Source organism: Lutra lutra, chromosome X (genome assembly GCF_902655055.1).
Source record: "Lutra lutra chromosome X, mLutLut1.2, whole genome shotgun sequence".
In the NCBI taxonomy this organism is placed as follows: domain Eukaryota; kingdom Metazoa; phylum Chordata; class Mammalia; order Carnivora; family Mustelidae; genus Lutra; species Lutra lutra.
Window position 1 is genome coordinate 35,195,461 of NC_062296.1, and position 288,358 is coordinate 35,483,818.

General features: G+C 41.7%; 1 protein-coding gene, 1 non-coding gene and 1 pseudogene across 9 annotated transcripts; 2 read left to right on the plus strand and 1 right to left on the minus strand.

Moving 5' to 3' along the window:
* The first annotated feature begins 13,204 nt into the window (after positions 1–13,204).
* CHRDL1 (chordin like 1) lies at positions 13,205–130,687 on the plus strand. Of its 8 annotated transcripts, none has more exons than XM_047716341.1 (12): positions 13,207–13,629; positions 17,160–17,311; positions 44,289–44,401; positions 47,032–47,125; positions 89,375–89,520; positions 91,402–91,495; positions 107,091–107,158; positions 113,955–114,123; positions 117,666–117,860; positions 122,892–123,059; positions 125,130–125,219; positions 128,284–130,687. In XM_047716341.1, the coding sequence occupies exons 1-12, from the start codon at positions 13,478–13,480 to the stop codon at positions 128,412–128,414; spliced, it is 1,572 nt and encodes a 523-aa protein (XP_047572297.1). In that variant the 5' UTR covers positions 13,207–13,477; the 3' UTR covers positions 128,415–130,687. The 8 variants fall into 8 exon arrangements, with proteins under 8 accessions (XP_047572301.1, XP_047572300.1, XP_047572297.1 ...); XM_047716343.1 differs by having other exon boundaries at positions 13,208–13,629; positions 89,378–89,520; XM_047716338.1 differs by having other exon boundaries at positions 13,209–13,629; positions 117,666–117,875.
* A 25,875-nt stretch (positions 130,688–156,562) lies between these two features.
* LOC125091451 (NHP2-like protein 1) lies at positions 156,563–157,838 on the plus strand (annotated as a pseudogene).
* Positions 157,839–178,561: 20,723 nt separating this feature from the next.
* LOC125092524 (U6 spliceosomal RNA) lies at positions 178,562–178,668 on the minus strand. The gene has a single exon (XR_007124984.1). It is a non-coding gene; the product is annotated as a U6 spliceosomal RNA (small nuclear RNA).
* Between the last annotated feature and the right edge of the window lie 109,690 nt (positions 178,669–288,358).

Below are 288,358 nucleotides of genomic sequence, written 5' to 3' on the forward strand. Positions count from 1 at the left end.
TCTATAACTGAACTTTCCTATGGGCTTCTTTGGACTTCAAATGCACTAGATGCAACAAATATTCTCTGGTTTCACTAACTGTTAATGTGAAGATAACTCTTATTTTCTTCTAAAACATTTAGAGCCAAATTGGGTTCATAGAGGCTCATTTATCCAAATCTATAGCCTGTCACTCAGATGGCCAGAAACAGCTGAGATGTTAATGTTTAACCATGAATAACCAGCAGGATTCATCTACAGAGCTAAATACAGTCCATTTTTGTTATTTTTCTAAATATTATTGGCTTGGCTGTCTCTGCTTGTGAACAGTTTCTAGGGTCATGAATACAATCAGACAGCCTTCCTCTCCTACAGCAACCTCTAAAGAGGGACGGTGGTTCTATTTATTATTTTAGGAGTCTGTGCATTACTTTTGGCCCCCTGCCTATTTTATTTATTTGCCTGTGAAACAACATGAAGATGGTGAGGTGGGTAGAATGAGACATGGTGGGCACAGATCTGGTGATCTAGGAATCTGGGGATAGGGGAGCCAAGGGATTCACTGTCAGGGGGGATGGGGAAAAGGAAGAGAAGCAGTGATTATACCAAGCCATGTGTAGACACGTAGCCTACCATCGTGAACACACGGACACACGACTGGATGGGACAGTGAAGGGTTCAGAGCACAGGCCTTAAATTCAGGTAAACATGGGTCTGAGTCTCGAGTTATGAGCTGTGTGAGCTTCCTGACTTTTAAAAGATGGGATAATAGTAAAGTAATAGCGCCTGCCTCATACGGTAGTTCTAAGGCTAAAATAAAAGACGTGTAAGCATGCTCAGTATTATGCCCAACATGCAATGAGTACCTAATAAATAATAGCAGTCTGAGTATTTTTTTAAAATATATCATTTATTTATTTGAGAGAAAGAGTGAGTGAGAGAGAGAGATGGGAGAAGGGAGAGGAGAGAGGGGCAGCAGAAGAGGAAGAAGCAGACTCCCCACTGAGCAGGGAACCCAAAGCAGGGCTCGATCCCAGATTTCCAGGATCATGACCTGAGCCACAGGAAGACGCTTAACTGACAGAGCTACCCAGGTGCCCCGATAGTGGCCCAGTTTTTAAGAATGAATCACAAGTCCACAGAATCCCAAAATGAGAAGGGACCCCTGAGATCATGTACCTCAGTCCTTTGATGGTATCGGTGAAGATGTCAAGACCCAGAGAAGTAAAGGAACTTGTCTGGGGGCACACAGCTAGCAAAGGAGAGTACCAGGACCATGGCCTGGTCTCCTAAAGTCAATTTCTGAGGTCTTTCACCCCACTGCCCGGACTTATACAACTTGCCAGAATTGTGTTGAGGCTCACTTCGCTCTTCTGTGTCTGGTCACCCTCCTTTCCCCATCTGGGTTTGAATACAAAAGCCTGGGCAGATCCCAGTCCCTTGGAACCAGCACGTCCTGAAGGAAGCTCAGGGAGAAAAACAGCAGCAACAGCAGCTTCCTCACTCTCTACCCGGGGAGCTGGCAGCAATGGTGATGCTCCTGGCTTCAGGGCTCCCCTTAGAAATGAAACACACCATTGTTTTACTCCTGAAGATCATGTGATGCTTTCTTTCCTTCAGTTTCTTCCCACCACCACCACCAGCAACAGAGATACCATTTTGTGATGTACTTCAGGTGATAGCCAAAGTGGTCAGTTTCTGGCCCAGTATGGGCAAATAACCAATTGGAGAAGATGCCAGAAGGCCCACGAGCGCTGGGCACTGAAAGCATTCTGTGATTCTAGCTCTTAACCCTTTGGAGAGTCCTGGGGTCCCAGGAGTGGTGGAGGCTGCAGGGGACTCTGGGGGACTCGTGGGACGGTGGCAGTTTACCCAGCGACAAAGAAGGGTTTCAACCCTCCCAAAACAGTACAGCTGTACCAGAGCCAACTATGAAATGTCAGCATGGGTGTACTCAGGTAGGGCATTAGATCCAGGCCTCGCCAGGGGTTTGGGGATGGTGAGGGGTGGGTACCAGCCAGAGTTGGCCCTCTAGAAGCCCACGTGGTAGACAACTGTGCCCACGCCAGGGTTTCAAGACAGCTGGGCAGAAGCGTGAAACCCCAATCTACTGGCAAGTGATCAGTTGACAGCAATGCGTTCATTGTTCCCAAGGCTGAGAAGGTTCCTTGCCGTGCCTTCCTTGGCCTTCAAGGGCTTCACCTGGCAAGCAAGACAGGAGCCTTTAGACGTTGTGCTTGCTACTTTTGAGATGGGGCGTCCTTTTTGTGGGAAGGATGGATCTAGCATTGTTTGCAATAGGAACTGAAGGGAAAGAAGCTTGCTCCATGGACACCAACATTTTTTTAAACCCCAATGATTTGCCATGTCGTCACTCTCCTTCTTACCTTACGTGGTGAGGCGTTCAGAGAAACTGCAGGAGTACTGGATCTTGAAGTGATTCTTCAAAGGCATATTCAGCCCGTGCTGTTTCAGGGGGAAAAAAAAGTCAAGCTTGTCAAATGGGCTGTCTGAAGATGATAATTAAATTAAATGAAATTAATCCCAAGAACTACTATTATGGGATTGGCTGATTACATAGGTAGCTAAGACCCGCTAACTACCATTTTCCCTTCTGGACTCAAAAAATATGGCGTTTTTGTTATGGATGGAGAAGTAGTAAGAGGGGACACAGCCCTGTCCACAGAAGGAACTCCTTTTTGCATGTAGTGCAAATCGAGGGGCAGGACAGAGTCGCCGAGTGTATGCTCTGGCCTGATGCCCGCCACCCCCGCCAATGCTCCTTGCTGTGCTGTGCCATAGTTAATCAAGCTTTCTAGGTTTTAGTTAATTTCAGGACCCCAATAAATTGGTTTGTACTGGCATTAGTCCAGCCCTGCTAATTTCACAGCCGTGTGCTTGGAAACTGCTGCAAGTTTGCACAGGACTTAGCAAGCAGGGAGTGGGGGCCGAAAGCATAAAAGAAACTCTTGTTTGGTTAAAGTTCCATTAATATTGGGGAAGGCTGAACTCTAAGTGACAGAAAAACATGGTTGAGAACTCGGACTTTGTAGCTGGGAGTGGGTTTCTCTGTGTTCTTTAAACCCTCCCCCAACTCATGCTGGAATTGAAAACAATAAAATTAAATAAACCCAAACCTTAGTTTGACATTTCTCTTTGTCTGATTGTTCTTGAGGTTTTGTCTCTGATTTCACAAGAGTCCCTTGAGGAATAAGCACTGGAGCCCATAATCTAGTAAAAGGTTCATTTGGGTTTCGGCTTTTTATTTTTAAAGATATGATTCTTGGAGATTTTTTTCCCCCCGATTACAGGCAGCTTTTATGACTGAGAGGTTACTGAGGAAATTCAAAAGCAGCGAGAGGAGGGGTCCCTAATGAGAACAGACATTTGGGGCTGTCTGTGTAAGTTAACTGCTCCAACTACCAAGTCTTTCCGGCTTCCAGAGTCTCAGCGATGTCTCTGACACTTGGGTTCTAGAATGCCCTGCAGCCAGAGAAACACAGGTTGGAAGGGACCAATAGGCCGAGTGAATAGGCACCTGGAATATGATCTGACAAGGAATGCTTGAATTTGAAGGAGTCTGAGAGATCAGAGAGTCCTGCTCTTGCATTTTACAGATGGGAAAACTGAGGCCCATAGGAGGCGGGAGGCTGGGATACCATCTCTCCGAGGCAGAGACAGAATTAGAGCTGAGAGTCCTAGTTCTCAGTTTAAGGATCAAGCCTGGTTCTGCTGCTCCTCCTCTTATGTCAAGAACATCATATTGTCTCCAATATGAAAAGGGGGGAAAAGGTGTGGACACTCGGGTATAGGGCCAATGTGCGAGTGGCTGTTTAGATTTTCAGATTGTCTTGGCAAAACTCTCTGGACGTGCAGATTCCTTGCTAGGTTTTAAAATCATCTAAACACAGAGAAAACCGGAGATGAGTGTTCGACTCTGTCTACATGATGCCTAAACAGACAGTTGATTCAGTCAAAAAATATTATTCATGTTGTTGGTTTGGCAAATACAAGCAGTTGGTGGACTGAATCTTTTCCTTATTAACTCCTTGAGAGACAGTATGGGGTAGAAGGAAAAGCCCTAGACTGGCTGGCAGAAAACCTGGCTTCCAGACCCAGTACAGTCACTTACACACGAACCGGCTCCCACCTCCCCGAGTCTGGGGCCTGAGTTTCTCCCTTTGTAAATTAATCAGATTACGACTAAATTGTCTCTAAGATGCCTTACAATTTTCATCTTCAAGGGTACTATTGTATACATACTCAGTCATTTTCCAGTATGGAATGGGAGAGGATGAGGTCCCTGCTTGTGGTCTTTGCCAGCTGCGTGTCTACATGAGGTCAGCAGCCCTGCATTTCTAGGGTGAGAAGAACTTTCAGGATGTAATTCCCAGCCTATTTTCATTTCATTCCCAATGTGGCTTCTAAACTGGCAGCTCATTGCTTTCCCTGGTCCCCTCCCTCCAGCTCCTTCCCCTAAAGAGAAAAGGAGTCCAGTATTCAGTTGACAAGAAGGACTCCGCAGTCCTGTCAAGAGGGCCTGTATTTTGTCATCTGACCTCATCAGGCTAGCCTCAACCCTTCATCAGCCCACACCTCCCTCCCAGATCACCCATGCCCAAACCCTGCATAACTGGCCCATGGGATTTTTTAAAAAGAGGTAGGGAACAAGGAAGTAGTGTTGACTTAATGATGGGTTCCATGTCAGGTGTTGAATCTGACTCTTTCTGGTTGATTTCTGACTCTTAGCCTGTGAACAAGAGCTCCTGGCTTCAGTTCCTGACCATCCCATTTACCCACTGAAGCTTTCCTGAGTGGATCCCAGCCAGTGGTGTTCTGGCGCCAGCACTCACAAGCTTGTGAGACGCCATTGGGCACATCTCTCACTGACTCCACACTCAAGGACAACCCTTCAGTAGTTTGAGATCGGCCATGTTGGGGATATTTACATATCAGAAATCAGAAATTGCTACAAATCAGGATTTTTTTTCCTCCCCAGGGAGCCAGTTGTTACCCAGTTATCCCTGTACAGTGTACAGTGGGGTTCAAACCCAAGTGCCTTGAGGGCCTAGAAAGGTCATCTGAGTGACTAGGACAGGCCTTCCGGTAACAAGAGGAACATAGGAGCCATGGGGACCGTGAAAATTGGTGAGCACCTATGTTGGTAAGAGTAGCATGCAATACTCTAATTCCAGCCTATGTTAGAGGGCAGGGAGGTCAACCCCATGTTGCCAGCAGTTCTAATTTTTTAAGAGGAACCAGAAATCGAAGTTTTTGTGTGAAATCTCCAAATGATGAAAATTAAAGGTGATTTGGAACCAATTCAGATTTTGAAAAAATTTTTTAAAAAATCCCTCTTCAATCCAGGCAAAACCTGCCGGCTGGCTCTCCTCCACCTGGGGGTCAGCAGTTTGCCATTTTAGCTCCCTGGACTCTCTGTTTCCTGCTCATATTCTGTGGGTTAGAGCTCTGATGCTGAGTGGCCAGTATCCTAACTGAACGAAAAGCAAGCATGCGTTCCTCGTGAACTGAAAGAACAAGGGAATTTTGGATCTGAGACTATCCAGGTGGCTTTTTGTGATTCCACTTGGACTTGTGTCTTGTTTTCTAGTCCATGTGCCATGAAGCTAGAGAAGAGGATGTCAGGCCCAAATGTGCATCTAACATTTGACGATATTTTGCTGGCACGTTTTATGACAATGCCTGGTGCTCGTGCACCTGTGTGTGTGAGGCGAGTGTGTCTTCCATTTTGGCATCAGCTTCTTAACTCTTCCACTGGAAGGCATGTTGGCACCCTACTCTCCAACTCACTCTCTGCCTAGAATGGGGTGGGAATTTGGGCTAATTATTGGTTTTCTTTTCCTGTTTTTATCCTCACTCTCTTCTAAAGACAGGCAAACTGAAGCTTGAGTAGCTAATAAAGGACTTTAGTGAATGGGGAATAACTCTCATATTTGGACTCAGTGGATGGGGGTGGGGAGGGAAGAGTAAGGATGGAAACAATAAGTGCCTACTGTATGTCAGGCATTGTGTCAGGCACTGAATCTCCATGGCAACGTTCTTGGCCTCCCTTTTTGACACATAAGGAGGCAGACTCCAAAAAGGTATGTGACTTGGTGGGACTCAAATTCAGGTACCCTTGATTCTAAAGCTTTGGTTCTTGATTGAGTGCATTGTGCCATCTCCCCAAGGAGGGCTAGATGCTGTGGTCAAGAAAATGAATAGTCACTTCTGTTCATTCTCCTGAGAAAATACTAGTGGATAGCTCTGCTACCCTGCTTTAAAATAAAGACAGATATCCTGGGATGTTCCTGGTTGTTCTAGCGAACTGTGGGAACCTGGGGGGTCCTACAGTAAGTTATCTCATCCAAGGCAGTTGAAAGCAATTAAGGTTCCATAGCAATAGAGCTTCCAGAAAGGCAGTTTCTATCCCTCTGGGTTGCATTTTTCTATGCACAATATAACACTTGGACACATTATAACTCCAGTTTGTTTTAATGACATGTCTGATTAACAAGTTTTACACACCTTTGTAAGACTACTCAAAAATGCAGTTACATGATATGAAACAGGGGCGCCTGGGTGGCTCAGTGGGTTAAGCCGCTGCCTTCGGCTCAGGTCATGATCTCGGGGTCCTGGGATCGAGTCCCGCATCGGGCTCTCTGCTCGGCAGGGAGCCTGCTTCCCTCTCTCTCTCTCTCTCTGCCTGCCTCTCTGTCTACTTGTGATCTCTCTCTGTCAAATAAATAAATAAAATCTTTAAAAAAATGATATGAAACAAATCTTCGATCAGAAGTGGGTGTATGTTATTCTCTGTCCTTTTGACTCATTCATGGTAACTGTGGGCACCCTATAATTTTGGATGAAGGAATGTACCATCTTTCATTTTTTTGGATATTTACTATCATCCTGCACACTGAGATGAACTTACCTTGGGTTTTATTTTATATTTGTAAGATTTTATTTATCTATTTGACAGAGAGAGAGAGAGAGAACATAAGCAGGAGGACGGGCAGGGAGAGGAAGAAGCAGGCTCCCTGCTGAGCAGAGAGCCCAACTTGGGGCTCGATCCCAGGACCCTGGGATCATGACCTGAGCCGAAGGCAGATGTTTAACCGACTGAGCCACCCATATGCCCCTTACCTTGGGTTTTAAAATAAATATTTTCCACAAAATTTTCTAAAAGCCAAAACTTGCCTTTTTGATGGCCTTTATGATAAACCTATGTGTTTCTTAAAATATTTCCACAAATATGTTAAAATCACTTAAAAGGAAAATCATTTCTATCAAAACACTGTCAGATACAGTACAAAGCACAAATTAAAAAAAAATACCTCGGGTTCTCTTTGTGGGATATAAGCATAAATGGAAAATGACAGCTTAACTAGGAAGAATACACTGAACCAAAAAAAAAAAAAAACTGCTTCTATTAACTTGGTTTCTGAAATTCTATAAGCTACTCTCTCTGTTCACTTCTGTGGTTTTCATAAAGTTCTAGGAAACAGAATTGTTTTTATTGGTAAAATCAGTCAGAATTGACCAGATTATGCTGAAAAAATAAGTAACCTTCAAATCCCAGAAGCTTAATTCACGAAGTTCCATTTTTTTAAAAAAATTTTTATTTATTTATTCATGAGAGAGAGTAGCAGAGGCAGAGGGAGAAGCGGGCTCCCCGAGGAGCAGGGAGCCTGATGCAGGACCCGATCCCAGGACCCTCGGATCACAACCTGAGCCAAAGGCAGATGGTTAACCGACTGAGCCACCCAGGTACCCAACATAAAGTTCCATTTACTACTCACTTTGGATATCCAAAATGAGTCTGCTGTGGGTTATATTTATCTTAGTCATTCAAAAATTCAGGCCTCATTTGAATATATGTATTCAGGATTCCTGCGGTGGTAAGAAGGGAATGGGGTACATGATGGATTGGTTCTTTTTTTTTTTAATTTATTTATTTGACAGAGAGAGATCACAAGTAGACAGAGAGGCAGGCCGAGAGAGAGAGAGAGAGAGAGGGAAGCAGGCTCCCTGCCGAGCAGAGAGCCCGATGCGGGACTCGATCCCAGGACCCTGAGATCATGACCTGAGCCAAAGGCAGCTGCTTAACCCACTGAGCCACCCAGGCGCCCCCGATGGATTGGTTCTTAAAGTTTCTACCCAGACGTGACACATCATTTTTGTTGATTTCAATGGCCAAAGCAAATCAGATGACCAACTCAACCCAAAATAGGAAAGAGGGATAAAGTTGGACCATGAACCTGAAAGGAGGAAATCTGGAAATATCAGATGAACCACACCAATGACAACAAATTCTGTATTATTGTACTTTTTAGAAATGACAAGCAGGAAGAAAATACAATAAAGAGACAAAAATTTAGTAACACACAAGCACATAGGCAAGTAATAAAGAGGTTCATATTAAAATATAGCTTCAGGGCCCTGAAAGGTCTATACAGTGATTTGTCCCCTTTTAAATATTGAATCAAATATCTGATTAATACAAACTCAAGGTCAGTCTGATTTTCTGTATAAAGACACAAACCTATACCATAATACACTCCTCATCAATCTTTATGGGTCTTACCATTATTTGGAAAGGTAATCAAATAACTTGACTTTTCCAAGTTCAAATGGAACAAGAAGCATTTAAAAGGGTAAAATTTGTATTATCAAAACAGCGTTCAGTATTCAGCATTCTCAGTATGTCTACTTTCACATTCATTTTTGCCATTTGTGACAACACAGATGGACCTTGAGAGCATTATGCTAAGTGATATAAGTCAGAGAGAGAAAGACAAATGCTGTATGATCTCAATTCTATGTGGAATCTAGAAAAAAAAAAAGCCAAACTCAGACACAGAGTAGAATGGTGGTTGCCAGGGACTGAGGGGTGGGGGAAATGGGGAGATGTTGGTTAAAGGGTACAAACTTCCAATTATAAGATGAACAAGTTCTGATGGTGTATTGTACATCATGGTGACTCTACTTAATAATATCATATGATATACTTGAAAGTTGCTAAGAGAGCTCTTAAATGTTCTTACCACATATAAAAATTTGTAATTATGTGAGTGGACAGATGTGTTAACATTATTATGAGAATCACTTCACAATATATAAATATATCAAATTCTCATGTTGCCCACCTTAAACTTATACAGTGTTATATGTCAATCATATCTCAATAAAGCTAGAAAAAAAATCAGAAGAATACAAGTTCTGCAATACACAGTACTGCGACACAAGAGACAGGCAATTGCATTAACATACACTAGCAAGAAATGCTGGAAACCAAAATCAAAACACAATAACATTATATTATACACCTGAAAATAATGTGACATTTTCTGTCAACTCTACTTCAATCAAGAAATTTTTAAAAACCACAATAACATTTCTGATTGCTCCAAAGAAAATAAAATAGGTAGGTATGAACCAAACAAAACATGTATAGGGTCTATATGCTCGAAACTACAAAGCATGATGGATGAAATCAAAGAAGACCTAAGAAATGGAGAGACATACTGTGTCCATGGATTGGAAAGATGGAACACATGGAAGTTGTCAGTTCTCACCGAATTCATCTATGAATATAATGCAATTTTGATCCAAATATGAGCACATTTTTATAGACATAGATAAGCTTATTCTAAAATTATACAGGAGGGTACAGGACTCAGAAGAGCTAAAACAGTTTCACAAAGAAGAAAAAAATGGGAGGAACCACTCTAGTTGATATTAAAGCCTCTATGTGACTACGATAATTAAGGCCATGTGTTGTTGGTGGAACACAGATGCATAGATCAATGGAACAGAATAGAGAAACCAGAAATAAAGCCAAACCAATATGCCAAACTGATGTTTGACTAAGGTATAAAAGTAATTCAATGGCAGGAAGATATTTTTCAACAAATCATGCTGGAGCAATTGGATATCCATAGGCAAAAAAGTGAACCTTGATCTAAGTCTCACACCTGTGTAAAAATTAACACAAAAAAGATCATAGATTTAAATGTAAAACTTAAGGGGCACCTGGCTGGCTCAGGCAGAAGGGCATGCACCTCTTGATCTGGGGGTTGTGAGTTCGAGTCCCATGTTGAGTGTAGTGATTAAAGGATAAAACTTTTTTTTTAATGTAAAACTTAAAACGGTAACACTTTTAAGATTTTATTTATTTATTTGACAGAGAGAGATCACAAGTAGACAGAGAGGCAGGCAGAGAGAGAGAGAGAGAGAGGGAAGCGGGCTCCCCGCTGAGCAGAGAGCCCGATGCGGGACTCGATCCCAGGACCCTGAGATCATGACCTGAGCCGAAGGCAGCGGCTTAACCCACTGAGCCACCCAGGCGCCCACGGTAACACTTTTAGAAGAAAAATATTTTTGTTTGAGATGTAGAGCTGTGCAAAGAGTTCTTAGACTTCACATCAAAACACAATTTCATAAAAAGAAAAACTGATAAATTGAACCTCATTGAAATTAAAACCTGTTCTCTGAAAGCCCACTGGAGGAGAATGAGAAAAGAAACTGTAGACTGGGAAATATTTTCACATCATGTATGCAAGAACTAGTATCTAGAATATATAAAGAACTTTCAAAATTCAACTGTGAGAGAACATTCCAATGAAAAAATGTGCAAAATGCAACAAAAAGACAATTCTCTGAAGAGGATACATAAATGTCAAATAAATAAATGAAAAAACGGGAGATAGCATTAGATATTAAGAAAATGTGAAATGCAACCACAATGAGATGTCTCTATATACCTATTGGAAAGGCTAAAATTAAAAAATAATGGCAACAATAAAAGTTGACAAGAATGCAGAGAAACTAGATTTCTCATACTCACAAATGACAAGATTACAGAGATGGAGAACAGCTTAGAGGTTGCCAGTGAGTAGATGGGGAGAGAAACTAGGAGGGACAGTAAAAGAGGAACACTGGGAATCTTGATGGTGCTGGCATTATTTAGTATTCTGACTGTGGCAGTGGCCACATGAACCAACACATGATAAAATTTCATAGAACTATACACACAGGCAAATGGGTGGTGTAAAACTGATAAGATTGGAATAAGGTGGATGGGTTGTCTAGATATTGTACTACAGCTATGCATGATGTTACCATTGAGGGGGGTGAAGGGTATTTGGGATCCCTCCGAATTATTACAATTGTAAATCTACAATTATCTTCAAATAAAAAAGTTTAAGAAGGGAGTATGACATGATCTGTGCTCTAAACCCCATTTAATAGGAAAAAATAAGGCATGAAAATAATCCTTGGTTTAGTTTAAATAAGACCTGATAGGAAGTCTAGGTTTGACTCACTCAAATTGGAGTTTGCAATTCAGAAATCAAAACCAACTAATACAAGGACCACCAGCATTTACACGAATGAAGAACCTTTCAGAAAATTCTGTCAGCTTTCTTATATAGTTTCTAAGCATAGAAGAGATCCTGAGCAAAAAGAACCATTTGATCACAATAAATTGTTTTAAGCTTTTTATAAAAAATTGTTTTAAGCTTTTAAGCCACTAGGTTTTGGGATGGTTTATTACACTGTAATCAGAATATTACATCAAGCACAGGGAGTGAGTGGTTGTAGCCAAACAGACGAGTTATAAATTTCAGTGAGTCTACTGATTTTCCATATTAGGATCCATGTTTGTAGTTCCTGAAACCCATTTTCCTGAATATATACTCTCTAGGCATGTTGGCAGTGACGATGGGAGTTGGGGAACACAGATACAAAGGAAATTGAACAACCAGTCCTTGCCTTGAAGAACTCAGAGTCTCGTGAGACAAAACATCAGCACACTAAATGGCATGAGAACAGTTATAAGGCAACAAATCAGCAAGTTCAAACTAATACACTACGGCACAAATTGAATGCATGTGGCAATGTATGGCTACCCAAACAGCGGGATGGAGCTAGACATTTTGGACCCTGAAGGCAACACTTTAGAAAGGGCCCTTTTTCCTTTGTTAACAGTGAAATAAACATCTCCAGCAAATGCAGGGGTTAATTGGATGATATTAACACTTCTGAAGAAAGAAAAAGGAGGTAATTTCCAGGGACAATTTTTCTGGTTTTACTTTCCTGATATATGATTTTGGGGCAAGCTACAACTTCCCTGAGCATCCATTTCCTCTTCTCTAGGCTGGAGGTTAACAATCAGAGAATAGTGGGTTGAAAGTCAGGAAACCCTGACATGGAATCTCAAATCTGTCATTTACTAGCTGCATGACCTTGGACATATCACTTCCCTCCACCCCATCCATTTCCTCTTCTGTGACATGAAGATGTTGAGCTCCATGGTCCAGAAGATCCCTACTGACTCTGACACTTGAGGCCACAGATAGTTCAAAGTAGGTCGTAAGGGGTTAAAAAGTAATGATGATGTATACAAAAGTACTCTGCAAGCCATAAAGATATATAGATGTTAGTAATATCAATATGGTCCAGTTCCATGTTAAAAAAAAAAAAAATCCCTGTAGCTCTCCTCCAAATTTATGGGCTTAAAATATAAATGGGTACTTTCTGCCAAGGCAGCACTTTGGGGCTCTTAGAGGATTCTGAGAATTCTTTGTAACTACTGTCCATCGAATAAACACCTTTGCACTAGCCACAGTGCTATTGTGATTTTAAGGCTGGGTTCCTGGTCCAACTCTGAATCCCAGGGACTGCTAGAACAGTGGCGGCTGTGGTGGGGCACTCCAAGTTTTCTTCAAGACCCTTAAAGGTAAATGCCCTTTTCATGGGGCACAGGGAGGAAGCAGATTTCTAAATCATCCCTTCTCCCTTCATACAGACACCCATGTCCTCCCCCCCAACCCCCGCGTGTAAGGACACCAACACTTTGCCACTTTTCTAGCCCCGATGTATATTTGGGAAACACCCCCGAAATGATAAGCAGCTTGCTGGGGCATAGTTTTTAGAGACCAGCTCCTCCTGCGTTCCGCGCACCGGCTCAGGACCGGACCAGGTGCACTCAGAGGGGCCCTGCGCAGGAGGAGAAGGGTTGCGGGCTTCCAGACAGGGAAGTCAGAGGGTAGCCGGGGTCTCCAGCGCCCGCGCGAGGGATGGGGAGCTCCTAGGTGCATTCCAGCGCTGAGAGGGAGGAGGGGCTGGAGGAGAGGTGCGGTCCCTTTAAGACCCCAACGCCGGCTTAGCCAGAGGAGGGGGGTGCAGTGGGGGCGCTGCGTGATGGGAAAGTCGCCGGCTGAGCCTCACACTTTCTCCCGATTTCTTAACTTTGGGGCCCGCAGAGCAGGAGGAAAGCCGCTGTGCCGGGGCGGAGACCGGGCTGCGGGCTGGCGGCTGCTGCGTGCCCGCGGACTTCCCGCCTGCGCCGGGCGGCTGGCCTCTCCGGCCAAGTGGGGAGCGGACGGCGGGCGGCGGGCAGCGGGCGGGCAGGTGGCCCCGGGCCGCCGCGCCCGCGCCTAAGCTCTGCCCCCGGGAGCTTAGCGAGCCGCTGCTCCCTCGTGGTGTGAGGGCGGTGATGTTTTTCCTCCCACCCACTTTTGAGTCCTCCCTCCCCCCTCGCGCGCACTCTAGCTCTCGCCACAACCTGCGAGCCCCAGACCTCGGAGGAGCGCCCCGGGGAGCTCGGAGCGCGTGCACGCGTGGAAGACGGAGCAGGCCAGTGGCCAGGTCAGTGAGCAGTGCCCGATGTCCGCTCCCCCTACCTTCCTTTCCAGCTTTTGCACAGGTGGGGTGTCTTCTGTTGGCTCCAGCCGCCCCTGAACGCCCCCCCCCCCCCGCGCGCCCCGCTCTCCCCGGACCTGCCACCCCAACTCGCTGCTCTCGGGTCCAGCTGCCAGGGACCGGGTTGGAAGTGGGCTCCCAGGCGCCCGACCCGGGCAGGTTAGGGACCTTGGATTTGAACTCACCACTTGCCACTCCCTGCTGGGCCTGCTTATCTCCAGGCTCTAGCGCCCTGGGGAGGCCACTTGGCTAGCCACCTAAGGGCTTCTGCAGTCCCCTTAGTTACTGCTTGTGTCCCAAGAGGCTTTTTTCTCGCTTGCTGAAGTGCCCTGGACCTGCGGGTGATTAATTTGTGCTAAGTTAATGAAACAGGGCAGACGAGGCAAGAGGCTCCTCTACCCTCTGGACATCTGTCTCATTTTCTGGCCCAGACCACTGGGGTCAGAGCTTGTGATGCTGGACTCAGGAAGCAGCACGGTACTCCCAGAGTTTAGGGCCTGGAAAGCTTGCCTTTCAGACCCTCCCGGCTGGCCCTGCCACTATGAGAATGGGCAGTTGAGTTCTCAGGGCTCCAGGGTGCCCGTTTTGAAGGTGGAGTTGTGGGGAATAAAACCAAATGATGGCTGGCAAGGTGTTTTGTAAGCCAAATGTAAGGCATTGTTTGTCACTCATAAGCAGCAGTGAAAGCACTGACTCTGATTAGAGACACCCCGGACTAGAACTGCCATTTTTTCGGTGGCCACCCACCACCAGTGAACTGAGCTTTTCTTGTTGGGTGGTGGAGTGGGAAGAGGATCTCAGTGGATGGGTGCGTGCCTGAGACCCCAGTATCTTCTTGTTGTTTGGCCCAGAGAGAATCACTACCCCCCGGGCTGACCCACAGAAGACAGCAAATGTGAGTTTACAAGGGCAGTCAAGCCTCTCGGGAGGATTAAAGAGACATTGTGGGCAGTGAAGAACTGGCTGCCGTGCTCATCCCTTAGCCAGCCTTTGGGAATGTCTCTTTGGTTCTCTTCTACCCAGGAGACCTCTTCTGAGAAGGTCCCAACTTCTGACACTTGATGGCCCAGATTATCTTGTGATTCCAGCCAGGCAAGGAGCCTTCAGTCCCTTTGCTTGCTGCTAATGAACTCTGTGAATGCTTGTTTCATAGAGGTTCCTGAATGGATATACTTCTTTAGGTTCTGACATGTTTCTTGTTCTTTTGTAAGGCCCCTCTGCCCCCCTCCCAGTGTTAGTTGCAGGATTTTGTGTTCTTACTTGCTTTCTTGGGTGGGGGGCTAGATCCCCCAAAACAGGTCTGTGAGCTACTTTTCTAAGTAACCTGTAAGAGAGTCAGTGCAAGTTTGATGGCACAACAGCCCGAGTGAAGCAGAGAGTTAATGCAGAAATAACTCCAGTTAACTGGGTCAAAGTATAATTTGAAAAATTAAGGACAGTTTGGCTCTTTGCAAGTATAAGAGTCGGCATGTTTGCTGAGCAATGCTTGCTTAGGTTTTTTGATGCAGTCCGAACAAATGCCTTGAAACCACCTCCCTCCCCCAAAAGAAAAAGTTACAGGGATCAGGCGACATTGAACAGGGAGGAGTCCTGGGGAGGGAATTCTTCTCAGTTTATATTTCTGCACAGAATACAAAGACAGGACTTCAGATCTTGTAAATCAAAAGTGAATATTTGTAAAGCGATTCATTTTCTGATGTTCTCCATCACAGCCTGGGAGGCCACACAGATGACAGGAACGCCAAAAGAGATTAATTGCTCTCTCGTCACCAACTTTTCTATTTGCTCATAACATCAGTTGGGACCCAAGAAAAGCAAAAAAATTCTGAGAGCTGTTTTCTTGCCAGCTTGAGTTATGAAGCAATGCTACTGTTCACCGAATCGCCCAACCATTGTACAAGAAAAACAGCCCTGTTGGTTCTTGCATGGGGAGACCCGAAAACTGTGGTTTCAAAAAATACCCCCTGGAATCCATATGTGATTGTGATAAATTGGATTTCAGCGGTTAGAAAGTCTTTCTCACTCGAAGGCTTGGGGGATAAGCTTATTAAAGTAGGCTCAGATAGAACCTCACTGGGGTGGGTAGCTGTGTTGATTTGCTTCAAGGGGACCTGGTAGCTCTCCAAGGACAGAGATGTGCTAAGCGATTAAAGCTGGACCACAAGCTTACAGCGGGGACCAAGATGTCAGAACAACACCTTCAGGAGGCTAGGAACATGTCCTATGAAAATTTGGCCCTTGTTTAAGGAGAAGGAAGGATCATCTTGCCTTTATACTCAATATTTAGGTTGGCCCTTCAGAAACGGTCAGTGCGCTCAGTTCCCACTTGGGGTTAACCCTAGATTGAAATTTGAAGTGTCTTGAACATTTACATGTTTTCTAGCCATCAACTGGATGGGTTTTACAAACTCCAAAGTCTATGGAAATGACCTGTGGCTAGACCTGAGCGATAGCAAACTTTCTGTGTTCTAAGGCTCAAACAGCTTAAGATTTCCACTCCTTAGACAAGAAATGCAAGTCTCATACTTTAAAGAATTGCAGTTGCTTTGATGGTCTTCTGCATGGTGGTGCAGTGCAAACACATTGCCTATATAAATTGGCCTAATGTCCCTTCCGTTTTGCAGTGGACTTCATGTGAGAGCAATATGTCTGACCCGTCAAGGCGTTTAATTGTATCCATTTGCTAACTACATCCATGTTTTCCAACAAAAGTAACCGAACTGCAGATCTTTATAGATCTCTTAGAAGATGCAGGAGAAACATTGACCGATTTACCCCTCCTCCCTGAAGGATTAATAGTAGCAGTAGTCTTGAAGCTGAGTTAACTTGCATTTCAGAAATTGTTTGGGGGTGCCTGGGTGGCTCAGTGGGTTAAAGCCTCTGCCTTTGGTTCAGGTCATGATCTCAGGGTCCTGGGATCGAGCCCCGCATCGGGCTTTCTGCTCAGTGGGGAGTCTGCTCCCCCCTCTCTCTCTGCCTGCCTCTCTGCCTACTTGTGATCTCTGTCTGTCAAATAAATAAATAAAATCTTTAAAAAAAAAAAAAAGAAAGAAATTGGTTGGGTCCCGTGTCTATTATTTTTATCTTTGTTGCCAAAGGACCCATTTTGCAAACCCATTTCCCTTTTCTCCTAAAGAAAAATCTCTTGAGGAATCAACTCTAATTCTGTTAGAAAGGATGATTTCAAAATTTGTTTTTATTTTCCTATGATATGTCTATAAGGATTTTAGCCTTAGCACTGGATAGGAATGCATGCTCATTTGCTTGAATCCTACCCGAACCCCGCCCGCAATCTTTGCAAGACAGGAGAGGCAAGTGCTCTTTCTCACACAGGAAAACAGTGCTTACACTTAATATAAATTCTCCAGCATTTTTCCCCCCTGGTGAGTCAAAAGTTTAGGCATGGGTGATCTCCATCAGTTTCCGAGGACCTAAGTCTTTTTTTTTTTTTTTTTTTTTTTCTGCTTTCTTCTCAGCCGCTTCAATACACCAGGCCCTGAAAGTTTTGAGTGGCCTTTTGCAGTGGCGAAGATGAGAAAGAAGTGGAAAATGGGAGGTGTGAAATATATCTCCTCCTTGTTGCTGTTCTTTCTTTTCCTAGAAGGAAGCAAAACAGAGCAAGTAAAACGTAAGTGTCTTGAGATTTAAAAACATGATACTTTCTTGTAATTTCTTTGAAAATGTGCTTATAATCTGTAGGGATTGTGATTTAGCCCAAATGTGGCCATACAATTATTCTAAGAGAAGAAAGTGAATGTTACTGACTTATGCATGAGTTGATAAAAGAATGGGAGCTCTTCATCGGGCCAACTAAATTTAGGGCTGTTTTTCTGATTTTCATATAGTTTTCATCTCCTAGAACACATGACACGAGCCTACTTTCCTTTTCCTGTTCTAAACTGTACAAATCTCATTCCATTTTACGTAGCTCTAGAAATATCTGACAGATGAGCTGGATTTTTTCCCCAATTTCAGACTCTTCAGCAGAGGTTTTCAGTTTATGAAAAAGAATAACACAGAAAAGAAAAAAAAAAAAGAAAAGAAAAAGTAAGGCAGGCTCTGCCTATTCCCTTATGCCACAAAACGAAGAAGGAAAAAACCTTCACATGAACTGGATTCAGATGAAAAATCCTTTGAGGAAATTGAGATTCCAGGGACCGTGAGCAAATTGGATGCTGTTTATTGAAAGAACGTCCCCGCAAAGCCAGGGAATATTTCTAGAAAGTCAGCGATCCGTGTGATGGGCTAACACATTGGAGAAAGCCGAGTGGCAGGAAGGGGGTATAATTACCCACGTTTGGGAGATTGATGTGTAACCGTTGACATCGCTGCTCTTGTTAGGAGCTTTCTGCTGAAAGTACGAGCCTCACCTTCTTGGGGCCACTTGCAGGCCTCTCTGGGGTGGACGCTTGCTCTAAATTGGAAGGAAAAGCCATTGCTCGGGTTCCCCTCTTTGGCTGCATCAAAAGAAGCACAAAATGGAGACGGGCCAAGAAGGGCATTCTCTGCTCCACTGAACTTATTCATGAGGAGGAACTGTGAAAATCTTCCTGGTAGGAGCTGCAGCAGCATCTGAAGCCCATCACATTTATCTCCTTTATCAGCGGAAGTCGACTATAGCCGGCGAGAGGCTTGCTGACAGGGAGAACGGTGCCAAATCCATTCCACCATGACGTGTGTTTCTGTCCCCCTGTGCTTTTCATATTCCTCTCTGTCTTCTTCCCGGGAGAAGGGGTGCTTTTGATTAGGCTTCTGAGCACAAGTGACCTGTGGTGATATCTAGCGTGATGGGGACACGAGAAGAAGTCTAGCAGGGCCCAGGTTTCAGCAAGGAAACTCTGAATCAGTCTCTCTCTCTCTCTCTCTCTCTCCTGTTTCCCTCAAATGACCTCCTTCTGCCAGAAAACTCTCCTTTGAGTGGCTGTGATAGGAAAGTTGTCCATTCATCCTCAGCTCCGGTTAACAACCCAGCTGGGCCTAAGATCCTTGCTCTCTTAGGAAGAAACTGTTACTGATGGCTTGATAAGGGAAAGCTTGCAACTCTTGGAAGACCATCTCTTCTGGGAAGTCTTCCATAGGTATGAAGACTTGAAGATTACTGTCCACGCAGTCTTGAGCTTAATTGATAAACCAAAGAAAAATAGGACTTCAAAAATATTTACAGGCCCCTCCTGCCCATGAATTTGTCCCAAGCCCTTTTAATATTCTGTTGGTGTCAAAATGATTACATAGTAGATGGCCTAGACCCCCCAGTTCTCTTCTACTGTTTCTGGGATATAGTCAGATGATGAGGCTAAGGGTATGGTTGTTCCCCGAATGACCGGTTCAGGGTCATTCCGTGTGGCCATGCCCAAGCTAACTGTCTTGAGGACATGTGCTAAGTTATCTCCACTTAAGGGGAAATCTCAAAGCATATGCTCTCTGTATGTTGCCTTGATACACACAGATGCACACACACACATACATAAAAGGTATGCACGGAGATTTATACTGCAGCTCTAATAGGGAGAAGTCAGAAGCAGTGGAAATGCCTGTCCACTTGGGGTTGGTTACATAAACGATGTTTGTAACATATTCTCATGCTACCATTAAAAACAGTGCATATCATAAGTTTGAGAGCCCCGTGAAATGCTTAATTAAGTCCTTTTTAATTTTCTTAAATTTAAAATTAATAATACTCGTTGTCCAAAACGATCTGAAAGTATCTGGGCTTTATAAAGAAAGTTCGTCCCTCAGCTACCAATGCCCTTCCCAGGGGTAGTAGCCATTACTAATAGTTTGCTATGTGATCTTTCAAACTCTTCTCTGTGTCCTAAAAACACACGTATGTGTTTGTTGGTTTTTTTTCTTTTACGAAGATGGGGTACGACATGTATTTTCTATAACTTTTATTCAGATATGTGTCTGGGGCCTCCTTCACGTCAGAGCCTTGCTGTATAACCGTGCCGTATTCTTTCTCATGCCTGCATAGTTTCCCGTCGTATAAGTGTGCCATGGCTTAATTAACCAGTCACTAGTTGTTTATATTGAGGTTGTTTCCAGTTTTTGCTATTAAAACTAAGGTGTTGATGAATACCTTTTGGGCAATTAGGCAAGTATTTTTGATCAGAGTGGATGTTGGGTTTTCACCTTAGTGAGCACTGTCAAATTATCCTCCAGAATGCGTTGCATCCATTTATACTTCCACTGTCTGAGTGTCCTTCTCTACCTCCTTTACTAAAAGTATAATTAATCTTGTGGCCCATTTAATGGGGGGGGTCATGCTACAGCTTTGACCATATTTTCCTACTACTGGCATATCTTTGCAATTTGTTTTCAATCCAATTGAATTTCTTCAGTGACTGGCCCATTTTGCAGTTAGGTTGCTTGTCTTTGTGGTCGGTAAGAACTTACTTATGGGGGCGCCTGGGTGGCTCAGTGGGTTAAGCCGCTGCCTTCGGCTCAGGTCATGATCCCAGGTCCTGGGTTCGAGCCCCACATCGGGCTTTCTGCTCAGCGGGAAGCCTGCTTCCTCCTCTCTCTCTGCCTGCCTCTCTGCTTGCTTGTGATTTCTCTCTGTCAAATAAATAAGTAAAATCTTAAAAAAAAAAAGAACTTACTTATGAACATTTTGTTATATTGAAACTTGTTAGTGACCTTTTGTATTTAAAATACTATTTTTCCCATCTGTCCTTTGCTTTAAACTTTAAGATGGATTTGCCCATGGGGAGGTTTTAAGTGTTGGTGTCGTCAGATCAGTTATTTATTTCCCTTATGGCTTCAAAATTTCTTCTTCCCAGGGAGGTCCTTACCACTCACTCCGTAATATTTTTTTTCTACTGCTTCCATAATGTGGGGTTTTACCCATAGTTCTCTATTCCATCTAAAATTTATAGTCATGTATAGTGTGCAGTGGGGAGCTAATTTTTTTTTTATCTGTGGGTGGTAGGCTCATGACTTCTTTTTGTTCATCTCTGTGCTTGTTTATTCTGGAGTTTCCACATTTGGCAAGTATGACTTTTATGACAGGGATAAAAATCTGGGAGAACTCCGGGAAACCTAGAAGTGTAAAGGTAATACATTGTCATGTCTCTCCTTGCTGCCTGATGCCATTTTACAAAAGGGTTTTGACCCTTCATGGGTTGATTTCAGTAGAAGCTCCTATATCAATGCACACACTGCAGTCTGTTCGCTCTCCTGTCTTGGGCATCAGGGTGGAAAGAGGGGGGCATGCCATTTGGTCAAAGAGGCTCACTCAGTTGGTGTAGTATATGCAGAGGTCTGGAGAAAAAGCCATATTTGCAGGAGGCTGTTTTCACAAGGAAAGGGAGGGCTGCCACTTGCTAGTAGCCAATTAGCTGTTAGTTATGTTGCACTCCCAGGAGACAAGTGGGCTTCTGGAACCTAGGGAGTCCTGATGGTGCATTGCAATGGATGACAGAGCCATGTGTGGCTTATAGAAAAGTCTGTTACTGTCCAGAAGCAACAAGGTTTGAAGTCCGAAGCGGAGGCGGCTGGGGGGTTGGGGAGGAGGGGGGTTCTTTTAGGAACTCCATTATGCTTTGTTGTTGAAGTTGTAGTCAAAAAGGCCAGGAAGCTCTTTTGAAGTTCAAAGGAGCATAACATTCAGCGCATGATAATTCATGCAAATATGGGACAGGCACACTTGAAGAGTTTGCCTCTTTTGGCAGTTCTAATGTGGTTAATGAACGATGGATTAAAGTGAGGTGGAACAAGTGAGTTGTGAGGAATATTCAGTTATGTATTTCCAAAGGATCAGGCTGGGCCAGGTCTGGCAAAGGTTCTGGGGAGAGGGATTGTCCGTGTATTGCGTGGAGTGCGTTCCTGCTGGACAAGGTGTTGGCTGGATCTTCCAGGAGACTAGAATCTCACTCATTTTTTTCTCTTCAGGAGAAAAGCTTCCAATATCTGCCTGAAAACAAACCTGTTACGGAGCCTACCCTGAGCTTCTGTCATGCAAACAAACCAGACAGGCTTGAGTTTTCCTCTTCTAGCTTCTTGCTTGGACATTTGATTGGACATTATTGGATGGCAGAAAGAATTACAAGCAAAAGAGTAGATTGCTTTACGTCTTAGAGGCTCTTGTAGGTGGAAGTAGATGAAAGGGAGAACACCTCCACTTTGGATACCTTTATGTTTTGTAAAGTACATTCTTCTTTTTAAAAAAGATTTTATTTATTTGAGAGAGAGAATGAGCGGGAAGAGCAGCAGAGGGAGAGGGAGAAGCATGCTCTCTGCTGAATGGGGAACCTGATGTGGGACTCAATCCCAGGACCCTGAGATCATGACCCACATAACCCACTGAGCCACCCAGGTGTCCCACAAAGTACAATCTTAATGATTCTTTATTTTATGTCGGGGGTGCCAGTGGGGTTGGGAGTGGAGGCTCTGGGGTCAGCTTAGATCCAAACCCCAGGTCTTCAAATTCAGTGTTCTGTTCATGACACTAGTTTGCTTCTAGCAGTTCTCTAAGGGAAGCAAGTTCATACTCTTGAATAGAAGCCCATTCCTTTGCTTAGGGCAGCCACTTACCACATAAGGGGTGATCCAAGTGAATGAATAAAGAACTTTGTAACCAGGATTCCTAGGAGAGGCGGTATACTACTGGGGAGTTAAAAGGGACTAGCATGAACGTTATTCAGGAACCTGAAGAAGCTAAGCCAAAGGAAATTTGTGAGGAAGGTTAAAAATATGTGCCTCTGTGTCCATGCTTCTTAGATTTCCCTGATTTCTCAGTAGGATTGGAATGTCCTCAGAGTCTAATGGAAAGAGGACTGTGCTTTAAGGCAGGAGACCTGGTTTCTGGTCAGTTCTGTTGCTTGCTATGTGGTATCAGTTGAGTCATTCATGCTCTCTGAATGAAGGATTCTCTACTTATAAGCTGAGAATTCTTGTTCTCTGGACGACAAAGTGAAGGATGCCAGAGTAGGCACTGAGGAGGTGGGATGAGGGAAAATGAGGCTCTGGCTTTGGGTCCTTGGAGCACACCTGGACTTTTATCACTGTCCCAAGGTCATTGAAAAGAGCATTATTCCTTTAAGATTTATAGCCTGGCTGCTTCTAAAAAAAGATTAGGTACAGGCTATATATGAAAGAATAGCCACAAGCTAACATTTTTAAAGATGAAATGAAATAGAGCACCTCTGAAGAAAGTCGGAAGCATAGATGTTTTGAACACCTGCTTTGGTGCACTGTAGCATTCCCACTCCAAATTTGGTTTGTGCTTCTGAAAAAATAAAAAGAGGGAGTCTGGAGTGACTGGCAAGAGAAAATTCCAGTTCATCTACAGATATCATTCCTACCTCCCACCCATTTAGGCGGTATTGATCATGGGATGTTTGAATAAGGCACATTTGGGTGGTACAAGGATACCATCTGTAACCTTGGTTTCAGAGAAGAAAGAAGAATAGCCTTTCTTTATTGACTCTGTAAAAGAAGAGGGCAAGTAATAAATTATAACTCAATAAGTCTTTCTGTAAGTGTGAAGGCAGTGTGGTCTAGATCTTTTTAACTTCAGATGGTCTAGACATAGACTAAATTGTCAGTAATTAGACACCCTAAGCAAGCTTTACATTAACATGTTTTTTTTTTCTGATCTTAAAATAGATGCCAAAATAAAAAAGCTAAGGTACCTCCAAAAATAATAAAAAAATAAAATAGATGCTCATTTAAACATTCAGAAGACACATAAAATATAAAGAAAATGGGGACACCTGGGTGGCTCAGTGGGTTAAGCGTCTGCCTTCGGCTCAGGTCATGATCCCAGGGTTCTGGGATTGAGTCCCACATCCGGCTCCCTGCTCAGCAGGGACATGCTTCTCTCTCTCTCTGTCTCTGTCTCTCTAGCTCTGCCCTTCCCCCTGCTCATGCTCCCTAGTGTTTTGTTTTTTTTTCCATGCTCGGCTATGCATATGTAGTATCATACGTATACATTATTTCACTAAAATGAAGCCCTGCCTCATAACCAGTTTAGTTTATTGTGTCAATTCACAATAGATTCTTGAAAATGCACCTGCAATGGTGATAGATCCCATGTTGTTTGAAGCGAAAGCTGGATTTTTATTTATATATATATATATATATATATATATCTGTCGCAGGGCATGCAAAGGTGACCCCGCTGTGAATAAAGTTCAAGAACACATCTTGAGCTCTTTTTTTTTTAAAGATTTTATTTATTTATTTGACAGACAGAGATCACAACCTGGCAGAGAGGCAGGCAGAGAGAGAGGGGGAAGCCGGCTCCCCGCTGAGCAGAGAGTCCAATGTGGGGCTCGATCCCAGGACTCTGGGATCATGACCTGAGCCGAAGGCAGAGGCTTAACCCACTGAGCCACCCAGGCGCCCCACATCTTGAGCTCTTGACCAAATGGAAAGCAAACGTCCCTTAGCAGAGATTTACGCTGCCAAGGTGCTGATGGGAAGAACAACTTGTTTGTTCAAACAAGAGCTTTGATTTTTACCCAAAGTCCTGTATCAGATGACATGTAAGAGATTATTTTAGCCAGAAAAATACTCAGGTCAGGTCTCACCAGCCAAGCAGCCTTTCTGTGACAGGATCTCCATGTGGCCTCATAGTAAGGACTGAGAATACCACCAACTACCAGTTACCTGTGCTAGTGGGGGGCTAGAAAAGCACAATAAATTGAGATTTCATAGAAGTCTCCAGTTCTTATCTGAGTTGGTGGTGTGGCCTTACTCGCTGTCAAAATGCTTTGAAATATGGACTCTTTCCTTCTCATTGAGTTTGCCCACCTACTGGTAAAAAATTGAAATAGCCACCAAGGCGCAGATAGTGGGAAGGCCATGATGGTAGAGGCTGCTCAATATATATGAATTTGAATTAATTTGGGGCAAATGATCTAAGTAGGAATAAGGTAACTAACCCCAGACACACAGTAATAAGCTGAATATGCGGGATGGAGACTTTGGCTTTTTCCTGGCTTCCATAACCTGGAAGTGAAGTCTTAAAGCCCGGAGGAAATCTGAAAGAGACTTCAATCCTAATAACTCAACTGCCAGAGAAATAGGACACTTTTTCATGTGTAACTACTATATCTTGTTTTGCCCTTTCTGCACTTGGCTTCAAGTTTGATAAATGACAGAAGTATTTACGCTTTTTCTCCCCCTCTGCTTTATTATAGTCTAAAGTAGCCTTTTAAAAAATAATTAAAAAGGAACTTGTGTACTTGATTTATCCACTCATATAATGAACAGCAAAGATTCATTGCTCTTTTCACTGTATGCGTTATAATAAAATAAATATTATTGTCATACTTGCAGGATGATGTGTCTACAGTAATAGCTCTTATCAAAAACAGTTCCTAAGAATGTTTTCTTACTTTTAGACTGACGATTAAGTTATTGACATTTTGACCCAGTCCTGGGTGCTAGATAGTAATGATTGGGCAAAACATCAATGGCATAGTCACGTATCTCTGTTGTTTACTTTACTTTTATCTTTTTTTAAGATTTTATTTATTTATTTGACAGAGAGTGGCACAGCAAAAGAGGGAACAAATGCAGGGAGAGTGGGAGAAGGAGAAGCAGGTTTCCTGCTGAGCAGGGAGCCTGATTTGGAGCTGGATCCCAGGACACTGGGATCATGACCTGAGCTGAAGGCAGACACTTAAGGACTGAGCCACCCAGATGCTCCCATTGTTTACTTTTAATTATCATTATTTTTGTTAACAGGGGCCCCTAAAGTAGCAGGGATCTCCACTTTTAATTAGGGCCAAATGCACCATTTGAAAATTAGCTATGACAATGCAGGTTGAATGTCCATCTCAAATGTCAGTTGCAGTTACTTTGGGAGCAAGTTCTGCTCACAGATACCATTAGTTAATGGTAAGCCATGTATTCTCCAGCTGGTATCTGTCAGCTACTGGCAAGTGATAAGCTTACTTTTTCTTGCCTATATCTTCTAAAAGTTGGCGAGTCATCGTTGTTTAAATAAAATCGGCTCACATATGCGTCTTGTCCAAGATGATATACTGGGACTTTAGGTGTGGTTGATTATGCTGTGCAACTCATTAAATTCTCCCTTGGGTTAATGCCAAAAACTTTGTAAAAGTTCAGACTTCTAAGCATGTGCTAAAATTGACTTTGCCATAGTTTCTTAAAATTGATCATTGTTCAGTGTACTCATCGAGCAATCAGTGGTAATTGTGTTAATCCCAGACACCCATGGTAAAACGAGTCTTAAGGTTTATAGTGTTTACTTTTGTTACGTGCTTGAAAAAAAAATTAGAGTCAGTAATTGTAGAACTTTGTTTAGTAACTCTAGTAGCATTACTGTTCCATTCCATGTCTGCCTCCAGTTCCAAGGGTTTGTGGATTTCTATCTGGGGCATAATTGGTCAAATCCTATATTGTTGAGATGATGATACACTATTATGTTTGCAGTTAGGACTATGTTTCCATCAGAAGTTAGTGCTTGAGTAAGATTTTCATCAGGAAGCATAGTTTGCCAGACTCTGGTACCATAATATAGAAGAAATGCTGTGTGAGTATTATTAAGGTTAGAGAGAATGAAAAAGAACTTCCAGCTTGGCTAATCTAGCTTCGCAATTAGATTTTAAACCCCTTAACAGCATGGATACTATTTTTTTTGTCTTGTAAACACATTTTAAAAATTATATTATAAAGATTTTTATTTATCTGTTTGGTCAGAGAGGGAGAGAGAGAGAGAGAGGCAGGCAGGGGGAGATGCAGGCTCCCTGCTGAGCAAGGAGCCTGATTCAGGACTCAATCCCAGGACCCTGATCCCAGACCCAAGGATCCTGGGATCATGACTTGAGCTGAAGGCAGATGTTTAACCTACTGAGCGTCCGAGGCATCCCCATTTAAAAATTATTGAAGAATAATTCACATACAGTGTTTTGTTTCTGTTGTACAACAGATTTATTTAATAACCACTGTCAAAAAATTATGAAGTTTCCTCAAAAAATTAAAAATAGAATTACCCTATGATTCAGTAATTTCACTACTGGGTATTTATCCAAAGAAAATGGTAACATTAACTCAAAAAGATATATGTACCTTTATGTTTATTGCAGCATTATTTATAATTGCCAAGATATGGAAGCAACCCAAGTGTAGATGTGTGGATAAAGAAGATGTGGGATACACACACACACACACACACACACACACTCTTGCATGCACAAGCACACACAGTGGAATATTACTCATCCATAAAAAGGAATGAGATCTTGCCATTTGCAACAACATGGATGGAATTAGAGGATATTATACTAAGTGAAATAAGTCAGACAGAGAAAGACAAACATCATGTGATTTCACTCTTATGTGCTAAAAAACAAAACAAGGGTGGATATTATTTTATACTTTGTGCCTTTATCATAGTGATAGGTACAAAAAATGCAGAATGAAGCCTCCCAGCTGTACCATTTTATACAGTCTGTTGGGTTATCACTTGACTTTATTGTGGACAACACCTGATTCTTTAGAAGGTGGTCAAAGCTGTTTCAAATGTCTTATGGAAGAGTAACTTGAGAACACATTAGGCAAGAATGTGCGGAAGCCTTTTCTTTTCCAGTTTCTTAAAGTGGGTGACCTGTACCTTGCAACTGTGTAGCTGGAAAAGCTAGAATCCTCTAGTGGTTATAGCCCTTGGGTCTGAAGTCAGGGTACTTAGGTTTGAATCCCAGCTCTATACCCTGACCAGTCACATCAACTTGGGTGTGGTGCCAAATCTTCCTCTGCCTCAGATTCCTTATCTGTAAAATGGGACTAATAATAGAACCTACCTTATGTGGCTATTGTGGGCATTTAGTAAATTCGTGTGTGTGAAACCTTAGAATCTAGCCTGGCAAATACTAGTGGTTGTTTTGTTATTGTTGCGAATGCTATGACCATTCTCATCTGGCTGTTGTTTAGGCCCTAGTCACTTTTTACGTTTACCAGCTACGTTAAACTTTGAGCCACATTTAGAGCAGAAAAATTCAGATTGTTTAGTTTTCATATGCTGTCCAACAACACTCTTTAGAGACTGACTTTGGGGGAAATGGAATCTATTGACTGAAAACAAGTTATTTTTGGTAGATGTGTGGATTTCATGAATACGGGGTGCTCAGATGTCTTGAAAAGATCCATTTAATAATAGTGCCTGTGAAGTAACCTACCTTAAAGATATTTCAGAAATGAGATGGCAATTTCCTTAATATCAATATGTAAAGGATACCCTCCTTGTGGCATAAATGTATATTGTTTCTTTTCTTGCAAGTTAAAACCTTTTAGTAATTTGGATGTGAGTTTAAAAAATATGTAAAGGCACTTGAAACCCACACTTTGACAGCTTGTCTTATTTTCGTGGTTCCTTAGTCTTTCAGGGGTCTTAATCTTGGATTTATCACATTTTTTTTCATCTGGTAAGAAGTAAATCACCTGACCATGCAGACGGCAGAGCTGATAGTGAAAGCTCATCCAACTTCATATTTTAAGTAAGTAGATTTAATGTCAAAGTCTGAGGGAGCTAATTCAAGCAAGTACAGTAATCTGTAATCAAATGCATAATACACAAGGTTCCATCTTTGCAATGTGGATTTAAATCAGCAAACTAACTTTTAGCTTAGCTACATTTATGTCTTAGTGGCTGCAGACTTAGACGAGTAGAATTATTTATGTTAGCCTAATAATGACACTTGAATAGCCCCCTTCATGGATTTGCTTCTAAGTATATACCCAGATTCTTTCTGAAGTGTCTAGATAAGTCATATATGTGAAATGCAAATCACCTAGGTATTTGAGAGTGAGATTATAAATTTACCGTAGAAAAACAGTCACTCCCCTTTCACTCACATGTGGAAAGTAACAAAAGGTGCCTCATTTAAATGTTTGTTTTGGGAAATTTAGGATCATTCCTCATCGGTTAAAGATCCTGGGATTGTTAAAATATTTAAAATATTTCCTACTCCCTTCTAGACTATTGTGGATCAAGAGTCTTAATTTGTGTCTATACCAAGAAAATTGTATTTCTAAGACTCAGCTGAGAAGCACGCAAGTTCTGCCTAGAAAGTAATTTTGATTTTCTGAGTTCTTTCAGTTAACACATGATTTTGAGCATCTACTCTGAGCTTAAAAGTATAGATTAATACAACAATGATATCAAAAATAGTAATATCCTAAGTGGGGAAATAAAAATACTTATTAAAATTGAATATATATTCAACCTTCCTGATAAAGAAAAAGACTGGTTCTGTTTTCCACTAACAAATTGGCAGTTTTATTTTATTTTTTATTAAATTTTTATTTATAATCCCAATATAGTTAGGTACAGTATTAGTTTCAGGTATGTAATATAGTGATTCAACAATTCTGTACATTACTCTGTGCTCATCATGATACGTTTAATCCCCCTCGCCCATTTCACCCATTCCCCCACACACCTCCCCTCTGGTGACCATCAGTTTTTTCTCTATAGTAACAGTGTTTCTTGGTGTGACTCGCTCTCTCTTTTTCCCCCCTTTGCTCATTGTTTTGTTTCTTAAATTTCAGGTATTGGTGAAATCACATGGTAATTGTCTTTCTCTGATTGACTTATTTTGCTTAGCATTACACTTTCTAGCTCCATACATGTTGTTGTAAATGGCAAAATTTCATTCTTTGTTATGGCTGAAAATAAATCCAAATTCTTGGACCTACACCAAATAAAAATCTTCTGCACAGTGAAGGAAATAATCAGCAAAACTAAAGACAACCTACTGAATGGGGGAAGACATTTGCAAATGACATATCTGATAAGGGCTTAGTTTTCAAAATATATAAAGAACTGATATAACTGAATACCCAAAAAACAAATAATCTAATTAAAAAGTGGGCAGAAGACATGAACAGACATTTCTCCAGAGAAGACACCTACATGGCCAATAGACACATGAAATGATGCTCAGCATCACTTGGCATCAGGAAAATACAAATCAAATCTACAATGGCACCTCATACCTGTCAGAATGCCAAAAATCAAAAACACAAGAAACAACTCTTGGCAAGGATGTGGAAAAAAAGGAACCCTCATGTGTTGTTGTTGAGAATGCAAACTGGTGCAGCCATTGTGGAAAACAATATGGAGGTTCCTCAAAAAGTTAAAAATAGAACTACCCTACCATCTGGTAATCACACTACTGGGTATTTACCCAAATAGTATAACAACAATAATTCAAAGGGATACATGCACCCATAAGTTTATTTCAGAGTTACTTACAGTAGCCACATTATGGAAGCATCCCGAGTGTCCAAATTGGCAAAGTTTTATACAATTGAATTATCCAGTGTTGGGCATTCTCACCTACTGCAAATGGGAAGGTAAATTAGTATAGCTTTTCTGGAAGGCTGTTTGACAGTACAGGTCAAGAATTTGAATGCACTTAAAACCTTTGACTAATCAATCTACTTCAAGAATTTATATTAAGAAAATAACCCCTGTTGCATATAAAAATTTATTTAACAGGTATTTATCACGGAATTTGTTTTAAGAAAAGGAAATGCAAAAACCTAATACCCCCCAAATAGGTGATTGGTTAATGAATTATGGTTCCACAGTGTTCATTTAGAATCACGACACTAAGCATGAAGTATAAGGGAATATTTAATGGCACAAAAACATCCATGATATGTTAAGTTTAGAATATAGTTTATAAAACATACGACCTATATGTTGTTAATTTTGTGATAAAACTTTTATACATACAATGCACAGAAAAAAACTGGGAAGAGTTACTGGTTTCTGGTCTGACGTGTAAAGAGCTTAGAAGTTGTCACTCCCATTGTCACACACAAAAAAGCTGACGGAACAACTCCTCTTGAATCAGTTAGAAAATTGAGGTCACAGGGCAAACTGCCTTATATTCTTTTCTCTGAAATCTGGAAAGCTTGGTGAATATAATCACCACTTCTGAGTCCTGGTAGGAGCAAGGGTATTGCTGGAGAAGGAGTATGTCTAGCTTGAGAGAAAACTTTTTTGTGTGAGTTTTATGAGGTTCTCAGGATGAAGATTGGAGAAAAATTTCTTCCGGCTCCAGGCATAGGAGGGGAAAAGTATCCTGAAATAAGCCCAAAGCTCTTTGTTCTCCTAAATTAAGGCCCTCCCTCAAGGGAAATGATTTTACCAGAGCCTCCCTGATTTGCATTTTATCAGAGTCTAATGAACTGGAAAGAAGGGAAATACCCAACTCCACTAGCCTTCTTGTCTTATCTACACAGGTGGAGGAGAGCAGATGCAATTAGCACGTTTGAAGGTCACAGCTCAGAGGCAAAGACTCGCTAAAAGACTGAGAACTAATCGTATGATTTATAGAATGATTCTCCCTCCAACCCCTGCCACAATTTACTATGACATCGATAGGGCCTTTGTGTAATAACAGGAGATTACAGGTGAGAAAACTACACACCTCAGACACTTTTAAATCTAGAGAAGCCCAGAACAATAGGCAGGGAAATAAACAAGGACATTAGAGCAAATTTGAGCTCTGACATCACAGCTACGGCAAAGAGTACAAGTAGCCTAAATTCCAGGTAGGTTAACATAAAACCTCATGCTAAAAGCTTATTTACCTTAGTTACTTTTATCCAGTTCATCATGTCCAACTTTCAACAAAAAAGTAAAAGGTAGGCTGAAAGGCAAAAAAGCAGAGTCTGAAGACACAAATCAAGCATCAACCAGATTCAGTTATAGAAGATATTCTGGAATTATCGGACTGGGAATTTGGAATAACAGTGAGTAGTCTGCTTAGGACTCTACTAGGGAAAGTGGATAATATTCAAAATTAGATGTGGAATGAGAACAGGGAGATGGAAACTCTTAAGAAAGAAACAAAAGGAAATGTGAGAAGCCAGAAACACCGAAACAGAGGGGTGCCTGGTGGCTCAGTCATTAAGCATCTGCTTTTGGCTCAGTCATGATCCCAGTGTCCTGGGATCAAACCCCACATCTGGCTTCCTGCTTGGCAGGAAACCTGCTTTTCCCTCTCCCACTCCCCCTGTTTGTGTTCCCTCTTTCGCTGTGTGTCTCTCTCTGTCAAATAAATAAATAAATAACGTCATTTAAAAAAATTTAAAAGTCCATATAGATTAGAAGTAAAGGGACAGAGAAAGTTATAGCATGCTGACACTAATCAAAAGTAAGTGGGAGTAGCTAGATTAATTTCAGACAAAGGAGACTTTCAGAGCAAGGAAACGTGTATGCATCCAACAGGGTATCCCAAAGTATGTGAGGCAAAAACAGAGCTACAAGGAGAAACAGACAAATCTACTATTATAGTTGGAACTTTTACACCTCTCTATTAGTAATTAACAGGTCCTGAAGACAGAAAATCAGTAAGGATGTAATTAAACTGACCAGCACCATCAATCAACCAAATCTCATTGACTTCTATAGAATATTTTATCCAACAACAGTAGAATACACATTCTTCTCAAGCTCACGTGAACCATCTACCAAGATGGACCACATTCATGGGTCATAAAACACACCTTACAAAATTAAAAGTAATAGACATTATGCAAAATATCCTCTTAGTTCACAGTGGAATGAAACTAGAATTCAATAACAGAAAGATAGCTGTAAAATCCCCAAATATTTAAAGATTAAATAATACAGTTTGAAAAAGCACATGGATCAGGGTGCCTGGGTGGCTCAGTCAGTTGAGCTTCTGACTCTTGGGTTTGGTCCAGGTCATGATTTCCTGGTCATGGGATTGAACCCCGTGTCAGGCTCTGTGTTCAAAGCAGTCTACTTCAGATTCTCTCTCCACCATCCCCCCAACCTCTGCTCCTCTCTGCGTGTGTACTCTCTCTCTCTCTCAAATAGATAAATAAATAAAATCTTTAAAAAATAGCATATGAGTCAAAGATATAAGAGAAATTTTAAAATATTTTGAATTATATGAAAGTCAAGATAGAACTTATCAAAATTCACAGCGTGCAGCAAAAGCAGTGCTTAGGGGAAATTTATAGCATAGTATTAGTATATTAGAAAAAGAAAGATCTAATGTCAATAATTTGAGTTTCACCTTAAGAAACTAGAAAAACAGGGGCACCTGGGTGACTCAGTCGGTTAAGGGTCTGCTTTCGGCTCAGGTCATGATTCCAGGGTCCTGGGATGGAGCCCTGCATCTGGCTCCCTGCTCAGCAGAAAGCTTGCTTCTCCTTCTCCCTTGCTGCTCCCCCTGCTTGTGTTCCCTTTCTCTCTCTGTCAAATAAATAACCTTAAAAAAAAAAAAGAAATCAGAAAAATAGGAGCAAATCAAATCCAAAGTAATCAAAAGAAAATAAATTTTAAAAAATTAAAGCAGAAATCAATGAAAGTGAAACCAGGGAAATAATAGAGAAAAATAAATGACACCAAAACTGGTTCTTTGAAGAGATCCATATAACAAACCTCTAGCCAGGTTAATTAAGAAAAAAGGGAGAAGAGACAAACTACTAATATCAGAAATGGAAGAAAGGCCATCATCACTATTGATGCATTAATATCAAAAGGATAATAAAGGAATATAATGAACAACTCTGTGTCTGCAAATTTGATGACATAGAAACGGTGGGCCAATACCTTAGAAGATACAGTTCAATGAAACTCACTAAAGAAGGAATAGTCTGAATAGCTTATATCTATTAAAGAAATTGAATCAATAATCCATAATCTTCCAAAACAGAAAGTACCAGGCCGAGACGATAAACTGGGGAACTTGACCAAACATTTAAGGAAGAAATAATACTGACGCTCCTCAGTCTGTTTTAGAAGATAGAAGCAGGGGCGCCTGGGTGGCTCAGTGGGTTAAAGCCTCTGCCTTTGGCTCAGGTCATGATTCCAGGGTCCTGGGATCGAGCCCCGCATTGGGCTCTCTGCTCAGCGGTGAACCTGCTTCCCTCTCTCTCTCTGCCTCCCTCTCTGCCTGCTTGTGATCTCTCTCTGTCAAATAAATAAATAAAATCTTTTAAAAGAAGAAGAAGAAGAAGAAGATAGAAGCAGAAAGAATACTACCTAACCAACATTACCCTGATATCAAAACCAGGAAGAGAGATTACAAGAAAGGAAAACTACAGGTCAATATCTCTTATGCAAAAATCCTCAGCAAAATGTTAGCAAGTGAAATTCAACAATGTATGAAAAATCCACAAGATGCGGAATTTATTCCAGGCATGCAAATCTGTTCCAGCATTCAAAAATCAATTAATGTAATCTATCACACCAACAGGCTAAAGAAGAAAAATCACATGATTATAGCACTAGATGCATAGAAGCATTTGACAAAATCCACCACTATCTAGCAAACTAGAAATAGAGGGGAATTTCATCAATTTCATAAAGAACATCTACAAAAAAAAAAAAAAAACTATAGTTAACACCACACTCAATGGAGAGAAACTAGGTGTTTTCCCCTTAAGATCAGGAACAAGGCAATGATGTCTCCTTTGACCACTCTAATTCAACATTGTACTTGCAGTCATAGCTAATGCATTAAAATGGGAAATGGAAACAAAGGGTGTAAAGGTTTGAAAGGAAGAAATAAAACTACCTTTGTTTACAGATGACATGATTACCTGTGTAAAAAGTCCTAAAGAATCAATTTTAAAAACCCCTCCCCAAATTAATAAGCGATTATAGCAAGGTTGAAGGACACAAGGTTAATATATAAAAATCAATTGCTTTCTTATATACCAGCAACGAACAATTGGAATTTGTAATTAAAAAACACAATTCCATTTACATTAATACCAAGAAATGAAAATACTTAGGTTTAAATTTGGCAAAATGTGTACAAGATCTCTCTAAGGAAAACTTCAAAATTCTCAGGAAAGGAATCAAATAAATGGAAAGATATTCCATACTCATGGATAGGAAAACCCAATATTATCAAGATACCAGTATGTCCAACTTGATCCATAGATTCAGTATAATACCAATCAAAATCCCAGCAACTTACTCCGTGGAAATAAAGTGACTCTAAAGTTTCCATGAAAAGGCAAAAGACCCGGAATTTCTAACACAACACTGAAGAACAATAAAGTTGGAGGACTGCTACTACCCAACTTTGAGACTTGCTATAAATCTACAATAATTATGACAGCATCATGTTGTTGAAAAAAGAGATAAATAGATCAATGGAACATAATAGAGAGCCCAGAAAAAGACCCACACAAACATGGCAAACCGATCTCTGATGAAAGGAGCAGTGACATTTCATTGGAAAAAGGACAATCTTTTCAACAAATTGTGTCAGGACAACAACAAGACATCCACATGCAAAAAAAAAAAAAAAAGAATGTAGACACTGACCTTAAACCTTTCACAAAAATAACTCAAAATGGATCAAAGGTCTAAATATAAAATACATTAAGTATAAAACTTCTAAAAGATAACATAGGAGAAAATCTAGGTGACCTCAGGTTTGGTAGTGAGCTTTTAGATACAACAGAAAAAACATGCTCCATGAAAGAAAAAATTGATAAATTGGACTTCATTAAAAGTAAAAACTTCTGCTCTGCAAGAGACACTGTTGAGGGCATGAAATGACAAGCCGCAGGCTGAGGGAAAATATTTGCAAAACACTTATCTGATAGAGGACTTGTATCCAAAATATACAAAGAACCCTTTAAATCTCACACAAGAAAGAATAGGAAATGACCTACGCAATTAACAGATAGGCCAAGAGTTAACCAGACACCTCACCAAAGAAGACATACAGGTGGCAAATAAGTGCGTGAATAGATGCTCCACATTGTCATTAGGAAATTACCAATTAAATCAACACACCTATTAGAATGGCTGATCCCAGACATACAGAGGACACCAATCCTGGTGAAGGTGTGGACAACAGGAACTGTCTTTCGCTGCTGGTGGGAATGTAAAATGGTATAGTCATGTTGGGAGACCATTGGGCAGTTTCCTACAAAGCTAAACATTGCCATACTATGTGATCCAGCAGCCATACTCCTAGGCATTATCTAAGTGAGTTGAAAACATGTCCACACGAAACTTGCACACAAGCATTTATAGCAGATTTACTCCCCATTTCCAATAATGGGAAGCCACCAAGATGTCCTCCAATAGGTGAATAGATAAATAAGCTGTATGTTCATATAACAGAATATTGGTCAGTGACAGAATAAATGAGCTGTCAAGTAATGAAAAGATAGGGAGGAACCTTAAATGCATAGTTCTAAGTGAAAGAAGTAAGTTTAAAGAGATGTCACACCCTATGATTCCAACTATATGACATCTTGAAAAGACAAAACTATAAAGACAGTAAAAAAAAAAAAAAAGAATCGGTGATTTTCAGGACAGGGGGCAGAAGAGGGAGGAGATGAGAAGGCAAAATACAGGGGATATTTAGGGTGCTGAAATTATTCCTTTGTGGATATGTATCATTATACATTTGTCATAACACATATCATGGTGCAAAACAAAGTACATGTTCATGTGCTTTAGTTAATGTTAATATCTCACTAGTGGTCCATTAATTGTAACAAATGTACCCCACTTAACTGAGGATGTCAATAACAAGATATTTGGGGGTGGGGTCAAGAGAGGATATATGGGAACCCTGTACTTCCTGCTTAATGTTTTGGTAAACCTCAAACAGCTGTAAGAAACAAAGTCTGTTAATTTGAAAAAGGAAAAAAATGGGCATGACCTTTCTAGAATGTTAAAAGTCGTTATCTTCTGGTAGGGGGATTATATGTGATTTTTCTTTTCTCTATTTTTTAAATTGTTTTATTAAGGTATAGTTTACATGCAACAAAACTCACCCTTTCTGTAGGGTGCAGTTTTGTGAGTTTTGACACAAACATTCTGCCATGTAAGCACCACTGTAATCAAGATAGAAAAATGACTCCATCACCCAACAGATGTCCTCTCTGCCCCTTTGCAGTTAAAATTCTTCCCCCACCCCAGTCCTTGGTAACTATGGATCTGTTTTCTGTCCTTATAGTTTTGCCTTTTCCAGAATGAAAAGAAGTGGAATTATACCATATGGGACTTTGAGTCTGGCATAATGCCTTTGAGATTCATCTATGTTCATTTCTTTTTATTGCTAATATTCCATTGTGTGGATGTTTATAAATTCATCAGTTGGAGGACATTTGAGGTGGTTTTAGGTTTGGGGGACCATGAAAAGAGCCATTCTAAACATGTAGGTACGGGTTTTTGTGTGAATATGTTTTTTTATTCAGTTATGATGAACATTTTATTGATGTAGATGTTAGCAGGGTTTGGGGACAATTTACATGCAGGTTAATGACATTTGATCAATAATATTTCACCAACAACTTTATTAAACCTGCATCAGCAGATGAAAGGGCCAGAGTTCTCGTGAACTGCATGTATGTTCTCATTTCACTTGGAAAAACACCTAGGAGTGAGATTGTTGGGTTGTATAGTAAACATTCTGCGTAACTTTATAAGAAACTGTCAACTTGTTTCCAGCATGGCTGTACTCTTTTGCGTTTCCACCAAAGGGGAATTCCAGTTGCTTCGCATCCTCACCAGCACTTATTATGGTTAGGTTTTTTTGAGTTTAGCCATTGTGATGGTTTCATGATGAAATCATGAAAATGGTTTCAATTTGTATTTTCCTGCTGGTTAATTATATGTTTGTTACCTGTAAACCTTCTTTGGTAAAGTGTCTGTTCAAATTATATTCCCATTTTGTAAAAATTGGATTCTTCTTTATCTTCAAGTTTTGAGATTTCTTTATGTATTCTGGATAAAAGTCTTTTATCAGAAATATGATTTGTAAATAATTTCTCTCATCCCATGGCTTTACTTTCTATTCTCTACACTGTTTTTTAAAAGATTTTTTTTAAAGATTTTATTTATTTATTTGACAGAGAGACAGATCACAAGTAGGCAGAGAGGCAGGCAGTGAGAGAGAGGGAAGCAGGCTCCCTGCTGAGCAGAGAGCCGGATGTGGGACTTGATCCCAGGACCCTGGGATCATGACCTGAGCCAAAGGCAGAGGTTTTAACCCACTGAGCCCCCCAGGTGCCCCATAAAAGATTTTATTTGAGAGAGAGAGAGAGAGAGAGAGAGAGAACAATCAGGGGGAGGGACAGAGAGAAAAAGACAAGCAGATTCCCTGCTGAGCAGGGAGCCTACATGGCACTGGATCCCATGACCCTGAGGTCATGACCTGAGCCAAAGTCAGACGCTTAACCGATTGAGCCACCCAAGCATCCCTTACCACTCTTTCAAAGGTAGAAGTTCTTAATTTTGCCAAGGTCCTATTTTAAATTTCTTTTATGGATTATGGTTTTGGTGTCATATCTCAGAAGCCTTTGCCTAACCCAATAACACCAAGATAGCCTTCAACATTTTCTTCTAGATGTTTAAAGATATTAAAGTTTACACGGAAGTCTATGATCCATCCTGGATTAATTTTTTGTATATGGTCTGAGTTACAGATTTATTTTAGTTCTTGTTTTGTATATGACTGTCCAAATGTTTCAGAAGCATTTGTTGAAGAGAATACTGTTTCTTCATTGAATGGTCTTTGCACCTTTGTTGAAAATCAATTGACTGTGTTAAGTGTGGGTCTATTTTTTTACTCATCATTCTGTTCTATTGATATATTTGTCTAAAATTTGCCAAAAACATATTGCCTTGAAAAATACAATTTTACATTAAGTCATGAAATCACACCATATATGTCCTCCTAAATCTTACTTTGTCAGAATTGTTTTGGCTATTCTACTACTTTACCTTTCCATATAAACTTTTGAATGAGAGTACGAATTTTTACAAAAATATCCTGATAATATTTGGTTTTGGGTTTCATGTAAATCTATGTCACTTTGAGGGGAATTGACATTTCCACAATATTGTGACTTCCAGTCCACAAACAAGGCATGCCTCTCCATTTTTTAAGGCCTTCTTTTGTTTCTTTTATCATTGTTTTGTAGGTTTCTGAGTAGGGATCTGGCACACATTTTGTTAGATACTTTGGTATTTCTATGTTTAGGGGGAGCTATTGCAAATGGTACTTTTTCAAATTTCAATTTGTAATTGTTCTTTATAGAATATATAAATGTGATAGTCTTTTTTATATTGGCCTTGTAATCTGTAATCTTGCTTAAATTCTGTTACTATTTATAGTAACTCAATCTATTCTTTGGGATTTTTCTTTGTAGACAGTCATACCATCTATAACAGTTTTGTGTTTTATTCTCTAATATGTATGCCTTTTCCTTCTCTTTCTTACCTGATTTCACTGAGTAGGATCTCCAAAGTGTTGGAACAGACATCCTTCCATAACTCCTGATCTTAGGGAGAAAGCATTGTTTTCTTCCATTAAGTATGATGCTAACTGTAGGGCTTTTTAAAAAAAATGTCCTTATTAGGTTAAGGAGGGTCCTTTTCTGCTTTCCTGAGAGTTTCTGTCACACATGGATGTAGAATTTTGTCAGATGCTTTTTTGGCATCTCTTGTAATGATTATATGATTCTTCTTGTCCAGTTTGTTGATATGGTGAGTTGAGTTGATTGAAATGTGAATGTTGAATTAACCTTTAACTTTCAGGATAAATCCCACTTGCTCATAAAGTATCATCCTATTTATTTTTTTATTTTTTAAATTTCTTTTTAGTGTTCCAGAATTCATTGTTTATGCACCACACCCAGTGCTCCATGCAATATGTGCCCTCCACAATACCCACCACCAGGCTCACCCAACCTTCCACCCCCCTCCCCTCCAAAACCCTCAGTTAGATCCTCAGAGTCCACAGTCTTTCATGGTTCAACTCCCCTTCCAAATTCCCCAGTTCCCAACAGTGAACCCTCTTACACTGTTGGTGGGAATGCAAGTTGGTGCAGCCACTTTGGAAAACAGTGGGGAGATTCCTTGAGAAATTTAAAATAGAGCTACCCTATGACCCTGCAATTGCACTATTGGGTATTTACCCCAAAGATACAGATGTAGTGAAAAGAAGGGCCATCTGTACCCCAATGTTCATAGCAGCAATGGCCATGGTCGCCAAACTGTGGAAAGAACCAAGATGCCCTTCAACGGACAAATGGATAAAGAAGATGTGGTCCATATATTCTATGGAGTATTATGCCTCCATCAGAAAGGATGAATACCCAACTTTTGTATCAACATGGATGGATCATTTAGATATATAGATAGATAGATAGATAGATAGATATCTATAGATATACATATATAGATATATATAGTTGGGTTTAATTTACTGGAATTTTATCGAGAATGTTTGCATCTATGTTCATGTGGGATATTGGTCTATAGTACTATTTTTGTCCTTGTAATAACTTTTATCTTGTTTTCATGTCAGTGTCATGCCTACATCAATGATTTAGTTGGGAAGCAATCCCTCCTCTTGATTTTTTTTTCTGAAATGTTTGGTAGAATGTTTGATAGAATTCACCAGTGAAGCCATCTGGCTCTGAAGTTTTCTTTGTGACAAAATTTTAACTACAAATTCAAGTTCTTTAAAAGATATAAAAGGGGGGGAACCTGGGTGGCTCAGTGGGTTAAAGCCTCTGCCTTCTGCTCAAGTCATGATCTCAGGGTCCTGGGATCGAGCCCCACGTCAGGCTCTCTGCTCAGCAGGGAACCTGCTTCCTCCTCTCTCTCTGCCTACCTTTCTGCCTACTTGTGATCTCTGTCAAATAAATAAATAAAATATTTTTTTAAAAAGATATAAAAGGGGCATCTGGATGGCTTAGTCATTTGGCCTCTAACCCTTGATTTCAGCTCAGGTCATGATCTCCGGGTCATGAGATCGAGCCTCATGTTGGGCTATGCACTCAGTAGGGAGTCTGCTTTAGATTCTTTCTCTCTGCCCCTCCCTCTGTGCGGTCTCTCTCTCTCTCTCTCTCTCAAATAAATAAATAAATAAATAAATAAATGTATATAAGAATATTCAGGTTATCTATATCTTCTACATTGAGCTTTGGTAATTTGTGTCATTCAAAGAATTCATCTGTTTCATCTAGATTGCTAACTTAAGTGGCATAAAGTTATTCATAATATTCCTTTGCTGTTACTCTTTAAAATGCTCTCTGTTGTCTCTGATATTGAGAGTTTGCATCTTCTCTCTTTTTATCCTTGCTACTTTTGTAAGAAGTTAATCAATTTTATTGATTTTGTTGAAAACAGATTTGGTCTCACTGATTTTTTTTTCCATTGATTTTCTATCTTCAATTTCACTGACTTCTTTATTATTCCTTTCTTCTGTTTGCTTTTGGTTCATTTTGCTCTACATTTTCTAGTTTCTTGGTTTGAGACTTTCCACCCTTTCTAACATAGGTACTTTAGTGATAAAAATTTCCCTTTAAGTACTTCTTTAGCTGAATCCCAATGGTTTTGATATGCTGTGTTTTTATTTTCATTTAGTACAAACTATTTTTTAATTTCCCTTTTGATTTTTTTCTTCAACCCACAGGCTATTTGTAAGTTACCAGTATATTACAAGTGGTTGTCTCCTGTTGGAATTGTGTATAATGATTTTCATATATACACATTTATATTTTTATTTTGTTCTTTTGGAACTTTGTGAATGTTTTCCAGTTTTCTACATTAAGTATGTCTTTCTTTTCTAAAAAGAAAATAATTAATACAAAATAATGCTCTACATTTTACAGTACTTTATTTTATTTTTTTTTAAAGATTTTATTTATTTATTTGACAGACAGAGATCGCAGGTAGGCAGAGAGGCAGGCAGAGAGAGGAAGGGAAGCAGGCTCCCTGCTGAGCAGAGAGCCTGATGTGGGGCTCGATCCCAGGACCCTGGGATCATGACCTGAGCCGAAGGCAGAGGCTTTAACCCACTGAGCCACCCAGGCACCCCAGTACTTTATTTTTTTTAAAGATTTTATTTAATTAGTTGACAAAGAAAGACACACAGAGAGAGGGAACACAAGCATGGACAGTGGGAGAGGTAGAAGCAGGCTTTCCACTGAGCAGAGAGGCAGGCAGAGAGAGAGAGAGAGGGAAGCAGGCTCCCTGCTGACAGAGAGCCTGATGTGGGGCTCGATCCCAGGACCCTGGGATCATGACCCAATCTGAAAGCAGATGCTTAATGATTGAACCACCTAGGTTCCCCTTTGCAGTACTCTATAATTTACAGAGAATTTCATTTAATCCTCCAAACTCTCCTTGAGAAATAGAAAATCTGTATTTCACAGGAATTGAAAGTTAAGATTGACAGTTTATTTTTTTATTTTTATTTTTTATGTTTTAATTTTTTTATTATTGTTTTTTGAAGGCTGAGGGAGAAGGAGAGAGAGAATCTTAAGCAGACTCCACGCTGAGTGCAGAGCTCGATGTGGGGCTTGATATTATGACCTTGAGATCATGACCTGAGCCAAAATTAAGAGTCGGTTTCTTAACTGACTGAGCCACCCTGCACCCCTATTTTTATTTTATTTTATTTTATTTTATTTTTTTAAAGATTTTATTTATTTGACAGAGAGAGATCACAAGTAGGCAGAGAGGCAGGCAGAGAGAGAGAGAGGAGGAAGCAGGCTCCCTGCTTTTGCAGAGAGCCCGATGTGGGGCTCGATCCCAGGACCCCAGGATCATGACCGGAGCTGAAGGCAGGGGTTTAACCCACGGAGCCACCCAGGTGCCCCATTTTATTTTATTTTTTAAGATTGACAGTTTCAATGACTTGCCCAATGTCACACAGCTAGAGCTGGTTAGAGTTTCACTTATTTGTGGAACATAAAGAATATCATGGAGGACATTAGGAGAGGGGAAAAATGAAGGGGGAGAAATCAGAGTGGGAGACGAACCATTAGAGACCATGGACACTGGGAAACCAACTGAGGGTTTTAGAAGGGAGGGTGGTGGGGGATGGGGTGAGCCTGGTGGTGGGTATTAAGGAGGGCACAGATTGCATGGAGCACTGGGTGTTATATGCAATCCATGAATCATGGAGCACTACATCAAAAACTAATGATGTACTATATGGTGACTAACATAACATAATAAAAAAAAAAGGAATTCAAACCCAGATTTTCTGACTCCCAGCTCATCATTCTGAAGAAGTTGGAAATCAAGATTTGAAAAGTAAATTGGAATTTATCTTGCAGGTAGCTGAAAAAAAATCATTGAGGGTCTTTAAAGCAGTAAGTGACTTGAGACAATGATCTTAATGTAGTTTTAATCTGAATCTCTGATTACTAGTGAGGTTGAACATCTTTTCATGTTTATTGCCTGTTTGCCATTTCTTCTTCCCCCAAATTGTTATTCATGTCCTGGAGGAATAGATCATTTTTCTGCTGGATTGGTTGGTCCTTTACTTACTAATTTAAATGATGAGGAAGTGTTCCCAATCTTAATTCTTTATTTTTTGGAAATATCTTCTCCCTTGGGGCACCTGGGTGGCTCAATCAGTTAAGTGTCAGTCTTTGGCTGGGATCATGATCCCAGAGTCCTGGGATCGAGCCCTACATCAGGCTCCCTCCTTAGTAGGGGTCTGATTCTCCCTCTGCCCCTCCCACTCTCATTCTCTCTCTCTCAGATAAATAAATAAAATCTTTTAAAAATACATCTTCTCCCAGTTTCTTGCTTAGCTGCCTTTTCTTTATTTTAAAATTTTGGTCATCGGAGAAATGTGCACTGGAGAGTGGAGAAAATGAATGTGTTTGCTACAAGATGAGTCTTAGTTTGCTTTGACCTTGTGTGGTGGGAAGCAGGTGAGATGCGGAGGGGATTCGAAGGCAAATCACATAGTTTGGAAATTCATTGACCAGTCATTTGCTAATTGATTACGTTTATTGGCCACGATGTGCTGAACTGTGTGATAAGCTGAGATTTTGAGGAACTTTTACTTTAATGGAGAAATAAGACATGTAAAGACATGCAAGTAACATAGTATGCTGAAGGAATTGTAGCACAAGATAAGCTGTGCCTATCAACATTGCTCCTTATCAAAGGGGCAGGAGGCATTGCTTTTGAGTAAAATGAAAGTAGTTTAAGTAAGAAAAATCTGTAAGTTGAATGAGAGCAAAGACTAGGGGTCTTTTAGCTAACCATTCTATTCCCAGCAGTCAGCGGAGGGCCTGACCAAGAGTTGGGTGCCCCAACATTTGCTTCATGATTGGATGATATTAGCATGCATGGGCAAAAGCCATTTATAAGAACTTAATACAATATGCTTAGTTCATGACTCCTACACCATCTCTGGGCAGCTCTGAGAAAGTTAGATCAGCATTTCAGACCTGAGCTTGCTTTACCTCAGCAAGGGAGCACAGCATTTTCCAGAAGGACACACAGCATGCTCCCTTATCTTACCATTGTAACAGAGCAATAACCCAGATCTTGGCTTCACATGGGCAAAGCTGGGTTTTTAATCTCCTGTCAGTTACTTACTGGTTGTGTGACTTGATTTCCCTCATCTGTGAAACAAGACTATCAGTGCTGCCTAACCATACCAGATTATCGTAGGATTGAATAAGTGCAGCATGTGAAACACTGAGCCCATAGGAGGGGTTCTGGAAACATTCTCTATGCCTCTGCTCTTGACGTAACACAAAAACAGATGGAAAGTGCGATTGCCTATGGAATTTATGACTTTGTCCATGGTGTCTAACAGGCATCTTCTCCATCTTCTTCCTCACAGATTCAGAGACATACTGTGTGTTTCAAGACAAGAAGTACAGAGTGGGAGAGAGATGGCATCCTTACCTGGAACCTTATGGGTTGGTTTACTGTGTCAACTGCATCTGCTCAGAGGTACAGTGTGATACCCAGTTTGCTCCTCGGCATGAAGAGGTCCTTCCAGTGCCTGGATGGCCAGGAATCAGGGGTGGTGAAAGCCTAAAAGAAGTTAGGGAGAAGTAGCTTGTAAGGATAAATAAAGGTCTCCTGACTTTTTCCTCTTGTTGCCGTTTGGCTGGATTTTTTTGTGGGATCTCTAGGTATTTGCTATGGACAGATATTTATGGTCTCCTAGCCAAAAGATATGGGCCATGGTGGGAGAAGATAGAATGATAGTTTGATAGCGTGAGAGGGGGAATAGAACTCAATGTAATGCCTGGGTTATATGACAAAATTGTTTTTGAAGATCATTTTCAAGGCTGGTCTTTAGAAAAGAGATTAGGACAGATCATATACCAGTTCATTGGGAGAGCGTATTTGATGTTGTCTGGGCCAGTAGCGGTAATTAGGATCGAGGCTGCAGAACATTGGCCTGTACCTGGTGACCATTAGTGTTCTCTTGGCTTGGCCTTGGCTCCTGACTAGATAGTCAGAAGGGCGTTTGGACACTTATTGTCATCTTTGCAATAGGCCAAAGGAAGTGCTCTCATCTTCGTTCCATGGCCTTGATCCAGGAACACAGCTGTGGTCCATCTTTCTGAATAAGCCTCTACCATCTTGTATTAGGCCAGGGTTTTTCAGCCTTTGCTCTATTGACATTCAGGAACAGATTATTCCTTGTTGTGGGAGCTGTCACATACATTGTAGGATCTTTAGCAGCACCCCTGGCCTCTGCCCTCTAGAAACCAATAGCACCTGTCCCAGTTGTGATGACCAAAAATGTCCCAAGACATGGCCAAAGTTGCTTGGGAAGCAAAAGAACCCCTGGTAGAGAACCAATTGGGTAAGGAAGGCTTGTACTAGGCCTTGAGAATAGAGAGCTCCCAGCATATGGAAAGAATCTTCATGACCAGCCTCTCACTTGAGACCCTGTGGAAGAATTGTAACTCTTCCTGAGTACCCAGGTAGTACAGAAGCAGTCACTTGCATGCCAGATTCTTGCCAGTTAAGTAAAAAATGGGACTTTTCGAATTTGAAGAATGTGGAAACCTAACCTTCAGGCAGTAGGAAGTAATGTTAAAAGGCTACTGGGCTCTGGAGTCAAGGCAGACCATGTTTCTGACCCTGGATCTGCTGCCTAGGAGCCATGTTACACTGGACAAGTTCCCTAAATTCTCTGAGATCTCTTCAGCTTCTTTTTCTTTAAAATGGGATAATGATACTATGTATTTCATAGGATCGTGGTAAGGATTAAATTCACTAATGCGTTTCAGTCACCAAAAGCTGTGCTTGGTCACAGCCACCATTCAAGAGATACTAACTGCTGTCCGCAGCTTCATCTGTGCTATGATTACAGCTATTATTTTTATTCATCTGTTAAGTCTAGAACAGAATTCAGTTTAAGGCATTAAGGAGGCATCAGTGTAGGCCTCAGCCAGAAGGAGTGGTTTCTCATATGCTTGGTGATTTCACTTCAAGATGATACCACTTGGCTCTGAGGAGTGTGACAAAGAAGGAGGCTTTGTGGTGTTTCCAAATGCAACACTCTGAAAACATATTCTAGAAACTCCATGAGAAAAGAAAGAGGTTTATGGTAAGGTTATTCAGCCTCGGATAAAAGAAGCCTGCGTCTTTAAATGGCTAGGGCAGGTATTAAATAGAGCATCTGGGGACTGATTAGCTGTCTGGTATGACATGGTTGTGTCGGATTCTTGAGCCAACACATTGGAAATGGAGAGCTAATCCTTGGGGCCTAAGCTTTGCCGTCTGTGGGGCAATGAGAATGTTAATAAGATCCCAGGATCGACAGCTCCAGTGTTAAGCATCTTCTCTTTCCCCATCCTCTTTGTCACCCTCCTCCCCCACAAAAGCATGATAGATACAAGTCACTCCTGCTAGGAATGAATTATGCATGGAAATGCTAATGCAACGTTGATTTCCAAAGCTTTCCTTTGATCTAGCCATGGTAGAGAGCCGTCAGAGCTAGGAATCTTTTAATTGTAAGTTGGGCAGGGACCCAGTCATCCCACCCAGGCATGCTAGGTAATCAGCTCAATTCCAAAGCCTAGCTTGTGTTCAGAAAGCCTACGACAGAAACAGGAAGTGAGGAGAGAAGGCACCCAGCCTGCTGTACCAAGGCAGAGTTATATGGAATCCAGGACCCATGTGCCAGCGATGTGTCCTTGCCCAGGGGTGGCTAGCAGCTCACGGGACCCATTGCTCATTATTCCTTCCCTTCTGTGGCCTTGGGCAGGTGATCCTGTAATTAGACCAGGCTCCTGTGGATGTGTGGCTGGAACCAGAAATGGTGGAAACACCGCAAAGGTGGACCAGGAAGGGCCTTCCACAGTTGGAGGGAGGCTTTGAAAACTGGAGCAAGAGTGACCCCAGGTTTAGAAAAATATGCCAGTAAGCTATCAACCAACGCAGCAGAGGTGCTAGTGATGAGAAAAGGGAAGAAAATTCTGATTTCTTTCAGCTTCTTGGGAATGCATCATTCACTGTCTGGGTAAGTCTCTGCATGACTGTTCCCCAAACCGGCAAGGGTGCAGGTAACTTCTGAAGGAACTTAATTTTTTTTTTTCATAGTTTGCCTTCTCTTCCAGAATGGGAATGTGCTCTGCAGCCGAGTCAGATGTCCAAGCCTCCATTGCCTTTCCCCCGTGCATATTCCTCATCTGTGCTGCCCGCGCTGCCCAGGTAAACCAGATCACCTCTTTCTTTCCCAGCTGGGGCTCGCCTTCCTCCCTCCTTCCCCCCAACCCACTCCATCTGCCTAATTCCCCAGAAGGGAAACTTCCAGACAGGAATAACAATAGGACACTTTCAGGCAGCCCACGCTGGCCCCTAAATTCTGTTTATAGCCCAAGCGAGGCCCATTCTAGGTTCTAATAAGTTATTGGGTACCCAGTAACAGGTTTTCATTGGGCTTTTAATCATTTGAAGGTGGCTGTCAGTTGGGGGAAGGGCATCGTGGTCCAGAGAGTTTGGGCCATAAACAGCCTCTTCGTACCATGGGCAGTGGGCACCAGGGGAGTTGTAGCATGGCGGCACGTGTCTCAAGCAATTAGTGCTTGGATTGCATAAATCAAAGGAGCTGAACCAGTGAGGTTTATGACAATATAAAGCTGCCTGCCCGCTAAAAAGTCACCTCCTCCAGACTGCACAGTTATTATGTACACATTGTTAAGAGCTAATCTAAGGGGAAGGCGGGCAGAGACTGTTTCACGAGGCTGTTAGGATGTCTACTTTGAGGGTTTGCTGCTAGGGTGTTTGTCTGAGGCAGGGGCTCCCTCAGTGACACTTTGTTCACGTCTGACTGGGGCCTGGCTCCCACACCAGAGGCATACAAGCATGGAATGATTAAGAGAATGCCTGTGGGCTGGACAGCAGTCCTAGAAAAAGCTAAGTGACAGCCTCGGGTTCTGGGCATTAGAAGCCTCATAGTCCTGTAAGCTGATCCTATTTCCCTCTAGGATGGACGTTCTGGAGTAGGAGTCTGTGGGTGGGCTTTATGGGGTCAGTGAACCCTTTAAAATTATTTTGTTTCTGGTGTAACTATGTATATGTGTGAATTCCTTTAGAGAGAATCCATAGCTTTATTGATATTTGTAAAGGGGGTGTACATGACCCTAAAAACATGAAAAACCACTAGTCTAGGGCATAGGTGGTGCTTTTTTTTAAATAGTAAGGAACCTTCGGAACTTAGAAGAGAGTAACCAAAAGTGTCCGGGCAGCAATGGTAAGAATGGGGCTAAGAATATGGTTCAATGAAAATTCAGTTAACATTTCAGTTACAGGAATGGAGGTATTTAATGAAGAAGCCCCCAAACCATTTTGGTCACTACCTTTGTGAACTATACTTTCCTACCTCAGTATATATACTCTGATGAACACGGGGGAGTCTTTCCCAGATGACAAAAGATCATGTCATGTCACACGTTTATCATTTTGAATGTTGGTAATGATAATATATGCTTCAGATGTAAGAGGCTGATGTGTCATAAGATTTAACTGAAAGTTGGCTTCTGGAATAAATCCCCAAATGAGGCTGACTATTATTATATGTGTTTCTTTGCTTTTCTACTTAAACTGGATTACAGAGGAAGGGTTTGGTAGGTGGGAGAGAAATTTCTGGTTTAAAAGGCCAATCTGGAGATTTTTTCCACTTCTTTACCCCCTGGAAGTCTCCAACAGTGGTCTAATGCCATAGGAATTTATCTAAACTATGTAGACATTGTTGTTCTCTGTGGAGGAAGTTGAGGCATGACCCAGACCCAAAGCACAGAATGAAAGAGTGTAGAGTGCAATACAGCCATCACCTATACCAGCTACAGAAGCAAGTATTGAGAAAAAGAGAAAATATAAGCCAGCAGTTCCTTTGAGTGAAAAATAAAGTGTTAAAGGAATTGAAATCAGAAATAGCAGAAAAGAGAAAATTGTAAGACTTAGAAACCCCATTTTATGGAGTATAGAAATAACCATTCATTTTCTTTTCCTTCTTGTTCTTGAAAGTGACTTCCTTCTGAGTTCATTTTCCTTCTTGTTAACTATAACTTTTGCCAGTTCTTTCTGTGAGCAATGGTACCAAAGTTTCCTAATCCTTATATGCAAAATGTCTTTATTTTGCCCCCATCCTTGAGTGATAATTTGGCTGGGTATAAAATTATAGGGGCATGCTTGTTTGCCCTTAGCACTTAGAAGAAACTAACAAATAAGTCTGTGGACTTCCTCTATTTGCGGATAAGATATCTACTGTTTGATTGTAGTTCCTTTGTAGGTAACTTGTTTTCTCCTTCTTCTAGCTTTTAACTTTTCCTCTTTTTCTTTGGTGCACATGATGAAGTAAATAGATGTGTAATTTATTTTCATTTAGCCTGCTTAGTACATGATTCTTTCAGCCAATGGACTAATTTCTCTTCGGTTTTACTCATTATTTTTCTGAAAACTACATCTTACCCCTCTTTTTTCCTCGTTCTTAAAGTTGCCTTTGGTATACGTTTTTGCAGCTCACTTAATTTATCCTCTGTGTCTCTCTTTTTTAAAAGATCTATTTTAGAAAGAGAGAGAAGGAGCATGGCAGGGAGGGGCAGAGAGAGAGGGAGAGAGAAACTTAAGCAGATTCCATGCTGAACATGGAGCCTGATGTGGGGCTTGATCTCCTGACCTGAGCTGAAACCAAGCATCAGATGCTTAGCTGATGGCCACCCAGGCACCTATATCCTGTGTCTCTAAATGCCTCCTTTGTATTTTCCATCTTGGTACACTCCCCATGACGATATGTTACTTTAGTTCTGTCCTCCAATTCATGAATTCTTTCTCAAGCTTTTTCACGCCTCCTATTTAGGCCATCTGTTTTGTTCTGTTTCTTCTTTTATTTTCAATAACTGTATTTCCCCCCACGTTTTTAGATACATTTTAAAATCTCTATATTGCTATTTTATAAACCTGTGTTTCTTAGGATCTTCTTATTTTCTTTATTTCTTTAAGGTATTGAATTATTTATTTAGAGTCCATTTTAGATTGTTTCCATGTCTATATATTTTTCAGGTATGAATTCTCACTTTTACTGGTTTCTTGACAGCTTTTCTTAGTTGTTAGTTTCTCCTTCTTTTCTAAAATCTTTGTTTAAAAGCTCTTTGTCTGTGTGTGTATTGGGGGGTTCTCTTGCATATGTCCTTCCTTCTTGGGGGGAAGTTTGTTTCTAGGCCATGTAGGTCACTTAGCTCTTAACCAGGTCATGTATTAGTGTCTCAGCTTGGGCTCCCTCTTGCTTGGATGGTCAATTTCTACCTCTGTTTTCTTGTGCAGTGTTAGTCCCTGATAATGGTCCTGGACTGGGATTTTAGCTGCAGGTGGGCAGAATTATGTCAGCCCCTATTTACATGTGAGGAGTGTGGTCCTAGTTCTCACCTTTACATGAGAAGCCACTTGGAGTCCACAGTTCTTGCCCGGCTATCTGTATCCAGTCCCAGGTGCCAGTGGACCACATGGCTTTGGCCCCTGTTTATCTCTTTATTTTTCCTTCTGTGTTTTATTTTTCAAGGAGTTTCTTTTTGTTTCTGAGCCTGATTTTGCAGTTTTAAAGTTGTATTTATTTATTTACTCACTCACCCACTTGTTAATTTACTTATTTTTTTTAAATAAAACTGTGAGTTTTCCATTTCTCCCCTCACTCTTCGGTGGGAAAAGAACAAGGAGTTCTCACCTGGTCTCTCCCTGCCATATTGAACTGGAATGCAGACCAGCTATTCTCTATATTGAAGATAAAACAAGAGTAAACAGGTTGAAGGTTAAACCTTCAATCATAGCAGAGAAGAATGGAGTTTGGTAAAATGATGAACTTTGGGACACAGTGGCTGTTCAATCCTAGTATAAAGGACTAAAGAGAATTTTAGCCTCTATACAGCATATTTCTGTAAGTAAAAAGGTATCCACCCATCTGAGAGTTGTCACAGTTCTGCTTTGAGACTGGGCAATGGCTGTGATGACTCCTCTGTACTCCTTCCACCCCAGTGATTATTAGGCATGAGGAAACTCATGCCTTCAGGGCCACCGGAATGTTTGGTCAAAGGAAGGGGCTCTGATTTTCTGTCTTAACCCAAGGGGAGGCACCATGATGAAAATGTCCTCATTTAAAAATAGGAGATCTATAGCCAAGATGATGAGCAGGTTCTGTATCAAAAAGAGAAAACAGACAAGGAAGCCATATGCCCAAGATGTGGGCTCTAGATACTGTCCTATAGCAGGGTTGACTTCAGGGAGCATTCACGTGGTTAGAGATGGATTCAGTGGAAGGATCCTGTGGGACATACCTAGAGCTCATCTTCCATTGCAAGAGATAGAGGACCCCCCTCATTTACTTCTGTGTTTCCCCTGGTTTTGTTCTCTAAACTCCCCACTCCAAAAATTTACAAAGTTCCCACTTGTAACTGAGGTTGTCTCCTACAGCTCCTGTTGAACTATGGCAATCGAAGTTTGCAGACTACTTTTCCAGAATTACCAGAGATAAATCCATACTGATTCCCATTAAGAGAAAATGAAAATTTTTTATCAGCACTTCCTCGAGTTTCATGGCAGAAGTCGGGTCTTGGTCCCATATGACAGGGTGCTCTACTAAGCCCAAAGAGACTGGTGCTCCATGGAGGTTAGAACATTCTTAATGGCAAAGTCAAGACTGCACAGAAGTTAGAAGGGTCACTAAATCCATCCCAGTCTATGAGCAGGATCCTCTAAAGTTCTGATAAGGGGAGATTTATAGGAATGAAATTCCATATCTTTGGGAAGCGGAGTGAAAGAAGGGTGGAGAAGAGAAAGAACATGACTGCTTTCCTTTTGTTCTTTATATATAATTTTATGAAAAGAAGACTCATAGTGACCAGGAGCTAAATCATGATATTACCTAAGTTGTTTTTTAAGTAGGCTCCACATCCAGCATGGAGCCCAACATGGGGCTCAAACTCATGACCCCAAGATCAAGACCTGAGCTGAGATCAAGAGTTGGATGCTCAGCCAACTGAGCCAATTAGGTTCCCCTACCTACCTAAGATTTTTTTAATGGCCATTCTTAATGAATTTGCTACTCAGAATTCATAAATTTGGGTTCCTTTGGGGGTATTCCAGCATTCTTGGGTCATTAAAGTGCTGTTATAAAATTGCCAAAATATCTGATTTGATCTCTTACCAGCAGCCTAATCCACAGCATTCCCTTTTGGCTAGGTGTGAACAAATTTAGTTCTATGAAATGGTTTTAAGGGACAGTGATGGTGTGGTTTTGCCAAGAGAGGCACCCCTCACCATAGTCTTTTAAATTCAAGGGAGGTTAAAGAAATGACCTCTCCAGTGATGCACCCTAGTCTGTGTGTTCCTATAGGGAGAAGCTGGAAGCCCAATGCCATTTGTGTCTGGACAGAAGTTGGGTTGTGAGCTAGCTGGCAAATACACACATGTCTGCTCTAATACACTATATGCATTTCTTAATTTTAAAGAATTTTTTTGTAAATTTTTATTTAAATTCCAGTTAGTTAACGCATGGTATAATATGAGTTTCAGGTGTACAATATGGTGATTTAACACATAAAGCACCCCATGCTTATCAAAAGTTTCCTCCTTGTGATGTCTTCGGCAGCACATATTCAAAAGTGTCCTCCTCCATCCTCATCACCCATTTAACTGATACTCCCACTGACCTCCCCTCTGTTGACCATCAGTTTGTTCTCTGTAGCTAAGAGTCTGTTTCTTGGTCTGCCTCTCTTCCCTTCCTTCCATGTTTGTTTGTTTTGTTTCTTAAATTCCACATATGGGTGAAATCATATGGTATTTGTCTTTCTGTGACTAATTTTGTTTAGCATAATATTCTCTAGCTCCATTCACATTGTTGCAAATGGCAAGATTTCATTCTTTTTTATGGCTGAGTAATATTCCAGTGTGAAATACACACACACACACACACACACACACACACACACACACACATACATATATATATAAAATCTTCCTCATCCATCCATCAGTTGATGGCCATTTGGGCTCTTTCCATAGTTTGGCTATTGTTGATAGTGTGGCTATAAATATCGGGGTGCATATTGCCCCTTCAAATCTGTATTTTCATAGCCTTTGGGTAAATACTTAATAGTACAATTGCTGGGTGGTAGGGTAGTTCTGTCTTTAACTTTTCAAGGAAACTTCATACTGTTTTCCAGAATGGCTACTATATATTCATTTCTGAAAATCTTCACGTTCTGCAGAATTAGACACTGAAAAATAACAAGGCTTAAGGAACAATTGAGATCGGAGAAAATAACTGGAAACTTACACAACTTTGTAACCAGAGTACTAACAAAAGAACTATCCTAATAAAAGGGCATGTGGGTGACTCAGTCGGTTATGCCTTCTGCTCAGGTCATGATCCCCAGGTCCTGGGATGGAGACCTGAGTCTGGCTCCCTGCTCAGCAAGGAACTGCTGCTCCCTCTTCCTCTGCTCCTCCCAACTTGTGCTTTCTTGCTCTGCTCTCTCTATTTAAAATAAATAATAAAATCTTTTTTAAAAAAGAACTACACTAATAAAAAAAACTAGCATGATTTAAAAAGGCACATTAGATTCCTAATAAATAAAAGAAAATTACAGTAAGTACAGACTTCACCTTTTTAAATGATGACACTAGCTTGAGGGAAGAGGGACTAAGGAGGAGTTGAAGCTGCTGAGTTATAGAGAGAGGAGAAAAATGCCCAGAGATCAGAGAGAATCATGTTACAAGCACTTAGAGGCAGAGCATATGGCCAAACTGAGCCAAGTTGGAGAATGTGGGATGAATGGGAATTGGAGAGAGTACTGTATTTTTTCATGGTTTGCTGATTTCAGCTGTGTTCACGTACTTGGCCTTTAGCTGCTGTCCCTCCGTGGTGCAGTGTATTAATGTGCAGAGAAACTCATGTAGGAACCAGTGCAGTTTCTACTTTATGCCAATAGCATTCTCTTTTACCACATGCATCCAAACAAGCTAGGATTACACAAATCTATACCACAGTGGAATAGCCTTTATAAGATGAGGTAAGCTTATGGCATTTAGCCTTTGACAGTTCCCAGTGATGGTTGCTGGTCACTCGATCACTCCGATTCTGTTTCTTTTTGGTCTTTAGTTGCTGACCTACCTACATGTTGTGTACCTCTTCCTGTTCTATGACTCTGTGTCCATGTCTATGACTTCCACTGTACAACAATCAAGTAAACGGTCCTGTTTTGCTCTCTCTGATTTTTTTTTAAGAGCAAAAGTTCAGGGGGGGGGGAGGATTTCTTTAATTTCTAATGGTGGTAAAGTACACATAACCTAACATTTCTGATTTTAAAATGTACGCCTCTGTGACATTAAGAACATTCACGACGTTGTGCAACCATCACCACTAATGTAGTTCCTGAAGTTTTTCACCACCCCAAAAGGAAACACTTTAAACTGTCAGCATCCCCTTCCTCCAGCAGCCCCTGCTTACTACTAATCTGCTTTCTGTTTCTATGGATCTACCCTCTTCTGGACTTTTCACGGAAATGGAATCGTATGGTGTATGGCCTTTTGCATTTGGCTGCTTTCACTCAGCATAATGTTTTCAAGATTTAGTCATGCTGTAGCTTGTATGGGTACCTCATTCTTTTTTTTCTCCTTTTTTTGGGCTGCATAATATTCCAGGGTGTGGATCTGCCACAGTTTATTCATTCAGCAGCTCACAGACATTTGGGTTGCTTCCACCCTTTGGCCATTGGGAATAGCGTTGCTGTGAACATCACTCCACAGGTTTTTCTGTGGCATAAGTTTTTAGGTATTTGGGGCGTATACCCAGGAGTGGAATTTCTGAGCCGTGTGGTAATTATGCATGTAACTGACTGAGGAATCTTGACCCGAGTTTCGAGCCACCCTGTTGTCTTTTGGTTCATCTCTTTGAGTTACTGCTGATGGCAGTCCTCATAGCTATTGAGTGAGGCTCATGCCATCATCTGTGTCTGATCTCCATTGTTCTCTCTTCTCTCTCTTTTTAAAAAGATTTATTGATTTATTTGAGAGCGTGCATGCATGGGGTAGGGGTGGAGGGAGAGTGAGAAGCAGGTTCCCAACAGTGTGGGGTGCCCCACACAGGGCTTGATCCCAGGACCCTGGGATCACAACCTGAGCCCAAGGCAGACCCTTGACCGACTGAGCCACCCAGGCGCCCCTCTCTCTTCACTTTTGTTCTTTTCTGAATTCTCTATTCATCTCTCCCTTCGATTTTATTGAAAAGGGTCAGTTCCTTTTGAACAATAAAGTTCATGGCCAACTATCATGCTCTTTCTCCTTAACCGCAGCTATGATGATGATAGTATGCAAGGTGAGCAGTGGGGGGCCATATCCTTGCCCCCCAAAATTGATGCATTTTCAAAAAACTCTTTCTGGCTCCAGAGCTATCCAAAACCCTGAGGATTCTAGAACATTGGTCTCCAGATAGCAGGAGTTGTACTTTATTATTTTATTGTTTGTATTCTCACACCAGCTATTAAGAATTATCCACAGAAATATTCACTGTGGATCACTAGCCCCTCCCTGTCTATACTGTCTGCTCTCTTACATCTTAGACCCTTTCACTATCTTTCATGCTTTATTTCTATTCTTCTCCACATACACTTGGTCCTTGAACACTCAACAGTACAGCACCTGGGTGGCTCAGTCAGTTAAGCATCCAACTTTTGATTTCAGCTCAGGTCATATGATCTCAGGGTCGTGAGGTTGAGCCCCAAACTAGGCTCTGCGCTCATGCAGAGTCTGTCTGTCCATCTTCTGCTCCTCTCCCCACTCCCATGCTCTATGTCTCTCTTTTTCTTTCAAATAAATAAATATATAAATAAATAGAAAAAGAATGTGATTTCCTATTAGCATGTAAGAACAAGACTTTTAGGAAAACTATGCCTTTGCTTCATGATAGGGTAGAACCCCTCTATTTTTTTTTTTCAATGGACATTAAGCAATGCTGGCCCCACCCACATAAAGGTAAAGAAGGTGACACTTCATCGAGGAATACCGAGAAGCCCCATTGTCCCAAATAAATTTTCATTTATTTTCTATATTTAAGAAACATCCACCACTAGAGCTCCTGGGTGGCTCAGTTTCTTAAGCATCTGCCTTTGGCTCAGGTCATGATTCCAGGGTCCTGGGATCGAGCCCGCATCGGGCTCCTCCTGCTTGGCAGAGAATCTGCTCCTCCCCTTCCTTCCTGCTCAAGCTTTCTCTCACTGTGTCTGTTTCTCCCAAGAAAGAAAGAAAGAAAAGAAAGAAAGAAAAGAAAGAAAGAAAGAAAGAAAGAAAGAAAGAAAGAAAGAAAGAAAGAAAGAAAGAAAGAAAGAAACCTCCATGATTATAGTCACTCCTCTGGATTAAAGTAGTGTTTTCCAAAGTTTGTTGCAAAGAACACAGTTTAATGGGTTGATAATAGAGGTTATTAAGGAAAACATTGATATAGGCAGATAAGTGAGAGTTTATGAATGAGGGAAAGTTTAATAGCTTGCTTGTAATGCAGGACTTCTCAGAACCTTTAATATGTTAATATACATTATGACTCTATAAGACAAGTGTATGGGATGCAATATTTTTCAAACTCATTCAGCTTTATTTCTGTAAGGCACTTTGAAGGGTTAGTGTTTTTTAGTATATGTCTAATGGATTATGCCATTTAGTTTACAGAAGGTATTTATATTCTAGCAATAAGTTATTAGTATATAGAGTATCTCAGTTTGGAGTTCATTAAAGGTATCAAACCCTTTTAGAACAAGACTCCAAGCTAGTGTTACTCAAACTTTTGTGTAAAGGACTACCTTGGGAGATTTGATAAAATGCAGATTCCCAGGCCTTACACTAAAAATTCTGATTCAGTTGGTATTCTGCACTTTAAACACGTACCTTAGTTCATTCTGAGGCAGATGGACTAGGGACTGCCCTTAGGTCCCAGGGAAGGACTTGATAAAGGAGATCAAGAGCACTGCCTACAGAGAGCAGTGCTGGGCAAGATCTTGGAGGAGAGGACCCTATGCATAGGCACAGGGCCAGGAGCAATACAACATTGTCTTTGATAATGGGGAGCATGAGTACCCCAGAAATGTACTTTGTCTGCATGACACTTTCCCACGACCAGCCCTAAAGTTACATGTGCATACTGTTCCGTCTGGCCAGCCCCCCTGCTTTCCCAGAGCTCCCATCTAAAGCCTTCCTCTTCTGCAGCCTTCCACATTCAGAGCCCCTGGCTCTTCTGTCCAGAAAGAAGGACCCTCCGTAGGGAGCTACCCCCCCCCCCACCCCACCCATTGTCCATGACTTGTTGTTGGCAAGAAATGAATGGCATTTCTCGGAATTAGCCCAGGAATTTCTGCTGATAAACAAATGAAACTCTCAAAGGGAAAAGCAATCAACATAGTTTGAAATAAAATCAGTGTTTTCAAGCTTAGTCTGTTTTCAACTTCGTTTGAAATCAGAGTCACATCCAGGGTATTTTAAGGGAAGGCTTAGGGAAATGCCCTTTAGTGAGCCCTCTTCCTGGTGGCAGGGCTGCCTTCTTAAACCAGAGCATGCTTTCTGAGTGATTATTACTTCAATTTCCTGTCACCTGCAATTCCAAGTCCTGTCTGGCCAGTGCAGCGACAGCTTCTGCCTCTCCTTCCCCATTTCCCTGCCAAGTTGCCTGACACCAAAAATGCTATCATTGTTACAGCTTCATCTTCTTAAAATTTTTAAGTTTTTTTTTAAAGTTTAATTTATGTATTTTAGAGAGAGAGAGAAAGAGGTGGGGAGGAACAGAGGGGGAGAGAGAGAGCATCTTAAGCAGGCCACAAGCCCAGTGTGGAGCCCGATGTGGGGTTCGAACTCACAACCCTGAGATCATGATCTGAGCTGAATTCAAGAGTCAGATGCTTAATGGGCTGAATCACCCAGGCGCCCCGTTTCATCTTCTTAATTCAGGCTTTGATCCCTGCGAAGTTTTTCTGTCTTTGAAAGTGGTGACTTAACTCTTATTAACCTTTTCAACTTCATCTGCACGGAGGAACTAGAGGGCAGAATTTGATGGTAAAAAGTGCGGGAGAGTTGTGGGGAGATTCCCAAGGCCACTAGCCTAGGCACCCAGAGGAATTTTGGGGTGTGGAGGTCGAAGCAGGAGGCTAAAGAGTCAGCCTCTATGTTTTCCACAGTCCCGTGGGACGCCAAGCCTCTCTGTAATATCAAGGATAAATTCTTTATTTGTGGCAGAGGACACAGTAGTTTCTAGGATGAGTTGCCAGCTCTCAAGTTTTTCACTTTGGGGTTGTTAATGTAAAACCAATATGTTCTAGAAGTAACCAAATATCCTTGCTATCTGTTGCCTAGAGCCAAAGGGTTTCACTCCAGGGTTTTGGATGCAAAATGACTATAACCCAGAAGGTTTACCAGATTATTTGCAGCCACTAAGATAAATAACAGTCTTTATAGGAATGATTTTCATCTGATTTTTGTATTTAAAGTTTTACACCGTCAGCTATTCCCTAAAAGTGATTTTAGAAACTGGCAGACTTAGGGTGTCAGTTATTGAAATCCGTTCCAAAATCCACCTCCTCACAGGACTCCATTTTTGGCCATCAAAACAGGCTATTGTATAAATGTCTTGATGTGTCGTCTCTTGTATTTGCCACCTATATGCTGAGACCCAGAGAGTGGGAAGTGGTTCAGCAGTGGATATGTGACTGCTGAGACAGGTTTTTTGTTTTGTTTTGTTTTGTTTTTAGGGTTGTGCTCCCTGAACGAGAGAGAAACTATGAAGTATATGTACTGTGTCTTTAAAGAAAGGGATAAATAAAATTGTGGACAGGACAGGGTGGAAGAAGGTCGGTTAGATTTTTTTTTTAATTGGAGAGAAAGGGTAAAACATCAAACTTGGGAGTAGAGGTTATTTTTAAAACATCAAGATAAGGTAAGTGTCCCTGCAAGCCCGATTTTTCTTTCCTTTAGCAAATTCCTGCAGCTTTGATTTTATTTCACATTCCCAAGATCATGCCCTCAGGGATCTAAGGCCAAATCAGAGTCCACACTCACTTTTGTATGGTGTATTCCTTTATTCTAATAGGACAAAAATGGGGGTTGAGAAAGAGGGGCAGGGAAATTTGGCTTACTTGCTTCCTAGCTTTTTCCTTATTTCCCCCTCTCTTCCCTGCTTCTCTCCCTCCTTCCCTTCTTTCCTTTCTTCTTTCTTAATGTCTTTTTATTTAAAAAAAATTATCGTAGCCTGGTTCACTCAGTCAGTTAAGTGAAGGATGCCTGATTTTGGTTCAGGTCTATGATCTCAGGGTCCTGGGATTGAGCCCTGTGTTGGGGTCTGCCTCTGCCCCCTCCCCTCCCCACTCATGGTCTCAACTGCTCTCTCTATCTCTCTATCTCTCTCTCTCTCAAATCTCTCTCTCTCTCAAATAAATAAATCTTTAAAAATTTTGTTGTAGTAAAATATACATAACAATTTACCATTTTAACCACTTCTTTAAGATTTATTTATTTTGGGGGCACCTCGGTGGCTCAGTGGGTTAAGCCTCTGCCTTGGGCTCAGGTCATGATCTCAGGGTCCTGGGATCAAGCCCCGCATTGGGCTCTCTGCTCAGCAGGGAGCCTGCTTCCCCCTCCCTCTCTCTGCCTGCCTCTCTGCCTACTTGTAATCTGTCTATAAATAAATAAATAAATATTTTTTTTAAAGATTTATTTATTTTTGAGAGAGAGAGAGAGAGAACAAGTAGGGGGAGGGGGCAGAGGCAGACAGAGAGAGAGAATCTCAAGGAGACTCCCCTGCTGAGCACAGAACTCAATTTGGGCCTTTATCTCAGGACCCTGAGATCATGACCTGAGCTGAAATCCAGAGTCGGACACTTAACCGACTAAGCCACCCAGGCCCCCCTACTATTTTAACCACTTTCAAGTGTACGGTTTTGTGGGATTATGTACATTTATGTTGCTATGCATCCATCATCCTATCCCTCTCAGGGATGTTTCTGTCTTCCCGGATGGAAACTATCGGCATGAAACCAATCTGCATTTCCCCCTCCCTCAGTCCCTGACAACCATCATTCTCTTGTCTGTCTCTGTGAATTCAGCTGCTCCAGGTAGCTCCTGTAAGTGGAATCATACAGTGTATTTCCTCCTGGGATTGTCGCTTTTCACTCAGGGCAGTGTTTTCAGGGTCCATCCATGTTGCGGTGTGTCTCCTTTTCCAAATGGGGAAGTAGGCTGAGAAGAAATTTCAGAAGTGGCTGGTGGTACAGAGGAGCAGCTGAAGTCAGGAGAGAACCAAGAAGCATCTAGCAGATGTCAATTTTCAGAGTACTTTTCCTCAGCTGAGGAAGACTCCAGAGACCACACAGTCTTGAGCAATGACAGCCATGACAAGCAGGAACTGGCGGTAATGACTCTGTGAAGGCCTGGGGTTTTGAAAGACAGCAGTATTCTTTATTAACGTTTCCTAGGGAACTTCAGAGCATGTTATCTGTTAGCAGCTGAAGACAGGCAGTTTTTGTCATCTTTTGGAGAAATCCATAGGGGTAGAACTGTGTCCCTGTTTCTCTTTATTTGGAGAAGTGCCTTTCCAAAAGGATGTCCTCTGAGATTGCTCTCTGAGGGAAATCACGTCTGGAGCCATTCAGTATGATTTTATTAGAAAGATTATTAAAGGATCAGAGCATCAAACCTGAGAGGCAATGTTGGAGAAAAAGGGTAATTACTGAGCCCCATGAAAGAAAGACTGAAGGAACTTCAACTATCTTCTGAAAGAGAAATGGGTCCTAAGGATGCTGATCAGCTTTCTCCTTCTACCTCCAAAGGTGGGGAGTGGGCAGAAATGGGCTTTAGCATAAGAAAGTCAAGTCCCAAGAAGCACAGCTGACCATGGAACAACGAACTTGAACATGGGCTAGAGGTGCTGATGCCCCACAGTTGAAAATCTGTGTATAACTTTCGACTCCCCCCCAAAACTGAACTACAAAGAGCCTACTGTTGACTGGAAGCCTTACTGAGAACAGAACAGTCAATTAATATATATTTGTGTGTCACATGTATTAGATACTGTATTCTTGCAATACAGGAAGCCAGAGAAAAGAAAACATTTATTAAGAAAATCATAAGGGGACGCCTGAGTAGTTTAGTCGGTTAAGCATCCGGCACTTGATCTCAGCTCAGGCTTTGATCTCAGGGATGTGAGTTCAAGCCCCATGTTGGGCTCCATGCTGGGTGTGGAGTATACTTAACAAAAAATCAGAAGGAAAAGAAAATGCATGTATGGTGCTCTACCATATTTATTAGAAAAATATCTGTGGATAAGTGGACCTCATAGTTCGAACCAGTGTTGTTCAAAGGTCAACTCTACTTCTAGGCATGGATAAGGGGAGCCTCCAGAAGTATTTTTTTAAAAGATTTTATTTATTTATTTGAGAGAGAGCGCATGAATGAGAGAGTGGGAGCACAAGCAGGAAGGAGTTGCAGAGGGCAAGGGAGAAGCAGAGGGCAAGGGAGAAGCAGACTCCCTGCTGAGCAGGGAGCCCGACATGGGGCTTGATCTCAGGGCCCCAGGATCATGACCGGAGGCGAAGACAGGGCCCCAGGTGCCCCGGGAGCAGAAGTCTTTTAAAAGTCAACATAGAACAACTCAAGCTTAACATTGAGTAAAAGCCATACACATGTACATATACTAGTGCGTACAATGCATTTCGATTAATATGAAGTTCAAAACAGGGAAAATTAAACTATATTCCTTAAGGAGGTACATACATGTGATAAAACTATCACCACCAACAAGGCAATGATTGTCCCAAAATTCAGGACTGTGGTTACTGCCAGTGGGGAGAGAACGGGCTTTCTAGTGAGTTCCCAATACTGTCTTTCTTGACCCTCATGGTAGTTACAAGGTTGTTTGCCTTATAAGCCACCAATTCAGCTGTATACTTATGTTTTAGCAACAGAAGTTATATTTCCTAGCATCTTGTATTTTTGAATGACATTACCATTTCATTTTCTTTTGGATGATCATGATTGTAGGCAAACAGTGACCCAAAAACCTTTAAATGTTACAGTTAAGCATAGGATTGTGTTTATGCATATGACTCTTTGGGATCTGTGATTTTTGTTCCATTATTTACATTATTTTGATCTCCTTGGTGTTGGGTTTGGTTTCCTTTGGTCCGGTCCAGTCTTTTCTCCTCCCCCCGCACCCGAAGCAGTTCAGTACTGAAGCCTGGACAAAGAGTGTGCTCTCTGTCCTCTCGGTATGCCCTTGGAATTAATCAGAAGGGATTTGCAGGCATTTGGGACTTTGTCTTCTGAACCGTGTAGTGTGGCAGTATGGAGGCATCTACATGAAGCCATCTGGCTTCAGGTCTGTGTCACTGACCAGAGGACACATCTGGCTTTCAGAATCAAAACCACATTTGGGAAGGAGGGAGAGCTTTGGTTTTGTGGGGTCCACATTCCCTTCCCCCCCACCTCATGAGGCTGTTTTGTGCTATCATGGGGGGAGGAAGGCACAGGGCCAGAAAGGAAATGGGGTCTTACCCTGCCTTTTCCCCAGTTCACTGTGGAACGTGCACAGGGGTGACTGACCTCTTGGCGCCCATTTACTTAACTTGTAAAATGAGAGTGATAATTCCTCCCTTCCACTAAGGTTCACATTGACAGTGAAGACAAAGTTGATGTGGGAGATTGCTTTGGAAAGTATAGAGAGGTGAGAGAGGTGCATGTATAAACAAGGTGGTGTCTGGCAGGGAAAAGAAGGAATTTGAACCCCAGGTCCCCAGATTGTATCAGGAATAGGGAATGTGGGCAAAGCCTGAAACTCGGGCATTTTGGTACGTGTTCCCAGAGATCCCAGTGACAGCAGTGGCATAAGCAGGCACTGACTGTATGTCTCCAACCTTAGGGAAAAGTTGTGGGGAGTCTAAGGGAAATTGATGACAGGTTTAATGAGCGTCTGGCAGAAGGTGTCAAATAAATGGCGCCATTTCTGCTATTTTTTTTTCAAAGATTTTATTTATTTGACAGAGAGAGAGATCACAAGTAGGCAGAGAGGCAGGCAGAGGGGGAGGGGGAAGCAGGCTCCCCACTGAGCAGAGAGCCCGATGCAGGGCTCCATCCCAGGACCCTGAGACCATGACCCGAGCTGAAGGCAGAGGCTTAACACTGAGCCACAGCGGGTAGGGGCAGAGGGAGAGGCAGAGAATCTTCAAGCTCCAATGTAGGGCTTGATCCCAGGACCCCAGGATCGCAACCGAAACCCAAATCCAGAGTTGGCCTTTTAACCAACAGAGCCACCTAGGTGCCCCTCTGCTTTTCCTTTCTATTTCCTTCTGATTCTCTTTTCAGAGGTGCTCCGAGTGAGCGTGCTGCTTAGTAATGCTGGTGTTCTCAAGGCAGAGTGGGCATTTAGCAGAAACATAGAGTCAGGCCCAGAATGCATTGAGAGACAAGGTAACAATCCCTGGGCTGCCCTGAAAGCTTGACTAGGTTGTTTTGTTTTGTTTGTTTGTTTTCCTTTTGGCTAGGCCTGACCTTGCCCACTGCCTTCTGTTGTAAACTACATTGAGGAGGTTTCTTCGCTCGGTACTGTCAAGTGCTGATTAGGCTGTCATAATTCTTGTTAGCAGGCTATGGGTGCTCCAGTCCCTACTCTTTTATGAATTCATGTTCTGGCTGGAGCACAGCATGACCTTATTGCAGGGGGCCTCTCAGACCACCAGGATCAGAGAAGAGAACTATCGCCATAGTATCGCTTCCCAACCCAGGAGGATCAGTGCCTCCCTGCCCTTCTCCCAGAGCTTTGGAAATCTTGGGGAACTATTTTGGTCATGACAGTGATTGGGGAATGTCCTTGGCATTTAGTAGGCAGGAACCAGGGATGCTAAATGTTCCACAGTGTGCCGGAACACAGTACAGCAGAGACATGTCCCGTCTGAATTGGAGAAACACTGGACAGTAGCCTTATTCAGAGAAGCCCAGGGAAGGGAATCTCCTCCCAGTCAGAAGCTAGTGGTTTGTGTCCACTCACTCACTCACTCGTTCGTTCCTTTCACAAACGTTTACTGAATACAGGCTTTGGGCCAGGTCCCATGAATGGTGCTGAGGTTTCAGTCCCTGCCTCCGAGAACCCACAGGCTAGTTGAGGAGACAGGCCTAATGAGTTCCCTACAACACAATGTGATGAGTACTTGAGTGGAGGTGTGGACAGGGCTGGGTGGCAGAGAGGGGAGGAAGAGAGACACTCTCCAAGAGCCAGGAGGCATGCTCCTCAGAGAGAAGTCAGTACTCAAGCTAAGTTCTGACAGACAAATGGAGGTCTTCCAGATGGAGGAAGAGGAAGGGAAGGGCATGTGTGAAGGCACATGTGGGACAGGGTCTGGAGTGGATGTGGGCCATGAGGGATGGGGGAGGCTTGAAAGGTCAGGTTGGTGGTGACCCAGTCTCCAAAGGCTTCACATGTCTTATAGTTAGACACCAGCCCACTGCAAACATCAGGGGTAGATGAAGTTTGTCTCTAGTGTCCCCAGGCATCTTTTTTGCACCCCCTTTCCTCTCTCTCAGTTCCCCACATCCTCACATCTGTCCCTACCCCTCGGCTGTCATAGAGCTCAGAGAGTCACTAACACCTGAGGAGAACGAGGCTGGGTGACCCTTTCCAGGGGCACTCGCCCTGCAGCCGCAGAGATGCCCATACTTCTGTAAAATAACTCACGAGTCATAGAATTCCAGATGTCGGGGAGAGACTTCCGGGAAGGACTTTGAAGAGGGAAGCCCTGAGGAGATAGTGCAGCGGGCCTTCACTCGGTGGACACACACTCGTGACGAATGTGAAAGCGCATGAGGAGCGTGTGTGAGCGGGTGAGATGATATGTGCGTGAGTAGGTGTGAGGGTCATCGATCCCACCTCGAAGGACCCGCACGAGGATTAAGTGCCTTAGCTCTGAGCCAGGCCCATAGCCCGCTCTCAACAAATGCCAGCTCTTTTTGTTATTTTTGAGTGCAGGGCCGCACCATTCAGTCTGGGGAGGCGAGAACGTGCTGGCCAGGATGGAGACGAGGATTTGATGTGAACCTTAGCAGCTGGTTTCAAATTTGTGCCTTAGCTAGGCCATGTCCTTGCCCCAGGCACCGGGTAATGTCTTAGGACAGGGCTTCCCAAAATGTAAATTTTCTCCAGGGAAGCCATAGCGTTATTCTGTGTATGTTTGGGTTTACCTTCTTCATCTCCCCTCTTTGCACATGCAGGTGGGAAACTGGCCTTTCACAGGTGGTGCAGACCTGCCTTGGAGGCCCGGGTCCACGGTCTGTCCTCACGTGTGGGAGCACAAAATGGAAGAACCACAGCACTTAGGGGCAGAGCCAGAGAGATGCATTAGAAAGAAATTAACTTGGGAGGGGCTGGATGGAGAAGGGAAGCAGCAAAAGGGGGGAAAAAAAACTGAGACAGGATACATAAAGATCATCCAGCTGCCCCCAAACTGAACGTGCAATGTTTTCTGTGTTCTCTTTTGAAGATGGGTTGGCTTGTCCAGCGTTCAGTGGAAATTTGTTGATTGATACCGCGCTTAGACACAAGTTCAATGCAAGTGTGCCTTCAGCTATTTATTTATTTTTTTTAATTGCACCCTTTGCAGTTAAGACCGTTCCATTTTCTCCTGGTACCCCGGTGCGGGGTGGGGGCGGGCAGCAAATCTGATTGTTAAAATAGCAGGTCTTCCCACTCTCTGTGTGAGGACACTGTCCTCCCTGCCCCTCTTTCAGGGGAATGGAGCATGAGGTTGTTGGAAAAAAGTTAAATTCTCCTCTCCCCAACAGAAGTGGAGACTCCTCCTCTGAGTCAGAGGATTGCCGAAGAGCCCTCAGTCTGCAAGCCTCCAAGCCAGCCCAGCCCCCCACCTCCCCAACCATCCCCACTCACACACATGTGACCCTCACAACCACAGTCTCACCACCCTTGCACTCATACCCACACCCATCCCATGCGCCAGAGGATAACCCTGGGGAGCCCTCGTGCCTGTCTTGCTCTTCTTTTGTTTTGCTTTCCTTCATTTGCTTTGTTTTGATTTGAAATCAGTCTTTGGGATTACACGGGATAATTTTTTTTTCATGTTATTAATAGTGCTGCAGAGGGAGCATGTAAGGACTTTATCCTCCATCCTGGCCAAATAATAAATACAAATAATAAATACAATGCTGACGGATCAATCAAACTGGTCCTTGTCAGGCTTTGCAACCCATCCCTCTTGGGCCCATAGCCCAGGGACCTCTAAAAGATGCACACATTGTTGAATTGTCTAGATTACTCATAGGTCTGTTTGAAAGGGAATTTTTCATGAAAGGACTGGATGGCTATTGGCTTTCCTAAAGGCCCTGCGAAAAGATCAAAGGAGTGGAGTCAGGGGAGGAAGCGTGGAGCAGCTGAGTTCTCTGAGCAAGGCAATAATGGGGGCCAGAGCACAGCCCGCCATCTGGGAATGACAGCCTCGGTCAGAGCTGGATGGCCACGATGAGCCCAGACCTAGAAGGCGCAGAGGGGAAGTCCTGTGTTCTCTGGTTATCTTTGGCTCAAGGTTGTCTATACTGGTGCTGTCCAGTAGAACTTGCTGCGATGATGGAACTTAGTCTCTATCTGCCCTGTCCAGGATGGCAGCCCATGTGGCCTTTGGGCTCTTGAAATGTGACTGGTGTGATTAAGGAACTGCATTGAAAATTTTCTTTAATGTCCATTAATTTTAAATGCACACAGGCACACAGAATTAGTGCCTACTGTTGTGGATAGCATGGCTCTGTATCTTTCACTGAACACTTTCCTGTTGCACTGAATTTTAATTTTGTCCCTTCACCCATCAGCTCAGTGTCTTGCAATTAGGTCATAAACTTCTTGAGGACAACAATGATATACTCTACAACCACAGAAAATCATGTCTTGAACAGATTTTTTTTTTGTCCTGTTCCCTCTGCTCACATTTGTCAAATGGAGAGATGGAGAAAGACTCTATAATTTACCTGAAACCACAGCATAGGTTCCAAGTAGGTGAGCCTGGAACCCGGGGCTCCCTGCTTCCTGGGCTGTGCTTCAGCTTTATCTCCCTTGCAGATGAGTTTCAAAAATAGGAAATATCCCTCTTCCTTTCCACTCTCTTCACTGTTGATGACAGAGATTAATGCCCTGATATTTGGACATCATTTGGACCCTGAGTCTATCTTTATTTCCTGATTTGCCAAGGCACAATGTAGGCTCTGGACGAATCAAATGTTGATGGAACAAATTAATTCTCTAGGCCTTCCTGGTGTCTGTTCTTTTTCAAGTTGTATTTTCCAAGAAAAATCTGTTTCTCTCTCCTTCAGGGTGTTGGAGTCAGCTAGTGCTTGTGCAGTCTTAGCCCAGGGAGGTGGGGCCTCTGCTCTGTGGACTTAGCCATGGCCCATGCATGTACTCCCTTATAGACCAGAGAACCTTTGGAACATGCCTGGCAGGCCGATGAAAATCCTGTAGCACTTGTGCTCTGGGACCCATCTGCTTTCCAAATTCGCTAGACCTGATGGTAACCAGGAACATCAGGCCCATAACTCTCTCCCTTCTCCACTTTTCTCTGGCAAAACACAATCACCTAGAACTCCAGGGACCACTAGCAGGACTTGGGAACTGGTCATCTTAGAAACTGAGAGGAGAGAGCCAGTCCACAGCGCTGACTTCAGAATCGAAGGCTACAAGGAGAAAGTTCAACTCATAGGTCCAAGAAGATTGTGCATTTTCCTCTTTCTTTTCCTCTCTCTCTGTTTCCCACCCCAGGCCTTTGTCCCCAACCTAGAGCCAACCAACAATAACCCAGAAATAGCTGAATTGAAGCAAAACCTGTTAACAGCCACCAAAGGCTGAGTTGTGGCCAAGCAGCTGGTTCCTCCAGGCAGACCTGCCAAGAGCCAAGCTGAAGCAAGGAAGCAAATGGCCTGCGTCCCATCTGCAGAGGAATGGCCAGCCTGTTTGTTGGTACCCACTAATGAAGGAGCGATCTGGTATTGAGATAGAAGGCTTCCAAGGGCCCGCCCAACCCTAAAATCTTAAGCCCAAGTATAGTCATTGGATGCCAAGGACACTGGAGAAAATCTTTGGAGCATGTAGAAGGGCCAAGCCAATTGGAGTCCCTGCTAAGCCCGTCCAGGATTCCTAGCATTCCAGCCACACCATATACACCCCCACCCCCCCAGAGGGCAGCCAGTGGCCACGGCAGAGGCTAACATTCATCCAGCAGGCTGAGACCCTCATCAGACCCTCTGAGGGCCTGCTCCCCTGCATAGGGCCGGCCTGCTTGCTCTGTGCTAAGTTCAGGGAGGTGGACGGACCGTACCACCCTGTTTAGCCTAAAAATCTCATTTGCCATGGAATCTCCAGGCAGTGAATCATTTTGAGCAAGCACTTAAGCAACTTTCCACTGAGTCATCCTGAGGACTGTCAGGTTCACTAATCCTGAAATATACTGTGTATATCCTTTGTTCAGATCCTGTCCTCATCCTAATACTGAGAGAGAGGGGTTGGTAAACAACAGAGCTTTAAAGATGTGCTTACTGGAATTCATTGGTGGCAGGGCTCCCTCTGCCTATCTCCGAAAAGGCCTGAAGCACTGAATCAGTCCTGCTAGGACCAACTCTTGATTGGTGTGTGCCCTTGGCTACAGAGCTACCAGGCGCGGGTACTCTTTACTCTGAGTGGCAGTGTGAAGGATTTCTTTTCCAGACACTCCATGGATCTCTTTCCAGTTGGCTTCTTCCAGACCAGGGGTCAGGAATTTTCTTTTTTCTGTAAAGGTCCAGGGAGCAGATATTTTAGGCTTTGCAGGCCTCTGTTCCAACAACTCCTCCATTGTTGTGTTGAAAGCAGCCATAGATAAGATGTCAATGAGCAGTCATGTCTGCGTTCTAATAAAACTTTATTTACAGAAGCAAACTGCAGGTCAGATTCGGCCCATGAACCCTCTTACAGACATAACAGGCCGAGTCAAACTGGTAGGTAAGACCTGTTAGGGTGTTTGACCATCACTTTGAGGAAGGGACGACTCTTCCCCCCAATTCATTTTGTGGGAAGAGATGTTAAAAATTGTGGTAGTATATTTCATCTTTCCCATTTTGAATATGAAAGCCCATTCTTTGTCGAATATCGGATACCCTATAACAATCAGAATAGGCTACGGTATGATGCCATCACTACCTATAATCTCAGTGGCTTCAAAGTTCATGTGCACCGCAGATTGGCACATATCTTTCTCATCTGGGGACCTGGGGCTGATCGAGCATTGCCATCTGGAATTTAGTTCCAATGGCATGGGAAGGGAACTAAGAAAATTTGGCCCTGGCTCTTAAAGACTTCTGCCCAGAAGTGACACAGATTACTTCTGCTCATGTGTCACTGGCTGGAGCAAGTCACACAGCCATGTTTTGACTTTCAGGGGACAGGGAAGCACAATGTTTTTTCATGTGTCTGAAAGGAGCAGAACAAGAATATTGATGAATAGCCCTAATGACTACCACATGTTCTTTTTTTTTTTTTTTAAGATTTTATTTACTTATTTGACAGATAGAGATAGGCTGAGAGGCAGGCAGAGAGAGAGAGAGGAGGAAGCAGGCTCCCCGCTGAGCAGAGAGCCCGATGCAGGGCTCGATCCCAGGACCCTGGGATCATGACCTGAGCCGAAGGCAGAGGCTTTAACCCACTGAGCCACCCAGGCGCCCCCCACACGTTCTTTTAATTTAATTTTATTTATTTTTTTTATTACCACACATTCTAAGAACGTTTTTTTTTTTTTTCAGGTTTCTTCTTCATATGCGTTGTGGCCAGCCTTTAGGTTTCTGGCTGGTTTGCCGCTTTGCCCAAGCCTGACTGGCTTTCTTATTCCCACTGGTAGTTGACATTGACACATAAGGGAATATCCTAGGAACTAGAAGTATTGGGACAGTACTTATTCCTTAAAATGCTATGTTGACCAACTCTGAACATAAAGGCAGGCCTTCCAACTAGATCCTACATGCCATTGGATCCAAGGATTGACTGTCACTGAGCAGCAGGCCAGAGAACAGCTGGACTTCCCATGCTTCTGGGTTTGATTTCACTTTGGTTTGCTTTTAATAGGAATTTGAATCAGAGTGCAAGTTTGAAGCACATTGACTCTAGGAGGTTCCTGCCCTTAGAGCTATGGAGGGCAGTTGTCGAGATGGAAGTGGGAGGTAAAAAGTGAATGGTAGAAAGTGATATTAATGCAATATTTTAGGCTAAAGCAAAACTTACAGCCCATAGTTTTGGAGGAAAGAACGTATTTGTGAGGACCAAAAAATTAGTCAGGATGAGCTAACTGCTCTCAAATCCCAACATCTCAGTGGCTAAACACCACAGAGGCAGGCTTTGGGGAGGGAGGGCTCTGCTCTATATAGTTATTCAGGGGTCTAGGCCGTTTTCAGGGTAGGGACTGACCATCCTTTAGGATCTTGGAGTCTTCCATGGGATCATCTGCATGTGACCCTCAGCCTAGGGGAAAAAAAGGGAGGGTTGTGAACTAGGCTTGCAGGTCAGGCTTCAACGACATGTATGTCATTTCTCACCACATTCTGTTGACTAGAGAGCATTCCAATCACCCCACTATCCGCACACGAGGCTGCGAAATGAAATGTAGCTGGATGTTGGGGGGCAGGGATGGGGTGGAGAGAAAGAACGTGTGTATACACAACATGTGTATACTACTGTATACTTGTCTTAAGCAAGGGTGTATACACAACATGTGTCTACTACTGTGTACTTATCTTAAGCATGTGTATACACAACATGCGTATACTACTGTATACTTGTCTTAAGCAAGGGTGACTTTTCCTAGGAAGGGCTTGAGCTGCCAGGTATCCCACTGGAGTCTTGACTAACACCCTGCTCGTAATGAAATGCTTGCCACTCACAGAGCATCACAGGCTTTGGTGGAGTGGGAGAATAACGTTGCCCTCAGAGGACATGTATTATAAATAAAGGTAAAGGCCAACCGCCCCCCAGATCTCATATTTTGTACTGTATTTCACATGGCCTCAACTTGTAGGTGAAGGTAGTTATATTCTTGCTGATACAGAGGTTTGGAATGTTTGTCCTAGTGGAAGAAAAGTTAAAAAAAATGACATTCAGTGAAATGATGATCAGTGACCTCAGGCAAATCCTTCTGAATCCTACACTGGTCATAAATCACTTTAAAAAAACTAAAAGGCAGACATTAAAAGGGGGACTTTTTGCCCTGGCTACCAGGGTACTCAATCCTTTTAATGCTCACATTCAATAATTATATTAACTCTATGGATTGGTGTTTCTTTTTTTTTAAAGACGTTTTAAGTTTATTTATTTATTTGATTGAGTGAGAAAGAGAGAGAGAGCATGAGCAGAGGGAGAGGAAGAGGCAGAATCCCTGCTGGGCAGGGAGCATGACATGGAGCTCAATCCCAAGACCCCAGGATCATGACCTGAGCCAAAGGCAGACACTTAAATGACTGAGTCACCCAGCTAACCCTGGTTGGTATTTCTTATAGTTATTTCTTGGTTCGTGTTTTTTCTATTTGAGTTTTTTAACTATTTCATGGTATTTGCCTTTTTTGTAGAAAGAAAATAGGTAAAGGTATTTTTTTTCCATTTCCTTTAACGTTGAGTTTGAAGAGTAATATTTGTGAAAGAGATTTTCAGTGTGTATCGTGGCCTTGGAGCTGTTGCTATTACTTGGTGGTTTTGGAGAAAAACCTCAGGTTGAAGAAGGGGTCAACTCTGTAAGCCAAAGGAGGACATCACTCTTTCGAGGGCAGCTAGAGCTTTTAGGTCCAACCCACAGCTCTTGGTCAGAATGGAAAAAGCCCTTTCAAGTTCCATTTCTCCCTGGCTTTAAATTGAGTATTTATGGGTCAGATCATTTGTTTTTATGATTTCCTCCAGTCCAGAGATCCTCAACCTCTTTGGGGGTCAGGGAATTCTTTGTCGTCAGTCACTGTCCTGTGCACTGGAGGTTGGTTAGTGTCACCCCTGACTTTTACCCGCTAGAAGCCTGTGGCACTATCCCCTACTCGTAACAACAACAACAAAAATGTCTCCAGACACTGCCAGATAGGTAGGTCCTCTGGGGGAAACTGCCCTCAGTTGAGAACCACTGCTCTGTAGTCTGAAAGTATTGGTGACCTTGCATGCATACCCTCACTTCCCGCAGGATCCTGGTGTTTAATTAAATGTATTTTGCCATTTCTCATAGAGAGGGCAGTTAGAGACAAAGATTAGGTGTGGCAGGGAGCACAGTTTTAAGATCGCCTGCACTTCTGCTCCCATGGGGCAGTGAATGAAGCAGTGTGGAACGAATTTCACGTGTATATGTCCAGAACTGGAAGAGAAAAAGCCTTCTCAGTCCTCATGAACCTGTGAGCAGCTGACTCCATTTCTAGGGTATTATTGAAAGTTCAAAGGAAGATGGATTCTAGAACCCGAAGCCCTGCAGCAGCACCTCTCCAACTTTCACATGCCTGCGAATCACTGGCACTCTTATTGAAATGCAAATGCAGAGTTGATAGGGCTGCGTGGGGGTCTGAGATTCTGCATTTCTAACGGGCTATCCCGTGACCCTAATGCTACTGGTCCCCCACCACAATTTGAGTAGAGGGTGGGTGGTCTCCGAGAAGCAGAGCTGGCCATTGATGCCATTTTCCAATTCTGTAGAAGGAACTGTTCTGTTCCCAGATTATTTCATTGGCCAGGTGACTAAGAAAGTAATCAATCTGCAGTTTTTTAAAATTTTTCTACCATTCTTAAAAAAGCACAGCCCAGGGTTGTAGCCTCCCCCACCGACTTCTGCACACCGGCCCTAACCCTTTGAGGTTTGCTGGAGTGAGGTGGTCGTGTGCTTCTTTTCGATCCTTACATTTTGTTAGACCTCCTCTGTGCCAGAGAGTGTGTGTGAGAGCAAGCATGAGTGAGGCAAGGTGTTCTTTTCAGACAGGGGAACTTCAGAGAAGCAGTTTGAGCATCAGACAGGGTTTTGTGTGGGTGGCTATTTTAGCCAAGCTGTGCTTTCAAACAATGCAGCATGGATCTGGAAAGCAATAGAGTGTAGCTCCACTTCCGGGGCCAGACACCACCTTGCTTCCAGTTCCAGTTTAATCACTTCCTTACCTTAGCATCCTCACCTGTAAAGGGAGATAATACCAACACCTACCTCCTCCTGGGGTGGCATTCCAGAGAACAGAGTTAATGCACACGAACCTATATGGTGCTGAACACAGAGCCTGATCAGGGGAAGCATGCGTCAGTAAATTTCCAGTTGTGAATGATACTGATGCTGTAGTTGTTGGAACCATGGCTGGTAGATCTGTTTCCACCTCTGAAGTGTCTGCTCATACCACACTCCCATTGGTGACATCTGTCGTGATGCTGAGTGATTCCCAAGTTGGGCTGGGCCAGGGTGTGAAACTTGAAACCACTCCCACCAGAGACCCTGATCCTCTTGAGAATGAAGGGACTCACCCCCATCCCCTGCACTTTTGAGAATCATTGACCCAAAGCAGTGATCCAATCTTGTAAATAACTTTCCAGTCCTGGTAAATCCAAAGATGGCAGCAAACCTTATCTACTTGCTTAGCCTCTGACCCCTACAACCACCATTGCCCATAATCACTTCACTCGAAAATGGGGTGGGGGCAGGGCACATCATGTGGACATCTGGCTGTCAAGAGAAGAATCCCAGTTTTCAATTGGAAATTTGCAAGGGATCTTTGATATTTCTTCAACATTCACACATCCATTTCCTGAGGAAGAGTTGTAGGCCCACGGTAAGCAGGAGTGCAGTTCTTTTGAATATAGTTTCCCTAAACACTTCTTTTTCATTCTCCATATTGTACACTCTTACCTATGTTACCCTTGGCCCAATAGGGACTTCAGCTTCCATACTGAAAGGGTCTCCTTTGAGGGGGAAACAGGATACCCTGTCTTTTCCTCTGGTAGTTCCATGACAAGGCAGATGAACTGCCTCTTTTGGTTTCCAGGAAGAGATGGACTGACTTTTCCTCAGAGCACTCCGACTTTCTCCAGCAGCCTGGAACCTTCGTCTGCCACCACCTTCCCTCAGCCTCTGCCAATGGCCTCCAGGGACCACTTTCTGAAGCCTGCCACTAACACTTTTCCAAACACAACAAACGTGTGTTTGGGGATACGTTTTCTCAATTAATCCTCAAGTACTGAATGCCTCTTTTCTTCCCTGAGTATGTAATGTGATAACAATGGGTCCTTTCTCTAGCCTCCTGACATGTTCTGCCTCCCACCCTAAGGTCTCTCCTCCAGTCATCCTAGACCGGCCTCTCAGAAATATTAATCTCACCTACTCACTTCATTGCTGAAATCACTTCACTGGCTTCTTTTCCTCTACAAGAAAAATCCAAACTCTTGGGCTTGACTTCCATCCTTCCTGGTGCCTGAGCCAGGGAGGATGTCACTGGGCCATTGTCACAAGTGCCAAACTATATGGTTCAAGTTAACAGTATTTCATTAGGGGGCATTTTCTCTTGTTTTACAGGGCTCTCTAATGAAAGAAAGGAAGGAAAGGGAAGGAAAAAGGAAAGGCTTAGGAAATGCTACACAGCTGCCTAGGGAGAAACACGTTAGGTCTTAGCCGAAGGTTGAGAGACTAAGTGGGAGCAGGGTCCTGAATTCAGTAGTGTCTGGTGTCCACAAGATGGCAGATATCCAGAGCCTCAAAATAACTAGTTATGAGTCTTCCCAGGATGTTCATAGCTATTCCATCGAGGAAAAAATAATATTGAAGTGTTTCGGTAAATTCAGTTGGAGAAAATGTGGGTTTGTAAGGAAACAGGGTCCTTTACTATGGGACTTGGGATATCCATCAATGCGCTGAAAGGGATATTGTAAACCTAGACTATGAATCTTTCCCCAACTTTATTGAAGCACAGAATTTTGTTTGCACAGGACATCTTGCGGACTAGGAGTGCTCTGCAGAGCGGACTTGGGAAATGCTGGTGTAGGCAATACAAAGGAATGCTTGACTACACTCCCCACTGTCTCAGCCAGATGCCTCACATTGTTTCTGTAAATGCTGCTTGAGGGTAGTGACTAATTTGTTCATTTCAAAGGGTCATTGACCTTCAAAAAAAAGAAAAAAAGACTTATTCCCAAAGGATTAGAACTAACAGAGTAATAGTAGAATGCGTTCTTAATTGATTTAGGGGAAAGAGGGGGACGGCAGGGAGTGACATGTTACCACAAAACCTGTCATTAACAATTAGGTGTCATGTGGCCTAGTTGATTTCCCATTCCCATTTCAACTATGAGTCCACTTGTTACACCATTGGGTAATTAGAAAAAAATTTAAAAATCCATAGTAGAGTAGCATAGGAATAAGAACAACTTATCAGAGCCACTGAAGAAGGGGCTTCTTATTGTTGGACTGCATAATCCCAAATTCAGATGAACACTTGGGATTTGAGAGTTAGCCCCTGAAAATAGAAGAACTTGTTTTCCCTTTCCCCCAGTTGGACTGGATTTTAGCAGGCTTCCTTTGCCTTCACATTTTGTGGCTCAAGGTAAAATTAAGCCTGAGTCCTTGCTTTGGCTCTACTTAACAGGGAGGGTCCCTTTGGCAACTCTGGGCTTCATCAGCATCTGTTGAGAGAGGAGGCCATTTCCACTTGCCTCGTGGTGATACACACGGGCAACTCCAGAAGGCTTATGTAATGAGACTGGAATGGTCCATGAGCTGAATAATGGAGCTGATAATAAAGCTGTTTGGTAAAGCAGAAGACATTTTGACAGAACAGAACATAGTGGTTCCTTCTAAAGATTGGATTATGGGAAGCTTTCCACAGCGCACAGAAAGCTGAAAATGAGCATGTGGAGCTCTGGAACCCAAGAACGGGGACTGAATTGGCAAGAGTTCCGGTGCTGCTGAGGTGAACCCCAAAGGCTCTTCCCTTTATCTTAAACTCCAGAAGCACCTCTTAGGGGTCAGAGAAGCTGATGGAACCCATGGACCCTCTTCTTGGTAGAATGTACATACCCTCATACACAAAATTCTGTAACTCCCCTCAGAAGCCCTTTCAAGAGTCCTGCTTCTAGCTCTCTGGCTCTCTGGGACTTAAATGAAGAATAAAATTGCTCCTGGTTGGATGCATATATGTCTTAAGGGAATTAACAATAGACTCGCAACCTGTGAGTTTATATTACTATGTGAACTTTTGTTCCACTGTTCCAGGGCTGGAGCCAGCAGGAGACAGAAAAGTCAAGACATAAGGCTTCCCTCCTTTATCCTTCTGGATCACTTAGCAAACAGTACCCTTGTTAGCAGGGGTTAGACTGTAGGGTACAGACAAACCATTGGAGCTGCTACAGGAAATCAGAGCATGTGGGATGAACAGCGAGGGCTAGATAAAATATGAGGAAGCAAAGTGTAGTCCAGGGGAGGTGGTGGGGTCTAGTGTGAGCCAGTGCACATTTGCTGAGGAGCACGGCGGGGCCAAGGCCCAACTGGTCTGAAGTAGAGTGCTCTTGAGCCAAGGGGATGGATCTTTGAGATGTGCTTCATTCCCCGGGCTGGGTCCTTGCCACGGGGCTGCTGCCCACATAGAGCTTCTAAGCCTTGGACGCTTGTCAACAGGCAGGTGACTGACACCTCAAGGCTAGAATTGCTATCTGAAAGGCGGCAAATCACACACCGAGGGGCCTTTTTGGAGTTGGCCAAACCATTATGAGCTATAGTAAGCTCTGGACCTTGGACCACGGGTGCAGACTCAGGGATAATTGTCTTTTTGCCTTCCGATGGAATGCTCTTGGTAAACCGGAGATAATCTTCATCGATGGGCCATATTGGGTATAGCTTCTTGTCTCCCTGGGCCGTTTCAAAAAAATGTAATCTTGTGTATTTTGACTCCTGCCCTGTGAAGTAGAAGCAAATGAAACGCTTGCCCCTGATGAATATTTACACCTACTCACAAATGCAAGCAGGTTCTTTCAAAACTGAGGCCCAGAGAAACAGACTGAATGGAGCAAGTCAGTGGTACCAGCCAGCCAAGAAGACATGTTTCTCCCCCTCCTCCCGATCTGGTGCCCAGGCTGCCAGCAATGTTTGCTGCAGAGAGACGTCGTCTTCTCGGGCCCAGACCCTCTCCTCAGGCCATCCTTCCTGGCATCTGTCTGATAAGAGGGCATATCCAGGCAGGGTCAGCTACTGACTGCCAACAGCTAAAACATTAAGGGAAGTGGGATGAAAAACAGCCCACAGATGGGTTCCGGATGAGGAGGAAAGCCGCGGATTATACCAGGGCGTGAGCTTTCAGCACTTTCTTCCACTCTGCTCTCCAGCTGGACCAGCAGATGACTGTTTCTTCTCACTCGGCACCTTCTTGCTTGGGACAGAGTGTTGTGTCTGTGTGTTGAGCTGCAAAGTGATCTGAATCTGCTGCAAGAATTTCCTGGCCTGGGCCCCCACGGGGGCTGGGGGGTGGGTGTTGGGGTTTGGGCTGAGGAGCGCGAGTAGGGAGGCCACTAATCTCGCAGAAGTTGTGGGCCTGAACCCAGTCTTCTTGAAGATTCCGAGCAGGGAAATCCTCCCTGCCATCACCCCATCCCTCCTTTCACTCGGCGGTCTGGCAGACCTGCCCGGTCTCCCAAGGTGGGTACCCCGTGGCATGGCCACGGAACACCAGACAAAACTAAGATTTGGGATTGAGCTCGCCACCCCACCGCACCCCAGCCCTGCCACTTGTGGGCTCTCCTTTCCTTTTTCGTTTACCTTTCCTTCTTTGCCTGCCTCCCTGTCACCTTGACCAGCACCTTCATTTTGTCCAGGCCACGCCCCACTCCCATACTTAGCCCTGGTGTCTGTGTTGTAGGATGTTTAGTGGTTTCGTTTTATTGCTAACAACTTTATTGAGATATAATTCACATACCATTTACACTCTTAAAGTGTACGGTTTAGTTGGGTTTAGTGTCATCACAAGGTACCACTGTCACCACTGACCAGTTCCAGAATATTTTCCTCATCCCCAAAAGAAACCTCATACCCACTGGCAGTCACTCCCCACCCACCCTCCCCATAGCTCCTAGCCTCCACTGATCTACTTTCTGTCTCTCTGGATTTGCCTGTTCTGGCCCTTTCATATAAGCAGAAACAGACATTATGTGACTAGCTTTATTCCTCAGCCTAATGTTTTCGAGGGTGATCTATTCTAACTGAATAGTATTGCACTGTTATGGATATACTGATCGTTTTATGTATCGATAGACACTTGTGTTGTTTTCACTTTTTGGCCATTGTGAATATCGCTGCTGTGAGGATTTGCATACCTTATCTGAGTCCCAGCTTTGACTCCTCTTGGGTACATGCCCAGCAGTGAAATTACTGGTTCAGGTGGTAACTCTATATTGAACTTGGAGGAACTGCCAGACTGTTTTCCATTTTACACCACTTTATACTGTTATGCTCCCACCAGCAGTGGATGAGGCTTCTTATTTCTCCATGTCCTCGCCAACAATTGATGTTATTTCTTTTTTTTTTTTTTTAAATTTTTTATTTTTTCAGCATAACAGTATTCATTATTTTTGCACCACACCCAGTGCTCCATGCAATCCGTGCCCTCTACAATACCCACCACCTGGTGCCCCCAACCTCCCACCCCCCACCCCTTAACAAAATTCTGATGTTATTTCTTTTTTAATGATAGCCATCCTCGGTGGGTGCGAAGTGGTAGCACACTGTGGGTGTGATGATGGGTGTGCTCTTCATCACGAGACTCCTTTCCAGTCTTTGGTACTCTCTAGTGTGAACTCATTAAACCTCTGGAAAAGGTAAAGCCCTTTTCTGACTAATGCTTGAACCTGGGGCCATGTCAGGCATTCTGGTGGAGCAAAGTGGAAGAGAGTTTAGGGACAGAGTGGGCTTGCCACCTTTGGGAGCTCTGCCTTAGCGGGAAGGGCCAGTCAGCCCAGAGCATGGGCATAAGAGGATTCTTGGTGAATGTGATGGCTCAGAGGTGACTTTCTAGTCACCACTCAGAATCTGGCCATCTTCGAGAAGTTCTAAGGGACAGTGGAAAACAATTGTATTAGCTTGGGTCTCTGGAACAAAAATACCAGAGATTGAGTAGCTTCAACATAAACATTTAGTTCTCACAGTTCTGGTGGCTGGGAAGTCTAAGATCAAATGGCCAGCATATGTGGTGTCTGGTGAGACCCAAGTTCATGGCTTACAGGTAGCCACCTTCATGCTGAAAACAGAGATCACCTCCCTTCCGTCTGGTCTCTTCTGATAAGGGCACTAATCCCATTTGAGAGGGTTCTACCATCTTGACCTAATTCCCTCCCAAAGACCCCACCTCCTTTTTTGTCTTCTCTTTCAAGTTTGTATTTAAATTCCAGTTACTTAACATGCAGTGTATTATTAGCTTCACACATACAATTTACTGATTCAACACTTCCATACAACACCTAGTGCTCATCACAACAAGTGTACTCCTTCCTCCTCATCACCTATTTCCCCCTTACCCCCACCCATCTCCCTTCTGGAAACCATCAGCAGGATCCCTGTAGTTAAGACTCTGTTTCCTGGTTTGCCTCTCTCACTCTTTTGTTTTGTTTCTGAAATTTCACATCGGAATGAAATCATATGATACTTGTCTCTGACTGACTGATTTCACTTAGCATTATATTCTCTAGCTCCATCCACATCGTTGCAAATGGGAAGATTTTGTTCATTTTGGTAGCTGAGTAATATTCCACTGCATACACGTACCACTTCTTTATCCCTTCATCAGTTGATGGACATTGGGGTTCTTTCCATAGTTTGGTTATTGTGGACATTGCTGCTATAAACATCAGGGTTCATGTGTCCCTTTGAATCAGTATTTTTGTATCCTTTGGTAAATACCTAGTGGCGCAATTGCCAGATCATGGGGTAGGTCTATTTTTAACTTTGTGAGGAACCTCCATACCGTTTTCCAGAGTGGCTGCACCAGCTTGCATTCCCACCAACAGTGTAGGAGTGTTCCATTTTCTCTGGATCTTCGCCAACATCTGTTGTTTTCTGTGTTGTTCACTCTAGCCATTCTGACTGGTGTGAGGTAATTATCTCATTGTAGTTTTGATTTGTATTTCCCTGATGATGTGTGATATTGAGCCTTTTTTCATGTATCTGTTAGTCATCTGTAGGTCTTCTTTTTTTTAAGATTTTATTTATTTAAGAGATCACACACATGAGCAGGGGGAAGAGAAGAGGAAGAGGAGGAAGCAGACTCCCTGCTGAGCAGGGAGCCCAACGTGGGAGCTCCTGAGCCTAAGGCAGACACTTAACCAACTGAGCCACCCAGGTGTCCCATCTTCTTTTTTTTTTTAAGATTTTATTTTTTTATTAGAGAGAGAGACAGAGAGAGGAGGAGAGTGCAAGGAGAGGGAGAGGGAGAGAGAGAATCTCAAGAAGATTCCATGCTGAGCACAGAGCCTAATGTCGGGTTCAGTCTCAAGACTCTAAGATCATGACCTGAGTCAAAATCAAGAGTCAGATGCTTAATTGACTGAGCCACGCAGGTGCCTTCTTCTTCGGAAAAGTGTCTATTCCTGTCTTCTGCAAAGGCCCCACCTCCTAATACCATCATACTGGAGATTAGGTTTTTAACATATGAATCTGTGGGGCAGGGAGGACATAGACATTCAGTCTAATGCAAGCACCTGCCGTATAGATTAGGCAGCCCCACATCTTTTCTCTTAGCAACCTACTTCCTGCCTTCCAGAAATTCTATCTTTTATAGCTAATAGTAATAACAATAGCAGCATTTACTAAGCATTAATACTCACCCAGTTCTATGGCTAGCACATTATCTTGTTGGTGCTTTACAACAACGTTTGAGGTAGATCTTGTTATCAGCTCCATTTTATAGATGAGGGTACTGAGACTCAGTAACGTGAAATGATTTGCTCAGCTAATCCGTGGCAACTAATTAATAGTGGAGCTGGAATTTGGACCCAAATGGGAAACTGAAGTCAGGCCTCTCCTCCCAGTAGGACAGACCTTGGAGGCTGTATTCAGTCATCTCCCGCACATAAGCCCTAAACTCTGGAAGGTTCCGTATCTCTTGCCTCATGCTCTACAGCTTCATTATGGATAAAGCACCAGAAGCCCACATAATGATTTCATTATCTAGAAAAACAACGTGTTTCCAAAAGTTGTCTTCCCTTGGCACCCTGGTATGAATTAAGGAGATGAGTCCCAATCCTCCCTACCAAGACCTCACTGTGATGGGCCAGAGAAGAATTGGGTTTCCATAGAGGACAGTTGGAGAAAGATCTGGAAATCTTAGGTCTCTGCCCCAGGAAAGCAGGTACAGTTAAGCTGCCCCTTGGAGAGGCCCGGGAAAAGAGAGGTAAGAGGGGTTGGAGCAATAAAAGGAAGAAATCTAGGGGCGCCTGGGTGGCTCAGTGGGTTAAGCCGCTGCCTTCGGCTCAGGTCATGATCTCAGGGTCTTGGGATCGCGGCCCACATCGGGCTCTCTGCTCAGCGGGGAGCCTGCTTCCCTTCCTCTCTCTCTGCCTGCCTCTCTGCCTACTTGTGATCTCTCTCTGTCAAATAAATAAATAAAATCTTTAAAAAAAAAAGAAAGGAAGGAAGAAATCTAAATAGTAGGCATCCCAGGTGTGGCTGATGGACCCATCTGAAGCAGTACCTTTGCTCTTAGCATTCCAGAGAACAACTCACCTGAACCCACATGGCCTCAGAGGCTGAGCACCTGTTCCTATATGGAACTAGGGGACTAGACACAGCCACTGTTTAGGATGCATTTGTTCTGCAAGATTTATTTTGTCCTTGCTTTATGCAGCACACAGCTGTCCCTCCGTCTGCTACGGCAGCACTGCTTTCAGGAGCATGGTGGTTTCCCATGGCACCCTTAGTCATCTGCTTTCCTCCCATCTGGGCCAAGGCCAAAAGGCGACACAAATTTATACACTTTAAAATAATTTGTTTTAGAAAGTGCTGTACTAGCTCCCACTGTCCAGAGGTGTTGAATAGTGTTGGGAGGAGAGAACCATCTCATTGTGGTCGGACTGGGAACACAGAGTCCTAGCTAGGATCTGTCCCATGAGTAGGAGTAGAGAACTGTGACCAGCTTGGTAGGATTGATTTTCTATGGTTGGAAGGGACTCGAAATATTCACCTAGTCTAGCCTTTGGCCTTCAAGTAGAATTATTATTTTCCAACAGAAACGCCCCAAACTGAATTTTGGAATGAGAAATACGGTTAAGGATTACTTTCTAGTGTCTAACCTAAATTGTTCGTGATGCAGGTGACATTTTTTCCCATTTGACATAGTTTGGCAATTGGTTATAATCTGGCCTCCCAGCTTCAATGTTTATGAGTTATCTAAGTATGTTAGCAATTAACATCTTTTAATGCCAGCCCCTCCAATGAAAGCAGGATTCTCCTTGAAGTTGGGGTCATGTCTTATTTACCTCTGCAGCTCCAACCCAGCAAGGTACCAATTATTGTCAAGGTAAGCTTGAGGACCTGTTTGTGCTGGGTATAGTCAAATCCCCCATAAGCAGATGTTAAATGAAGAAGGGGAGAGAAAAGGAAAATAGTCTCTTAACCGTTGTTAACCCCAGAGCACTTACCGTACACATAAGCACAAAGCAATTGCCATTTAATTAACTGTCCAGTTATCCATGGAAGCAAGGAAATCCTTCTATGTTCTTCTGTCGTCCTTATTTCTATACCAACACCACTTACCATTTACCGTGGGCATTATTATATACTGGATACTTTGGGGCTTTTTTAAATAAGTGATCTCTAAACCTCATAGTCTTGTAAGGTAGAGGACATTCTCATTTTGAAGACAAAGAAACCAAGGCACAAAGAGATCAAGTAACCTTCCCAAGGTCACAGATCAAAGACATGCCAAAGCTGGGTTTTGTGCCTAATGTTCGCAGACCCCAGAGACCAGGTTTGATTCTTTTTGTTTGCATTGATGTGAGATAGAGCAGAAAACACTGCCTACAAGCAACACCCTATTTCAGGACTTCTTTCCTTGCCCCTTCCTTTGGCCTGTTCCTTCTCATATTTCTGAGATCTAGGGTCAAACCCTTTGAACTATACGGTTCTGTGTTGTGTGTGTGTGTATCATCATAATTAAAGGGAAGACAAACTCTTACTTCAAGCCTTCTATCGTCATCTCTAAATTCCCTCTCCACCACACCTCCAACATGGTCTGCAGATGTGCTGGGACCACACCAGTAGAATGACCGAGAACCAGACTGGAAACATTAGCACCCGGCTCAGCCATTAAGTGTCAAGTAGGAACCCAAGTAACAGTAGTGATGGGCAAGAGAAGGGAGGGACTTGGAGTCCAGGAGATTGGCAACTGATCCCTGGAAGCTCTGGAGAGTTTTGCATTTCTCTCATAAACACTGGGAGCTGATTTGTCTCCTGAGATACAAGCAGCCTTCCTGACTTGCCAAGAAGTGGCCTGCTAAGAAAATAGAAATTTGAGGGTAGAGAGAGTAGAGAAGTCAGTGGCCAGCATGAAGATTTTGGATTCTGGAGGGTGGGAAGAAGGCCAGTGCCAGGAGGGGAGAGAATGGTGTACCAAAGGAAGTGGGATAGGACCACAGACTTCTTGGTAAAATTTGCCAGTTTCTCTGAAGAGCAAAAACAAAACAAAACAAACAAACTTGTGGCAAAGTTATTCATACTGAGATGTTCTGGACTATGTGTAGCCTCTCACAGAAATACTGGGATTATAAAAATCTGATTGCAAAAGGCAACTATTTATCCCAAAGGAATGGACTTCTAGTGATGGCATTTTAGGCACCAGTGAGTTCAAAGGAAGGGAGAGATATGGAGGATGGGGGAGCGTTTTTCCAAGCCCCCCAGAAGTCATAGTTCTGCTACATGTGAGACCATCCCTAATGAGGAGGGGGAGCATGGAAGGAACAGTTTTTTTCCCAGCACAACTGTAGTCACATGGCTTCGCACTTGTCTGCTGACCCCACCATGTCCTCATCCCACTCCTCCTCAGAGTACCATTGCCACAAGGGTCCCTGAGGTCAGCTTTTCTTGGACTGATTTTCTTCTGGTATTTGGCCAGGAACACCGAATGTGTTCCAGGAATAGTTGGTTAGAAGCCCAGCCACCTTGGAAAATCTAGGAAGGGAGAGGGTAGAGTACCAGGTGGCCTCCTTTGCTTCGGTGGCACCCTGCATGCTGAGTTGGCCCATTCTAAAGATGCAAGAGGAGATTTGAGTCTCATGTCCCATTTTTTTTTTATAAAGCAACTACCCATTTTTATTCAGTAAAACTGCAGATTACAAGTCACTTCTCCAATTTAATTACTTATTTCTTATTTATTTCCAGGAGTGTGCATTCTTTACTTTGTGTTCTAAATTAGGAATGGAAGGGCCTTGCTGTTCGACTTTACTGTACAGCTAGCATTTGTGTCCATGCCCATTTAATTAATTTATTATTATGGTGATTTGGGGTTTTTATGGTTTTTATCCACTAAGTTTGGGGGTGCCTTTTTTCATGTATATGTATGTTCAATTCTAGTATAATTAACATACAGTGCTGTAGTAGTTTCAGGTGTACAATATAATGATTCAACAATTCCATACACCCCATTCTTAGATAGAAAAACTGGGGCCCAAAGGGGTAAAGTGACTTGGCAAGGTTAGGGAAAGTGGTTACCCACCCTGGGGTTTTTGACTCCATGATCCTACCTCCAAGTTTAAGAAAACAATCTTTTCTTTAGTAAAAACTGTATATGTCTAAGGTGTAAAACATACTGATTTGATATACATATTTATATATATTGAAATGATTATTAAAGTCAAGCTAATTAGCATCATCTCCTCACATAGTTACCATTTACTTTGTGGGGAGAACACCTGAAATCTCTCTTAGCAAATGTCCGGGATACAATCTAGTATTATTAATTATACTCATCATGCTATACATTAAATCTCTAGACGTATTCATCTTATGTAACTGCAACTTTATACACTTTGACCAACATCTCCCCCATTTCCCCCACCCCCGGTGTAACCACCGTTCTACTCTCTGCTTCTATTTTTTTAATATAATTTTTTAATTTTTCATTAACATATAATGAATTATTAGCCCCAGGGGTACAGGTCTGTGAATCGCCAGGTTTACACACTTCACAGCACTTACCATAGCACATACCTTCCCCAATGTCCATAACCCCACCACCCTCTCCCTACCCCCCTACCCCCAGCAACCCTCAGTTTGTTTTGTGAGATTAAGAGTTTCTTATGGTTTGTCTCCCTCCAGATCCCATCTTGTTTCATTTATTCTTTTCCTACGCCCCAAACCCCCCACGTTGCCTCTCAACTTCCTCGTATCAGCGAGATCATATGATAATTGTCTTTCTCTGATTGACTTATTTTGCTAAGCATAATACCCTCTAGTTCCAACCACGTCGTCGCAAATGACAAGATTTCATTTATTTTGATGGCTGCATAGTATTCCATTGTATATATATACCACATCTTCTTTATCCATTCATCTGTTGATGGACATCTAGGTTCTTTCCATAGTTTGGCTATTATGGACATTGCTGCTATAAACATTCGGGTGTATGTGCCGCTTCGGATCACTACATTTGTATCTTTAGGGTAAGTACCCAGTAGTGTGATTGCTGGGTTGTAGGGTAGCTCTATTTTCAACATTTTGAGGAACCTCCATGCTGTTTTCCAGAGTGGTTGCACCAGCTTGCATTCCCACCAACAGTGTAGGAGAGTTCCCCTTTCTCCGCATCCTCGCCAGCATCTGTCATTTCCTGACTTGTTAATTTTAGCCATTCTGACTGCTGTGAGGTGATATCTCATTGTGGTTTTGATTTGTATTTCCCTGATACCGAGTGATGTGGGGCACTTTTTCATGTGTCTGTTGGCCATCTGGATGTCTTCTTTGCAGAAATATCTGTTCATGTCCTCTGCCCATTTCTTGATTGGATTATTTGTTCTTTGGGTGTTGAGTTTGGTAAGTTCTTTATAGATTTTGGATACTAGCCCTTTATCTGATATGCTGTTTGCAAATATCTTCTCCCATTCCGTCAGTTGTCTTTTGGTTTTGTTAAAGATCAAAAGCTTTTGCACAGCAAAGGAAACAATCTACTCTCTGCTTCTATATATTCAATGTGTCTTTAGATTTCACAAAAAATGTGACCATACAATTTTTTTTTCTTTCTGTATCTGCCTTATTTCACTTAGCATGATGTCCTCCAGGTTCAGTCATGTTGTTGTAAGTGGTGAGATGTCTTTTTTAAGGTTGAATATTATTCCCTTGTATGTATGTACCGCTTTTCCTTTATCTACTCATTGACTGACTGACACTTAGGCTGTTTAACTTGGCTATTGTGAATAATGCTGCAATGAGCATGGGATGCAGTAAACATGGAAACACAGATCTCTCTTCCAGGTATGGATTTCATTTCCTTTCCATCTGTCAGTGTGTAACACCCACTCTATAAAAAGAGCACAAACTTCAAGACAGGAAAACTATTTCTGAGTTGGCTTTCCTGTTTAATATCTGGGGGCCATGGGCCAAATCTTTTGGGATATCAATAGCCTCATTTCTGTAATTCTCTCACCACTCTATTAGGGTTATTAAAAGTATGAAATAAGAGTAAATGGAAAGATATTAAGATAAATGTATTGTGTAAAACTAGCAGTAAGCATGCTCATAATTGGTTTCTTTTTCTTTGATTCTGTTTTGTCTTTCTCTCTTTTGCTTTCTCCCCATCTCCTGTTGGGTAGATTAATAGACTCTATGCCAGGCTACTCTGAAGACTGTTGCAAGAAAGACTCTCAAGGTCATGATTCCACTGGAAAACCTCACCCTGCAGTTGCTTCCCCGTCAATCCCTTGGTAGAGGGCCCATTTCAAAAATCAATCCACATTCTTCTGTAGCAAAATAATTCCAACCTTCTTTTTTTCTTTTGGCATTCCAAAGATCTGTCAACTCCTGTAAGAGTCATGGTTGATATTCTTTTGTAGGTCATCCCAGTTTTCCTTCACCACAAAATACTGAGATTTTGTATAATTAGAGCCCAGAGGGGTGAATGGGCCTGCCCCTGTCCTTTCTCCAGTGAATTTTACTCCTGTATACTAGCTGCAGCTGTCTGGTTGTGTGTACCTGTGGGCCGGAGCAGGCACTTAGGGTCAACTGGTATGAGTTAAACATGCTCTAGAAGCTAAGACTTCTTTTTTACTTTTGTTTAGGATTTATTTATTTGAGAGAGAACATGCAAGTGAGGGGAGTGGCAGAGGGAGAGAGAGAGAATCTCAAGCAGACTTTCTGCTGAGCGTGGGGCTAGATCTCAGCACCCTGAGATCATAACCTGAGCTGAAATCAAGAGTCAGACTCTTAACCGATGGAACCACCGAGGTGCCCCTAAGTCTTCTTTTTAAGGAACTACTTTTGTATTCTGTGAGGAGTCATTAATAATTAGTTAACACCCAAGGAATGAGTTACTCATAGCTAGGTCAAGTTACATAGCAAAGTATAGAATCGAGTTAGTTACGCAAATTGCTGGAGCCAGAGTAAATGTGATATCAGTTTCCTGGGTATTGTAGGCCAAAACATTCTAGGGGGACAACTCAGCCTTCATGTTCCATTGGTTTTGGTTTTTAAATTAAACGGTCCCTCCCTTGTTACAGGTTTGATATGATTAACACCCTCCTTCGTAGTGGGAAGGATGGAAGATTCTAGAATCAGTCAGACATCAATTCAGATGTTGGTGTTACCAAAGCTCGCTAATTGTGAGACCTGGGGCAAGACAGTTATTTTCTTAAGCTTTAGTTTCCCCATCAGCAAAATGGGCATAATCGTGTCCATTTCAGAATGGTACTAGTAAAAGCCAATGTAATCACGTATGGAAAAGCATTCACCATTGTACCTTGTATATTAATTAGGGCTCAGTAAATGTGAGCTATTATTATTATTACTGCTATTACCATTAGCCTTCATAATTTTCACCTATATCCTAACAATAATTTCATTCTGCTTTTTTCAAAAAATGAAAGATTTATATGATCTCAAGAGAAACCAGAGCATCTTTCTGTTGTTTTAAATGGTTGTATTGAGTTATAACTAACCCATAAAATGGACTCATTTGCATTATACTTTTGACTGATGGGAAAGAAAGGATGGTCTAACTGTCTAAGCCTTCCCCTAATGAAACACACAACTCCCTTGACTCTCTTTTTCTGCTGTTCTACAGAGGGCACTTTCCAAGCCCCATTTATATCTATTGTTAGTTTGTACATCAACAATGCGTTTAATCTGGGGGCTTGTTCATTGCTGGGTGTGTGTGCACATGTGAGTGTGTAAAAAGACATCTTGAGACCATTGATTAGAATCAACTCATCAAATGCATCGGTGCATTAATATTTTGCTCCATGACAATCCTGCTTTAGACATCACAGAGAAGAGGAACTCTATAAGGCAGCAACCCAGTCCTTAAAAAGCAGGACATACACATGTGTACCTAGGTTGACAGGAAAAGATGGAATTTGGGGTCATCACTTACTATATCTGGGACTTCAGAAAAGCCAACCTCTGAGTCTTGTTATCCTCAAGTGAAAAATGGAGTTAAGGATCTGATTTACTTGGTTGATAGGGTTGTTATGAGGCTCCCTTATAAAAACGTATGTGAAATCTCTTCGTAAATTGTTGGCTTCGTAAATTGTAGGCTGTAATGGGAGTTACAGTAACATTCAAGTGCTGGATTGTGTGTTTCAGAAATCACATGTCTGGAGAGGGCCAGGTCGTGGGCTGGAGCTGTTAGGGAATATTTCATAGAGGAAAAGGGACTTTTCCTGAGCCTTCAAAATCAGACAGGACTTCAGCAGGTAGAAAAGAGTGGGAGGAGAGGGTGAGCTTAGTGATGGAATTAAAAGTAAGTGAAGACTATGTATGTCAACCATATTTCATTAAAAGAAAAGCAAGGACTCCAGAGGCCAGAATAAGCATACAAGCACATGCCAAGCGATATGAAACATGAGAGGGGATAAAGTTACAAAGGCAGTTATAATAGATGGTTCCTCTTCTGAAAGGACTCTGTCCTTGTGGGCAAGTTAACATGTCATTCGCCTGGTCTCTTAGCTCTGTGAATGCAGGGTCCTTTTCCTTCTCTGATTTCACTCTCATGTCCATCACAGTACCTGGAACACAATAGGTGCTCAATAAATGCTCAGCAAATGAAAGAATAGATGGATGGTCATGCCCATTGCCATTCAGCCACTGAATCAGGGATTATCTTTTAACTCCCTCTGTGTGGTACAGCCCCATCTGCTGTTGGGATTTATGAAATTCTTTGCAATGAAGCCAGTACTTGGTATGGTTTTTCTCCACCCTGTCCCAGAAGATTCCCTACCACCGGCGAACAATAAGGTGACCAGCAAGTCGTGTGAGTACAACGGGACCACTTACCAACACGGTGAGCTGTTCATGGCTGAAGGGCTCTTTCAGAACCGGCAACCCAATCAGTGTACCCAGTGCAGCTGTTCGGTAAGACCTGGTGTCTTAATGTCCCTGCTAGCCCTACCCCAACACCAGAGCTCCTCCTATACTTACACCTGTACTTGGAGCCTACACTATAAGGTGTTTGGAAGGAAGACGAATTGCATTTTTTTTAAAGATTAATTGATTTATTTGAGAGAGAGAGAAAGAGAGCAAGCAGGGGCAGGGGCAGAGGGAGAAGGAAGGAATCTCAAGCCGACTCCCTGGTGAGCATGGAGCCCAACTCAGGGCTCGATCTCACGAACTGTGTGATCATTACCTGAGCCGAAAGCAAGAGTTGAACGCTCAACTGACTCAGCCACCCAGGACACCCCAAGGTGAATTGCATTTAAATCCTACTTTAAACCCTAATCCTGTCAATCCAGACTCCCTGATTTTCATAAGCCCTGAACAATCCTGACCTATGTGAAAGAAATCAGACATAGTCATATCCTGGTCTTTATTAAAACATTAGGACTGTTTAAATGCACAAGCATGAGCTGATGGTCTTGATCTGTCCCTCTTTTAACAATGGTGACCCCAGCAAAGCCTTCATCAGAAGAACTCAACTGTTTGAAGCCTTGGGGATGCTAGGGACAGAAAAGTCATTGGTGCCATCTAAGGCCACTCAGTCCAGTTCACAAAAAAATGGGGCTATCTCTTGGTTCCCATCTGATGTATTCTCCCAATCAGTTTGCCCCTGATGCCCTGCAGTGAGAACTCTCTCAGCAAAACATGATTATTCCTCTGACCTAATCTGTCAGAAGAACTAGGAATAAAGTATATTGATTATATCTTCATGGAATTGTGCAGTCCAGAAAATGTAAGAGGTGGAACCAGAAAATGGAAGAAAATGGCTGTTTCAACTGAAGTGTGAGGGAATGAAGTTCAATGTAGGAACTTTTTTTATTGTAAGGGCATTAAACACTGGATTGCATGCAGAGGGAAGTTCTAGAATCTCTTCCCTTGGTAACTTTTAGTAAAAATATGGTATCTCGGTAGTTTGGGAGAATTTGGTTGTGGCCTTCCCTTACTAATGACTTTTCAGGGACCTTTCTAGCCCCAGAGTAATATCTTTCTAAGAAAAAGGTTTAGGGGCACCTGGGTGGCTTCGATGGTTAAGCATCTGCATTTGTCTCAGGTCCTGATCTCAGGGTCCTGGCATCGAGCCCCATGGCGTTGGGCTCCCTGCTCAGCAGGGAGCCTGCTTCTTCCTCTCCTTCTGCCCCTCTGCCTGTTCGTGCTCTCTCTCTTTCTCTCTCTCTCTCTCTCAAATAAATGAATAAGATATTAAAAAAAAACAAGGTTTAAGGAATGATGTTTGGAGCATAGAACTTTAGGGAGTGGAAACCATGTAAAGACAGACATAGCAGGTAATTTTGCTCTTCTCCCTTGCCTTGTGCTGAATGGAACTGTCCATTCAGATCATCTTGTATAGTTTTGTATTACCCCAGAGAGCTCATCTCCCTGGTTTGGAGCATTATAAAAGGTGGCTCTCATGCAGATCTGCATTCCCTGAGATCCCAATATCCAGCTGGGGTGTGTTGGGGACCAGAGGATACAATGAACAGAAAAGAGAGGAAAAAGACCTTTTGGGGGGGGTTGGCAGGCCAATGGTGGCCCTTACATGGACCGCTTTGTACCATCTTAGATGAGGAGGCCCAACAAGGAGGGCCAACTCTTCAGTAACGTAGTCTCTGGCATGAAGAAATAGTAAACAGAAGAAAATAAAACATAATAACATTTAGGAAGTGTCTAGAACTAACCATGGGAGAACACTGGGAAGGAGTGCCATGTTTCGAGTCCCTACTCATCCCAGGTCCCGAGCTAAGAAGCCTTTACATTTATTCCCATGTCCCCCTGACCTTTAATTCTGTTTCTCCTTGGCAGGAGGGGAATGTGTACTGTGGTCTCAAGACTTGCCCCAAGTTAACCTGTGCATTCCCAGTCTCCGTTCCTGATTCCTGTTGCCGGCTGTGCAGAGGTATGTGTCCCAGATCCCAAGACAGAGGGATGTTGCCATACTGCATAGCAGGATTTAGAGGAGAAGGAAATGCCTGCCCAGTGTCATAAGCAAGGGAATTTTTCCATGGTCGCCTTAGATTTTAGCCAGAGTTGGGGGGAAGCTAAGTCCATTCACCAAAGGGAGGAAAGAAACACTGATTTTAAGGGCCACTACCTGAAAGAAATTGCCCTGGTGTGTGGCAGGAGAAAAAGAGTGAGCATCATTTATGGAGAAAGTGAGTGTCTGTGTCGCTTCTGCCTTAATCCCTTCTAGCCAGGCCTCCGTGTTACTGTCATGTGAAACACAAGCCATTTCCATGCACAACCTTAACAGGAAGAACGGGCTTTGCAAAGCCCTGACGTTTTGAAGACTGCGCAGGGCAAATTAGGTAAGGTCTTTAAAACCTCAAATTTAGATAGATTCTTTAAAGCCCCACAGTCAGTGACAAACTCAGGAAAAGCAAAATGGAAGGCAGAAGACATCATCTTCTCAAATTATAGCCAAAATGTCACTGATGTTTTCTCAACACCTCTCAACACCACCGATGTTTTCTCAAATAATCACCTTTCATTTCTCTTTTATTTCCTCTTCTCAAATTACTAAATCTATCAGTTGTCTTCTATATCCCTCTCCTTTCTGGCTTGCCCTCTAGCAGTATTCTAATTTCGTCTTCTTTCCTTCCATCCAATCAACATATTTATTGAGCATCTACTCTAAGTTCAGCTCTGTGCCAGAAGCTAGATACATACTGGCAAGTAGAGTAAACATACAAGGCACTGTCAGCCTATATTGCATCTCTATGCAAGTTACAAAGAGAATCCTTTTACTTAAGAGACTTTACCACCATTTGCCAGAAAAATCCTTGTGAATGCACCCCCTTCGGTGCAGCAAATTTGTGCAGTACCCTCTACAACCATACATGGCATGCATAGCAGCAAAGATTGTTTCTTTGCTCTTATGGAACTCAAATTCTACCAGAGAAGGCCAATGATAAACAAACAAATAAAAATTGGAACAATGTCAGTACTATGAAGAAAATAAAGGACTAAAATAGGAAATAAGATAGGAAATAAGGACAGCATTTAGATCAGGTGGTTGGGAAGGCCTCTCTGAGTGACATTTATGCTGAGACTTGGAAGATGAAAAAGAGCCATCCATGCAAAACTCCTGAAGGGAGACCATTCTGGGCAGAAGAAAAGAAAATTCAGGGGCCTTACACAAGGAAGAGCTCAGAGCATTCGAGGCATCTGAGGATCTGTAGCTGGCCTGTAGTGATTGTAGTCAACCCTGGCTGGACATGAGGCTGGAGAAAGGAACTGGGCTCAGACCATATAGGACCTTCAAAGCTGTGGGCTGGAGTTTGTATTCAGTTTCTAAGTACCTTGGGAAGCCGCTGGAAAGTTGTGAGCAGGGCATAACATGAACCAGTGGATGTCTTAAAAGACCTCATTGGCTATTGCATCTACACTTGATTAGAGGTAGGCAGCAAAGCAAGGGGAGAGGCCAGGAAGAAGGGGAGCTCAGTAGCCTGTCTTTTTTTTTTTTTTTAAGATTTTATTTATTTATTTGACAGAGAGAAATCACAAGTAAGCAGAGAGGCAGGCAGAGAGAGAGGAGGAAGCAGGCTCCCTGCTGAGCAGAGAGCCCGATGTGGGGCTCGAACCCAGGACCTGGGATCATGACCTGAGCCGAAGGCAGCGGCTTAACCCACTGAGCCACCCAGGCGCCCCTCAGTAGCCTGTCTTAATGTGAGAGGGCAGGTGCCTGTTTTGGGGACACAGTAGAGAATTGTGGTTCAGACAGGAGCCTCTGGAACCAGGCTGCCTTGGCTTTAAGCCCAGTCCTGCTACTTTCTAGCTGGATAATCATGAGCAGTGCGTTCAGCCTTTCTAACAATCTTTACAGGGAGAATGTTGTTAGCACCTACTTCCAAGTGCTTATGAGGTTTCAATGAGATCATGCAGGAAAATGACCTAGCACCATGTCTTGTATAGGGTGAGGACTCCAGAATGAGAAACAGACAAATCTGAAATATATTTAGGGCATTGCTTTTTGACCATGGGTGCTTATTGGAAATACCTTGATAGATTTATGTTCAGGCTGGGGGTGGAGGGTGAGGGAGGTGATTTCAATGTGCAGCCAAAGTTGAGAAGCACTGAGTTGGGGGTAAATGATAGGATTTACTGAGAGGGGATTGGCAGATGACTCCTGTACACTACTGCTAGCTTCATCTTGCAGAAAGATAGCCTTAACCATACTACATCTCTACTCAGAAGTCTTTGTGCTGGGGCACCTGGCTGACTCAGTTGCTAGAGCATGTGACTCTTGATCTCGGGGTCATGAGTTCAATCCCCATGTTGGGATAGAACTTACTTTAAAAAAAAAAGTATTTGTGCTGATACATACTATACTTACTAAGGCCAGTCAGTTTTTTTTTCTTGAGAGAGAGAGAGTGTGTGAGCATGCAAGTGGGATAGGTGTGGGGAGGGGCAGAGGGGGAGAGAGAGGGAATCCTAAGCAGACTCCACGCTCAGTGTGGAGCCCAATGTGGAGCTTGATCTCATGACCCTGAGATCATGACCTGCGCTGAAATCAAGATTCGGGCACTCAACCGACTGAGCCACCTGGGCACCCTGCCAGTCACAGTTCTAAATACTTTATCGACATTAACTCATTTACTTCCATAATGACCCTGTGTGATGAGTATGATGAGTATTCCCATTTTATGGATGATGAAACTGAGGCAGAGAGAAGTTAATAGCCTTGTTCAAGGTTATGTAGCTAGTGAGTCCAGATGCCAGGCTCTTCCCCACTTTACTCTGCTGCTAAAAAGAATGGCTCCCTGTTGCCAGGGGTACACACCAACCCCTGCCTCAAGACAGTGAAGGCCTTCTATCCAGTAGCTTCAACTTAGCTTTCTAGGCCCACATTCTTTGATTCACACACCTTGGGTTCCACTCCCAGTGTCCCTGTGCTCTCTTGTCTTTGTGTCTTCACTCTACCCCCTCAAGATTTCTCCAACTGTAGTGTGCTTCAAAATCACCTGGAGAACTTTCAGATCCTCAGACAACAGTTGCGTGATTCAACAGCTTTGGGGTAGGGTCCTGGGATGTGCATGTCAGCAGGCCCCACTGTCCACTCAGAGGCTGGTGGTCCATAGATTCCTCTTTGAGAATCCATTCCTGAGACCAAATGGATGACTGGAGGCAGCCCTGAATAGTGGTTTCTGTTTGATTTTAGTGCACTTAAATTTAGCATATTAAAAGTCTGAATCCTGGAAGCAATAGAAAAGTAACAAATGTCACTCTCTGAATGGTCAGAGTATCTACTTCCAACCATTGGGCAACCAACTTTGAGACGAATGTGTGACAGCCATTTCATGGGAAGGAACTGGGAGGTCAAGAGAACAAAATGGCTGCCTATTTAAGAACTGCACATGTACAGATAGACCTTAGAGGAGAGAACATTGCCTCTTTCTGGAAAAGCCTTTCCCTTCCATCTCTGCCTTTGGAAATCCTACAGGTTTCTCAAGACATAGCTCAAACACTGCCTCCACAGATTCTGCCTGTGCAGTCCTCTGGGTGCATTATGATAAATACTAGATGGAAGGCCTTTCTCTCTTCTCTGCCTTCCCTCTGCCATCCCTCATTTCTCCAGCCCAAATTCCTGTTTATCCTGCTAATCCGAAGACCAGCCCATCTGCCACCTCCTCCGAAAGCGTTTTGTTTTTTTAATCCTGTAAGTTAGGAGTAAACCTTCTTCCTTTCCGAGACTCCTCAGCCTTTACTGGGTGCTGCTCCTGTAGCATTAATCACTTTGTTACCTTTTTTTTTAAATTTATTATGTGTACCCATGTCTTACTCTCCACAGCAATTCTGAGCTTCTTAAGGCAGGAACTATTCCTGGTTCATCTTTTCTTCCCCCTCCCTGCTCTAGGTACAGAGTAAGCACTCTTTGAATGAATGCATGCTAGCTTGGAAATACTGCCAAAGTTATAGTTTGAATTAGATACAACTAACGTAAGATATTATTCCTGTGTTTTCTGCCTCTGAATTACCAATAGACTGTGGTAGGGGTGGTACTTGCTGTCCATTGGTTCATGGTCAGTAGGAAATTACACGGTGTCATTTCTGATCCCCAACTGGTTTTTCCTCCCCCATTGCCCTTCAGGACACTGTAAGTAATACTTCTTCTAGGAAGAAATGAACTTGGGGCACCTGAGTGGCTCAGTCGGTTAAGCCTCTGCCTTCGGCTTAGGTCATGATCCCAGAGTCCTGGGATCGAGCCCCACATTGGACTCCTTGCTCAGCTGGAAGCCTTCTTCTCCCTCTCCCTCTGCCTGCTGCTCACTTTGCTTGCGTGTGCCTGCGCTCGCTCTCTCTCAATCTCTCTCTCTCTCTGCCAAATAAATAAATAAAATCTAAAAAAAAAAAAAAAGGAAGAAATGACCTTGTTCCGAGTACCAGTGTATGCTCATCCCTTTTCCTATGCTCTTTCCAGAGGTCCTCACAAGCCAATGTGGATTTAGCCACAGCCTGATTTGGTTTGTGCTCCAAGAAGAACCTGGATCTTTCTCTCCCGCTTTCTCAGTGTGTGCGTCTGTACACCAGTACAGCTATGACATTTAAGCCAGAAAAGATGGGTATTTTGTTCCTCATCTCCCTACCCATCTTTGCCCCAATGTCACTTGAGTCTGCTCCGAAGGTAAGAGAGTCTGTACGGAGCCTAGGTGTTTGTAGTTGCTTGCATAACAATCCAGTTGCTATAATCCAGTTGTCGGGCTGAGGTTACTTTGTTTGGGGAAAAGGATAGGGTAAGAAATCTAAACTGAAGAACAATTCGTAAGAGAAAGGAAACTGCCAAAAGACATGATATTACCTCTGGGAGACATGTGTGGGGCAGCAGACATAGACCCTGAAGCCACAAGGACTCAGATTTGAAGTTATGGAGCTCCAGCCTACTAGTGATGTTACCTTGGGCGATCTGCTTGTCCCCATCGAACTTTGTTTTTTTGCTTCTTTTCAGCCCTGAAAATGGAGATTATAATAAGTGTCACCCATGGAAAGGTTGTAAAAATTAACCGAGATGATGTGGAGACCTAGGGGAAAGTCTTATACAGACTTACTGCTTTATTTGAGACAATGATTATATTTCATATATAATATTATTGTATTTATTAGCCCAGGGTAATATGATTGCACGCTCTCCTCTATGTCTGATAGTCTTGCCTTTTTTTCTTTACTTGATCTCCACACACAGCACTTCATTTCTCATCCCTCTTGTGTTAACAGATCCTGGGACTCGCCATCTTCTCAACACGACCCTTGTCACAGTTTAAATTTCTTTCCTTTTATGATGCCCTCAGAAGTGACACATAAAAGTGAGCTCCGACTGATCATGCACGGTCCCTTCACACACCTGCCAATTCGCAAAGTTCTTTCTCTGCGATCTCTCCTCCAGCCGAAATAAATCCTTCGCTTTCATCTTTCCCTGTGAAGGCTCAGTCCTCCGCTTTCATAAAACTGATGCTTTTCTCTCTGCCCCTAATTTCTTTACATCTTTCAGTTGTGTAGAATGTGATTGAATGTCCTTTGAAGTGCTAATTTTGGAAACACCTCGTTATTTTTTTTCCTGCTGAAGCGATGTTTTTACAAAGGTCTGTCTTGCATAAGCATATTACTCACACAGCAGGGAATGCAGACACCCTTCTCCCCTATGCTGACCACCCTAACTGCAGGAAAAATACTGCAGAAGAAATAACCTTTTGAGTGCTGAGCTTGCAGACGTTCACATAAAGGGCCGCATGGAAACAGGCTCTCTGCACCTTCCCCAGACACAGGTACATGTCTCTTTTCCTGGGTCATGTGGCAACGTTAGCTGTAGACTGGATCTCAACTCCAGCCTCAGGGATTTCGACCTGTCCTTGAGGCTTGAGTCAGGTCAAGAGGGCATTGACAGGGGGCATGTCCTTGCTGGAACTTGAGCAAATCTCATCTGGACTGGAAGTAGCATGCAAACAGCCACTGGAACCCGAAGGGAAACTTGATCAGAAGAAAAATCTTGTACGACTGCCACATTCTGGGCCGGCAGGCCTCAAACCCAAACCCACCCCCCTCCTGCTTCCTTCTACCACTTATCATTTCTGTTTCCTGTCTCCTGACTATCTTGCCAAAGCAAAGGGAAAGGCTATGTACTTGGACTCTAGACAAAGGAGAGGTTTTGGGGGGAGGTAGGCTTTTGGCTGTATTAAGAGCCAAACCTGATTAGACAGTGTACATACGTAGTATGTATGTGGCAGGCAGTGGTCTAAGCACTGATGTGTGTGATAACCTCATTTAATCCTCCCAACAAAGTTAGAACAATTATTAACCCAATTTTACAGATAAGGAGACTGAGGCAGGGAAGTTACGTGATTGGCCCAAGGATACGTGGCAGTGAGTGGCAGAGCTAGAATTTGAACCTTGTCAACCTGGCTCTAGAGTCCCAAACTCTTAGACTCCCTGGTGGGAGCCATTCATGGGAACGCAACAAGGGACCTCTCCTAAGGCAAGGAGTAGAGGGGGAGAGAGAACATGCGTGACATGTTGGCACTTAATCCTAGAAGAGTAACCACACTGCCCAGCTCCTCCCATTATGGCCTCAGCCTACCCGCTCAGAACCAGCAGGGGACACCTTTGTCCCACTGCTCCCTATAGGCTGAAAAAGCAGGAATACCTACCTTCTTTCACCCTTCTTCACCCTTCTGGAACACCCACCAAGTACCCAGTGCTGTGTGGGTGCTGGAGATACAATGGTGAACGAAACGAACAGGGAACCTCGCCTAGCGGATTGTAGTGCAGAAGACACATTTATCAAATAGATAATATCAAATAATATCAAATATCAAGTAGATACAAAATGGCAACTGTGCCACGTGCTATAGAGAAAGGGTTTGGAAAAGCTAGTAATGAAGAGGGGTCGACCTTGTGAAGGAGGTGAAAGAAGACTCCTCGGACTGTCTCTCCAGCCTCAACGCACACCACATTCCTTTTCACTGCCTGTGAGAGAGGAGGGACTCAAAGTTTAGGGACATAGCTAATGGCAGTCTCAAACTCCCAGGATCCTTGACTTCTGCTTTCCCCGTGAAACTGGCCACCTCGGGCTGTAGGAGTGCCTATAACTGTCCTTCCTCCATTGTACATGTGCATACTACTCTAGTCCAGGCTTTTCTTCTTACAGAACTACTTGGTCATGTTGGTCAGGGCCCACCATGTCTTAGCACATTATTCAATGTCCGCAGATTGTTTTTAAAGGCATTCTATAAAGCAAGCTGACGCTCCCTGAACCTACTACTCATCCTTGTTTCTCTGACACTAACCCACACACACCTTCTACTCCAGGCTGGCTATTCTCTTTGTCCTAAAATATGCCATGGTCCTTCCCACTTTCATTCCAATTATGTGCCTCTCTTAGCTCTCACAAGCTTGGAATAGCTTCCCTCCACAAGCTTGGAATAGCTTCCTTCCTCTCTTCCTCGGATTTTGACCCTACCCATCTTTCAAGAGCCCAGCCTGAGTTGGGCTTCAAAGTTCCCTTCAAAGGAGCCTGACCCGATAACTTGAGTCCTCCTTGAGCTCCTTCTTAGACCTCTTTCAGGGCTTAGTCTGGTTTATAGAGTCCAACATTTAAATATTTTCTTATATTTTCCATTGTTTCATGGGTCTTGCTTCCTTAACTGGAAAAGGAACACCTTCTTCCTCTGTGTCCCGTAGCACAGAGTTAAGCATTTCTTGTGGTTGATTTATTAAAAATAAAGAGCTAGAGCCACGAAAAGCTCTTGACAGCACTCCATGTGTAGTCCTAGCTATGGAGGCAGGAGAGATGACTAAGCTCCCAACATGCTCAACCCAAGCTCATTTATCCAACACATTTGCAAAGAGCCAAAGGAGAAAACTGAATCTCATTTCATGAAATTGAGCTATTTCTATGAACTTCCATGAGGTAACTGAAAACGGAAGCAACTGTTTAAAAGCAGTGTGTCAGTACTCAAGAGAAGTGCCATTGTACTTCTAAGACTCGTGATTTCTCTTTGCAATAAAACAGCAAAATTACACCTGCGATGCCATCTTGGCTGGAACGCAGAGATCATGAGGGAAGTGATGCACAAGGTAGTTCATTTTATTTTTAACATCATAAAAATCTACCCAAGTTTTCAAAGTTCTCAAAATCAAACAAAACTGGAGAAAATAACAGCACCTCCAAATACCGACACTCTGTATTGGTCTAGCGTTGTTTTTAGTTTGGTCCACATTTTCTGCAGAAACACTACCATCAGTGGGTCATAATGATAAGGAAGGAAATATCATTAATGAGACACATTTCTCAAAAAAAATAAAAATGAACTCCATCGTTTATGGTTTTTGAGTTGCTGTGCTCCTCCCTAAACTTCAAACTGTGCTGAAACACTCTGATCTTTTCAGAGTGACAGAAGAGCTTGACCACTGTTAATGAGCCCTGTTCTTAGGTGAACCGTTCATGTTCATGAAGAAAGGATCATCTGAGAGATATCCCACCCTTGGCCTTCCTCTCTTCTTCTAAATCCCCACCAGGGCCTGTCTTTTTCCGTGGAAACTTTCCAGCTTGTTTTTGTTCTCTCTCTCTCCCCTGTGCTCAGAATTCATCTTCATGTGCTTGCTGATACTCCCAGAACTCCCAACCTTGGTGGTCATTGTGCTCCTTCTGGGCATGTCTCTTATGTCTAATATGTTTCTTCATAGAATGCCCTTCAGACTGTGGATGAGACAGCATTGACTTTCATACTGAGTTTAAAAAATGAATAAACCCAGATCTTAACTGGCCGTGCGGAATAAATGCCCCCATCCTGTTCTGGGATTGGAGCATTTTTCATGTCTATAGGCGTCTGGTTCTACCGTAAAAATAAGGAATTCCCAGCGAGCACGTCAGAGCAAGTATTTCTTCACAGGTTAAAGTCACTCTTCCTTCAGCCCTGTCCTTCTAATTACTCCAGGGGGTGCCAATACTGCCCAGAAACACTGCCTGTGTCCATTATTCTCATTGGAATAGTCTTCATGAGCCTAGACCCCAGTATTTCTAGAACTTAGTCTGAATTGTCAACTGACAGCATAAAAAGAGAAAAAAGAAATGTGAGCAAAAGGAGCTATGTTAGGCAGGGGAGGTCAGATTTCAATATTACCTACATTATAACTTTAAGAACTTACCAATTCCAAGTCTCCATAGCCCGGGCAAGCAGACAATGGATACCAGGATCCAGTTATTCCAGCAAATTACTGGAATGACTACATCCATTTACACCTTGGCTTTAGCCATTAAAACCAGCCCCATGTTCCCTACTCCCTCCAGACATCCAGGTCTTTTTTGGATATAAGGCCAGGTAGCTAATGCAGTATCTGTGGATAGAAGGACCTTAAACTGACTGCTTTCCATTCATTCCTAGGATGACCAGCAGTAAACGTTGCTAGATCTCTGAGCTTCCCTTCTCCATCCGCTTGTTATTTTTCCATGTATGGATGTGGTAGCTCAGGACTCTCTCTTTTTTTTTGGGGGGGGAGGGGTACTTGGACTTTGACCACTCCACTTTAGGACCATAAAATTGCACTCTCTCCCAATGAAGCAGATATCTGTCCTCATTTTAAGCCAAGAAAAAATAAGGGATTTCGTTAAAACTCAAATGCCTCTTTGACAAAGAGGAAAATAAGGAGATGACTAGGAGAGAATCTTAGCCAGTTCAGAAGGAAAGAGCGGAAAACATCCTTGTGGCCTTTTTTTTTTTTTTTTTTTCCCTGCATCCAAGATCCTGGCTTTCAAAATGGAATGATTTTGAAATGAAAGGATTCCCTTTCCTACGGGCAGGCATAAATGTTTTTGTTACTGCTGGGCTTCATTTGTTTGTTTAATCCAGAGCCTTTCCTTGATAGCTACCATGCATGCTCATTGAACTCCTTAAGTTGGGTTTTCCCCAGGGTTGAGCTACTCTTGAGGAGAAGGAGGAAGAAGCAGAGGGAAAGGATGGGAAGAAGAGGGGGAATAACACTTGGTGGGCCAGGCCCTGTTCTAAGCTCTTTGCGCACACTAATCCATTTCTTCCCCACCACTCTCTGGGCTAGGTTGTATTGTCCCCATTTTAGCAATAAGGAAACTGAGGCTCAGAGAGGTTCATCACTTGCCCAAAGTCACACAGGCAAAAAGGGACAGAGCCAGGTTTTGGATCCAGGCAGTCTGGCTGGTGTGGGCTGTTCTCTTAGCCATGACTGTTCTGTTGCCTCTCAACTTGGGGATGTGGAGCAACTGAGGGGACTCTGAACTCTGAGGCTACTGGAAGGAGCAGACTTCGTGACAACTCTGCTCCCCAGGGCCAGATATGGTAACGCTTCCATTAGATTTATTGGGATGACTCAAAGACCCCATTTCTAACTATCAGCTTGGATCTCCATAGCTATTGAAAGAGCAGAGTGTGGCTTGTGGCTAATAGCTTCTCTTTTGCCTCCCTCATGATTGGCTCTCATAAGCACTGGCCACTCCCATAATGCTCTTTTTAAAAAGTATGTATTTCTGACTTTCCTGGATAAATGCTTTTGTACTCCTCTTCAGATTTGGCTAGCTACTCTTGGCAGGAGTTCCCCCTTGTCTGTGTCTTGGTGTTTCTCAAGCAGATAGTTTGTTGAAAATGCTAAGAGCTTGTATTGACAGCCCAAACAATAAAGTGCTTTATTTGACAGCAGAGTATTTTCTAGAACACATGACCATCTATAAAACACTGGAGGACTTCTTGTAGTACTATATATCGTTGTTAGCTGAAAGGTCTACCAGTGGGGAATCCTTTTACCAGAGTTCTTCAAAGCTTCACTCAAATTTCAGCATGCCTGCTCCCTCTCAACAGAATTTAGAGAATTAGATGTTTGGCAGAGGACCCCCATTGAGTCATCTGCTTCTACTCTATCTTTCATCTCCAGCTTGGGTATTCTGTCCGGGCTATCAAGTGGTCCATCCCAGAACCTGGCACGTAGTAGGTGGAGATGTCACGATCACTTTCTTCCTCTCCACACTCTCCTGATTTCCCTCAAAAGCCCTTTAACTATTTGCCCTGATTCTGTTGATTTCGACGTGTTCCTCTGAAAGTATAGAGATCACTTTCCCTTGTCACAGGGATCATGTCCCCGCCCCGCCCTGGTCTCGGGGATTCATTTCATTGCCATGTGCCTTATGATTAGAGTGACTACATATCTTCCCATCCAAACCAAGACACTTTTGAAAGTGAGAGGGCCATCTTAGTAATTATCTCTGCCAGAAAAAGGCATGAAAGTGGGTTGTCCCAGATCCATCGGGACCTATGGGACATGTTATGTATGATGTTGTGTGTGGTTCAGATGTGACCACATGCTGGCGTAGTTTTGCTTTCTGAGGCTTATCTTCATGGGTTTCTAATAATCTCATTGTACACTTAGTCCTCTCGAGAGGACAGGGTTTACTTCTGTGACCTACTCAGGCTAACCAGAGATTAATGGAAGCAATGGGAGTTATAAACAGTCTGAATTGTAGCCCAGCTTTTGACCATTTTTCAAATGCTTGTTCTTCATTTCTTTTATTACCAGAAAGCCAAGCCATTTTAGCTCCATAGGGTACCACTCAGAATATAATTGAGGTTTGAATAAACAACACATGTGGCTTTTAAGGTTAAATGAATATTGTTTGACATACAGTACACTAGAGTTGTTTTTCATTTTGGTTTTAAAAATTGGTTAAAATTACATCTTGTTGCTTCTCGGAATTAACTAGAATCCATCTGTCTCCATTAGAATCAGTGTGGGTTTTTTTTTGTTTTGTTTTGTTTTTGTTTTTTCTTTTCTTTCTTTCTTTTTTTTTTTTTTTTTTTTTTTTTTTTTTTTAGATAAAGCCCTGGCTGAAAAAAAAAAGTTCCTTCTCACTCAAGACAATTTGCCCAGCGAATCAGGGAGAAAAAAAAAAAGCAATAGAATAGGTTTTAGGGCACTGCTGCTAATTTTTTCTTTGACGTATTTTGTCCCATATATATATCTGAGATATATCTAAACTATAGTACCTAAGATGCTAAACAGACCGACCTATTATCAGCAATCCAGACGGATTTGGCCCAGGTCACAGCTGAACAAAATGTGAATGCCAAAGAAGATTCTTCCAATTTAACTATGGTTCAAATAATAAAGAATGACTCCTTACATATAGAACACTCCAGCTTAGAGAACGCCATTTCGATGGCATCAGAAGCTCAGAGGCAACCAAAATAGTAGTCATTTCTACTTGAGAGGATATGTACAGGAGTAATGGCTCCAGGAGCTTTTAACTGAAGTGAAATGATTTCAACTGAGGCATGCACGTGTGCCTGCAAATGCTTGGGTGTTGTGACACATTTCTCTGAACTTGGGTTACAGGACATTAGTCGTCTGCTCCCATGCCATCTGACCTCTCTGTTCACTTAATAGGGACTACTTGCTTCAGGGTTCTACCTGGACTCTAAGTATTTCAGGACACTATCTAAAAGCCCTTTCAAGACTCTAGGGCCTTAATGCAATAAATGGAACTTCTCAAAAGGTCACGCTAAGTAAACCTTCCATGTCAGTACCAACCATTAAATCTATGTTTGTGAAGGACATATTTGGTGACGAGAGCTCTTCTCTCATTTTTCCTTTGTGATTTATTCTCTTTGGGCTACTTAGATTGGGCCCCAAAACACATTCCATGGCTTTTCCATTTTGTTCTGCCATTTGCTGGTGAATCTCTTCTGGTTTCCAGTCTTCTCTTGGGTCCCCTATTTTCATCTGGCTCATGACAAAGCTTGGACTCGCCACACTGCCAGTGAAAAGGGACGAAGTACATTTGAGTTCATCCCTATTCATTCAATTCAAGGGCAGTGCCATTTCCCAGCTGTTCAGATTTGCAAGCCTAGCATCTTTTGATTAAAAAATATATTTTTAGGGGCGCCTGGGTGGCTCAGTGGGTTAGGCCGCTGCCTTCGGCTCAGGTCATGATCTCAGGGTCCTGGGATCGAGTCCCGCATCGGGTTCTCTGCTCGGCGGAGATCCTGCTTCCCCCTCACTCTCTCTCTGCCTGCCTCTCCATCTACTTGTGATCTCTCTCTGTCAAATAAATAAAAAATATATATATATATATATTTTTTTTTAAAAGATTTATGTATTTACTTTAGAAAGAGAGAGAGAACAGGGAAGGGGCAGAAAGAAAGGGAGAGAGGATCCTCAAACAAACTCCCCTCTGAGCATGGAGCCCGACAGATGCAGGGCTCAATCCCCAGAACCTGAGATCGTGACCTGAGCTGAAATCAAGAGTCAGACATTTAACCAACTGCACCACCCAGGCGTCCTCCCCTCCCCTCGCCACCATAGCATCCTTTTACACTATTTTCTCTTTTGCCATCCTCCTCTTTTATCAGATCTCCCATCAGGATCATATCATTGCCTTTTTATCTGAAGTAGTCTGATTTGCCCCTTCCCCATGATTTCAGAGTTTCTCAGGGCCTGTCACATGTTACTACAAACAGCCTCCCAGATTCCAGTTGCCCCCCCAGGTAGGAGACACTCCATCACCAAGAGAAGCTGCCACAAATCACCATCTTTTACTGTAGGAACCTCTACATAAAAATTGGTTACAGGATAAAATGTGAATTCTTCGGCTTCTTTCTGAAGTCACACAGCAATTATTTACCACCTTTATTTACATCAACGACCAGTCTCCTCCCCTCCCTCTCTCCTTCCTTGCCTCCCTTTCCTCTTCACCCCTCCTCCTTTCTTTCCACCTTCCCCATTTTTCTTGTTTCACCCCTGAACTCTCTACTCCAGCCACACCTTGCAGGCTGTCTTCAGTGTGTTCCTTGCCATTTCCAAAGCTCTGAGAGAACATGAGAGGGGGGAGGGCCAGAGGGAGAAGCAGACCCCTCACTGAGTGGGGATCCCAATGTGGGGCTCCATCTGGCAACTCCAGGATCATGACCTGAGCAGAAGGCAGATGCTTAGCTGACTGAGCCACCCAGGTGCCTCTCTCCCAAGTGCATCTTGATGATTCATAATTTTTTTTTTTCCATGAGATGATCTTTAAATCGTGAAGGGTTAAAGCCATAACATCATTATATATCACTACCTTATAACATTGCCATCAAAGGAATTTTGAGGTCTTTTGAAGGTCCCAAAAGCCAATGATATTACATAATTTTCCCTCAGTACTACAATCTCCTTGAACCAGAAACATGTTACTATGTCCAAGTGGGTTTTGAAAGCTCATGGGGTAAATTCAAATAGAAAATTCTTCATGTTGATACTTTCTGATATTTCCTGCTATCTATCCTGTGAAATACATGTCTTAACTGATACTGAGAGTAAGACCCAGCTCTTCCCATCGATTCACTTGGTCATCAGTAACACAAGGTAATATCCTTGGAAATTGTCCTGTGGTTTGTGATCTTTAATTGGCTGAGGAATATCACTGTCTGTGGTATGTTGTTCACAAGGCTAAAGGTAGGATCTTCCTCCCAAAAGAAGTTACTCTGGCAATGAGGCAATGATAAGTGTTCACTCTTCAGAGAATGGACACACAGACCCAGAATAAGGTATCTCGGGCAAAAACAGAGGAGTACAACTTGGATATTGGTTAGGTAAACATTCCAGCCACCACAAGATTAACCTTAACTTTCAGACCAGGTCGTAACTTCTCAGAGACATCAGGGTGAATTTAACAAATTATGACAGACCAAATCCTTGAAATTCTCATTTTAGAAGGGTAGTTTAAACACAAGTTAAGTACGAACTGCAAGATACTGAACTGACACTGGAATAAAGTAAGCAAAAGTGAGGCTGATGGCTATATCACAATGGAAAGTGATTATTTTCCCTTTTGTTTCCCAAATTTTGTACAGTGTGAATGGATGGGGCTCCTGGGTGGTTCAATCGGCTAAGTGACAGCCTTCAGCTCGGGTCATGATCCTGGGGTTCTGGGATCGAGTCCCACATCGGGCTCTCTGCTCAGTGGACAACATGCTTCTCCCTCTCCCTCTGCCCCTTCCTGTTGCTCATGCTTACTCCCTCTCTCTCTCTTTCTCTCTCTCTCTCTCTCAAATAAGTAAATAAAAATCTTAAAAAAATAAAATTTTTAAAAAGTGACAACTTTCTTCAGAGTTGTTTTTGAAAATTGAGACAGATCCAGAGAGAAATCTTTCCAGGTCACTTTATAAAGGACAGCCATTTTTTTTTTTTTTTTCAGGAAGGAGAGAGGGACAGAGACAGAGAGAGATGGGGGAAGTGGCAGAGAGACAGACTCTTAAGCTTCATACCCAGCATGGAGCCTGATGCGGGGCTTGATCCCGTGACCCTGAGATCATGACCTGAGCCAAAATCAAGAATCAGACCCCCAACCGACTGAGACACCAGGGTTCCCGGAAGGATGGCCATCTTAACTACATTTAAAATGTCTGGAGAAATTTGGGATCATAGAACCAAAACTGTGGCTAGGTCACAAGGGTTATGGTTTTCCCTTCTAAGTATGTATAACTCTGTCTTTATTTTGTAATAAACAGGGGATGGAGAATTGTCGTGGGAACATTCTGATGGTGATATCTTCCGGCAACCTGCCAACAGAGAAGCAGTAAGTGTGAATAGCTCAAATAATTCAACCCTCCCCAGCACCAGTCCAAACTTTCCTCTCTCCATGGCTATTATCCCAGCAACTCCATAAAAGGGCCGATTTCTAACACCACTGCTCTTTCCCTTTCCTCGGAAAATTAAACAGCATCATCACCAAACTCTAGCCATTTAAGTTCACTGTATAATTGGTAACTAGGGCCAGGACGTGAACAAAAAGAAATCACAGCCCCAGCTCTTAGGTACTCGCCGTCTAGATCCAAAGTTGGTAGCCTTTCGGGATGGTTTGCCAAATCTCTGTCTTCTGGAAGGAAAGCAGGTGACTACCTCTGTCCTCAGTAGTGAGGACCTTCTGTGGGACTGTAAGGTAGGTCTTTCCATCCTTTTGGCAGAGGTACCATGATCGCTTCTCGGCCTTTTGGCTAAGGTCAAGTGTGACAGAGGTACCATGGACATGTCTCCATAAAGCCTTTCCTAAGCCTTAGGCTCTCAGTCACACAGCTGCAAGAGAGAAAAGGAAGCAGGTCGCATACTCCTTCTCCACCCTGCAGCATCTCATTTCCATTGTCAGTGCTAACCTCATAGAAAGCCTCTCTGTGTATACAACAGCATCTCTCATCCCTGTGTATTTCAAAGTAATTGACAAAATGCCATCCTTTTCTCAAAAACATATGTCAAAATACAGCCATACCTCAAACTTCTTAAAATCCGAAAAGGAGATGTTCCAGTTCAGGGAATCTATCATATAGAAGGATTTATGAAAATGTCCAAAATGTATGAAGGTGCTCATGGTACATACATGGACATTCATTGGACCCTGGTACCAAAAAAAAATGTATAGGGTATTCAATGCAGCATTATTTTCCTAAGAGCAAAACAAATGGAAGGAACCCAAACGTAAGCAATAGGGGCTTGGTTGAACACACCCAATCTGTGGAACACAGTGCTGTTGTTAAAAAGAATGCAGAACATTGAAGAGTACTCGAGTGGAGGGATCCCCAAGATATATTATGTAAACAAAGCAAGGTGCAAGATACAACTTATACTATCATTTCTTTATGTAAAAATTGTAAGTGTGTGCGTGTGCATGAATTAATACTTATGGAAAGATCTGGAAGATCATATAACAACACATTACGAGTGGTAATCTCAGAGGGGTGGAAATGGGCAGGGGGAAAGAGAAAGCATGATTTTTTACTCTATCTGTTCTGTATCATTGGATGTTTTTCTTTAAAAAAAAAAAGATTTTATTTATTTGAGAGAAAGAGCACAAGTGAGGTGAGGATCAGAGGGAGACGCAGAGCCTGATGTGGGACTCGATCCTGGGACTCCAGGATCATGACCTGAGCTGAAAGCAGATGCTTAATGACTAAACCACCCATGTACCTCCGTCATATGTTTTTCAATGAGCATCGATTAATTTTGCAGTATATAACATTTAAATGTTTTTTTTTAACTTGTGGAATTAGTTCGCAACAAGCATTGTGTAGAAGTCCAGAGCCTGAGGAATTATGGGGCAAACCCAAGGATAAGGAAGGTGTGAGGAAGGTGTTTTTGGGAACCTGATAAAATGGCCAATATAAACTTCCCAGTGTTGCTTCTGCCTTCTGTGCAAGTTGAAGCAATATCTGTGTGCTTTCTTCTCTGGTCCTGTCATTTTGACACTGCTGTTTCTGTTTCTCTACCTGTGGGTCAGGTAGAGAACAACACTATGGATATCTCAAAACAAGCAGCACTCCTGCAAGAAGGGGTAGGCTTCCCAGTTTGCAGGTTCATATGGATCCCGAGGCTGGGTAAAGTAAGTGGTGGGGATTCAGGAGGGGATGAGTGCCAGGTGTTGTATGGAAGTGTGGAATCACTACATTGTACACCTGTAACTCATATGTCACTGTAGGTTCATTCACTGGAATTTGAATAAAAACATAAAAAAAAATTTAAGAAGCTTTTCTCCATCTACCTCTATCTGCTTTATAGGAAGTGAGATTCCTTCCAGATCCTAACAGATGATGCCAGTCTCCATCTTCTGTGTTGTGAATTTCCTCCTTTAATCCACCCTCATTTTTTATTGTGGGAGGATGTTAAGAATGACTAAATTCGTGGCCACCAACCACATGCCATTCTCCCTGAATTTGGGTCTCAGACACTTTAAGCTGGGTGCTTGGACCCCAATGTTAAGTGTTGTGGCCAGCTCGGAGGTCCTGCTGGTAAGGCTATTAATGCGCCTTTCTTCTTGACTTCATTTTATGCTGCCTTTGTCAGCATTTATGCTACCTTTGTCCTTCCATCTCGTCCTTCTTCCAAAACTGCTGGAGATTGGGCTGAACTTAATCCCATACTTCCTGTAGCAAAAGAGGTCAGGTTCAGAATGCCTTGAAATAGTTATTGATTTTCAAAGGAATTGACCTATCTTTAGAAACAAACATTGGGGCCCGGTAGACCAAAATATCCAGATGGTTCCACTTTATGATAAATAAATATTTTCCTTTGTTCCAAAAGGGGTAGATGTGTGTGGGATGTGATCTGAATAATAAATAGTATCTATAGTAATAGAAAAATATGTACCTGGCACATAGTAGGCACCCAAGAAATACGTGTTAAAGGAAGGGATGTGGAAGGTGGAGTGAAATGTGTGTGAGGGGCTTCTAATGAATGTTAATGTGCTTTGGGAATTTGTCCCATATAAGAGAGAGGTGCTTCAGACTCATTGCTGCCTCTTGACCAGCCAAAAATTAGAAGGTAGGAGAACCCCTTCTGGATATCCTTTGCAGGCCCAACTGTCTGAATGGGATCAAAAAAGGAAACCTTAATGACACATTGCCAATTCGGTAGCCTGTCACTTTAATAGAGCATTCCTACTTACAGGGAACCATGGAAAACTTCAGTTCGATAGGAACACAGGTGGTGGCTCTATTTCGGCAAGTGGGTTGAAAACCATCCATTTTACCAAGTTTTATGAAGTGTACACGAAGGAGAACCAGTGGCTCAATTATGGCTCCTTTGGAAAATCCTAAACTGGTTTCTGTTCGGTTTCCAGATCATAATTTCACATTTACTGGTCCTGGTACCATGGGTGTGTGTGTGTGTGTGTGTGTGTGTGTGTGTGTGTGTGTGTGTTGTAGGGAGGGAGAAATAGATGCTGGGTGGAAAGCCAAAACATGAAAGCAAGCAGAATTTTGTTTTGGATGACAGCCAAACTCTGATTTTGTCCCCAAAAGATTACTCAGAGATTAACCATTAGAAAAGTGAAAGCTTTAAGGATAGAAACAATAGGAAACAGATAGAAATCCATGTCTCACTCACATTGTCAGAACAATGGTTTGGGAAGGAAACTGGCCCAAGTGTCTCCCAGACAGGAATGGTCCCAGGGGGCCAGTGATGAAGCTATAACAGGCTTATAGCCGTGTGAATTACCACACATTCTGAAGACATTTTTTAAAGGGTTTTATTTATTTGTTTGACAGAGAGAGGGAGAGTACAAGCAGGGGAAGCAGCCAAACGCTGAGCCGGCAGCCCGATTCAGGGCTCGATCCCAGGACCCCAGGATCATGACCTGGGCTGAAGACAGGAACTTAAGCGACCTGGGTGCCTCTCTGAAGACATTTTTTAAATTAAACTTTTTATTTTGTGATAACTTTAGATTCACAGCCATGAAGTCACTTTGAAGACTTTTCCTGAACTGTCCTGTTTTCCTGTCTCTGCCAATATAACCCTTCACTCTTAGGACAAGTAAGGAAGAAATTCCTGGAGAACTTTCTGCAGTAATGGGGGTTGTCCAACCATCAGAAAAAAAGTGTGTGAGAACCACCTCAAAATCCTGAGAGAAGGGCGCCTGGCTAGTTCAGTTGGAGGAGCTTGTGACTCTTGATCTCCGGGTTGTGAGTTTGAGCCCCACGTTGTGTGTAGAAAGGTCTTCAGTAAGATAGATAGACAGACAGACAGACAGACCAATCTTTAAAAAAAAAAAAAAAGCCTGAGAGAATTATCAGCACTTCAAGTCAGGAAATCAAATAATGCCAAAATACAGAACAGAATAAAACAAAGCCTAGCTACATGGCCACTTCTACCTGACTAGACTTGACCTGCTCTCTCAAGCAGGCTCTTCACAGCTGAGTTTGAAGATAAGCTCCAGTTTGTTAATGTCTTTTTCTTTTTCTCCCTGAAAAAGGTCAGAATGGTCTCTGGTAAGCCTCTTCAGTTCCTTTGTTTAGGAGAACAACTTTAAAAGAGCCATTACCCTCAAATCCAGATCACACATTGCCACCCCCACTCCCAGGTTGTGAACACTGTAGTGGACTTTTTATCTTTTTTTAAAGATTTTATGTATTTATTTCACAGAGAGAAAAAGGGAGAGAGAGAAAGCACAAGGAGGGGCAGAGGGAGAGAGAGAAGCAGGCTCCTCACTGAGCAGAGAGCCCAATGCAGAGTTCAAACCCAGGACCCTGGGATCAGAACTCGAGCTGAAGGCAGATGCTTAACCAACTGAGCCACCCAGTCACTCCTGGACTTTGTTCTCTTCACAAACTTTTCTTTTTTAAGTTTTATTTCTTTGAGGTGGGGAGGGGCAGAAGTAGAAACTCTGAGCCACCCAGGCACCCTCGTCTTAGCAGACTTTAATATTTTCTTCAGAGCAGCTTTTAGCCAAATGTTTGCAGCCCGCTGAGCTTGACCACACATTCCCTCTCCCAATCTCTCCTTCCTTTTTTCCTCCTGTTCATCTTCCTCTCCACTCTGCCCCACCGTCCCTACTCCCCTGCCATCTCCAAAAACTCCATCTTCACTGTCACCCTAAATAAAACCCTGCTCCTCTCTGGCCTTCGTTTCTCTGTCTATAAAACAAAAGCCTTAAACAAGGTGAGATTCTGACAGACTATCAAAATGCTTGAGGGGTTTTGTTTGTTTGTTTGTTTGTTTGGGTTTTGAATCTTTTTTTTTTTCTGCCCTTACCCTATGTCCAGGGTCTCAGGCCTGGTACCAAAGAATAGCTTTTCACTTCATTCTCACCCTCATGAATCAGAGAACTTCTTGTACTTGCTGCTTATCCTGGGTCAGCGACCTTTTCTCTTGCAATTTCTAGCCGTTGAACTCCCTCCCCTTAGTATCATCGGTAGGACACCCACCAGCCAAACTGTCGTCTCTGTGTTCCTTTGGCAAAACTTTGCCAGACTCCAGAAAGGACAGAACAATCTGTAATGGTCTTTGTGGAATGTGAGTGAAAAGGACATATAAACCATTGTGGGAATGAAAAATATTTTCACTGAGAATCCCATCTGTGTACATGATAATAAATTGATACAAAGTCTTATTTGTGTGAGATTTTCTAGCGATGTGCCAGCATGGACTCTTCTTAGATTTAGAGAGTTAGGTTCTTTTTCTCTTACTCCAGCTCCTGTTCTCTCTCCCCTTCTCCCACCAATGCCTCCCCCACCAATAGAATAATAATGATTCCCAAAGCTCAATTTGCAACATGTGTGTCCAAGATCCCCTGTCATTTCTAACACTGAATATAAGGATCTAACAACCTGCAAAAGATTTTTTAGTGGGTCACCCTTCCTTTACCCCAACAGTTGCCCCCAAAACACAATGTTATTTATTTGGCTTTTTGCTTTAGGGTCTAGTCTTCATTCATTCCAACTTCCTCTGCCTTCATGTTCCCTCAGCTCCTGGGAGATGGGTGGGTAAGAGCTTGGTGGGTTCATCATGTATCGAACCCTTACTGAGAGAGCAGTGGTTCTATAATTTAGACTACAGGACTCTAAACATTCATTAGGGACCACAGCATTCATTCATTCATTCATTCATCCGATGAGTGTTTAATGAACCCCTTGTACATGCTGGCCACTGTTTCGGGCTGGAGATCTAGCAGTGACAGCAAAACAAAACCCTCACCTCTGGCTAACATCCTGGTACTCTCATACACTGTCCGTTATCCTACAAAATGTCCAGGGTATCTGTACTCTGCCCTATGATCTCATGCCATTGGCTGCATTGAGAGTCTCAGTGCATTTTATCTGGACTATCCTTAGGTCTCATCTCTTCCTTTCCAATCCACCCTATACATGATTAGGGATCAATGTTTGGAAACACAGTTCTGATTATTTCCCTGCTTTACAAAAAAAAAAAAAAAAAAAAAACCCTCAAAGGCTTCCACACCTTCTCCTCTGTCACCTACTGAATAAAGTCCTCATCCCTTATTAACCTGTCATTTCAAGTGCTTCATGATCTGGCTGCAACCCACTTTTGGAATGTTATCCTTCAACTGTTCCCTTTTATGGACTCTATGTTCTCTGCTACATATTCTCAACTTGGAAATGGCTGCCTGGAATATTCCCCACCAATTCTTCCTGTAAAAAAAATTCTGTCCACCCTTCATGGCCCAGGTCACAAACCCTCCCCAACCAGTTCTCTTTCTCTTCTTACTTTGCACAGCAATTGATACTTTTCCTGTGGCCTCTGTCCCACCTTGTGTTGCAGGCTAGTACCTTACTTATTACACATGAGATTCTTGGGGACAAGAAGAACACTTTATTTCCCTTTTATTGGCTGTTTGCTCCCCCGAGGTTTGTCAATGATGCTCACCCAGTCTCCTGGACGGAGAGACAGAAATCTCAGTGTGTCGTCAAAACTATTCTTCCTTCATATCCTCATGTGGCTACTGGTGTGGGTGGACACGTAGTTAATTTAGGATCAGAGCTCAGGTCATTGCTACAGTTCATGAAAGGGCTGCAGCCGTGTGTGTCAGTCCCTTCCTGCCTTTTCTCTGGTGGCTTTGGGGGACTGAGTTTGTCCTTGTCGTTTTACAGAGACATTCCTACCAACGTTCTCACTATGACTCTCCACCAAGCCGACAGGCTGGTGGTCTGCCCCGCTTTCCTGGGGCCAGAAGCCACCGAGGAGCTCTTATGGATTCCCAGCAAGCATCGGGCACCATCGTGCAGATTGTCATCAACAACAAACACAAGCACGGACAGGGTAAGGAGCACACTCCCTCTGTACCATATCCACAGCAGGATTTCCATGCCTTACCTCCACCTCCCCACCTCCCCACCTCCCCACCTCCCCTCTCCCCACCATCTATGGAGGGCTGGACCTAGAAAGGGCACTGTGTCCCAAGCATATCAGACAGTCACAAGAGCATCACTTATCATCAAGCCTCCAAGCGACTGTGGACAAGCGACTCCAAGAAACTGTCAGGATTTCCTTAAACACAGCCTGGAAGAGTTTAGTTTCTGCTTCCGGTGTATCTGTCTTTATTTAGATCGAAAGTCAAGAAAGCAGTGAACCTGACGTGGCCCCCAGCCTTTTTGCAGTTGCCCTAGGGGGTTGCAGGTCTTTGGGGGAAGTTGATTGGATCCTTAAAGGAAGGAGAGATTGTTTTCCCGTTAGGCACCCGATATTCACAGGTACTCAGCGCCAGACGCTTTGGAAGCTCTTAGCTCCGCACCTTAGAAATAGTGATTCTCATTCCTCAGGGTACCCGGGATTCTTCCCGGACCCCTTGCTAAAGATACGTATTCTCGGGCCCCACGCTTAGAAATTCTAATTCACATGAGGCGATTGACATTAGAAATGAGTAACCCAGTAAGAAATCCAGAGACATCCTGGCCAAGCACCAGAAGGACTGATCAAGTTAACATGGACATGCAGCCCCACTCAGCCGACCAGCTGGCTGAAACAGGCACCCATACATGTCCGTGGCCCCAGACTTTCCTGCGCAGAGCTCCCCGGCCTCCACCCCCACCCCAGTAGCGGGGGTGGAGTGGGGAAGAGAAATTCAATCAAACAATTGACCGCTTCTTACTTTTTTAGGCATCATGTCAACCAGCCCTTCAGAGCAAGAGCTCAGCTGGTTCCCTTTTACGAAACCACAAACATGTTTTGTTTCCTTTAAAGGAGAAACAAATCAAAGCCAGTTCCCTGAACGGGTTAAAAGTAATAAATTATTAAACCAAATGATTGAATAACACGGGTGAAAAACAATCCGTTACAAAGAGCTCCTACTATAAATCTCAACAAAGCTGGTCAAACCAAAGCTGGCTGATCACATCTGTTATGAGTTAGATGTAAATTTCAGATTACAGATAAAAAACATTGAATCGCTTTTGAAACTAACAGGCTTAAAAGAAGAACATGCAAAATAAAACTCTTAATAATAAAAAATGGTGATATATTAGAAGAATTGGAAATATTTACTATCGATCTGGCTTTGATTTGAAATGTATTATTTTTAAATTCCAAGGCATTCCAATATGAATTTATGAAATGCGGGGGAGTAGGGGGTAAAGATGCAGTTTGATTGTCAATCCAAAATTGTCTCCAGTAGATTCCATTTGCTCTGAAAGTATTTCAAAGCCTTAAAAAAAAGAAAGAAAGAAACCTGTGGGGTAATGGACTTTGAAAATCCTAAATCCCATAATTTCCACAGGCCTCTTCATTTTAGGGCAGAGGCTCATCCCTTGATTTATTCTGTGTCCTACAAAAGGCCCAGCTGGTTTACATTTTTTCATTGTTCCCATTGATTTGGATGCAGTGGTTCTTTCCTGACCTTTCTATTATAGTTCACTGGAGAATCACTTGCGCCCACCCCCCACTCTCAATGCCCCAGCTGGATGATTTAAAATCATATCAAGAGTTCGTTGTTGGGGAGAAGGCTGCATTTCCCTCTAGAGCACTGACCTCCCACTCCTGCATCTTAGAGTGTAGGCTCTCACCTTGGCTAGATTGTTCCCTTAGTCGAAATGTTTAGGGGAGAGGGAAGCTGGTTATATAACACTGGAGGTCCTGCTTGTCCTTCTCCTTAGCTTTCCTGCTAACAGATGTTCTCCTCTGGGATGCATCTGCTTGGTCCCCTGCCTAAGTCAAAGAGGAGAAGTGATAGGACTCAGCTATTTTGAACTTGACTCCAGCAGACTATGTGCCTACCTTGATCACATTGTCTAGAAGGGAGGGTCACTGTCTTCCGTGGAGAGAGGAGGGGTGGGGACAGGAGAAAGAAAACACATCTGGCATGCTGTCACATGATTCCATCCCCATCCCTGAGCCTCACAGTTCATGTGTCAACTCCCTGTCCTATCTCCGTGTAAGTTTGGGAGCTTCTCTTGTTTAGGTTCTCAGGTTCTTGGAAATCTTTGCATGGATTGACCTGCTAGAGTGCCTAGGATTCTAGCAGTACTTGCAAAGGACAGGAAAAGGCAGCCAACATCATCCATATTTCCAAATGTGACCCAGTGGACTTGATGAGAAAGAAATAGCCCAATGATTCATCCTTCTGAGGCCATTGTCTTGCGGCCAAATCAGTCAGTTCCTAGAAACGCCCCAAGTGGGGCTCTTTCTCCCAGCCTAGCCCCGCCTCAAGTGATACAACCCACACTAGAGATGTTGTTGATCGGGATGCCGACAGGTCTCCCTGGGTATAATGAGGTGATGGGAATAATGAGAAACACACCCAGTCCCAGTCATGGCTTAAAATCTCCAGAATGTCTCGGCACTTTCAAAAAGGGAGAGAACTTATTCTCAGCCCTCCCCGTTTAAGCCCAGTAGAGTTCTTATACTGGAGCCTATCTCCATGCCTTGCAGTGGGAGCTGGACAAGTTTTCGTTGGTTTGCATGGGAGATTGTTCCTGTGGCCCCTTCCCTTCATCAGCCCCTCAGCCTACAGCTCTCCAAGGCACCTTAGAAAACATGGAGCCTGTGACTTCACTTCCCGCCCAACAAATGTGAGACCACCAAAGGCTATCTCTAGGCTAGGCGGTGATTCACTGCTATGGAATCTCTACAGCCACTGTGAGGTGGGGACCAGAGGATATTGCTGAAGATTAGAGGCACAGAAGGCTCTTTCTTTCATGATCCTTTCCCTCTAGATCTTATATTAGCGCCTTCCTTCTCATGCCAGATGGGAGGCCAGTGCCATTAGCTCCATACCCATCTGTGTTGGTGGATCAGACTCTCATAGCCTGGGATATTTTGGAAGGATTTGCTTCGGGATCTGGAAATACTGGCCCTTTGGGAAGAGCAATAGTTTCTGCATCTAGCCTCCCTGAGCAGCCAACGTCTCTGGGAAATTTTCATGCCAGGAAGCCTATCTACTTGGGCCATAGAGATCTTTTGTAAAATTGCTGGTATTAAGGCTAAATTCTACTAGAGTTTCTTCATCAGGTACCCAGGGCAGATGGAATTCTCCTTTCATCCATTGATACATTCCTCCACTTTCAGAAATATTTCTTGATGGCTCACCATGAGCCCGGCACTTGTGAGGATCAGAGGCTACTGCTGAAGGACCTGAATAGTCACTAACAGGAGAACAGGAACTGAGCTGGGTTTTTTGTTTGTTTGTTTTGGAGGGTTTTCTTTGGTTTTTGTTTTTGGTTACAGAAGCTGCTCTGTCAACATACATCTTTGAGCCACGAAAAGGACAAAGGATGCCTGATGTCCTAAGGGGTTCAGATCTTGGATTCTGAGCACAGACCCGTTTCAGCTCCCTAGCCTTTAATTTCCAGTCCTGTGTTCTCTTCCAGTGTGTGTTTCCAATGGAAAGACCTACTCCCATGGCGAGTCCTGGCACCCAAACCTCCGAGCATTTGGCATTGTGGAGTGTGTGCTGTGCACTTGTAATGTCACCAAGCAAGAGTGTAAGAAAATCCACTGCCCCAATCGATACCCCTGCAAGTATCCTCAAAAAATAGATGGGAAGTGCTGCAAGGTGTGTCCAGGTAAAAAGGCAAAAGGTGCGTTGGTTGGAAGTCCTGCCTTTGGTTGACTAAGATCCCCATAGAGTCTTTCTCGGTGTTCTTTGAGCACCAGAAACCTAATCAATCTGCCACAACATCGTAATGATACCAGCTCTAACAATGAACCTATCCTCCCCTCTCTTGAAGGGCTGATAAGATGGTTCCTTGGAAGAAACTTACTACTCAGAAATAGACTGGGGGTGTGCCTGTGTGTACCACACCTTTGGGCCCACGTATCCCTAAGTTCCAGACTTCAGCCTGACTTTTCTAAATTGTGGAGAAATTGGATTATGAGGATTATACAGAAGAACAGTAGAACTGTAGTAGTAGTACTACTACTACTACTACTCATAATAGTAGTTTATGAGGATTGTACAGAAGAATAGTAGAACCTGTCACTGATGTCACTGTTTAACTCATCAAACACAATTGCATCCATGAGCCTTTTGAGACAGGGTTGGAGACAGGTGAGGTAGAGTGGAAGGAGCATGGGTTCTGGGCCTGAGCTAAGTTGCTGTGTGACCTTGGAAATGTGACAAATCTACCCTGACCTTCATCAGCCTCATCTGTACAATGGAAAGCTTGGAACAATTAATCTCAAAGCTCCCATCCCAACACTACAACTTTATAATGATATTATTGCTCTATTAAAGATAAAACTGAAGCATATTGAGTGACCGGCCCTGAGTCACACAAATTGATAATAAAACCAAGGTTTTGAATTCAGATCATTTACAGCCCATTGTCTTTTCGAGGCCAGTAGAAAATATTGAACTGATAAGAAAAAAAGCAAATTAAATAGTGGCTTTAATGCCTATGATGTAGATAAAAATATAGTCTGTAGTGTTGCGATTGACAACATTGGGGATTGGTAATCAAACAATCTAATCTTGGCTCTGCCACTGGTTTCCTATGTAACCTAGAAAAAGTCCCTGCACCTTTCTGAGGTTCAGTTTCCTCCTTTGCAAAACAAGAGGGTTAGAGCGGATGACTTCTTAGGGCCTTTCCAGCTCCAATATTCTAGGTGTGAATGAGTAAGTCTGTTCCTTGCACATGAATTTATCTATCATTTCTTACACCTATGTGCAGTTTTGTAAACACAGATGAAAAGCCAAAACTTTTTCAAAGTAGGCAGAGAACTAAATTCCTTGAGCTGACACAATTTCTCATGATCAGGAGGCAACCATGAACTTAGCCAACATATATTTTTTTGAGTATCCCCAATATATAACATTCCAATTTTGATCTTGGCCCTTTAGACCAAATCCCATTTCATTCTATGCTTAGGCCTTTGGTGATACCGGTGATTCAAGTAAGAAGTGAACAGTTCAACTGAACACAGAGCAAGAATGGTTAAATAAATGATGGTCTAGCCATACCGTGCCATATTATACAGCCAGCAAAAATAGTCATAGACCAAGATTTAATGGCATGGAAAGATGTTTGTGACAGATTGGTTAAGTACAAAGAGCATGCTAAAAAACAACATTATGATTTCACTTGTGTTTTAGAAAGTGTTTATAATACACTTAGGCCAAAATAAAAGGCTGGAAGAGCATATGGCAGACTATTAATGATGACTGTCTTTGGATGATTGAACCACAGGTGGTTCTCATTTTCTTCTTTTGGTTTATCTGCATTTTTTAAATTTTTGACAACATGTATTACTTGAGTAATTAGAAGAAGAAGTTATTATTTAAAGAACTGCCCTCCAGAATGCCAACAGACAATATGTTGAAGAATCTGATTGACCAAACCAGTCTCTCTAGAAGAGCTGCTTTGCCACTCTACTTGGGGATGTGGAGCAACTTGCAGAGCAGCATGGCAGGAGACAGTCTTTGTCCCATTCTCTGTACCAGTCTCTCAGTGAGGCAAACAGGTGTGTCTGCAAGTTGAGTGATGCCTGATAGTCACTTTGCCTACTGAGAGTCACTAGCCACAGATGCTAGGGCACCTGCTCCAGCTCCTCAGAAACCTCAGTGCATCAGGAAACATGTACTCACTCGGGCATTCGATCTGGAAATATGTATTACATGCCTATCGTCTGCAAGACACAGTTACAGACACTCCGAGAGATTAACAAGCTAGACTAAGGCCACTTGCCAGCATCATCCTTACAACCCAGTGGAAGAGGAAAGACAATGAACACAAGCAATGAGGTGATTTTAGGTTGGGATGGGTATTGTGAAGAAAGACCAAGCAGGATCAAGGGCCAGTGAAGGGGAAGGGTGGGGACTTTCAAAAGAGTGGCCAGGGGAGGCTTCTCTGAAGAAGTGATATTTGAGTAGAGCCTTGAAGGAATGAGAAAGGGGAAGATCACGACACCCTCAGCCTCTTAGAAAACACCACATGACAGAGAAAAAAGGGACATAGAGTGAGGAGGGAAGAAGATGGTTGGAAAAAAGAACAGTAACTTCAGTTATTTGTGTTGAGAAGGGAAGAGAGATAAATAGAATTCACTGATGATCCGGCCAAAAGTTTCATTCTGACAAATGATTGCAGACTCCTCCAGTCATACTTGAAGGCCAAAAAAAGGATGAGAGTTTTCTTTCTCTCACTTGCCCTTGTTTTGGTAGAGACTGGCCTAGCTTTGTGCACCAGCGGCCACCTACAGGATTGTGGAGAACTTCCACTTCCTGAAGGCTCCCCAACTCCTCTCCACCCTCACTGCACCTCCCCAATATCTGGAATTCCCATAATTACACACTCCTTTTGGTTTACAGCGGAAAACGCCCCTGTTGAGACTTAAAAGTTATCTGGTTGGGAAAAATATGTCACCAGTCATCTCCACCTCCATAAGGAAATGTTTTTTCAATTTCTTGGTTCTGGAGATCTCGGTACATGAGCATTCTCAAGGGAAGCAGAAATGGACAGAAATGACTTGAAGCATAGAAGGCTTCCTTGGAAGGAAATGAAACGAGGGGAACCTGGAGTGAATGGAAGATGAGAAAGCACCTTGAAGTGGAGGGTGTGGAATGAGGAGGATGTTGTCCACTGGGTAGCTTGAAAGTCATACTTTGTTTACTTTTAATATTTTCAAATGCCAACCAGGATTGAGTCACTGATGGATTTTGTTGTTTGTAGAGCCCTTCTGCTGAGTAAATTAAGCTCTTGGGGAGGGGAGTGGTGCAAGACGACTCTTTGGGACACTGGGAGAACTTTTAGCACATCACAGGTATTTACAGTGCCATCATGGAGATCCCATGGCTGTTAGAGCTGTAGTCAGTATTAAGTTGATGCAAAAAAATTTTTTTTAAGGTTTTATTTATTTATTTGAGAGAGAGAGAGAGAGAGCATGAGCAGGGGGAGCAGCAGAGGGAGAGGGACAAGCAGACTCTGTGGTTGGACTCCATCCCATGACCCTAAGTTCATGACATGAGCCAAAATCAAGAGTCGGATGCTTAGCAGACTCAGCCATCCAGGCGCCCCCCAGTGCAAAAAATGTAACAACTGAACTCAGCTCTCATTTTAAAGGTGAAAAAAACATAGAGGTCTCTGTACACCCAGAGACCCACTTCTCCCACTTGAAAAATGCTAGCACCCATCCCTTAATTACTAACATATCCCCAAAAAAAGACTGGCCCCACTGAGAATTAAATAATGACAAAGGGACAAAATGAGAAAGGAAGCTTGATTCCAGGAGGACCTGCAAACTGAGAAGTCCAACCTGGAATCATCAAGAGAAGATTGGTTTTGTCCTTACACTGCCAAAGTGATGGTAGGTGTGGGAAACTAATCGGGTCAGCAAGGGACACACAATAGCAATTTGATTCCAACCTCTGGTTCACATGCATCCCTTTGGCTAACAACGAGTCTCCCTAATTGTAGTCACAGATCCAAAGCACCTGGCACTCAGTGCTTTCATCAGAGAATCTTACAGATGAACCTCTGCACATACTCCTGAGTTTTGGGGCTGTCCCTGCCTTCTCTTTGTTTTCTTGATTTGAATGTACACTTTAAGCTTTGCGCAGTGGCAGTATCGTAGCCAATGAGGTTTATCCGAGGCGCAACTATTGGTAATTGAATGTACACTTTAAAGACCCAGCTAAGGAGGGTACTGATCATGAAGCCAGCAAGGAAACTTAACTCAAGGATAAACAACTAGGAGAGAAACTTTTTTGTTGTTTTGTTTTGTTTTGAGGGTTTTTTGTGTCTTTTTGTGTGTTTTTTGTTTGTTTGTTTGTTTATTGGGAGTTGAGGAAAGAGGAGGGCAGAGCAGAATAGGAAGTATGAGGGGGCTGGTATCTTTATGCCTGGAAGCCAAAATCCAACAGTTTAGTTTATACAGTAAATGATCCATAGTTGAGGGATTTGACCAGTTTTTTTGTGTGTATGTCTCCCAACCGTTCATTTGGCATAGTGTACTTATGACTAATCTGACATCTAGGTTTTGGCACTGGTGTTGATCCGGTATTATCGTTCCCCTTACAAACAAATCAAAGAGCATTCAGAAATGTCAAGCCAATTTGGATAGATCCTTTGGGCAAGTATATGCACATAAGTGAGTGTCATGAATGTTTTCTAAGTATACCTAAGTGATGTCAGGGAAGTTAATCAAGATGCTCTGTCAGCCCATCTCCTGGGTCTCTTTTGGTAACATGAGCTAAACAGACCATGATCTGGACCCAACCTGGAAAATCCTATATACCCTGAAGTGCCTCAGAGATTTGTACCTGGCGACATTCTTCCTCCTCATGAGGTCTGCTCCTCTGTGGCAGTGGGGGGATCTTGTTTGCTTGGTGGGTCAGTGTTCTGTGAAGTTATGCATTCTGTCACCATGTGGACTTACCTAAAAGGTCATGTGTCCTTTTGTGACATTGTGGCTGTTACAGGGCAGCCTAAACTGAGCCGAGGAGATATGGATGGGATTTTTATCTCTGTGAGAATGATCTTGTTGACTGTCCACATTTGTTGAGTGCAAGGTGTTATGAATAATGAGATATCTGAATGCCTAGAAGTTCACTTCTGGTTTTGGAAAGCCATGGAAAACCTCTGCTTGCTTCCTGATTCCAGAAGAACTTCCAGGCCAGAACTTTGACAGCAAGGGCTACTTTTGTGGAGAAGAAACAATGCCTGTGTATGAATCTGTGTTCATGGAGGATGGGGAGACCACCAGAAAAATAGCCCTGGAAACAGAGAGACCACCTCAGGTAGAGGTCCACGTTTGGACCATTCGAAAGGGTGAGCAAGACAATATTGATTCTTTGTTACTTTCTTTTGTAAGGGGTGGGGGAACAGGGAAGGAGCAGAAGACTCACCTTAATTTTGCTTCAACTTTTTCCTCTGTTTGGCTCAGCTCTCCTGATTGCTCAGAAACATGACTAACACATCTGTGATTATGGCCTTTAACTTTTGTCATGACCTGTCCAAAAAGCTAAGCATTGACCCTTAGGGTTTGTTGTCTTTCTCACACCAACAAAGGCTGGAGGAGTGTTTCTCTACCCCAGCTGCACATCAGAATCTTCTGGGAGAGGTTTCTGTAAATACCAAAAACCTGGGCCCTACCCTCAGAGACATTGATGGATCGGCCAGGAATGGGGCCTTGGTGTGAGTGTATTGAAGGCTCCACAGGTGATTCTAATGTGCAGTTAAGGTCACGACCAACCAGACTATAGCCTACCATTCTTTCCAACATGAAGCTCAACCAACATGAAAATCCATTGTGTGGTGTGAAGCTACATCTTTGAAATCATGGTCTGTACTCTGGGGTAAGACACATTGAAAACATTGTCCCCGCCCTCAAGAAGATTTAGAGTCTCACTGAAGGGACAATCCCAGTCATTATGTTCATCCAGTTCTTTTCCTGATTACTCACACTGACTGCCATAGCGGGCTGCGTTGTGTTCCTCGTGATCGTATAGCTCTTCAGGCCATCCCGCAGATACAAGGCTAGTGTTGATCTAGTCTGGTCAGCTTTTCTAGGAATCCGAGTGAAGAGGTAAGATTTCAGTTGGGAAATAATGCTCATTCTTTTTCTGCTCTCTCCTGCCTAAGGCTCGAGAGCACTCAAACTGTATTCTGCTTTCGCATCATACAAGGAGCTGGTCTGCAATGTAGCTACCCAGCCCCATCTAAGAGATGTGACTTCAGTAGGCCTTAGGTAGCACCTCAGCGTGTCCCAAACAGCCAGTGATTCTAATTCGGCACTTGGACCATTCTTTGAAAAACAACTGCCCGAGTGTTAATGGGGCTTCTTCCTCTTCCTTTTCCCTACTTTTCTTGCCTGAAAGAGTGAGTTCCTCCCCACCCCTGAAAAAATGCTGAACACACGTTTCTCATCCATGTTTATTTTTGGACTATACCAAGGAATGTTGGTTTTCCAGCTCTAACTCCCTAACTCCTCTAGAATTGGTCACCTAGGTCTAAAGCCCTGTTCTCTTGGCTTTCCTTGCAGTGGACCCACTATTTTTTCTCCACACCTCTCACTCCCTGGAGGCATGTGGATGTTTTTCAGCATGCTGGTGTAGTGTCTCAGTGACCTCTTGTTCAGTGCTGGGCAGCCAAAGGCTGTGCTTAGTGAGTAGCGAAACACCCAGGCTACAATTACGTGTGGCCTCTCTAGACCTCTTGAGGATTAAGTAGGCTGGTAACTTGTTGCTCCTTCATTTCGAGGCCATTTTCCATTTGGGTGTTATTCCAGTAAACACTTTTCAGGCAAAGTTGAAACTGTGGGTACCTGCTACCCCCACCCCTTATTTTGACTTTCCCCATTTTCTGCAAGGGAAACCTAAAGGAGCTCTGAATATTTCCCAAAGGAAAATATGCTTTTCAGTGAGTTCGGGAACAGGGATGGCTTCTCCCTTTACACAAACAACCTGTCTACAGTCCCACTGCTGGCTCTTGCTGCTTGGCCAGAAGGGCAGCCCAGTGGTTTGGCAGGGACATAATCTACCTGGACGTGGGGGCAAGGGCAGAATTTCTAATTCCACCTTTGGTGGTAGAGGCTACCACCAGCACCCACGCTCAATTCATGTGGCTTTCCCTAGGAGGGGGTCCCATGGTCAGCAACACTATCTTCAATATCTCTATTCTCTGGAGAACCTAGGAGAGGCCAGTGAGCCAAGGAAACAGATGGAGTCAATTATAACCCTTGAGCCATCCAAGTTCCTGGTTAAGCACATTACACAGCCCAGCTCGATACTCCTAAGCCCCTGTAATGAGATGATATGCTCAACCCAAGCAGAAAAAGGGGGTGGTAGCTCCAGATAGAGAGGGCCTGACCACCTGCCCCACTTTTTCACTTGGCCCCAGGCATCCTCCAGCACTTCCATATTGAAAAGATCTCCAAAAGGATGTTTGAGGAACTCCATCACTTCAAGCTGGTGACCAGGACGACCCTGAGTAAGTGGTAACCCTGTGTTTCTTTACTCCCCCTGGAAAATGCCTCCAGACTTCCATGGAGCAGAGCCCCCAATAAAGTCTCTTTTCATTCTCAGTGACTATCAGCAGGCTCAGGGTCAATGTCAGAAAGATGTTCTGTCTCTTCTCTGGGGGACTTAGCAGCAGAGGGGGTCTCTGAATGTGAGCTAAAAAGCTTGGACCTGGTGAAGACAAATCCAGACGTGGTCTGAGCATAAGCTTCCTTGAGTTCAGGTTTCCTGACTCTCTTTAATGAACACTGCTAACCCTGGAGTCTCCAAAGGGTCAGAGAAAGCTCACGAGATTCCGGAGTTGGTTGGTTCATTTGTGGAGACATCCCGTCTGGAAGGATGAATCCTCTGGTGGTGGGGATGAGAGACAGAGAGAAAGAGAACACATCCCAGTGCAGCAAAGCTCTGTTCAGCTCTTTAGAACTGCCCCTGAGTTGTCCTGTTTCTTTAAAAGCATGCAGGCACTCACTGGGGCATACCTGCAGCTCTCCCTCTTTCTATGCAGGATGGAGCCTGAGGACTAGATATTGCTAGGGACTTGGGAAGGGGGGAGTACTTCTGAAGGAATAAAAGACCCAGAATTCCTATCCAAAGGGAATGCCAATGGGCAAGACAGAACATGAAAATGCCTTCTCTATGAATCAGTCTAGTTCTGAAGAGTTAAATACTTAAGTACTCAGGGAAATCTGCGAGGAAGCCAGAGGGGCTTAGTCAAGGAAGGCTTCGGGGAGGAGGTGTGTTTTGAAAGAGAAAGGTGTGATGGAGCGACAGGTCAGGAAATCCATTCAGGGAGAGGGTGCAGCCTAAGAGAAGACTCAGACAGGAGTGAACAAGAAACGTGGGGGGGGGGGGCCTGGAAGAAGCCAGGGAGAAGTTCACGGAGAAGGCAAGTGGCCTTCTCTGTAGACTCACAAATGGCCTAGTGAGATGAAAATGGTGCTTCAGGAAGATGTCTCTTGGCTAGACAGATTTATCTGTCTGATACTTATACTTTGATGAAGCCATGTTCCGAAGAGCCCAACATGCCATGCTGAGAAGTTGGACTTGCTTTCCAGATGTGAGAACCCCAGGGGAGGGTTTTAAGCAAGTGTGCAATGCATGCAGGTCTGTTTTTTAGAATGGAGTGCCCACTGTGTGGAGTGAAAAGTGAACTCTCAGTGATTAAGTAGTTGGTGGTACTCTGAATTAGGAAGCCCTTATACCATAAAACAACAACAACAACAAACAACTCTTACATTATATTAGGTTGGTCAGCAGGGAAGGAGAGGTCACTGTGAGGGACACCTCTGAGGTTAAGAGGTGAGCATCACTACAAAGAGAGAAGTGAGTTTGGAATGACTCCCAACAATAACAACTTTATAGACAGGGTGAATAGTGTTAATTCGCTAATGGGAAACAAAAGAGAATAAGCAGGTAGTGGGGGAAAAATACGTTTCACTTGGAACATGTTTAGCTAAAGATGCTTAAAGGCCATTTGAGCAGAGTTTACTCTATGGGCAGCTGGAAATAAGGTTGATGAGGTCACTTGTTTATTAACGTAGGAGACTTACAGACGATAAACTGAACAGGAGGGAGGAGAATTCAGACTGAGCGTTGGGAGTCCTTACATGTGAGTTAGGAATAAAAGGGGCAGAGACTAGGATCTGGTACCAGTGATGTGACTTTTGAAATTACCAATTAATTTCAAAGAACGCATTTTTGTTTCACCGTGAGCAAGCACTGTGCTGGGCACTGGGGTGGGGGGTGGGGCTTGAAAGATGATTGAAATGAACTCTCTGTCCACAACAGGATTTGGGGTGTATAGCGGAAGTAGACAGTGTGTGCCTCCAGCTGTGTGCAACTGAAGGAAGTGGGCACTGAGATGATCCAGCAGGGGCACCTGGGGACAAAGAAAAAGAGGCCTGACACTTTCTGTCATGTGACCATCAGATCCTGGCACACAGCAGGACTTTGGGGGAAGCAGGTTCCTTGCCTGACCCTTCTCTCCTTTCCCACTGAGTTGGAGAGAACAGAGAAAAGTGAAGGATCCAGGGGAGAAAGGGAACAGAGACATTGAGTCTGTAAGGAAAGAAGGACATGATCTCCTGTGGCCAGGGAAAGAAAAGAGGTTGAAAATAGATTCTGGATGAAGAGAAGCTCACTGACCTTGGACCAGGAGTTCCCTAGGTTGTAACACCACAAGAACAGGAATCGAAAGACCAAGGAGGATATCCAGTGTGGGCAGTTTGTTACGAAGATTATTTGCCATGGCAAAGTGACAGCGGAAGAAGGAAAATCTTGACACTTGAGGATCAGGAGAGTCAGAGAAGGACAGGTCCAGAAGAGGGATGATCTAGAGTGATTACCAGTGGTCAGCACAGGGTGTGAACTCAAAAATATTTGCTCAACTAGCATGATGGATTGGGGAAGGGGCAAGTTGGTAAGGCCAGCCTGGTAGTATGGGCACGTCCGTGGAGGGAGAGGAGAAAACAGGGAATGGGAGGGATAGCCACAGGAGGGGACTGAGGGGTGTTAAAGGGGGTGTAAGGACAGCATGTGAGCATAGAATAAAACAGAGGTGGGCAGTTGTTAGCGAAAGGTGGTGTGAACAGAGCAAAAAGCAGTAAATAATCAAGTTCCCTAAACCAGTATCTGCCCCCCGTAAAGCAAAACCTCAGTAACATACAGGTACTGCTTTATTTGACATGGTGCCAAGTGAGCCACCTAATTAGCTCACAATCTAATAGTGGGGCATTTCTCAAATGCTACATATACTGCAAAAACTCCAAGAATAATACTTGGGTTTGACTCTTGAGGCCGTTTGGTATTATTCTTGGGATTCTTACAAATCCTGCGTGTTGAAATGAATGCTCCATGGCCCTTTGTCGTATCTGTCCCAGAAACATGTTTTGGGGGATTGCTCTGTTGAAACCACCTGACGTTTGTATTCTGATCCCCCGGGGACCAAGTGGGTAAGGATCAGCTAGATTGGTTACACTCCTCATTGGCTCTGTCCTCCTCTTATATGTCTGGGCCACTCTGTGTTTGCTTTGTAGGCCAGTGGAAGATCTTCACCGAAGGAGAAGCTCAGATCAGCCAGATGTGTTCAAGTCGTGTGTGCAGAACAGAGCTTGAAGATTTGGTCAAGGTTTTATACCTGGAGAGGTCTGAAAAGGGCCACTGTTAGATGAGACAGACAGTATTGGAGAGGGTAAAGCAAGAAAACTCAAGTTGCAGCTGGACTGCGCGGGCTGATTTTGCTTAAGTCAACAGTGTCCTAAAACCCCAGACTCAAATGCAGTTCATTATTCATGCCATGCACAGCATAACTCGCTCCTCTGTGTGCAGTGGTGTGTCAGTCCTCAGACACCTCCTGCCAGGAGACTAGAAGAGTCTTGAATTATTTGTGGGAGGAAGAGGGATAGAACACCACAGCACTGCTCTAGTTTCTGGGAGAATCACATTTCTTTACAGGTTAAAGAGTAAACAAAACCCTGGGGTTTCTATCTAGGAAGTTACTCCAATGAAAGAGAAGAGACGAGAATTTGCTTAGTAGAAGTTGTGTAGTACACAGAAAATATTATACTCTTTGAATTTTAGAATGTCTTGTGTTTTTAAGAAAAAATTAACTCTCCATCCTCATTGACACAGACGCATGCATACGCGCAAGGGTGCGCACGTGCGCGCGCGCGCGCGCACACACACACACACACACAGAGACTAAATTGCTGCATAGTCTCTTCCCTCCTTTCCCTCATCTGGCTCCCAAGTAGCTTTGAAGTTGTGGGTACCCAGGAGGATAAAGAAGGAATTGCGAGCAGAAAGTTCTGCCCTTGCGTCAGTGGTGTGTTTGCTGAAGTCACAAACTATGGTGGAAGGATGAAGAGTAAGAACACCATTTCATGACCACATTGACTTTGAAGCTGTAGATAACTTTTCCCTAGGGCTACCACTTCTCTTTTCTCCCTGAGCCCTCAGGGCCCCCGTAAAGAAGTTAGAACTGGGTAAAATCTTCCGAAACTGACTCCGCAGAAGAAAAATAATTGTTGAAAAAAATGGTGACTGAAAGTCAACAAGGCAACCTTCTTCTGTGTTTTCAAGTCAATAGGAGTCACTGACGAATAGCTCAATATTCACTAATTTTCTTGAGGTCAGAGTTCTATAGTCCAAAAATTTAGGTTAAATGATTACATTCTAGAAGCTCCTTAAAGGGGCAGTTTTCCTTCTTCTCCAATTACAGGAGTTCATTTTGACTTTGCAAAGGGGCTCAGTCCCCACAAGCTTCTGAAGGTTGGCTGTTCAGTTAGGAGAATTATTGTGCATTTGGGGAAGTGGACATTCTGACAAGGATCTTTGTTCTAAACCTTCCTGCCATTCTCATCTCACCTAGCAAGTGGGGATCTGAGTCATGAATCCTGGAGAAGGCTGCTCAGAAAATGTCTATTTGCAGCTTGATACCAGAGCAGAACTTATCTGTTCAGAGGCCTAGCTTTAGACATCATCTTTGTGGCAAAACTATAAATTCTCCACAAGGATCTCAAGCCTGCCTTCTAGCTTCATCCCTTGTGCTGGGCATGAATGAACTCTAATGAGTACTCAGAAGTATCAAGGACGCAGACATCATGTATTTCCCACTCTATGACCATAAGAGAGAGGAGCATTGTTTTCCTTATAGTCGATGACACCAATAAGGAAAAATGTAAAAATCTTTATGGCAACCTGGCATAAAGGAGTCTGTTCTCAAAGAGATACAGGGGTACCTCGTGGCCAGGCCTTTACTGGACCAACGCTTCATACATATGCTCTATGGGAAAGGGAGGGAGGACATCCAGGGCCCAGAGGCCAGAGAGCATTACCGGGGACGAGGCTGCTGAGTAGCTGCTGCCTCCCTCCCAGAGGTGGCAGCATTTCCATAGTGTGGAAACAAGTAACTGGATCCTCAGGCCAAGTGGTGATTTCCCCTTTGGGATGACTCACCCCGAAGCCTTCCCACCCAGGTGTTCTCTGAAAGCTCAACCATAAGGGAACACCCAGAGAGCTTCCCTAGATAGACTTCTGCCCCCAGGGGCTGGGACACACCTCTCCAAAGTGCTTTGTGAAGCAGGAGCTGGGGAACTGGGCTAGACCAACCCAGAAACCTTCCAGTGTTTGGTGTGGTGTAGGCAGTAGGGCATAGGGAGAAGAGGCCAAGCCACCTGTAGTTAGGAGAGGAATGGATGTGGTTCTTCTTGTGTATTTATTTGTATCATAAACACTTGGAACAACAAAGACCATAAGCACCATTTAGCAGTTGTAGCCATTTTATAGTTAACTCGTGTAAACAAGTAAGAGTAAACTTAACGTAACAGTATTAGCCTTTCGTTCTTCTCACAAGACATGTACCTAAATAGGGTACTTATTTATGTAGTCGGTATATTTTTTGATTTTTAAATTAATAAAAAAGTTAATTTTGAAAAACCATCTGCAGGAATGCTGTGTGAGTAATTGAGTCCTTGGTCGGTGTTGACCTTGGACCCTGTAGCAGGCGATCAGGGGGTTGTTTCACACTCAGCTCAATGCGCTCTCTCTCTCCCACTGTGGCAACATCACTAAGAGTGGGGACTTTGCGGTCAAACTGCCTATGCTTTTAATCCCAGCTCTATACTTCCCAGCTGTGTCGCTCTCCCCAGCTATAAAACAGGGATAATTATGATACTATTGCCTTTTGCCTCAATCCTGCAGTGAAGCTTAATTTAGCCAGTGCATGTCAAGGGATTAGTGAGCGTTCATTTATGACCATGGATGTTCAGGAAAGCCATGGCCCAGACAACTGAAGAGATTGGACCAGAAGGCCACTGACTTAGGTTTCAGGAGGGCCTCAATTTCAGTCTGCTGCACAGGGAGCAAGGTGAGAGTTTTGTCATCTATGTTGATCCAAACCAAGTTGCCTCAAACCCCTAAAGCAGTTAGGTGTGTCCTATAGCGGAAGCCAAGAAAGCTGAAGTATCAGATAATATAAGGACGCAAAAGTGTGCCCTGGGGTGAGCAACACAGAAGTCATTGGTGGTGACGTGCTGGGGGAACAATAGGAGCAGAAGCCAGAAGTGAATAGGGAGATGGGGAATTGGAGACAGAAGTTAGAGTCACTCTTTGGAGAAGCTTCATTGTAGACAGTGGAGAGATTACATGAAGGAAGTAGCTGGAGGAGGATACGGGGTCAAAGGAAAGTTTTGGGGTTTTTTTGTTTTTGTTTTTTAAAGATTTATATCTGTATTTCAGGGAGAGAGAGAGAAAGTGTGTGCACAGGCAGGAGGAGGGGCAGAGGGAGAGGGTAAGTAGACTTCCCACTGAGCGCAGAGCCCAATGGGGGCAAACGATCCCACAACCCTAAGATCAGTATCTGAGTGGAAACCAAGAGTAAATGCTCAACTAACTGAGCCATCCAGGCACCCCTGGAAAGTTTTTGTTTTGAATATGGGAGATATGTAGCCATGTCTGAGTACTGAAGGGAGAGACCCTATAGAAAGGAAAACACTGAAGGTAATGGGGAAAGCAGTGTTACCTGGTGTAGGAGGTGCTTGGGAAACCATTTCCCCATGCCGAGCCTGGAAACCCAAATCCTTGACCTACTGCTTGGTCTGAATTTTGGCCTCCAGTTGCCCACCCCGTACTGTGTGCATTAGCTGTACCTAGTTCCCCTCATCTCTGTCAGCTTGCTCCACCCCACCCTTACCTTACAATGGACTCTAAATCCCCACATTACTCCACCTCCAGTGGGGGAACCACACAGAACTCAAACCAGACACTCTGACCCCTTTGGTACTCTTCCCTTGCCCTGATCACCTGCATCCGAATTTCAGTCCTAGCAATTTAGTCTTCTAGGTGTGGCCCATGTTTATTGGTGTTTGTCCTTCTCTCCTCCTACAGGATCTTTTCCTCTTCGTAGTCTCCACACCCGGGTGATTCCCAGGAAGTCCCAGAAGTCATTTCATGTGGGCCACCCACTGCTTCCACCACCATAAATCTGCTGATATGCCCCACCACTGCCCACTGGGATATGACTGGTGGGGGCTCCTTCTGCAGGCCTAGACATGCAAGCGGTGTGGTGGTGGTGCTTTGGAATCCTCAGTCTTCCCCAGTGGCACCTTATCCTGGGCACAAGTGGAAAGAATGCCCCTCTCTCTCCCCACCCGTGTTCTTTTATGTTGCCACCTTCCATGAAACCAGTTTAACGCATAGTTCTTGAGTGTGTATTATGTGAGCCAAGGCAGGGGTCTTCTTGTGCCTCAGGATCTCCTGGATTTTTGCATGGAAATGAATCCTTCAAGTTCCATTTCCAGCCTTTTCGTTGCCAGGACGCGGAGGCTGTATTGAGCATAAGCCTCGAAGACTGACGTGAGATTGTCCTCCTAATCCCTCTTCCTTATGGTTCCGTGTACAGCCTCCATTCCCCACTGAATCCCTCCTACAGACTGACTTCAGGGGGCCCACCCCACTGGTCAGCCAAACAAGCTCAGATACCCATGAAACCTTTCCGTGGGGGACAGGAGTCCTTAAATGCAGAGCTTCAGTGACAGTACACAGTCTCCCAAATTGTTCATACACGTGTACAGTGTTGTGCTTTTGTATATGCCCTTCTACCGGTACAATGTTTTTCCCTCTCCTTTGCCCGGCAGACTCCTACTCATCCTTCAAGACCCAGTCGAAATCTCACCTCCTCTGTGGAGCATTACCTGCTCCCTTCCTAATTTGCTACCATTTATCCTTCCTCCTTATGTACTGTATCCTCCTGCCGTACCCACTCCATTCTCCTGGAACTTAGTACTTAGTACAAAGTCCTTAGTACTAAGAAGTACTAACAAGAACTTAGTACTTAGAAGTCCTTAGTACTTCTGTGCCTTTGCACCCAGCTCCCTCTGATGTCTCTATTCAGTGAACACCTGCTCATCTTTTAAGACTCAAATTGCTCATCTCAGACCTTATCCACCTCTTTCAGGCACAGTTGGTTGTGCCCTGCCCCATGCTCTTATGAAATAACAACCAAAGCACTTAGCTCGTGCCAGTCTCTGGAGTACGATCTGTTGACATGTGTATTTTCTTACTTAATCCTCTGTGTGGTAGGTCACATTATTGGCCCTATTTTAGAGATGAGGACATTAAGGGCACTCACCTTTTCCATGCAGTTACAGTGGACCGTTTAATAACTTGGGGTTACAGGGGACAGCCCCCCACTACAGTCAAAAATTGGCATATAACTTAACTACTAAGAGCCTACTGTTGACCAGAAGCCTTACCAATAACATCAAGAGTCGATTAACACATAGATTGTATGTTATATGTAAGATATACTGGATTGTTACAAGAAAGGAAGCTAGGGAAAAGGAAACGGTATTAAGAAAAGCCTAAGGAGGAGAAAATACATCCACAGTACTGCACAATGCAAAATTTGCATGTTGAAGCAGACCTGCACAGTTCAGACACATGTTGTTCAAGAGTCAACTGCGTGCATAAAAATATCACATTTCTCAGCCCCAGTCTCCCTGATTAGACTAGAGAGCACTGAGAGGCCAGAGACCCAGTGGCCAGCACTTTCAGACATTCAGTAAGTATTTGCCAAGTGCATGGCCAATCTAGTGAGATTCTTTCTCTGGTTGAGAAAGAAAGCAGTCCAGAGATTACTTAAATATCCAGGGGCTACGCAATCCTTCAGAACATCTTCTCTGTCACCCGGTCTTAGAGAAACGAATAAAATGTTGGCTAACAGATGCAAATGGAAAAGCGCTTGTTTGCCTCGAAAAATTATTTGCCATAAGGAGTCTTTTAAAATAACTCACAGATAACAGATTTACATATAGTTTTTGTTTTTTGTTTTTTGTTTTTAGCGCTTCAATCAATATGTCCACGTTTGTGGACAGCTGTGAAGGATTCTTGCTAAGGTTTCAATGTTGTGCATGACAAATAGTATCTTTATTTCTACAAAGACTATCTATATTTCAATATAATATTTGGAATAGCCATCATGCATATTACAATACTTATATCTCTATCCATGTCTGTGTGTGTGTGTGTGAGAGAGAGAGAGAGAATAATTAGTCTCCAATGTGGTGTGTATGGAGCTTTGGCAAAATGGACCATACAAGAAACCCGAGGCCCGGCTTCAAGTTATCTAGACAAGAGTTCCGAACTGCCTCCTGGTTGTTTAAGCAGTCCCCAATCTGGCAGTGAAGTGTTGGCCCACAGGTTAGAATCCAACATTTTCTTATAGAAACATCATTTTATTTGACGCTTAGATTCCAGGGCCAGTCCACACAAGCCTCTTGAACCCTGAACATAAGCAAGTTATATATATAGTACTAATTAGTACCTGCTTAAGCTCAGTCCTGGGGGCAAGGGTGGGTGGTGAGGAGTGGAGAAGAGGGAGCAAGGAGTTTCACCTGTCTGGGTGGGGCAGTGGAGAGGGGGGTGAGGAACCGGCTGGAGGCAAGATATCAGAGACTCTGTTTGTACTGACAGCCCCCTGTTTCATCACGCACTCTCTCTCCAGTCTGGCGCTGTTATTTGGCCCTTTGTGTCCGGCTATCCCAGACCCAGGCCCACCTGGCCCTAGCGAGGACCACTCCCCACCCCAGGCTCCACCATTAAGGACCTCCCTCGACCATCAGACCTGAATCCCTTCAGGGCAGCTGTCTGGGCCTTAGAGAGGAAACACTGAGTGAAGTGAGTGAGAGATGCTCAACCCTCAGATACCTTCTCACTTTTAAAGACTTTATTACTCTTTATTACCTACAAAATGAATTCCCCAATTATAAAATTACAAGCAGAGGGCTGGAGTCAGTGAAAGCTCCCAGCAATGGAGACAGAAGGAGGGAGGGCTGTGTGTGTGTGTGTGTGTGTGTGTTGGGGGTGAGGGGGTGAAAGGAAGTAAGCAGGATCAAATAAGCCAGCCATACACAGGTTTCCACCTAAGTCTCTACAGTCCCTACCTCCTCCCCTTGGTAATAACCCTATGTCATTCCTCCTGCTTTCCAGCTTTCTCCTTTTACTTCTATTATTATTATTATTATTATTATTATTATTATTAGTTTCAGGGGTAGGACTTAGTAATTCATCAATTGCATCTCACACCTAGGGCTCATTCCATCACGTGCCATCCTTCTTGCCCATTGCCCAGGTATCCCCTCCTCCCACCCTGCCCCCCCGGTGACCCTCAGTTTGTTTCCTAGAGTTAAGAGTCTCTTATGGTTTGCCTCCCTCTCTATTTTCATCTCCTTTTTACTTCTGAACTTGTTACTTCTCTAAAATGCCCAGGTTTTGGTTTGTTTATGGTGGAAAGTAGCAGCTTCCAAGCTTCCATGGGGAGGGGATAGGGGGAGGTGAGGAGGGAGGGGCTGCTCCTCTAAAAGCATTGTTGACAACTCCCTGTGATGCAGGCTGTGCATTAGCACTGCAGGGCTGTGGCCATATGCTACTCCAAAGAGGGGGCACTTAGAAGTGAATTTTGAAATTCAGGAATGTATCTGAGGAGAGCGATTGCTTCATCAGGAGGGATGGGTGGGGGAGGAAACACTGCAGAAGGGCTCAAGCCATCTGCAGTCTTGTAGTCAAGAGGCTCACCTCTGTTCAAAGAATCACCACAGTTAATAATAAAATCACAGAAGTTTGGAGTCAAACCTATTGAGGAGTCCACTCCCGTCAGGGAACCAAGAGAACACAGGGAATTCGCATATGCAAACAATTCACATTTCTTTCTCTTTCTCCCTGTACCCTACATCTCTCTCTCTCTTTTAAGATGTATTTATTTTAGAGAGAGGGGTGGGCAGAGGGAGAGAATCTTTCAGACTCCTCACTAAGCATGGAACCCCCCCGACCCGGGGCTCAATCTCACAACCCATGAGATCATGACCTGAGCTGAAATCAAGAGTCAGATGCTTAACCAATTGAGCCACCAGGTGCCCCCCCCCGCCATTACATCTCTCAATCTCTGCTTCTCTGTCTGTAAAATGGGTAAGAACAGTCCCTGCTTCGAAGGGTTTGTGTGGGACTTAAATGAGATAATGTACTGTGTTCATGATCATGATAGGCACAAAGCAAGTGCACAGTAAATTCCATTTTTAAAAATTCAGTGAACCATTTGTCCTTGACTTACTTCAGGCAGAAAGTAGATCCTGAGCCTGGTTTTGAAATAAGTGCCAACCTGGGATAACCAAAAAGGAGAAGACTTCTGCGGGTCCTAGTATAGAAAAGGAGAGGGGGTGTCCTCACAGGACTTCCACCAGGCTTTAGTTAAGAGCAAGAATCTGATTTTAGTGCCAAGGAGAGGAGGAAGAAATCTTCCCACCGGAATCTGGGAGTGGTGGCCACGGCCATTTGTTCTAAAATGTCACCACATGACCTCAGGGTAGGAAAACCTGACTGACCCCTTTCCTGTTGTTCTGAAAAAATAACCTGGAGGGGGGTGGTTGACCATAATTTCACTAAAATCCCACGGTGTGACATGTGACATGGCTATTTCCAATGTTCATTTACTCACAGGCTGTAGTAACAGAAACACTTCCAGGTATTCACTCATGTCTGGCACACCCAGAGAGGGCCATGTACTACACTTGGTTCTGGGGTTCTAGCAGTAGACAAGGTAGAGCTGGCATTTGCCTGTACAGAGCTCATCATCTACCAGAGAATAATCCCGAGGATGGTAAGAAAGGGCAAGACCAAGGGGGCCATGACAGTGTAAGTCATCAAGACTCTTCCTTATCATGGAAGGACAAGGAAGAAATCCCTGAGGAAATGACATTAAAGGAGAGGTTTGAAGAAGACTTAGGAGTTGGGATCCCACACTATATTTTGTTGGCAAACAGGGAGTCCCTGCTTCGAAAGAGTTTGAATAAGCATTGGACTGAAGCATGGATTCTGCGGGTGATTCCCCTTACCACGCTAGGTACTCCTGGAAGGGAGAGCTGGGTACCCACTGCATGTCCTCCCCTATAAAGAAATTCCTTCAAATTCCAAATTCCTCTCTAAGAAGGTTGAGAGCGAAGTCCTGAGGGGATGGAACGCAAGGTGGAAATATTGATGGGGGAAAGGAGTATGAATCTGAAGCCTTTCCTGAAAGCTCAGCCTGAGATGTGACCCTCCTGAAGGGATGAGGGACCCACAGAGGGCCACCCAAGGGATTAATTTGATTACTGCCACCGTTCAGAAGTACTGGAAAATGGTGATAATAAAGGTCTGACTAATCTGTAGTTAGTTCTATGGTTTTACATTCCCTGGGAACACCATACCTGTTTACCTGACTATAGCCTGGGGACCTCAACATCCCCCTCCCCCCTGCCTATGCCATTAAGTGACCCTCAGAAAGATGTTGGAGAGAGGCAGACAATGAAGTTTGCAGCCCAGTTCTCAAGAGCCTTTTCTCTTGCAATTCTAAGAAAATTCACTGTAAGAAAATTAGCTCTCTCTTGGGACATGGCCTCTTCTCAAGCAACTGAAGTCACTGTGCACTGACCATATTAGTGCCAAGGAAAGCAGCCACTTATGGCCCCGAGGTCATGTCAGGTAGAGAGAAGAATTGAGGCAATCGGCCGGTTTTCAGACAACCCAAAATCCCCTTCTGCAGGGACAGGCCAATTGTTTCCTCAAATGTCTTTTTTTGCTTTGGCTAGTGGAGACCCAGTCTGAGTGTGATTACTCTCCTGGATTTGAAACAAAGACACAATCACATGGGGTGGGATTGGAAAGGACCAGATATTAACCCCAAGCCACAGGCTGGGGGATGCCTGGAGCAAGACAACAAGCTCTAGAAGGCTCTGATGCAATGCAGTGGGGAAGGGGGAGGGTGTTTGGTTGAAAGGAAAAGGTCAGTGTGCATTTGAAATCAGAACTGTGGCTGATGGGACGCCCTAAAGTTTTGGAAACTGAGGACAAGCTCCAAGAATATTGAGACATTCTGGCAACTTTGGAGAGGGAACCCCTCCAGAAAAACAGAAGACAATTTGAGCTGATTGAATGGCTTTGGATAGAAAGTGGGACTCGGGGTTGGATGGGATGGGGAAGGTTTGCAAGCAAGTGTCAGGGGAGGAGTTTCTGGGAAGGAACAAAGGGAAGAGAGAAGCTCCAAAGAAAAGGAAGTCTAAAGTCATCTGCTAACATTTGGGGGTAGATACTACCGTCTCCTTGCCCTCCCAACAGATGAAGAAATGTGGTCTAGACCACACATTTGGGATCCCTCTCCCTCATTTTAGACCCCATCCCTGATGCTCAGCACCGTCTTTTTTTCCCCCTCAAGTGTCTTCCAACACGCAAGAACATTTAGGGTTTGGCTTTTTGGAGTGGTACCAACCAAACACTAATTTGTCAGACTCTGACTACTGTCATCAATACAAAAAGCATTGATTTCCCCCAAGCACACATGGCCCTCCAAATGCTAAACTTCTTAGCCCCCTTGACCTGCTTGGGGCCATTTCTGACCCCCACTCTGCTTTTAGAATGGAATTATTTCATGGGCTACCCGGAAGCGATCTGGTGAATTAAGACCATTGTGTTAATGACTGATGAACGGTTGACACCCTACCGAGTGGAAATTTGATACCCTGTGAAGAAGATTCTGTATTTAACTCACTGGTCCCTCCACTTTGAGTCCACATGACTTCGTTGGTCCATCAAAACTGTCTCTGATTATCCCATGAGAGTAGTTGTACTTTTTCTATCTGCTAATTAAGAAAATACATAATGAAAAAAAAAAAGCTACTAGGAATTTAGCCAGGTGGTTAGAAGGCTTTGTGCTTTATCCATCACATCAACCATGTTTTAGAAGTAGTAGTGACTGTATGTGTAGGACAGAGTGCCTCATTCGTATTGAATTGCTGGTTAACCTGGTTGTGACCTCAAAGGAGGAACAACTGTTTTATCCAGAAGAAATGATTGAAACAGAAAGTTGAATCTCTTTGCAAGTTCCATACTGAAGATACTTTCATGCCCACAGGGTAGGGCGGAGCCTCTTCCGTGTACCTCCCAGATGTATTTTCTGTAGGAGGTCTGGGCAGGGCTAGTTAATAGCTGACAAAAGAAAAATGAAAAATGCTCATGTTCCAGGGAACCACCCTAAATGCTCCTTTGAATGACTTCCACAAAGACCAAGGCTGGAGGAAGCTGGTGGAACATTCAGGGTTTGACTCTTTGCAGAGGAGATGACCGAATAATAGGCCATTAATCAAAATTTGACCAATGTCTTAAATACCAAAGAATCCATTTCCCCAACCAGGGCTTAAGGAGAAGTGCTACACAACTCCGAATATCCTAAAAACCACTTAATCACACACTTTAAAAGGATAAATTTTATGGTATGTAAATGATATCTCAATAAAGGTGTTATTAGAAAAAAAACTCAACCACAAGTGTCATCAGGTTGCCATATTAAGCTATCTATAACTGAGCCCCCATACCTCTAATATCCAGGACTGTAAATTTAGCCTGTCCTCAGATCCACAGAAGGCTGATTCCTATTGATATCATCTATCCGACTTTGTATATTCCGAGGAGATGATTAAAACATCAGGTAGTGGGGGGCTCATGGGTGGCTGAGTTGATGAAGCATCAACTCTTGGTTTTGGCTCAGGTCATGATCTCAGGGCTGTGAGTTTGAGCCCTGCATCAGGCTCTGTGCTCAGCCCAGCATCTGCTTGTCCCTCTCCCACCCACTCTGTCCATCACCCTGCTCACGCGCGCGTTCTCTCTCTCTCTTGCTCTGGCTCTCATAAATAAATAAATAAATAAATAGAATTTGAACAAAACAGCAGGTAGTGGAATGGAGTGAAGTGATTAAAACACGAGCACTGAAATCAGACAGCCTAGGTCCCTGACCTTGGTGTATAATTTTGGGTAAGTCATTTCATCTTTCTGAGCCTTACCTTACTCACCTTACCGTTTTATCATATGACTTGTTCCTGTCCCCTGGCATCACTTTTAGGAATAAATGAGTTACAGAACACAAAATGCTTAGCATAATATCGAGTTAATACTGACCTAAGTCAGTTGGTAATGTACATGTATGATTTGGTATATAGTGATGGCAGGTAAAGAAGTCTGAGGCAGTGAGCTCCAGCTACTCCTCTGTATTCTCACTACAAGATTACCATAAAAACAAGGGCTTATATAAAATTCTGCCTCCAGGGCACCTGGGTGTCTCCCTCATTTAAGAGTCGGCCTTCCCGGGGCACCTGGGTGGCTCAGTGCGTTAAGCCTCTGCCTTCGGCTCAGGTCATGATCCCAGGGTCCTGGGATCGAGCCCCACATCGGGCTCTCTGCTCTGCAGGGAGCCTGCTTCCTCCTCTCTCTCTCTCTGCCTGCCTCTCTGCCTACTTGTGATCTCTGTCTGTCAAATAAATAAATAAAATCTTTAAAAAAAAAAAAAAAAAGAGTCGGCCTTCCCCTTGGTTCTTGATCTAGGAGTCCTGGGATCCAGCCCCACATAGGGCTCCCTGCTCAATGGGGTGCCTCCTCCCCTGCCTCTCCCCATGCCCATTCTCTCTTGCTTCCTTGCTCTCTCTCAAAAAAATAAAATCTTTAAAAAGTTAAAAAATAATAAAATTCTGTCTCATACAGACATTATTCATTACTGTAGTAAGTACAGCTCATCATAAAACCTCTTCTATAAGCTTGATGAAGTCCCAGATCTCTGTCCTTTTAAGTGCTCTGAGCACATCCTTGTGGAAGATATAGTATGTAGTTTTCTCATTGGCTTCATACAGTCAGAAATCCTCCTAAACTAATAGCAGAGCACAGGACCCATTGGGGATCAAGTCACTAGTGTTATTCTGTGGAGTATAGGATAAAACCCTTGTGGTATTCTTACAACCTGTTCATGTGAAGATATGGAGTGTCTTCTATTTTTTTTTTTAAAGATTTTATTTATTTATTTGACAGAGAGATCACAAGTAGGCAGAGAGGCAGGCAGAGAGAGAGGAGGAAGCAGGCTCCCTGCCGAGCAGAGAGCCCGATGCGGGGCTCGATCCCAGGACTCTGAGATCATGACCTGAGCCGAAGGCAGCGGCTTAACCCACTAAGCCACCCAGGCGCCCTGGAGTGTCTTCTATTTTAGCTAATCCACTTATATTGAATACTTATTTATTTTATTTTATTTTATTTATTTGAGTGAGAGAGAGCACAAGCAGGGAGAGGGGCAGAGGGAGAAGGAGAAGCAGATTCCCTACTGAACAGGAAGCCTGATGCAGGCCTCAATCCCAGGACTCCTGAGATCATGACCTGAGCTGAAGGCAGCTGCCCAACCAACTCAGCCCCACAAGGCACCCCTGAATAACTTTTATTTTAAAGACAGAGAGATCATGTAAGTGGTGGCAGGGAAGGGGAGAGGGAGAGAGAGAATCCTAAGCAGATTCCATGCCCAGCTCAAAGCCCAAAGTGGGACTCGATCTCACAACCCTGAGATCATGACCTGAACCAAAATCACGAGTCTGATGCTTAACTAGCTGAGCCACCCAGGTGCCCCTATATTTAATACTTTTAATTTTACAAATAAAATCCCATTTCTAGCATTCGTCCTAAACGTATGGCATTAATTTCACCAATAAAAAAGATTTAATGTACAACCTGCTAGTTAACAAAATGTCAGTTCTTGAATAAGAGAGGAATAGCAAAAGGACTTGTAGTCACCTCTGTAGTGTAATCCTTTCTAATAAATTCCCTCTGACCAGCCTAGATTATGCACTAACTGTATACTCAATTCTTTAATGAATATAGGACTACTGAAGGTCCATTTTATCTATGTTGCAGAATCAAAGGCACAAAGTCCTTTACAGTATTCATTTTCTTTTTCATGCCTGTAGGTCCTGTAGTGAGATTCTCTTGTTCATGACTGGTATTTTGCATTTGTGTCTTCTGTCTTTCTGCGTTGGTCAATCTGGTCAGAGGTTTGTCAATTTTATCGATCTTGTCAATGAATTAGCTTTGGTTTAATTGATTTTCTCATGCTTTTCTGTTAATTTCATTGATTTCTGACCTACTTTTTTGATCATTTCATTCTTGTGCTTCCTTTAGGTTTAATTTGATTTCTTTTCCTAGTTTCATAAAGTGGAAGTTGGAATTACTGATTTTAGTTCTTACCTATTTCTAGGATAAGCATTAACTGCCATGAATTTCCCTCTAAGTGATGCTTCAATGGCATCCCACAGCTATGATGTATTGTATTTTTATTTTCACTCATTCAGTTCAGAATATTTTTTAAAATTGCTCTTGAGAGTTCCTTTTCACCCATCAATTATATAGAAGTATTTTCTGTCATTTCTGAATATTTGGAAATTTTCTAGATATCGTTGTTATTGAATTTTGCCATGATTCTATTGGGATCATTGCATTATTTCTATTCTATTGAAGTTCTTAAGGTTTGTTTTGTGCTCCATAATAAGATCTCTCTTGGTGTATGTTCCAATGCACTTGAAAAGGATGTATTAACCTGTTGTTGGGTGAAGTGTTCTATAAGTGGAAATTAGATCAAATTGTTGATAACGTATTCTGGTCTTTTGTGTCCTTACAGATTTTCTGTATAATTGTTCTACTGGCTGCTGGGTGAGGAGTGTTGAAGTGTTCAACAGTAACTATGGATCTGTCAATTTCTCCTTATTTTTATCAGTTTTTGATCAAATATTTGAAGCTCTTTTGCTAGACACACACAATTTTTTTAATTTTTAAGGATTCATTTATTTTAATTTAAATTCAACTAGACAACATACAGTACATCATTAGTTTTTGATGTACTGTTCAATGATTCATTAGTTATGTGTAATTGTGTATTTACCAAAAGAAAACAAATACACTAATTCTAAAAGACTTATGCACTCATGTTTATTATAGTATTATTTACAATAAACAAGACATGGAAGCAACCCAAGTGTCCATCAATAGAGGAATGTATAAAGATGTGCTATACACACACACACACACACACACACACACAGGAATATTACTCAGCCATTTAAAAGGATAAAATCTTGTCATTTGCAACAGCATGGATGGACCTAGAGGGTATTAGGCTAAGTGAAATAAATCAGACAGAGAAAGACAAATAGCATATGCTTTCACTTATATGTGAAATCTAAACAAAACAAATGGATAAACAACAAAAGCAGAAACATACCCATAATTACAGAGAACAAACTGATGGCTGCCAGAGGGGAGGGAAGTGGGGGACATAAAATGGGTGAAGGAGAGTGGGAAATGTAGGCTTCCAGTTTTGGAATGAATAAGTCAGAGGGATAAAAGAAACAGCATAAGGAATATAGTCTATGGTATTCTAATAGTGTTTTGTGGTGGAAGAGCTTATCTCTACTTGTAGTGAGCATAGCATAACATACAGAGTTGTTGAGTCACTATATTATATACGAGGAACTAATGGATTCTTGTGTGTCAGCTGTACTTCAATTAAAAAAAATAAATAAAATGTCCCAACTTCAGCAATAAGGCAGGGGAAAAAAAAGAATATTCTTCCTCTCTCCATTTTTTGTTCTATTCAGGCCCTTATCAGATTGGATGATGTCCACCCACACTGGGAAGGACAATTTACTTTACTGAGTCCCTAGATTCAAAGACTAACCTCAGGTGGAAACACCCTCACAGACACATCCAGAAATAAATGTTTGATCTGGGCCCTCTCTGGCCAATCAAGTAAACACAAAAGATTAACCATCACAGTTGAGGTTTGTGTTAAATTTTATGTGATCTGTCAATCTCTGTCTTTTGGACCACTTACATTTAATTTAATTATTGGTGTACATGGATTTAAGTCTGCAATTTTATTATCTTTTTATGTTTGCTTCCATACTTTTTCCTCTCCTGCTTTCTTTTGTATCATTTGAGTATTTTTAGTGTTACATTTTAACTTACTTATTGAATTTTCAGTAGATTTCTAAATAATTTCAAGTGGTTGCTCTAGGGATTAAAATAAACATCCTTGATTTTTCACAACTATAGAGTTATAATTTATATTTTATCACTTGGAGTAGAATGTAGAAAGCTTACTGTCATATGAGTGGGGTCCCTATGCACTCCCTGCTGTATGTTGTAGTCATTATTATATATATTAAATTTACATACATTGGAGTTTCCATCAAATAGTGTTATAATTTTTGCTTTCAACCATCATAACATATTTTTTAAACCTAAGAGGGAATACCCTATTGTATTTACATGGATATTTATCATTTTTCTTGATCACCCTTCATTCTTGAATATCCCAGTTTCTATCTGGTATCATTTTATATTTACCTCAAGATTTTACATTTGGTTTTCAGAAATATTACTATGACGTGCCCATGCATGGTTTTATTTGTATCTATACTACTTCAAGTTCACTGAACTTCTTGAATTTTCAACAAATTTTGGGCATGTTTAGCCATTATATATTCAAATTTGTTGCTCCATTCTGTTCTCTCTTTCTAAAATTCCAATGACATTGATGTCAGAACTGTAAGTGTCATTCTATAAGTCTCTAAAACTTTACAAAGTTTTTTTTTCCAATATTGTTTCTTTCTTTGCTTAAGATTAGATAAATCTAGTTATTCTATCTTCAAGTCTACAGATTCTTTCCCCTCTCATTCCATTCTGCTATTAAGCCTACCCAGTGAACTTTTATTTTATATGTTGTATTTTTTGATTCCGATATTTCCATTATGTTTTTAAAGATAATGATGTACTATATGTTGGCTAACTGAACATAATAAAAAAGATAACAATATATATTTTCTGCTGATATTTTCTATCATTTTGATCACAAGCATATTTTTCTTCACTTCATTAAGCATAGTTGTGATAGCTGTTTTATAATCCTTGTCCACTATTTCTGACATTATGGTAATCTCTTGGTTGTTTTCCTGTATCTTTTTTTCTTGAGCCTGGGTGACATTTTCCTGTTTCTTCACTTGCTAAATAGTTTTTTTATTATGATCAGAATGTTTGGAATGTTAGGTTGTGCAGCCTCTGAGATTCTCATATTTTCCCCTGAAGAATATTGATATTTTTGTTTTGGTATTTTATGGCCAACTCTGACAATTTAGATGGGCTGGTTTGCATCTCTCTCATATATGCATGGTTCAGTGGTAAGCTAGAAACTTGGGCAGAATTTAATGCTCCTTATCTCCAGTGCTGTCCTTTCTGGAATTCCCCCCTCACTTCCTAGTGGCTATGGTTACCAAAACCTTTGTCTTCCAATTCCTTAGGCCAGAAGGACTGCTAACTTTCTATCAGAATATTAACTGCCTCACAGTGCCAGGGAAGATGGTGAAGTAGGAAGATCCTATGCTCTCCTCTTCCCATAGATACAAGTAGGTAACACTCACATAGTGTAAATAACCAGAAAATGAACCAAAGATTGTCAGAACAGACTCCCCACAGTTAAATATAGAGGGGAGGTCACATCAAAGAGGTAGGAAGGGGGCGCCTGGGTGGCTCAGTGGATTGAGCCGCTGCCTTTGGCTCAGGTCATGATCTCAGGGTCCTGGGATCGAGTCCCGCGTCGGGCTCTCTGCTCAGCGGGGAGCCTGCTTCCCTCTCTCTCTCTGCCTGCCTCTCTGTCTACTTGTGATCTCTCTCTGTCAAATAAATAAATAAAATCTTTATAAAAAAAGAGGTAGGAAGGGCAGAGACACAGTTGGGACTTAAACAGACCAGTGGGACCTTCCTCAGGAGGGAGAGAGGCCATGAGCACGGAGAGAGGGGAAAAACAGACCCTCACACCAGGTACCCAAGACACAGAGAACTCACATGGGGAAGATGAATCCCTGTAACATTTGGCTTTGAAAACTAGAGGGGCTTAAATTCACAAGTACTTACAATCAGCATGGCTTAATACCTGGAACTTTAAAAATCAGCAGGCTTGGCCCTGAGAGAGCCACGAGGAACATAAGAAACTGAAACCTGATCCTTAAAAAGACAACACAACAAACAGCCCCATGGAGATATAGCATGTTTTCAAACAGCAGTTTGAAAAATGCCTGGGATATAGGGGAGAAAGTTATTTATTAATCTCAGAACATGTGCTGGAAGGGCAGAGATCTTAGGGAGACTTCTCCAAGAACAAAAGAACTGGCAGGTGTCATTCCCTACCCTGCTGTCCAGCCTAGATACATGGACCCCTGTGGGAACTAGCATAGTGACAACACTCTCCACTCTCCAAGCAAGGAGGGGCAGAGGGAGAGAGAGAAACAGACTCCTGGCTGAGCAGGGACCCCAACACAGGGCTCGATCCCAGGACCCTGAGATCATGACCTGAGCTGAAGGCAGATGTTTAACTGAATGAGCCACCCAGATACCCCAACTAATTGGAATTTTAATAAAAACTTGAAAAAATTACTTTGAATGTAAATGGGCTAAATGCTCAAATCACGACATAAGATGATTAAATGGATTTAAAAAAAGCAAGATCCATCTATATTCTGTTTACAAGAGACTCATTTCAGACCTAAAAGCACATGCAGGTTGAAAGTGAAGGGATGAAAAAGCATTTATCATGCAAATGGAAATAAAAAGGAAACCAGAGTAGCAATATTTATATTGAACAAAATAGACTTTTTTTTTTAAGATTTTATTTATTTATTTGACAGAGATCACAAGTAGGCAGAGGCAGGCAGAGAGAGAAGGGGGGAAGCAGGCTCCCCGCCGAGCAGAGAGCCCGATGCTGGGTTCAATCTCAGGACCCTGAGATCATGACCTGAGCTGAAAGCAAAGGCTTAACCCACTGAGCCACCCAGGTGCCCCGAACAAAACAGACTTTAAAACAAGACTGTAACAAGAGACAAAGAAGGACACTACATTATCATAAAGGGAAAAATCCAACAAGAAGATATGCACCCAACATGGGAGCAGCCATATACATAAGGCAGCTAATAACAAGTGTAAAGGACGTTATCGATAGTAATACAATAATAGTATGGTGACTTTAGCATCCCACTTACACCAGTGGATAGATCCTCCAAACAGAAAATCAACAAGAAAACAGTGGCTCTGAATGACACACAGGTCCATATGGACTTAGCGGATATATGCAGAAAATTCTATCCTAAAACAGCAGAATACACATTCTTTTCAAGTGCACATGGAACATTTTTCAGAATAGATCACATGCTAGCCCACAAAACAAGTTTCAACAAATTAAAAAAGAATGAAGTCATACCATACATCTTTTCTGACCACAATGCTATAAAACTAGAAGTCAGCCACAAGAAAAAATCTGGGAAAAAACAAAAAAACATCAAGGTAAAATAACGTGCTACTAAACAATAAATGGGCCAACCAAGAAATCAAAGAAAAAAAAAACTAAAAAATACATGGAGACAAAGGAATATGAAAACACGATGTTCCAAAATCTTTGGGATACAGCAAAAGCTGTTCTAAGAGGGAAGTTTAGAGCAATACAAGCCTACCTCAAGAAACAATAAAATCTCAAATAAATAACCTAATCTTATGCCTAAAACAACTAGCAAAGGAAAAACAAACAAACAAAAAATCCAGTAGAAGGAAGGATATAATAAAGATTAGAGCAGAAATAAACAAAAGGGAATCTAAAAAACAATAGAAGAGATCAATGAAACCAGGAACTGGTTCTTTGAAAAGATCAAGAAAATCTTTGCCAGACTCATCAAGAAAAAGAGCGAGAGGACCTAAATAAATGGTATCAAGCCAATGAGGAGAAATACCAATACCACAGAAATAAAAAAGATTATAAGATAATATTATGAAAAATTATATGCAAACAAATTGGACAATGTAGAAGAAATGGATAAATTCCTAGAAACATATAACCTCCCAAAATTCAATCAGGAAGAAATACAAAATTTGAACAGATCAATTACTACCAATGAAATTGAATCAGTAATCAAAAACTCCCAACAAACAAAAGTCAAGGACCAGAAAGCTTCACAGGTGAATTCTACCACATTTTTAAAGAAAAGTTAATACCTATTTTTCTCAAAGTATCACTAAAAATAGAAAAGGAAAGAAAACTTCCAAATTCATTCTATGAGGCCAACATTACTTTGATACCAAAACCAGACAAAGAAACTCTCCCTGAAAGAGAACTGTAGAATATGTCTGATGAACATAGAGGCAAAAGTCCTCAGCAAAACATTAGAAAACCTAATCCAATAATACATTTTAAAAAAATCTTTCACCACGATCATGTGGGAATTATTCCTGGGTTGCAAGGATGGTTTGATATTCACAAATCAGGCACTGTGATACATGATGTTAATAAATGAAAGGATAATTACTATATGATCCTTTCAATAGATGCAAAAAGAATTTGACAAAGTATGACATCCATTTATGATAAAAACCTCAACAAAGTAGGTTCAGAGGGAACATACCTCAACATCACAAAGGCCATTTATGAAAATATCACAGCTAACATCATACTCCATGGTGACAAACTGGGAGCTTTTCTTCGAAGATCAGCAACAAGATAGAATGTCCACTCCCACCACTTTTATTCAACATAGTACTGGAAGTCCTAGCCACAGCAATCAGACAACAAAAAGTAATAGAAGGCATCCAACTGGTAAGGAAAAGTAAAACTTTCACTATTTGAAGATGACATGATAATACATAGAGAAAACATGAAAGACTCCACAAAAAAACTAGCAGAACTGATAATGAATTCTGTAAGGTTACAGAATACAAAATCAATATGCAGAAATCCATTGCATTTCTATACACTAATAATGAAGCAGCAGAAAGAGAAAACAATCCTATTTACAATTGCACCAAAAATAATAAAATACCCAGGAATAAACTTAAACAAGAAGATGAGAGACCTAAACTCTGAATATTATAAAACACTGATGAAAGAAATTGAAGACAACACAAGCAAATGGAAAGATAGTCCATGCTCATGGATTGGAAGAACAAATATAGTTAAAATATCCATGCTACCCAAAGCAATCTTCAGAGTTAATGCAATCCCTATCAAAATACAAATAGTGTTTTTCACAGAACTAGAACAAATAACCCTTAAATTTGTATAGAACCACAAAAGACCCCAAATAGCCAAAGCAATGATGAAAAAGAACAAAACTAGAGGTATGGAAATCCCAGATTTTAAGGTATACTACAAAGCTGTAGTACTCAAACCAGTATGGTACTAGCACAAGAATAGACACAGAGATCAATAAAACAGAATAGAGAACCCAGAAATAAACCCATGATTATATGGTCCATTAACCTTCCACAAAGGAGGTAAGAATATGCAATGGGGAAAAGACAGTCTTTTCGACAAATGATGTTGGGAAAACCGAACAGCTACATGCAAAAGAATGAAACTGGACCACTTTCTTACACCATATATAAAAATAAACCCCAAATGGTTTAATGAGCTCTATGTGAGAGATGAAACCATAAACGTCCTAGAAGAGAGCACAGGCAGTCATTTCCCTGACATCAGCCATAGAAACTTTTTTCTAACAATGTCTCCTGAGGCAAGGGAAACAAAAACAAAAATAAACTATTGGGACCTCATCAAAATAAAAGCTTCTCCACAGGAAAGGAAACACTCAACAAAACTAAAAGACAACCTACTGAATAGGAGAAGAAGCTGCAAATGACATATCTCTGATAAAGGGTTAGTATCCAAAATATGGGGAAAAAACTTATGCTGGGGCGCCCGGGTGGCTCAGTCAGTTAAGTGTCTGACTCCTGATTCAGCTCGGGTCATGATCTCATGGTTGTGAGATCAAGCCCCATGTCAGGCTCTGAGCCAGGCATGGAGTCTGCTTAAGATCCTCTCTCTCTCTTTCTAAAGAAAAAAAAAAGGAAAACACTTATGCAGCTCAACACACACACACACACACACACACACACACACACACACACACACACACACACACACCACCCAAATAATACAATCAAAATACTGGCAGAAGAGATAAACAGACATCTCTCCAAAGAAGACATCCAGATGGCCAACAGACACATGAAAAGATGTACAACATCATTCATCATCGGGGAAATGCAGATCAAAACCACAATAAAATATCAACTTACACTTGTCAGAATGGCTAAAATCAATAACACAAGAAACAACAAGTGTTGGCAAGGATGTGGAGAAAAAGGAACCCTCTTACACTGTTGGTGGGAAGGAAACTGGTACAGCCACCCTGGAAAACAGTATAGAGGTTCCTCAAAAAATAAAAAATAGAGCTACCATATAATCCAATAATTCTACTGCTGGGTATTCACTCAAAGAATACAAAAGCACTAGTTCAAAGGGATATATGCACCCCTATGTTTATTGCAGGATTATTTACAATAACCAATTTATGGAATAATAAATACAATATTATTTACAATAGCCAAATTATGGAAGCAGTCCCAATGTCCTTCAATAGGTGAATGCATAAGAAGATGGTGATATACATATACATATATATGTATATATCTATATATATGTATTATATGTATAATTATAATATCCCATATATATATATATATGGAATATTAGCCATAGGAAAGACTGAAATCCTGCCTTTTGCAACAACAGGGATAGATCTGGAGGGTATAATGCTAAGTGAAATAAGTCTGTCAGAGAAAGAGAAATACCATACAATTTCATTCATATGTGGAATTTAATAAACAAAACAAATGAACAAAGGAAAAAAGAAACAAAGTAAGAAACATACTCTTGATTATAGAGAACGAACTGATGGTTGCCAGAAGGGAAGGGGACTGGAGATGGGTAAAATAGATGTTGGGAATTAAGAGTACAATTATCATGATGAGCACTAAGTAATGTATAGAATAGTTGAATCACTATATTGTACACCTGAAACTAATTTGACACTGCATGTTAACTCTACTGGAGTTCAAAATTTTTTTAAATAAAATAAAAATTAGAAAAAGGACATTAACTGCCTCACACACTCTCATCTTTGGCCTACCCTCAAGTTAAAAGTAATAAAAAGTAGGAAACACATCCCCTACTTTTCTTTTTTCCAAGTGCCAACATCCTTTGTTCACTCGCCAATGCCTTGGTGTCAACATTTTTTGTCTAGAGCAGATGATGGCAAGCTTTTTCTATAAAGGGCCAGATAATAACTATTTTGAGCTTTGCAGATCATATAGCTCATCACAACTAATCAATTCTGCCATTATAGCCTGAAAGCAGAAATAGAGACTATATAAGCAAATTGCAGTGGCTGTGTTCCAATAAACTTTATCTACAAAGACAGGTGGCTGGCTAGACTTGGACTATGGGCCATAGTTTGCCAAACCCTAGCCTATTATTTGCAAGAGGGTCAAATCTAACACGAGCTTACTTGGCTACACCAGTAGCTGAAATTTTCTATAAAATATTTTCTGTACTAGCAAATTCATTTTAGGATAATCCCATGTTAATTGTCTAAATAGAAAGAGATTCAAATTAATAAAATTTAAAGTGGGGGTGGGTGTGGGTGACATGGGTCAAAGTGGTCAAAAGGTACAAACTTTCAGTTATAAGATAAATAAGTCGTGAGGAAGAAATATACAGCATGGTGACTATAGTTAATAATACTGAATTATAATATTTTTGGTGATGGACATTAACTAGATTTACTGTAATTAATATATATATATAATATAAATATATATATATAATCATTTTGCTGTACACTGACACTAATATAATGTTGTAAGTCGATTATATCTCAATTTAAAAAGTTAAAGTAGAAGGAAGTGAAAAAAAACCTACAAGAATGTAAAAAAAAACAAAGATTATAACGATTTTATTATAAATGATGTGTAAATTTAATGAACATGATTTATAAGTCAAAGTGCGATTATTACACTAACTTTTTGTTTGTCTGACTTAGCATTAGAAGGGACAAGATCCATTAATTCATCCAAAAGATGTTTAGTGAGCATAGATTACGTGTCAGGCATTGTGGTACGTTCTGGAAATACAATGGTGAGAAAAACCTCAGAGCGTAATGGTTGACAGCATGGCCTGGAACCAGCCTCTCTGGGTTTGAATCCTGACTAAGCCGTGTTTTAGTTTTGTGAGCTTGAGCAAGCTATTCTGTCTCTCTGGGTCTCACTTTCTTCTAGGTGAATGGCAATAATAATGCCTCATGGAATTGCTGTGAGAATTAGATGACTTAATATTCGTAAACTACTGAGAAAATTGCCTGAGGCATGGTGAAAGTTATATATGTGTTTAAAGACTTTGACCATCTCTAGCCCTAAGGAACCTAGAGTCCAGTGGGAGAACTGACTTTAACCCAAAAAGCATGCAAGTAAATGTAAACTACAAAGGAGACTTACATGGAGCTGTGACCATTTGCTTTATGGGGATTTGACCAGAGAAGGCATCTCTGAGGAGATGATATCTGACCTGAGGATAAGTAGGAGTAAATTAGGCAAGAACCATATTTTTGGAGGAGGGTGATGAGTGATTCTGCTTCCTGTCTTGCTAAGTGCTCTGTTTGAGGAGGGCGTGACCCAAGTCTCAAACTTCCGCAGTCTCCATCATGCCTGGTAAGCATGATCGGCGCACATAAGTCTGATAATGTTTGTGACAAACAAGTGCTGCCATTCTGGAGGCTTATTCTTCCCTCCTGCTCGGCCCCCTCCAATCTGGGAAAATCTTCACAAACCAACTGTGCAAAGAATGTTTGGAGGGGAGGTTGTTAAGACAGTCTTTCTAGAAAGAAGTCAAAGGTACTGAAGGGAAGCAGCAGTTTGAATGACGAATGCAGACTCTGTTTGTTAGCATTTTGGCTGCTGTATTATTTCCCAAGCATTTGCTCCGCAGACTCAGCCCTGGGAATCTAAGTAGTTGTGCTGATCAGAGGAGATTGTAGGCTGAGGCTCCTCTTGCTTCCCTGTGGTGTTCAGTTCTGAAGCCTACGATCCTCGGGGGGGGGGGGGGGGGGGGCGTTCTTTACAAACTGAAGTCTCCATTTTATCACATGTGGCTACAGAATCGGAGTCATCAGGCACCTGCAACAATTTTATTTCCAGGATTCTTTCTCTTGTCAACGACAGATCAGGAAACAAATGTATGAAAGCAGATATCTTTTTTCCTCATCCAAAAGTGGAGCAGCTGACATCATTTGCAGTCTGGAACTGTTGAAAACCTTGAACAATCCATTTCCATCCGTTATATAGATTGTACGCATCCAACCTCAGGACCCACCCATTGTGCTTACAGCTTTGCAGTATTTTAAGAGGTTTTGGTGTCTACTTGTTAAAAAAATAAACAGATAAAAATAAATAACAACATCAGTTAGGACTGGACTCTGTTTGCAAACCACTGAAGACACAATCTGAATGGTCTGAACCCCCCAAAAAGAGAAAGCATTAGTCAATGTCACTGTACAGTTCAAGGGTAAACCCAGCTTTGGGTGAGATTTTTCTGCTCAATTGCTTTCTCGCTCCCCTCTCTCCATTTCTCAGCTCCACTTCCTTGGTTAGAGCTCTATTTTCAGGTACAGTCTCCCTTCTCAGTCCAAAGAGGGACTTAACTGCTATTTCCAGAGTTATCTACTACCCCATTCACATCAAACAAGAAAGTAGCTTACTTTCCTCAGTTCTCCTAGCCAATGCCTTGAGATTTAGGTCCAATCAGAACAGCTTGGATCATGTCTCCACCCCAAAATAATCACTGTGGACAGGGGATGAAATGGGTGACTTAGCCTAGGTCATGTGTTCTCCCCTGGATAGTCTGCTGCCTCAAAACTGTATGTATCCCCAATCCCCCAGGACAGGTGGGAAGGGACAAAATGAAAATGCACAGCGGGAAGGCAAACAATATACACCCACTCTGTGCAACAATAACTATTGCTTATATTAGATAAGTGTTTTCACTTTAAACTTTTGGAAGTCCTTTTCTGTTCATTAACACACCGGAGCCTAGCAACAATCCTTGAAGGGAGCTAACACTGGATATATTATTCTCATATAGCAGAGGAAACTGAAGCCCAGATCTGTCAAGTGAATTGGATAAGTCTGCACAATTGCATAGTGTTAGAGACACTTGACTCTCAGGCTATAGAAATCTGGATTTTCAGAACATCAAATCCATATGTTGGGTTGTGTTTATTTCATCTTACGCCACATCCCCAAAGCCATTCTAAGTGTGTTTAACATGTAACTTTTTTTCTTAAGCTGTGTTTTCAAACTCTGTATTGTTGTTTTGTGTGCATATATCCTCAATCCATATAAATAGTACTACACTGTGTATTTCATTCTGTTTCTTACTTTTTTCATTCCACATTATGTTTTGAGATCACTCCATGTTGCTGTGTGTATATTTAATCTGTTACTTCCAACTGTTGGATAATACTCTATGGCACACATCCACCACATTTTATCTAGCCAATCTCTCAAGTCAAGGATTACCACTGGAATTCTGCTAAACTTCTACCAGCACAAATAACACTTCCATGAACATCTTCATACATACCCTCTATGGACTTGTTTTTGGATATTCCCACACATTCAGGAGCAGAACCATTGGATGAAAGGACATGTGTATATTTAATGTGATTATGTTAAGCTTCCCTAGGCCACTCGTTCTTCAATTTCAACCCCTATGGCGCATTTTATAGTTCCCTTTCCTGCTTTAGTTTCTCTATTTAGTACTTATCACTATCGAATAAATGAAATCTCTGTATATTATCTTTGTTATCTTATTATAATTATCACAAGAAAAGTCCAACAGATTTGTGTCTGCTTCATTCACTGCTTATATCCCAAGCACCTAGAACAGTTCTTGATGCATGAATGGTGTGCCATAAATATTCACTGAGTGAATGGAGTAGTGTCAAATTGTTCTCCAGAACAGCTGATCCCATCTACATCATGCAGAATGTAAGGTTTCTTATATACCCATATCCTCATAAGCACATTATCAACTTTTTAATTTTTACTCATCTGAGAGCTGCTTACTGAAACTTGTGTTTCTGTAATTATAATTGAGCTTTAGCACTTTCTCATGGGTGTCATTCTATCTATGCACTGCTTTTGGTAGTAAGCTCCCTGTTACTAAAGAGGCAAATCAAGTACTAGTAAAGATTCCTAGGGAAATGCCCTGAGCTCTGCACCTATATCCTTAGCTAAAAGCAAGCGCAGTCAGGATGTTTAACATCCAATTTGCAAAGAGCACTCTAAAACCCCAAACAACAAGCATCTGGAACATCAATTTCAACTCTACTTCCCAAATCATGGATCTTTTTGCTGCTGGATTCTCATCAATAGAACCTGTGGAAGAAGTCAAAATTCCATGGCAAGCTTCACTTAATGAACATAAAACTGTTGGGATAGCCATTTTGTTTCTCTCATTCACACCCAAGGAAGTGGTATCCCAGGATTAATTCATATATGAAGCTCAACTTGCAAATGCCATACCCTCCTTTCTCAGTCTGTTCCAGATTCTCTCAGCCCACAGTGGAGAGCAGGTTTTAGCTTCATTTTTTTTTCCTCTGGTCTAAGCAGCTTGGTGTGCCAAATGGGCCAAGGCTTAGGGTCAAGGAGACAAAGTTCTAAATGTTCACTTGTTTCACCTTTATTAAGACTCTGCAATGTGCCAGAGAGCAGTCTAGGCCCTGGGGATCCAGTCTCTGACCTCAGGCAATGTGCAATCGTGTGGGCCAAGAGTCACATTGTATAAGCAATTACATTCAGAGACTGTGATAAGGTTTATGCTGGAAGGAAGAACGGGGTGCTGGAGTCCACAACAGAAGGTCACTTGACCTGGTACAGGAAAGGAGAAACAGGAGTGGATAAGATAGAAGGAAGGTTCCGCAGAAGCATATTGGTTGAACTGAAACTAGAAGATCAAGTAGAAGCTTACCAGAAGGATTAGGTGGGTGAGACTCAAAAAGAACAGTATATGCACATTCCAAAAACTTACAGGTAGTTCACTGTGGCTTAAAATGAGGGGAGAAAGGTATGGTAGACAGTAGCCATTTTTGCCAATTATTCCAGTTCTCAGTCACCCCATTGTTCTGAGTCCATTGTAAGATAGCAAATCCTGCCCCCTCCTTGCACCCAAGGATGGTCAATGAATTGTGAACAGCAGTGATGCCTGTCATTTCCAGTATGATCATTTCACAGCCAGAGTAAGAGCCACTGGACTATCCTTCCTCTGCCATGGTGATAGGCAGTGGTCCAGGTGATGGAGACTCCATGAACCTTTGTCTGTGAATGAAGATGAAGTGGCACCGAGTTTCTGCTGACTTGCAACTGGCAAGTAGCTGAGTGAGAAATAAACTTCTGTTACTGTATATCACTAAGATTTGGGGTTAGTTTGTTATCACAACATAACATAGCCTATCCTGACTAATACAGAAGGGAAGGATAGCAGGAGTGAGGAATGGTGCCATGGAGGTAAACACAGGCCTAATCATGATTTGCTTCTCAAGCCATGCTAAGAAGTTTATCTTGTGGCATGAGTGGTTGTTTTTCCCTGTTCTGCAGAACCCTTGGTGCCTCAGGGAAGATAAGAGACAGAATATTCAGGGATCCAGCCTTTGACCCTCACTTAAATAAGACACTTTTGCTTTTATCCATCCTTTATTAGGGTTTGTTTATTTAAATATTCCATTTTTAAAACAAGGCTTCACTAGCAACGACAACAAAAATGAACAAAAACCCTAGATGAATCATGATTGGACTTGATTTTAGAAAGATTGCTCTAGATCCAGAGACTGGATTGTCAACAGGAAAGACTGGAGGGAAAGAAATAACTTTGGAAGCTACTGCAGGAATCCAGATGAGAGAAGAGCTAGACAGGTGGCAGTGAGGATGGAGAGAAGTGAATATTCTTAACAAAATATTTGGGAGATAGAATCCACAGACTTGGTGGCAGATGGTCTCTGAGGGGTTGGTGAGAGAGTGAAAGGCATCAGTGATGACTCCAAGATTTCTGCCTTGGACTGAAGGTCAGTGCCATCCACTGAGATGGGAATCACAGGAGGAGAAGCAGGTTCGGGGAGAATCTGATGAACTCATTTCTGAATATGTGGATTGCCCCAGGGTCCTGAAAGAGTCAAGTTGGGAGGACTCGCAGGAAAGAGGTCTGCAGTTCAAGAAGTCCCAGTTCCACTGCTTAGCAGTTCCACCTCCGTGAGCCTGTTTTCTCATCTGTAAAATAGGCTAAAAATATTCAGCTTCATCATGTTGTTGGTTCACATCAAATATAAGAATTTGTGCCAGAAAGTGGTATGGACATTCTAAAATGCCACATAAATCATAAAAAGAATGTGCTCCACCATGTCCACTCCTCAGGTCCTGCCCTGCTTCTTGTCGGCAGAGGTATGAGCTATGGCTCTGACCTCAGCTGCACTCCCTGAAGGATGGTGAGACCCGTGCCATTGCAGACGTGACTGAAGCTGCTCTAAATCCAAAGGCCTACCCCCAACAGATACCCACCTCACCAAGAAACCACTGGACCTCGTCCAGCAGTCATGCAATTACAAGCACCTTCGGAAAGGAACCAGTGAGGCCACCAAAATCCCCAACGGAGGCATTTCTGAGTTGGTGATGACGGCTGCAGGTGATGAGCCCCTGGAGATCATTCTGCGCCATCAGAGAAGGCTCCCACCTGAAGGAGCAGATCCTATCCACTCAGCAGTCCATTGAAAGGCTCTTAGGCTAACCAGGTGACCTCTGCCGACGTGGCCTTGAGTTCTTCCCCTGGGTTGTGTATGATATTATTGGCATGTAGTTTCTTCAGCTACTGCCTCTGCATAGATTCTAGTACTGAATCTGGTTTCTGCATGTTTGTATTGTTTTCATTTGGTTTTACAGGTTTACAGGTTTTACAGGTTTATAGTACTCCCCGACCCTACCCCAACCTCCCATTCTCCTCTCCCTCAGCCATCCTATCTCTCTTTTGAAACAATGAATTCAGGCCCCAACAGGTGGAGGCCTGTTGAATGGTGACACCATTCAAAGGCAGGGGAGAGCCAGCCAGGATGGAGATCAAGTTCCAGCTTTCAGGCACTAACTTCCTGTTTTGCGGAGGGCATGAAGGGAGTCAGTGACATTCACTTTGTAGCCATTATGCCTCCCCTCCAAATTCATTCCATACGTGTCTACTGGCCAGGGGATTATGTATCACTGAGGGAGAAAGCAGGTATTCAGTAAGGTTGTGAAGTGTATGTCCAAGGGTCATTTGCCATTATACCCCTGTGTTTGCTTTGGTGATGGGATGTTATTCCCCCCACAATCCCAAGTCCCAACCGTGCCTCTGAGGGGGGCAGGGCAGTGCCGCAGCAAAGGGATGTGCTGTACAATTCTAGAGGCTGTCTGGACGAGTTAGACATGAGGTTGTTGACCTAGGTCTTGAAGTAGTCCAGAGTGGCAAGAAAAAAGAGGGTCAACTGATGCTGGAATGAAGAAGTCTGGGCAAATCATGGAGACCTGACTGGAAGCGAGGGCAGAGATGCCGGAATCTGAGAAGACATCCTCTCTGGTGAATGGAGATGTCTTCAGCAGATACTTGGTATCAGCTCTGAGAGCCCTTAACCCCGTTTCCTGCCACGATATGCGTCAGATGTATATTCTTTATCACATCAGAACAGTGCTAGCGTGTCATTCTTGTGAGCATCTTAATGAAGAAATATATTCATAATCCCCCCCCCAAAATGGTAATAAGTATTTTCATGGGGAACAAAATAAATGTAAGGAGGAGGGGAGAGTTGTCAGGGGACATTCAGGAATTCTTTGGCCTGAAGAGAAAGTACAGAGCTTTGTCTGATTCATGGTGGCATCACCCAGGGACTTTCCAATTTCTGGGAAACTTATCCCTACAAAGAAATTATTTCCAGTGGCTTGGTGTCATGGCGATTTAACTGACTTGAGCCAAAAGTAGGGGATTTGGAGGAAGTCTGCTTAATCGCGGGCAGTGGGAAATTGGGCTGGAGCCAATGTAAATGTGGCAGGCTGGGAAATATTTTTGCAGACAGAGAGCATTTAAACAATTTTTTATTGTGGTAAAATATACATAACATAAATTTTACCATTTTAGCCATTTTTTAAGTATACATTTCAGTGGCATTAAGTACATTCACATTGCTGGGTAACCATCACCAATATCCAACTGCAGAACATTTTCATTATCCTAAACTGAAACCCTGTATTCATTAAACAATTAACTCTTCATTGCCTCCTCTCCCCTGCCTCTGAAAACCACTATCCTACTTTCGGTATCTATGAATTTGACTATTCTAGGAACCTCACATAAGTGGAATCAAATAACGTTTGTCTTTTTGTGTCTTGTTTATTTCACTCAGTATAACGTCTTCAAGGTTCATCCACTTCATAACATGTGTCCAATTCTCATTCCCTTTTAAGGCTGAAAATAAAATCCCATTGTATGTATCTACCACATTTTACTTATCCACTCATCCACTGATTGACACTTGAGCACTTTCCACATTTTGCCTGCTGTGAACATTGATGTACAGATATCTGATCAGATTCTTGCTTTCAATTCTTTGGGGTACATACGTAGAAGTGGAATTGTGGAATCATACAATAATACTATTTTTTTTTTTGAGGAACCACTATACTATTTTCCACAATGGCTGCCATTTTACATTTTCACCACCAGTACACAGTGGTTCCACTCTCTCACATCCTTGCCAACACTTGTCATTTTCTGTTTTTTTTTTTCTTTTAAATAGCCATTCTAATAAATGTGAAGTGGAATCTCATTATGATTTGGCTCACATTTCCTTAATGATTAGTGATATTGGGAATCTTTTCATGTGCTTATTGGGCATCAGTATAAATTCTTTAGAGAAATACCCATTGAATTCCTTTCCTTTTTTTTTTAAAGATTTGTTTTATTTATTTTTTTAAAAAAGCTTTTATTTATTTGACAGACAGAGATCACAAGTAGGCAGAGAGGCAGGTAGAGAGAAAGAGGAGGAAGGAGGCTCCCTATCAAGCAGAGAGCCTGATGCGGGACTCGATCCCAGGACCCTGAGATCATGACCTGAACTGAAGGCAGAGGCTTAACCCACTGAGCCACCCAAGCACCCAAGATTTGTTTTATTTATAAGAGAGAAGGAGGAGAGAGAGAACAAGCAGGAAAGGGAGACAGAGAGGGAGGGAGAGTCTCAAGCAGACCCCACACTGAATGTGGAGCCTGATGCAGGGCTCAATCTCATGACCTGAGCTGAAACCAAGAGTCAGACATTTAATCAATGGAGCCACCCAGGCACCCCTCCTTTGCCTGTTTTTGAGTTGAGTTCCTTATTTTTTGTTGTCAAGTTGGGGATGTTCTTTATATGTTCTGAATAATAACACCTTTTCAGATATAGAAATTTGCAAATATTTTCTCTCTATTCATAGGTTACTTTCTTATTCTGTTTAGTATACTTTGTAGCACAAAATTTTTAATTTGGTGAAATCCAATTTATCTAGTTTTTCTTTTGTTGTCTGTGCTTTTGATGTTATAGCCAAGAAATCATTGTCATATCCAATGTCATGAAGCTTTTTCCCTATATATTCTTCTAAGAGTTTTATAGTTTTAGCTCTTAAGTTTAGTTTTTTCATACATTTCAGTTTTTGTATATGGTGTAAGGTAAACCTTCATCTTCATTTTTCAGCATATGGATGTCCAGTTTTAGCAGCACCATTAGTTGAAGAGACCATCCTTTCCCCATTAAATGGTCTTCATACCTTTGTCAAAAATCATTTGATCACATATCCCAAGGTTTACTTCTGAGCTATTGGATGCTATTGGTCTGTATGTCCATTCTTGTTCTAGTACCACATTGATAAATCACCATGGCTTTGTAGTAAGTTTTGAAATCAAGTATGAGACATCCAACTTTGTCTTTTTAAAAATTATTTTGACTGTTTGGGATCTCTTAAGATTCTATATGAATTTTAGGATGGGATTTTCTATTTATGGACACACATACAATATTGTTGGGATTGCATTGAATCTTTAGATTGCTTTTGAAGAAAGTATTTTTAAAATCATTTTTAACAGTGATTTTATATTATTAAACCAACCTTGTGTTTTATTTGCTACTAGTTTAAGGTACACTTAGAATTTTTTTATTTACTTTTAATTGAAGTATAGCTAACATACAATATTATATTAGTTTCAGGTGTACAACATAGTGATTTGACATTTATATACATTATGCAGTGCTTGCAATAAGTGTAGTTACCACCTGTCATCATACAAAACTATTACAATATCATTGACTATATTCTGTATATATACTGACTATTGTATATATGTATATATATTGACTATTTATGCTGTACTTTATACTGCTGTGACTTATTTTATAACCGGAAGTTTGCATTTCTTAATCCACTTTACCTATTCCACCCACCTCCCCAACACCCCACTTTCTGGTAACCACCAGTTTGTTCTTTGCTTTTATGAGTCTGTTTCTTTTTTGTTTGCCTTTTGTTTTATTTTTTACCTTTCACACATAAATGAAATCATATGGTATTTTTCTTTTGCTATCTGATAGATTTCACTTAACCATAATACTCACTAGGTCTATCCTTGTTGTCACAAATGGCAAGATTTCTTTTTTTACAGCTGAGTACTAAGTGATAGATATAGATATAGATAGATCACATTTTCTTTATCCATCCATTTATCAATAGAGAGAGGTTGCAGAGTGGCTGCAGCAATTTACATTCCCAAAAGGAAAGGATTTCCTTTCCTCACATCCTCACTAACACTTGTTGTTTTGTCTTTTTGATATTAGCCATTCTGACAGATGTGAGGTGATATCTCATTGTCGTTTTGATTCTTATTTCCCTGATGATGAGTGAAGATGAGAATCTTCATGTGTTTTTTTGGCCATCTGCATGTCTTAAAGTATACTCTTTGGTAAAAAATTTAGAAGAAGCAGAGAAAATAACAATGATGAAAATAAGAACAGAGTTCTGGGTAGAGAGAGAATTTCAGTTCTGCAATATGGTTATGGATGTGGTCTGTGTCCCTTTGCAAGTAATTTGCATGTTCTGTGCCTTGGTTTTCATCTCCTCTCAGACCCAAAGGATGTTAAAGTTATCTCAGAATGGCCTAAAGCAAGAACCTTGATATGAGATTTAGAGCTATATGGCTATACACAGATTTCATAGAAATGCTTTACTAATGACATAGTTCTTATTAATTTAATCATCTTATTTAATTGAAATAAAAGGAAATCAAATAACCATGTGTTTATTGAAAAGATGATATGTTTGCCTTATCTGATGAAGACATCTTACAAAGCCTTGAGTACTATCCAGAAGGAATAGTTGAAAAGTCTAAGAAGTGGGAGCCTGTGTGGCTCAGTTGGCTAAGCCACTGCCTTCGGCTCAGGTCACGATCCCTGAGTCCCACATTGGGCTCCCTGCTCAGCAGGGTGTATACTTCTCCCTCTGACCCTCTCCCCTCTTGTGTGCTCTCTCTCTCAAATAAAGAAAAAAAGAATTAAAAAAAAAAGTCTGAGAAATTTGGAACAATGTGCTGCCCCCCCAAACCTAACACACACATTCCAAGTTTCCTGTGCCTAGACAAGCTATTGCCTCTTGACCATATGACTTCCTATTGATACTACAAATATTTACTATACCAACCTAAAGTCAAGTGGAGCCAGAACACGGATGATACCCCCACCTTACTATCAGCCAAATTTGGACATTCCCTACTTAGGAACCAGAGGCAATACTTACAACCTTATCTCTAGATAACAACTTCTTATCATTACCTATATGAGACCTTGCCTGTTCAACTCCTGTATTAGTTATCTATTGCTAGGTAACACATTATTCCAAAACTTAGGGGCTGCAAAAAAACATGTATTGCATCACAATCTCTGGGGGTCAGGAGTCCAGGAGAAGCTTATCTGGGTGATTCTGGCTCGGGGTCCCTCATGAGACAACAATTAGAATGTGAGAAAATATTCACAAGTCATATATCTGACAAGAGATTTATAGCCAAAATATATGAGGAAGCCATACAACTCAGTAGCAAAAAACAAATAACCCAATTTTAAAATGGGCAAATGATCTGAATAGACATTTTTCCAAAGTGGACATTCAGATGGCCAACAGATATATGAAAAGGTGCTCTGCATCACTCATCATCAAGGAAATGCACATCAAAACAATGAGGTATCGCCTCACCCCTGTTCAAATGGCTGTCATCAAAAGACAAGAGACAAGTGTTGGCAAGGATGTGGAGAAAAGAGAACTCTTGAGCAGCATTGGTGGGAATGTAAATGGGTGCAGCCTCTCTGAGCAACAGTATGGAGGATCCTCAAAAAATATTAAAAATAGAACTACAATGTGATCTGGCAATTCCATTTCTGGGTATATATCTAAAGGAAATGAAATCACTACCCTAAAGAGATACCTGCACCTCCATGTTCATATTAGCATGATGTACAATAGCCAAGATATAGAAACAACCTAAGTGCCCATCAACAAATGGATGGATAAACAAAATGTGATATGTATGTGATGTATATAGTATCTACACATCAATATTATTCAACCATAGGAAGAAGGGGATCTTGCCATTTGTTACAACATGGATGAACTCTGGGAGCATCATGCTAAATGAAACAAGTCAGACAGAGAAAGACAAATACTGTGTGATCTCAGTTATATGTAGAATCTCAAAAAAACCAAACTTATCAAAACAGAGAAGAGATTAGTGGTTGCCAGAGGTGGCAAAAGGAAATAGGTGAAGTTGGTCAAAAGGTAAAAACTTTCAGTTAGAGAATATAAGCTCTGAGGATATAATGTACGCCATGGTGACTATGGTGAACAAATACTAGATTACATATTTGAAAGTTGCTGAGAAAATAGATCTTTAAAATAGAAGAAAAATATAAAATAGAAGAAAAAATGTGTAATCCTGTGAGGCGATGCATGTTAACTAAATTTATTGTGGTGATCATTTTGTAATATATAAGTATATCAAATAACAATGGTGTACACCTTAAACTTGTACAATGTTATATGTCCATTCTATCTCAATTAAGCTGGGAGAAATAAATAAATAATAAATTTCATTAGGGAAAAGAAAAAGGTGTTCACATGCTTGAAAGTGACGTTACACTTGACTTTGTGAAGCGTGGACAGTGAAATTGACAACCTTATCTAATGAACTTGAAATTCTTGTTCATGGAGAGAAACATCATTTTGATGCTCAACACAGGTGTAAGTTATACAAGCACTATTTTTTTAAAGATTTTATTTATTATTTGACACAGAAAGAGGGAGATCACAAGTAGGCAGGGAGGCAGGCAGAGAGGGGGAAGCAGGCTCTCTAATGAGCAGAGAGCCCAACACAGGGGTCGATCCCAGGACCCTGAGATCATGACCTGAGCCAAATGCAGAGGCTTAACCCACTGAGCCACCCAGGTGCCCCAATCACTATTTTTGAAACATTTTCTTTTTAATACTAGGTAGCAAACATTCTTACCCCCTCTGTCTTGCCTTGGTCTAGAAGCAGGAGAATGGTCAGAGTGGCATCTTTTTTTTAAATTTAAATTCAATTAACCAACTTAAAAGATACAGCATTCAATAATTTATCAGTTTCATATAACAGCCATTGCTCATCACATCACATGTCCTCCTTAATGCCCATCACCAAATTACCCCTTCTCCCCACCCAACTCTGCTCCAGCAACCCTCAGTTCGTTTCCTATAGTTAAGAGCCTCTCATGGTTTTTCTCCTCTATGATGACTTCCCATTCTGTTTTCCCTCCCTTCCCCTATGTTCCTCTTCCCTGTTTCTTATATTCCACATATGAATGAAGCCATATGGTAACTGTCTTTCTCTGATGGACTTATTTCGCTCAGCATAATACCCTCCAGTTCCAACCACATGGATTTAAATGGTAAGTATCCATCACTTCTGATGGATGAGTAATATTTTATTGTATATATGAACCACATTTTCTTTATCCATGCATCTGTCAATGGACATCTGGGCTTTTTCCACAGTTTGGCTATTGTGGACATTGCTGCTATGAACATTGAGGTACAGGTGCCCCTTCAAGTCACTACATCTGTATCCTTGGTGTAAATACCTAGTAGTGCAGTTGCTGGGTTAGAGGGTATCTCTATTTTTAACTTCTTGAGGAAATTCCATACTGTTTTCCAGAGTTGCTGTACCAGCTTGCATTCTCACCAACAGTGTAAGAGGGTTCCCCTTTCTCTGCATCTTCAACACTTGTTTCCTATCTTGCTAATTTTAGCCATTCTGATTGGTGTGAGGTGGCATCTTGGAAAATTGGACAGCCACATGTAGAAGAATTAAACTGGACCATTTTCTTACAGCATACACACAAAAAAACCTCGAAATGAAAAAAAGACCTAAATCTGAGAAAAGAATCCATCAAAATCCTAGAGGAGAATATAAGCAGCAATGTTTTTGACCTTGGTCGTAGCAACTTCTTGCTAGACACATCTCTAAAAGCAAGAGAAACAAAAGCAAAAATGAACTATTGGGACTTCAAGATAAAAATTTCTGCACAGCAAAGGAAACACTCAACAATACTAAAAGGTAACCTACAGAATGGGAGAAGATATTTGCAAATGACATATTAGATAAAGACCTTTTATCCAAAATCTATAAAAAATTTATCAAAGTCAACACTCAAAAGACAAATAATCCAGTCAAGAAATGGGCAGAAGACAGGAACAACATTTCTCCAAAGAAGACATGCAAATGGCCTACAGACATATGAAAAAATGTTCCACATCATTTGGCATCAGGAAAATGCAAATCAAAACCACAATGAGATACCACTTCACACCGGTCAGCATGGCATCTTGATGTCTCCTTTGGTTCCCGGGGTTCTAAGATAGCAGTCTTCTTAACCTGTCTCTGAGGCAAGTGGCAGCGATGAGGCCGGAGGTAGAAAAGCTCAGTGGAGAGAGACAAGTGCCTCTGGAGAATCTCCTGAGCAGAGCCTCTTGGAAATCAATCGTCCCTGAAGAGCAAGGCCAGCTCTGAGGTGGAAAAGAGCAAGTGTAAACTTTGTGCCCATCTGGCCTACTCATTCTCTGAGGAGCCTTATAAAGGGAGGAAATAGTGAAAGGGCCCACTTGCCACAGCATAATTTTCCAGGCTGATAAGGAACAAAGAGACCACTGTCGGTGGGGTTGGCAACCAATGAACAGGGGCTTGGAGCTGGATTTTCTCCAGTGTCCCAGAGCTGCTGAGAGATGGGATCATTAAGAGTTTATGGCCTCATGGAGCTATTTTAAGCCTGTTCCATTGCTTGATGCTGGCCTCAAATTCAAGCTGCCACAGATTCTTTTATCCCCCAGGAACTGTGGCTTGGGCTGAACAAAAGAGGCTGCTCCTTTAGAGGGAGGAGGGCCTGGGGATGAGAGATGAGCTTTGAGGGGGGAGGGGATTGAAGGGTTTGTTGGGCCTAATAAGCCTAATGAGCTGCCTGTGGTGCTGTTGTCACTGACTGACGCTCCTGTTCTCAGGCAGCTGACTGGATGGGGCATTCTCCCATGGAATCAAAAAGAAAACAAGTGCCCTTACTACTCTGAGTAAGGTGAAGTAAGAAAACTATGCCCTAACCTCCTTGTTCGGAGGGAAGAAGAGTAGAGAGTGAGAAAGACAGGGCCCCTCTAGGGGCTAATGGATCATTCCAGAATAAAGGTGAGCAAAGCGTCACATTTGACCAGGAGAACACCATGCTTTACGCTGAGAGACATAAAGTCCTAGGTTTTTCTTCTTAGATGCTCATTTTTAGAGGTGTGTGGAACAAGTAGCTACCTTGGAAAAAACGTGGTAATTACATCAGTGAGGCTTCAAAGAGATTTTCAAGGACCATTGGTCACCACTAGAACCTAGCTTCTAATAAGTCATTTGGCAATAATTCTCTGAATATCTACTATATCCCAGGAGCTGTCCTGGACCAATTGGATATAACAGTGAACAAATCAGACAGACATCTTTACCCTCACAGAGCTTATACCCTAATAAAGGGTGATAGGCCATAAAAGAGATAATTTATTAAATAGTGTAAAATGATGATGAATGCTATGAAGAAAAGAAAATCAGAGTTGGAAAGGATGGGAAGGACAGGCTTGGTGGTAGGGATTCAGAAATTTAATAGGTCAGGGAAGATCTCATGGAGATGGGGATATTCGAGCAGAGGCTTAAAGGAAGTGAAGGATCGGGATAAAAACCTTTTGCACACCAAAGGAAACAGTCAACAAAACTAAAAGGCAACATATGGGATGGGAGAAGATATTCACATAGGACATATCAAATAAAGGGCTAGTATCCAAAATCTATAAAGAACTTACAAACTCAACACCCAAAAAAACAAAAAAATTTCAGTTAAGAAATAGGCAGAAGACATGAACAACATTTCTCCAAAGAAGACATGCAAATGGCCAACAGACAAATGAAAAAATGCTCCACATCACTCAGAATCAGGGAAATACAAATCAAAACCACAATGAGATACCACCTCACACCAGTCAGAATGGCTAAAATTGACAAGACAGGAAACAACAGATGTTGGTGAGGACACGGAAAAAGGGGAACACTCTTACACTGTTGGTGGGAATGCAAACAGGTGCAGCCACTCTGGAAGACAGTATGGATGTTCCTCAAAAAGTTAAAAATAGAGCTACCCTATGACTCAGCAATTACAGTATTAGGTATTTATCCAAAAGATACAAACATAGTAATTGGAAGGAGCACATGCACCCCCAGTGTTTATAGCAGTAATTTCCACAATAGCCAATCTATGGAAAGATATGTCCATCAACAGATGAATGGATAAAGAAGATGTGATAATGGAATATTACTCAACCATCAAAAAACTGAGATCTTGCCATTTGCAATGATATGAATAGAACCAGAGGGTATTATCCTAAGCAAAATAAGTCAGTCAGAGAAAGACAATTACCATACAGCTTCATTCATATGTGGAATTTAAGAAACAAAACAGATGAACATAGGGGAAGGGAAGGAAAAATAAAACAAGATGAAAACAGAGAGGGAGACAAGCCATAAGAGACCCTTAACTCTAGGAAACAAACTGAGGGTTGCTGGAGGGGAGTTGGGGGGACAGGGAAATTGGGTGATGGGCATTAAGGAGGGCACATGATGTGATGAGCACTGGGTCTTATATGCAACTGATAAATCACTAAATTCTATCCCTAAAAGTATTACACTATATGTTAGCTAAATTGAATTTAAATAAAAAAATTTTCTTAAAGGAAGTGAAAGAAAGATTCATGAGAATATCTGTGGGAAGATTGTTCCAGGCAAAGGGAAGATCATGTGCTCTATGAGGTCTGGCATAGTTGAAGAATAACAAGGAGGCTAGTGTGGTTGAACTGATACAAGGGAGGAATGAAATGATAAGAGCTGTGGTTGAAGAGATAGCAGGGCCAAATAGTGGAGTGCCTTGTAAATTAAGGATTTTAATTTTATTATGGGTGAGATGGGAGGTCATTAGAAGGTTTTCAGTAAAGAAGTAACACAATCTTATTTCTGGTTAAAAAAATTCATTCTGGCTGTTGTTCGGAGGATAGACTATAAGGAAGGAAGGATGGAAGTTGGAAGACCTTTAGAAAGGAATTGTAGTCATCTGGGCAAGAGAGTATGGTGATTTGGGCCAGTGAGGCAGTGGTAGAAAGATGAGAAGTGGTTAAACACGGATTTACTTAAAAAGTAGAGCTGACTGAATTTGCTGATGGATTGGATATGGGTGATGTAAAGAAAGAAAGTTAGAGGTCAAGAAGGACTGCAAGGATTTTGACCTAACCCATTGGAAGGATTAAATTGCCAGCAACAAGATGGGATGGACAAGTAAAGGAACAGATTTGAGAGGTGCAAGAACATCTGAGTTTGTTAATTAACAGACTTGAGTTTGCACAGATCTAAAGGTACTAGAAAAAAAGTAGCCACTGGCAGCCAAACTGGATGAGTCACAGTGAAAAATGGATTGAAACAAACCTCATTATAGCTTCAGGTAGAGCTAGTTGGTGGAGATTTGGGGAAATGGACCCAGCTGTACACGAGCTGCTCTTCTTCCGCCTCTCCCTTCTCCTGCCTGGAATCTGGTGCCTCCACAGGCTCACTCAGCTCCATCCTGCTTGGTCAGTCCCTCATGTCTAGTCTTGGGGATGATAAGTTTTCTGTAAAGATGCAGAGAGTAAAGATTTTAGGCTTTGAGAGCCAGTTGGGCACCACTGTAGTTACTCAACTCTGCCACTGCAATGCAAAAGCACTCATAGACAATATGTATGTCAATGAGTATGGCTGTAGCCCAATAAAATCCTATTTTCAAAAGCAGCCCATGATCTGCTTTGGCCCATGAGCTGTAGTTTGTAATCCCCTGCCCTAGACCTGTGAAGAGCTACCCACAAAAATACAGGTCTCACTTGCCCACTCAACCTTGTAACACGCTTACAATCAAACTTCAGGATGAAATATCGGAGAGGTATATCTGGGGAGATATCTCTGATATATGGCTGTATATTAATGTTTTAGTGGCAGAACCAATGGTCTCATTGGCATTTTTTTACTCTATAAAGGGACTAATCTAAGTTGAAACTCAAAACTCCCTTCACTTCAAATAAGGGGAAGGAAAGGTGATTTGTAAGCATTTTAATTTTTCCTGAATTTACCCTTAGGACCTTAGGAGAAAATGTTACTGGCCACTGCTCTAGAATTGTCTTCTGTCCCCCCACAAGGCAACTAACACAGCCCAGGTCCTATTCTTCTCAGGGCCCTGCCAGGTGACTACCTAATCCAGTTATAAATTGTTAAAGGTTTCCAATTTATGAATGTATACATATGAATGCATCCCTAAACAATATATAGTATTGCCTTGAATGCTGACTACTTTTGTATCAGTGATATAATAGTGTAAATACGTTTTCAAGTTTGATCCATAATTGATACATACACTTAAAGTGCATTCATTGGCACTAAGTTAAACTCTTCTATTGTAAGAATATACCATTCGCCCATCAATGATTTCTTAGGCTGACTCCAGTTTTATACTATTTCAAAAAATGCTGCAGTGAACATTTTAGATTAATCTCCTGATACCATATTTGAGAGATGAAGTGCTGTTATTTTTCTGAGTTCTCCCCACAATGTCCATGGAACCTCATTCTATGTAACAATGGCATATATAGAAAGATAAAGTGCCCTCTGGAACCAAAACATGAAAAGGCCTTCTGAACCTCTTATCTCACTGCAGTTGGGTATCTGTGGGAAAGAGTTTCAACCTAAATCAAAATGACCAAGCCAGGAGAAGCGAAAGTGACAAGGTCAAGGTCACCTTCTCCTTTGACTCTCAGTTCAGAATCTTGGATCTGGGGTGTCAAAGCAAAATATTTTTGTTTGGTCACAGACTCTTCTGGCCTGGATTCACATGTGTCCATGATGGAGGGAGACTTCGGTGGCCAAGAAGAATTGGGTTGCAATGTCATTCTGTCAAGTATCACATGTGGCAGGAGGCTTCCAGATTGTGGAGTCAAACCTAGAATGTCTTAGGGTACAAAGGCAGAAGGTAACTGAATAGCCAGCCACCCCCTGGATTTCCAAGTTGTTCTCCAGGTGTTTCCTGCTGTTGCTCCACAGAGCTGGACAAAAAAGTATCTGATGTTTATGGTTTTCTACCAAAAGGACTCACATTATAAGTCAGTGAGAATCTCAACAGTTTTGACATTAATGTGGATTGTTGTTGTTTTTCTTTCATAGAACATTTCCTGAAGATTTTCTGTTCCTCAGTGTGTTCACATTTACTCCCTTCATAGAGCTGCTCATAGAGACTGTCAATTGTCAGGGTCTGATAGAAACGGGGAAAAAGAGTTTTGAAACATCAATTGATATTATCACTTTATTATCAGGATATAATAGAGATACTTTCTACCCTTTTGCCTCTGTTCATGTTCTGTTTGCCCTTACCTGTAAGCTCCGTGGCAGAGAAGCATGGACCACGTCTGAACCTCTGTTCATGACACCCATTATTTCATAAGTGTCTGATGCCATTGTCCATAAAAACCCAAAGAACCACCACAATTCTTTTGTCTACATATGGCATCCCTGGATCCCTGGATACAACATATGCATCTGAAAAACCTACAATTTAAACTCTTACAGACATCTTTATGTTCTTGGATTAAGTATTACCTGTTAATAAGTCACATTACTGCTACCTACATACTTTTTCTGTGAATTCCTTGTAGGTATGTAGCCTAAAACCAAGCAGGCATCCTCAGTTACCCTAACAAGTTACATGCCCCACTCCACACACAAAATCTGTTTCCCGCTCCACAGTCCAGTTCTTTTTCAGAGAAAGTTAAGCTGCTTCTACATGATACAAAATCAAGTATTGTTTGTAAAAATTGTCACATAATCATACAAAAAAAACCCATGGTTGAAAGGGATTACTGGACTGTGTTCAATGATTCTCATAAGTGTGATGTTTATTATGAACAACAAATGCAAAATTAGAGCTGGTAAACAAACTTACTTTAAATTTTTTGTTTAAAAAATGTATGTATTTAGTGGTGTCTGGATGGCTCAGTCGGTTAAGCGTCTGCCTTTGGCTCAGGTCACGCCCCCAGGGTCCTAGGATCTAGCCCTGCATTGGGCTTTCTGCTTAGAGGAGACCCTGCTTCTCCCTCTCCCTCTGCTTCTCCCCCTGCTTGTGCTCTCTCCATCAAATAAATAAAATCTTTTTCTAAAATTATGTATTTATTTTAACACATGTTAGAAAAATGTAACTATTATATCAGATTCATTATTTCAGAAATATCATTGCTTAGGATGAGTCAATTTAATGAAAAAGTGAGTCAATTTGATAAAAAATATTAGGTGACAAGTATTAAGTGAATAGGACAGGTGATTTGCACATACAGCAAAAATAGTGACGGTCATATGTAAATGAGCAATACTTGGAAAATACTGATGTAATTAGATGTTTTTGTTTCCTTCCCAAGGTCATTTCTTAAGAAATGACCCAGGACTTCTACAGCTAATTTGATTATTATTTAAAGATACTTGGAAGTGGCTTAAAATTTATAACTAAAAAAAGTAACTAAAAACAATGCATACACTAAAGAATGTTATACAGGCCAAAATTTTACACATTGAAGGCCAACGATGCATTAACTTGAGCTGCTCCATAGATTGATTTTTCATGTACAAATGAACTTTTCATGTACAAGTCAAGATAAACTTCGTTTGCCATTCAGTTTAATCAAAGAATATAACGTAACTCAACAGCATGTGGTTGGATAAGAGAATAAAAACTATTACCATTTGTAGGCACTTGGCTGGCTCAGTCAGTGGAGCATGCAACTCTTGATCTTGGGGTTGTTGAGTTTGAGCCCCACATTGGGTATGGAGATTAGCTAAAAATCAACTCTTTAAAAAAATACTACTACCGTTTGCAAATACTTATCTTTGTGGGTCAAAATATTCTTACTACTGTGCAACCAAAACCAATTACAGATATGGATTGATACAACTGCATCATAACTCTCAATTTCAAATGTTTGTGTTTATCAAAACAGTGTTAGCTTGATTAATTTTTCCTTATAATAAGTAAGTGTGTGTTTGGGTTATCAAATACATTTATATTAATAAAATACTGCTTTTATCTGTTTTAACATATTGAAGACCTGTATAAAATTTTATTTGTAAAGGTAGCTTCCTTTTTTAAAAAAATTATTTAATTTCAATTTAATTAATTTAACTAATTTTTAATTTGGTTTCAGAGGGAAAGCTTCGTTAATAAACAGGCTTGAAAACCATTGGTGGAAATGAGGTAGCTAGTTGAATTACTAAATTTGTCAGTATCATAATGTGTTGAGATTTTATGTAAATGAAAGAGAGGGAGATTCTGCTTAATAATAAGAGTTAACATTTATTTAGCCCTTCTTACATCAGTCAGAATAGAGGAGGTTTGTTGCAGTAACAGATAATTCCACAGTCTTAGTTGTTAACCACAAAGGGTTATTTTTCATTCATGCTATGTGTCCATTACGGCTCAGTTGAGTGTCTGCTCCATATTATTTTCACTCTTGGGACCCAAGCTAATAGATCAGCCTCTATCTGGAGCGTTGCAGTTAACAGCACAGGGTAAAGGCAATATGATAAAGCATACCCTGGCTCTTCAAATATCTGCCTGTATGTGACTCATGCTGTTTTTACTCATATTTTTATCATCCAAAGTAAGCCATATGGCCATGCCCAAATTCAACTGGGCAATGTATAATCATTCCACAGAGAGAGGCACTTCAAGAAGGGGTAAGAAATATAGGCGAACAGTACTATAATCTACCATGCTTACTATGTGCAAGGCTCTCTTTATCTATGTTTACAACCTTATAAGGTAGGTACTATAATTACCCCATTTTAGAGATGAAGAAATAGAGGCTCAGAGTTCATGGCTTTCTTGAAGGTCACACAGTTGAGTAGTAGCCAAGTTGGGATTTAGAACTCAGCCAGTCCAACTCCAGAGCCTTTGCTTTTAAACACCATACTACTGCATTTACATTGGGCTTCTCACCAAACCCATGGGCACTCCTCTTTAGCCCTAGCCCAAAGTGGCTGTTTTCAATAGGTTATTAAGCTATACCAAAGGCTATGACATATATATGCCATATATATATATATATATATATATATGTCATGTCATATATGTCATATATATATGTCATATATATATAATATACTTCAATACTGTTATGCTGAAAAAAATAAAAATATAATATACTTATTATATATATAACATATATGTAAATATATATTTATATGTATAAAAATCGCTGCCAGTCTTCGAATTAAGCACAGCATGTAATCTAATTTTCCCCTTTCCTAGGCTAGAAATAAGCCCCCAACTGCATGGGCTCACCTAAGCCTGACTTCAGGGTGTGTCCTATTTATACTCAAGAAAAAGGGGACTCTAAAGCAAGAATGCTCATCAGGCAGACCCTAAAATTGAACTCTAAGGAAAGACCCATAGGCCTTAGGATCAGAATATCCATACTCTTAGGAAAAATACCACTAATATTGTAACTTCTGGGGAAGGCCAGGACCTGAGTTTCTGGGTAGACAGGATGCCCCCAAAGACCAGTTAATCAGGAAACAAACAACTAACTGTGAAAAAGTAGCTGTAGTTGTGAAATTCAGTCCCTCTAACAAAGCTGGGCAGTAAATCTTTGGTCAGTAGCTGACCGAATTCACAGGTAAATTCCTATGGATAGATTCCAAATTCTGTCTTTTCCTGGAACATTTATAAACTTTTAAGCAGGTAAGTGAACAGAGAAAAATCTCTCTTTAATATGAAATCCACAAAATATTTAAGTTGAGCATACCCGGGCTTTAACTCCTTTTGTTCCTTGTACCATCCCCATGAGGGAGTTACTCCAATTAACCTGGCTTTATAAAGGAGTGAACTAATACTTACTTACGGAGCTACTGTAACTTGCCCCTGCTCCAGTAAGGCAGACTTTGTCTGTGTGTCTGCATCTCCAGCACTCACAGGGTACCTGACACACAGCTGATGTTCAGGAAGTAGTTGAATGAATGAAAAAAATGAGCAAACAATAACTTCTTGTCACACAACATGTAAGCCATGATTCACCTCTGTCCGGTCCTCACCCCTCTCATCCCTCACCACTCAAACTGGGCCACCATCCCTGTCTGATCTTTTAAGGCTTAGGGTGGGATGGCAGTGGAAGGAAGAGGTTGCTTAGAATTTGAATTGCTTAAAATTGAATTCAAATTCTTTGTTCCCGCATTTGCCTTGTGGAGAGAACAAGATAATGCAATCCCGGAGGAAGCAGCTCTTGGGAAAATGTTTTCCCACCACGTGTCTCAAATGTTTCCAAACACAGTCTCCACTGGCCCCATATGTTTTGCAATTTGCACTCCCCATCCAAGCAAAGCAGCCTAAAAAGGGCACCATTCTGTATTAAAAATTTTGGTCTTGATTTTCAGCCATCAATGGAATTAACCACATTTTGGCCTTGGAAAGGTTGCATTCCTGATTCTCTCTGCCATCTCACTTATAAAGGCTGAGAAAGGAAGTGGGGTGCCAGGGAGAAGGCATCAGCTTGGCTTCTGTGGCATGAATCCTCCAGAAATTCCATTCTCCGCAAAATCTACATCTCCTTCCTATAGGTCTTGTGGCTGGGGCCCACAAAGAGGGACAGAGGCCACACAGCCCCTTTCCTTTTAGCCCCTCTCCTTACCTTATCAAAGGCAGAAACGTACTGATGCCCGGATATCCAAGGGGACAGGGACTCGTCTTCTAGAATCTCCTTCCCTGAAGACTTTAAGGATGAGAAAAACTTTACTAGGGCAGTGGTTTTTAAATATTTCTTAGCTGTGAAATGGTTTCTAAAAGTGAACCTCAATATATAAAATAGAAAGTATAGTCACTCTGGATAAAGTAGGAAGGGGGACCTAGATAGAAGCTCTGACAGCTTTGTCTCTCTACCTCAGACTCTGAGGACTACCCATGAACCCAAGAGGGTGAAGAACACAATTCAAAGGTCACCGTGCTTAACTGTAAGCTCCATGGTGGAGGAGTGTGGACCATGTCTGGCTTACTTGGCTCTCTATCCCCCAGCTCTGTGTTCTGTGCCTGGTGCATAGTAAGGGTATCATAATCATATGTGGAATGAATAGGAGATACCAGTCTTGTGACAACTGCTGTTGGTTAAGGGACTCATCCAGCTCCTGTGATGTGTGTGCCTGCCTGTGCATGAGCGTTGAAGGGAAGACGGACCAAGAGCTGAGTATTGGGAGTGCACTGGGATTGAGATGAGTGACCAAGTCTTTGATGGTGAGCTTGCAACAGTTAGCGTGTGAATGAAGAATGGCTAAACAGGCTGCTAGGTCCTGCAGATTTGCCAGCAAAGCTAGTCAGTCTGTGAGACAGTGATCTCCAGCCATGTGTCAGGTGAGCTCCTAAGAGACAACAATGACTAAAACACAGTCCCCGCTATCACAGGACTTACGGTCCTGGTGAAGGAGATATGAAAACAAATCCGTGCCAATAAAATAGTGTAAAGGCTATAGCCATTTTAAAAGAGTTGCCCAGACATATCTTTCATTCTCTGTAAATCTTGATGCCCTGTGGGTCACCAAATCTGTGGGTGAGGGGGATACCAGCTGGAACAAGAAGTCGTTATTTAGTTCTGACTGTCAGGTTAGGCTTTGGATTTTCAGGCTATAGATAAGGCTTTTTTTTTTTTTTTTTTAAACATGAGATCCCCAGCTAAATAAAGTACCCAAAGGACAAAGTCTATCTTAATTTTTACTAATCTCCTGCCAAAAAATAGCTTTAACTTTCATTATGGATGCCAGCAACAGACCACACTAATATTAGCCAGACCTGTGACTTGGCTGTCAGTAGCTATCACGGACATTTTCCTGTCACAATAATGCTGCCACAGTTCTCTCAAAACATTATTTACCCTCATGATTAGTTTGAAATTGTGGTAGTTACTTGATCTGCCGCAAGACCTTATCATTTAAGCCATTAACAAAGAGGCATAGGTACTATTCTGTCATGATTTTTAAAAAATATTTTTGTAGGGGCTCCTGGGTGGTTCAGTGGCTTAAGCCTCTGCCTTCAGCTCTGGTCATGGTCTCAGGTTCCTGGGATCGAGCCCCGAGTTGGGCTCTCTGCTCAGCAGGGAGCCTGCTTCCCCCTCTCCCTCTGCCTGCCTCTCTGCCTACTTGTGATCTCTGTCTGTCAAATAAGTAAATAAAATATTTAAAAAAATATTTTTGTAACTATGTTGCAGTATGGTTGGCTTTCATTGGAATCCTTTGTAGTTCATTTTATCTACTGAAGCATATTATTCTGAGAAGGGGTCCATAAGGGGCCATCAGACAGCTAATGAGGGTTGCTAGGTCACAAAACGGTGGAGAAGCTCTGACTGATAATCATCTTGAGGGTGAGGTTTCTACAGGGAAGAAAAGAAGTTTCAAATACCAGCAGCTCCCTTTACATATTCAAAGCAAAGCATGGGATTATGCTATAAGCCACAGTGAGTAAAGAGAATGCAGTCTGGGATGCAAGGGACATTTCCACCTGCCTGGGAAATGAAGACATATAGAACTGTTAAAGTAGGCAAGGAGAGGAGCAAGTGGGCAGATACCAGAAGGACCTGTTAGAAACCACCAAAGCAGTGAGCAGTGGGGGCGGGGGTGGGGTGGGGTGGGGGGGGTGGTGTTCCTCAGCTGGAGCAAACTGGAAAGATGTGGATCCCCTCGGAGAAGACCTGCATTTCCCTTGGTGCTGGAACAAGCTGGCCTCCTGATGGGAGGACAGCCCCAGGGGAGGGAGATCTCTCAGTTCAGGGGCCTGATGTACCATTTCTGTTTGTTCAGAGCCTGCATGTGGCGTGTAGAACATCCAAGATTTGAAGGAGCCAAGAGGCCTCGTGGGCCACCAGAGGACCCGTGTTGGGAAGGAAGAGGTTACAAAACCAAAGGGGGGCAAATAGCTAGGACTCTGGATTTAACAACAGGTACAACCAATGAAGTCCCTAGAAGACCAGAAGGGACCCACTGCACTTCAGTAGACATATGAGCACAGGGGTGTAGGGACTGTTCCAGATGAGCCACTCTGTAGCAGAAAACACCAAGCACACACAAGAATGAGCATGGATCCAAGGCTCTATTCTCCTCAGCCCCACTGCTCCCAGGCACCGTGAGTTTTATAAGAGGAGGGAAAATGAAGTTAAAATATGCAAGACTCAGCATTCATCCAGAGGCAGATTCTTTCAACTGACACAATGAATTGTGTGTCTGCACTCCCCCCCCACCCCACCCAGCAGGATGGGAAGCTCCTGGGGGTAGTTTAGCTCAGTTCTAGAGAACATTTTTGCACATCTGAGTTGCTGGGTATGCATTCCAACTCTGCTGTATGTGTTTTGGCACTATGAGATAGAATCAGTTCGGAGTCAAGGAGAGGACAAAGGGAGAAGTGTTCAGTTCCAGGAGGGCGTGGGTGGTGGGATAGGTGGGTCAGGCAGGCTGCACTGAGGAAATGCTTGAGCTGTGCCTTGACAGATGAACAAGTTTTCCACACAAGGGGTACCAGGAAACACATCCAGCACCTTGCAAACAGCTTCTAGAATACCACTATTAAAGATCGATTCTTTTAGTCTGGCATGTCTTCCAAAGCAGTGTTTCTCAAACTGTCATGTGGATAGGAATCACCTGTGAATGTTGTGAAGGTACAGATTCTGATGATGTCAGTCTGTAGCTGGGCCTGGGATTCTGCATTTCTAACACGCTCCCAGAGAATGCTGGTGGTGTTGGTCTATGGACCACACACAATTTATATATTTTTTTTTAGTTTTTTTCTACATATGGAATACTTAACGAATTTGAATGTCATCCTTACACAGAAGCCGTGCTGATCCTCCCTGTATTGGTCTAGTTTTAGTACACATGCTGCTGAAGCAAGCACTGGACCACACTTTGAGTAGCAAGGTTCTAGAAGACCTTAATAAATGTAGCTAGTAAGAACTAACATTAACCTTGTCCTTTTTATATGGCAGGCATAGTACAAAGCCCTTCATATACTACCACTGAATTTGATCCTCATGACAGCCTTAGGAGGCAACGAGGATTTTCTTGTATTTGAAAATTGCTGAAATCTCAAATCCAGAGAATACGAAGCCATCTGCCCAAGGCCACTGCTGTGATGAAATTGGAATTATATGCAGGCTGTCTCATCCCGGATCCTAACTCGTAGCTCTTAGACTCCATTCCCTCCCAGAAGGAGTGACGCCTTAGGGTGACAGTTTTAGTTTAATTTTTTTTTTTTTCCTAAGAAGCTGGGCCAGGGCCCTGGGTGGCTCCGTTGGTTAGGCATCGACTCTTGATTTCAGCTCAGGTCGTGATCTCAGGGTCATGAGATTGAGACCCATGTCAAGCTGGGAGCTCAGTGAGGAGCTGCTGAAGTTTCACTCTCCTTCTCCCTCTGCCCCTCCCTGCCCTCACTCTCATGCTCTCTCTCTCTCTCCATCTCTCTCTAAAATAAATAAATAAATCTTTAAAAAATAAAGAAGCTAGACCTTTTCATAGCAGCCTGTGTGTATAACAGATAGGAATAGAATTTATCTGTTTAGCAAAACCAGGGAGCCCAAAGCCCACCTGCTTAGCCTTCCCTACTCATCTTCCACAGTGGCCCCCAAAGTACCATCTCAGAACCCTGGGACTCTGGGAAACTCAGTTTACAATGCAGTGCTTAGAGATGTTTTAAGTTACTCTTTCTGGTGAGATTAGTAGACCTTTGATTAAGAAAAAACTAAGCATCTGGGTGGAAGCTAAATCAGGGGTGCCAGAAACAAGGGGGGTACCATAAGGAAAGATGGGAGGTTACAAACACAGCCACTGTTGACATACCTGTTTACTCAAAGCTAGTTCTATCTTAGTACTGTCTTCCCTGGTTTTACCTAGTTTTTCTCCCTTTCTCCCCACCATTGGCTTGTGCCTTGGCTCTCAAGAGTAGAAATGGCCTTCTGCTTTGTTCCTCCCATCCTCTCCTTTAGATGTTCCTTCAGTGCCCTGGCAACTTTCCTGGAGCAGGTTTTTAAAAGTCTCTAGTCTAGATGGTTTTAAAATGTTGTTCTGTTGTTCCCTGGAACATGGTAGTGACTAAATAATGAACTGAATGAGAGGGATGGCTATGGGAAAGGAGGCATGGCTTAAACCAATGATTTCTGTTACATGTGATGGCACTGTGGACAATCCCTGCGCACATACACCAAGGTGAAGCACTTTTAACATTATGAATATGGGGTTCAAGTTTTAAAATCATGTACAAATTTTAGAAAATTACAAAGAAGAATGCTTGTGTGGTTCAGTCAGTTAAGCATCTGCCTTCTGCTCAGGTCATGATTCTGGGGTCCTGGGATCCAGTCCCACATTGGGGTCCCGGATCAGTGGGGAGCCTGCTTCTCCTCCTGCTTGTGTTCTCTCTCTGACAAATAAACAAATAAGATCTTAAAAAAAAAACCAGAAAATTACAAAGAGAAAACAAGAAAAAAAAAAAGATGGCTTAATGATGCAAAATACAAAAAGGACATGTACTTTTGGTTTCTTGTGTAGGAGGAGCTGAAGACAGGTTGCCCCAAGATGGGCATGAACTCCAGCATGAACACTATTTTGAGTTAAAAGTAATCAAAACCCAGTGTGTGCAGGAAAACCTCTTTTCCTGGTCCTCAAATTCACATTAGAAAGGAATGTCTATGCTAGGAAGAGAGCTATTAACAGAGACTCCTTTCACCCTCCTCCCTTTTGTATCCTCAGACCCTTACCCCTCTCCTTAGCTCACATAGAACTTCCTGTTGCCTCACCATCTTTGGACTTTCCTGTCTGTGCGGATTCCCTGTAAGTACACCATTAAATCTGATGTTCTCCTGTTAATCTGTCTCATATCTATTTGATTCTTAGTCCATCTAGAAGGACCTTGAAGGGCAAAGGAAGGTCTTCCTGACACTCAAAATGTCAGCATGGACATATAATGGTTGCAGGCAATACCTGAGTGTCCCTTGGGCAGCTCTTTCTTGAAAATTCTGCCATTCTAAGCCTAGGCACATCCCACGGCACGTGATCCGGCTATATGACATCTCTTTTCCTGAGGATTTTCTCTCATGAAAGAAGCTGCTGCTCAAATTATTTTCTCCATCACAAAAAAAAAACAAAAAACAAAAAACAAAAAAACAAAAAAACATGGAAATTACCAAACCACAACTGAGCTGTGGTCAAAGCAGTCTTGAATGAGCATTTACAAGAAGAGGGTGCGATAAAACAAATGCAAATTTTCCCTTTCTTTCCCTCCCCCATGCTGATCACATTCCATTTTTCAAGACAATGGCCACTATCCAGCCAGCTTTAATCTATGCAAATCAACAGCAGCTCATAGGTGGAACCAACACAGCAAGGGGTCACAGAAGGCAGACCTTGATGTTTTAATTGAGATTCTGTCCCTGGATGGCTGTGGAGAATGTAAAGTGCCTCATATACAGTCTGGGCTGAAACCATCAGTGTCCAAGCTCACTGCCAGGTGAGGCCGATCAGACACTGGCAGGCTTTGACAGTTTATTTTATTTTTTTTTTTAAGATTTTATTTATTTATTTGACAGAGAGAGATCACAAGTAAGCAGAGAGGCAGGCAGAGAGAGAGGAGGAAGCAGGCTCCCTGCTGAGCAGAAAGCCCGATGCGGGGCTCGAACCCAGGACCTGGGATCATGACCCGAGCCGAAGGCAGCGGCTTAACCCACTGAGCCACCCAGGCGCCCCAGGCTTTGACAGTTTAAAATGACTGTTTAAAATTACACAAATAATACCTGCTCATTGAGAACAAAATGAATAGAATATAAATAACCAGGAGGGCATAAAAATGATCAACAACCCAGAGAAAGCTAATGTTCATAAACTGATATTCCAGGCCTTTCTTCAAGCATGAATATACACATCTTTTTCAAAACAAGAAATTATAATGTACTATTTTATGGCCTGAATTTTTTCACACAACCATACACTGTATGGATTATTCCTTGTTGAGACATGCAGGCCAACAGTATTTATGGCTTCCAGTTTTTCGTTATGTAAACATAGTTGCAGTGAACATACTTGTAATTGAAAATGTAATTGGTTATTTAAGATAATTATCTAAAAGTGGGGATTCAGGGTAGGTACATTTTAATACTTATGATGTTATCTCTTCCCTGACAACATTCAGTATTACTGTATCATGATTTTTATTATTACTACAGCTACTACTAGACAAGCAGCAAGCACTTATTTAGATCTTACTACATGCCAGAAACAGTTTTAAGCATTTTATACATATTCACCCATTACAATCCTCCGTACAAATCTATGTGCTAGGTATTATGATGCCCATTTTACAAATGGGGAAACTAAGATAGAAAAATTAAGTAACTTGATTAAAGCTAACAAGTGGCAAGGTCCAGAATGAATCCATAAAGATGATAGCCTATAATCTTAACCACCACATAGACTTTGTTAATTTGATAAAGCAAAAATCAATGTTAAGATTTAAAGTTCTAGTCTACAGCTGTAGTTGTAAAGTATTTCCCAATTTTTTCTAAATCCATTCTCACCATTTCATTAATCAAAGCAAGCACATTATCCAAGGAGTCTTTCATTTATTTTTTACCTGAAAAATACAAAATATCAAATGTAACTGTTGATTTTTTTAATGTTTTTTGGAGGGAGAGGGGCAGAGGGAGTGGGAGAAAGAAAGAATCCCAAGCAGACTCTATGCAGGGCATGGACTCAGGACCCTGAGATCATGACCTGAGCCGAATCAAGAGTCAGATGCTTGACTGACTGAGCCATCCAGGCACCTCTGTAACTGTTAGTTTTTTAAAAACAATAGTGTAATTGGAAACCATTTTCAAAGGGAACCATTCCTTCTGCTTTAACACCAGTGACAACTGATGACAATCCAGTGGAAATGCATTCCTATTTGGACAATGTTCTACTTATCTACCAAAAAAGCCCACCCCCCCATGTCACTGAGTTCCACCTAAACCTCTCAGCTAATTTTACTTTTTAATTGCAAATATCTGCCAGCATCGCTGAGAATTCGGTAGGGTCAAGATGATTCTGTTTCCTGCACCTTTTATCTCTAAGTGTGCAGACTACTTATAAGTATTGTTTTCCTTTCTACATTTACCACTAAAGTTGCTTGAGCTTCAGCTCTGTTCCAAAGAACAAAGGGGCAAAGCATGCTTGATCTGGATTTACATCTTCGTTTCACAAATATGAGCCATGTGACCTTGAGTAAGTACTTAACCTCTCTATGGCTTAGTCACTTCATCTATGGGATAGAAGGTGAAAAAATAGTACCTAATTCATTGGCATTTTGTGAGACGAAGTGAGAAAATGGGTATAAAACCCTTAGAATGTGACCTATTATCTATTACTAAAGAGGCCTGTTGTCTCTGTGTCAAGAGTACAAATTTGGGGTCAAAATTCCTGGATTCAAGTCTTGGCTCTGACACTTTTTAATTATGTGAACTTGGGCAATTTACTTATCTTCTCTGGGTCTCAATTTATTCATCTGAAATAAGAGTTCCTATGTCATAGTGCTCCTATGAAGAGTCAGTAAATTCATTTATGTAAAGTGCTTGGAAGAGTATCTGACACAAAGTAGGTGTTGGCTACTAATGCCATTGTTGTTCTTAAAGTGCTATAAAGGCTACTTGAAATGGGCTTATGAAATGGTGAGAATGTGGAGGAACTTGAACCTTCATACATGGTGGATGGGAATGTAAAATGGTGGAGCCCCTGGAAAAGGAGTCTGATGTTCATTAATATTTTCAGCATAAAATTAACATAGAATCAAGCAATTCCTCTCCTAAACATATACTCAAAACTGCAAATTAAAATACTCTCTCAACAAAAACTGGTACACAAATGCTCACAACAGCATTATTCACAATAGGTGGAAATAACCCCATGTCTATCAGCTGATGAATGGATAGATAAAATGTGGTCACTCAGACAGTGGAATTTTATTTGGCCATAAAACAGAATGAAGTACTGATATATGCTGCAGTGTGGACAAATGTTGAAAGCATTATGCTAAGTCAAACTAGCTAGTCACAAAGCATATTGCATGATTCCATTTATGTAAAAGGTCCAGAATAGGCACATCCATAGAGACAGACAATAGATGAATAGTTTCCTGGGGCTGGAACAGAAAGGGGAAAACAACAGGAACAGAGAGTGACTGATAATGTTTATATGGTTTCTTTCAGAGGTGATGGAAGTGTTCTGAAATTGGGTTGTGGTGATAGTTGTGCAACCCTGGAAATATATTAAAAACCATTGGGTTATATATTTTAAATGGGTGAATTTTATGGTATGTATATTATACCACAATTAGGATTTTCTTAAAGGCATGAATACGTGAGAAGGGTTAAACTCTTCCCATAACACTTTGATGTTAGTTTTGGTCAAAATGTGATGGAGTATTTTGTGAGTCCTAACAAGAGGATGAACAGATCAAAGGATGAGTTCTTCTCCTGACCAATGTTAATCAGATCTTGCCTTCTGCTCTCCAGGATCTTTATAATCAAGTCATCTGTTTCAATCTTACTGTAGCCTTGCTTATTGTCCTGTGGTCTACCATATTCAAGAAAATTTAATACTGTAAAAAAAAAAACCTGGTAGAGAGAAAGGATCTTGTCTATGCTATTCCCCATTGTATCCACAGTGCCTACCTGACACATAGTAGGTGCTCAATAACTATATTATGAGAAATAAATTGATGGATGGATAGATGGGTAGCATGAGCTATGGAAGAACTTGGAAACCAGAAAGACTTTGATTCAAATCTCACCTCCACTGCTTACTAGATAAGCAATATCGAGCAAGTCATCTTCATTCTATCAATCTCCTTTTCTTATAAAAGGGAGAAATAGCATCTTCTTGATAAGTAGTAAGTTTTCTTGTTTTTTTTTTTAAAGATTTTATTTATTTATTTGACAGAAAGAGATCACAAGTAGGCAGAGATGCAGGCAGAGAGAGAGGGGAAAGCAGGCTCCCTACTGAGCAGAGAGCCCGATGCAGTGTTCGAGCCCAGGACCCTGAGATCATGGCCTGAGCTGAAGGCAGAGGCTTTTTTTTTTTTTAAGATTTTATTTATTTATTTGACAGAGAGAGATCACAAGTAGGCAGAGAAGCAGGCAGAGAGAGAGAGAGAGGAAAGCAGGCTCCCTGCCGAGCAGAGAGCCTGATGCAGGACTCGATCCCAGGACCCTGAGATCATGACCTGAGCCGAAGGCCGCGGCTTAATCCACTGAGCCACCCAGGTGCCCCGAAGGCAGAGGCTTTAATCCTCTGAGCCACCCAGGCATCCCGATAAGTAGTAAGTTTTAACTGAGACAATACATGTTATGTGATAACTCAGTAAATGTTAGCTTCCTTCCCTTTTCTTCCACCAATAGGAAAAGCTCTGGGACACTGTGAGTTCTCTACTGATAAATAGCTCTGTGTTAAGTCCTGTTGTAGCAATAAACATGAGCATTGATATTTTCTTAAGCACAAACTTAATATCATGTGATATCTGCCCTCAATCATGGAAACTGGCAGTGAAATATGAGCCCATAAAATGCCAGAATTGGGAGGGCTCTTAGTAAGAGATCATCTAGTCTAAGCCTATATGTGATAGAGAATCCTCAAATATCACAATATTAGTGGCCCATTTGGAGACTCTGGCTTAATAAAAGAGTGGGCAAAGAAATAGCTGGCAAGGTAGATGGCAGACATCTGGGGGACCATAAGTGAGAAATTCCAGGAGTGATTCATTGTCCTCACCCCTGAAAAAGTCCCCTATGATATCTGACAGCTTAATCACCATGTGTGTATTTATATGGGTGAGGCAAAGGTCACTGTACAAAAGAGAACCACTAGAGGAACAGGTGTTGATCTTCAATCTTCTAAATATATTAGTCAAAGCAAAATGTCCATAGCAGGAAAAAACAGTCAGCATATCTATATAGAATCCTGCTTACACTACAATTTTAAGAGCCAAATTTTAGTTTCTTTATCAAACTTTAGGCCCTATTTTTGTAAGAAGGAATTGTCTCAATTTGGCCCCCTGGTGTCCAGTGAAAGGTGATTTAGAACTAAAAGAGAGAAATGTCTTCATTTATTAAGGTCCTGAATAAAAAACCAAAGTGTTAGCTAATGAAGGAAATAATTGGCTCATTTGGAAAATAAACAAAGGATAATTAATTTGCTAACTTGTTTTCCATACTTGATAACTTCAAATGTGACAGATATGTCTATTTATATTATATGGAGAAAATGCATCTCACAAATTGTGTCTCTATTTATAAAATGTAAAGAAGCATTAAGGATAATACTGGAAGCCTAAGAGGAAAAACAACACTGGGAGGCAGTAGAGTCTAGTGGTTAAGAGCACAGGCTTGTTTTTCAGTCAAGATCAAAGCCTAGGCTGATGTAGGAAGTAATCCAATATCTCACCAATACACACAGACACAGACATACACATGTGCACTACAAACTAATAAATTTCAGATATGTAAAAATGCCAGATATGAAACTATAAACGCATACATGATCTTGAAAAGAAGAAAGGAAATCACCACCTCAAGATCTTTGTATCAGAAACAAAGAAAACACCCAAAGTGGTAGGTAGGATTTGAAGACTTGTGTCTCAAAGGGATGAGGGAACCAGATATAGTTCTTAGACTCTGGAATTTTAATACTCAAAAGAAGATAAAAGTCAGGGTTGCAAGTTCTGGGTATAGCTGAGTTAGATGTGATATAATACTGGGGAAGATGAAAAGCAGAGAAATGGAAAAAGTACATTCTTTGAAAGAAAACCTAATCACTGGCCTGAGGATAGCAATTATGTGGTCCCTGTTCCAACTCATAGAAAAAAATAGAAAAAAAAGTCAACCTGAAAAACTCAATGTCCTTGGACAATGTGACATGAAAGAGAAGGAAAAAAGCAAAGGAAAGATATGGAAACCAGAAAACACAAAAGTAGTGTATCAATAGTCACAATAAATATAAATGGATTAGAAACACCTATTTGAGGACAGAGACACTTAGATTAGATACTAAAGATTCAGCTATATGTTGTCTATATGAAATGCAACTAAAACATCATGAATTGGAGAAGTTAAAATAAAAATGGGGGGATGGAAAAGGACACAATATGCAAAATGGAATTTAAGATGAAAAGCATTAATGAAGACAAGAGACACATCACTTAATGATTAACAAATAGTCATCCACGAAAAGAAAACAATTTCAGTGCATCTAAAAATAAAGCTCCAAAATGTATGAAGTGAAAGTTGACAGAACTCAAATGAGAAATAACCAAATCTACAATCATCATGAGAGATTTTAACACATCTCATTCAGGAACTGACAAAGTAGACAAAAGTTACCAGGGATCTGAACATAAAATTTGAATAACACAGTAAAATTCAGCTATTAGGTAGATATATAAAAAAAATTGGCCAGTCTGATAAGGCCACATACTGTATGATTTCAACCATAATGTCCTAGAAAAGACAAAACTCTGGAGACCGTAAAAAGATCGGTGGTTGCCAGGGGATTGAGGAAAAGGAGGAATGAATAGGTGGAGCTCAAGGGATTTTTATTACAGGAAACCTTTTCTGTACAATACTATAATGGTGAACACATGTCATTATACATTGTCAAAACCCATAGAACCTGCGACACCAAGAGTGACCGCTAATATAAACTATGGACTTTGGGTGCTAATGCGTCAAAGTCGATTCACTGATTGTAAGAAATTTAACACTCTGGTGCAGGTTGTTGATGTTGGGGGAGGCTGTGTGTGTCAGCAGGAGGCAGTATATGGGAACTCGCTGTACATTCTACTTAAATTGCTGTTTTGAACCTAAAACTTCTATAAAACATAAAAGCTATATTTTAAAAAAAATCCTGCATCTACCAAATGAAAAACAAATACTATTTAAGCACATAAGGGAAACTTGCAAAAACAACACATTCTAGGCCAAAAAAAATATCAAAAACCAAAATATGAATATCATACCTCATTCATCAACCATAATGCAATAAAATGAGAAATCAATAACCAGAAGAAACCCCTCAAAAAGGCATAGACTTCAAAACTATAAATATGCACTTCTAAATTTTCATATGTTAGCAAATAAACATTTTTGAAAATTATCAATATTTATAAGTGATTGATAGAAGAAATACCATGTATCAGAAGCTATTGCAAATAGCTTATTAGCAGTTGACTAAAACTGCTTTATACGGGCTCCTAAACCTTGATTTTAAGTATTCAGGAATTTTGCCAGACAGTTGTTAACATTGCTTGAAATCAACCATGGTGGGAGCATTTATACTATGAAAATCAGCAAATGTTACAAAGCAGGGCTTCTCTCTTTTTTTTTTTTCTTTCTCTCTCTCTCTTTTTTTTTTTTCAGAGTCTATTTACCAGCACACCACTGGCTAAAATGGTAATTAGAAAGAAATATAAAGATACAAAAACAAGAAACCCTGAAAATTAACAAGTAAAATGTTCAACTCAGGAAGGTTAAAGAATAAGAGAATAAAGCAGGCCTGTACTGATAAATGTTAATCAATCAGATTTTTTAGAGTGGTTCCACCATGAATGTTGGTTGATATCTTCATCTGTTGTTAGTAAGACAAAAATGAAACAACAGAAACTGATGTAGGAACCTCACTCACTCATCAGTAATATGAGTAACTTATTTGCTGACTCAGAGAATAGTTTTCTAATACTGGAAGAATATTTCCATCATATTTTGTGCAATTCAGAAATGCAATAGCTACCAACACAGCACAAATTTAATTTCAACATGCATTATTAATATTTTCTTCATTACTTTTTTTCAGTCTAGACGATCACCAACACAGTAAGTCAAACCCTGATTTACAGCATATACAAATTTCTGTGGTTTAAATTGTGGCCAATTTCAAACTGGCAATATAACATCACTGGGAAAAGATGCACAGTAGTAGCACACCATTATACAGCATTTCCTTCATTTCCATATGATAGAAGTAAATAATCTCAAGAGCATAAATAATAGTAAAATGTGGTAAAATTAAGAAGTGACAAGTTTTGAATGTTTATTAACTTTATTTTAATATAATTTATTTAATTGTAATTTTATATAATTTAATTTTTTTAAATGGCTGTTTTTAACAACCAGATAGCAAATTTCCTGAAAATGTAACAATTAGTTCTCATTAGCTGATATGAGCTGCTCCTGCACACCACTGGTAAATTCAAAGAATGTAGAAGGAAAAAAATAATGAAGGTGAAAGCAGAAATTAATAAAATATCAAATAGACAAACTATCGAGATGATTAACAAAACAAAAAGCTGGTTCTTGGCAAAGGTTAAAGTAATAGTCAAAATTTTTTTTAAGATTTTATTTATTTGACAGAAAGAAACACAGCAAGAGGGGGAACACAAGCAGAGGGGATGGGAGAAGGAGAAGCAGGTTTCCCACTGAGCAGGGAGCCCGATGTAGGCCAAAACCCAGGACCTTGGGATCATGACCTGAGCCGAAGGCAGATGCTTAACCACTGAGCCACCCAGGTACCTCAATGGTCAAGTATTTGGTAAGACTGATAAAGAAAAAAGAAAAGGTACAAATAGACAATATTAGGAATGTAAAATTGGACAAATGTATACATATAGAGAGTTTTTAATCATTAAAGAATACTATGTATGCTAATGATTTATGCCAATGATTAGAAGGAATGGATAATTTTTCTAGACAAATATAATCTAACCCAACTGACTCAAGAAGAAATAAAAAATATAAACGAAAAATATAAATACACCAACAATCATGAAAGCAATTGTAGTTGTAATTGAAAATATATCTCAGAAAACAAAATCTGTCTAGACAGTTTTTGTAAGTGAGTTTTACTAAATCCTTAAGGAACTGATAATCCCATCTTTTAGAAACTCTTCTATGGAATAGAAAAAGAGGGAAAGATACCCATCTCATTTTATTAGTTGGTATAACCTTGATACCAAAAATGAACAAAAATGAGTAAGGAAAGTATAGATCAGTCTCATGAACAGAAGTAAAAAGCAAAATCTTAAATTTAAAAAAAATGTACAAATCAAATCTCTCAGTAGCAACACACAACAACAATCATCGTGACCAGGTTTATCCAGGAATACAAGGATAATTTGACATTAGCAAACCTATCAAGTCTCTTCATTAACAAATGCACTGAGCACTTACCATTGCAGTTCCCATGTTGGTCAGCTATCTCTAGTAGAGCAGATTAATGTGGCCTCGGGTATAAATTATGTGGCCAATGATTTAGAAAATGTGTTTTTTTTTTTCCTGTTCCATTCAGAAAAGAGTATCAGAAACAGATTACACTCATGTAGAATGGACAAAAACATATATTTATAACACATATATATTTACAGGTTTATGTGAACTCTTTTGCTCTCTGTCCTAAGAAAATCTGAAGATACTTGGAATGTACGCACCTTTCAGGACATAACATAGAAATATGGCATTGTGGACATCATGCTGATTAGGCAAGATAAACAAAGAGGAGACTAATACACTCAAGGACTTGTCAGGACACATGTACTGCATTCTGTGAAAGACAAATCCTAGAGAGATTCGGAGACTTGTCAATTTGTTACAGTTTTTAGGGGTTCAGTGGTAAAGAACATGCCAAGACATCCCTTCCATAGTGTTGGAGGCCACGGCACGGTTGGAGTCATAAGACAAAAATTGTATTCTGATGGGGCGCCTGGGTGGCTCAGTGGGTTAAGACAAAAATTGTATTCTGGGATGGAGACAAACCAAGACCAGAGGATACAATTAAGCTTCATTAGCAGGCAGAGCAGACCCCTATGTCAAAACCAGGATTGTGTCATTACTCCTCCTTCAGCTTGTGCCCATCAGATGCTGGGCATAGATACCTTAGCAATAAATATATCACAGTATGTATGTACAACATCTCTATGCAAAATCTTAAAAAACTTTTTTGAAAGACATAAAGGATCTAAATAAATCAGGGGATACATGACAGTTCTCTCAAGACTCATCCATGAATATAAATCAATGCCAAACAAAATTCCAACAGTACTTTTTGGTATCACTTGACAAATTTATTCTAAAATGTGTATGGAAAGATAAATGTCCAAAAACAGCCAAGAAAATCCTAGACTACCAAAGACATTGTCAACAAAATAGCATGAATTTTTGTAAAACCAAAGTAGTTTGGCACAGAATTAGTCAAATAGATCAATAGGACAGAAAAGAAAGTCCAGTAATACATTCATGTGTATACCAGAATTTTCTGTATGATACAGATGGCTTTACAGACCTGAGAAAGGACAAACTGTAAATGGGATTCAGATAATTGGCTTTACATATGGAAAAAGTCAACTAGACTCCTTTCACCATACAGGGAAGTAATTTCTAGATATATTTAAAATCCACATATGAAAGACAAAATTTTAATGTTAACTAACTGGGACTAAAATAAAAATTTTTTAAAAAGAAAAACAAATTTTAATTTATTAAAATAAAATATGAGTGGATGAAAAGATGAATATTGTTATGACCTCAGGATTACTTAAAACACAAAAAAACTCCAAAGATTAAGGAAATATTGACAGATTTGACCAATCAAATTTAAAACTTCTATATAGTAATAGATAGTGCATACTAAATAAAATGTAAAAAACAAGAACAAACAGGAAAGCAAAAAACAGGAAAAGGTATCTGCAACATATGTAATAAACAAATTAGTATCCATAATATATAAAGAATTTCTGATCAACAAGAAAAATACAAGTATCACAATAGAAAGAAAGGATGAACAAATGTTATGAATAGGTAGTTCACATGAGAGAAAATCTGGCAAGAAAGAAGAGAGAGATTCAAATTTATTTGTAATCAGATAAAATAAACTTTAAAAAAGCATAAATTGAATGTCATTTAACACCTACCAGATTAATAAAGCTTTAAAAATCTGGTAATATAGTGTTCGCTTCGGCAGCACATATACTAAAAATCTGGTAATATAAAGAAGATGAGAATGTAAGGCAGAATAGCCACTTTGAAGTACAACTTGGCATTGTCTAGTAAAATTTTAAAATATGCATGCCATACAAATCAGCAATTCCTTTTCTGCATACATAACCTAGAGAAACTCTGGTACATATGCACCAGAAAAAAATGTAAAAGGATGTATACTTCAGCACCTTTTTTAATAGTGAAAAATAAGGAAAAAACCTTATCATATATCAATATAGGAATACATGTATGAATTGTGGTATAGTCATACCATAAAATGAATGAGTTAGATCTGTGTATATCGATGTGTACACATCTCAAAAACATAGTGTAGAAACTAACATTATCACTATTATGTCAATTACAGTATTTTTTTAAATTTTAAGGTAAAATATACATAACATAAAACAATCATTTTTAAAAAGATGTTATGTGTTTATGTGAGAGAGAGAGAGACAGCATGAGCAGGGGAAGTGGCAGAGAGAGGAAGAAGCAGGCTCCCCATTGAGCAGGGAGCCTGACACAGGGCTTGATCCCAGAACACTGAGGCAGATATTTAACCAACTGAGTGACCCAGAGCCCCAAAACCAATCAGTTTTAAGTGTACAAATAACATTTAGTATATTCTCAAAGTTGTGCAATTATAACCTCATTCTAGCTCCAAAATATTTTCATAACCCTAAAGGGAACCCCATACCCATTAAGCAGTCACTCTTATTCCCACCAGACCCCTGAGAACCACTTATTGACTTTCTGACTCCATGTATTTGCCTATTCTGGACATTTCACATATATGGAATCATATAATCTATGATATTTTATGTCTAGCTTCTTTTAATCCACATAATGTTTTCAAGGTTCATCCATGGTATAGCATGTATCAATTTGATTCCTTTTTATGGACGAATACTATTGCATTGTGTAGGTATACCACTTCTGCTTATCCATTCATTAGTTGATGGTTATTTAGGTTGTTTCCACCTTTGGGCTACTTCAAATAGTGCTCTTATGAACATTCATAACTGTACAACTGTTTGAACACCTATTATAAATTCTTTTCAATATATACCTAGGAATGGAATTGCTGGATCATGTGGTAATTCTGTGTTGGACTTTGTAAGGAACCAAACTGATTTCCACAGTGGATACACCATTTTGCATTCCCACTAGCAATATGAAAGTGTTCCAGTTTTCTCCAAAGTCTTGTTAACACTTGCTATTCCTCCCTCCTTTTTTCTTATTATAGACTTCAGTAGGTGTGAAGAGAAAGCTCATAGTGTTTTCAATTTGTATTTTTCTAATGGCTAATGATATTAACTTTTCATGTGGTTTTTGGCCATTTGTATATCTTCTTTGGAGAAATGTCTATTCAAGTCCTTTACCCAGTTTTTAAGTGAGTTGTTTGGGATATTTGTTGTTGCTCGAATATGTTTCTTCATATATTCTAGATCTTAAACCCTCATCAGATATATGACTTAGAAAATTTTCTAACATTCCATAGATTGTCTTTTCATGTTTATTTTAATGCTCAGTTAGCCACCGTATAGCACATCATTAGTTTTTGATGTAGTGTTCAACAATTCATTAGTTGAGTATAATACCCAGTGCTCATCACAACACGTGCCCTCCTTAATACCCATCACCATGTTACCCCACCCCAGCACCCACTCTCTTCAGAAACCCTCAGTTTCCCCAGGTCCATAGTATCTCATGGTTTGTCTCCCTCTCTGATTTCTTCCCCTTCAGATTTCACTCCTTTCTCTTATAGTCCTCCATGCTATTGCTATGTTCCACATACTAGTGAAACCATATGATAATTGTCTTTCTCTACTTGACTTACTTCACTTAGCATAATCCCTTCCAGTTCCATCCATGTTGATGCAAATGGTGCACCTTTCTGATGGCTGAATAATAGTCCCTTGTATATATATACCACATCTTCTTTATCTTTTCATCTGCTGAAGGGCATCTCAGCTCCTTCCACAGTTTGGCTCTTGTGGACATTGATGCTATGAACATTGGGTTCATGTGCCCCTTCAGATCACTACAGTTCTATCTTCGGTGTAAATACCCAGTAGTGCAATTGCTGGGTCATATGGTAGCTCTATTTTTAACATCTTGAGGAACCTCCATACTGTTTTCCAGAGTGGCTGTACCAGCTTGCATTCCCACCAGCAATGTAAGAGTGTAAGAAAGTTACCCTTTCTCCACATCCTCACCAACATTTGTTTTCTGTTTTGTTAATTTTCACCATTCTAACTGGTGTAATGTGGTATCTCATTATGGTTTTGATTCGTGTTTCCCTGATGGCCAGTGTTGTTGAGCATTTTTTCTTGTGTCTGTTAACCATTTGTATGTCTTCTTTGGAGAAGTGTTTGTTCATGTCTTCTGCCCATTTTTTGACTGGATTATTTGTTTTTTGAGTATTGAGTTTGAGAAGTTCTTGATAGATCTTGGATATCAGCTCTTTTTACTTTCTTGATAATGTTCTTTGATGCACAAGAATGTTTAATTTTATCAAGTAAAATTTATCTACTTTTTCTTCATATCTTCTGTTGTTTGTACTTTGGAGGTCATCTAATAATCTAATAATCTAATAATCCATTGCCAAATCTAAGGTCATAAAATTTTGTTTTCTTCTAACAGTTTTCAAGTTTTAGTTCTTGTACTTAAGCTGCTATGTTGAGTTACTTTTGTACGTATTTTGATGTAGGGATCCAACTTCATTATTTTGCATGTGGATATCCAATTGTCACAGCATCATTTGTTCAAAAAAACAATTACTGATATGAAATGTAACAACTATAACAATATACTATAGTAAAAGTTATGTACATGTGGTCTCTCTCTCTCAAAATATCTTATTGTACTGTACTTATCCTTCTTGTGTTGATATGAGATGGTAACATGCCTATGTGATGAGAGAAGTGAATGGCATAGGCATTGTGATATAGCATTAGGCTACTATTGACCTTCTGACAACACATCAGAAAGGGGATCATCTCCCTGTTACCTTAGTAAACTTGACCATGGGTAACTAAAACCACAGAAAGCAAAACCACAGGTAAGGGGTGAGACTAATGTATTTGAGTATAATCCATCTTAGTGTGGATCTCTTTGAATTTACCCTGTCTGGAGTTCACTGAACTCTTCCATATGTGTCTTCATGTATTTGATGAAATCTGGGAAGTTTTTGGCCTTTATTTCTTTAAATATTCTTTCTGCCTATTTCTCTATATCTTTTCCTTCTAGGGCTTTTATTATGCATGCATTGGTATACTTTATAGCATTCCAGAGGTCTCTTAGGCTCTAGTCATTCTTCTTCATTTTTTCCTCAGACTGGATAATCTTAATTGGCCTATCTTCAAGTTGGCTGATTCCTTCTGTATTTTCAAAATTTCAAAAACTTTTGAAATCCTGTAATAAAATTTTCATGTCTTTTATTGAGCCTTTTAGCTCTTAAATGTTGATTTGGTTGTTTTATTTTTTTTTAATTTTTTAATGAGAATTTTTGGTCTACATTTTTTTTATTTCTTTTCAGTGTACCAGAAGTCGTTGTTTATGCACCACACCCAGTGCTCCATGCAATACATGCCCTCCATAATACTCATGACCAGGCTGACCCAACTTCCCACCCCCTGCCCCTTCAAAACCCTCAGATTGTTTTTCAGAGTCCATAGTCTCTCATGGTTCATCTCCCCCTCCAATTTCCCTGAACTCCCTTCTCCTCTCCATCTCCCCATGTCTATATAATTTCTATCTCTTTATCTATATTCTCTATTTGGTGAGACATTGTTCTCCTGGTTTTCTTTAGTGCTTTTTCTTTTATTTCCTCTAGCTCTTTAAACTTAATCAAACTTTAAACTTAAAAAAGTTGATTTGAGGTCTTTGTCTATTAAGTCTTTTTTCCTGGGCCTCCTCTGGGACAGTTTCTATTATTTTCTTTATTTTTCCTATGAATGGGCATATTTTCTTGTTTCTTTGCATGCTTCATAATTTGTTGTTGTTGTTGTTGAAACCTGGAAAATGTTTATGCTGGTAACAATGTGAATCAACAGGAACACTCATCCATTGCTGAAAGGAATACAAAATGATGCAGCCATTTTGGAAGACAGTGTGTCAGTTTCTTACAAAACTAAACTTACTCTTACAATACAATCCGGTCATTCTTCTTGGTATTTATCCAAATGGGTTGAAAGCTTATATCCACACAAAAACCTACACATAGATGCTTATAGCAACTTTATTCATAATTACCAAAATAAGGAAGCAACCAAGATGCCCTTCAGTATGGGTGCGGATAAATAAACTCTGGTACACCCAGACAATAGAATATTATTTAGCACTAAAAAGAAATGAGCGACCAACCCATGAAAAGACATGGATAAGCCTCAAATGCACATTACTAAATGAAAGAAGCCAATCTGAAAAGACTACATACCATGTGATTCTAACTATATCACATTCTAGAAAAGGCAAAACTGTGGTCACAGTAAAAGGATCCATGATTGCCAGTGGCTGTAGAGAGTGAAGGATGAACTGGTATAGAATAGAGTATTCTTTGGGCAGTAGAACTATTCTGTATAATATTATAATGGTGTGTTCATAACATTATACATTTATCCAAACCCACAGAATGTACAACAAAGCCATAGAGTCATAGAATCCAAGTCACAGAGTATGGTCTTTGGGTGATAATGATACATCAATGTAGAGTTATTGATCATAACAAATATACCACTCTGGTGGAAAAAGTTAATACTGAAAGAAGCTATGTGTATGTGGGAGAAGGAGATATATGGGAACTCTCTGTTCCTAACACTCAATTTTGGTGTGAACCTAAAGTTGCTCTAAAAAATAAAGTCTATTTTTTTAAAAAATTAAAAATACAGAGAAAAGAATGAACAACATTCAAATCAGATAGGTCTAGAATTCCAGCTATGTTAGATACTAGCTCTGTAACCTTAGACAATTTGCTTAAGTTCCTTGAGCTTCAGTTTTCTTATTTTGTAAATGAAGATATCTCATAGGGTTTCTGCAAGAATTAAATAAGATGGCATCTGCACATAGCTATATTAGCAGTTATTGTTATCATCAGAGACCTATGGAACTAAATGTGTCCTCAAATAGTTCAAGGACCTAGAACTACAACTTCTCCTGGTAACTTAATCCAGGATCTAGTTTCTTATCCAATTCAATGCTTTCTCTTTATAATGATGAAGCCTATTTACTCTAGCTTGGACCATCACAGAACTGAGGAACAAGTTTACCATCCTTGTACTAATGCCTCAAGAAAAGTGGGCTAGGTGTCCTTTAGTATTTTTTTTTTAGTAATTTGTGTCTTCTGAAAGAGGATAATTCTTACCCTACCTACCCACCTCCCAAGATTGCTGTAAGGATTGCATAAAATGATGTGCCTTATTATTGTTTGATTGCTTAAAGGGCTTTATAAATGTAAGGGATTCATAGTTACTTGAAGAAATATATGAAACTATCTCTTCACTGTCTCCATTCAAGCCTACTTAGTATCTAACCTTGTCCATATTCCTCAGAAAATGTGCAGATTGGTAAAATATTATTTAATAAAGATGATATCAGTAAAATATTATTTAATAAATTCCCTTATTTCACAAACATGAATTGAGGGCTGACTTTGTGTCAGGCACACTACGAGGCACTAGGGGAACAAAGATTAGTAAAGCATGGTTTCTGCCACCAAGACCACTTCTAGTCTAATAGAAAGACAAACATGAAAAATAAATGTGTTATAATATGGTGGGTGTTTGGGGACAGATATGATATGGCAAAGGAACACAGATGAATAGATAATGTATTCTAAGGGATGTTATGAAAGACTTCACAGAGAAACAACATTAGTGCTGGACATGAAATGAGATGGAGAAAAGAAGAGTATTTTAGACAGAGGAAACCCTATAAGTAAATTCATGGAGGCATAAAATCACATGGCATGTATGGTGAAAATAATATTTAGGCTTGGTCGGAACTAAAGCGAATGAAATAAACTAAGAAGGGGAAGTAATGAATTATATTTGGAAACTATTGACTTTAAGATGCCTATGAAACTTCTCTTTGAATGTTATAAACCAATGGGAGCATAAATATAGAGAGATTTGACAGTCACCAGTATACAGGTATTAGCTAGATATGATGGGAGAGAGAGAGTGATCATGAATAATATTTGTGTTCTTCTTTGGGCAACTGGGTAGATAATGGTGCCTTCAGTGAGGTAAGTAACATATAGGAGAAGGAGCAGAGTGAGCAGGAGATCATATAGTCTTTTGAACATGTTGATTTTCAGATACCCATGGGACATCCAAATAAGTATGTTCAGTAGGCATTTGGATATATAGATGTGTTGTTCTAGGAGGCGATTTTGGTTGGAGATATTGAGGTAGTAGATAGAGTAATAGAAATGGGTGAAATTGTTCTGGGATAGTGTGAAGATTCAGAATAGGTACAAAGACAGAACCACTGTGATACCAATATTCAGCAACTAGGCAGAGGTGGAATATCCAGCAAAGAGATCAAGGAAGAACTAGAGAGATATGGTGAGAACCAGGAGGAGTGTCAGAAACCAAGAGAAGAGGGTATTTCAAGGAGGGGAGGTCAACTGTGTGAAATGCCAAAGACTGAGAGATCAAGTAATATGAGGACTGACAAGTGCCCATTGAATATTTATTGAATATCTAGTTTTCACTTGCAATTTTCTGGACACAAAGGACTCTGCAAATATCAAACCTGAAAACTAGAAAAAGCACTGACCACCAGTGCCCTGTTTTCACTCATGTGGTCACTAATATGCTTTCTCCAAGTTCATCAATTACTATGTGTGCCTCAACAGCTTGGTTTCCCCCTTGCCCTTGAACTGCCCAGACAAGGAAGTCACCTGACTACTTGTTGGAACATTTGTAATCAATTCAAGCAAAATAAAGAAAAATCAAAAGCTTGGGCCCCTAATGGAACTGACCACATAGGCCTCCCCTGGGTACAGAGGTTTATGTGTGGTGCCTGGACTATGTTAAAAAAAATTAAAACTGGGTTTGTAACAAAAGGGCTAAAGTGTCAAGTCCCTAAAAGCAGAAAACTCCACTTGCAACACAGATGCCCACTCTCACACTGGTTTATGATGAGAGAAAGTGAAAATTTATAATATGTTTTTATAACATCTTGACAGCCATTGAGCTGGGACATCTGGGGGGGCAGCTCAAAGGTTCTACCTCATTATCCAGGGAGAGAGGGCAAAGGGAAAGAGTGTTTAGTCACAGAACAGGCTTTGTCTTTAAGAATGCCACCTCTCACACCTGCACTCCTTGAGCTCTGTGACTTGGATTTTTTCAATATTTATACCAGAACTGAAGCAAAAAGCAAATTGGTCTCTCAGCCCAAGTTCAACAATTGTTATGTACCAAAGGTGGATGAGTTGTTTATTGTCCCTCTTCCGGCATCTCTGGCAGTGAGACGAGCTAGGAGAAGCTAGATTATACTGCAGTAAGAAGCAATCTCAAAATGTTAATGGCTTATAGTAAACATTTCTTTCTTGCTCACACTACATGTCCCAAACAGGTTGGGAGAGCAGTGGGGAGAATTCTACTCATTAGCAGATCTTAGTTGTCCTCACTCTGGGATCCCAGCTGATAGAGAAGGAGCCATGTTAGACGGTGCCAATCAATACGTCATATGGAAAAGGGAAAGTGACTGGTTCTCCACGTAACACATACCCCTAATGTTCATATTTTATGCCTGATTTTAAAGGCTTGGGGGAAACATAATTCTTCTGTAGGTAGAGAGAGTGCTGGGAGGGACACCAAATACAGGTGTGCAATATGAGATTCTACCAGAGAAGCCACAATAAATATGTGTTAATCTTTGAATAGACTGCATAAAAGGTACTCTCTGAACACAAAGGTATTGGTAGCTGTCATGAAATTATCTACTGCCCCAGCTGGCCACTGGGCCTTGGAATCTATCACTCAAGACTCATTCCTTGGGGTTAAAGTATTACAGTTCCAGGAATCACAGGGTGGTCAAAGTGCAAATGCCTGAGGTGGGACAGCACATTGATTTCTATCAAATTAATAGAGTATTCAGATTAGTTGTACCACAGCAAGCTGTTATTATTGGAAGCAGGGAGCACCAGAGTCCTGAGGCATTTTATTTAATACCTCCTATATGGCAGGCACTATGCCAGGCTCTTTAACACACTATATCTCACTTTGTTGCTATGCATATAGCAGTTTAAAGATAATGCCAAAGGTCATAACTGTTTGTCTAGAAAGTGATAATGAGTGCTGGGGGAAGGTCCAGAACTTAGGGTGCCACCTGGAGAGGACAATGAAGGGGGACAGGAGCAGGACACCTGGTGCTTGGGATGAAGGGATGGTTTGTACCCCACAGGACAGGAGAAATCTACCCAAAAAAGAAATCCCAACCACGGGTTTGACCTACTTAACAATTATTCCTTGAGTCAACTCTTTATTATTCTGCACCTGAGATTGGGTGGTGTTCTTCTAAATGAGGGGAGGAAACAATCTGGTTTCCCAGAGCCATGTCCTGGGAGCTGGAGAGGTTTCTTCTAGAAGACACCTATTAGTGCAATCTGGCCTGCTAATCAATCAGCCTCCTGCCACGGGCTACTGGCACCCTTGTTTGATTATGGATTTATTGAATTATAAATCCTGCCAGGATGTATTACATGGGCTGACTTTTAGCTTTGTGTGATGAATAGCTGATAAGTCAGTAAGAAAATGATATCTAAGAGCCATGAAGGTAGTGCACATCTGATTCTGGTGTGTGAGTGCATGCGCGCACGCGCGCACGCACATGCACACACACACACACACACACACCCAACATGGATTGTAAAGTTAGTAAAGATCAAGAGGAGAATTTCTCTCCAAAGGGCAGCACCAGTGAGATATATTAAGCTGTTTAACAAATCCCACACCATGCATGCTTCCATTTATTCATTCATGTGACATATATTTATTGAGCACCTACTGCATTCCCAGCACAAAAAGACTTGACCCACACAATTATCGAGCTGGTGGAGGACAGACATTAACAAACACACAAGTGATACATCTTCACAAGTTAGGGTGAGTGCTGTGAAGAAAACAGAGGTGACATGAGAGCCAAAGGGGAGGGTTCAATTTAGATAAGGGTGGTCAAAGAAGGCATCTTTGAGGAGCTAACATTAGGTAGAGACTTGAAGGATATGAAAGAGCAAACATGATAAATAATAAGATATTTATGTGGCCTTAAAATATCTCTCCCTAGGGGTGCCAGGGTGGTGCAGCCAGCTAAGCATCTGCGTTCAGCTCAGGTCATGATCCCAGGGTCCTGGAATCGAGCCCCACGTCAGACTCCTTGGTCAGCAGGGAACCTGCTTCTCCCTCTCCCTCTGCCCCCCCAACTTGTGCTCTTTCTCACATGCAAACTCTCCCTCTCTCAAATAAATAAATAAAATCTTAAAAATATTATGTCTCCACAGATTGCATATTTGTTGCTAAGGAAAAGGTAGTAAATTTACAGTGGAGAAACCAGACATTATTTTGATCAGGTGATAAAATCATCATCACTAATGAGGAGCAGGTTAACATTGTGTGTCCCCATATGTGGTATCCTAAAGACACAACATCATTTATGTAGTATTCTGGCACATCTGAATTTGATTATGAGGAAATATCCAACAGGCTCCAGATGAGGCACATGTTATTTTTGAAAGGGGGTATATTAGTCTCTTCAGGCAGACTTAGCAGCTTAAACAGCAGACACTTATTTCCTCACAGATCTAGAGGCTAGAAGTTCAAGATCAAGGTGTCATCAGGGTTGATTTCTGGTGAGACCTTTCTCCCTGGCTTATAGATGGCCACTTTCTTGCTATGACCTCGCCTGGGCTTTCTTCTGTGCTCATATAGAGACAGAACTCTCTGGTGTCTCTTTTTTTTTTATTATATTATGTTAGTCACCATACAGTACAACATTAGTTTTTGATGTAGTGTTCCATGACTCATTGTTTGCATGTAACACCCAGCGCTCCATGCAATCTGTGCCCTCCTTGATACCCATCACTAGGCTCACCCATCCCTCCAACTGCCCTCCCTTCTAAAACCCTCCGTTGTTTCCTGGAGTCCAGAATCTCTCATGGTTTGTCTCCCACTCCTGTTTCTCCCCCTTCATTTTTCCCCTCCTTCTCCTAATGTCCTCCATGCTATTCTTTATGCTACACAAATAAGTGAAACCATATGATAATTGACTCTCTCTGCTTGACTTATTTCACTCAACATAATCTTCTCCAGTCCCATCCATGTTGATGCAAAAGTTGGGTATTCATCCTTTCTGATAACTGAGTAATATTCCATTGTATATATGGACCACATCTTCTTTATCCATTCGTGTGTTGAAGGTCATCTTGGCTCTTCTTTTAAAAAAAAAATTGAGGTATAATGTAATCAATTATATATATTAACTTCAGTTCCAAATTCTTTTCTTTTGATGAGAACTTTTAAGATTTGTTCTTTTAGCAACTTTCAAATATGCAATACAGTATTGGTAACTCTAGTCCCCATGACTTATTTATTTACACCTGGAAATTTGTACCTTTTGATCCCCTTCACCCATTTCACCCTGCTCCACTCTCCACTCCCCTCTGGGAACCACCAACCTTTTCTCTGTATTTGTGAACTTGGTATTTTGTTTGTTTTGTTTTAATTTGTTTGTTTTGCTTTTAGATTCCCCATATGAGTGAAATCATATGGCATTTGTCTCTCTCTGTCTGACTTATTTTACTTAGTTCTCCAAGGGCCATCCATGTTGTTGTAAATGGCAAGATTCTGTTCTTTTTTGTGGCTGAGTAATATTCCTCTGTGTGTGTGCATGTGTGTGTGTGTGTGTGTTCTATCTTCTTTATCCATTTTTCCATCTATGGACACCTAAGTTGTTTCCATATTTTGGCTATTGTAAGTACTACTTACAATGAGTACTGTTGTACTCATTGGACATGTATGAACATTCTCTTCCTCTTCTCATAAGTACACTAATTCTATTGGACTAGGGCTGTGCCTTTGTGCTCTCATTTAATCTTTTTTTTTTTTTACAGCTTTATAAACATATATTTTTATCCCCAGGGGTACAGGTCTGCGAATCGCCAGGTTTACACACTTCACAGCACTCACCATAGCACATACCCTCCCCAATATCCATAACCCCACTCCCCTCTCCCAACACCCTCCCCCCATCAACCCTCAGTTTGTTTTGTGAGATTAAGAGTCACTTATGGTTTGTCTCCCTCCCAATCCCATCTTGTTTCATTTACTCTTCTCCTACCCCCTCAACCCCCCATGTTGCATCTCCTCTCCCTCATATCAGGGAGATCATATGATAGTTGTCTTTCTCCAATTGACTTATTTCGCTAAGCATGATACCCTCTAGTTCCATCCACGTCATCGCAAATGGCAAGATTTCATTTCTTTTGATGGCTGCATAGTATTCCATTGTGTATATATACCACATCTTCTTTATCCATTCGTCTGTAGATGGACATCTAGGTTCTTTCCATAGTTTGGCTATTGTAGACATTGCTGCTATAAACATTCGGGTGCACGTGCCCCTTCGGATCACTACGTTTGTATCTTTAGGGTAAATACCCAGCAGTGCAATTGCAGGGTCATAGGGTAGTTCTATTTTCAACATTTTGAGGAAACTCCATGCTGTTTTCCAGAGTGGTTGCACCAGCTTGCATTCCCACCAACAGTGTAGGAGGGTTCCCCTTTCTCCGCATCCTCGCCAGCATCTGTCATTTCCTGACTTGTTAATTTTAGCCATTCTGACTGGTGTGAGGTGATATCTCATGGTGGTTTTGATTTGTATTTCCCTGATGCCGAGTGATATGGAGCACTTTTTCATTTAATCTTAATTACCTTGTTATAGGATATCTTCAAATACAATCACATTGGTGGTTTGGGCTTCAGTATATATGAATTTGTTGAGGGTGGGGCACAATTCAGTCCATGACAGGAGGCCTACATTCTTTAAAATTGTCAATATCATAAAAGACAGAGAAAGGTTGAGAAATGATTTCAGAGTATCAAAGAGGCATGGCAATGAATTCAATGTGTGATTGTAGACTGGATCTAGTACTGAAGGAGGGAAAATCCTATAAAGGACATTTTTAGATTAACTGACAAATTTGAGTACAGAGAGCAGATTAACGAATAGCATCAATGTTAAATCCTTGTGATTATTAACTGTAATGTGGGGGTCATCTGTGGGGTTGAGCACCCGACTCTTGGTTTTGGCTCAGGTTGTGATCTCAGGGTCCTGAGACCAAGCACCACATCAGGGTCCACACTCAGCATGGAGTCTGCTTGAGATTCTCTCTCTCCTTCTCTCTCTGCCCCTCCCACTCCTGCACTGTCTCTCTCCCTCTCTCTCTCAAAGAAAGAAAGGAAGAAATCACATTAAAAAAATAACTGTAATGTGATTATATAAGAGAATATCCCAATAATTTGGAACTACATGCTAAAGTGTTTAGGGGGTAAAGAGCTATAAAGTATACAACTTACTCTCCAATGATTTTTTTTAATTAAACATAAAGGAAGCAAATGATAAAATGGGGCAAAATGGCAACATGAGGGGAATCTGAATAAAGGGCATACTATTCCATAAATCTGAAATTATTTTCAAATGAAAAGCTAAAAAAAGAAAATAAGGAGCCAACCATGTACAGTGGGGTTAAGAACCTTCTTACTTATAACATTCTTCCTTTTTCTTAGGGTACTTAAGATAATTTGTAATTAGATATTTATTAGTGATTGACTGTTTGCTAACTGCTCTGTAAGACTGTAAACTTCATAATGGCCTCAGCAGCCTGAACCACCACTGTATCTCCAGCACTCAACACAGTGAATTGCAAGCTGTCTTACCCTGTTCAGGCTGCTATAACAAAAATATGACAAATTGGGTGGCTTATAAACAGAAAACACTTATTTCCCATGGTTCTGGAGGCTGGGAAGTACAAGATCAAAGGCACTGGCAAATTTGGTGTCTGGTGAGGAGGTGTTCCCTGAACAACTTTTTGCCAGGTCCTTTTATGGTGGAAGGACCAAGGGAGCTCTGTGGGGTCTCTTACAAAAGCACCAGTCCTGCTCATAGGAGCTCCACCCTCATGATCAAAGTACGTTCCAAAACTCCACCTCTTAATACATCACCTCAGACATTAAATTTCAACATACAAATCAGAAGGGGGGAGGCACAAACATTCAGTCCATTGTAGAGGTAAAGAACACAGCAAGTGTGATGGCCCAGAAGGCAGGTAGGATGGGAGAATGCATTTACATTCTTAAAAGATGCTCTATCACAAAAAGAAAGAGATAAGAAACACGAGCTTTTTGAAGGAATTGTAGGTTACTCTTTCCCCCATCTAAAAATCACAATTTTTTTTTCCATTTTATTTTACTTTATTTCTTTTCAGTGTTCCAGCATTCATTGTTTATGCACCATACCCAGTGCTCCATGCAATATGTAAAAATCACAGATTTTTCTAAGCTAATGAGTAGTATATGGAAAATATAAGAGGAGTTTCAGGCATTAGGAAAATAACACATTTAACGACAACAATTTTTATACAAATAATTAATGCATCTCAACTGTCCAGAATATTCTCTAAACTTTTCCTAATCTTAACCACTCCTTACCCGTATTACATTGGACGTTTTAATTTGAAAAACGGCAAATATTAGACAATAATAATAAAGTTGCAGTCAGAATGCTGAAAGGCACTGAGCAAAGTACTTATTTACCTTGTCAGAGGTTATTGCAACAGTCCAAGCAAGAGAGATTTGTGGTTTGGGTTAGGGTGGAGACAATGAAAATGGTGAGGGAGTAGGAAGGAGAGGGATTTGAGAGTGGTTTGGATGTATATTTGTTGTCTACCTAGATATGCTCCCTTTCCTGCAAGGCAACTAAGGAAGTTTGTTAGCATTTGGGGCTACAAGGAGAGGTTGCGTTGGCTAGGGCAGGAACTTCTTAAAAAACCGTCCTTCTTTCTCTCAACTTATTTAGTTTCTAGTTTATATCTTTGTGGGGTTGAAAGAGGTAAATAAGCATTTTGGGCTAGATTTAGTCCTCATGAGAGACTAAAGAAAAGCAAAAACTAGTAAACAGGGCACCTGAAGTGCTTCATTATCTACTAACTGTACCTAATTATTTCACTGTCATTTGGATATTCCATCTGAGGGTAACTGAGAGTTGACTATACCTGCAATGAATGCATTAGCTCAACAATGTGGTGAAGGGCTTGTAGCCCTCTGCAAGATTTATCCACATAGACTCTAAAATGCACAGGGGAGAATGCCTCACCTTCACCTTCCAGTTACATCTCCCAGGGGGTCCAGGCTTGGGAACCACCCACTCATTTCCACAGCTAAGATCTTAGTGAAATTATGCCCATGCAAATAATTGTCTGGGTGCTGGGCAGGGCACAGCAAACAAACCTACATTAGCTCTAGAGACCAACGATAAGATGAGCCCAAGGTATAGCCAAGAGAAAAAAAATCCATCAATCAAGCTGTTAGTCAAATATTTATTGGGCACCTACTGTATACTAGTGAGATACCTGCTTGCGGTTCTCAACTAGGGAGCGAGCATGTCCCCCAAAGGGCAACCAGAAACATATAGACATTTGGTGCAAGGAAGGGGGATGGTAATGACACTACTGGAATTTAGTGGGTGGGAACCAGGAATGCTAAATATGCTGCAATGTGTGAGCTGATCCCACACAATGGAACTATACTACATAAAATGTCCATAGTACTCCCAGGGAGAAACACTGTGCCAGGCTGGGGCATAGGGAGTATTCTGACGTGAATATTCCATTATTGCTCTCAAGAGCTAATTGGTGCCAGAGGGCAGCCAATCCTTCTCTGTTTACACTTGGCCTCCCTATTCTTTCTTTGGGAAGGAAAAAATTGTAACTTCCATTTTAATGATGAGGAAAAAGAGACAGATTGGCTAGAGGTCACACCAGTTAATAAGTGGCAAACCTGAGACCCAGTGTTTTGACTCCACAATTTCATTATGGAGTTCCCCAATGGGCATCCATTAAACGGTTAAGTTTTATACTTACAGTCCAATTTAAATCGGCTCTCAACCCTCAGCACTGCAACAAATGAGCAATGTGGTTTTGGGTGACACTATATCCTAGAGAATAAATAATAACGTTAAGATTCATAAATGTTAATTTTTTTAATTGAAATTTTTGAGATAATTGTAGACTTACAGTTATAAGGCAGTTATAAGAAATAATGTGGAGGGGCGCCTGGGTGGCTCAGTGGGCTAAGCCGCTGCCTTCGGCTCAGGTCATGATCTCAGGGTCCTGGGATCGAGTCCCACGTCGGGCTCTCTGCTCAGCAGGGAGCCTGCTTCCCTTCCTCTCTCTCTGCCTGCCTCTCTGCCTACTTGTGATCTCTGTCTGTCAAATAAATAAATTAAAAAAATTAAAAAAAAAAGAAATAATGTGGAGAGATCCCATGTACATTTTACCCAGTTTTCCTGAGTGTTAACATCTTGAAAACCTATAGTATAAAATCAAAACCAGGATATTGACATTGATACAATCAGCCAATATTATTCATATTTCCCCTCATTCATATTTGTATATGTGTGTATGCAGGTGCATTAAGTTCTATACAATTTCAGCGTACGTATAAGGGTTGAGATACTGCAAGTTTTAACACTTCAAGGATCCCTCCCGGTACCTATTTACAACCATGCCCAATACCTATCTTCAACACTCCCCATATTCTCAACCCCCAGAAACCTCCTATTTGTCCTCCATTTTAAAAGTTGTCACCTCAAAATATTATGTAAATGGAATCACATACTATGTAACTCTGGGGGGTTGGCTTTATTCATTCAGCACAATTCCCTGGAGACTCATCCAAGTTGTTGCACATAGTTCATTCCTTTATATTGCTGAGGGGTAGTAGTCCATGGTATGAATACACCACAGTTTGCTTAATCGTTCACCTAATTAAACACCTTTGAGATTATTTCAGTTTTTGGTGACTAAAAACAAAAGTTCTATTAAGATTCTTGTACAGGTTTTTATATTCACACAATTATTTTATTTCCCTGGAATAAATGCCTAATAGTGAAATTGGTAAGTCATTGGTAATTTTATGTTTGGTTTTGTAAGAAACTTTCAAACAGCTTTCAAGAGTGGCTGTACCATTTTTCATTTTCACCAGTGCTGTACAAATGCTCCAGTTTCTCCACATCCTCCCCCTATTTTTTTCACTGTTTTTTTTTAATTCTTGTAGGTTTTTGTAGTGACATCTCATTGTGGTTCTAATTGGCATTGCCCAATGACTAATGATATTGAACATATTTTAATGTACTTAGTTGACATCTGTATTTCTTCTTTGGTGAAATGTTTCTTCAAGTCTTTTGCCCATTTTCCAATTGGATTGCCTGCTTTTTAATGTTGAATTTTTAAGACTACTTTATATATTCTAGACACTAGTCCTTTGTGGCAACTGTGGTTTACAATTATTTTCTTCCAGTCTGTTCCTTGTCTTTTCATTCTCTTCATGTGTACTTCCATAGAACAAACGCTTTTAATTTTGATGAGGTCCAATTAATCAATTTTCCCTTTTATGGATCATGTTTTGGTGTCAAGTCTGAGAACACTTTGCCTAGCCATAGATCCTAAAGATTTTTTCCCCATTTTTCCACTAAAAGTTTTATGTTTTATTTTTAAGACTATGATCCATTTTAGGTTAATTTTTGTATAAGGAGTAAGTTTTAGGTCAAGGTGGGGTTTTTTTGTTTTTTGTTTTGCGGTTTTTTTGTTTTGTTTTGTTTTGTTTTTTTGTTTTTTTGGCCTATGGATGTCCAGTTGCTCTGGCACCATTTGCCAAAAAGACTATTCTTCAGTTAAACTACTTTTGCACCTTTGTTAACAGTATATTCAACTTAATTGTGTTGGTTGCTTATTCTGTTCCATTCGTCTATATTCCACATATCTATGCATTGGCACCACACTATCTTGATTATTATGGCCATATAGAAAGTCTTAATTTTGGATAGAATAATTCCTCCAACTTTATTCCACTTTTTAAAAATTGTTTTAACCACTCTAGGGCCTCTACCTTTCTATATAAATTTTAAAATAAGCTTGTTTATGTCTACAAAAAAATCTTGTTGGAATTTTGATAAGATTTGCATAAAACATATGGATAAATCTGAAGGGGATTGACATTTTTACTCTGTTGAGTCTTTCAATCCCTGAATATACTATGTCTATTTATGCAGGTCTTCTTTATTTTTTTCATTACTGTTTTATAATTTTAGCATATGAATTTGTACATGTTTTGTTAAGTTTATGCTAAGTATTTAATTTTATTTGGAGTGACTGTAAATAGTTTTTATTTTTAATTTAACTTTCTACACATTCATTTGTTAGTATATAGAAATGCAATTGATATATAGGTGTTGATTTTGTATCCTGCGACCTTTCCAAACTCACTTATTAGTTCTATGGAGTTTTTTTGCAGACTTGGGATTTTCGGCAAAGACAATTCTGTCATCTATAAATAAGGGCAATTTTATTTCTTCCTTCCCAATATGTATGCTTTTTATTTCTTGTTTTATTGCAGTGGCTAGAACTTCCAGTATGATGGTGAACAAGAGTGCTTATTGTGGAAAACTAACTTCTGTTCTCCAGAGCCAAAATACATAATGCCAATACAGAGTTTTGGTATAGGGAAGAAAGGTAGTTTATTACTTTGCCAGGCAAAGGAGGCTACAGCAGGCTAGTATCTCCAAGACTGCAAGCTGGACTAGGGTAAAAAGCTAAATGGTTTTACAGTACAATATAGTATCTGGACAGTTTCAACAAGAATCTGGTATTTGTTGCCAACTGAGTATGTCATGTCTTCAAGGTATTCCCATGACTGGCACAGGCACCAGCCATCTGAGCCTTGTTACTAAGTATATCTTGAGGTCAGCAAGATATCGATATCGGTACTGAGTTCTTGGAACAAAAGACTCTGCAGAAGAACAAATGAAGGGAAGGGAGAGCTTCAAGAATGAGAAAAAGAAAAATTTGTTGTTTAAAGTTAAGGCTTGCTAAAACATTAGTGTGTTCATCTTAATTTCCATCCATGTTTATATTTCTATAGCAATTTCATGCTGAGACTAGAAATCCTTGCTTTGTTTCCAATCGTAGAAAGAAAGCATTCAATCTTTCACCATTATGATGTTAGTTGTAGTTTTTATGTGTATGTGTAGCTTTCTTTATTTGTTTTTGTTTTGCTTTGTTTTATGGATGCTCCTTGTCAGGCTGAGGTAATTCTCTTTTATTCTTAACTTGCTGAAAGTTTTTGCCATGAAATGTGTTGGATTCTGTCAAATGCTTTTTCTGCATCAATTGGCAGGATCGTATGATTTTTCTTCTTTAGGTTGTTGACATGGTGGATTGTACGGATTGATTTTGAATGTAGTTATTTTATAATTATTATGCCTAATAGCTATTGAACACTTACATCCTTATCTCATTTAAACCTTGCAATAGTCATGTGGAACAGATCCTATTACTATCAGCCTGATTGTACACATGGAAAAATAAGCTCAGAGAGGTTAAATGACTTGGGGCAAATTGGGGAATTGAACCCATTTCTTATGTTATACCATTTCTTCTGTATTCTCAGTCTGCTCGCCTCCCTATAGGTGTTGATCAGAAATTCCTTAGCATATGAGCTTCCACCATTGTGTAAATAACCAGGAGAACTTGACTATACTAAGTAGGCTTTTAAGATAAGGATCTTCTCTCTCCTTTCCTGTTTTTAAATTTGAACAATGTTCTTTTTTCTGGAAGTCATCAAAACTAGTGTTGAATCGGGGCCAAAGCTCTTAGAAATGCCTTCTTGGGAACCATGGGGTGGGTGAGGGTAGCAGAAGATATAATGATTACGCCCAATTTTTCTAAGTTCCAAGATCAGCATTGTAAGGGTGGCTGTCAGAGCCTCCCACCCCAGAAATGATACTGCCTATCAAGCTGCCCTTAAAAGTATTAATGTGTATGCAAAATCCATCTGACATTCTCCTTTAGTGACTTATGGACTCTCTGGTGACTCAGACGGGATTTTCACAGCAGAGTAAGAAAAGCAACTTCATGCAATTTCTTTCTCCAAATGATTAAATTAAACATCTTTCCCTGTTGTTGGTTTTTTTTTCTTTTTTTTTTTTTTTTGAGTAAACAACCCCAGGATTTTTTTTTCCTCTAATCTCGTTATTACTATACCACAGACAAGAGAGGCATTTGACACACACTTTGGGAACAGAATTTACAGTGTTTATTAGATTTCCTTTTGTTTTCTTGGTTAATCCAAATAAACATTTCTCTCCTCTTTTAAAGGAAAAAAGTGTCTGGGGCCAACGTTTTTAGATTCTCTCTCTCAATCTTTCTCTCTGTCTCTTTCAATCTCATTCTCTCTTTCTCCTTCCCACTCCCTCTCCTTCTCTTTTTTCTCTCTTTTCCCAACCTCTGACCCTTACCTCCTGAATCTCACAAGTTCTGCTTCCCTAACTCAGAGGGATTTTCTTTTTAACTTTTAGATAGAAATTTCAGAGAAAGCCACATTTCAGCTTCTCCAGTTCTTCTTCTCCCCAAAATGCCTCTAATGACTATGATTTGTGCTATATTGCTCAGTAGATTAAAATTTTGTACTTACCTTCCTTCTCCTCAAAAGCTCTGACCTCCACCAATTCAATAGCAGTATGTGGTCATTTCACCTTCAAGGGTCAGAGAAGGGGGTCATTTTTTGGTTTTTCCCTTCAGTAAGCCCAAAGCCTGAGAGATTTTCCTTGAACTATCTGAGGGCCAAGGAAAATTTGCATCTGAGGGCCTTAGACAGTTGAATAAGCTACCATATGTTTACCTAAAGCAGAAGTAAGAAAAATAAATAAATCACGCTCCAGTATCCAGTTGTCTGTGATCCAAATTCTGTGGAAGAAAAAGGACCCTTTTCTGGAAAAAATAATTGGGGAAGGCCAGAGCTACCATTAAGCATTGGCAAAGCAAAGAGCTGCCTTTCAGAGACTAATAACCACCTCTCCTGCTTACTCATCGAGTCAGAATTTAGATCCCTTTTTCTCCTACTTACTCATTGAGTCAGACTTTAGATCCTTTTTTCTCTCAGTCACAAAGGGTGGACAAGGAAATCTGGGGGAAATGGAAAAGCACATTGACTGTCATTTTCCTAGGAGTGGAAATGACCTGAGCAGGTATGGCCAAGGGGAGTAGGGGAGAGATCCTAGGGGCACAGGTTTTTGAGCCCCTGCAAGGGATCCATCAAAAATCACCTTATAGCAAGAGGAAGAACTCAAGGAAGGGAGCCTGAGGCCTTTCAAAGGCTACTGTGACCATATTACAAAATTGATTCAGGCTTACCTTAGGCAGTCTCTAATCCCAAATATTGTGTCCTCCTTGGCCAAATGCTACTGCTTGCCATGTACAGGTGATTCTCCAGACCTGTTTTTTTTTTTAAAGATAACAAGAGAGAGAACACTAGCAGGGGGAGGGGGAGTGGGAGAGGGAGAAGCAAGCTCCCATGGAGCAAGAAACCTGACATGGGGCTTGATCCCAGGACTCTGGGATCATGACCTTGGCCAAAGGCAGACGCTTAACATCTGAGCCACCCAGGCACCCCTGGTTCTCCAGACCTGTTTAGAAGTACTGGTATTTCCTGGCCTACATGACTACTATAGATACTATTTCTATCACAGAGAAGAGGTCTCTATGGAACAACAATATGTGATTGAGTGGACCTTTAACTGCCAGGACATTTTGAAAGACAAGAACACATTTCCCAGTCACCATTAGTCAATATCCTCTTTATTGCTGGAAGACACAGAAATTTATTGTTGGAGACACAAAAATGTGTCTCCAAGTGCTGATGGCTGAAGCATAATGACTAGTCTGGACTGGGCTGGGCTGGGCTGGATTAGATTAGACTAGAGCAGAGATAAGCATTATAAGGTATTCATAACACTAACGCTGGCTAGGATATCATCATCTCCTTCATTCCATTCACCTCTATCCCTCCAATTACGAAAATAATGGGCAGAAGGTAGCTAAAATATACTTGGAGCTGGCCAAGAAAAAGCTAAGATGCAAAAATGGAGTGTATGTTTGTGGAAAAGGGGAAAAAATAGAATAACAGGCCATCAAATAGGAAGAGGCTCAGGACTTAAGACATTGCCTTTTGCTAGACAGGAATTGACACCTAGGTTCCAAAAAGTTTGAGTAACAGATGAATTCAGTGATTGGAGAATGTTGGCTCAAAGACCAAGTGCAAAATAACCAGCCTGATGAGGAACAATCTTCTACAGCATGAGTTGTCCTTAGGAGGTGAATTATACAAAAATTCTTCTAGAGCAGAAATACCCCTGGGATACTGCAATTTAAATAATGACCAGCCAATATTTATTGAGCTCCTACTATATGTCCATGCTTGATTGGGGTAATAAGACACTAGACCATGAAGTCATGACCCAGAGGTGGAATTTCAATCACAATCCAAGGTAGTCACCAACTCCCAGTCACTGTGCTTAGTCCTGGGGATTTTGCAGTGAATAAAGTATTATGGTCTCTAAAGATAGCCATGTGTTTGCCAAAAGCCTTTCCTTCTTTTTCTCATGCACATAACTAGACTACACTCCCCTTCTTTATAGTTAGAGGTAGTGATATGATTGAGTTCCAGCAAACAGAAAGTGAACAGAAGTTAATATGTGCCACTTAACCAACTTAACCTATAAAAAGCACCTGAGGTGCATGATCTTCTTTCTTCTTTCTCCTCCACCATTAGTGGGCTGGATATGGACTCTCAAGAGGACATTGGAAGCCACATGTTAAAGATGCTAGCACCTCTGTCAGCCTGGGTCCTGAATGATTTCATGAAACAGAATACATAATACTAGTACCCACCCTACCAACATCAACTAGACTTTATATGAATGAGAAATAGACTACTTCCTTAAACTATTGAGACTGAGATTTGGGGATTTTTCTCTTACTGAAACTAGCATTATATCAATTCCCAAGTTTTTGCCTCCAGGGAGCTTGCAGCCTAGTGGGTATACAACAGAGAAATGTCCAGAGTCCTAGGGAAACAGAAGAAGGAATGATCAACTTGGTCATGAATAATAGCAGAAGATATCACATAGACTATAACATTCGAGATGAGTACTGAAGGGGAAAAAGATTCCCCACAAGAGATAGTGAGTCACCTTGAAGGCAGTATATGCAAAGGCCCCCCAAATGAGAAAACTCAAGTAGAATATAGCCAGAGCAGAAGGCAAAAGGGTTGGGGGAGATCCATAGGGATTCAAGCACTGGTGAGATATGAAAAAATGCCAGACCACTATGTGACCTATGTGATACCAGGCATCAGTATATTTGAAAAGGTTTGGAGTGGGCCAGCATGAGATAGTCTCCTTCATGATACCAGTCCCAGCCAATTCCCAGATAGAAAGACAAAGGGCCAAGAAATGAGGGCTGTAACCTCAGTTCTTATTATTGGTAGGACTGGATTTCTTGACTCCTGTTCTGTACCCCATCCTGCAACATTCTTACCCCTATCCACCAGAGAAGAAGCCCAATGAATGGTCTTGCCTTCACCCCTCCTATTCACAGAAGTTGCTCTTCTGGGCAATAATCCATAGGCTATCCTCTGCAGCTGTAAACCATGAACACCTTCCAAGAGGATAGATCCCAAGAGCCAGGAGTCGAAGGGGAAGAGCAGCCACCTGCATGTTTGGTTGTGTCTGATTAATTTCAAATGAATATTCCAATGCTTCATATGTTCCTGGACAGCTCTCCAACATCCTGCAATTAGCCTTAAATGGATTAGCTCCACACAGGAAGATGGAATGCAAGTGACTCTGATCTGAGGGTATAGACAAACAAGTGAAACTATAGACTGAACTGCAAGGGAACTTTAAGATCACCCGGGTTCAAATGCCTTGTGTAACAGATGAGAAAACTGAGGTTCAAGGAGGGGTCATGGCTTGCCTTATGTCACAGAGTGAGTCAGTAGCACAGATAGGATCTCCAGGTCTCAACTCCCAGCCCAGTGCTCTTTCCAGAATACTCATCAAGACTTCAGACCAGTTGGGAGAATGCTGAAAGTTCCTGATTAGGGAAAGAGTGGGTGGATTCAAGGAAGGGAAGCTTAACATCCAGCCAAAATGTTACAGAAAAGGGTCAGTCACATGTTTTCTTGTATAGTCTTTCCATTGGGTTGCATGAGTCTGGGAACAACAGGCAAAGGAAAAATTAATTTGAACCTGTGCCTGCTCCACTTTGTAGAGGAAGGAGACCGTTGCCTCTGAGATCTGATTTGAGGGGTACTGAGGAGGCTCTTCTGCCCCAGATGATCTTCCTCCTCAGGCTGCTATTTCAGGTAAGTATCGCCTTTCTTAAAGGCTGCCTTTTAAAAAGCCCTGAAGAGAAAATACTGGAGACTGTTTCCAGCCCCTAAAATCTTAGTATGTATTGGGTATATATTTGATTTCCAGAGGGTCTATCAATTCATATTGCAAGTTCCAGGAAGCTAGGCTGTGTGCACACCTCACTCCTAATCACTGCCATCAAAAGGTCTCACTAATCATGCCCTTGAACTTGACACACAAGGAGTCCTCCATTTATCTCTTTCTGCACCTGGCTTCAGGACAATCACTCCTGCTCCTGGTCCCTGAGGTTGGTATAGTGGGTGAGAGCTTATAAAGCTCTCTCCTTATAACTTGTAAGGCAGGTAAAAACAGACAGTCTCATGCTCCTCATTGTACAAGTAGGTAACCTGTGGCCCAGAGAAATTAAATGACTTGCTCAAAATCACACAAACAAGAGAGCTGTCTGGAACTCAAGTGTTCTTTCTCAAAATCATGCCTTCTTTCTACATTGGTATTTCCCAAAACGTTCTCCACAGAACACAAGTTGATTGAGAATTATGTTAATAGAAATAGGGTTCTATGATCTAATAAAGCATTTACTTCTTTTTCTACTTCTTTTATGTTGATACACTAGGAATATCAGCATATTAGAGATTCAGAGATGTGATCTATATAACCCAGGGTTTCTAAAAGGTATTTATGAATAAGAAGAGCGCACATTAATTGAGTATTTACAATATCAGGCCTCATGCTCAGTATTTTACCAACAGTAGCTTATTCTATCCACTAACCATTCTTACGATCTTTGTGTTGTGCTTGTCCCCATTTTATCAATGATGAGACCGAAGCCCAGGGAGATAAAATGACTTTCTGAAGTTTACATAGTGGACACACAACCAAGGAAGCTCTTAAATCCAGCTTTCTGACTCTATGCAATATTTATCTACTGAAATTTTCTCCCCACAAGCCCTCTTTACACCCCCACAGAACTAGCCTCTTGAAGAATCCATCTGGGGAATGTAATTTCCCCATTCACCAATCTCTTAACCATAACCTCACCTTATTCTTATTGCCTCAGCTCTCAACACCCAGAATCACCCAGAAAAGGTGGTACTTTCAGTCACTGTGCCAAGAACCTAGCTGGAAAATAGGACAGATATTTGGCTACAGGGAGAGAAAGAAAGGTGTAGAGAGCATGAACACGGTGCCAGGAAAGTAACCAGAGACACAGGCCTGAAAGATAAGACAGGGGGATATCAACAACCAAATAGACCTTTTTCACAGTTTTGCTCTATATGCTCTATATGCTCAGAGGAAGAATCATAACACAATTCTCAATCAAACTCATCTTCTCTCTACCCACTGAGGTAACCGGAGTAGAATATATCCACCATGAGGCTGATGATTGCAATGCCGGGGAAATGGACCAAGGGAGGCCAGTTCAAATGAAGGCAACACTGGAACCACTGTGTAGTGATTCTGCTATTGCATGTGTGCACACACGTACCCATGCACACACAATGCCAAAAAGACTGGCTAACAAGGTCAATTCAGTCAACCAGTCAACTTAACGGAAAGAAAAAAAGTAAGTCAAAGGATGTACTTGACTAAGTCAGTCAATTCACTCCATTCTGTCAGGAGAAAAGCACCAAAAGACACAGCTCAGTTGTCTTTGGGGAGATGAAGAGCAATAATGAGGCACAGAACCCAGGGAAAGAGAGGTGAATTGCAACACAAAGAATTAGGTTAAAAGGGAAAGTTTTTCAACCATAAAGAGATGTCCAAATGGCTCCTTGAAAGGAATTTCACAAGCAGAAGACAATGGAAAATTTTCAGTAGAGAAACAAACTGGGAGAAAAATATTTGCAATGTAGGGGCGCCTGGGTGGCTCAGTGGGTTAAGGCCTCTGCCTTCGGCTCGGGTCATGATCCCAGAGTCCTGGGATCGAGCCCCGCATTGGGCTCTCTGCTCAGCGAGGAGCCTGCTTCCTCCTCTCTGCCTCTCTGCCTGCTTGTGATCTCTCACTGTCAAATAAATAAACAAAATCTTTAAATAAATAAATAAATAAATAAAATAAAAAAAAATATTTGCAATGCATACAACAGGCTGAGTTGATATCCCTACTATTTTTAAAGGCTTTTACAACTTGATATGAAAAAGATGACTCATGTAATAGAAAAGGAGCAAAGATTATGAACAGGTGAATCATAGCAGAAAAATCTCAACTTGCTTATTCAGATTCCCAACAGAAAGTGTACCAGAATGCATATGGCAAAGCCACATGTGACAATGCAAAGTACCTTCACTTAATATTGCAAGGAAATATTTTTTACCTTTGAGTATAAAAATAAAAACTTAAGAGATTGTTAGTATTCAATATTGGTGAGTACCCTCACACACTGCTGGTGGGAATGTGAATTGATCAAACTTTTTGTATTCTGGCAGTGGTTCATAAAAAATCTTAAATACACATGCCCTTCAGCTCAGCATTTTCATGGCAGGGAATATAATTTGTAGAATTGGAAGTACAAGCTTATATGGACTATAAAGCAGCATTATGTATAATGGCATAAAAGATAGAAACAACATAATATCCATCAATAAGGTGATGGTAAAATAAAGTAAAGTACATCCATTTAACAGAATACTCTGTAGATTTTTTTTTAATGCATTAGATCTATAGTACTGACCAGAGGAGAAATGTCCATAAGGTATTGGCAAGTAGACATTGATTGTTAGAATAATGTATATAGTGTGGTCTCAGTTTTGCAAACCACAAAATGGGGGAAGCCTGTGTGTTTATGTGTGTTTGTGCAGGTAGAACAGTATGGAAATGCACACATCAAGCTGATAATACTGACCACATTAGGAGGATAAAATTGGAGGAAGAAGAAGATGGGAAATAACTCTTTTTTCCCCTCATACACCACTTTACTTTTGTTACAATGAAACATATTGTGTTTTTGAAGTAAAAAGAAAATCAGTGTTTCTATTTAATATGGAGGAAATATCACCTTTTTTTGGTCAGCAGAAATTAAAAATACTTAAAGGCTTGTTCCACATTTAATACCCCAAGGTCTATTAGGAAACAACAGATGGCACTTTCCCACTCTTAGAACCATTCTGTGCAAATCCAAGAGAAAGAATCCTTTCTCCCCACTGATTAGAAAGTCTGTCACAGTGGAAGCTGGGCTCTTGGGAAACTATGTTGTGGAATCCAGGTCAAAGGCCAGTGCTAATGTCCATGGACAGATGACAGGGTGTATGTTCATGGCACGGGTTGTGTGACTACAACTGAATGATAAAAAAAAACCACACACACACACACAAAAACTGGTTTCTTATGTGTCTCAAAACCAACTCTAATGACATTTCCCAAAAAGGAAGTCTAAAATGTTTGAACAGTAGCAGCTACTCTGGTGTAGGTGGGTGACCAAGTAAGGTCATGACTTAAAAGGCCAATACTCAACCACTTCAAAGTCGTTCTCATCTGTTGGTGTTAAAGTGTTCTGCTGTCTTGATATAAAAAGCACTAAATGCATTCTCATTTTATGCGCACACCAATTCTTCTCAGTGCAATAAATACCTAACCCTGGGTATTTGTACGTTTATCTCCACCTTGAAGGGAATGGCTTCAACTGTTTCTGGTGACATAATGCAGAGTTATCCCGTTGGTACCTGCATTCTCAGGGTCCTAAGCCCTGCCCAGTGAAAACTGACCTCATATGGAAAGCTCAAAAGATGCTGTCATGCCTGTTTCTACTACCCCCACTACTGAGAGAGGCCACCATTTTTGAGTGCCTTTTTACTATGTGCCAGGCATTGTGTCAGATGGCAACAAAATCATCTCACCAAGATCTTAAGTTGCCTAAGGCCACAAGGCTAGTATGATTTGGAGCTAGAGACTGAAACCAGTCTGATTCAAAAGCCCTTTGTTCTTAAGCTCTTTGTTATATGCCCTAAAGGGCCAAAGTGGTTCTCCAGCTTCAGCTCTTGGTCCTATTTATTTCTTGATTCATCCATTATTTCATAGAATAATCCTACCGAATTTACTGAGCACCTAGTATGTGTAAGGCACTGTGCTGAAGATACAGAGAAAAATGAGATAGCATTCTCATCCTTGAGAAACTTACATTACATTGTAGGATATAAATAAGCGGCCATGAGTGTAATGTAGCAGGACAACATAATATACACCGGGAGCCATGGATGCTTGGGAGCATGTATGAGAAAACCCCAGTCCTGACTGGCAGCAAGGGAAGACAGCTGTTTTAGGTCCAGAGAAGACTTGATTGGAAAGAGACCATCTCAACATGTCTAAAGGTCTGTCACAGATTCTGATTTCTTTTTTTTTAAAGATTTTATTTATTTGACAGAGAGAGATCACAAGTAGGCAGAGAGGCAGGCAGAGAGAGAGAGAGAGAGAGAGGAGGAAGCAGGCTCCTTGTGGCGCAGAGAGCCTGACGTGGGGCTCGATCCCAGGACCCTGAGATCATGACCTGAGCTGAAGGCAGAGGCTTAACCCACTGAGCCACCCAGGTGCCCCACATATCCTGATTTCTTAAGCACTTTAGTTAGATCTAGAAATTATAAGATATAGGAAAGTTCCTAAAGGAGGAAAAGATGAAGAAAGCCATGTGAAAAGAGCACGATCTTCCTTTTCTTAAGAAAAAAAAGAAGGTGAGAAAATGTTAAGTTCCAGAAATTAGTATGATGTGGTCACGCACTAGAAACTTCCACTAATGCAATTAGAAATAAAAGCAAAGCACTTGATGAATTGCCAGCAGGACAAAACCATTAGAGCACAGAAGTTGCTCGAACTGCTTGAAATACACAAACAGGGAACTGGGGGGTCAGCTCTTTGACATCTAATGTGTGTGAGGAAGATTCTGTGTAACACAGAGTAAGTACTATCTAGGGTAGATTATTTGCAGTTTATTGTGATAAAAGGAACTGAATATATCTCTGAATGTATGTTTCCTTAAACCTTACTTCATATTACTTCTTCTTAAGAGGAGACAGAATATTGAAAGACAACAATTGATGCTGTTATTTCAAAAAAGGGTTTTCTTTCATAGGATAAAGAGAGGTTAGGTCATGTTAATCTAGCTTCTTTTAGTTTCACCTCAGAAGATGACTGTGGGGAGGGTCTAAATGCACAAAGCCTTCAAGATGGCTTAGGTTAATGATTGTTACTGAGGAGACTAAGGGTGTGGGGGTGGGCTCATTAGACATAGGTAGGTATAGAAAAAAAAAAGAAAAAAGAACGAGCTACATCCTGCCATTAGGTCAGTGGACACCAGCTTTATGAAAATGGTGCACCATCAACCCCTAGACTAAGGATCCTAAGAACAAGTGACAACTTGGATCCATAGCTCATGTGGAAAACTTTTTGTTCATCCACTGCATCAAGGGATCTTCTCTGGAGGAGCTAAATGACCTGATTGGATTTGCAGTTCAGTTCCTAGCAGGCTTATTCTGTCATTCTAAACAAAGGGGGGGAAAGAATGTTGGAAATAGTCAACATATACCAGTTATCTATTGCTGTGTAACAAATCATACAAAACCTTCATGATTTAAAACCACCAGCATTTATTTGGCTCATAATTCTGTGGGTCTACTGGTGGCTCACTGGACTGGGATTAGAGTAAGGCAAGCAAGGTGCCTAGGGCACAAAATTTAAGGAGCCACTCACTCTTGGGGTCATGCAACTGTCAACCCTGTACTTGTATGATTCTGAGAGTGAGTGCCTCCTTAAATTTTATGTCCTAGGCACTTCACTTGCCTCATCCTGGTGCTAGTTTTGATGATTCTTCTGAACTAAGCAATTGGGGTGATCTCTGTTGTGTTCTTTTATGCTATGCTATAGTGATGAGGTCATGAGTCAACTAACAGCTTAATGATCAAGGACAACCTCACTCATGTGTCTAACATTTTGTAGGCTCATGACTGGGGCAAAGCTGGGGGTGTACTGGGCTTCCATATACAACTTTATTCAGCAGGCTGGCACAAGCTTCTTCATCTAGTGTTCTTGATAGATTCTTATAGGCAGTGAAAGCAAGCAAGCCCCCACATGGGAAGAATTTTCAAGTCTCTGCTTGTACTGCATGTGATACTGCCCAAATGGCCAAAGCAAATCACACAACCAACCCCAGAGTGAGTGTGGAAGGAGATTTTATGAGGTCATGCAACAGGAAGATATGAACAAATTAGGTGACTTACTACACCACAACTCCCAGAGGTCAATTACAGAAATGGAAGAGAATGGTTGTAATGAACAGATCAACTGAGTAATTTGTAACCAGGAAAGGACAAGAGAAGGATTCTTTCCAAGCTGCCTCAGCCAGTCAGCAATGAACTTCCTCCCTGAATAAGTGAAATTGAATTGATATAATATATGCATGTCTCAGAGTTTCAAAAATGGATTTCCCAGGGACATGTCCCACGTATGACTTGTTTCCAAAATATCTACCCGATAAGAACCCTGAGAAGGACATCTTCAACACTCCTATAGGCACAGAAGAGATTAAAGATTCTATCCATGTAATTCCTCCTCTGAAAGAAGTTGTGAATCCTTATTTTAGAGGAAAAGCAAGCTTAACTCCTGTGCCTAAATACATAAATACCATTTTGCCATTGGATATAAGGACTACTTGTGTTTGAGACACAACTGCTCTCCAAATCCACATCTAATTGCATCAAGAAAGGTCACCATTTCCCTAATTGGTCATGGGTAGAATTAGGCAAATAAACTAATAAAAAGAAATATCTGGACATTTGCTACTCATTTGACCTCATCTCTTATTTAACTAACCCACTCCAATATCTGCCTGGAACTTGGAGCCTGACACAGCCAACCACATTGCCCCAAATCTCTCTCCAAGCAACTTTACAGACATTTTTAAATGAGGGAAGATATTTTGTTCTGTCTTGGGAGCTCTAAAGAGCAGAGTTCTGAGGAGCATGGTCCCTGCCTGCTAGGAGCTTTCATTCAAACACAAACACTGATGTGTGCTAACAGGAGGACAAGGAAACAGTTGGATCACCTTACATGGTGTACAAGATTATCCCAAGACAAGTACATTGGAGCAAGTGTCAAAGTCATCAAGTGTTCTGAAAAGTGTCAGCAGTCTCAGCCACTCGTTCTTCCCTAGAAATCATTCCAGACACGAAGGATCTGAGAGGTTCATTTTAACTTGGTGGAATCCAGGAAGCACATTATTCACTGGTGAGATGAGCTGACTTTGTTTTAGCCATTGACAATTTTTCCCCAGGGATATCATCAAAATGCAGCTGTTGGGGTAATTATGGGAAAATACATTTACACACAGGTGAGATGTGTCACCTTGAGGTGAAAGACCATGCAGCTGAGTTAGGGCTTATTCATGAGTAAGCACAGGAGGCTTGTTTGAAGAAACCCCCAAGCAGTTGGCATGACAAAGATCTGAAACAGTATTGGGAGCACTAGGGAATGTCTCAGACCTTACACCACACAGCTTGCTCAAGAGGTGGATCAATTCCACCAAGAGCCAGCTAATTTTCTAAAACACTGGGTATTTTCCTGCCATTATTTAGAAGCAACTTTTCCCTTTAACCGAATTTTTACTGTAAATGAGAAAGATAAATGGGCCCTCTCAAAACTGAAGGTGATTAATTCCAGCATACAAAGTTCTCAAAACTGTTTCCATGACCTTCCCTATCATCCCTAACAACATTGCTCATTCTAGGACAAAACATTCATTTAAGGAGCAATGTCCTACATCTGCTCTTTGGGTGCTCACACTGGTTTAATAGGCTTTGGTGGAGTTGCTACTCAGTTTTTGAAATGCAATTAGTTTTGGTACCAATTGGGTGTGGAGGAAGGTAACGCTACTAGGGCATTAGACTTTATCAAGATAATGTTCTTTTAGGCTATTCTTTGGGAAGAAGAAATGTCATTGGATTGTAGCATGACTGCATGAGGGCAGATGATGTAGGGTTTGAGGATTAAGCAGAGGAGTTTGGGCTGAGTTTACCCCTTCCAGACATACTCTCTACTCTATTTATACTGATTATCTCATTGTTGCCCCAACTCCAATGTTTCTCACCCTTATATTTTTTAGGCTATTTCTCTACCTGGAAATTTTTGCCTATCAAAATCCTAATAAGGGGCATCTAGGTGGCTCAGTCGGTTAAGCATCTGCCTTTGGCTCAAGTCATGATCCCAGGGTCCTGGGATTGAGTCCCAAGTTCGGCTCTCTGCTCAGTGGGGAGCCTGCTTCTCCCTCCTTCTGCCTGCTGCTCTGCCTGCTTGTTCTCCCTCCCTCTTTTTCTCTCTCTGTCAAATAATTAAATAAAATCTTTTTAAAAATTCAAAATCCTAATAAGTTTTGAGGTCTAGATCAAGTCCCATATTCTCAGAAAAGTTTTCACTGCACAGACTAAGGATATCTGTCCCTCTTCATAATCCATAGCACCCACACCAGCATTTGGCTATACACCTCTTGTATTGCTCTATGTCTGTCTCTTAAGTATTAACCTTGCCTCCCTAACTGGATTGTAAGATCTTGTTGCTCATAAACTACTTTCCCTTCTATACACACACAGTGCCCAGAGGAGCATCTTGTACATAGCAGACAGTAAATATTAATTATCCATGTGCCAGTAGAGGTCATTGGAGAGTCTTAAGAAGGTAGGTAGGCTCTTAATGAGAACAAAGGCCTCAGAATTGTTCTGAGGAAAACTGAAGGAAACAAAACATAACAGATTGCTTCTATCACTAATAAATCACATTCTAGCACAATTAGCTAAATTGGTTCACCCTACATGGAGAACTTGCAGAGAGGTGGATACTTTGAAGGAAGGTGAAGACTTCTGTTTTGTTTGTCCACATGTACATGTAGTCATTTTGGTCAGATAATCAACTAAGTGATTGGGGTTTATGGACCATTATTTACTGATTTTCAACCAGTGGTTATAACATCAGACACTTTTAATCCGAGTGGTTTGACCATAGAGCCAAGATATCCAAGAAGAATGATTAGTGTTACCACAGTCAAGATGATAAAGTGGGGGAGATCAAAAAAAAAAAAAAACAACAAAACCCTGAACTGAGGAATCAGGAAAGCCAAGTTCAAGTTTAGTCCCAAGTCTTACCTGGGCAATTGATGAATTGGCCACTTCATCTCTTTGATTCTGAGTTTCCTCATCTATAAAAATATGATCAATAGCTCAAAAAGGCTGTAAGATGAGAAAGAATCACTGCATCCTAAAACTAGCTGAGACATGGTCTGAGCATACAGCAGGAAAATTCCTCCACCAGTTCTGGCTGCACCACAGCTAGAGCCCACCAAGTGCAGCTGATAGGCATCAGGAACAGTCTGCTGCCATAGGGTTCATTCATCTGACAAGGCCAGGCACACCATGCCTTATGAACCCAAGCTGTGTTGAAACCCAAGCCAGTGTTTAACTTCCCACTATCTTCAGTTCACCCTCATGTCATCCAAGTCTCATGGAAGGGTATGTTCTTTTCAAGCAAGGACTTTTATTGAATGTCATAAATATGAGCTCTTACCCCACCTCAGAGCTTTCAGGTTTGGTGTTGCTTAAAACACTTCTCTTTTAGGGAAAAATTCAGATGCTCTTCAATTGCACAAACTATGTTTTATCACTGTTTATGTGCTGAGGAAACAGAGGGATGAAGATGAATTACTTTGGTCAGAGAAGAGTATACACACACACACACACACACACATACACACACGGGAAAACCACTATTAACAACCTACAATGTTAACTGAATGAATGGGTTGAGCCAACATTTTAAAAACTCACACTGTTATTCATTTAACAAATGCTTTCATGAGTAGATACTCCATCAGGAATTATTCTAAGTCCTTCTTGAGAAGGAAACAAAGTAGTGTTCTTTCATCCATCTCCATCCAGGACTCTCTCTCTCATTCAAACTGTCTCTGCCAGATGCCATGATGAAATGCTGGGGGAGGTTAGGGCTGTAGTTTAACCTCCTTGGGCCTCTAAGTCAAAACCTTACAATTCATGCCAGGGTAACACATCCTAGAGGGTAAATCATCACACTGCAGTCTTCACACAATTTCTCAGTCATCAGAGGCAAGGTGCACAAATTTATGAAAAAAACACAGGCTAAAAACAAATTGGGAAAAGTACATGAAAATGATACTAAGAATGTAAACAAGGGAGAATGAAAAATAGCCATAAAAATCACATTAGCCTCAAAAAGGTCAGATCAGTCAAATTTTCCATGAGCTTTCATTGACTATATGATACTACTTTTCCCAGCCAAGGTTGGTGTTCTTGGACCTCCAAGGCTCTAAGCCACCAGGGGAACCATCAGGGAGGTAGAAACTCCCAAATTGAATCAATATTGGTTTCTAAGAATAAGAAAGGGAATCTTCAGCATGGATGCAGTAATTATTTGTTTAATGGTCCAACAGTAGGTACTGGGGGAATCTAAAGTGAAATAATGTTTACCCCCAGACTGAATGGAATATAACAACTTATTATCCAAAAGTAGGTAACACTTAGAATTCCAGATAAGAAGTCAATATCCAGGAAATATGTTGGCAGATATCAGGGCCCCAACCATTGGGTTTGGGGTTTATGACAGAATTCCTGTCCCATGAAGATACAGACAAAGTAGAACTGGAGGTATGAGATTATAAAGCAAGACAAAATGAATAATTGGGAAATAAGGCCACAGGGCTGTAAGAGCTAGAACACAAGGTCAGGGCTTCCTTAAAACATGGTTAACCTAATGTCTTTTCCCAGAGTATGAGACAAGGACACTATTCATCTTACTTGACCAAGGCTAGCTTTGGTCCTTGAGAGTGGAGATAGCTGAAGCCTGCAAAGGGAATTAAGTAGCTTCAGCTCTGGGAAAAGAATATCTGGGCTCAGAAGAAGACAGTCATTTGATATTTAGAGTCCTGCCCTCTGGTAGGAAACTAGTAAGAAGAATTAAACCAAGATTTTTATTGGCTGCATCAATCTTTTCCAGAACACATTTACATCTTAATCCCAACTAAGAAATAAGCGAGTGTCCATGTAGATATGTTTCTGGGTGGAGTTGGGGGTACAGGTGTAGAGAACAAGAAGAAACCTAGTGTACCTAAATGTCACCCAGTCTTGGGGTCCCAGAGATAAAAATTGCCTCTTTTGTATGAAGGAGGCACCTGAATTTTTCACCTGTATTGCATTTTGAGACTATAGGCTAAGAAGATAGACCTTCGTAGAGTTGAATGCACCTGCCTATCTCTGTAGCAGAAAGGGAAGGCATGAAGCAGAGGGTAATGTCCACCCACAAAGTTAAAAGCAATCACCTGAGGCCTATCTGGATTTGGATTTTTCACATTAGGAGTCGGAAACAATTGACCAGAAGCCGTTACATAAGAAGTCATAAATTTTACAACTTGGCTCCATATTTGCTATTTGTGCTCATTCTCCTGTAGTGATCAGCCTTTAAACCCCTAGAGTAGGGGTCAGAGAACTTTTTTCTACAAAATACCAGATAGTAAATATCTCAGACACTACAGGCTATATATTGACTCTTATAATAACCACTCACCTCTGCCATTAGAGTGCAAAAGATGTCATAGACAATATGCAAAGTAGTGGGTATGGCTGGCTTCCAAAAAAATACTGTGCTTACAGAAACAGACAGGAGCCCAGGTTTGGGCAGTGAAGTAGTTTGCCAACCCCCACTGTAGGCTGTTCTAGACCCTCAATGAACCATTGGGCTTATCATTAGAAACATCCACAGGGACAAGGGGCCAAGGGAGATTGCTATCAACTCTGCAACCAGGTTTAGGGAGAAAGAGTCCACGTTGGGCAAAGAAACAAGGATGTCAGGCCCAGCTACTGCAAGGAAAGACAGGATCTCAGAAGGCAGACCTGGCAAGTAGATGAGACACTAATGCTGAGCGGTGGAATTCCTTGTGTGGTTTTCTCTAGTAGCACCTCCCATGGTACCTCTCAATCACAATACACAACTCCATCCTCTACTTGTTCACGTGGCCACTTCTAGAAAGGAAAAGAAGGTAAACCAAAGCGAAGTGAAGGAAGAAAGTGAGCTCATGGGAACTTGGAAACAAAGAAGTCTGACTTCTCATTGAAACAACTCAGGCAAGGAAAAGTCTGAGAGTGCCTGGGATCCTGGCATAGAGCTTTTAGTCCTATAGAGAGATTTGAAAAAGCAGGTCACAGTTCTAGCAGTTAAAGGAGTAACTAACAGTCATTAAAAGAACTCTTCTTGAAGTCTGAATTGGACCTTAAACTTTTCTGAATGTACAAGTGTTACACTCTGTCCTTCAGGACTCTCAGGGACCAACAAGTGTGGGAACCAACTCTGAACTACACTTAAAATAGATATATGTGGGTGAAGCAACATATACATATGCTTAGAGATAGTCTATTGGGACATTTTTCTCAACTGTGCCCTGCAAATAACAACCGGATCCTAGACACATAGCCAAATTTTGGAGAAGCCAACAATAATTCCCACAGGAACAAAAAAGGTCTGTTTCTTACTGTGTCTTCTGACATCCTTACAGACACATAAAGGTGAGGGCACTTAGAAGACAAAAGATTTGTTATCCCAAGGACAAAAGGTTACAATGGGATAACAACCCCAACCATAGTCTGCTCCAGGTCAAAATGATCTGATCCCGCTTCTTCTGAACTCCCTCCAGAAAGAGAAAGGCACACCCAGGAAGACTGTTCCAACTTAGTCACAAGCATGGGGTAAGCCAACTAAGTAACTTCGGAGAAGGGGGGAAGGGTGGTTTACAAAAACACACCCTCAAGCATGTGCGTTCACTCTAGAGCCAAAATGAATCTGAAGAAGAAACAACTCTTTATTTTCCACTTAGTTCTCATTAGGTTTTCTCTCTTTTGTTGTGGGAGCAGAAGACAGTCTCCTTGGTGAATAAGTCTTGAAACAGAATCTAGACAGAACTCATGAATCAGACATGATGGAAAATCAGTGACTCCAATTCATTAACCCAGGACCATGACCCCTCTGTGGCAGAGACCCAGAAATTCTGCTCTCTTGGTTTATGGGGCCATCTGATTAAGATGGGACAATTTAGAAACTGAACCTTTTCAAATACACTCAGCTTGATCATGCGCCTGTAGATTTGTCCTCATTCTAAAGAGACTCCATCTACTGCAAGCTTGTTTGCACAATCAGAGGCATGCTTGTTTACATTATAAACTGTATTTCAAATATGGCTCTTCTTACACAAGACCATATCCACAAAAATAGTCAACTGTTTCAATTGAACTGACCAGAAACAATTTAGGTCTCTTCTACCTGCTAATTGAGATTTAACTTGTAGTACTGTTTGCACATTGAAATGACCTAAAGTAAAAAGTATTTAATGATAAGAACCAATTCAATGACAATTTACCATAAGGTCTGCATTTTAAGTCAAAATGAACATCCTCTCCTCCTTCTTCTCTTTCTACTTCTTCCCTCTGTCAAAAAACTAACAAATCAGAATGGGTAACCAGTTTTCAGACATTAATTTTGATAATTAATGACTTTGATATCAATTACAAACTGGTGACTTTAATCAAAGAGAGTTCTAGTCTATTAGTGTAAATTATATTTGTAGTTGTAATTTCACTCTGTCATATTGGCGTAGGGTCAGAATTGGGGCATGGCCTGTAACATGTGGTTGGGAAAAACAGGCAAATGTCTATCTCTTGGTTGATACGTCATGCCTCCTCCATATTATGGCTGGTCTTCAGATTTCCTCAAGGAGAGTCAACCCTTTACCTTCTGGACTCACTGGTCAGGAAAAATTTGTCATTTTCTATTCAATGACCATCTTCAGAGCTGTTCTGGTGACTGATTCTATGGCAGCCTTCACTTGGCTTTGACCCCCTTACTGACTTTGGGTTCTCAGATTGAGTTTTAGATCATGGCCTAAAGAACTCTGACTCCTAACTGGGTGGGTCCCTGGACTGATTTCGCCTGGAAACTTCCTTGGATGTGCTAATTTCTAACCTGAAACTATGGCTCTAACATTGGCTCACAGATCTCTCTACCTTATCTCTGATATCTTCATTGGGGAAAAGATTGATCTTCTAAGATTTAGCATGAGAAAAGTGTTAGGTTCTATATTGAAATGTGGCCAATAGGTTAATTCTCAGTTTTTTTGAGCACAGAAGAAAACATCATGCTCTTAAGTTACTGTTAAAAGAGTGTTGGGGCACCTGGGTGGCTCAGTTGTTAAGCAACTGCCTTTGGCTCAAGTCATGATCCCAGGATCCTGGGATTGAGACCTACATTAGGCTCCTTGCTCAGTGGGAATCCTGCTTCTCCCTCTTCCACTCCCCCTGCTTATGTTCCCTCTTTTGCTGTGTCTCTCCATGTCAAATAAATAAATAAAATCTTTTTAAAAAAAATTATACAGTGTTTAACGTTTTTTCATGTGTCTGCTAGCCATTTGGATGTCTTCTTTGGAGAAGTGTCTGTTCATGTCTTCTGCCTATTTTTTGACATGATTATCTGTTTTTGGGGTGTTAAATTTGAGGAGTTCTTTATAGATCTTGGATATCAGCCCTTTGTTTATAGTGTCACTTGTGAATATCTTCTCCCATTCTGTGGGTTGCCTCTTTGTTTTGTTGACTATTTCCTTTGCCATGTGGAAGTTTTTATCTTGATGAAGTCCCAAAAGTTCATTTTCTCTTTTGCTTCCTTTGCCTTTGGAGATGTGTCTTAAAGAAGTTGTTGTGGCTGATATCAAAGAGGTTACTGCCTATGTTCTCCTCTAGGATTCTGATGGATTCCTGTCTCACGTTGAGGTCTTTCATCAATTGAGAGTTTATCTTTGTGTATGGTGTAAGAGAATGCCCAAGTTTTATTCTTCTATCATAGCTGTCCAATTTGCACTACTGTGTATTTACCCCAAAGATACAGATGTAGTGAAAAGAGGGGCCATATGTACCCCAATATTCATTGCAGCAATGTCCACAATCACCAAACTGTGGAAAGAGCCAAGATGCCCTTCAACAGACAAATGGATAAAGAAGATATGGTCCATATACACAATGGAATATTACTCAGTCATCAGAAAGGATGAATATCCAACTTTTGTATCAACATGGACAGGACTGGAGGAGATTATGTTGAGTGAAATAAGTCAAACAGAGAAAGTCAATTATCATATGGTTTCACTTACTTGTAGAGCATAGGAATAATATGGAGGACATTAGGAGAAAGAAAGGAAAAGTGAATTGGGTCAAATTGGAGGGGGAAATGAACCATGAGAGACTGTGGACTCTGAGAAACAAACTGAGGTTTTTAGAGGGGAGAGGGTGAGGGGATGGGTGAGCCTGGTGGTTGGTATTAAGGAGGGCATGTATTGCATGGAGCACTGGGTGTGGTACATCAACATGAATCTTGGAACACTGAAAAAATAAAATAAAATTTTAAAAGTAAATAAATTAATCAAAATTTTTAAAAAGTATACAGTGTTATAAGGTGTTACTCCAGAAGAAGAAGTAAGCTTAATTTGTGGCAAGAGAGATTTGATCCTGACAACAAAAGTTTTCTTCTATAGTCTGGAGTTCCCTACTATAAAGTAGGGATTGGAATGCCAATTTTGCTTGGTTGTGGTTAAGATTAAAGCCAAGTGAGACCATTGTATAGACTGTGGTTGAGTGCATGTTTCAACCCAATCAATATTTATTGAAAGCCTACCACATGCCAGATAGCAGGGTTACAAAGATGGAAAGAAGAAATTTTTGGTTGGTCGGTAAAGTATTTACATATGCAGTATGGTCAACAGAATGCTATGAGAGTCCAGAGGAGAAAGAACAACTAATAACTTGGAGAGTGAGGGGGGTGGCTAGGATGCATATAATTTTGGCAGTCAGAGAGGAAATGGGGTAGGCTACTCTAAGAAGGTGGGGGGTTACCTCAGGAGTGTATTCCAAACACAAGAAATGCTTTGAAGCAGGGCAAGGCCTGATTAAAATCGTTAATGACACTAAGCACTTGAAAAATGTATAGCGCATCCCTCCATATGTAATTCAAAATAAAAATGATGCATAAGGAAGTAAAACTAAATTCTGCATTTCCCCAAGAGATAATAAATAATAATAAACATTACACGGTGCTTACTGTGTTCTAGGCACTGTTGTAATCACTTTACTTTTGACTCCTGTAATCTTTAGGACAATCCTGTGGGACAGATACCATTTTTACGCCCCATTTTATAGATGAAGAAACTGAAGCACATAGAGGTTAAGTTGCCCAAGGTTCCCACCGTTAATAAGCAACAGAGTCAGGATTTTGAACCTGGCTTATGTCCTTAATAGTTATGCTATACAGCCTCTTCAAGATGACATGCCTCTCTTTCTCACTGTCCTTCTGCCTCTCTCCCTCCATCCGTCTTTCCTTTCTTCCTTCTTTCTTTCCTTCCTTTCTTTCTTCTGAGACATCAAATATCAGCAATCAAAAATCAGTAATATTGGCCCTTATATTGGTTTTGCTTTTCCTAACATAACTTTAGACTTCGTACAAATGTATACTTGCTTCTCAAACTGGAATGAGTGTCATTTAGCTACTGAGGGTATATGAATTTAGAATCTAAACAAGGTCCATCTTCGTGAAGTATCGTGCTCGCTTCGGCAGCACATATACTAAAATTGGAACCATCTTCTTGAAGTATCGATTTTAGTCAGGCATATATAATTATATGGAATTAGAAATTACTGAGCACTTAATAGGAGTCCAGCATTTAGTCCACAATACAACTACATATTTTTATCCTCACTTTAGTGGTGAGGAAAGTGAGACTTACAGGGACAAAGTGACTTGTCCAAGGTCATAGCTAATAAGCAATAGAAATAGCCTAATTTGAAGGCTAAATTGAACCAATGCCGAGTGCTCATCACTACCACATCCCACTTCTTTAAAGCACAGATATAGTAGAAAGCGCAATTCACCTACGTACATAACATTTTTAAGAAGTGTCAAACTTGAAGCCAACTGTTTTAGGCTACAACAACTTTCGATCCCTCTGCTAGGGTAAAAATTCAATGTCCTCAGCCACTGTGGCTGCTATGAAAATGAGAAATCTTACCCCAAAGTGTACACAACTAGAATTGGATAAGACTGGCAGATTCAACGGGCCCCATTCATATTAACGAATGGAGACTATCTCATGAGCATCTAATCCTGGTTCCCTGTCTCAGTCTCTCAACAAGAAACAGATGGCACATTCAAATCAGGAGAATTGGAGAGATGTTGAATTAAGGGGCTATCCCCATCCCCGGCATCACTGAGAGATAATTGACACATAAAAGGGGCTATTTATATAAAAGTAAATGGGATATAGGGGACCCATAATGGATAGCGCAGTAGTCCAGAGCTAGGAGTAACAAAGCTATCACTAACCCTAATCCTCTTTAGGCACAAGACAAACAGTGGTTTCTGGAAGGCAGAGGAGGGAGGTGTGGAGAAGTCCCCTGTGAGAGCAGCAATGACCTTTGGTGGAGGGATACAGCCACCCCCAGGAAACTTCACAAGGAAAAGCCAAGGCAATCAAGACTCTGACCTCATGCTCCTCATTCCCTCTGACCTCCTGGGGGAGCTTCCTATTAGCCAAACCCTGTCACATGCCAGAGGGCAAAAGGGCTGCTTGATGTAATCCATACAGTTCAAATTACGGAGGGCAGAGAGCAGGGAAGGAAGGGGTGGAGAGGAGACTTGGAAAGGGCAAATAGAAGATATCCAGCTCAGTTCTATGGCCACGGAGAACTACCAGAAGGTCTTGTTACCCCTCTCTGCTGACACCATGCAGACTCCACAGAAGTGGCCTCCCAGAGATCAGTCTAGCCCTTAGATGTTAAAATTCACAGTGTATCAATTAAGATATGTATAGCTGCTCTAACACATATTCTCCAGGCTCTGGGTAGCCTAGCAAAGTAAAAGTATTTCACAGGCCAATGGGAGTGTTCCTGGTTATGCAAGTGTTCCATGGGGGGGCCTCAGCTCCCTTTATCTCATGCTTCTGCCCTCCCCTGGTCCTTCAGAGTTCCCTCCATTCAGCCAATAGACAGGGAGGTAGACTAAAGTTGCTGCTTCTTAACCACTCTGGCCAGAAAATGACACAAAGCAATTCCTCTAACATTGAATTGGTGAGATGGGGCAGGAAATGCCATTCCTGGTGGAAAGCCACTACCCAACAGCAACCCTCCAACATAGAATAGAAACAGGAGTCTTTGGGGACTGTGTAGATATACTTTTGCAGACTGATGCAAACTTAAATCCTTTATACAGAACAGTCAACTGTACAGAACTGATGTTCAACTGAATGTTCAACAACTGAACAGATCAAGCGGTCACTGTAGGCTCTTACATGGTAAGTGCTGTGTGGAAGAGAAATGACGTATCAAGCATCGTAAGTGCCCTTAAGTGCTCGAGACTCAGTATTTGCAGAGGCATCCAGGTAAAAAAGCTAAATTGAATCCATCATTCAGCTGTTTCCCCCATTCCTCATGCTTGATGCCATGGAAATGTAAATGTATGGATGGTTGATTTGAGTTAGTCTTTTTTTTTTTTCCCTTAGATTGTGCCCTCTCTAAACAGACTCAAATAATTCTGTTCTTCTCGTTAAAACTGGTCCATCACTTCTGTTAAACCACCAGTAAACCATTTGACTCTTCAGAAAATATAGTCGAGCATTTTCTCTGTAACTGTGGCAACAGACTTGGGTCCCCTAATCACTACAGACTAGCCCTGTCTTCCCCTCCCAGTATCCTCAGGCCATTCATTTAATCCCAAGGAATAGTTATTAAGGAGCCTAATTTTATTATCTCATGAAAAGAAAAGAATTCCAATTAGTTATGTGTAATTTTACCCCAAGGTTCCAACCTCTTATTCAATTTCTATTGACTTAAGCTTTTTCTTTTTTCCATCCATACGTCCTTTAAGGGCACCTTCATTATTTTATTTTTTGAGATTGAATTTTGTTAAAAAGGGCAGTGACACACAGGTCAGGTTTGTTTTGTAAAAGGCAAAAGCCTGCCTGGCAGAACAATTAGCAAGGGGACTGTGAGAAAGGCTGGAATCCGCAGATACAGACAAACATTTGCATTCCTGACATGCCAATCTCATGTTTTTTTCTGGGGGGAGAAAAAATTACACTCCTAATGGTGTGATTATGTGAAATTTTTCTGTCTCCTTTGGATTGAGAACTGGCTGAAATGCTTTTTTGGGTGGTTGGTTGGATTGTTTAGTTTAATTTATTTTTATTTTTTTTCCTTTTTCAAATTTTCATTTCAAATGCAGTTAGTTAACATGCAGTGGAATATTAGTTTCAGGTGTAGAATCTAAGGATACAACACCCAGTGCCCATCATGACAAGTGCTCACCTTCATATCCATCACCTGTACTGGGGATGGGCAGGATGGGGTAGCCAGGTCATGGGTACTAAGGATGGCATGTGTTGTGATGAGCACTGCGTGTTATACACAACTAATGAATCATTGAGCACTACATCAAAAATTAATGATGTACTACATGTTGGCTAACTGAACATAACAAAAATAAATTAGAAAGAAAGAAAGAAAGAGAAAAAGAAAGAAAGAGAAAGGAAGGAAAGAAGGAAGGAAGGAAGGAAGGAAGGAAGGAAGAAGAGACATAAAGCAGCTGCTACTGCCTGACTTGCCAGTGAAGACGTAGAGAAGAGCTGCATAAAGGGCCCAAATCATCAGAGTCCACGGTTATTTTAAGACCTTAAAAATCAGTCTGCCTCATTTACAACCTCCTCCTCTACAGAAGCAAGAGCAGCTCTCAAGAAGCTGGATTGGGGGGCGCCTGGGTGGCTCAGTGGTTAAATCCTCTGCCTTCAGCTCAGGTCATGATCTCAGGGTCCTGGGATCAAGCCCCGCATCGGGCTCTCTGCTCAGTGGGAAGCCTGCTTCCTCCACTCTCTCTCTATGCCTACTTGTGATCTCTGTCTGTCAAATAAATAAATAAAATCTTAAAAAAAAAAAAAAAAGAAGCTGGATTGGCTCCTTTAAATTTCATCTCCTTTTCCTGGCCTACCCTTAAGAGATACTAAAGAGCAGTGAAAGGGTTGTACATTTATGATAGAAGGAAGAGGAGATTGAGAGAGCTACAAGCCCTAGATGTAGAGATAGGGTTCACAGTGGTCCCACAGCCAGTCTTGGGCTTGCATAGAACGGTGGCCATTTAGGGAGTATTGTTTCAGTGTTCTGGGAAGATCCTTTTGTACAAATTAGCTAGTCTTCCCTATTTCTGTGCCTGAAATCTTCTCAAGAAAGCCAAAGATTTTTCTTACCCAAACAGATATAAAATGAAAATATTAACCCCATGAGAGTGCCTGGAATGCAGACATCTGCCAGATCTCTGTGGAGGACGAGATTAAAAGAAAAAGAAACTTCTAGAAGCTCAGTGACCATGCTCTTCAGATTTCCCCTTCAAGCTCATCAGTTTCTCTGAGGAGGAGACAGTCAAAAGAAGTTTCAGGTAGAGAGAAAGGCAACCTGGAAAAGAATCAGCAGGGGCACTTAAAATCCTAAAGGGCTGTCAGAGCCAATTTTTTGAAGCCTTATAGTGATGTGGATAAAAGTTAATTTGTTTTTATTTCTCCTGCTTGGATTTCATTGGACATCTTCACCTGTGTCTGGGTTCAATTCTGGAAAATTCTCAGCCACTAAAATTATGCCTCTTCATTATCTCCATTTTCTCTTCCTGGAACTCCCGTTAGACAAACATTACAACCTCTTCTTTTACCTTTCATATTTTCTCTCTCTTTAGCTCTCTGTCCTGCATTCTGGGTGATTTCCCCATTGAGATCTCATTGAATAAAATCTCTTATTCAGTTCAGCAATTCTCCCTTCAGTGATGTCTAGTCTATTGCTGTATGTATCTACTGAAGTTTTATATTCAATATTTTTTACAAATTAATTTTATTGAGGTATAATGTCCATGCAATAAAATGCACCTATTTGAATGTGTGATCTGATGATAAATGTATATATTCATGTCACAGTCCCACCAATTAAGCTTTGGAACATTTTCACCACACAGGAATGTTCCCTTGTGCTCCTTTGCAGTCCATCTCCCTCAAGCCCAAAACAACTGGTGGTGTTATTTGGATATCATAGATTAGTTTGGGCTGATGTAGACTGTGTTATATTTGGAGGCATATAGTATGTATTCTTTTGTGTCTTGTTTCTTTAATTCAGCATACCACTTTTGAAATTCACCCATGTTGTTCCCAGTATCCAATAGTTATTCCTTTTCATTACCAAGTAGTATTCCATATATGGATATGCCACATTTGTCTAATCACTAGTTTATGGACATTTAGATCATTTACAGCTTCCAGCTGTTATGAATAAAGCTTCTATGAACATTTTTGCACAAGTCTTTGTGTGGACACATGTTTTCATTTCTGTTGGATAAATGCCTCCAAGTGGCACTGCTGAGTCATGGATAGATGTATGTTTAACTTCATAAGAAACTGCCAAACTGTTTTACAAAGTGGCAGTGCCATTTTATTTTATTTTATTTTATTATTTTTTTAAATTTATTTTCAGTGTAACAGTATTCATTGTTTTTGCACCATGCCCAGGGCAGTGCCATTTTAATACCTACCAGTAATGTATGAAAGTTCCAGTTGTCCTACAACCTCATCTACCTGTGTTATTGTAGTCTCTCCAATGTTATTCATTCTAGTGGCTGTGAAATGGTATCTCATTGTGATTTTAATTTGCATTTCCCTAGTGATTAATTATTTTAGACACTTTTTCAAGTATTTTTCGGCCAATTAGCCATTCATATATATTCTTTGATGAAGTATCCAAGTCATTTGCCCATTTTTAAAAATTGAGCTGTTTGGTTTCTTATTATTGAATTGTAAGAGCTCTTTATAATGCCAAGTAAAGATCTTTAAGAATATTTTCTCCCAAAGTCTGTTATGTCTTCTCATTTTCTTAACAGTGTCAATTGAAAACCAGATTTTTGTTATTAAAAGTACTATGATAGTTAATTTTACATGTCAACCTGACTGGGCCGTGGAGAGCCTAGACATTTGGTCAAATATTACTCCAGGTGTGTCTGCAAAGGTATTTTTTTAAAGATTCTATTTATTTATTTGAGAGAGAAAGAGAGAGAGCACAAGCAGGGGAGGATAGAGAAAGAGGGAGAAGCAAACTACCCACTGAGCACCCAACCCAATGTAGGGCTCAATTCCAAGACCCTGAGATTATGACTTGAGCCAAAATCAGATGCTTAACCAACTGAGTCACCCAGGCACCGCAAGGTATTTGAATGAGATTAGCATTTGAACCAATAGACTGAGTAAAACAGTTTCCTTTTCCTGACCTGGATGAACCTCATCCAATCAGTTGAAGATCTAAGAAGAACAATAAGAATGACCTTCCCTTGAGTAAGAGGGAACTCCTCTCGCCTGACTGCCTTGAGTTTCTTCCCTCACTCTCAAACAGAAATATCAGCTCTTCCTGGGTTTCAGCCTGCTGACCTTGAGGCTGGACCTATACTATCAACTCTCCTAGTTTTCAGGTCCTCAGACTCAGACTGGAGCTACACAACTGGTTTCCCTGGTTCTCCAGCTTGCTGACTGCAGATATTGGGACTTGTCAAACTCCATAATTACATGAGCCAAATCCTTATAATAAATGCATATACACACACACACACACACTCCCCCCACACACATATCCTATTGGTTCTGTTTCTCTGAAAAACTTGACTAATGTAGATTTTTCTGCCAGGAGTGGCTCTAGGAGAACAGAATTTTAAGGATGAGTTTTCTGAATAGGTTCTGGGGTTTCTGGAATTATCTCTCTGATCTGATTGGATTTAAAGATGCTAATGACATTATATGCAGTAATAAAGAGAGCACAGATAACCTGTGGTGTGATCTGGCAATATAGATATGCAAAATACTACCATTGGATGTTTCTCATCATCCACTTATAAGAAGCAAGGATGTGATTGATTATGTGTATGCAAGTTTCAAACATTTTGGTCAAATTAATGAGTATAATGAGATTGGCTGGTTTGGCTTCATGTCATCAGACAAAGTAGGAAAACAAAAAGATGAGCTCAAGGGCTTGAATTCCCAGCTCAGCTCAGGTGCCACATAAATGCCCCAATGGCTTCCATGCGTGCTCTGAAGAGACTCTTACCTCCTATAGCTGTGGGGTTGAAACTGTTGAAAATCAAACACAGAATCTATCTCACCCTGTGACAGACTGAACTACAATTCAAGTTTAATTCCCAGCCTCCTGGTGTGTCTACTCTTAACACACAGGCATTGATGAGAAGGAATGATATCCTGAAATTTGGAATGGGGATGTGTAGGAAGACACTGATGAAGCTAGAGAAAAAAGTCTCTAAATATTGATGAGTCTCCTTTGTTGGTGGAAGAGACTTCTCCACAATTTGTAGAAAGAGCCTCCTTGCTCCCTGTAAAAGTGGCTCCTCTGCCCCTTTTGTGGGACTAACCTTGTATTGCCTGAGGGAAGTATAATGGCCTCCCCTGAGGCAGTTGCCATGCAAGACAATGCCAAATCTCCTCATGATACACTCCCTTACTCCCTTACTTCAATTTTGGACCCTCTAACTAGATTTCAAGTTCCACCAGGCGCCTAAAGGTGAGGTGCAGAGTGGCCCATGGGTAAGTACACTTCGTTCCAAAAGAACTACCTGAGTGTTCTAATGTATACAGACAAAAACCCTGGGGATTGATTGAAGGGCTATGGATCTTTGTTTTTATGACCTAGGGAACATGTGTGGGAATGGATATTAGGAGTGTGGGATAGCAGTGGAAGGAACATGAAGTTGGATCAAGCAAAATTTGGTATAGATTCACTAAGCAGAGATTCTGCATTTAATGTTGCAGCTTAGGGAGTCGGAAAGAGCTCTAACCATTTGGTTGGTTGGTTGACTGAAACATGGACCAAAGAGTGGCTCGCTGTGAGCAAGTTAGGAATGCTGGATCTCCCTTGGTTTAATACAGAGGAAGGGATTCAAAGGCTTAGGGAGATTGGGATGTTAGCCTGGATTTGTCATATGAAAACTACTCAGCTACCCTGAGGGGGTCGAGAAGACATACCTTTTACCAGTACTATGACAAATAAGTTTGTGAGGGGAGCTCTGGCATCCTTGGAAAGCTTTGTGATAACTATTCTCAATACACCAGATCTTACAAGGGGAACTATGGTCACTGAACTGGGACACCTAAATAAAATGAAACTAGTTGAATCCCAGGGTGGCAGGGGTCAAATGGCAGCACTCAATCACAAAGGCAACATGAACAAGTTGACCGTAATGGATAGCAGAATCAAAGCAACAATCAAAATAGTCTAGCTCATGTAGTCCTCTGGCACTGACTAATTGATCATGGTATTCCTAGAAGTGAAATAGAAAGTCCATTAAATTGTTACGTAATCTATATAAGCAAAAATGTAAGTCAAGTGAACAAAAGTCTGACCTGAATCATAAAAACAAAGATCCATAGCCCTTCAATCAATTCCCAGACTTGAACTAATTTACAGACCCAGAACACTTTGAATGAAAGGGAGGCTGGGTCCCCTTGAGGAAGGACCCTGGTATACTACTGAAAATGTATACTGTTAATCTTTCTCCCACCCTTCCCCAAAGGGACCCATAGTCTTTTAGCAGGGTAACTGTGCATTGAGGAATGGAAATAATCCAATGTTTTTAGGACTACCTGAACTGACACTAATTCCAGGAGACCCAAGACATCACTATGGACCACCAGTCAAAGTAGGGGCTTCTGGAGGTCAGATGATCAATGGAAATGTAGCTCCAGTCCATCTCATAGTGGGTACAGTGGGTTATTCATTCTGAGGTTATTTCCCCAGTTCCAGAATGAATAATTAGAATAGACATACTAAGCAGCTGGCAGAATCTCCACATTGATTCCCTGACTGGTGGAGTGAAAGCTATTATAGTAGGAAAGCCGAAGCAGAAGTCATTAGAACTGCCTATAGAGAGTTTTAGAAAAATAGTAAATCAAAAGCAATTCTGCATTCCTGTAAAAATTGCAGAGATTAGCACTACTATGAAGGTTTTGAAAGATGCAGGGGTGGTGATTCCCATCACATCCCCATTCAACTCCCCTATTTGGTTTATGCTGAAGACAGGTGGATCATTGAGAATGGCAGTGGATTATCATGTGCTTTACCAGGCAGTGACTATAATTTGCACCTGCTCTACCAGATATGGTTTCTTTGCTTGAGCAAATCAACATGTCCCCTGGAGTCTGGTATACAGCAATTATTTCACAAATGCCTTCTTATTCATTCCTGTCAGTAAAGACCACCAGAAGCAGTTTTAGCTGACAAGGCCAGCAATACACCTTCATGTCTTACCTCAGGGGTGTATCAACTCTCCGACACTTATGTCATAATTTAGTTCATAAGGATCTTGATCAACTTGCACAAATTACTACATGGGTCCATTACATTGATGACATTAGGTTGACTCTACTTAGTAAACAAGAAGTATCAACTACACTAGCCTTATTGTATGACATTTGCATATCAGATGGTAAGAAATATATCTAACAAAAATTCAGGGACCTTCTACTTCAGTGAAATTTCTAGGGATCAAGTGGTATGGGGCATTTTGAAATATCCCTTTCATTTTGTTTTTATTTTATTATTTTATAGCTTTCCAAATCTTACTTGTCTTTTTCTTTTTAGATTTTTATTTATTTATTTGACAGATAGAGATCAGAAGTAGACAGAGAGGTAGGCACAGAGAGAGAGAGGAGGAAGCAGGCTCCCTGCTGAGCAGAGAGCCCGATGCGGGGCTCGATCCCAGGACCCTGAGATCATGACCTGAGCCGAAGGCAGAGGCTTTAACCCACTGAGCCACCCAGACGCCACTTACTTGTCCTTTTTTTTGTTTTGTTTTGCTTTTTTTCTTTTCTTACTTGTCTTTTTAAAGATTTATTTATTTATTTATTTGACAGAGAAAGAGAGCATGAGCACAAGCAGGGGGAGCTTCAGGCAGAGGGAGAAGCAGGCTCCCCACTGAGCTGGGAGCCTGATATGGGACTCAAAATATCCCTTTTAAAGTGAAAGAGGGCGCCTGGGTGGCTCAGTGGGTTGAGCCGCTGCCTTCGGCTCGGGTCATGATCTCAGGGTCCTGGGATCGAGTCCCGCATTGGGTTCTCTGCTCGGCAGAGATCCTGCTTCCCTCTTTCTCTCTCTCTCTCTGCCTGCCTCTCCATCTACTTGTGATCTCTCTCTGTCAAATAAATAAATAAATAAATAAATAAAAATAAAGTGAAAGATACACGTTGTTGCCTCTGGCCCCTCCTACAACCAAGAAAAGGTCAAAACACCCTGTGGGAAATCCTTCCTGGATTTTGAAGGCAACATATTACCCCATTTGGAAGTGTTACGCTAACCTATTATGGAGTGATCCCTAAATCTGCCTTTTTGAGGGGGGCCCAGAACAAGAAATGGGTCAGCAACAAGTCCAGGCTGTTGTACAAACTGCTTTGCCAGTTGGGACATATAATCAAACAGATCCAATGGTACTTGATGGCATCAGTGACAAGCAGAGATGTTGCTTGGAGCATTTGACAGGCCTCTATACACCATTTACCCTACCTCTGCCCTACACAAGTGCGACATCCCTCCTCCGACCTAATCAGAGCTGATTTACATAATTTCTAACAAGTACTGAGTGCTTACTATCTGTCAGGCACTGAGATAGACACGGTGTTTTTAGTTTATTTAATCATCACATCTACCATTTGACATAGATTCTAATACTATATATACACATATCTACGTGTACATGTATATATATATATATATAGAGAGAGAGAGAGAGAGAGAGCTTCTATATATGATGACTTCAAGAATCAGAGAAATTAATTGACCTTCAGTCATATAGGTAATAAGTGGTGGAACCAGATTTGAAATCAGGTATGTCTAAGGCATCATGTATGTTTGTAACTATAATGCTATGTTGCCTCATTCAAATTGGCAAGAAGAAGTCAAACTCTCTCTCTTCACAGATGACATGGTACTTTATATGGAAAACACAAAATACTGAACACCCAAACTACTAGAACTCATACAGCAGTTCAGTAATGTGGCAGGATACAAAATCAATGTACAGAAATCAGTTGCTTTCTTATACACTAATAATGAAAACATAGGGAAATTAGAGAATCAATTCCATTTACTATAGCACCAAGAACTGCAAGATACCTGGGAATAAACCTAACCAAAGAGGTAAAGGTTCTATACTTAAGGAACTACAGAACTCTCATTATGAAAATGAAGAAGAGGGGGCACCTGGGTGGCTCAGTGGGTTAAAGCCTCTGCCTTTGGCTCGGGTCATGATCCCAGGGTCCTGGGATCGAGCCCCACATCAGGCTCTCTGCTCGGCAGGGAGCCTGCTTCCTCCTCTCTCTCTCTCTCTGCCTGCCTCTCTGCCTACTTGTGATCTCTGTCTGTCAAATAAATAAATAAAATCTTTATAAAAAAAAAAAGAAAGAAAATGAAGAAGAGGGGCACCTGGGTAGCTCAGTGGGTTAAAGCCTCTGCCTTCGGCTCAGGTCATGATCCCAGGGTCCTGGGATCGAGCCCCACATCAGGCTCTCTGCTCAGCGGGGAGCCTGTTTCCTCCTCCTCTCTCTCTCTGCCTGCCTCTCTGCCTATTTGTGATCTCTGTCTGTCAGGTAAATAAATAAAATCTTTTTTAAAAAAAGAAAGAAATTGAAGAAGACACAAAAAGATAGAACATTCCATACTCATGGATAGGAAGAATAAACATTGTTAAAATGTCTATACTGCCTAGAGCAATCTATACATTCAATGCTAACCCGATCAAAATTCCACCGGCATTTTCCAAAGAGCTGAAACAAATAATCCTAAAATTTATATGGAACCAGAAGAGACCCTGAATTGCTGAGGAAATATTGAAAAAGAAAACAAAACTGGGGGCATCACATTGCCTGATTTCAAGCTTTACTACAAAGCTGTGATCACCAAGACAGCATGGAACTGGCACAAAAACAGACACATAGACCATGGAACAGAGTAGAGAGCCCAGATATGGACCCTCAACTCTATGGTCAAATAATCTTCAACAAAGCAGGAAAAAATATACAGTGGAAAAAAGTCTCTTCAATAAATGGTGCTGGGAAAACTGGACAGCTATGTGTAGAAGAATGAAACTCAACCATTCTCTTACACCATACACAAAGATAAACTTGAAATGGATAAAAGACTTCAACATGAGGCAGGAATCTATCAAAATCCTAGAGAAGAACATAGGCAGTAACCTCTTCAACATCGGCCACAGCAACCTCTTTCAAGATATGTCTCCAAAGGCAAAGGAAACAAAAGCAAAAATGAACTTCTGGCACTTCATCAAGATAAAAAGCTTCTGCAGAGCAAAGGAAACAGTCAACAAAACAAAGAGACAACCCACATAATGGGAGAAGATATTCACAAATGACACTACAGACAAAGGGCTGATATCCAAGATCTATAAAGAACTCCTCGGGGCACCTGGGTGGCTCAGTGGGTTAAAGCCTCTGCCTTCGGCTCAGGTCATGATCTCGGGGTCCTGGGATGGAGCCCTGCATCGGGCTCTCTGCTAGACAGGGAGCCTGCTTCCCTTCCTCTCTCTCTGCCTCTCTCTCTGCCTACTTGTGATCTCTCTCTCTGTCAAATAAATAAATAAAATCTTTAAAAAAAAAAAGAACTCCTCAAATTCAACACCCAAAAAACAGATAATCACATCAAAAAATGGGCAGAAGACATGAACAGACACTTCTCCAAAGAAGACATACAAATGGCTAACAGACACATGAAAAAATGTTCATCATCACTAGCCATCAGGGAGATTCAAATCCAAAACCACATTGAGATACCACCTTACACCAGTTAGAATGGCCAAAATTAACAAGACAGTAAACAACAAGTATTGGAGAGGATGTGGAGAAAGGGGAACCCTCTTACACTGTTGGTGGGAAAGCAAGTTGGTGCAGCCACTTTGGAAAACAGTGTGGATATTCCTTAAGAAATTAAAAATAGAGCTACCCTATGACCCTACAATTGTACTATTGGGTAAATCCAATTGTACTATTGGGTATTTACCCCAAAGATACAGATGTAGTGAAAAGAAGGGCCATCTGTGCCCCAAAATTCATAGCAGCAATGGCCACAGACCCCAACTGTGGAAAGAACCAAGATGCCCTTCAACAGACGAATGGATAAAGAAGATATGGTCCATATATACAATGGAGTATTATGTCTCCATTCAAAAGGGTGAACACCCAACTTTTGTATCAACATGGATGGGACTGGAAGAGATTATGCTGAGTGAAATAAGTTAAGCAGAGAGTCAAGTATCATGTGTTTTCACGTACTTGTGGAGCATAAGGAATAACACGGAGGACATGGGGAGATGGAGAGGAGAATTGAGTTGGGGGAAATCGGAGGGGGAGACAAACCATGAGAGACCATGGACTCTGAGAAGCAAACTGAGGCTTTTGGAGGGGAGGGGAGTGGGGGGTTGGGTGAGCCTGGTGGTGGGTATTATGGAGGGCACGTATTGCATGGAGGACTGGGTGTGGTGCATAAACAATGAATCTTGGAACACTGAAAAAAAATAAAATAAAAAAAATGCTAAAGATTAAACTTCAATTTGCTTAGATTTTGCAAATGCCCAAGATTAGAGTGACCAGTTTTTGAGTGCCCCAGTTTGCCCCAGACAGTCCTAGTTTTAGCACTGAAAGTCCCATTTTCTGGGAATCCCCTCAGTCCTGAGCAAATCCAGACAATGGTCACCCTAGCTTACCCGGCAATAATTTGCTAGTCACAACCTATATAGTTACTGCTTTCCAGGAAATGACTGGCAAAAATAACTTAGAATTCACTTGCTCCACGGTGATACTGAGACTAGACCCACCACCTTTCCCTAAAACCATACACTGTGGCTTGTCTAAAAGGTGACAAAATCACCAGATTCCTAGCAGCACTGGTTATAGGGCTTCAACAGTATGTTTGAGAACAACTTTCTGCACAGCAAAGTGAAGACACAGGCCCTAGCTTCTTCAATCAACCTTGTCATTCCCAAAGATCATCACAACATAGGCTCATGCTATGCTCACTTGAGACCCTACTAATTGGAACCCACTAGCTAGATTTGACTTTAACTATGGTCCCTCCATAGGGTCATGAAAGAGGAACTGGAAGTCCCCTGGTCTGTTTGATCAATGTATGCAATCAATTCAGGTAGATTGGTCCATCCAAGTGGAATTTAGGAAGCCAAAATTCTTTGCTCTGCTTATGTTCATATTAGATATTCACAGTCTCAGCAGGCTAATTGCAGATCTTCCTGTAGTATTGAGTAGGCCCAAGCCTAATGGTCTTTCTTATAACTCTGTCAGACCTTGAGTCACTCACCCCAAAGAGAGTATTTGGCTTGGGGGAATCAGAACAAAAGTAACATCTGAACAGTTCAAAAAGTTCTCAACCAGGGGCACCTGGGTGGCTCAGTGGGTTAAAGCCTCTGCCTTTGGCTCAGGTCATGGTCCCAGGGTCCTGGGATCGAGCCCTGCATCAGGGTCTCTGCTCAGCGGGGAGCCTGCTTCCTCTCTCTCTCTGCCTGCCTCTCTGCCTACTTGTGAAATCTATCTGTCGAATAAATGAATAAAATCTTTAAAAAAAAAAAAAAGTTCTCAACCAAACCAAAATAAGAAATCTACCTGAAAGGAGGTTTTGTGTGAATTAGATGAACCATATTTCTCTCCATCTGTTCAAGAGATTGTTCCCAGTACCCAGGCTGCATGTCTTTGCTTTCCAGTGTATCTAACTTACGCTAAAAAGACACATGGGAAAATTTGAGGCCAGCATTTCCTAAGTCTTCTCAAGATGAGAAGTCTTACATAAGCAGGCTAGATGAGTATGATTTTAAACACTGGCCATTTCTAAAAAGGCTCAAGGCTACTTGCAATTTTGCCTGTAGTGCCTCTTAACTAAAGGCTCCAATTTAAGCATGGTCATGAAGCTTTTCTTGACACTCAACTCTTAACTGTTTTATTTGGCTTTCTTGGTTCCTCTCAATTCACTTTGGTTGCTCTGAACTTCTGTGGCCTCAAAAATACAGCAAAATTGAATGTATTCCAGTCTCTGTCTTTAGTTGCATTTGGCTGTCCTGAAAATCAGGTCTTTTTTCAAAACTTGGGTCTAAAAGTGTCTCTTTTGTACCATCATGAAACCAGAATGTGGTGGTATTTTTTTGAATCTAGGTAAATAATTGGAATTATTTCAAACTGACAGAGTATCCAAAGAAGCAAAGGTGGGCTGCTTTTTCAATTTATTTTAAAAACTGATTCTACCTATGAAAGAATTTTTACTAAGTGAGTGTCTTGGACTCAATGGTAAGCTCTTGTCCATGTTCTCACATAGGGAAAATGTTGCCCATTTCTTCCCCACAGCACAGACCCTCCAAATCTGTGCCTGTCTCATCTGTCTTGGAGCCAACCAGATGCCATTCTCTGCCAGACTTACTTAAATGCTTTGGCTTTGGTTTTCATGTCCATTCTAGTTTAGTGTCCATCCAGTTTAGTCCCAAATTCTCTTCTGTCCAGACAGCAGCAATTCTCTAAACTGGTTTTTCTGTCTCCGGGTTAACAACTTTGAAAGCTACCCTCCAATTTGCTAACAAATTAATCTGTTCTAAGGCATAGCTCTAAGCTGGTTGTGCTTCTATGCTAAAACTTTCAACAGTTTCCTATTTTGAATTAATCCTAAAACTCTTCAGCTTGGTATTCAAACCATTCACAACATGGCCCCAACCTACATTTCCAGCCTTGACCCACATCACTGAACTATTCCACCCTGACATTTCAGCCTCTCTGTGCTTTTTCAACTCCACTGCTTTGCTTACCTTATTCTCCTGGACTTGAATTCCTTTCTCCCCACAAACAATTCCACATGTTCTAATCATACCTTCAAGATCCTTCTGTCACCAATTCAGATAATCATTCAAATACTCCCTTCATAGAGTGATCCTCCCAGCAACTCTTGTTTTTGTTCAAATTTTCCCCAGGATCAGATCTCATTCCAGAACCTAGGGCCTCCTCTGCATGTAAAGAGATCTACTTCATGATGACTAGTTGATTTTCAAGTACCACTCACCCTGAGTACCCTTCCTGCACTGACCTAGTGAACAGACTTTGTGTTGGGTTCCAGCTCTCTCTCTTTCTTTGTCTGTCATATGTGGTCACCAAGAAACTTCATATCTTGTGGTCAGAACCTAAAATGGTGATGATGGCCTTGACTTCATTTACCAATTCCACAATTTTTCTTCCCCTCTGTCTTGCTTGATTAGTTAGCTGCTAAAACCGTTCTGTGTAAGGAATTATACTCAGCCATTTGTCTGTATAAAAGGAGAGTAGTAGTGTATGTGGAGAGACGATCCTCAGTGCCAAAATTTAAAAACTTCAGATGGGGGACGCCTGGGTGGCTCAGTTGGTTAAGCAGCTGCCTTCAGCTCAGGTCATGATCCCGGTGTCCTGGAATCGAGTCCCACATCGGGCTCCTTGCTCTGCAGGGAGCCTGCTTCTCCCTCTGCCTGCTATTCTGTCTGCCTGTGCTCGCTCTCTCTCCCTCTCTCTCTCTCTGATAAATAAATAAAATCTTAAAAAAAAAAAAAACTTCAGATGGACTGCCTTTCCCTACTCAACTCTGTCCATTGTTCTAGTCAGTCCGGAATCCAGAAAACTTTCAAAAATCCATTGCATCCTGTAGTTACTTGTGTCAACATTTAATTGGGCAACCCCACAAAAGTAATTCATGGCATAAAAACAGACACATAGACCAGTGGAACAGAGTAGAGAGCCCAGATATGGACCCTCAACTCTATGGTCAAATAATCTTCGACAAAACAGGAAAAAATATACAGTGGAAAAAAGACAGTCTCTTCAATAAATGGTGCTGGGGAAACTGGATAGCTATATGTAGGAGAATGAAACTTGACCATTCTCTTACACCGTACACAAAAATAAACTCAAAATGGATAAAAGACCTCAACGTGAGACAAGAATCCATCAGAATCCTAGAGGAGAACATAGGCAGTAATCTCTTCTATATCAGCCACAGCAACTTCTTTCAAGATATGTCTCCAAAGGCAAAGGAAACAAAAGCGAAAATAAACTTTTGGGACTTCATCAAAATCAAAAGCTTCTGCACAGCAGAGGAAACAGTCAACAAAACAAAGAGGCAACCCATGGAATGGGAGAAGATATTTGCAAATGACAGTACAGACAAAAGGTTGATATCCAGGATCTATAAAGAACTCCTCAAACTCAACACACACAAAACAGACAATCATATCAAAAAATGGGCAGAAGATATGAACAGGCACTTCTCCAATGAAGACATACAAATGGCTATCAGACACATGAAAAAATGTTCATCATCACTAGCCATCAGGGAGATTCAAATTAAAACCACATTGAGACACCACCTTACACCAGTTAGAATGGCCAAAATTAGCAAGACAGGAAACAACATGTGTTGGAGGGGATGTGGAGAAAGGGGAACCAACACTGTTGGTGGGAATGCAAGTTGGTGCAGCCACTTTGGAGAACAGTGTGGAGATTCCTCAAGAAATTAAAAATAGAGCTTCCCTATGACCCCGCAATTGCACTACTGGGTATTTACCCCAAAGATACAGATGTAGTGAAAAGAAGAGCCATCTGTACCCCAATGTTTATAACAGCAATGTCCACGGTTGCCAAACTGTGGAAAGAACCAAGATGCCCTTCAATGGACGAATGGATAAGGAAGATGTGGTCCATATACACTATGGAGTATTATGCCTCAATCAGAAAGGATGAATACCCAACTTTTGTAGCAACATGGATGGGACTGGAAGAGATTATGCTGAGTGAAATAAGTCAAGCAGAGAGAGTCAATTATCATATGGTTTCACTTATTTGTGGAGCATAGAAGATAGCATGGAGGACAGGGGGAGTTAGAGAGGAGAAGGGAGTTGGGGGAAATTGGAAGGGGAGGTGAACCATGGGAGACTATGGGCTCTGAAAAACAATCTGAGGGGTTTGAAGTGGCAGGGGGTGGGAGGTTGGGGAATCCAGGTGGGGGTATTGGAGAGGGCACGGATTGCACGGAGCACTGGGTGTGGTGCAAAAAACAAGGAATACTGTTATGCTGAAAAAAAAATTAAAAATAAATAAATAAATAAATAAAATTTAAAAAAAAAAAGTAATTCATGGTTTCTGGCCATAATTCTCATAGCGGCCCCCACCCCATGTTTTCAACCACAGACCTTAGTTTGGTCGTCCCCTAAAGCCACAACAGTTTTGAATAGTAAATGTCAAATACTCATGATAAAATATGAAAAGACTCATAATATTATAATGGTAATGATGATGATGATGATGATTGTAACATCCATTGACTTTTATATGCCAAGTACTTTGGAGAAATGTTTGTTTATGTCTTCTGCCCATTTCTGGTTGGATTTTTTGGTTTTGGGGTGTTGAATTTGGTAAGTTCTTTATAGATTTTGGATACTAGCCCTTTATCAGATATGTTATTTGCAAATATGTTGTCCCATGCTGTTGGTTGCCTTTTTTTTAAGATTTTATTTATTTATTTGACAGATATCACAATTAGGCAGAGAGGCAGGCAGAGAGAGAGGGGGAAGCAGGCACCCTGCTGAGAAGAAAGCCCGATATGGGGCTCGATCCCAGGACCCTGGGATCATGACCTGAGCTGAAGGCAGAGGCTTTAACCCACTAAGCCACCCAGGCACCCCTGTCGGTTGCCTTTTAGTTTTGTTGACTGTTTCCTTTGCTGTGCAGAACTTTTATCCTGATGAAGTCCCAATAGTTCATTTTTGCTTTTGTTTCTCTTGTGTTTGGAGACATGTCTAGCAAGAAGTTGCTGCAACCAAGGTCAAAGAGATTGTTGTCTGCATTGTCCTCTATAATTTTGATGGATTCCTACCTCACACTTAGATATTTTATCCATTTTGAGTTTATTTTTGTGTATGATATCAGAAAGTGGTCCAATTTCATTCTTCTGCATGTGGATATCCAATTTTCCCAACACCATCTGTTGAAGGGATTTTCTTTATTCCATTGGATATTCTTTCCTGCTTTCTCAAAGATTAGTTGACCACAGAGTTGAGGGTCCATTTCTAGGTTCTCTATTCTGTTCCATTCATTTGTAAGTCTGTTTTTGTGCCAGTAGCATACTATCTTGATGATTGCAACTTTATAATATAGCTTGAAGTCCACAATTGTGATGCCACCAGCTTTGGTTTTCTTTTTCAACATTCTTCTGACTATTTGGGGTCTCTTCTGGTTCCATACAAAGTTTAGGATTATTTGTTCCAGCTCTATGAAAAATGTCAATGATATTTTGATAGATTGCATTGAATGTGTAGACTTCTCTCGGTAGCATATACATTTTAACCTTATTTATTCTTCCAATCCATGAGTATGGAATGTTTTTCCATTTCTTTGTGTCTTCCTCAATTTCTTTCATAAGTGTTCTGTAGTTTTCAGAGTACAGATCCTTTACCTCTTGGGTTAGGTTTATTCTTAAGTATCTTATGGTTTTTGGTGCAATTGTAAATGGGATTGATTCCTTAATTTCTCTTTCCTCTGTTTCATTGCTAGTGTATAGATTTGCAACTAATTTCTTTGCATTGATTTTATAAAATCCTGTCACATTGGTGGATTCCTGTTATGAGTTCTAGCAATTTTGGAGTTCTTTGGGTTTCCTAAATAAATTATCATGTATAAGACACAATTTTAGACACAATTTTTGGGATAATATAATGAGCAATTCTTGCTCCTGGAGGGGCTTACATCCTGGTTGGGAGATAACGAACAAAATAAACAGGTTAGTGCCATAGTATATTAGATGTCAGTGAGTGCTAAAGAGAAGATTAAATCAGTGAAGAGAAATAGGGAGTATTTGGGGTAGGGGAATGGTGCAATTTTTAATACAGCAGGCAAGGTAGACTTCACTGAGAAGATGATATTTGACACAATTCTGATAAAGACCTGAATTGACCCACTTGGCATTTACCTCTAGATACATAATTAAGCAGCAAACTAGGGGTGGGGAGAAGGAGTAAAGTAAAATCTTGCAAACCAGTTTGACTCTTTGAATGTAAATAAACCCTTACAGTCAGAGAAAATATTTGAGATATCTTCATCACAGTTTCCACCATATTTTCTCCTTTTTCAAATTATTTGGGCTGTCTATAGTACAGCATAACTTTGAGAAGAAATAGAGCGGCCAGGACCTTGGTGTTAGATCAGCTTGTATTCCTGGCTCAACTCTGCCACTTGCCATGTGACTTTGGAACAAATAATTTAAATCAGCTTCTTTTGCAAAACAGGAATGTAATAGTAATCATCTTGGTGGACCGTTGTAAGGATTCAATGAGACAAGGTAAGTGATGTATTTCCTATGGTGCTCACAGAAGTTGGGTTGTTGTAGTGGTTGCTGTTTGGGTTTATCAGGAGAGTATAAAGGAATCGGTCGCCGCAACACCTTAAAACAGACATTGATTGGCTCCTGGTTTCTGAGCCTCTACCAGGAAAATTAATTCAGACATTTTTCCATGTTGAAAGCAGATTTTACAGTGGTTATTTGTTATGGTCAACTGTGCATAGTGACAAACAACTGTAGAGCAACAAATCAACCAAATAGCTGGAGAAAAACAATAAAAACACTGCCTCAATGAAAGTGGTTATTTCAGTGGATATCTACTGAAGTGGACAGAGATTCTCTTTAAAAGGAAGGCCTTCAGCAAAACGGGAATTGAGAGCTACACAATAAATGACTTTCTGCCAGAAATCCTCTGTATCAATAAGGACGCATTGCTTGCTTAACTTGAGTGTATATTTTTCTATTTAGATGGCAATTGTTTGTGAGCGGAAAATACATCAAAAATATGTGTTTGATCTGGGGAAAATGAGTCTTAATTTCAAACATATAAACAAACCTCTTTTGAATCTCAGTAAAAACAAATTTGTTTTTGGAGTTAACACCTAATAGTCTATATTACAGCTTAAGGTCTAGTTTTTTACCCAAATAATACACCCATTAAGATAGAAGTACAGAAGAGAAACATTGACATACTCTTCACACTGAACAAGTATGTGACCCAAAATTAGTGCTGAGTCCTGATTTTCCATAAATCTTTCACATATTTTCGATGGTGCTAAAATACTTTTCAAAAGGATTAAAAAAATAAAGTGAGTCAACGAGAAAAAGCAAGAGGCCTAGGCTTTAGATCCTAGTTCTAGCCAATTTGCTCTTCTTCACCAATACAGAATACATATATAAGTTGACCCTTAACCACATAGAGGTTAGGGGTACCAAACCCCCACACAGTTGAAAATCCACATAAAACTTTTGACTCCCCCAAAACTTAACTACTAAGAGCCTGCTGTTCACCAGAAGCCTTACTGATAACGTTAACAGTTGATTAACACATATTGTGTATATTCCATGTATTATATGCTATATTCCTACAATAAAGTAAGCTACAGAGAAGAAAATGTTATTAAGAAAATCATAAGACAGGGGACTGCGTGGTTGGCTCAGTCAGTTAAGCATCTGACTCTTGGTTTTGGCTTAGGTCATGATTTCATGGGTCATGGGATTGAGCCCCTTGTCCAGCTCTGGGTTCAGTGAAGAATCTGCTTGAAGGACTCTCTCCCTCTGCCCCTCCCTCCACGTGCTGACTCTCTTTCTCTCTAAAAATAAATAAACAAATCTTTACCCCCCAAAAAAAGAAAATCATAAGGAAGAAGGGCGCCTGGTTGGTGCAGTCAGTTAAGCATCCGACTCCTGGTTTCAGTTCAGGTCATGATCTCAGGGTCATGAAACTGAGCCTTGTGTTGGGTTCCCCACTGCATGTGGAATCTGCTTAAAACTCTCTCTCCATCCTCCTCTGCCTCTCCCTGTGCCTCCCCCACTCTCTTTCTCTCTCAAATATATAAACAAATAGATAAATAAATATTTCTTAAAAAGAAAGAAAATCATAAGGAAGAGAAATTACATTCACAGTACTGCACTGTATTTATTGGAAAAGAGCCACGTATAAGTGGACCTACACAGTTCAGACCCATGTTCAAAGATCAACTGTGTATTGAAAGGTCAGATTATATCCTAATTACAACATTCTAGAAACATACAAGTAGAACAAAAGAAAACAAAAAAACTTTGCTTTTTAACATTTCCTTCATGGTGTCCCATAAACATTTCACTGTTTTTGTACCATGTAGATCTTCTCTTTTTTGGAGACATGTGGTAATGTGTCTTCTGGTAGAATCTCAATTTCCCTTGCTATGCTTTAGACCCAGGAACGCACAAAGGAATGGTTGGAGGGTAGTATACTTTAGAGGACAAGAATATATGCTTTTGGTTTTGTTGCTTTCATTTTTTGTTTTGCTTTTGTCTACACCATGGTATTTCTCTACCTATATTGTGTTCCCCAATCTGTCCACTCTTTGAATCTACGTAGTCTTCTTCAAGAAACTCTTCTCCCAGCTTTCTATCTGCTTATCATGGTCCTCTTCAGCCCTAGGTCTTTTTTCTCTCCATATTCACTGATGTACATGACTCCCAACTCTGGCTCCAGCAGGTATCTCCCTGGAGCGATGGTCCTATTTCTTTAAATCCCAGCTCTACACTACCCATGTCAGTGGTCCTTGGCCACCTCCAAATCAACCTTATTCCAATTTTAACCCATTATTTCCCCTAAATTGTCCTTTTCTTCTGTCTCCCCAGTCATGTAAGCTTGAAATTTTGGAGTAAGACATTTTGGATTCTTACCTTTACCTCCTTGGGCCATAGTCACCCAGTAGCCAAGTCCTCTAGTCTTAGTGCCTACTGTTGATCATATGACTTAGAGGACATGTCCACTTCCCTCCCTCATGTCTCATTGAAAAAAATTCGTCCTTATGACCTTGTTTGGCTTCACAGGTTGATGTTATTGATACCTCTGATATGTACTCCTTACTTTCTATTATGCCAACTTTCTATTCTGCCACTTTCTATTATGCCAACACTGTAATATAGATTCTCATCACATTAAGACAACATGATCACTTTGGGGAGCCTGTTGTGTCTTCTCTAAGTTAGATATGTTGCCTCCTTGTTCTCTCTGAGGTTGAGCCGGAATGACTGTTCAAGTGACACAATAGTGTTTAGTCTTAAATCTTATAATCAAATATTAAAGTACTGCAGAGAAATGCCACATCCACAATGTTATTTACATAAGAATGATTCATATGATTTAACCATGATAAAAATGAAATGGTTAGCTGCTTTTATAACCATAATGAAATAAATAAAAAATAAAGGACAAAGAGAAACAAGAAGGAAGAAACAATCAGTTTTATAACTGCACTTGAAACATTGGTTCTGATCTCATTCTCACATGTCATTTAGAGCTTTTTTTTTTTAAAGATTTTATTTATTTATTTGACAGAGAGAGATCACAAGTAGATGGAGAGACAGGCAGAGAGAGAGAGAGAGAGGGAAGCAGGCTTCTTGCTGAGCAGAGAGCCCGATGTGGGACTCGATCCCAGGACCCTGAGATCATGACCTGAGCCGAAGGCAGCGGCTTAACCCACTGAGCCACCCAGGTGCCCCTCATTTAGAGCTTTTTAAGAAAGCAGCTAAATTTTCCTGATAATTCTTGATCGATTTTGATTTTTTTACTCCATTATTTTGTGGTGAGCTGTAGGTCTGGATTTCAGAATGACAATCACCACTTTAATGGGGAGTCAAAAACTAAGCTCAATCTAAACCCTACCTTTTGTGGCTCTTCCTGCTAAAAATAGGTCCTACTTTGAATTATTCTCTAGAGCAGGTCTGTACAGCAAGTCTTAAGCCAGAAAATAACAGTTGTCTTGTTTTCTGTCAGAATTAAATCTCTCTGAACTGCCTCTTTTTTTCCTGCATCTATAAACAACATGTGAAAGGAAGGAAGTGAAGTTATGGTCCCCACTTCAACAGACTTGCCCTAAACTCCTCAAAGTGAAACCAAAGAATAATTTTACATTAAGGTGGTTTTCTGAAAGGTTAGACTTGAACTGGATTACCCAATAAATAGCCAAAACAGACACACCAACAAAGATGTCCCCCAAAATTAGAATTAAAAGCTTCTGGAAAAAAAAAGAAACTGAGTTTTCTTTAAAAAGAATCATAGCAGTCATCATGGAGGAAAAAAACCCCAAAACTTTCTTGAACTTCATTATACTTAATTTATAGTTTAGTGATTCTTTTATTTATTTTAAATTGTGTATGGGTGTGAGTACAATCTTCTTTTTGGGGTTTCACTTAAAGCCTATAAAGGTCTTTATCTCACTTCTGGACTGATTTTTTTAAGAATAAAGAGCACTGGGTGTGGTGCAAAAAACAATGAATACTGTTATGCTGAAAATAAATTTAAAAAATTTAAAAAAAAAGAATAAAGAGCCAATGTGACACACAAAAATAGAATCAATGTCTTCTTTAAAAGAAATATCTTCATATGATTAAATGATCATAACAAACTTATAGACTCTTCAAAGTCAGACTATGTTTCACAGCCTCCATTGCATTTAGGTGTGGTCATGTGACTGAGTACTAGCCAGTGAAATGTGAACAGGAGTAACGTATATGACTTCTTGGCCTGACCCATAAAAACCTCCTATACACACTATTCCATTCTCTCTTTTCCCTTCCTCCAGCTGGATGGAAAGAATGCCAAGGACGTAGGGGGGGCAGAGTCATGAAATGGAAGGATCCTGGGTCCCTGTATGATGGCATAAGTGGAAAGCTACCCAACCAGAAACACCTCCAGCAGATTATGAGTTGAATAAGAAACAGTTATTATATTATAAACCACTGAGAATTGAAGGTTAATCTGTTATAGCAGTGGTACTTTAAATAATACCAATGGCCCTAGCAATCTGTCCTGGATCTGCTCCTACACTTGCCTCAACATTAATAATACCTTTTCTGTTCTCTGACATACCCCACTTATTTTCACCTCCCTGAACTTTACATATACTGTTCCTTCTTCTTTGAATTTACTCATTCTTTCTCCAACTCTACAAATTATACTGTTTTTTAAAGATTTTATTCATTTTTGAGACAGAGAAAGAGAGCTTGTGCACAAGCATAGAGGGGGCAGAGGGGCAAAGAGACAAGGGAGAGGGAGAGAGAATCTGAAGCAGATTTCATGCCGAGTGTGGACCCCAATACAGGGTTCATCCCACGACCATGATACCGTGACCTGAGCTGAAACTAAGAGTCAAAGGCCCAGCCAACTGGGCCACCCAGGCACCCCCACAAATTATACTTATTTTTCATGACCAAACTTAAATCCTAACTTTTTCATAACTACTCCAATCATTCTACACAACTGGGATTTCACCTTTGCTAATCCCCTAAAACACTTAACTGTTCATTTGGGTACTACTGCCCACATTTTACAAGCATTTCATAGGTAATATCTCATTTAATCTTAACATTCCTATGAGGTACATACTATAATTAGCCACATTTCAAGACTGAATCTTGGAGTGGTTAAGTAACTTGCCTAAGGTCACAAAGCTAGTAAATGAAAAATGGTATTTCTCTGCAGTAAGAAAAATAACAATAGCAACAACTAACCTTAAGGAATAACTATATGCTTGGACTGTACATGAAAGACATTATCTTATTACCTGAAATGGAAGTAGCATTGTTACTATTGCATACTCATCTTAGAGATGAGAAACTGAGACTCAGTGACATTATCATATCTCAAATAAGTGACATATCTTGGTTCAAGGTGAGGTCAGACTGGCTTTGGAGCCCATAGTCTTCACCATTACATTAAACTAATAGGTAGAGGAAAGAGAAATAAGGATACCATGGGTAGAAGTGATGACATGTAAGGAAGGACAAAAGTAAGCCTAATATCATATCCAACAGTGATATCAGTAAGATCACAGACTAGGAAGCTGTAGGTCCACATTTCCCCAAAGAAACATTTGAAAAACAACTAGAGGCTGGCTAAAATAATGTTATAGGAGCTCTGAAAAGAGTCAAAGGTCCACAACAACGAAGTGAACACCTAATTAAAAAAACACACACACATTCAAAGCAATAAGAAATTTCATGGCATTTTTTTAAAGGTTTTATTTATTTATTTGACAGAGAGAGTTCACAAGCAGGCAGAGAGGCAAGCAGACAGAGAGGAGGAAGCAGGCTCCCTGCTGAGCAGAGAGCCCGATGTGGGGCTCGATCCCAGGACTCTGAGATCATGACCTGAGCCGAAGGCAGCGGCTTAACCCACTGAGCCACCCAGGCGCCCCTCATGGCATTTTTTTAGAAAGAGAGAGCAATGGGGAAGGGCAGAGGGAGAAGGAGGGAGAGAATTTTAAGCAGGCTCCATGCCCAGCACAGAGCTCAAACTGACTACCCTGAGATCATGACCTGAGCCAAAATGAAGAGTCAGATATGTTTAACTGACTGAGCCACACAGAAACCCCTATGACATTTTTATTACCCTTACCTCTACTTCATCCTTAGTGCAGTATGGCAAGGTCTGAAGGAAGAGCTGGCCCAGTTCCTCATTTCCTTTCTTGAACTAGAGGGAACAGAGCACACATTATTTGCAACATTCTGACCTCTGATGGATACCTGAAAGAGGACACTCTGTTTCACCTAACTCAGATCTCAAACTGGGGAAAGTCATGGAAATACACAGTGGGCATGGCTCATGAAAGCCGCAGGAGGACCACAGATCTTCCAACACCTGGGGCAAGAGAATATGAGTGGAAGAATACAATAGAACATCTAGGATCATGAGAAGAAGCTGGGGTGAGACTCTTTGAGAAATTAAGATGTTTAAAGTCATCCATGTATATGGAGGAATTGTAGAAAAAACAAAAACTGGGCCAGGCAAGACACATGTTCACAGAAGACCGCAGAAGACCTTAAGTGTTCACACTGGGTGGATCCAAAGATTCACAAGGTGTCCTTCTAATTAGTGAAGGTCTGCCTTAGTGCAGAACCAATTCACAAAGATTGGGAGAGGTGTGTGTTTTTTTCAAATGTTCAATTTTCAGCAGAAAAATCACAAGGCATGTAAAGAAATAGGAAAACATGTCCCAATCAAAGGAAGAAAATAAAAGGGCAGAAATCATTCCTGAAGAAACACAGGTATTGGATATACCAAAGATTTTTAAACAACTGTCTTAAATATGCCCAAAGAGTTAAAGGAAAACACAAAGAACTAAAGGAAATCAGTAAAACAATATACAAACAAAATGAGATTAACAACAGGTAGAAATTTCTCAAAGGAAATGAACTGAAATCTGAGGCTCAAAAATACAACTGAATTGAAAAATTCACTGGAAGGATGTGGCAGATGTGGTTCATATATACAATGGAATATTACTCAGCCATCAGAAAGGATGAATACCCACCACTTGCATTGGCATGGATGGAACTAGGAGGGGATTATGCTGAATGAAATAAGTCAAACAAAGAAAGATGATTATCATATGGTTTCACTCACATGTGAACATAAGGAATAGCATGGAGGACCACAGGGGAAGGGAGGGAAAACTGAATAGAAAGAAACCAGATAAGGAGGCAAACCATGAGAGAGTCTGGACTCCGGGAGCCAAACTGAGGTCTACAGAAGGGAGGGGGATGGGGGGATAGGGTAACAGAATGATGGGTATTAAGGAGGGCACATGTTGTGATGAGCGCTGGGTGTTCTATGCAACTAATGAACTGTTGAACACTACATCAGAAACTAATGAGGTACTATATTTTAGCTAACTAAACATAATAAAAAGTAAAATAAAATAAATTCCTATAACTTGAGGATGTTATATGTAAATCCCTGCGGTAACCACAAAGAATATATCTACAGCATATAAACAAAAGGAAATGAGAAAGGAATCAAAATGTGTCATTACAAAAAGACTCAACCAAATACAAAAGATGACAATCACGAAAGGAATGAGAAACAACAACAACAAAAAAAAAAACATATAAGACATATAGAAAACAAATACCAGGGGCACCTGGGTGGCTCAGTCGATTAAGTATCTGCTTTTGGCTCAGGCCATGATCTCAGTGTCCTGGGATGGAGCTCCCGGTCAGCTCCCTGCTAAGCAGGGAGTCTGCTTCTCCCTCTCTCTCTGCCTTTCCACCCTGCTCATGCTCTGTCTCTCTCTCTATCTCTCTCAAATAAATAAACAAAATCTTTTTAAGAAAAAGAAAACAAATAACAAAATGGCAAAAGCAAGCTTCATTATCAGTAATTACTTCAAAGTTAGAATGGTAAAATTTATGTATATTTTGCCACGATAAAAAAAAAAATTACATCCAGGAGAGAATGACAGGATGAACTGAAGTGGTCAAGATAGGAGTGGAATCAAAGTCTATAAAACAGAACATGTGCTAAATAGAACACAAGATCACATTGGTGCAGGGCTTTGGAGAATTGGGGAGGAATTTGGACTTTTTTTTATTGTAGGCAAATAGAAGTCACGTAGACATTCTTAAGCAGGAGAATACCTTGACAGAAGCAGTGTTTCATGAAAACTTTTCTGAATGAGTTTTGTATATGGAGACAGTGTAGCAGAGGCCTCGTGGGGAGTACTATAGTGATGGCCATTGAAGTCATGAGAGCCAGTGAATCCCCGAGTCAGTAAAGACAGAAGAAAGATTAGAATCAAGTTATCTTCTCCTGAAAGAAACCAAGCGTGCTCCCACTTCAGGGCCTTAGTATATGCTGTTACTTCAGCCTAAAATTCCCTTCTTCTGCCCCCAAATTGCTACATGGCTCACTCCATCATTTTAGGTTGGGTGTCTGAATAAACATCACCTTATAAATGAACACCTCCCTGAGTACCCCACCTAACATACCATTTGCTCTGCCTCCATAATTTTCTAGCACCATTATTTTGTTTAAATGGCCCAGGGAACAGATGGTTCACAGTGAGTAAGCTCTGAGTGAGTTCAAATAAAGACGAGCCCAGCAGGTCAAATTTCCAGGAAGGTGTTAAGGAGGTCAAGTATTGACAATTGCAATTTTCTGAAAATAAGGGAGCTCAATTTTCCCTCAAAAATGAAGGAGCTCAAAACCCACTTTGCCTCCTCCAGGGGCTGCCAGGTTACCGGTTCTCACAACTACCATAGTTGTAAGGCTGTTAGTTTGTAAGGCTCCCAGTGAGCTGGGGAGAGGGCAATGGGAACAGAGCAAGTTAAAATATCACAAAGCTCGTTGCTTTTATTGAGATTCAGCCATTTTTCTTGAATAAATAGTTCTTGGATGGTTGAATGATTTGGGTCAATTTTCAGAGTTCTGAAAAGGCTCATTTTCACAATGTTCCTTTATGTTCTTGTTCATTTTATGGAAGAGCAGATTTTTTTTTGAAGTCCTTAGTCTGACAATCCAGAAATACTTTCTTATAACTCTGTTTTAATTCTAAACTGTTTGCTGTTCTAAACAAGGTCTAAGTATCACCAAACCCAGGGTACACATATACTACTTGCAGCCACATATATCACATTAAGAGCTCTGTGTGTGCACGCACACGCACAAACACAGGATTTTCACTCCATTCTATCAAGTAGGTTGCGATAAAAGATGGAGATACTTGAAAATTCAGCTGCCTTTCTCCGTATGAATACCTCAAGCATCCCATGCAGGTGGATAGCTATCCAAACCATGGAAACCAGTCCTTGGTCATGCGCCTCAGGGCTTCAAAAAATCACAATTGGTTTAATGAAAACAGACAGTGGACTAAAGAGAACCATGAGCTGCTGCTAGGAAAAGATGTTTAATCTAATAAAATTCCTCTGTTTCTTCTTATGTTTATTTTTCATGGCTGCTATGTTTGACGTGACTCTGTAGAACATAGTATCAAGCAATGTAAACATGTAACTACTCTTTCCACTCTACTATAATTGTTTCCAATGCCCGCTTAATTTAATGTGAATTATTTTAATTCACATTTAGTTGCTTATTTTAATTCATTTAATTCATTCTGGGAAACACTTTTGGATAGTATTGTGCCTTCAGAAGTACATGGCAAAAAAAAAATAGATGATAGATAGGTAGATATCTTTCAGGTTTTCTTCAAAGATACATACAGGTAGCTGGTCAGAGGAAAAACCTTTACCAATATTAATCTAGAGAAAAGAAGATTAGGAGGTGAAGACTCTCCCACTCTGCTTGTGTTCCCATAAGGTACTGCCTTGAGGAAGAAAGAAGCCAGCCAGTTAGGAGGGAAATGATATAAATGGGTTTAGAAGCATTCTGTGAGCTCTTACGAAATACTTCCCCTTATACTGGTTTTGAACTCTTATCAAGTTTTTAAGCCTCTATTTGCTCACTTCCAGTGATGTGGAATGTCACTATCTCCCAAGATGAAGTTGTCCCCTTTGGAATGGTACTGAATGTTAATGAATTCTTGGTTTTTATATCGAGTTGAATCCAGTTTCCATGGAATCCTCCCCCATATACACATACACACGTGCACATATGCACAGTAGTTCTGATTTATCCTTTAGAGAAATAAAGAAGGTATCTGATCCCTCTTCCCTTAGCAGCAGTTAGGTTCATTTAGGTCTTTTCTTCTCCAAACAAAACATTCCTCATCCTCTCACCAGACCTCTCAGACCCAGCCTGTTTTACTGTATTGCGAATATTGAATATCCAGGTCTTTGGAGGAGGAGGATTGTAACATTTGCCAAGATCTGTGGCATAAATACTCCCATTGTAGCCAATGTTAAGCTACCACTATGTTGGTATTAAATGCAGAGATGCATATAATCACTGATGATGAACTGGTGCAAGTCACCTCCTGTGTACCCCTAACCCTTGCCACTTTGCCCCTACTCAGGCTTTTCAAGTCGATTCTACAGAAAGCCTTTGATCTGTCTTGGACCAAACCCTATCCCAGGAAACAGTGGCTCATGGCAGCCTTATATACACATCCTACTTTTCTGGGCTTAAGCAGGCTTTCTGTATTCTCCATCCTTTGCTCTCCATGAAGAAAGAGAAATCTATCAGCCTCCTTGCCAGATCAGAAAATAGTCCATTGGAAAGCTTCATCGTTAGACTGGCAACGGAATGGCATATTCTTTTGTAGCCAGAAAGATTTAATAGTACTGTCTGGGTTCGTAAAATTGCCACAATAAATTCTGCCTGAATCTCTAAGAGGAATCAGGTTCAGGATATATATACATACTTACACACACACACACTCACACACATACACACACACACATACATATATATACACACATATGTAATTAATATATACATATATAATTTATATATACATATACATAGAATGTATATGAAATTAACTGTGTTGTTAGCGAAAATGAATTAGATATATAAAAATTATATATATTATAATACATAATATACAATTATATATTATAATTTAATAATTTATATGATATATAATTTGCAAATTATATATCATAATATAGGATATATATAATATATATTATAATTTATATATATCTAATTCATTTTTGCTAACGACACAGTTAATTTCATATACATTCAATTCCTTAGTCCTCATTCTTCGAAAGCAACTCTCAGTTTTGCAAAGGCCAAGAACTCCAAACTCCTGATTGCTGATGCCAGTAACACAGACGTATGTCACACTTGTCTCTGGTAAGTGACAGGTCTATTTGGTCAGCCATGCAATTGACTTGTCTTTCTTACATGGAAGTCTTGAGAGGTCATCCTTGAAGATGCACTTGGCAGCTTGTGTCCATCTTCCAATGACTTCTATGTGCCTTACTGAAAAGAAAACAAATGGCATTTTACAAATAGATACACATCCAGGCATTCAAAAAAGAATAGATCTACCAAAACAGAGGCTTGGTGAGAGCCTCTGCTCCTGCTTTACCTTCTATTTCAGCTACTTGAAAGGATGTGTTAAACGCTTCTCGCTTTATATTCCAGGGATTCTGGACATTGAATTTCTTTTGACTTTTTCTTGTCCTGCTGAAAGACAAACTGATAGAAAGAGGTAAGAAGAGACTGTGCTCAGCCAAGAAAGATTTTCACTATTAAAATATAGTGATACCAAGAATTATTTAGTCGAGCCAGTGGTTCTTAATTGTACTATACATTGGAATTACCTGGAAAGCTTTAAAAAAATGATGCCTAAATATCACTTTCTGAGTTTCTGGTTGGTCTGAAGTGTGACCCGAACATTAAGATCTTAAAAGATCTACAAGTGATTGTATCATGCAATCAAGGCTGAGAATTACTGATTTAGACAATTTCTTGCTGTATTTGTTTTCCTGTTGCTGTTGTAACAAATCACCACCAACTTAGTCTTTAAAATAACACAAATTTATTATCTTATAGTCCCAGAAGTCAGAAGTCCAAATTTGGTCTCACTGGGCTAAAATGAAGGGATAGGCAGGACTACATTCTTTCTGGGAACTCCACAAGTAATCTACTTCCTTCCCTTTTCCAGCTTCTAGAAGTTTCCTCTGTTTCTTAGTTTTTGACTCCCCTCTTCCGTCTTTCAAAGCCAGCAACATAGGGCCAAGTCCTTCTCATGTTACATTACTCGGATTCTCTCTCTTCTCCTTCCTTCCTCCTCTTTCAAATACCCCTGTAAATATATTGGCACACCTGGGTAATCCATAATAATCTCCTCATCTCAGGGTTGGCTAATTGGCAACCTTAATTCCATCTGCAAAATTTAATTTTCCTTTGCCATATAACCTATTTACAGTTTCCAGTGAGTAGAATGCAGGCTTCATTGGGGAGCCATTTATGTGCCTACCAAAATTGGGTCTCTCCTGGATCATGTATAATTCTACATAGAAGGGGGAGGTATTAGATGTTGGAAGAGGAATATATGCCAAAAGGAAAAGGCCCACATCAGTTTTGTTCATCTTTAGGGCATTTGAAGAGAGTCATAGTGACACATTCATGGATAGGTGTTCATTTCAACCTATATGTAGTCAATAAACACTTTGGACAGAGTCTAATATAACTTAGTCACTCTCCATAAATGTTCAATAAATGAATGAGCAGATAATGCTTCCATGTGTACATTCTCCTCAAGTTTTTCACACTTCTCTGTTCTGAATTACCTGTGCCCTAGTAAAAAAAAAAAATTATTACTGCCCTATCAAGCTCAAATCTAATCTGTGTCACAGTTTGAGTGAAGAGAGAAATTTAGAGGCTAGAGTGTCCAGATTAGAGGTAGAATTTTCAGTAGCAAGGCCAAGTAAAGGCAACAGATACAGCAAGAATAGTGCCTCATGTCTCTCAGGCCACATCAGAGAAAACTGCATTCAAGGAATAGATCTCCTTCTCCTGGTGTCAGAGGTGAAGGTAGTACTGAATGTTCTCCGCTGTCTTGAAAGTGTAGTAGATCAATAAGCCAAAGGCTATACAACAAAATTTCTGAGAATCAGTAACATGAAGCAATCATTTCTGTGGATTAAGCCATTTAGCTCTACTCAAGAGCTACAGATCTAAGACCTTGTAATTCCATTTCTACTTGGGTCAGTTTTCATCTCACATTGATCTTTCTAGCACAGAGATTTGGACTTCCCTACATGGTTCATATGCTCATGCTCTTTCAATCATGAGAATGTGGCCATTTTATTTGGGGTCTAGAGACCCTGATACCAATTCAAATGCTGAGAAATGACCTTTGCCCCTGTCAGGGTTCCTAATTATGCACCCGTTTCAGGAGTTGGGGTTGAAGTAATGTCTTCAAAATCCTACTACAGTGCTAAGGGGAAAAATGGCAGGAACCAAATGCTTTTTTGACTATACTTTGTGCCTACCTGAGAGACAACATCCAGAACTCTCAGAGAAAACTTTGCAGGGATTAGGCACTAAAGTCCACAAAAACATGGGTCATTCTTTGGTGACAATGATGACTCACTTTGCCATTCTGAGATTTGACCCTGCAGCCTCCATAACAGGCTTTTGCTGAGTGGCCAAGGTATCTGCTGGTTGCTGTCACTTCTTCCAGACAGAGCTTCTCCTTCTACTGGGACTGACACTTGGAGTCCTCAAGGCACCAAAGCTGCATGGAGTTCTATGGCGAAGTAGAAGAAATGATTCTTCCATTTTATTCATACTTAACAAAAGGATGTTGAATTAGTGACACAGCCAAATCACAGATAACACAGTGGTCCCCCAAGTCAGTCCTCCTTTCCCATACTAGGGATCTGTAATTGGACCAAGACTGTAGGCTTAACTCCTTCTCCAGTAGGGATGAATTCTTTCCTAGGAAATTCCAAAATCCCTCATGCAAGTAGACTTACTTGCGGGGATACATCTAAATACTATTCATGGGTATAGTTTAAACTCAGGGCAGGACCTCTTGCTACATAAGGTTGGTCTTTAGACCCTTCCCAAGTATTAGCTAAGAGATGAACAGTCTTCTCTCCAGAGGGAAAATGAAAGCTTGCATCAAGGCCACAGTGGGAGTTCTTGGCCTTGGTAACACTTGGGTCCCTACCTAGTAAAGCTTACACCTTTGTCTTCAGCCATCTCCAGGAGCTTCTCACTGATTCAAGCATTCTTAGCAAAGATCACATATCTCAATTATTTCAAGGCAGCCAGGGGATTTCCTAATCAGGGATTCTGGAAAGAAGTACTTGAATTGGGGTGAGTAAAATAAAGGAAGGAGAATTACAGTTGACACTTGAACAACACAGAGTTTGAACTGTGCAGGTCCACTTATGTGTTGATTTTTTCCATAATACAGTACTGAAAATGTGTTTTCTCTTCCTTATGATTTTCTTAATAACATTTTTTTTCCTGTAGCTTTCTTTATTGTAAGAATATGGTATATAAATCATATAACATACAAAATACATGTTAATCAATTGTTTATGTTACTGGTAAGACTTCTGACCAACAGTAGGCTGTTAGTAGTTAAGTTTTTGAGGAGTCAGAAGTTATATACAGATTTTTGACTGCTGGGGTCAACTTGACAGTTGCTCAAAGGTCAACTGTATATCGGAAAACACAGATACATGGAAATGTAAATATTTCTTTTGGCTCCATCCACAGTTGGATCCAGAATCTCAAAGCACTTCTGAGGAGAGAAGAAATTGGTGGCAAGTCAAAGAACTGGTTCTAGAGTTTAAAACAGTCAATTAGTAATTTTTCAATTAACCAGTTATTTGCATTATTAGTTTTTAAAATACTTGAAGACATTCTACTACCATTTGTGCCTCCTCACCCCCAACTTGTTGGAGTATATGTGAAAATGAAGGGCAAATTAGTTTCCTTATAGGTAGGACAAATTAGTGGATTCAGAGTGGTAGACTATAACATGGAAATACCAGGAAAAGATCAGTTGGAAGGAGAGGAGGGAATCAAAACTGCAAAAGTAAACTGTGCACATCATTATCATCATTTCAGAATTTCTGAGTATGAACCACATGTCCAAAAGTGCAGTCTGAAACAAGAGCATTTCCAGGACACAGCTTTTCTTTCCTGGTACTTCTACCTTGCAGTGTGTGATTAGAGGTTATGAGATAGATCAGCTGAGTTCTTTTTTAAAGAAGAAAATAATTTTCTTATAAAAAGGCAGAAGGCAAGATAATTTAAAGGACAAATTGTAGATTTAGACAGACTTGGCTTCAAATCCCCTTCTCTACCACTTAATAGCTGGGTGACCTTGCAACATTTCTGAGTTTGTGTGATAGAAAAGAATAGCGGTCCACTAATATTTGCACTGTCTCTTCCTGAGAGTACCATTGTTACAGGGAAGTGGCTGCCCTGTCAGGGACTATGATTTCCTGTTCCCCTTGTATCTGGATGAGGCCATGTGACTAGTGTTCACCAATGGAATGGAACCTCAGGTCATGGAGTATAGCCAAGACAAAATATGAAAGGACTCAGGGTTCCTGAAACACCCTGAAAGCTAGCCACCAAGAATACCCACACCAGTCTATTACATGAGTGAGAAATGAACTTCTATGGTGTTAAGCCACTGACATTTTCTGGTTCATTCGTTGCTGTGGTTATAGTCTCCCTATACAGATTCAGATCCCCTTCTTCTAAAATGAGACTACCTGCATGTGCCTGCTGCTGGATTTAGTATCTAAGAGGTCATCAGAGAAAGCTATGCCAGTATAATGGTGGCAGCAGGAGGAGGATATAGAGGACTTTGGTATGATGTTGAGGGCAAGTAGACAGGCTGGTGTTGATGATAAAAAAAAAAAGTGGGGGGGTGGTGAGCTACTTAGGGGAAAGACCAGATCAGCAAGTAGACTAACAGAGTCATTTCTGCATCCAAACCTAAGCTCTAACTATGTCCTTGGACAAATCCTTTCACTTCTCTGCACCTCCATTTTATCATTGTAATTATTATCATTGTTATGATTTATATGGAAAAAAAAATGGAGATGCCAAGCAGACAGCATGCTCAACAGAAAGGAGACAAGGTTCAGAACTAAATGGTCCAATCACATCCAGACTCTGTCCCTGGACAGAGTCCTCAAAAGTAGGCCACTTAGCATCTCTGGGTCTCAGTTTCCATGTCTCTAAATTGGAAATAGTACATATCCCATTGCTACAGGGTTGTTAGCAATATTTGAGAGAAACAACTTTGTAAGAAAAAGTTTTTAAAAGTATAAAGAGTTATTTTCAAGGTTGAGCCAGCCAGTAGTCAGGTTTTAATGTACATATAAAAACAACACTTGAGTTCCTCCACATGCAAATGAGCATGGTACATCAGAACCATCAGGGCTGAAGACCACCTGCTTAGTCCAGCAATGTTTGCTACTGCAATACACACTTTCAGAACCTCTCCTGGAGGGATAATAAAGCTAGTATCATTGCTTTCTGTTTGTCTCTCTCTCTCTGTCTTTCTCTTTTGCCAGACTTGGTATTACCCAGCTTGAGCTCACATCTCATTAGACTTGACTTTCAATGATTTCTGACCATTGAAAAATCAAATCTACTTTCAAAGAAAGAAAAATTACTGCTGCCGAAAATATTTGTGTCCCTGCAATTAAGGCAGTACTATAGGAAGTGTCGATGACTGCCTTTGCAGTGTGGTCCAGTCTCTAAAATGACACTTTCTATGTGAAAGTGTTCATAGGAGTCCCAATTTAGAGATGTGCACACTGAGTCCCAGAAAAGCTGAGTGACAAGGCCTGTTCCCATGGATGATAAGTGGCAGAACCTGGACGTAAAAAGTCATCTGCCTGTGACAGCATAGCCCTAGCTGAGAGGACAGTGAGTGAACTAAAAGAATGATACATTGAGGACGGTGAAAAGTGGGTGGAGGTAGAATCAATAGAACTTGCTACATAATTGGTTATTGGAGCTTGAGGGTAAAAAAAGAGAGAGAGAGAAAGCATTTAGGATGATCCCAGATTAGAGAATATCTTCCACATTATCGATCTAGTAGCCCCCTCCATGCTTCTGGGAATTGTCTATCTGGCTAAACCAACTTTATGTCCCAGCTGGAGCTGCCGTGCCTCTACGTGATCCTCCCCCTTGGGCCACCTAAGAATGCCTCTAGTGGATATTTGGCCCAGCTTCATCAATAAGGCCTCTTTCTCTCATTTTTTGTGCTTTGTTCCAGAACTCAACCAATCACTTCCCAAGTAGCTGCAAGTTGCAGTGCTGTAGAGCAGTGCTGTCCAATAGAAATATAATGTGAGCCAAGTATGTAATTTCAAGTGTTCTAATTACCACATTAAGAAAGGAAATGGGTGGAATTCATTTTAATGTGTTTTATTTCACATAATACATGTACTACATTATCATTTCCACATGCAACTTTTTTTAGTTAATAAGATACTTCAATTCTTCTTTTTTTCTCATACTCAGTCTTCAAAATCTAAGCACTAACTGTGTCCTTAACAGTTTATACTTAACAGCCATCACATCTCAATTCGGACTAGCCATCTTTCAAATGCTCAGTAGCCACATGGGATGCATGGCTGCCATATTGGACAGAGCTGTGCTAGAGGTTCCAGTCACCTACCATGTGGAGAAAGCCAGCCTATAGAGAGAAAAGAAGCAAGTCAATGTGTAGAGAGATGCAGAGCTAAGAAGCTGAGAGAAAAACCAAGAATACTGGTGGCATTCAAGTCCCTGATTCTAGTTCTTGAAGATTAGTTGCACCTTCTCACCCAGGACCGGTCATAGTTTGGAAGTTTTTTGAGATACCCCAGTTGCCTTTCACTAATATCCTACTTTGCTACTAAAAATACTATTTTGTTTATTATTATCATTATTAATAATAAATCAAATCCATTTGCATAACTTTACCTTAAGGATGGCAATTTTCTTAATTTGTATACCCAGATCCCTGTTCTTAGCAGACATTATAAATTAATTGCTCATTTTCCTTGCATCAGCTGAAGGGGACACAGCCAGAAGTACATGGTTTGAACAGTTGTTGCAGCCACATATATTTTTTACCTAGATGAGTGACTTGGGCTGCCACCTTGACATGGAGAAACTTAGCCATTGTGAAATGTGGCAAGTACTCAAAAGATTTAATGGGGAATTTCTGGATGATCATTTTTTTAAAGGCTTATTTATTTATTTTAAAGGTGGCAGCAGAGAGGCAGAAGGAGAGGGAGAAAGAGACTCTAAAGCAGACTCCGCTGAGCACAGAGCCTGATGCAGGGCTCCATCTCACGACCCTGAGATCATGAACAAAGCCGAAATCAAGAAGCAGATGCTCAACTGACTGAGCCACCCGGGCGCCCCTGGATGATTCTTAAGCATTCTATTTTTTTTTTGTTTGTAATAAATATAAGCCAAGGAAGGAGGAAACTGAATATCGTAAGCGTTCTAATGAGACATTCTGTCACTGAATCTGTGAGTCAAATCTCTAGGAGAGGTTGCAAATGAATTTTTTTAAAGATTTTTTATTTATTTATTTGACAGAGAGAGAGAGAGAGAGAGATCACAAGTAGGCAGAGAGGGAGGCAGAGAGAGAGGGTGAAGCAGGCTTCCTGCTGAGCAGAGATCCCAATGCGGGGCTCAATCCCAGGACCCCGAGATCATGACCTGAGCCGAAGGCAGAGGCTTAACCTACTGAGCCACTCAGGCGCCCCTGCAAATGAATTTAAACATTTCCATCATGGTGCTGGTGGGATCTCCAAGGAGGAAAAGGTATTTGTGCAACTGTATCCAACTGGAACCAAAAGCAAACAGGCTTAATTAGAAATTATAATACACTATCTCTCTTTTGTAATCTAAATTTGTTCATGGACAATGAAACGTGAAGGGGGCCAGGTGCACTCCTCTCTGGTTTCTCTCTGAATTTCCAGAAATTATCTTCCTTTTGTGAAAACACCATTTATGGGTAAGGAAAAGACTACATTTTTGAATTAAAGAATTCTGAGGCGACCACACCTCAGCCAGTGTCATTAGAATAATTATTGATACAATGCTGCCCTCTAGCAATGGCTCACACTGGGCTTCCCATCAAGCAGTCCTCTCCCCAGGCTGCTTAGACATCTTCCTACACCCAGAGCCTGTCCAAACAGAAAAGGAATTATCACCTCTAATAAGAATCGAACAATGATAAAGATGAGGATAGTGAGGCCCAGAATGGTCAAATGACTTGACCAAGGTCACAGACGTTGTCACTGGCACAGCTGGAATTGGAAGGAGTTTTTCATCTTGTTTCATCCTCTCTCTCTCTCTCTCTCTCTCTCTATCTCTATCTCTATCTCTCTCTCAGTGATTGGGTTATGGAGAAGCTCTGAGTGGTGCCTTAGCCCAGTAGAAGATCATAGCAATAAATGATTTGTTTGGGCTATTTTTTGTTTTGGTCAATGGAGAATGACTCCACAAGAACGAGGCCAATGCCCCTGAAAATTTTCTTTTGAGCTAGAGCTTCTGGACCTCGAGCAAACACCAAAATATAAGCCAACACTCACCTTTCTTCTGAGGCAGTCTCTGTTGCAGAAAGTAGCAAGAGAAAGAAAGCTGTTATGGGTCTGGTTGGTGCCATGAGACTTTGCCCTTCTAAGCCCTTCCCCCCAATTCTGAGAAGGTTTAGGGCAAAGGCATAGTTGGAGGTGGGCTGGACAGCCAGGGAGCAGTAGCATCTTGCAGAATACTCTCGAAAGGTGAAGCTTTCAACCATATGTATGGTAATACATTGCAAGATTGTTCAGTTTGTATCAAAAAGATCCTAGAGGGACACTCAGCATCATTAGCCATCAGGGAAACGCAATTCAAAACCACAATGGGATACTTACTAGGATGGCTATAATCCAAAAGAGATAGTAACAAGTGTTGGCAAGGATGTGGAAAACTTGCATGCTTCATGTACTGCTGAAGGGGATACAAAATGATGCCACCACTTCAGAAAAGAGTCTGGCAGTCTCTCAAATGGTTAAACATAGAATTATTATATGCTCCAGCAATTTCACTCCCAGTTATGTTTGCACCAGCAGTGTTTACACAAAAACTTATAGAAGAAAGTTCATAGCAACAGTATCCATAATCAAAAGGTGAAAACAACCAAAATCTCTATCAAATGATGAATGGATAAATAAAGCACAGTATATATGTACAATGGAATATTATTCAGCTGGAAAAAGGAACTACTGATATGTGCTACAACATGATTGAACCTTGAAAACATCATGTTAAGCAAAAGAAGCCAGCCCTAAGAGGCCACATGTAATATGATTCCATTTATCTAAGATGTCCAGAAGAGGTAAATCTACAGATACGAAAGTAGGTTAGTGGTTTCCAGGTGCTAGGGGAGGAGGGCCTGGGGAGTGATTGAGTAATGGGTACCGAATATTTTTTTTGGGTTTATGGGAATGTTCTAAAATTAGATTACAGTGATGGTTACACAACTATATGAATATAGTAAAAGAAAGAAAACAACAAAACCTTGCATTATACACTTTAAATGGCTGAAATAAGGGTGTGTGAGTGACTCAGTTGGGCATCTAACTCTTGATTTCGGCTCAGGTCATGATCTCAGGGTCGTGAGATTGAGCCCTATGTCAGGCTCCATGCTGGGCATGGAGACTGCTTAATATTCTTTCTCTCCCTCTTCCTCCGCCCCTCTCCACCCCACCACCCACTCGCACTCTCTTTCTATCTCTCTCAAAAATAAAAATAAAAAATAGGGGCGCCTGGGTGGCTCAGTGGGTTAAGCCGCTGCCTTCGGCTCAGGTCATGATCTCAGGGTCCTGGGATCGAGTCCCGCATCGGGCTCTCTGCTCAGCGGGGAGCCTGCTTCCGTCTCTCTCTGCCTGCCTCTCCGTCTACTTGTGGTCTCTCTCTGTCAAATAAATAAATAAAATCTTAAAAAAAATAAAATAAAATAAAATAAAAAATAAATGGTGAAATATATGGTACATGAATTATATCTCAGTAAAAGTCTGACCCAAAAAAGAGTCAAATTTTAAAGATATTAGAGGGTATCATGGGAAAGCCACAGTCAGTTTGTTTCATACCCGTTTATACACTAGTGCTTAGACCAGTGAAATTTTCAGCAAAGGTTGTCAAGGGATGGGAGCTTTCTTCTTTTCTAAATCTTGCCAGCTTTCCCAAGCTTCGCCCAGCCCTAAGAGCAGCATCTTTTGTAGGAATGGTGAATTGACTCAGTCTTTGTTGGAAAATGTCTATATTTCATACTGACTCTTGAGTGATAGGTGAGCAGTGTGTAGGATCAGAGGTTCACAGTTTTGCTCCTGAAGGACATTGTCAGCTAGGCTGTATCTCTACTGACTCTATCACTTCTGCCCTAGAGGGCTCAAGAGTTTATTGGTTTAAAGGGGAAATCAGGGCCACTTTTTTCAGGCCCTCAGACTTTATGAGCTTCAAATATTGGCTGCTGTTGGGTGGCAAATTTGTTCAGGGGCACAGGGTAAAGCTTCCCAGCGGCCATCTGGCTCAGAATAACAAAGCCATGTATACATAGTGGAGTGTGGCTCTGGAGCCTAGTGGCTCGTGTTCAAATCCCTACTCTGCTACTTTTTAGCTCTAGAGCCTTGAGCCAGTTATTTAACCTCTCTGTACCAGAGATTCTCAGTCTGGAAAATAAGGTTAATGAGAGCACCCTTCCTCTCACAGTTGGTTTTTTTTTTTTTTTTTTTTTTCTCACAGTTGTTTTGAAGAGGACATGGGACAATGCAGGTAAAGAAATTAGTCCAGATCTTGGGACCCTGGTCAATGCTCAATAGATACTCGTATTAAATGTGGCTTTTCCCAGTCTTCAGTCAAGAATTTTCTTTTAGATCTTCCTCCACAATTTAAATAGAACCCCTGAAGAGACCAGATGCTGAAGAGGTCCCAACCAACCCTACCCTCCACTTGGCCCTGAGGATGTTGTAATTATTCTGGTTGGAGCATGAGGTTGAGAGGAAAAGGTCCTGTATTTGGGCTGATCTGATCAAATTAGTCCAGTGCCACAGGATCTTATCTGGGCCCAAAGTGAGACTTGAAGTTCCAGAAACAGAAGCATCCATCACTAAGTGACAGTCCAAGTCTATATTTGCCTGGAGAAAGTGGTCTTTAAGAGAAGACTTTATATATTCTTGGTCCCTGAAGAGCAGAAACAGAGACCAGCTGGTGGATGGGAGAATGGCTAGAAGGTAGAGGAATAGGACAGGGTGACACTTGCTCTCCCCACCACCTACACGGCCGCCTAGGACTAGGTAGTGGTTTCGAAGAGATCTGTGGCCTAAACGGTGCCTCACAGGGCAGGGATAGAGACGTGGGGATGGGAGCTGGAGGTTGGGTCTGATTAGAAGACTGGGTGGCTTTAGTATGCCAGCACTGAGCTGGAACAAGGGGGAGTGGTGTGTGGCCTCAGAGATATTGGCATAGGAAGCAGCTGAAGCCACTCTTCTCCCATGGGCCTCACTGAGATACAGGGTTAAAAGCAATGCTTCGGTGTCCAGGTGACAAAGGGGCAGCATGTGACACAGACGGGAGAGGGGAATTACTACCACCACCACCACCCACAGCCCAATCCCCACCTGTGAACCATCAGTGACTTTGGCCGAAGCTGCCGGTAGGGATGGCAGCCCCATTTCCTGCCCCACCCCAGCAGGGGCTTCTATATTCCCACAGCCAGAGGCACCCACCAGCAGCTGGGACAGAGGAGCCATCCTCATGTGGCAAAATGGACAGCTGAGAGCCATGAGGCAGGGTGGGAACTGGAGAACAGGAGCAGAGGACTACCTCGGAACACAGGAAGCTGCCAGGGTCTTCCACAGATCCCTGGAGGAAACATTCAAGGGCTTGAAGTCGTGTAGCACACAGGTGGGGACAGGGGCCGGTGCCATATGAGTTTTTACTGCTCTTGTGACTTTATTTTTACCCACGGGCCAGCGAGGCCTGGAGAAACTTAAAACACCAGTTTACAGCAGACAAAACTGTCTCAAGTACTTGGGCATATGATAGCCCAGCTCTATGTAGAGGCTGAGTGGCTCTTGAAACATTTCTAAATATAAGCTTTGGGGTGGGTAGAGGAGCAGGCATTGGGCTGTGGCAGGGTCTGATTGGGCTTCTTTTGTTCCATTTATCTCTAGTGACATTCACTTAAAGAAGAGGGGAGGAAAAAGGGAAGGGGAGAAACACAGGGAGGAAAATAAAGAAAAGAATCAGGGGATTTCCAGTTAGAAAATAACTAGTCTCAGCGATGAAAAGTATGGCCTAGGGACTGTAGTCAATAATATCATAATGATGTTGTATGGTGAGTCCACTCACTGTGATGAGCCCTGAGTAATGTACAGAATCACTGAATCGTTATGTCATACACCCAAAAGTAATATAACACTGTACATCAACTATACTTCAATGATAAAATGTTCTTTAAAAAGAATTGTTGGGGGCGCCTGGGTGGCTCAGTGGGTTAAGCCGCTGCCTTTGGCTCGGGTCATGATCTCAGGGTTTTGGGATCGAGTCCCTCGTCGGGCTCTCTGCTCAGCAGGGAGCCTGCTCCCTCCTCTCTCTCCGCCTGCCTCTCTGTCTACTTGTGATCTCTCTCTGTCAAATAAATAAATAAAATCTTTTTAAAAAAATAAGTAAATAAATAAAAATTAAAAAATTAAAAGAATTGTTATTGTTCTCCGTGTTCATGGCTATAAGAAAATCAGTTTGGGGATGCCTGGGCGGCTCATTCGGTTCAGTGGACCGCTCTTAATTTCGGCTCAGGTCACGATCTCAGGGTCATGAGGTCGAGCCCCACGTCAGGGTCTACTCTGGGCAGGGAGCCTGCTTAAGATTCTCTCTCTCCCTCTCCCTCTGCCCCTCCCCTCCTTCTCTCTCCCTCTCTTAAAAAAAAAAGTTTCAATTTTAAGACATTTTCTTTCCCACATACATTTTCCAGACACCAACTGTGATTCGGTATATTCATTTCTATTTCAGTAGAGAGTAAGCTTGACTGTGCTTTGCTGAGCTAAGAGCTGTGAGCCAACGGGACCAGAGAAGAGGAGAAAGCTGGTTCTCCTGAGGCCTGCTGCCTCCCCACCCTCGAATTTGGGTTTCCCAACTCATTGTCCCCTCTTTTCTCCAGGGACAACAGCACTGGTGATTGACACATCCACAGGCAGCCCTGAGAGCCAGGTTCTTATCTATATGACCATGGGGCCACTAATTTGTCTGCCAATCTTTGTTTTTTCTGAGAATCATTCTCCTCTTCTTGGAATCAGACCCAATATTTAGGGTAATGGAGCAGCCAACTAGAGTCCTCAGAGAGTATTTGGTGCCTGTCCTCTCTTTCCATCCCTGCTGCCCCAGCCCTTGCCCGAGTCAGCCAGCAAGTCGGTCACCTGTACTATTATGACAGGGGACTCAGAACTGCTCTCAACCACTTCCCCTATTCTGCCTCCAAACTGTCGCCAAAGTAACTTTCTAAAATGTGTTTCTCATCATGCCACTCCTACTGTTTTTTTAAAGATCTTTGAGTAACCCAGTTAAGTGGGGTATTAATAAATAAATAAATTAGTATCTGCTAGTATCAGAGTCCCCATTATCCCAATTTCTTGTCTTCATGGTCTTTACCATGATTTCAGTCTATCTTACTTATGGCTTTTCTTGCTTATCACTCCTTCCACTGGAACAGAGCTTTCATTCTGTCAGGGTTTTTATCTGCCTGTCCTTAAAACAGTGGCTGACACATGTTAGATAACCAATATCGATTGAATGAAGGACTCTGTGAATCAAATTCTGTCAGCCATGGTCTTTTCTTTTTTTTTCCAATAAATGAACTTTATTGACTTTTATGATTACAAATGTAATACATGCTTACTGTGAGAATCTGGAAAGTACAGAGAAGTAGAAAGAGGAAAATAAGAACACCCACAATCCCACCACCTGAAGGCAAACACTGCTCATAGAATGTTCTAACTATCTATGCCTGTTTAAAGACCAAGAACTTTATCAAGAGTGCTGGTCACAAAGCACAATAGCCAAGGGGAGCGGGGGGCACTTAATTACTGAGGGAGCCACCAAAATCAGAGATAACAATTTGACACCAAGGAACAAAACAGGGGCCATAGACGAAAGATCAAGAAGTCAGAAGTTGACAACACAAGAACAAGCTGGGTTATGATAAGAGTGTAGTGAGATGCTGCTTGTCAATTAGCCCAGTACCAGTCACGTAATACATAATCAATACATGTTAGCCACTACTGTGATTACTATTGTGGATCAAAACGAATGGTTTAAGATGGAGACTATAAACAGGGCAAGGGCCCTGGAGACCCATCTTAGGTGCATGAGTTGAGGCATATGAAAAGAGTGGTTTAGGAGTGGGCATCACTCTCTTTACAGGCTCCCCTGCCTGGTGAAATAGGACCAGGTCTTCCTCACGTTTGCCTGATGACACATGGCAAGACACTCTAAGGTGTTTTGGAGGTAGGACATGGTTTATCCTGCCTAGACTTTTCTCTCAGCCAGGAACTAGGACTGGTCTTGATGGCAATAGGAGTTCAGAACCTCATACACCAAACACTCTCGGAGTCCACACTTCTGATTGTCAGGATAGGTCATAGGCATGTGGGGTAAAAGAGAAGGTCAAGTCAGACATCAGGAAGTTACGAAGGGGTGGGGGATTGTGCTTGGAGAGGGGAGGCTGAAGGAGGAAGGCCACAAGGTTTATGATGTAACTGAATGGAATGGGTCCAGGAACCAGTCCTCAAGTTAGCAGCGGAGTCAGACATCACAGGAGAAGATTCCAGAAAGCATTACTTGTTGGTGGGGGCCTTGTGATGGCCTGTGCTCTGTCGAAGGTGGTCATGCAGACCATCTTGAGGGTCTCCATGCTCTTTCAGGTAGTAACAGCGTTTGGGAACATGCTGGTGCTGGGAGTGAGAAGAACAGACAGACAAAAACCAGCAGAGGTAAGAGCCACACTTACTATGATGCTAAGGGGGTTCTGCCTGGATAACGTCAGTAACTAAGCAGTTCAAGAAACTTGGCTAACATACCACATGCACATAACGTGTGACTGAGGACTAGGCTGGCCAGATTCCCTAGTGACCTGGGTCCACAACACATGTGCCTGTAGGTAGGACTCAGCTCCCCCCAAAGATGATGCCTCCCTTGGGATAATTGGAGAGTTGGGCCCCAGGTGGTTCCCTCATAATCAGAAGACTTAGACCTTTAGCCATCCCAGCCCCTCCCGGCCCCCAGGAACTTGGGCGGGGGCACTGCTTCAAAGTGGTTAATATGCCCCCAATCACTGCATAGCCAGGCCACCGATGAAACTCCAGGTTGGGGGTTGTGGGCTAGAAGTTCAATGCCTCCCACTCACCTCTTCCTTATTCTACCCAAAGGAGCAGGGTGCATTCCTCATCACCCCCCACCACTGCCCTTGAGTGTGTTTCCCCCATCATTACCTCTTCAGTCTGCTGATAGGAGTTCAGTTCATTCTCCATTGCCTCCTCATTATTCCGCTTACAGGCTGACAGCAGAACCTGGCCGGAGCTGCCCGGGGAATCCTTCTCTTCAGCCAGCTGGCACTCGGTGTACAGAGACCTGTCTATCAGCTCCTTTAGGCTGCCAGCCACCTTCAGGAAGATCCGGCCCATTTTGGTGGTAACAGCTTCTGAGAGTCCTTCCAGAAACCTGGTCCGTAGAATGGCATCAGACCAAGACAAATGTCGGGCCAGCAGCAGGAAGTCAGTGGCGTACTGCCTGACTGACTTCTGGCCCTGCTTGGGATGGCAAAGAACGGCACTGAGGATGTCTATCTCAGACAGGGAGTCATATAAGCCCTGTGATCTGCTCAGGAAAGATCTGTTTTCATCGGAGAGGGGGTTGCCTACCTCCATTTGCAAGATGGACCACCTCTCTGCTGCCCCCAGATGAAGGGATACCAGAAACGCCATTTTCTCAGAGTCATTCAAAAAGCCCTTCATTTGCTTCTCCTCATCGACCTCCATCTCCTCCTCCACAGAGCATGAGCCCCGGGCTGCCTCCTGCTCTTCTAAGAGGTAACAGAGTGCTGGGGTCAACATGCCAAAGGATGGGACTTCCTGTGGCGTTGGCTTCCTTGTTTCGGCTGTTGTGGCAGTTGTGTGGGGTATGGACTTTGATCCAGATGCTGTGACATTGATGTGAGAGGCAGAGGTTTCTCCAGAATCCATGGCTTTGATTTCCAGAGTGGACATCACTCCGGAGGCTGTGGCTGCCATCTGGGACGTGGACAGGGCTCCCGGGACTGGGCCCCTCACTGGTGGCACGGACATCCCTCCAGGCGCTGTGGCTCTCAGAATTGGCGTGGACATCATTCCAGAACCTGAGGCTCTCATTGGCGGCACAGGCATCCCTCCGGAAGTTGCGTATGTGGTTTGTGGCAAGGACGTAGATCCAGAACTCGTGACTCTTGTTTGGAGTGTGAACACTGTCCCAGAGGCCATGCTTTTCATTAGCGGCACAGACATGTCTCCAGAAGCCATGGCTGACATCAATGGCATGGGCGTGGTTCCAGGGGCTGTGGCTCTCGTTAATGGCTTGGACATCCCTCCAGAGGCCTTGGCTGTCATTTGTGCAGGGGCCATCTTTCCAGAGGCTGGACCTCTCAATATCTCTGCAGATACAGCTTCGGAGGCTGAAGGTCTCCTTAGTGGTACGGACACGATTCCAGAGACTGGGGCTCTTACCAGTGGCGGGGACATTATCCCAGAGGCTGGAGCTCTCATCGATAGTGTGCACATCTCTCCAGAAGCTGCGGGCATTATTTGCGGTGCAGACATTGCTCCAAAGGCTGGGCTTCTCATCAGTGGCAGGGACACCCCTCCAGAGGCCGTGGCTATCATTTGAGGCATGGACATCGCTTCACAGGCTGTGGATCTCATCAGGGGTGTGGACATGGCTCCAGGGACTGGAGCCATCATTTGTGGCATGGGCATCATTCCAGGGGCTGAAGCTGTTATTTGTGGAGTAGACATTGCCTCATATGCTGGGACTCTCAGAGATGTGGCCATCTCTCCAGAAACTGGGGGTCTCATAAGTGGTGGGGACATCTCTCCAGAGGATGAAGCTCGGGTGAGCAGTGCAGACATCTCTCCAGGGTCTGGGGCTCTAATTAGTGGTGTGGGCAGCACCCCAGTGGCTGGGGCTCTCATTTTGGGTGTGGACATCATTTCTGAGGCTCGGGTTTGCATCTGCAGTGGGGAGACCCCTCCAGAGGTCATGGATCTCATGAAGGACATGGACATCCCTCCGGAGTCGTGGGTGCTCATTGGCTGACCGGGCATCTTTCCAGAGGCTGTGGCTCTCATTAATGCTGTGGGCATCGCTCCAGGGCCTGGGGCTCCCATTAGAGGCATGGCCATAGTTCCAGAAGCTGCAGCTGTCATTTGTGGTGTGGACATGTCTCCAGACGCCGGGGCTCTCATTAGTGGTGTGGACATCCCCTCAGAGGCCGTGTCTGTCATCTGCCGCATGGACGTAACTCCAGAAGCGGTGTCTCTCATTAGCACCGTGGAGATGTCTCCAGAAGCTGTGGTTGTCATTTGCTGCATGTACATTGCTTCTGAGGCTTTGGATGTCGTTAGTGGCTTGGACACTGTTCCCGAGGCTGTAGCTCTCATTTGTGGCAAGGACATCACTCCTGAGGCTGTGTCTCTCATTAGCAGTGGAGACATGGCTCCAGAGGCTTTGGCTGTCATCAGTGTGGTGGACATTGCTCCAGAGGCTGAGGCTCTCATTTGTGGCACAGTTGTCACTCCCGAGGCTGTGGCTCTTCTCTGTGGCATAGGCATCGCTCCAGAGACAGGGGCTCTCATTGGCAGAGTGGACATAGGTCCAGAGGCTGGGGCAGACAGTTGTAGCATGGACATTGTTTCAGAGGCTTGGGCTGTCATTGGCTGTGTGGACATAGCCATAGAGGCTGGGGCTCTCCTTAGTGACGTGGTCATCATGGCAGAGGCTGGGGGTCTCATTCGCGACGTGGACATTGCCCCACCAGCTGTGGCTTTCGTTAAGCCTGTAGACACCACTCCAGAAGTTCTGCCCATGGTTAACTGTGTGGACATCACTCTAGAGGCCGCGGTTGACATTTGCTCCGTGGACATGGCTCCAGAGGTTGTGGCTGTCATCAGTGGAGCAGACATGGCTGGAGAGTCTGGGACTGGCTTTAGCAGTGTTGGCATATTGCCAGAGGCTAGAGCTTTCATTCGTGGTATGGACCTCGCTCTCGGGTCTGAGGCTCTCGTCGGTCCTGCAGACATCCCTCCAGTGGCTGCTGCTCTCATTGCTGGAGTAGACATGATTTGAGGGTCTAGATTTTGTGTTAATGGTGGGGGCATCACTCCAGAGTCTTGGGCTGACATCAGCTGGCTGGGCATCACTCCTGAAGTTAAGGCTGTCATGATCAGTGGGGACATGGCTTCAGTGTCTGGAGCTACCTTAGGCAATGTGGACACCTCTCCGGCATCTGGGACCGCCAGGACTGGTGCAGACATTGCTCCAGAACCTGGCGCTGACATTATCGGTGAAGACCCTACTCCGGGATCTGTGCCAGACATTAGCTGGGTGGAGATTTCCCCAGAGTCTTGGGTGCTCATTGGCTGGGTTGACGTTTCCGAAGCGAGGGCTGACATTATCAGTGAGGATAAGGCTTCAGAGTCTGTGCCTGACATTAGCAGCGAAGATATCTCTCCAGAGGCCAGAGCAGTCATTAGGACTTTAGACATTGCTTCAGTGTCTTCATCAGTAATTTGCAATGGTGACATTACTTCAGAGCTTGGAGCTGGCATTGGCTGCTGTGTGGACATCACTCCAGGATTTATATCTGGCATTAGGAGTGGAGATATCTCTCCAGAATCTGGGGCCAGCATCAAGGGTGTGGACATCGCTTCAGAGACTGGAGTGTTCATTATCGGTGCGGACATCGCTCCAGAGGATGAAGCTGGCATCGCCAATGGTGATATCTCTGCAGAATGTGGTGTGGTCATTAATGCTGTGGACATTGTTCCAAAGTCGGGAATTGTCATCAGCCCCGGGGACATTAATCCATAGTCTGAAGTGGACAGCAATGGGGAGAGTGTTCCAGAATCTGAGGCTGGCATGAGCAAGGGGGACAGCACTTCCGCATCAGAAGCTGGCATGAGCAATGGGGACAGTGCCCCAGAGTCCGAGGCTGGCATCAGTGGTGGGGACAGTGCTCCAGTGTTTGATGCTCCCATCAGAGGTGCAGACATGGTGTCAAAGGCTGGGGATGTCATCAACTGTGCAGACATCCCTCCGGGGTCTGACGCTGATGTGGAGACTGTAGGCTGTACTTGAGACTGTAAGATCTGGACCTCTGCTCTGGTCTCTATTATGGGTCCAGAGAAGGTCGTCCCCCTGTTCTGGGGCTCGACATTTTCCTCCCTCAGCATACTGTTGAATCGGAGTGAGCTTAAAGGTATCGACATGTCGGCCATGGCCACAAGATCAAGATCGTCTAGAAAGAGTCCCTAAAGTGATGAGATCAAGGAGTCGTGCTGAAGCCCAAATGGCAAGAAAATCTGTAAACAGGAAACAAGTTTGGTCGTCAAAAGCCAGTATCAAAAAGATTGGGAGATAGACCAATGACTCGCGACGGGGACCTTTTCCGCGCGTTGCCAGATACGTGGCACCAGAGATGGGCCTATCAAGTTAAAGGCGCTGTGCGACCGCGAACGGACTTAAAGCTGGAGCAAAGATCTCTTCCAGCCCTATTCTTTTCAAACCAAATCACTCAGTCCCAGAGCCCAGCACAACACAGCCTCTCCATTTCTAAACGCTATAAATGCCAGCTAGCTCCGGAGCCAGGAGCCTCGGCGTCCCAGAACAAATGAAGCGGCAGCGCCACCTTGTGGGAAACTCTGAGAAGTGCAATCTCCCTCTCCCACCAGAGCACTCACAGCCAAGGCACTGGAGGACCTGCAGGAGAAAGCTTTTTGCCCCAGGGCTGATCATTAGTTCTTAGGGCTCACTGAGTCCTGCCCAGGGGTTTAATCCCCATTTTGCTACTGTGATGGTCCTGAAGGTCCCTCTCAGGAAAAAGCAAGGCATTTATCTGATCCATGGGCTGAAAATCCTCTTTAATATCATAGCATTTTGTGAACCAAAAATCCTGTCTATTATCAAACGCAGCAACCACTACGACTACCACGGGTTGCTCACTTAGTGTGTTCCAGGCACTACACTTAGGGAACTGCACACAAACTCCAAACTGTCTAGAAGGTACAGGGATTTGCAAACGTTTGAATCTTTCACCCTGTGTGATAGTATGATTACTCCCATTTTCCAGCTTTCTCAGATTAGCCAGCGTTTGGGGCTAAATAGGGTCACGGTGACAGTAAAAACTGTATGGTCCTTATGATCACCCCTTCCTCGGTGTTGTCTAGACTTTGGCATCCCTAACGCTGCATTAAGTTGCCGTTCTGACATCACTTGAATAGGCTATAGCACTTTCTCCGATGACACACAGGTGGGCAATCCCAGAGTTTCACCCCTCCTCCAGTCCGCCCCCATAAGCAGCCCCAGGAGGGGCTTCTTGGCACATAGCTTGGAAAGCAGCACGCACATTACACAATGTTGACGCACCCCCGCAGCCTGCCCATGCCACAAACGGAACACTTGCTTATTTGGGACAATGTCACAAAAGTCATCAATCTCGTGGCATTGTGCCTCCATAATGATAACAAGAATACTAGCAAAGGAAATACTAACAGTGAACATTTCCTAAGCATGCGCTGACTGGCAAGCACCCTGCTAGGCACTTTACACGCATCATCTCATTTGGTCTCCACAACATCGCTAAGAGATTTCAGCACTCCATCTTCATCAGCGAGGTAACTAAGGCCCAGAGAAGCTTAATAACTTGCCTCCTGTCACACAGATTGCCAGGTATGTTCAATGCCAGAGCCCCCTACTATGGCATAATGTGCTATCTCACTGTGCTAGAATGAGCCACCTTGTCTGCCTTTTCTCCCTCTTAGTCACATCACCAACACAACCCCCACCACCAATCTCCAGCCTGGACAGCCCCAGAAAGGGGCATAGGAAGAAAAATATTAGCCTCCTACTGGCACCTTGGTTGCCCTAATAATTAGCACAATGGGAAAGATGAGTCAAAAGAGCATTCATAGATGTCCACTTCCCATCTTCAGAAAAATCCCTGAACATGCTACAGTTCCCCACCAGGCAAAACCCGGAAAGATCTTACCTTGCCAGTTAGGGAGAAGAGAGTATGTCCTCTGCGCCCCTGGCTCTTTGGGTCTGGCCAATTCACTTATGCCCCATGCCCAGCCAGTTCATTAAAGTAAGACCCAGTACCAGCAGCTGTTCTCTGTAATCTCCCTTAGCTATCCCCTGCCACGCCCCCCTCCTGCCCGCCAGCCAGCCAGCCAGCCAGCCTGCCCGCCCACCCGCCCCACTGCTCCTGACTTGCTAGTGCTTGCTCCGTCTCTCTGGTCCCAGATTCCTGCCTCTATATAGGCTCTGACATTTGCCTCTGGCCGCCTTTCATTTGACAGCCCTCCAGAAGCTCCGCTTTAGCACATGGCCTATGCAACTCCACCCCTTTTCCCCCTCACCCCCAATAGTTGCGCCAGCCCCCTCTGCCCGCCTCTGGCTGTCCCAGAGAAAAGAGGAGATTCACGCAATTCCACAGATGAGACAGAAATGAGATATATCCTCTGCAGCTGAGCAGACCCAGGAGTCTGGGGAGCCAGGCTGCGATGTGGAAGTGTGGGCAGAGGGGGAGGTGTTGGGGGGTGGAGGTAAGGGGAACTGGGGCTGGAGGCTGAGTGCAATGATCAGGAGAGTTCCGAGGGTTTTGGGTGCAGGGAAACCAGGGTTTGAGAGGATGGGCCGTGGGTGCTATTAATATAGGCCTGCCACGGTAATCATAAAAAGCCAATTTGCCCCCGTGTCAGATAACCAGAAGGAAATCTGACAACCCGTGTCCCCACCATGGGGCTAGAATTTGATGGCCAAGGCCCTGGAGTGTGCGGCCAGCCAGCACGAAAAGCACGCCAGTCCCGAGCCTATCAGGTGAGGGTTTGCTCACAGAGGCAATCTCCCACCTGCTTTCCACAACTGGGGCACAAGGTCAAGGTCGAACTAGCAGAATGGTTTACCAGAGCCCTCAAACTTTCCGAATCATGATCCTTTTAACCACCAGAGGCAGGGCAGAATTGGTCCCTGAGGCCCCCCACAAGGCAAAGCCTTCAGGTGAAGTTCAAGTAGCCCAGGTAGATAGGGACGCAGAGTCTGAGGGTTGGTGGCGGGAGGCATTCAGGTTATTTGCAAACCTTCCCATGCTCACCATTAGCCACCAACACTACCCAGACAGTCGGGCTTAGAGAAATTGCTACCGAGTCCCAGAGCTAGTCAATGACAAAGCTCCAACTGGGGCCCTGGGTCGATGAGGACCCCCAAATCATTTCCTCTCTTTGGAATCAAACAAGTGGCTGGAAAGGCTCCAAGCATTCGACTCACTGCCACCTTCCTTCTCCCACCCCCACCAGTGGCTGACTTATGGTGATAATAATCATAATAGTAATAGTAATAGTAATACCACCAACTGACTTTGATTGAGCTCGTCCCACATCCCAAGAACTGGGCTGAGGGCTTTACATTCTCTCATTTGACCCCGTGAGCTCGGTCCTATTAATTCCCATGTTACAAAGAAGAAAACTGAGCCCCAGTGGGGGAACTGCCATGACCACAAGCACACAGCTCCGTTGGACCCCAGAGCTCCTCCCTTTCCCCTAAACCAAAAGATACTCCCAGGAAAGCCAACAACAGCAACAACTATGTACCTCACCAGGAAAGCAAGCATTTACTGTGCCAGGCCCTGTGCCAAGCCCTTTATGTACAGGGTCTCATTTGTTACTCATAACAACTCTATGAGGTTGATATGATCATCACCTTCATTTACAGATGGGGAACCAGAGGCACAGAGAGGTTAACTAGCTTTCCCAAGGTCACACAGCTAGAAAGCACGGTTGTTTAGGATCATAAAATTTTGGCAATGACCTCAAATGCCGGTGTTAAAACACACTTCATTGAATTGTTAAACAAATTGTGGTGGATCTGTAACAGCCATTGAAACTGGTGAGCTGATCTTTATAAGATAACCACCTATATTTTTGCTCTGAAAAAAAAAATACAGCCTGGAAGGACACAGAGCAAAACGTTAACAGTGACCGTACTTGAGTGGTGGAATTAAAGGGGATTTTTACTTGTCTTTTTCTTATCTATGTTTTCTCGTTTGTCTATAACGGACCCATATTACTGGTGTCCTAGGGGAAAAAATGTTTTCTTTTGCAAAAAGGTGTGTTCCCCTGGGGTTCTATGTCTAGCCCTCTCTCCTGCTCTCTCCACAGGCTCTCTCTAGGGATCCCCAACATCTCCCCGACCCAAGCAACCTTTCTCTCCCAACACACTTAAGGCTTCCACTACTTGACTGCTCAGTCAGCAGTGACCTCTGAGAAATATCTCCAATGGCTTGCATTTCTTCTGCATTTTATTCTGCTCTGTTTTGTTTTGAAAAGCAATTTCTCATTTGTCCAACTTTTATTTCTACCTGATAATTATACAAATAATCGAGGAATAAAAACTGGAAATCCTACATGCAGATAAAGCGAGTCCTGATCCTACCCCACCCCCTATCCCCTCAAGTCCCATTCCTCCATCTGTTCACAGTTGGGTGTGTCTCCTTCCAAACTTTTTCTAGCTGCAATGGCATTCAGAGTTCATATCATGCAATTGCTTGCAAAACCCAGTGTGTGCAAAGAGCTACAGTTGGAAAACCATTCTGGCACTGGCCACTCCAGGATTCCAAGTTCTGGTCTATGGTGACTGTTCGTCATTGACCTCCTTCGAAGGAGGCTAGTGAGAGAGACATGGCCCTCACTGCATGCTCAGTCCATTTGGGGCACGGACTTGCATTTTATTAATCCCAGTGTCTCTCCGAACACAGAGAGGGGAGGCCTTCTAAGGCAGGAAAAGCCCAGAAAGTGCTTCTTAGCATCTCTGAGGTTCCTCACGTCCTGCCCAGTCTGCACTGATCAATACAGCTAGGAGGTGTCTTGCTCCTGCCGCCTCACAAAAGGTAATTGAGTTTGGGGGATTGCATGGCTAGCTGCTCGGGGAAATAAGAATAAACAAGAGACGGTTCAATATGTCAACAAACAGCTTTCCGGCTCTTGAAAATAAACCTTTCCCTAGATTCTCAACAATATGCTCTCCCCCAGCCCCAGCAAACAGGCACCCGGATAACTGAAAATAGACCACCTCAGGATTAAGAAATACCTGGTTGACTTCAGAGTCTTTTGCCTTCCCTCGTCAATTAGGGAGGAAGAAACCCTCCTCGCCCCGCCTTTCTCCCCCAACAGCCCTGACACTTGAAATGCCCACCTGGCTCTTTATAAATAGAGGAGTGGGAGGCGGGTGGAAATAGCCAACATTTACAGAACGCTCACCCCGCCAGGCAGTGTGTTAAGCACTTTGCATACATTACATTATTTCTTGCCCCATAAGCCAATGAAGTGGGTTTTTTTTAACCCCCTCCCCCCTTTATAAATCAGCTAAGGAACTGAAGTAGAGAGAAAATAAAATCAAGTAACTTACCTTGGCCCTTACAGCGGAGAGGGTGAAGCTGTGCTTGTCACTCGGATCTGTCTGACTCAGCTGGTGCTCTTAACTCACGGGAGAGTCACAACACTGTCTTCAAGTCTGTGAAGGGCTGTCATATGGAAGAGAGGGTAGGTGTGTTCTGGGTAGCTCCAAAGAGAAGGATTTGACTGTTAGTTGGGAATTACGCTTTCGTTGCATGTGCAGCAAATTCCCCAAACAACATGTATATGCATGTCCAACTCTATAGGGAAAATTATAAGAAGAGCAAACGGAACTGCTGTCTTGAAGGGTCTGTGGAATTGGAGAGAACAGGAGGGATACCGGAGGACTGCAAACGGGCAGCGTCCCAATTTTCTTAAATAAGGAAACTAGAGACCGGTATACTGTAAACTCCAGAGCTGTAAGCTTGATGTCAACCCTCGGAGAGATTCTGCTGCAGATTATGGAGCAGGTAATTTATAAGCACTTAGGGCATAAGTGCTCATAGGACATACCCAGAGCGGCTTCTCAGACTCGCAGCCCTTGCAAAGCAAAGAACTGGGGGACAGACCGTGGGCTGCTGGATTTTTGTTTTTTATTTCCAAGGAAAGACATTAAGAACGAAAACCAAACAACCCTAAGTTATCATTTCAGAAAAAAAAAATAGCAAGGGCTTACTTTAAACATCAAAAGAGAAGGCAGTGCTCTCAGAATAAAGGACAGTCGTGGAAATAAAATAGATTTCACTTCACAAAACGCGGACTACATAGTCCTCGGGCTTTCTCTTTGCACAGAAGGCTGCTGCAATTTTCCTGGAAGGCGGGCACTTTTCCAGGGACCTGCTTTAGGGACTCACTCAGAGCTAAAATATCAACACAGGTAAGATCAGATACCTATATGACAGAAAGTAT

What these genes read in the sequence shown, in the direction of transcription:
- CHRDL1 (XM_047716338.1), top strand. Translation starts at nt 13,478, where the DNA reads ATGTTTTTCCTCCCACCCACTTTTGAGTCCTCCCTCCCCCCTCGCGCG. An exon ending in TCAACTGCATCTGCTCAGAG is followed by an intron (nt 44,402 to 47,031) that starts GTACAGTGTGAT and finishes CTTCTCTTCCAG; the next exon opens with AATGGGAATGTGCTCTGCAG. An exon ending in GTACCCAGTGCAGCTGTTCG is followed by an intron (nt 89,521 to 91,401) that starts GTAAGACCTGGT and finishes TCTCCTTGGCAG; the next exon opens with GAGGGGAATGTGTACTGTGG.